General features: G+C 39.3%; 3 protein-coding genes, 1 non-coding gene and 1 pseudogene across 23 annotated transcripts; 1 reads left to right on the top strand and 4 right to left on the bottom strand.

Moving 5' to 3' along the window:
• Positions 1–237: 237 nt before the first annotated feature.
• Positions 238–59,980, bottom strand: XIAP (X-linked inhibitor of apoptosis). 5 transcript variants are annotated; one of them, XR_004282412.1, is made up of 10 exons: positions 59,792–59,978; positions 59,409–59,535; positions 47,340–47,397; positions 22,747–23,655; positions 21,599–21,698; positions 20,472–20,550; positions 19,731–19,773; positions 13,693–13,893; positions 9,699–9,795; positions 4,705–4,791 (listed from the first exon to the last, which is right to left on the bottom strand). XR_004282412.1 is itself a non-coding variant. In XM_032329633.1 (9 exons), exons 1-9 carry the CDS (start codon positions 59,944–59,946, stop codon positions 4,598–4,600), a joined length of 1,866 nt encoding a protein of 621 aa, XP_032185524.1. In that variant the 5' UTR covers positions 59,947–59,977; the 3' UTR covers positions 238–4,597. The 5 variants fall into 5 exon arrangements, 4 of the variants coding, with proteins under 4 accessions (XP_032185524.1, XP_032185525.1, XP_032185527.1 ...); XM_032329633.1 differs by lacking the exon at positions 9,699–9,795 and having other exon boundaries at positions 238–4,791; positions 59,792–59,977; XM_032329634.1 differs by lacking the exons at positions 9,699–9,795; positions 47,340–47,397 and having other exon boundaries at positions 238–4,791; positions 22,747–23,650; positions 59,792–59,977.
• A 12,228-nt stretch (positions 59,981–72,208) lies between these two features.
• Positions 72,209–72,316, bottom strand: LOC116583763. Its single transcript, XR_004282875.1, has one exon. It is a non-coding gene; the product is annotated as a U6 spliceosomal RNA (small nuclear RNA).
• Positions 72,317–85,881: 13,565 nt separating this feature from the next.
• LOC116582184 (ATP synthase subunit d, mitochondrial-like) lies at positions 85,882–86,462 on the bottom strand. The gene has a single exon (XM_032329637.1). It carries the CDS (start codon positions 86,424–86,426, stop codon positions 85,941–85,943), a length of 486 nt encoding a protein of 161 aa, XP_032185528.1. The 5' UTR covers positions 86,427–86,462; the 3' UTR covers positions 85,882–85,940.
• Positions 86,463–155,497: 69,035 nt separating this feature from the next.
• On the top strand, positions 155,498–271,708 carry THOC2 (THO complex 2). Of its 16 annotated transcripts, none has more exons than XM_032331871.1 (39): positions 155,498–155,615; positions 173,161–173,219; positions 179,295–179,386; positions 181,642–181,693; positions 185,951–186,021; positions 186,889–187,010; positions 187,571–187,704; positions 200,585–200,751; positions 211,086–211,178; positions 214,037–214,192; positions 214,772–214,944; positions 216,195–216,390; positions 227,794–227,835; positions 228,267–228,397; positions 228,496–228,597; positions 235,242–235,338; positions 235,955–236,048; positions 236,451–236,531; positions 238,170–238,266; positions 240,446–240,563; positions 241,134–241,313; positions 242,109–242,273; positions 246,787–247,062; positions 248,479–248,620; positions 249,056–249,213; positions 250,189–250,317; positions 250,655–250,786; positions 250,872–251,056; positions 251,564–251,742; positions 252,000–252,102; positions 252,800–253,230; positions 253,450–253,508; positions 254,904–255,035; positions 259,995–260,132; positions 260,478–260,547; positions 260,630–260,787; positions 262,823–262,899; positions 263,384–263,423; positions 270,895–271,708. In XM_032331871.1, the coding sequence occupies exons 1-38, from the start codon at positions 155,545–155,547 to the stop codon at positions 263,403–263,405; spliced, it is 4,884 nt and encodes a 1,627-aa protein (XP_032187762.1). In that variant the 5' UTR covers positions 155,498–155,544; the 3' UTR covers positions 263,406–263,423; positions 270,895–271,708. The 16 variants fall into 16 exon arrangements, 14 of the variants coding, with proteins under 14 accessions (XP_032187762.1, XP_032187758.1, XP_032187769.1 ...); XM_032331867.1 differs by having other exon boundaries at positions 263,378–263,423; XM_032331878.1 differs by lacking the exon at positions 270,895–271,708 and adding an exon at positions 268,808–268,914 and having other exon boundaries at positions 235,242–235,326; positions 252,803–253,230; positions 255,000–255,035; positions 263,378–263,423.
• On the bottom strand, positions 268,610–279,313 carry LOC116582344 (annotated as a pseudogene).
• Positions 279,314–281,722: the final 2,409 nt, after the last annotated feature.

The raw sequence follows: 281,722 nt of genomic DNA, 5'->3' as shown, positions 1-281,722 counted from the left end.
AGAGGGTAAAATAGTTCGTATTTTTATACATTTTAAAAACAGGCTTTTCATGTACTTACAGATTTTTATAAATTAATATGAAAACAGACGTCTTTTTTCTTTTCACAGGACATGACTTGATGTGTACCTTAATGCCAGGCCCAATAGCAGAAAATATATTTTAGGTTTCATTTTAGTATTTTTAAGAGGGCTATTTTATTTTTTCTAAGAAAGTAAAATCAATACAAAGGAATAAGATATCATTTTAAAGAATAGTACTTTATTGAATAAGTTTATTCACAGAAAAATAAGCTTTAATCTAAGTTGACTGCCAGATTATACAGTGGAAAGCTATTTTCTTTGTTTTCCATATTGATGGAAAGGTTTCTACTAAATGAAAAAAGTCATAAAATTATATTCACAAATATAGCACTCTATCTGAAAACATTTCACGATTATTCACAGCACTAATACAATGACATAAGAATCCGTCATTCTGTCAGATTAAATATTAACAGTAATGAAAAAAATGCAAAATCTTCTAACCAAAAGTACATTAAAGCCTTTATTACATCAAATAGAAAAACGCGTATTTGTTAGTAAATATAGGGAAAATGACAAAATATATAGTAATTTTAAATGTTGCATTAATGATACACAATAAGAATGTAGGAAATGCCAAAAAAAATCTCTATGCATATCTGCAAATATCAGTCTTCAAAATAGAATGTTACCACCCAAAACATTAACGTAGTATTGTACAATTTGAAGATACATGTATTTAAGATTGTCCTACTGTATTAGTCATAAAGTGTCATTTAATATGTAGTGAAAGTTATGTTATAAAAGAAAGAATAGTTGAAAAAATAAACATTTGAGACCTCCCAGGAGAGGTAACTTGAAGTTTTTCACCTTCAAACCATGTGTCAGTCTGGGCTGCCACTAATTAGCTAGATAGCTTTGAATAAATCATTCACCTGTGAGCCTCAGTTGTCTCACCTGTAAAATGAAGGGGAAGAATCAGATACTCCTCTAAGGTCACTTCTAGCTCCGACACTCTAGGATTCTAGTATGCCACTAGTGAAATTCACATTGTGCTAAGTGAGTAAGAGTCAAATTGACACTGATGATGAAAGTAGGAATAAGCCAACTGTTTCTATTAGGAAAACTCACTGAATTCAATAAAAATAGTTAAGTTTTTAAAAGAGGAACTTAAATATTTTTAAGGACCTGACCTATTTATTATAATTTACATCTTAACTATGAGAGCTGCCAAAAAAAGATGAGTAAGAGTCACCGAAAGAGTTATCATCTAAGTCTTAGCCCAAATTTCCAGAGTCAAGGAAAACCCCTGAAGGGTTCGAGAGTGTGCTGGGAAGGGAATGAACATTTGTATCAAGTATCTGACATCCAGGGTCTTCCGGAACTCTCCTCTGATTTTATAAGACAGTTATTATTCTTATTTCAGAGATAAAGAAATAGCTCTCTCTTTTTAAAAGCAGACTTGGCTAAAAATAACTACAACTGTCAACAATCCCCTCCTGTTTTCTTATTTCTCTAGTGGAAGCGAAAAACCTACCCCATTTGTCCCACTCCTCCACCCTTTCCCCTCATACTCAACCCCTGGGGAATCAGAAAATAAAACAATGATTTGGGCCTAAAGAGTACAATACACGCACCTAATGCTGTGGTTGTAGTTTCCATTCAGAGTTCAAATACCAGTTTTAACCACTCAAATAAAAGTAGGAAAAAAAAAAGCCTACCAAAATTTAAATAATGTAACCACAAAAACAAAAGATCATAGTTAGGCAGGGCCAAATCCCATTATATACACCCATCACACACACCCTACCCCATCTTAGCCCTTAACCAAAGGGGGGAAAAAACCCCAAGAAACCCAAACCTAGCAGGAAAGGCAATACAAAGCCGTTAATTAATAAACTGGAGTTTAGTACTTTATAAACATGAAACCCATTTTTCAAAAATTAAAACAAGGCTTTTGACCGGCACACCAAATTATTATGAATAAAGAGAACTACTTATTACCAAACAACCTGACTCTTCACATGACTAAAATGTAGTAAAATAGGTGGTGACTTGGAAATCTTTAAAGTGAACTTTCTAACAGAAAAGGAATGTCTACATGTAGATACGAAGAACTATTTTGGGAAAGGGGGAGGCGCAGATTTGGATCTGGTTATATTTTGACCTTGCAAGTAATCATTTTTTGCACAACTAGATGGAAAGGATCCAGTGCTTTTTATAGTGAGAACACAGACAAACACTGGTAAGTCTTTAAAAAAATGTGATTAGAAGTTGGAGTGCTGAGTGATTTCAGAACCTGAAGCAACAGCATTTCTAAACAATTCTTAAAATAAACTTGTTATCCACATCAGCTTCATGCATTACATTTCACAACTCATGGGGAGAAAAAAGGTCTTTCTTAACTCTAAACATTCAAGTTTTAAAAGAAGAGTTTTAATGAACTGAGGCTCCCAGAACAGGAAAAGCCTTATGTTAAAATAATTCAGTCGTTGGCCAACAACTAGATTGAATTAACTACCTGACTTGGAGCTGACATGTTCTGGAAAACACATTTAAGAACCTTTAACACTTTTCTCCCCTTGTAATTTAAATTCAAAGCATAGACTATATAAGTAAAAGTTAACTTAATGAACATTTAACTAAACCTAAGTGGAAGTGCAAAGGTTTACACCATAAAACAAGACATCCCCCCCAACCAGGGAGGTCATTATTTAATTTGAAAAGTTCTCATTTAAATTCACAATGCTTTAAATGACTGTCACTTAAAACAGTCATCCACAGAGGTGAGGAGAACATGACAATATTCTTTCTCATAGAAAATACAATGAAAATAGGATTTTTAAGTTTCACCCTCAAATGTTTCTCTGCAGTAAAATGCCTCACTCACCTCTATTGACAGGTTGGTTTAAGAATCTTTTAAGCAAACCCTGGGTGTTGTATGAAGCACTTTTGAACTTCTATTTTTTAATCTCTATTGACTCTTATTCAAGTTTTATTTTCTTTTTAATATTTAAACAAGTGTTCTCATTTTCTTGTCAATATTTTGTAATTTCCAAGAGATTTTAAGGATCTTGAGAGAACATTTATTTCAGAAGTACCTACTACTATTACTAGTCAAGGAAACAAAACAATTTAGGTAAAGACTTGACATTTTGTCCTATATACATCTTAATTATGCAAACAGTAAAAACGCACATGAAACTTTAAGATACAAGATGATATGAGAATCTCAACATGGAAAGCTGTCACTATAACTACAAGCAGTGTACAAACATGCTTCTACTTTTTCCTACATAAGCTGACAGATGTTTAAATACTGGGTTAACAAAGATCTTTTAGTAAAGTGACTTAGGCAGGCTTAAACTAGCAAGGATTAAGGATGAATCCTTACTAATTAATTGGAAGATCTGAGACATATTTTATATTTCATTTTACAAAATCAGGAATATTTATTTTGAAACAAGAGAAGACATGGTCTACCTGTCAGAAAACTACCACTCAGAAATATTTTTCATCCACAAAAGCAGGAAAACAAAAAAACATTTAAATTTCACATTGGCACCAAAAAGGTTAACTGCTCTGCCTTCTTGGATTAGAAAAACTAAAGCTGAGCAATAAGTAGTTTTGCAGGCGTTTGAACATGCCTAAGCCTTTAAATCAGTAAAATACTTTCTAAAAATTCTGATTACAAAATTAATACATACTTACAAAAATCCAAACAGAACAAAATGAAAAAAGTAGAAAGTGAAAGGCCCCTGCAACCCCCCGCTCTGGGCCCTACCCTCCCCCAACCAAGAGAAACCACACTTAACAGTTTGGTGCTTTATCGATCCAAATCTTTTGTTCTATACATATACAAAACACACACACCTTCATCTGACTCATTCTATACACAGTGTTTTGCCACTTCAGCCTACACTTAATATATCTTTGACATCTTTCCATGTCAGTACATGTTGGCTAGACGGTATTCTATCCTTAAATACCCTTTTAACAATGGCAAAATAATTTTTTACAATCACCCATCCAAGCACGTGTGTCTAATTTTAAAACAGAATGGACAAAATACTAAAACACAAAGACAAACATCTAAAAATAATCTCTATCTTTCTACCAGTGTGGAACAGTTCATTCCTTTTCACACAAAACAAATTATGTGATTGGGGAGATTAACTCTAATCTCCACGTTTACAAAGAATGCTCCATTTGTTAAGCCTCTATGAAAAGAATGAAAAATTCAGCTGATTAATTCACTTACACTTAGAAACTAAGTTAGTGTACTACAAATACACACTGTGATCAGTTATACAGTATGATGCTTCTTAGTCTAGATTTCAATTAAATAAGAGTAAAAAAAGGATATACAATATATCTAATATTCCCCCAAATCCAGAAATTCAAATTTTAGATTATGAACTAGAACATTGTAGTTTACATTTTGTCTACTTGGTAGCAAATGCTAATGGCATTCAATGCTGATTACTTAAAGTCAGTTCACATCACACACTCAATCAGGGTAATGACAAGAACATAATGTGCCTAACTGTAGAGTTAGATTAAGACATAAAATTTTTTAAGACATAAAAATTTTTTGCTTGAAAGTAATGACTGTGTAGCACATGGGACATTTGTCAACTGCTTCAGCACATTGTTTACAAGTGACCAGATGTCCACAAGGAATGAAAACCACAGCAATATTTCTATCCATACAGATTTTGCAAAGCTTTTCCTCTTGCAGGAGCCTTAGCTGCTCTTCAGCACTAATCTCTGCACAAAGAGAAAAGAAATGTGTTAATTTTTACTTTCTTAGTTGTTGAAATGTACTGAAACAATGAGAACCCCTACTGTGTGCCAGGTGCTAGGTGAGGGCCGGAGACAGGACAACTCACACACGAAGCCTGCTCTCAAGCAGCTCGTGGGCTAGAGAAGGCCGTGGGCTGAGGCTATGGAGGCAAGCACAAAGTACAAAGTGGTAAGTGCTAGAATCAAGTTAAGTACAAAGTGCTCGGGGATGAGATGAGAGAACCAGTTCTTCTGTTCAGATGAGGTGGGAAAAGCTTCTCAGGTTGGCAGCTGCAGGGTGTGGGGGACGGGGAAAGAGGTGGAGTGACATTTAAACATGGCCAGCAACTTGCCAGGCGGAGAAGCCAGGGTTAGGTAAAATGAAGTGACGTATGGAAAGGGCACGACTTACTCCAGAAATGGAGGGATGGATGTGAGGGACACTTCTGAAGTGGGACTACTAGGATTTGGTGACTGACTACATGTGAGGGATAAGGAAAAAGAGGAACCAGAGTTGATTTTAAGGTTTCTAGTGTGGCTACAAGGGGATGGTGATGCCAAAAGGAAATATTGGTTTGGCATTTTCCAAGTTGTTTTGGAGGTGTCTGCAGGGCATCTGTATATACACTTGATCTTAGCCAAAACAGTCATGTCTTGAGATCAGAAGTTAGGGCTAGAAAAAGAGATTTGGGTAACATCAGCATGTAGGTGGCACTAAAGTACTTAATTCAGCCTTTCCCAAACTAGGTTTTGAGGTGTTAACAAATACATCACAAAAATGTGTTTTGTGGTCAAACAAAACAATAATGACAGGGGTACTTGGGTGGCTCAACTAGTTAAGTGTCCCACTCTTGATCTCAGCTCAGATCTCGATTTCATGGTTGTGAATTCAAGCCCTGTGCTGGGCTCCACACTGCACATGGAGTCTACTTTAAAAAAAAAAAAAAGAACTATAATGACAACAACCAACAATGGCAGCAGTTAATAGTAACATAGCACTTATTATTACGTGCCAGGCACTATTCTAAAGGCATTACATATTTTAACAATCTTTGTAGACCAGTGGTTTCCAAATGTGGCCTCACGTGAGAATCACTTGGGGCATTTAAAAAAAAATGTATTTATCTATTTCTGAGAGTGGGGGAGGGGCAGCAGGAGAGAATCTTCAGACTCCCCACTGAGTGGGGAGCCACTCTGGGGCTCCATCACAGGACCCATGAGATCATGATCCGAGTCAAAACCAAGAGTTGGATGCTTAACTGAGTAACTTGGGCGCACTTGGGCATTTTTTAAAATGATCGACTGCTATGCCCCATTTACTAAATCTAAACTTTCTGGGTATTTTTGTTGTTGTTGTTCCAAAATTAAAATATGCAAAATAAAGAAGATATGGTTTTATACAACAACAACAACAACAACAATCTCTGGGATTACACACACTGGCTTGGGAACCAATGTTATGAAGTACAGGTCATATCCCCTCATCTCCCCTGTAACTATATAGTACAGTGCATATCCCCTCTTAGAATGTCACATTTAACTACAGAGTTCCTTTTTTTTTTTTTTTTTGCTCCCTTTTCATGGCATCCCCTTTAACATCCTGGGGAACACTGTTTGGTTTTTTTTTTTAAGATATTTATTTATTTATATATGACAGAGATCACAAGCAGGCAGAGAGGCAGGCAGAGAGCTCGAGGGAAGCAGGCTCCCCCTTGAGCTTGATGCTACACCCTGAGATCATGACCTGAGTCAAAGGCAGAGGCTTAACCCACTGAGACACCCAGGTGCCCCAGAACACTGTTTGAAAACAAGTTTGGGCAACAGTGGTTAAGTTTTGTTCAACAAATATTTACTGAACACTTAACTAGGTTCTAGGAACTTGAGATACAACAACTAGCAAATACAAAGGCCCTAGGCCCCTAATCGTTCATAAACAAGTGAGAAACACAAGTAGACAGGAAATTATAATAAAAGGTAATGATAAGGGTAATTGCAATATGTTATAAAGAACACAGGAAAGGTGTAAATGTGCATGTACACATAAACAGAAGGCCTCTTGGAAGAAATTATAGTTAAACTGTGTCCTAGAGGAGGAGGAGGAGTTAACTAGGAAAGATGGAGGGGGGACCCTGGGGGACAGAGGCAGTGGGAGAAGAGTGTTCTGGGCAGAGGAAACGGTACAAGCAGGTTCCGAGGGGAGAGACAGAACCAGGACTACAAGTACACGGATAAGCCTTGGGGAGACACAGCATGACTTGAGGCTACAGAAGATCAGCAGATGCCCCACCATGGAAGACTTGGGAACCCACCTAAAGGAGTTTGGACTTGATCCTAAGGGTCCTGGGGGCCAGTAAAAGGTATTAACCTGGAGAGAGATAGCAGGAGATTTGTGCTTTGGAAAGGTATGCCTGACCAGGGTGGAGAGGAAGTATTATTTAATCTCTTTCTTCTTAAAAAGCAACCTCATGGGCATAATCAAAACTGTAAGCTCCTGTAAGCTCAAACGTGGACTGCACCGGAGATAAGATAAAGCACCCGTCCTCAAGAAGCTTCGTCTGAGGTGCTGGACAGAAAAGGAAAACCATTCTAAAACAATGTTACGAATGCTCTCATAGCAGCACACATAGAGAAGAGGGAGCTCTGGACTCTAATGTGGGTACTGGGGAAAGCTTCAGAGAATGACCTCTAAGTGGAACCTTGAAGGATGAGTTCACAAGATGGATTTAGGGGACTGGGGGTGGAGTGGGGAATAAGACTAGGTACACAGACAGGGAAAAGGCAGCTGGGGTGCAAGTAACAATGGAATTAAAGAGATGGCACTCTACACTGATTTGTCTCCTATGAAAGCATTTAACCAAGAAAGTTAGAATCAAGTACATACTCATCATGCCCCATAAGGAGGAAAATAATTAAGAAATTTACACATGGGGGCGCCTGGGTGGCTCAGTGGGTTAAGCCTCTTAGCGTCCTAGGATGGAGCCCTGCATCAGACTCTCTCTGCTCAGCAAGGAGCCTGCTTCTCCCTCTCTTTCTGCCTGTCTCTCTGCCTGCTTGTGATCTGTCAAATAAATAAATATGATCTTTAAAAAAAAAGAAATTTATTCATGACTTTTAGATGTGATGCTCCAATGAGTAAAAATGAACACTGGACCTAGAAGAGTCAAGTTTAATGGAGACAGAAAGCACAATGGCGATTATTGGGCTGGGGGAAGGAGGAATAAGGATGTGTTGTTTAATGGGGACAGTTTCAGTTGTTTAAATAAAAAGAGTTGTGGAGACTGGCTGCACAACTGTCAATGTACTTAACACTACTGAACTGTTCACTTTAAACCTTTTTTTTTTAAAGATTTTATTTATTTGACAGACAGAGATCACAAGTATGCAGAGAGGCAGGCAGAGAGAGAGAGGAGGATGCAGGCTCCCTGCCGAGCAGAGAGCCCCATGCGGGACTCGATCCCAGGACCCTGAGATCATGACCTGAGCCGAAGGCAGAGGTTTAAGCCACTGAGCCACCCAGGCGCCCCTCAACATTTTTTTTTAAAAGAGGAACACTGGACCACCTGTCAGGAAAACTGATTTTTATTCTCAACTCGCTGAGTGATCTTTGCCAACACCACATCTATACTTCAGTTTTCTACTGAAGTAATGAAAGTTTTTTTTTAAAAAGATTTTATTTATTTATTTGACAGAGAAAGATCACAAGCAAGCAGAGAGAGAGAGAGAGAGGAGGAAGCAGGCTCCCTGCTGAGCAGAGAGCCCGATGCGGGGCTTGATCCCAGGACCCTGAGATCATGACCTGAGCTGAAGGCAGAGGCTTTAACCCACTGAACCACCCAGGCGCCCCCAAGTAATGAAAGTTTTTATATGATCTTTCAGGTTCATTTTGGTTCTGATGATTTGTGATTCTGTTTTACAGAGCACAGTGGAATGAAATGCCAGGCCTACCAAACACTGTTACTGATTTTTCCTACCTTGTTTCAGCCTTATGTACAGCAACTTACTTGACATGGTGAGGTTCTGGCCATAGATTTCACCCCCTGAGACTAATAGTTTACCTCTGACAATTTTATTTCACTCAAATCTTCGGGTAACTATTGGATTCTACATCCTTTACTATGGTACCTTTCCCCTTACACTGTCTTTCCCTTCTTTAGTATTTAATTAATTTATTTATCTGAGAAAGAAAGAGAGAGTACATAAGCAGATGGAGGAACAGAGGGAGAGAAACAGGAAGACTCCGCACTGAGCACAGAGCCTGACGCTGGGCTCAATCCCACGACCCCGAGCCATGACCTGAGCCGAAATCAAGAGTCAGATGCTTAACCACCTGTGCCACCCAGGCACCCCATCTTTTTTTAAAGATTTTATTTATTCATTTGAGAGAGAGAAAGCAAGAGTTGGGGGGGGAGGCAGACTTCCCTGCTAAACTAGGAGTCCAATGTGGGACTAGATCCCATGACCCGGAGATCATCACCTGAGCTGAAGGCATACGCTTAACTACCTGAGCCACCTAGGTATCCCCAACTTTTAAAAAAATTATTTGAGAGTGACCACGTGAGTGGAAGGGAGGGGAGAGGGAGAAAGAATCTCAAGCAGACTGGCCACTGAGCACAGAACCCAATGAGAGGCTCAATCCCACAACCCTGAGATTGATCAACCCTGAGCTGAAATCAAGAGTCGGATGCTTAACCGACTGGGCTACCCAGGTGCCCCAGCACACTATGTAACCTTTAAAAAGAAATAAATATACTATTAGATACTATTTTTAGAAGATCATTTACTGGGCTATTCTCTGTCACATAGCCATTGGGATAAAGTTAGTACTGAATCTAGGATTTCTCAGTAAGCAACAGTAACAGTGTAGTTTTTCTAATAACTTCTACCCACTTTACCTCAGTTAGGCCCATCTTCTCTTCTGGATAGAATTAAGAAGAGTCTTAGTGCCAGTCTTTACTCATCAGCCCTTGGTAAGAGGAATAGGCAGTAGCCCTGGTGTGAGAAGATAGCCTGTATCAGTTAACCTCCCTCTCAATTTAATGAGACCAAGGAGACAACTGATGAATTCCAACTCCTGCTTCTGAAGGCTGCCATTTGCTCAGGCCTTCCTTCCCACACCATCCTAGTTTGTAGGCTCTCTGGTAACAAGAATGCCCATCGACTCCTGTTGGATAGAAAACAGACACTCCCTAAAGTACTCTGCCCCTTGTTCTCTTCCTATTGCAACCCACTAAATCATCCTGTTGCTGACAATACCTTTAGGTATAAAAAACACCTTATTGTCAAACTTGAGTTGTGGTTTAGATGCAGAGAAAAATGATACGGTCACTTGTATTTCTATTGTAGTAGAAAGATGACCAAGTCAGTGGTTCATTTTACCACTGCCAGGATAAGTGAAGCTATTACCGGTTTTATTTTTTTTAAGGCTTTATTTATTTATTTGAGAGAGAGAGAGAGAGAGAACATAAGAGGAGAGAAGGTCAGTGAGAGAAGCAGACTCCCCACCAAGCAGGGAGCCCAATACAGTAGTTGATCCCTGGACTCCAGGATCATGACCTGAGCCAAAGGCAGTTACTTAACCAACTAAGCCACCCAGGCGCCTCTATTACAGGTTTTAAATAAATGCCTATTTAGGAAAAGAACAGTATGCTTTCTGTTGAATGTTTTATATCAACCGATATAACTTAAAAAAATCACTATTATACTGTTTTGTGACCAATTAATTATCTGAATGTTTTAGAAGCACTGGAATTAACTTAAAGATCAAAAGGGTGTATTCATATTTTAATTTTTATTTTTTTTAAGTAAACCCTACACTCAATGTGGAGCTTGAACTTATAACCCCGAGATTAAGAGTCACCAGCTCGGGGCGCCTGGGTGGCTCAGTGGCTGGGCCGCTGCCTTTGGCTCAGGTCATGGTCTTGGGGTCCTGGGATCGAGCCCCGCATCGGGCTCTCTGCTCAGCAGGGAGCCTACTTCCTCCTCTCTCTCTGCCTGCCTCTCTGCCTGCTTGTGATCTCTCTCTGTCAAATAAATAAATAAAATCTTAAAAAAAAAAAAAAGAGTCACCAGCTCTTCTGACTGGGCCAGCCAGGAGTTCCAAAAGGGTCTTTAATGTAAAAAAACAAAAAAAAAGTAAACTTTTAGATTTATTAGCACTGGGAGAATTTTCAACCTTTGCGAGAGGTGGTCAAGAGCTCAAAGAATAATGACTATAACAACGTACCTCAGTACCCAAAATTATTCATAGTTTGAAATGTACTCATAGTTTGCCAAGCAAACATCAAAGAGTTGCTTTCATCCTTTTTAAAAAAAAAAAAAGATTTTATTTATTTATTTGACAGAGATCACAAGTAGGCAGAGAGAGACAGGGTTGGGGCGGCGGGGGGGGGAATGCAGGCTCCCTGCTGGGCAGAGAGCCTGATGCAGGGCTCGACCCCAGGACCCTGGGATCATGACCTGAGCCGAAGGCAGAGGCTTTAACCCACTGAGCCACTCAGGCACCCCAGGAACTTACATTTTTTACCTTTTACTACATAAACAACAAAATGGCAGTTCTACCGGGATGGGGCTGCTCTGGCTGAATAGGCTGTTACACCTCTTGTTCCTAAAAGGAGTTTATATGCTTCCCTTGCATATTATTTAATGCAATTTTTAGGGGCACCTGGCTGGCTCAGTCAACAGACCATTTGACTCTTGATCTCAGGGTTCTGAGTCCAAGCCCTGGGTTGGGCGTGGAGTCTATTTTAAAAAAAAGTTTAATACACTTTCCATATATGATTTACAGTACCAGGGTGCCACTCATTCAAGCTCTATTTAGTAATATGGTGTGTTTACAGGTTTACATCGCAGGAAAAGTTGCAGAACACTCTAAATCCATTTCAATTACAAAACGTACAGATTCCACACATGATCATGAAAGCCTTCATTGTTCTTTATCTAAACCCACACCTACATAAATCAAATAAATTAGGCATGCCTGGGTGGCTCAGTCAGTTAAGTGTCCAACTCTTTTTTTCTTTTTTTAAAAAGATTTATTTTAGAGAGAGACAGAAGGGGGAAAGGCAGAGGGAGAGAATCCTCAAGTGGACTCCCAACCCAGCATGGAGCCTGATCCCATAACCCATGAGATCATGACCTGAGTTGAAACAAAGAGTTGGATGCTTAACCAACTGAAGTACCTAGGCACCCCAGAATCCAACCCTTGATTATGGCTCAGGTCATGATCTCAGGGTCATGGGCTCAAGCTCTGCAAAGGTTCCATGCTCAGTGGGGAATCTGCTTGAGATTCTCTTTTTCCCTCTCCCTCTATCCCCTCCCCCAGCACTATCTCTAACATAAATAGGTAAATCATTACAAAAATAAAATAAAATTACTAAACTAGTGGATCTTACCTGAATACCAATTCGGACAAATCAACTGTTATAAATGTTTCAAGACAATGGAAAAAATTAAAACCAACTGACATTCAAATGATATTATGGAATTACTGATAATTTTGTTAAGTGTGGTAACAGTATGTTATGGAATAAATGTATCCACTCAAAAATTCCTATGTTGAAGCCCTAAACACCCAATGTGATGGGACTCACAGACAGGCCCTCTGGGAGGCAGGTAATTAAATTCAGATGAGGTCATAAGGGTGGGACCTGCTCATTATGGAATTGGTATCCTTTTTTTCTTTTATTTCTTTCCTTCACTTTATTATGTATGTATGTATACACGTATGTATGTATTTTTATTTTCATTTATTTTAAAGACCTTATTTTTAAGTACTCTCTACACATAATGTGGAGCTCCAACTCACAATCCCACGATCAAGAGTTGCATACTCTACTAAGCCAGACAGATATTCCATGGAATCAGTGTATTTATAAGAGGAAAAGAGACCAGAGTGCTCTGCCTTTACAGAGAAAAAACAGCCATCTGCAAGCCTGGAAGAGTGTCCTCATCAGGAACCAAATATGCTAGCACCTTGATCCTGGACTTCCTGGCCCCCAGAAATGTGAGAAATAAGTATTTGTTGTTTTAAGTCTATGGTATTCTGTTAGAGCACTCTGAGCATAGTTTAAGTTACTGCTTAACACGACAGCATTAAGTTAAAAAAATCTTTATCTGTTAGGTATATATTAAAGTATTTATAGGCAAATGATATATGTGATACCTGGAATTTTCTTTGAAATACCACAGCAAAAAATGTTGGGGGAAAAAAATGAAGCAAGATTGGAAAACTGATGATGATTACTGTATCTGATTTATGGGTACATGAAGGTTCACTGTACTGTTTTCTCCAATTTTGACTTTTTTTTGAATTTTTTATTAGCAGGAAGTTTTTTAAAAAAGATTTTATTTATTTATTTGATAGAGTGAGCACAAGTAGGCAGAACTGGAGACAGAGGGGGAGGAGAAGCTGGTTCCCAGCCGAGCAGAGGGCCCCATGGGGGCTTGATACCAGGATTCTGGGATCATGACCTGGGCTGGAGGCAGAAGCCCAACAGAGAGCCACCCAGGTGCCTATAACAGAACGTTTTTTTAAAAAAATTGTTTAAAAGATTTTATTTATTTATTTGACAGACAGAGATCACAAGTAGGCAGAGAGGCAGGCAGAGAGAGAGGAGAGAGGAGGAAGCAGGCTCCCTGCTGAGCAGGGAGCCCGATGTGGGGCTCAATCCCAGGACCCTCGGATCATGACCTGAGCGGAAAGCAGAGGCTTTAACCCACTGAGCCACCCAGGCGCCCCAACAGAACGTTTTTTAAAAGAAATTGTTTATGCCAGGGGGGATGTGAGAAGGAAAAAAATGAATGGGTCACAGTCATATAAGATATGATCCATAATGAAGTACTATTAGGTTTTTCTTGCTTTTTAAAAATAAAAACAGCCACGCATACCTCTTTGTAATGAAGTTTGGCTTGATTCATCTTGTGTGTTGTCTTTCTGAGCACTCACTAAATCTGAAACCAGAATCTCAAGTGATGTATAGTTGCTCCCAGATGTCTGAATTTTTTCCTCCATTATTTTCTTAATGTCCTTGAAATTGAATCCCATTCGTAGAGCCTCTTGTAACATAGGATTTTGGAAGATGGCATCATCTGAAATAAAAGTTGGTGAGGAAAAAGAACACAGAGTTTAAACAATTATTTTCATTAACACAACTCAACAGCAAAGTACAGTTAAGAAGGGCCGCCTGGGTGGCCCAGGGGGTTAAAGCCTCTGCCTTCAGCTCCGGTCATGATCTCAGGGTCCTGGGATCGAGCCCTTCATCGGGCTCTCTGCTCAGCAGGGAGCCTGCCTCCCCCACTTCTCTGTCTGCCTCTCTGCCTACTTTTGATCTATCAAATAAATAAATAAAATCTTTAAAAAAAAGTACAGTTAAGAAGAAAAAGGTACGCAGCAAGAAAATAAAAAAAAAAATCAAAGCTACTCTGGGAAGATTTTAAAATACTTAAGCACTGAATAATCAGAATCTTATAATCACTGACAATACAGTATTATTTTGTAGCACTATGAATTGAGATTAGATGCTTTAAAGACTAAAGAAATAGCTCAAGATTAGGTAAAACTGAGAAGATAAAGTTAAGTGCTTCAAAAATCAGATTTTTTTTCCAAATCAGCTGTACTCATTAACAGCTAACCTACATACTGAAGAGTAGATGTCTTTCCCAAGTCACTAGCAATTATTTTGGAAAAATCATGGGAAATGGGGGGAATTTGGAGTCTGTGACCTTGAATGTGTGAGCTTCCTATCTCTGAGACTTAGTTTCTGCAGCCGAGGGGGGGTGAACTAGATAAGGAAACAAAATGAACAGAAATTCACCTCAACGGTACTCGAAGTAGAAATACAGGTTATGAATGGAACTGCTGAAAGAGGAGACTTACACCCTCTGATTCATCAATTCTACTTGAGTACTAAAAATAAGTACAAAGGTCCACCAAAAAAAAAAAAAGATCCACCAAAGATATACACAAGAATATTCATAGCAGTGTCATTTGTAAGAGCCTCAAACTGGAAACAACTTGAACATCTATCACCAGGTGAATGAGTAAGTAAACTGTGGTATATTCAAACACTACACAGCAACAAGAAAAATGAACTTCTGCCACAGACAACATAATGAATCTCACAGATCTGATGAACAAAACGTCATCATAATGATGAACCAGAGACAAAAGACTATACCGTATGTTTACATTTATTGGATGTTCAAGACTAATCTATGGTGGGGCTTCTGGTTGGCTCTGGTCATGATCCCAGGGATGAAGCCCTGAATCAAGCTCCCCGCTCGGCCGGAAGCCTGCTTCTCCCTCTTCCACCACCCCCTGCTTGTGTCCCCTCTCTCGCTGTGTCTCTGTCAAATAAATAAATAAAATCTTAAAAACACAGAAGTCAGAACACAGCTTGGGGTAGATGTTGATTGGGAAAGGGCCTGAAGGAGTTTCTGGCATGGTGGGAATGTTCTATTACCTTTTTATTTTTTTTTAAAGATTTTTATTTATTTATTTGAGAGAGAGCGTGCAAGCAGTAGTGGGTGGTGGGGGGGGGTGGGGGGAGGGAGAAACAGACTCCCCGCTGAGCAGGAAGCCCTCTCTAGGGCTCCATCCCAGGATCCTGAGATCATGACCTGAGCCAAAGGCAGATGCTTAAATGACTGAATCACCCAGGTGCCCCCAGTTCTCTATATATTTTTAAAGATTTTATTTATTTATTTGACAGAAATCACAAGTAGACAGGGAGGCAGACAGAGAGAGAGGAGGAAGCAGGCTTCCTGCTGAGCAGAGAGCCCGATGCGGGGCTCGATCCCAGGACCCTAAGATCATGACCCGAGCTGAAGGCAGAGGCTTCACCCACTGAGCCACGCAGGCGCCGCCCCCACCCCCAGTTCTATATTTTGATTTGACTAATGACTACACAGGTAAATGCGTGTTAAAGTTCACTGACTTAAATACTTAAGATTAGTCTATTTTAAGCATTTTATTTTATGTGTATTATACTTCAATACATGTTTTTTAAAAAGAGAAGTTGGAAAGGGATTTGATTTTAAGAAATATTACATGGTAAGTAATAAGAGAAGTAAGAAAGTAACTTAAGATCTTTGATATGTTGGGAAGTTATAATGCAGATAAAAGACCATTTATGAGACTACTAAAGCAACTGAATGAGAAATAAGGGCAGAAACTAGGGCAGAACCAGTGGATTTTTGACAATATTATAAAGGTTGAATTCATCAGACCTGGTGGCTAATTAAATATAGAGGGATTAAGGAAAGCAAAGAGCTTAAAATGACTCAAATTACTGGGCAACTTTGTGAACTGTGGAACTATTAACCAGCTTGGGGGGAAAAAAACAGGACTGGGTTCAGTCTGAGTGATTTTTAGAAATGCTGAATTTGAGCTGCTTTTTGAGATTTCTAGGTGGATATGTCCAGAGGTCAGCTGGACATCATTCCTTCCTGGTTCTACTGTCTGATTTTTTTTCCAGCTTCTTTTGCTGGCTCCTTCTGCTCACCTGATTAGACACTGGTGGTTCCCTTCCATTCCCTCATTGATTCCCCCTTTTTAACAATCTCTCTGGATACTCCCCCCAATACCACAATTTTACCCTTATTTATGTGAGTTCCAGATTTTAAGACCCACCTATTTGGATATTCTGTAGGTATCTCAAGGTTATCCTGCTAAAAAACAAAAGCAGGGACAACAGGATATCCACATGAAAAATAATTAAAAGGGCCCCCACCTTACACATATATAAAAACTAACTCAAAATGGATCAAAGACCTGAATGTAAGAGAAAACCATAAAACTCTTAGAAGAAAACATAAATGACCTTGGATCAGCAACAGTTTCTTAGATATAATACTAAAAGCATAAGCAACAAAAAAATAAGATAAATTGTTTTCATCAAAATTAAAAATTTATATACGTCAAAGTACACCAGCAAGAAAATGAAAATGAGTGAAAATATTTGCCAATCATATATCTGACAGGGACTTACATGTAAAGAACTAGAATATACAAAGAACTCTTATAACTCAGTAACAAAATCATAAATAAGCCAACTGAAAAACACACAAAGGCGATGGACACTTCTCCAAAGAAAACATACAAATGGCCAACAAGCACAAGAAAGGATGCCTGACATCATTAGCTATCAGGGAAATGCAAATCAAAATCACAGTAAGATACCACCTCACATCCACTATGATGGACATAATAAAAAGACATACAATAGCAAGTGTTAACAAAAATGTGGAGAAACAAACTGGAACCCTTCTACACTGCTAGTGAGAATGTAAAATGGTGCAGCCTGTTGGAAAACTGGCCATGTATCAAAAGGTTAAATGTAGAGTTACTACATAACCCAGCAATTCCATGCTGAAATCTATACTCAAGAGAATTAAAAACCTTTGTCCACACAACAATTTGCACACGAATGTTCACAGCAGCATCAGCATCATTCATAAGAGCCAAAAAGTGGAAACCCAAATGTCTATAAACTGATGAATGGATAAAGAGAATGTGGTATTACCCATACAAAGGAAAACTTTTCCCCCATAATAAAGAAGGAAGGATTCATATGAGTACCACAACATGGATGCACTTCAAAGCCACATATTATTATCCCATTTATATGAAATGTCCAGGATAGGTAAATCCAGAGAGACAGAAATAGATTGGTAGTTGTCTGGCTAGACTTGAGGGTGAAGGGGCAGCAGTGGTGACTGACTGCTCATGAGTACACAGTTTCTTTTAGAGATTATGATAATGTTCTGCAATTAAGTATCAGTGATGGTTCCACGACCCTGTGAATATACTAAAAAACACCAAAGTGTACAGTTTGTAAGGGTGAAATTTTTGCTATCTGAATTACATGTCCATTTTAAAACATTAATCCTGAACTAGAGCAAGAGTCTCAGCAGTCACTGAAAGTACAGTATAGGGCACCCGCGTGGCTCAGTTGGTTAAGCAACTGCCTTCAGATTATGATCCTAGAGTTCCAGGGTCGAGTCCCACATCGGGCTCCCTGCTCAGCAGAGAGTCTGTTTCTCCCTCTGATCTCTCCCCTCTCATGCTCTCTCTCTCCCAAATAAATAAAATCTTTTTAAAAAAAGTATACATTGTTAGGGTGATTACTATCAAGAAATGTTACAGAATCTTTTTTAAAAAAAGATTTATTTATTTGACAGAGAGAGACACAGTGAGAGAGGGAACATAAGTAGGAGGAGTGGGAGAGGAAGAAGCAGGCTTCCTGCCAAACAGGGAGCTCAATGTGGGGCTGGACCCCAAGAATTATGACCCAAGCCAAAGGCAGATGCTTAACAACTGAGACACCCAGGCGCCCCAAGAAATGTTATAGAATCTTCATTTGTGGATAGTTTCAAAAATATAGGCTGGAATAAGTGATTTCTTAAACTTTAGTACTTATGCCCATTACAAAACCTGTATCAAATATTATCAAAGTGGCTCTCCTTAAGCATATTTATGCTTATATATAGTTTTCTCGTGTAACCCTTAGAGGATGCTGTAAGGAGTGGGGAATTAGCAGACATATTCTACAAGACCAGCGCTCTCACCCCTGAGCTGTGGAGCCAGCAGACATACTCTAAATTAAAATTTTTTACTATTTTTGAAACATGATACCTAAGTTGAGAACAATATCTACAGTGTGATGCAGGTTTCAGAAGACCCTGTTTACAGTCCTAGTTCTATTAATGATTCATAATGTAACTGTGGGCAGGTCACTTAACTTCATTGACTGTGTTTCTTCATCTGATAATGGTATCATCTCTGCTTAACACAGTATCTTTCTGGTTTTTAAACATGTTTATGATGAGTTAATAATCTTCGAGATAAAAACCTCTACCTCTCTATAATGTAGCAGGAGATAAACTGAACCATGCCCCTCTGCGAAGAAACTGGGGATGCACAAAGATGGCATGGGATAAGGAAGCAGGTAGAGCTGATCATGGTGATGGCACATTAGCAGATCACATTAGATTCATGATCCCGGCTAACTCAAGAAGCACCTGGGACAAAAATACACTTACCTCTTCCTTTTTTGATTTTAACAGAAATGGCAATAGACAGCCATTTGGATCCAAATGGACAGCTGCTGCTCCTGAACTTAGAAAAGCTAACTGCCCAACCTCCATAGGAATGTCGTTTCTTAAAATTTTATTTATTATTTTTAAGTATAATTAATATAATTTTATATATGTAACTCTATAACTTATAATTTAATATGATTTAGTGTCATTGAAAATTTTTCCAGTACAATTAATGTACAGTGTTACCTCTGTCACATGAATGTTATTAATATATAAATATCTGGCTTAAATTTATAGGCACTTCATTAATTCTTAGCTTTATAGCAATCTCATCTTAAATAAAGATACCTCGGGGCGCCTGGGTGGCTCAGTGGGTTAAGCCGCTGCCTTCGGCTCAGGTCATGATCCCAGGGTCCTGGGATCGAGTCCCGCATGGGGCTCTCTGCTGAGCAGAGAGTCTGCTTTCCTCTCTCTCTCTCTCTCTCTCTCTGCCTGCCTCTCTGCCTACCTGTGATCTCTCTCTGTCAAGTAAATAAATAAAATATTAAAAAAAAAAAAAAAGATACCTTAATTACCTTGAAAGAACAGCCTTATGTCTCCACCCTATAAATAACAACTGCAATAAATTAGCAATGGGATTAAAAGTATATTTATTTTAGGGGCACCTGGGTGGCTCAGTGGGTTAAGCCTCTGCCTTCAACTCAGGTCATGATCTCAGGGTCCTGGGATAGAGCCCCGCATAAGGCTCTCTGCTCAGCAGGGAGCCTGCTTCCCTACCCCCTACCCCCGCCTGCTTCTCTGCCTACTTGTGATCTCTGTCTGTTAAATAAATAAATAAAATCTTAAAAAAATAAAAGTGTATTTATTTTAATAAACATATTTACCAATTCTTTTAGTTAATGATGTTGTTTTTTCAGCAGTTCTTACCTAAAACAGAAATATGGATTATAAGTTAGAATTCTTTTTGGTAGAAGGCAGTTACCTCAATTTGAAAAGTTATACTAATCATGAATTTATAAGTTGGCTTTATTCCAATTTAACATATGAGAGTTCGCAAGAGGCATAATACGATGAAGCTAGAAAGAAGTTAACAGATCATCTAACCCAATCCATTCCCTTTACAGACAGGACGCTGAGGCATCTTTATCAGGGAGATAAAGCAACTCCATCGAGGCTAGAGAGTTATGGTAAAGCCATAATGGCAACTCAGGCCTTCCATTCTAGTCCATGGCTCTTCCCATGTGGTGCCGATACCTTGGCCACCCCAGGCTGCACTGTCAATTTAGATACGTTTTTGAGATTTTAAAATACTGTCTATGAAAAGTTTACAACTATTTATGAGTATAAAACACATTACACAAAAGTAATTTCAGAAGCTGAGGGGTTAAGTACTTTAGTTCTTCAAGCCCATTTTTGTTTACAGTGATCACTGAATGTGTCAGCTCATGGTGATTCCCTTTTCACAAATCTGCTTCAGGTCAAGAACAAGCATTCTTCAAGATCTCCTCTTTAAGGCTCACTATACATTATTAATTTAAGATACTATACTGTGACTTTTACACCAAGAAATCATTGCAAAAGAAATTAAATATTTAAAATTAGGTATTCTACAATATGTGACTTACCATAGAGTCCTCAAGTGAATGGGTTAAATGAATATTGCTTACATATTCTTGTCCCTTCTCTTCTAACAGATATTTACACCTAAACAGTTAAAAGAAGGTTAAAAGAAGGTTAAACTTTGGTATCTGACAAATTAGTAAAGTATAAGAAAAGATATAATCTCCATGGTCTTAATTCCATGAACGTGCTTTTTGGCATTTCTAAGAAGCTGCAAAATGAAATGTTATCCAATTCCCTATCAACTGTCATTTTAAAGTTTTAAAAAAAAAAGGTTCCCTTTGTTACGCTACTTTGCTAATCTTAGTGAGGCAAAAAATACCAACGTGAGAACTTTCAACTTTTAAACAAGTTATTACATTATTGCCTTAAGATTCAAAAATTTTTTTCAAATAGTTAATCTTAAATTTTATTTAAAGGATTAACCAACTGTACATTGTGAAGGAATTTTTTGGGCTTTCAACCTTTCCTCTTAAGGCTTTTTAGGTTTAAGGTTTATTTTCAAACAATCACTCTTAAGTTTTAAGTTATACTCTTTTGCAGGCCAAAAATTCTACACCACCTACATATATGTATACTTTATTTTTAAAGATGACAAAGAGACATTTAGAGTATGTCATTATTATTTTAAGATGCCACTGATTATAAGAAGCATGATTATTTTATGTGTCATGAGTGCCAATTAAATTATGACCCACCACTAGATGTGTCCTCTTTTCAAAAATCTGAAAATATGAACAACTGTATGTCTTAGAATCAGTGAGACACAGAACTATTTGCTAGGGGATGTGATGGGTTCTTAGGAAAAATCCTTGGCAACAAGGGCTCTCTTGTGCCCACTGTGAAAAGAACCCACTTCCAACAACAAAACTATATATTCCTAATTTGCTGTTTAGAAATAGAATCATCTGAATGTCATAGATACAACACATAAGCAACAAATGCTTTGGTCACCAGAGAAGGCTTAGGGTTTTTTTTTTTTCTATAAAGTAGGTGACCCCATTTTTATAAACCTGGTGTGAATTGCAAGCCATGGTGAAGGCAAAAATAGTTGAGGTGAAAAGTTATTCAAGATTTTCCCATCGCAAATGTCTAACTTGCCTGTTCCTGAATAAACATTTAAATACCTTACCCTGGATACCACTTAGCATGTTGTTCCCAAGGGTCTTCACTGGGCTTCCAATCAGTTAGCCCTCCTCCACAGTGAAAGCATTTTACTTTATCACCTTCCCCTAAGAAAAGACACAAGTAAAAATACATGTATTTGTGCAACTGGAAGCTTATGAAAAAATACCCCCTTTCTCACCATGAAATTAATCATTTCTAAATTACATGAAAATCTTACAGCTTCAAGGAAGATATTCAAATTCCTATCTAAGTAAAAGATATGATTGTTTGAGGAGGAAATGTATAGTAAACTCACTGATTTAACTGAGGTATTTTACATGCCCAATTTTTATGTAAAAAATTACGACTGTTAACTTCTTTATAACGTCATTTAGGGCCACCAATACTACACTTTTTCAAACTGTGGAACTTCAACAGTAAAGTTCAGCTTAACAAAAACACAAAGTAAGTTTCTCTAAGGTTATTATAGCTACATGACACTAAAAAAGCCTTCAAGATTGCTATAGGAGACTACGTAAATAAAATACTGAAATAACTAATAATTTGTGTTTTGGTACAACTCAATCCTAAAATAAATGGGTCAGATATATAATGGTGTAACTTTTCTGAATACTCCTGGAAGCCATCACACCAATGGCCCTTCCTGACACGTTTACAGCAGTCCCTTTGAGAAGTGCTTATCTGAAGCAAGAAGCATCATACAAGTCAGCTTTCAAATATACAGTTTCTGTATAAAAGGCAGATATCAATTTTAATATCAGCCATACTAAACTCTTTAATGTTAACTCTTTTTATGATATGTAGAAAGAATGCATGTAATACATGTAATACATGACTGAGCTCAATAAATTAGAGTTATTATTACGGTCAGACCCATTGTCTCAGAGAGAACTATCATCTTTTGCATGCCATCCTTCTCCAAAAAACAATCACATAAAGGTAAACATAAGTCACAATATGGTAGTCATTCTCCCCTAAACGTAGTGGTTACACTGCAGATTCAACATAAGGGTTTGCAGATTAATACTGATATAATCATGCCAGCCTACACATAAATAATTACCAGTTCAAGGGGCTAAAGGAATCTACTTTTAAAAAGCACTAGAATAGTTGGAAAGTAAGTTATTAGCCTGGTTTTATAATGAAGTTTACCTAAAGCATAAAATCCAGCTCTTGCAAGCTGCTCCTTGTTAACTGAGTACATCCACGTCCCAAAAGTAATGATCCGTGCTTCGTAATCTGCCATGGCTGGATTTCTTGGAACATTTGTTGAATTTGGGAAATTCCTATCAGAACTCACAACATCAGATTCACTTTGCATGTTAACATTCCGGCCCAGAACAAAGAAGCAGTTGGGAAAGTGTCGCCTGTGTTCTGACCATGCACGATCACACGGTTCCCAATTTTTCAGTTTTCCACCACAACAAAAGCACTGCACTTGATCATCAATACCTGTGTAGTAGAGTCCAGCACTAGCTAACTCTCTTGGGGTCAAGTGGGCATAGTCTGGCCAGTTCTGAAAGGACTTTAATCTAGCTTCTTCACTACACATGGCGGGGTTCCTCGGGTATATGGTGTCTGATATATCTACAACCTGCCCAGTTCGCAAAAGATAGTCTGCATGAGTCTCAGATGGCCTGTCTAAAAGAAAATGATTTCTGTTTCCCAGGTAGCTTTCCACTTTATACTGACCATTTGGGATACCCGGATTTGTAGGTTGTGCAGCGGTATTTTCAAAATAAAAGCCATTGATAAATCTGCAATTTGGGGATACTTTCCTGTGTCTTCCAACTGCTGAGTCTCCATATTGCCATCTATCTACTGCTGCATGACAACTAAAGCACCGAACGACGTCTCCTTCACCAGTATACAGAAAACCAGCTCGTGCTAGTGTTGATGCAGAAACAGGACTACTACTTGGAAAATTAGCAAAAGTTTTTAATCTATTAAACTCTTCTACAAATTCTTCATCCTTATCGATGTCTGCAGGTACACAAGTTTTAGATCCTTCAAAACTGTTAAAACTCATCTTCTCTTGAAAATAGGACTTGTCCACCTTTTCTAAAAAGAGAACATTACATTAGGAAATCCAAAATGTGAAACATAGGCAATAGAATTTTGATATTAGGAGCTAACAAATTACCTACTGATGACATAAAATTAATTACACAATCCCTAAGAAACCCTCTAATTCTAAATACTAGAGCTCTATATTACCATAAGATTCAAGTTATAAGATAAAACCTAGCATTTTCATTTTTTAGAGGAAAGTAATATTTTAGCAGGTAGAATAGAACTATTCATTTTTAATTGCTTACTTCACATAAACATGGAAACTATGTGATAAAGAATATATTAAAATTATTAACCATGCAAAATTATTAATTAGGAAAAACAAAAGCATAAAATATGCAGATTCTCAAACTCTATGCATAATTGTTGTAATGGATCATTATATATTCAAGGCATCAAAGTTCAGTTCTTACAATTTAAAAAAAGTATGTTCAGAATCTTAATGAATTAATTTTTGGTATTTCTTTACTTTTCTGCTTAGCAAAAGGTATTTGAGTTTTACTCATCGTATTGGTTCCAATATGTCCTTTAAGAGCATCAAATGTTTCTGATTTTCATGCATATGAAAACAGGACTTTGTAGTCCATATTTTGTTGAAATCGGATCATTTCAGGTGTATATATTACTGCCCTCTAAAGAATAGCTCAGGAAAAATACTAAGTATGGGTAGACCCTAACTGCAGTTACTTTTGCTGTCAACTTCCCATGGTCAAGAAATAATCTGCTCAAATGGAAGAGAAGTGCTACTGCAGCCTCATTAAAGCTGCTGAATTACAGCTGTGTAACCTTTAACCCAGATAAAATAGTAAAAGGAACTAGCTGGATTATGAGAAGGATGGCCAGATAATTCATCCTCCAAACCTAGACACTTTGGGAAGTGAAAAATGATGCTACTAATAATTACACTAGGACAACAGGTGTAAATCAGAGTTGCCTCAGGCAACCTGATTCTCCAGAATCTCACACTGTTCCTAATACTGTGCTCAGTATATGCTTGGGAAAAAAAAGTCACAATAATTCTGTCTCTACTTCCTATGTGCAATAATTGATTTCTTGGGAAGAATAAGGAGCCCTGGCATTATGTTGGCACAATATGTCTTAGAACATCATCTCAGAATAATGTTCAACACAAGGCTTCTGTCCTGCAGGCTCAACAAACTTTAGCCTTTCAATTGGCCTTGTCAATTTACATGGTAGTAATTCATATATACCACAAGAGCTGAGATATTATCTGCATACAACAATTTTTGGAAGATAGACTCCATGATTCTTCATTATTGTTTCCCAGATGTCTGAAAACATTCTGACACTAGCTTCAAGACCCCTTGTTCAGGGGCACCTGGGTGGCTCAGTGGGTTGAGGTCTCTGCCTTCGGCTCAGGTCATGATCCCAGAGACCTGGAATTGAGGCCCGCATCAGGCTCTCTGCTCGGCGGGGAGCCTGCTTCCTCTCTCTCTGCCTGCCTCTCAGCCTACTTGTGATCTCTGTCTGTCAAATAAATAAATAAAATCTTTTTTAAAAAAAAAAGACCCCTTGTTCAATCAGCGTAAGCTAGATGACAAAAATCAAAATTCAAAGAAACTAAGGCTGGCTGACAGGCTGAGATGAAATTTCACAGGGTTATTAAACATTACATTCTGACTTTAGAAATTTGTTGTACAACTAAAGGAAAATGGAAACTTGGTTTGGAAAGAAGTCATGTGAAGGCAAATCTCTATATTAAAATCTTGGGATTTTAGTTAATTAAAAATTCCATTATGAGGGGTGCCTGGGTTGCTCAGTTGGTAGAGCCTGAGACTCTTGATCTTGGGGTCATATGTTCAAGCCCCATGTTGGGTACAGAGCTTACAGAGCTTATTTTTTAAAAAATTCATTATGAGCCAGTATCAAATGGCTACTAAAAAGAAATTTAAAGCAACTCCAGGCTGCATTAATGTCCAGATATACAAGGCCTGGACCCAATTCAGCTACACACTGATTATTATTTTCAGTACTGAAAACACTTCAGAAGGAACATTAACAAAGCGTCCTATCTATAGACAGCAATCGGGATGATGAAACTGGTGCTCAGTGAGGAACAGGTAGAAGAGCTGAGAGTGTTTATCTCAAAGGGAAAAAAATATGGAGAGAGAGAGAGAGCTGTAGAGGACAGAATAATTACCGTTAGCTATCTAAAGGGCTGTTATATAGGAAAGGGATCAAATTCAGTGTAGCCTGAGGAGAGAGGCTGAGTCAATGAATATAATTCTAGCCAGCAGATTTTAACTCAATACAAGGAGGAACTGTTCGAACAATCAACAGCAGTGCAGAATGGACTGGGGTCTTATAGATTTTTCCCATCATGAGAAGGCACTTGGGCATACACTAGGAGGCAGAACAAAACATTTCTAAGTCCATAATGACCCTGAGGAATTAATGCTCAATATAATCCAAACATATGAAAATTACCTTCTCTGAAGTGCTAAGTTTTATTTCTCAGGTCAATCAAAACAGAAGTATAAAATCAAGGATCTATTCTCATTTTGCAATAGTGGACATTTTGTATGGTTCAAGTAGTCACCCCATTTCAGATATTATTATATAAAACTCCATCATTCAATAATAGCAGGAGAATCTCGATTTGAAGCTTTCAAGTGGAGACCTCATCTTCCCAATGGTTATTTCCATGCTAATAGTTTAGATTTCACTGTTTTGAAAAGCAGATATTTACTCAGAAGCACCCAACTGAACACTGCACATACATTATCAGAGTGTGAGCTTTTGTTGAAGGGAGCAAAAGCAGAATTACCAGAGGTTAGGGGTGAAAGGGAGAAAAATGACTGACAACAGATAGAAACCTTGGGATTGGCGGAAGGCACCAAAGAAAAGGGATGAGAGAGAGGATTTTTTAAATAAAGGATTTAGGTGAAATGAAGGTGGGAGAGATGATATTTAGAAAATAAGCATAGATGAAGCACGGGAATTGTGAATAAAGAAGAAAATGGGGTACAGATATTGGAGGAGGGTGATAAAAAGCTTTAGATGTGAAAAGGTCTAAACATAATAAAGTATGCTGAGATCATTTAAGGCTTCTCTGTGAAAGCACACTCTCAGGCTTTATATTGGGTAAGCAGAAAGGTAAGAAGGCACTGAGAGAAAGATGTCAAAGAAATCTCTGATATTAAAGGGGCTAGGTAGTCAGTAATCTTGAATGGAATGGTCGTTGGGAAAATGGTATCACGGAAACCAACACGGGCGCAGAAAGAATCAGCAAGCAGTGCTACATGTTTATACGAAGGATATGGACGATTTCAAGATAGTGAGATGTTGTTTAAAATATATACATACCCAAAAAATACACATACATGTACATATACATACATACACAGTACACATACATATTTAGCGTAGTCAACTGGGTAAAGACAGCCATGAATGGGTACCGAGGAGTGATCGATTGTTAATCTATCAAAAATGTGGTAATGGGGGACGCCTGGGTGGCTCAGTTGGTTAAGCAGCTGCCTTCGGCTCAGGTCGTGATCCCAGCGTCCTGGGATCGAGTCCCACATCGGGCTCCTTGCTCTGCAGGGAGCCTGCTTCTCCCTCTGACTCTGCCTTCCACTCTGTCTGCCTGTGCTCGCTCTCGCTCGCTCTCTCTCTGACAAATAAATAAATAAAATCTTTAAAAAAAAATGTGGTAATGGGGGGGGATTAGAGGGAAGAGAAAAATATACACATAAAACCACCTACTGATATCTGCACATAATACAAAAGTTTCTTTTTCTTTTGTTTAAAGATTTATTTATTTATTTATTTGCCAGGGAGAGAGAGAGATTGAGATCCTGAGCACAAGCAGGCAGAACAGCAGGGAGAGGGAGAGGCAGAAGCAGACTCCCGGCCAAGTAGGGAGCCTGACCGTGGGACTTGATCCCAGGACCCTGGCATCATGACCTGAGCTGAAGGCAGATGCTTAAAGACTAAGCCCCCAAAAGTTACTATACCTCCAGCTTTAATTACTAAAGTTTTTAAATATATAGAAAAAAGGTTATTTTAATGGGGAATAGGACATAAAGTAATTTGTACATTAGATTGCCACTGCATGACAACATATACTCATGGATAAGACCTGTAAGGTAATTTTTTAAAAGCAAACTCTACCCAAACATGGGGCTTGAACTCACGACCCCAAGATCAAGAGTTGCATGCTTCACCAACACATCCAGCCAGGCACCTCCCTTTCTTTTATCATAAGATAACTTATGTTAAGTGAGTAAATTATGTTAGGATGACAGGAACACAGGTGATCCTTTTCTCCAGAATGTCTGCCCCATCACCCTGCAAAATGTCTTTAATAATATTTTCACTTACAGTCTCTCAGGCTGGCACTGTTGGCCCGGATCAGGAGCCCAGGCCCAGGTCAGGAGCCTAGTCATGGGGGAGGTGGATAGGCTAACTGCCCCCTCAACCTCCTGCACTGGAGCCCGGCAGAGAGGTGGAAGGAATTGTGCCTCTACCCGCTGCGCTGCCAGACCACTCCTTGCTGCCCTGTGAAAGCCCCGTGGAGCTCAGTGGAGCTGAGCACCAAGATCCAAGCTACTGTGATAGGTGCATCTGCTGAGCTGTGGATTCCTGGGCTGCAGCTGAGGGTGCACATGCGCCCAACGGGCACTCCACACAGAGGCAGCCCAACACTCAGCAGGACAGTGGTTGCCAGGGCATCCTGGAGGTGAAGAGCAGGTCTGGCAATTAATTTTGTTGGTTTTTTGCTAGAAAGAGCAAACCTTGGACATTTTGAGTAGTTTTATGGATTACTACGACATGTTCATAAGATACCTAATGCTGACAATTTATTAAGCTATGGAGACTTCAGGGAGACTTACTACCTACAAATAATAATTATCACAAAGGTGTTTCAACAGACAACCCACACTTAGGATCTTTATGCAAAAAGAGGAAGAGGCCTCTACCTTAAGAAAGAGGCACTACCTTAGTGCCTAAGGTATAGACATGCTAACAAAGAAGGAAAATGTTTACTCAATGCATTGTGCTTCCTCAACACCCAGTCATTGGTATGTCCCAAGCTGTTAGACTTGCATCTTCTATTACAGCCATGAATATCCTCCCAGAAAAACATCATAGGGTTAGTTTATCTTTACAAACACAGGACTGAACATTCTCCAGGACTCGATAGCCAGAATGGTTTCAGAAAGCCCAAGGGAGACACTACACGGCTTTGGTAAGTCCCAGGGATCTTTCTGGTTTACAGCGCAGGATTACTGAATATTCATGATGAAGTTTTAGAAGTTAATGGCATAGACGTTTCAGAAAAGAGTTTTGATCAAGTAACAGGATGACTGAAACAGATGCAATTTCATCATAACAGCCAGACAAGTAAACCAGAATAACGTTACGAACAGTAGGACTTCCAGCAGCTCTAGCAAATCTACCGATAATAGCCTTCTTGGCTATCCACAGCAAATTAAACCAAACTTTGACCAAAGGATGAAGACAGTGATGAAGATGACATTATTACTGAAGATAATGTATGCTACAAAAGATTCCTAAAGCTCTTCTCACTATCAGAAAGCCTGGAATGGTTAACACACATTGAATAAACTTCATTTTGAGTCTGGACAAAATGGTTCTGTTCCTTCTGAGTGTAACATCCCTATCAAGTGGCACAAACAGAATTTGAAACACATGACCCAGATCAAAACCTCTTAGAATATGGAACAATCATATTATGAAGTCATCATTTGAATGTTTTATGAATGAAGATGTCATAGGACTTGTAAATATGGCTACTTGAAGAACTTCTAAACCTCTGAGTCAGTGACCTGGAATAGGTATGAGAACAATAGTGTTGCAAGTTTAAAATGTTATGAAAATAAATAGAAACAGGAAGTAGATTAGTGATTGTGCACAGCTAGGGCAGAAGGGGACTAGAAAGTGACTGCAAATGGTTACTGGGTTTTCTTTCTTTTTTTTTTTAATTTATTTGACGGGCAGAGATCACAAGTAGGCAGAGAGGCAGGCAGAGAGAGAGAGTGAAGCAGGCTCCCCACTGAGCAGAGAACTCGATGCGGGACTTGATCCTAGAACCCCAAGATCAGGATCTGAGCCGAAGGCAGCGGCTTAACCCACTGAGCCACCCAGGTGCCCCGGTTACTGGGTTTTCTCTTCAGAGTAATGAAAATATTCTAAATTAGACTGTACTGATGGTTGCACAACTGTGAATATACTAAATGGCAACAGAATTGCACACTTTAATTTTACGGTAGGTGACAAGTATCTTGATAAAGCTGTTTAAATGCTAGTTTGGCAATTGTTAGTATGAACTGGTAGATTACAGGTGATTTTTAATTAAAAAAAATATTTTTAAGTAAATGCTATGCCAAACACAGGGCTTAAACTCACAACCTTGAGATCAAGAGTCACATGTTTCACCAACTGTGCCAGACAAGAGCCCTGGATCAGATGTGATTTTAAGGCTAAACCAAAGGGACCTTTGCTAATGAAATTATGTGCTTTTTTATATGGAAAACTAGATGTTAACTGTACATTTTCAGAAGTAGGTTGAGAGGACAAAATCACTTCTATTTGAGGTGGTTTAATATTTAACCTGTTACAAAGATCCTAGTTAATTTTTCTTTCAACTACATTCTTCAAATTCTAATATGAAGTCTAATTCTTATCTTTTTCTACCCTGAGGACCTCAGTTCTTATGTTTTCAATATTTTCTTTTTTAAAAGGTTTTATTTATTTATTTATGAGAGAGAGAGAGAGAGAGAGCGCGAGCAAGCAGGGGCGGGGTACAAGCAAGGGGAGTGGGAGAGGGAGAAGCAGGCTTCTGGCTGAGGAGAAAGCCCAAGGCAGGGCCATCCCAGGAACCTGGGATCATGACCTGAGCCAAAGGCAGATGCTTAACCACTGAGCCACCCAGGTACCCCAATATTTTATTTATTAATATTCTTCTGTTCCTAATCATTACAAATCATTTTCTGAAATGCAGTCTTTTCTAACTTTTAAGAAAGCAAGCCAACTGGCTGGGTTTTTTTTTTCTAAGATTTTTATTTATTTATTTGACAGAGAGAGATCACAAGTAGGCAGAGAGGCAGGCAGAGAGAGGAAAGGAAGCAGGCTCCCCGCTGAGCAGAGAGCCCGATGCAGGGCTCGCTCCCAGGACCCCGGGATCATGACCTGAGCCAAAGGCGAAGGCTTAACCCACTGAGCCACCCAGGCGCCCCCCAACTGGCTGTTTTTAGGAGCTTCTTTCCATATTATTAAACACTGAAGCTATGTTCCTGAATTATGAAATTCTGTGAGTTTTTAACATTCGCTCCGTTCATCTTACAGCTTACGTATTTATAAACTAGTTCCAAACAGGTATAATTCATTACTAAATGCAGTTAATGACACGGACTCTGGTAATATAGGAGACTCTCCTTTAAGTCTTATCTTCATTCCCTCTCATTGAAAGCATTCTTTTTGCTGTGTCTACACATACGTTAGCACACTTTTGAACCTTTTTAATGTATTCAAGTAGTGTGAATTGTTTTGAAACCAAAATACACATAGATTGAAAGATTTTTACACACAGGACAGATTTGTGCACAAATTTAAACACAGATAAATCTGCGCGCAGGTTTATACAAAGATTTTAGATCTTCTTCAGCGGGATTATTCTAGGATCACTGACTACACTTTAGAAGAAAGTTGTGGTATTTATTATTGACAGGTAGAGTTTGTCATCCATATTATTTTCATTAGGCTATTTATTTCTCGCATATCCACTTAGAACAATTAAGAGTAAGGCTGCTGGGATGCCTGGGTGGCTTAGTTGGTTAAGCCGCTGCCTTCGGCTCAGGTCATGATCCCAGGATCTGGGATCAAGTCACGCATCAGGCTTCTTGCTTAGTGGAAAGCCTGCTTCTCTCTCTGCCTCTGCCTGCCACTCTGCCTGCCACTCTGCTTACTTGTGCTCTCTCTGCCAAATAAATCAATAAAAATCTTAAAAAAAAAGAAGACTAAGGCTGCTAACTTTCATTCTTTGCCTGACTTCCCTGGTATTTATCATTGTACAGTGTGCAAAAGCACTATAGTATACATGTATATAGAAATTAAGAATATCATGAAGTATATAAATTCCTTACAGTTTATGGGTAATTGCCCCCAAATCTATTTATTTCATTAACTAATCTCTATGCACAATGTGGGGCTCAAACTTAGGACCCCAAGATCAAGAGTCACATGCTCTACTGAGCCAGCCAGGCACCCCAATTAATTTTATGGTAGGTCTGCTATGGACACCTTTATTTTTTTTAAAAGGTTTTATTTTTTTGGGGGGAGGGGCAGGGCACAGAGAGTCTTAAGCAGACTCTGCACTGAGTGCAGAGCCCCATGCAGCCTCGACGCGAGGCTCGATGTCACAACCCTGAGATTATGACCCATTTAACCAACTGCGCTACCCAGGCGCCCCATGCATGCCTTTAGAAACAGTTGTGTGCTATTAAAACAATGGAAGACCCAAATGACTACATTCTGAAGGGCATATTCTCTAAATGGTTAAAAAAAAGAAAAAAAAAAGAAAATCCTGATTAATTGAAAAAGGAAAAAAAACCCAACCTCTAGTGTTAAACGCAATAGAAAAAAAATCCCATGCAAAGAGAAGTATTTTTTGTTAGATTTAATAAAAGAACACTATTCAGAAATGTATTAAGCTTTTTAACAATACCTGCCTTACTTGAAACAAAGATTAATATTTTTTTTAAAAGTTGTTCGGTAGTCAATTATTACTGGCTAAGGTAATTTAAAAAAACAATGTACCCCATAATATCATGAGTTTCAGTATCACAGCACCTTTGAAAATATAACTACGCGGTTTCAGATGTGTACCAGTGATGAAAAGTCTGCAAATTAATATAAATTTATTTAAGATGGCTAACTAGGATGATGTCTCTGATGACTGAAATTAAATACTATAAATACCCATTAAAATTTTTGAAGTCAAAATAGCACCTGAATAATAAATCACCTTTCTTAACAAATAAATAGCAGAAGATTTAGTGGTGGGTTTTTTTTTATATCAAGCTCACAGATCTCTACAATCCGTCTATGCTTCACTCTTCTGGTCTCTGGAAGACATTTATCCAATCACTACAGGCTCACTTAATGAACTACAAATTTTTTAAGATTTTATTTATTTGAGAGAGAGAGAATACCTGAGAGAGAGCACAAGCAAGGGGAGCAGGAGAGGGAGAGAAGAAGCAGGCTCCCTGCTGAGCAGGGAGCCCAATGTGAGGCAGGGCTCCATCCCAGGACCCCAGGATCACAACTGGAACCCAAGGCAGCCACTCAGGCAACTGAGCCACCTAGGCACCCCTGAACTACAAATTCTTAGCATTATTCCTGCAACCAGGGGCTTTGTTAACCTCTCATCATGAAAATGCATTTCTTAAGTAATTATATTGATGATACGGCACAGTACAAAGGGAACTAAATGATTGTTGCAGGTTGAATCATGCCCCCACAAAAGGTATGTTTAAGTCCTAACCACTGGTTAGGAATGTGAACTTACTTGGAAACTGGTTCTTTGCAGATGTAATCAAGTTAAGATGAGGTCATTAGGATGGGCCCTTATAAGGACTGAAGTCCGAGTAAGAGAAGAAACACAGACAGAGAGGCACATAGGGAAGATGGCCATGTGAAGGTGGAGGCAGAGACTGCAGTGATAATGCACCATCAATAAGCCAAGGAACACCAAGGATCAGTGGCAACTCCAGAAGCTACAAGAAAGGTATGGAACAGACTGTCTCCAGAATCTTCAGAGAGAATGTGGCCCTGCCAATACCTTCATTTCCAATTTCTAGCCTCCGGAACTGTGAGAAAATAAATTTCTGTTTATTTAAGCCACTCAGTTTGTGGTACCATGCTATGGCAGCCCTAAAAAAACTAGTAACAATGATGTTAAAAATTGGACAGGAATTATGCAAGCAATATATCCCTATTAGCTCCCACTGCAGCACTATTATGCTTAAATACATTATGTAATTAAATAAAGGCATCTGTTTAAAACTCAGAAAATGTGTGTTTTTAAGAATCTCATTTACAACATCCTTGCAGATTCTTCCACTCCAAACCCCAGAAAGATTACTCTTTGTGCCCCTACTATATCCTCTATACAATTTGCTGATGACCCAAGTTTTACTAGGACAAGATGTAATAATTTCTGTATGCATGTCTGTATGTGTGTATATACGCAGTACATTGTTAGAATGGTCCTTTTTGGCAAGGATTGTCTTACCACACCTGTATTCCCAATGCCTAAGGAAATCAACATACAGTAGTGCTTAATGAATGGTGGGCAAAACCATCTCTAGTAGGTTACTGCTAATATTACACCACATCCCACCCACCATCTCCCTAAGACACTTGAGATTATGGTGAGCACTAAAAATTATTAATATATGCTTCAGAAATGTGAACAAAATAGGAAATACAGGCATACCATGCAAACAGCATAATTCTTCAGTGATTAAAACCTATACTAGGGGCGCCTGCTTGGCTCAGTGGGTTAAAGCCTTTGCCTTCAGCTCAGGTCATGATCCCAGGGTCCTGGGATCGAGCGCCACATCAGGCTCCCTCTCTGCTCGGGAGGGAGCCTGCTTCCTCCTCTCTCTCTGCCTGCTTCTCTGCCTACTTGTGATCTCTGTCAAATAAATAAATAAAATCTTAAAAAAAAAACCTATACTAAAATCACATTTTAGGGGCCCCTGGCTGGCCCAGTAGGAGTAGCCTTTGAATCTTAAGTGGAGAGATTACTTAAATAAAAACTTAAAAATCACATTTCAAAAATATAGGATTCATAAAATTTTTCATAGTACAATCAAAATTTTATGTGTTCACCATAAAATACTGTAATTTCAAATTTATCTTAAGATTCTCTCTCATTGGGGCACCTGGGTGGCTCAGTGGGTTAAAGCCTCTGCCTTGGGCTCAGGTCATGATCCCAGGGTCCAGGGATAAAGCCCCAAGTGTGTGGTTCTCTGCTCAGTGGGGAGCCTACTTCCCCCTCTTTCTCTGCCTGCCTCTCTGCCTACTTGTGATCTCTGTCGAATAAATAAATAAAATCTTTTAAAAATTTTCAAATTTTAGCCAAATTGTTTGTTTATCCTAGTAGGGTTCTTCAAACCATGACATATTATAATTCTTTTAACTTTAAGTAATCTCTACACTCAATGTGGGGCTCAAACTCACAACCCTGAGATCAAGAGTCGCATGCTCTTCCAACTGAGCCAGCCACGCACCCCTCTTTTAACTTTATATTAATGGTCAACAAAACGTTTTTGAGATTAATTACATTCAATCAAATCAAAAGTTCATTCCCTAAAATTAAGCACCAGAGTCATTCAAATAACTAAATGACATTAATGAGCACTTAGCTTATAAGTTCAGTCAATAACCTAAACTTATGAATAGTGCCATATACAATAGGTACTTGATCGTGAAACCTACTTCTATAGACACCTGAAAAGGCATACTTAGAATCAATAAATAGAGTTATAAATTACATGCTCTATACTTGATTTATAAAGTCAGAGTAATACTTAAATTTTGAGCACAGACCTCCAGTCTTTGCCTAATTATTTATAATAATTAATTCCACAGGTACAGTTGCTCCGAATGGACACACAGTAAGATATTCCCTCCTTTTTTTTTTAACATTCCCTCATCTTTTAACAAATTATGCACCTGTGTTTCCCAAAACAATGTTCTGCATGAAGAATACACAGGTTTGGGGCTCAATAATTCATTAAAGATCATAAAAAGGCTCGACATCACTATTACTATTCCCTCTTTCATTTTATTGGCAACTGTTCAAAACTTAAGCAATTTACCATGCTTGCTAATCAGCTGCCTCTGATTAAAAAACAAACCATCTACAGTCCAAACTGTAGATCCATGACATAATTAATATTTATGCTTATTCAGAGCCCAGATCAAAACCTTTGCTAAAATCTGAACAGGCAGAAAAAAAAAAATCTCAAGATGGACATTAAATCAATCTTTAATACAAATGGTTTCTTTCTTTTTTTTTAAAAGTTTTTGAAGATTTTGGGGACGCCTGGGTGGCTCAGTGGGTTAAGCCGCTGCCTTTGGCTCAGGTCGTGATCCTAGGGTCCTGGGATTGAGTCCCACATTGGGCTCCTTGTTCAGCAGGGAGCCTGCTTCTCTCTCTGCCTCTGTCTGTCACTCTGCCTGCTTGTGTGTGTGCGCCACGCGCTCTCTTCCTGACAAATAAATAAATAAAATCTTCAAAAAATTTTTTATTTATTGGGTGGGGAAGAAGAGGAGCAGAGGGAAAAGCAGATTCCCTGCGGAGTGTGGGAGAACCGATCCTAGGACCCCGAGATCATGACCTGAGCCGTAGGCAGATGTCTAATCAGCTGAGCCATCTAGGTACCCCTCATGTTTTCCTTTTCAAAGGACGGGAATTAAAAAAGAATCTTACTATGCAGGCTGCAACCTTTAGTATATTTAACCTTTTAAGACCCTTTCCAGGGGCGCCTGGGTAGCTCAGTGGGTTAAAGCCTCTGCCTTTGGCTCAGGTCATGATCCCAGGGTCCTGGGATTGAGCCCCGCACTGGGCTTTCTGCTCCACAGGTAGCCTGCTTCCTCCTCTCTCTCTGCCTGCCTCTCTACCTACTTGTGATCTCTCTGTCAAATAAATAAATAAAATCTTTAAAAAAAGACTTTTCTGTGTGAATGTACACATAACATTATAAATATTTCTAGAGGGGATTTATTATACATGGTATTTTATAACTTGCTTTTTATCTTTTTTTTTTTTAAAGGTTTTATTTACTTGAGAGTGAGTGAGAGTGAGCACGAGAGTGAGGAAAGGGGCAGAGCGAGAAACAGACTGCCTGCTGTGCAGAGATTTCCCCCCCTCCACCTGCCAAATGTGGGGCTCCATCCCGGGACTCCAGGCTCATGACCTAAGCAGAAGGCCAATGCTTAACTGACTGAGCCACCCAGGAGCCCTTGTTTTTTTTTTCCATTTAATAATGTATCATAAGCATCTTCCCAAATCCATCTTTATCTTGATTAGAACATTATTTTACATGGATGACTAAGGTGCCTCATTAGCGCAGTAGGTAGTGCATCAGTCTCATAAATGAATGACCAGTACATGACTATACAAATGTATCATGACCTCATCAAATCATATTTCTGAACACTAATTTTAGATGTATATTTCATTTTATTTTTAAAAATATTTTTATTTATTTGACAGAGAGAGAGCACAAGTAGGCAGAGAGGAAGGCAGAGAGGGGAGGAACCAGGATCCCCACTGAGTAGAGAGCCCGATGTGGGGCTCCATCCCAGGACCCTGGGATCATGACCTGAGCCGAAGGCAGAGGCTTTAACCCACTGAGCCACTCAGGCACCCCTAGATGTATATTTAAAAAAGAGACAATACACACATGATCAAACAGTTCGAGAAGTCACCTCATTCATGTTACCTACCCTGTACTTGAAATCCTCTGGTTTCCCTTGAAGGGATTCAGCAGCTTTCCCAAAATATGCCACTTTGGCATGTGGATTACTTTAAGTTGAAGTCAAATCAAGGCCCAAAGACTCAAAAAAACCTTTTACCTTCTCCTTAACTGCCTAAAGGAATTTAGATAAAGGGCCCCATCCAGGAAGAGGATATTAGAGAAAACTACAAAGAATTTGGGTTAGGTGTGCTTAAGCTGGGGAAAGCTCTACCAGGCCTAGAGATCAAATTCCTCTCTGGTCCCACACTCTCGGTATGGTCTGGTAAACATTTGTTTATCAAACATTTGTTCTTCCCACCTTCTTGTAAACGGTCTTCCTCCTCTTTGAAGTCTCAGACCCCTAACCCCCACCCCCGCCAGCTTCGGATGGCAAATAAGCCTCAACCACCTGACTGCCTGCAGCTCTCATATTCCTATGTGGCTTCTGTACATACTTAAATTTGTTTTTCTCCTGTTGCTCTGTTTTGTATCAATTTACCAGCCAAAGAACCTGGAATAGCAGAGGAAAAAACTTTTCTCCCCAACAGTTGGTGAGCCAGGCAGGAGCAACTTTACTGACTGATCACTGCTTGCTCCAGGGCTACGGCAGCTGAGAAATCCTGGCATCTCCAATAGGCATGGCAGAAGGTAAGAATTCTTACCATGTCAGTCTTCTGGATCCCTGCCTACGGGGTCCAGTGGAAATTAGAGTGGTCTGAGTCCTTTTTTTCCTTTTCTAAATTTAGATTAGTAGGAAAACATATTTGTGAAACTAGTTCCTTGGGTATAGCCACTGTGCTAAAGATCTATTATGAGTACTCTTGATTTTTTTGAGTATTTTTTATTTTCATTTTTTTTAAAGATTATTTATTTATTTGACAGACAGAGATCACAAGTAGGCAGACAGGCAGGCAGAGAGAGAGGAGGAAGCAGGCTCCCTGCTGAGCAGAGAGCCCAACGCAGGGCTCGATCCCAGGACCCTGGGATCATGACCTGAGCTGATGGCAGAGGTTTTAACCCACTGAGCCACCCAGGCGTCCCGAGTACTTTTGATTTTTATTGATCCTTTTCCTCCCAGAGATAGTCACTGTTTTCCTTTGTCTCTGCTGTGTTGTCATAAGAAGGAAGACCATAGGGTAGAGAACACAGGCTCAGGCCCTATAAGTCTGCTGTTCAAGCCGGCCTCACTGATTGGTGAACTCATGGTTCTCACCAGACCGGTGTCTGTTTATACAAACTCTGCTATGGGTTAATGAGCACATGAGGTAAAGGCTGCTGCTAAGAAACATCTTGGAAGCCAAAGTCACAAGATTGGAGGGTATAGGTCAAGTATTTAAGAGCTATTACAGCACTGGCCACGTAATCCAAAGACTCCTGTATTAGAGTAAGTTGGAACAGAACAGGTTAGATTCCTATTAGGTCACCTGTCAAACTCAGAAAAAATTCCATGCAAGTTACTCTGTAAACCACCACACGATCCCCAAACCAGGAACATCCATCTTAGGTATTAGTTTGGCTCGAGAGATTGGCTTAGCTTAAGCTGTTAACATACATATACAAAAAGCTGAATAAGGTTTTCCTTTTGTCTTGTTCTGTCTTAGAGAGTGTGGCTGTATGACCAGTGAGAATATTGTCTCTTGTCTCTGCCAGCCAGAAGATGCACATACCAGTGTGCATCTTGATGGCCAAAGAAACTGGGTTCTGAGACATGAAATCACAAGCAGCACTCTTTTCACCTAACTGTGCCAGCTCTCAGGGGAGTCTGTCAGAAGGGGTCCCATCCTAGTCCATAAGGGGCTTTTATGGCAACCTTCTTTGTTTTCCTAGTGTTGGAAAAAACCCATTCTAGTAATGCCTGGTATCAGATTAGTGGGTCTGGGACTGGAGGTGTTTTTTGCGAGAAAACAGAGACATGGTTTTCATACCACTCTTACAGCCTGTAACAACAAAGGGCTTTACTTTCTTCGACTATCTTTGGGAGTGAATTTTTAGGATCTTGTAAGGACTGCATCTTTTGCACTCTCTTGTAGGATACCTCTTGCATCCTTGGTTAAGCCATAAAAAGGCTTCCTGATTTGAACCACTACTGACATTAATAGATGCTACTTGTTGGGGCACCTGGGTGGTTCAGTCAGTTAAGCATCTGGCTCTTGATTTCGATTCAGGTCATGATCTGAGGGTCAGGAGATCGAGCCCCATGTCAGGCTCTCTTATCAGTGGGGAGTCTGCTTAAGATTCTCTCTCCTCTCCCTCTGCCCGCTGCCCACTTCACATGAGTGCACACTCTCAAATAAATAAATCTTTAAAAAACACAGATTCTACTTCTCAGTGGCCAGATGATGGATCTTCAGAAATGAAAAAGTTCTATATTAGAAAAAAATTTTTAGAGAGCTCTCATCCTAAACAATTGTCTTAATGGTACTTATGGGAAAACCAAATTAAAAAGTAGACAGAAAGACACAGAAGAGCTAGCCTTAGAGATTCCTTTAACAAGATATAAGAATAGAAATGAGAATAAAAGCTGTGAAGTCCCCAATATGAATTCACCTTCTTAAAATCTGGTCCATCTCTTCAGCAAATTCTTTAGTCCCCAGAGCTCCTTCACCTTCCCCAGAAAATCCCTTAAAGCACTCAGCTGCTTGTTTCAGCTTCCCCTTCCCTACAATATTTACAGGGAGCACTCCCGCATGATCTCTAAGACTGGGGTAGGGAAGTTACTCAGGTAAATACTGAAAGTCAGAAAATAAATTTAACAGAAGTACCTAGGATGGACAATAAGGCTCAGACATAAGGCTTATTTTGCTGGGTTTTATAATCAGGCTCCTCCAGTTTCCTCCTAGGCAATGTCCCTAAGAATTTCATGTCCCCTAGACGCAGATCTTTTAAATTATAAAGCCCTTACCTCTACTTTCAGGAGCCTACCAAATTTAAAGAGGGATTCAAAAAATTAATGGCCATTTACAACTCCACTCAGCCAGACCACCTCCTGAAAACCTCCCCCTGCCTGGAATTTCTCCCAGGCCCTCCTACAAATATCAACTGAAGGCGATGTTTGGGGCTGACAGGGAGGCTTTTCCCCTTAAGGTGAATTCAAGGTTGAACTGAACACTAAGAAAGAAGGCCTTTATTAAAATGCTTTATACAGGGGCGCCTGGGTGGCTCAGTGGGTTAAAGCCTCTGCCTTCGGCCCAGGTCACGATCTCAGGGTCCTGGGATCGAGCCCCACATCGGGCTCTCAGCTCAGCAGGGAGCCTGCTTCCCCTTCTCCCTCTGCCTGCTGCTCTACCTACTTGTGATCTCTCTGTCAAATAAATAAATATTTTTAAAAATAAAACAAAATAAAATGCTTTATACAGACTTTACAAAACTGTATTAAACTTGGAAAATGTTTGCTATCTATCTGGCTAAAAACTGACAAAGGTTTTTTTTCCAGGGATGCCTGGCTGGTTCAGTTGGTAGAATATCCAACTCATGATCTCAGGGTCATGAGTTCAAGCCCTATGATGGCCACAAGGCTTACAGCTTACATAGTTCTGTGGTAAGAGACTGGCCAGGTTGAAAGCTAATATTCAGAGTGTGACAGGAACTTTTTTGGCCTCCTCCCCTAAGTTGAAATAAAACTATGTACCCAGAGGGAAAGAAAAATCTTCTAATGTTCTTGGGTAAGGATTCAAGTTGCAACCCAATTCTTGGAGGGCCTGAGAGCACCTGTCCTTATCTTACAAATCTTTGCAAAACTAGAAATGCAACTCTAGAGGCAATTCAAAGTTCACCTATACCTTTTTACCATTCCCCAAACCTCTATTTATCTCACAAGGCTTGAAATATTGGCCTTAAGAAGCAGAAATTTATCTGAGGAACTTGTACTCTTTCCCTGTGCCTTTGAGATTTTTAAGTGTAAAATCTTACCTAGACTATGCCCAATTCCTAAGAGTGGTGTGGAAAAAAGGGGTAGGGGACAGAAACATTTTTATTTTTTTATTTATTTTATTTTTTTTTTTAAAGATTTATTTATTTATTTGACAGACAGAGATCACAAGTAGGCAGAAAGGCGGACAGAGAGAGGAAGGGAAGCAGGCTCCCTGCTGAGCAGAGAGCCGGATGTGGGACTCGATTCCAGGACCCTGGGATCATGACCTGAGCCGAAAGCAGAGGCTTTAACCCACTGAGCCACCCAGGCGCCCCCAGAAACCTTTTTATAATATAAACTGCTAGCTTTGCACAGTGGCAGTCAATGAGATTTATTTGAGACACGATTATTGCTAATACAAACTTCTAAAAAGGCTTTTGTGCCTCAACTCTAGACTACAGCCTCCTTAAATATTACTTGTCAAGGACAAATACAAATCTTATAAGTCTTCTCCATAAATATGAGCTAAAAGGCTTCTATTCAGGTAAGCTAAACTTATTCTGGCTGTTCTAAGATTTTATTTATTTATTTTTTTAGATAGAGCACGTGTGCATGCAAACATGAGCGGGAGAGGAACCGAGGGGGAGAGGAAGGAGGGAAAAAAATTTCAAGCAGGCTCTGCCCTGAGCAGAGCCTGGGAAGGGGCTTGATCTCCTGACCCTGAGATCATGACCTGAGCTGAAACAAAAAAGTCGACAGCCACCCAGGCACCCCCACAACTGCTCCTTTACAAACTAGTGAGTTTTGCATTATCATACCCATCTCATGGCTAAAATGCCCAACGTGGGGCTTGAACTCACGACCCTAAAATCAAGAGATGCATGTTCTATCAACTGTGCCAGTGAGGTACCCTTCTTATGGCTAACATTTTAAAACAAGGTCTCTACCTGCATTTATCTATATACTTATCTCTGTGTTGTAGATGGGTGGCATTTTCTATCTCCAGGTGGTATTACTAAAGTTAATTTGTTAAAAAGCTCTATAAAATTAAATGCTTATAAATTAGGTATCCCAAAAGTTCTCAGAGACTCTCTTCCTCTCCCCCTGCCTCTCCTTCATGTGGGCTCGCTCTCTCTCAAATAAATAAATATCTAAAAAATAAAATATAAAATAGGCATGTTTTTAGAGTTATCAACACTGATTATAATGCAGACATTCAACTTCTATTCTGCTTAGGTTTACTAGTCAAGTATATAGCTCTTACAGAAAATAGCTTGGGGTGACGGCTGTCTAATGCCTCATGAAGTTTTTCTGAGTAGTCTAAACACAACCGTTGGGAGCAAGTGATTTAGTTAGATGTGAGATGTTAAGTGGGGTAGAGGTTTTTGGTTGAATTTTTGAGCAGTTAACTATATTTTACAGTATGTGTACTTAAAAATAGCTTCTAGGGGCACCTGGGTGGTTCAATGGGTTGAAGCCTCTGCCTTTGACTCAGGTCATGATCCTGGGGTGGAGCCCCATATCCGGCTCTCTGCTCAGCGGGGAGCCTGCTTCCTCTTCTTTCTCTGTCTGCCTCTCTGCCTACTTGTGATCTCTGTCTGTCAAATAAACAAACAAAATCTTAAAATAAAAAAATAAATAAATAAATAAATAAATAAATAAAATAAAAATAGCTTCTAAAATCTTTTTTGGTAACTTTACTTTTTTAAAGGATTTTACTTATTTGGCAGAGAGAGAGAGAGCTTAAGCAGGGAAAGCAGCAGGCAAAGGGTGAGAGAGAAGCAGGCTCCTACCTAGCAGGTAGCTGATGTAGGGCTTGATTCCAGCACCCTGGGATAATGACCTGAGGTGAAGGCAGACGCTTAACTGACTGAGCCACCCTGGTGCCCCCTTTTTAGTAACTTTAAAGTTTAGAGTTTTGCTAAGTTAAATGATGGAAGTTTACTGAATATCTAATTTCCAAGTAAGATAAACAATGAAACATTAATTACTGAACACAGGGGAAGCCTGGGTGGCTCTGTTGGTTGGGCCGCTGCCTTCGGCTTGGGTCGTGATCCCAGTGTCCTGGGATGGAGTCCCACATCAGGCTCCTTGCTCAGCGGGAGCCTGCTTCTCCCTCTGCCTCTGCCTCTGCCTGCCACTCTGTCTTCCTGTACTCACTCTGACAAATAAATAAATAAAATCTTTAAAAAAAATTACTGAACACAGGTTTTTATCTAGTTTTGGGTTCCTGTTACACATAAAGATAAATATGGGTCTATTAGTAAACACATTTTACACCACATTAAAAGACTAAAATGAAGAAGCATATGCTTATAGGAATTATGAAATGTACTCAAAAATTTGCCAATCTAAAAGAATACTGATGTAAACTGTTCACAATTGCTTATTAGTTTTAACCAGAAAAAAAAAAGCAGGTTGTGTTTTTGGCTATGAAAGTGCATGAGGTATGGAGATGCATTTGTGTTATAGGAAAAGAAAGTAATTTGTCCTGAAGTCAATCTGGTTATTTCAAACTGGGAAAGGTGAAAAGAAGGGACAAACAGAAAGTTGGGAACACAGAGAGAGAGAGAGAGAGAAAATCCTACCTGGTATAATAAAGCTGGCTAAAATTGAATTGTTGGGGCACCTGGGTGGCTCAGTTGGTTAAGCATCTGCCTTTGGCTCAGGTCATGATCCTGGGATCCTGGATCAAGCCCCGAATAGGGCTCCCCACTAAGCAGGGAGCCGGCTTCTCCCTTTCCCTCTCCCTGCTCATACTCTCTCTCTGGCTCTCTGTCTCTCAAATAAAATCTTTAAAAAAATTTGAACTGTTATTACAAGGGTTTTTGTTTGGGTGCCTCGGTGTCTCAGTGGGTTAAGTCTCTGCCTTCAGCTCAGGTCATGATCTCAGGGTCCTGGGATGGAGCCCCATATCGGGCTCTTTGCTCAGCGGGGAGCTTGCTTCTCCCTCTCTCTCTGCCTGCCTCTCTGCCTACTTGTGATTTCTCTCTCTGTCATACAAATAAATAAAAATCTTTTAAAAATTAGGGTTGTTAAAAAAAGGGGGGGCGCCTGGGTGGCTTAGTGGGTTGAGGCCTCTGCCTTTGGCTCAGGTCATGATCCCAGGGTCCTGGAATCGGGCCCTGCATCGGGGTCTCTGCTCAGTGGGGAGCCTGCTTCCTCCTCTCTCTCTGCCTGTTTCTCTGCCTACTTGTGATCTCTGTCTGTCAAATAAATAGATAAAATCTTTTAAAAAAAATAAAAATTAGGGTTTTTGTTAAATTTAATTTTTTAAAGAAGATTTTATTTATTTGAGTGAAAGAGTGTGCCAGCAGGGGAGGCGCAGAGGCAGAGGGATAAGAAGAATCCCTGCTGAGCAGGGAGCTGGACACAGGGCCAATCCCAGGACCTGGAGATCATGACCTGAGCTGAAGGCAGATGCTTAACCTACTGAGACACGCAGGCACCCCACAAGGGTTTTTAAAATAAGCTTTAATATTGGTAGTACACTTACGTAAAATTAAAACTCAATTTTTCATTCGCTAAAAGGATAATGTTTCCTTGGACTATTGGTCTGCTAATTTAAGAGACTGTGAAAGGTTTTTCTTTACCTTTTAAGTAATCTTCTTAGAAAGCAAAGATTTTGTATTTTATTAAAATAATTTCCTGTGCTTTATCAGCTCTTTGATTGGTTTTGCTCACAACTATGTAAGCTTTTGTATTTGCCCATAAAATCTTTTGTCACTCTGGTTAAATAATGTTTCATAATCATCTCTGATCCTATTTAGTCAAATGTTTTAAAGTATTTTGGTATTTTTGACAAAGTTTTCAAAAATTAAATTACAAATAAAGTCTTTTTGACTTCAAACTAGTTTGGGGATTTTTCCAAAGGGCACCCTTGAACCTCTCAAAAGATTTGTTCTCTCCTTATAAAAAGTGAGATATTAACTAATTAGGCTCATTTGGTATGTTAAATTACATGGGAAGCATTGTCAAATAACTGATAATAATCTTCCTAAACCTAAGTGTTCCACAAATCATATGAATTTAAAAAAAAGATTTTATTTATTTATTTGACAGAGAGAGACACAGTGAGAGAGGGAATACAAGTAGTGGGAGTGGGGGAGGGCAAAGCAGGTTTCCCCGCCAGCAGGGAGCCTGATGCAGGGCTCCATCCCAGGACCCTGAGATCATGACCAGAGCCGAAGGCAGACACTTAATAACTGAGCCACCAAGGCACCCCTCATATGAAATTTCTAGAAATCTGGCGGTGCCTGGCTGGCTCAGTTAGTCGAGGGTGCAACTCTTGATCTCAGGGTTATAGGTTTGAGCCCCAAGTTGGGTGCAGAGATTACTTAAAAATAAAACCTTAAGGAAAAAAATTATAAAATATTCTAAATTCTGAAAAAATTCTAAAAATCTGTTACATACTGGTATGCTTGCCATCTTAAAATGTATCTCACCAAAACAACCAAATTTCCTTGTCAACCGCATTATAACAAACACTCATCAGATCTTTAACCATTGCCATGTTAAAGGCTTTTGCTACTTACACTTATTTACTCTGATGCTTTTGCAAATGTTCCGCACAAGTGTTTCACCTTCAGAGAAATTCATGGGAAGGACTCTTTGCTTTTCCTTTTTAAGTAGGCTCCCTGCCCTGAGTGGAGCCCTATAGAAAGGACTCAACAGGTACACTAGAATATGGGTTTCCAATAACTTTAAGATCATAAAACTGAACTGGGTGAGAATTTTTGGAACAAATGTAAAAGCTGGATTTAACAGAACAAGTACTAATTACATAATACTATAAAGAACTGAAGAGGTTGATTAGGATTCTTTATGACTTGTTTATAATATCACTTGTTCTTTCGTCTTTTTTTTTTAAGGTTATTTATTTATTTATTTGACAGAGATCTCAAGTAGGCAGAGAGGCAGGCAGAGAGAGGGGGAAGCAGGCTTCCCGCTGATCTGAAAGCCCGATGTGGGGCTCAATTCCAGGACTCTGGGATCATGACTTGAGCCGAAGGCAGAGGCTTTAACCCACTGAGCCACCCAGGTGCCCCTCGTTCTTTCATCTTTTATCTTTCAGATATAAGGAACGCTTTCTTTACCAAAAAAAAAAAAAAAAAAAAAAAAAAAAGATTTTAGGGACACCTGGGTGGCTCAGTCATTAAATCGTCTGCCTTTGGCTCAAGTCATGATCCTAGGATCCTGGGATCGAGCCCCGCACTGGGTTCCCTGGTTGGCAGGAAGCCTGCTTCTCCCTCTGCTGCTCCTCTGCTTGTGTTCCCTCTCTTGCTGTGTCTCTGTCAAACAAATAAATAAAAATCTTTTTTTAAAAAATATTTTATTTATTTATTTGACAGAGAGAGAGAGAGAGACCACAAGTAGGCAGAGAGGCAAGCAGAGAGAGAGGAGGAAGCAGACTCCCCGTGGAGCAGAGAGCCTACGAGGGGCTTGATCCCAGGACCCTGAGATCATGACCTGAGCTGAAGGCAGAGGCTTCAACCCACTGAGCCACCCAGGTGCCCCCAAATAAATAAAATATTTTTAAAAAAGAGATTTAATTTATTGGGGCACCTGGGTGGCTCAGTTGGTTAAGCATCTGCCTTCGGCTTGAGTCATGATCCAGGGGTCCCGGGATCAGGCCCCAGGTTGTTGGGCTCCCTGCTCAGCGGGGGACCTGCTTTTCCCTCTCCCTCTGCCGCTCTCCCTGCTTGTGTTCAGTTTCTCTCATTTTCAGATAAATAAATTTCAAGTAAGTTTATTTGCGAGAGAGAAAGTATGTGTGCATGGACTCAAACTGGGAGAGGGAGAGGGAAAGAATCTCAAGTGGACTCTGCACTGAGCATGGAGCCCAAAGTGGGGCTTGATCTCACAAACCCCAGATCATGACCTGAGCTGAAACCAAGAGCCAGATACTTAACCGACTGAGCGAGCCAGGCACCCCAGGAAACCCTTCTTCTTAAGCTACGACCTTAAGCAATTTGTTAAATGATACCTTTGAGAGCAGAAATGGAACATACATTTTTTACCTGATCCATCCAGAATTTGGAAACTCAGTATTCTTATTTTCATGGCAAGATAGTTACTTGCATAGGTTCTATAAGAATCTGTTCTCCTTATAACAGGACACAACTGGGAACACTGGCTATAGTACCAAGGCTTTGACTCGGATGTTATGTTTGAGAGAGACATGCACAGACTCAGATACCATTAGACAGCTTTAAGGAGCTAAGGCTAACTTCATGGAGCCAATAAAGCCCTTTGGAAAAATCAGCCTGATACCTTGCTTACAGGATTCCCGGTAGCCTTACCAGGTAAGGAAGGAAGGTCACCTTCAAGGAGGATAGGAACCTTAGGAAATCCTGGGAACTGTGAAAAGAGAAATTAACCCAAATCTGTAAGTATTACAGGTTAAGTCTAATGGCAAGTCTTAGCTTGGCTTTCTAACCCCAAGAAGCCTTTAAAGAGTCCAATCAGATTTCTTTTTTTTTTTTAAAGATTTTATTTATTTATTTGACAGATAGATCATAAGCAGGCAGAGAGGCAGGCAGAGAGAGAGGAGGAAGCAGGCTCCCTGCTGAGCAGAGAGCCCGATGAGGGGCTTGATCCCAGGACCCTGGGATCATGACCTGAGCCGAAGGCAGAGGCTTTAACCCACTGAGCCACTCAGGCGCCCCTCCAATCAGATTTCTTATGAAAAGTTCCAACAAAGCAGATTAAAAGAGCCTATATGACAAATCAACACTCTTGTTACACTTATGTAAATAAGCCAAGTTTATTGAAACTAGACTGAATTTGCGAATAGACAGGTATGTGACTAACTTTGATAAAAATGGGGGGGGATCTGACAGAGAAAAATTATGTTTCAGTAATACACCATTATGAATATCAAATTCTAGTTCTACTGGGGCACCTGGGTGGCTCAGTCAGGTTAAGCATTTGACTCTTGATTTTAGTTCAGGTCTTGATCTCAGGGTTGTGAGCTCAAGTCCCACATTTGATTCCACATGAAGCCTCTTAAAAAAAGTGGGGGTTGCCTGGGTGGCTCAGTTAGTTAAGTGTCTAACTTTTGGTTTCAGCTCAGGTTGTGGGACTTCATCTCATGGGTTGTGGGACTGAGCCCCACGCTGGGCTCTGGGCTTAGCAGGAAGTCTGCTTGGAGATACTCTCCCTCTGCCCCTTTCCCCACTTACGTTCTCTCTAAATAAATAAATCTTTTTTAAAAAGTCTCAAGTGCTAGTGCTATTGTCTTTGAGTTCTACCTATAAACTGGATTGGATTCTGAATCCAGAAGTTTCCTCCAATATTTGGCTACAACTCTCCAAACTAACATTTCTAAATTTACCCCAACCTCCTGAGTTGGAATCAGAGAACTAAAACTGCCCCTTTTCCAAAGCCATGTGAGCTAAAGTCGGACAACTTCAGAGACATCACAACAGCTCACATACAGTCTTCATGCCTATTGCTATGTGGACCACTCAGAAAGATCACCAGAGACATTCAGGAAAATCTTTCAGAATGCCACTGTCTGCCTGCACTCTATCTGAAGCTTCTTCAAACTGACCATCTAGAAATCCTCTCACCAGGCTGCCTTCAGAACTCAGAAACTAGGCGGGTACCTGGGTGGCTCAGTCCTTAGGCGACTGCATTCAGCTCAGGTCGTGATCCCAGGTTCCTGCGATGGAGCCCCACACTGGGCTCCCTGCTCAGTGGGAAGCCTGCTTCTTCCTCTCCCACTCCCCCTGCTTGTGTTTCCTCTCTCACTATATCTCTCTCTGTCTAAAAAAACAACTCAGAAACTGAAACTTTCATCTGCTCTATTAACCTTTCTGTTTCGTTTTCACAGAAATTTCTCTTATTAAATACCAGACTGTTTGCATCACAGCCCTAACTTTGGGAGCTCAAGTGCATCACCATCTTCTGAAATGAGACACAACTATTTAACTGAACTAACTATTCTCAGGATTAAGAGACCAGTTCAGTGAGATGGAGCAATATACCAACTCAACTTCTGGGTTGTGAAACTTCATGGGCAAGCTTCAAAGGCTGGACTAAAGGGTTTCAAAAGAAGCCTTCCCAAAGTGTCCAGCTTTGGTATGAGGATTACTTTTAAAATATTTATTACTATTATTACTCATTATAATTTCTACACCCAACTGGAAGCTCCATCTCACAACCCCGAGATCAAGTTGCATGCTCTTCTCAATCAGCCAGTCAGGCGCCCCTTATTTTTCTAAGTAAACTCTACCCTCAATGTGGGGCTTGAACTCAAGACCCAGAGATCAAAAGTTGCATATCCTACCAACCCAGCCAGCCAGGCGCCTGGGGCCTGTGGACTACTTTAACCGGAAGTGAGTCAAGCTCCAAAGATTCAGGAAATGCTTTTACCTCCTCCTCAACTGCCCAAAGGAATTTAGATAGAGGGCCTGGTCCAGGAAGAGAACTATCACCATAGATAACTGCAAAGAATACGAGCTAGGTGTGGTAAACTGGGGGAAGCTCTGTAGGACCTGGAGATCAAATTCCTGTGTTTCATGGTCTACGTATGGCCGGGCAAACGTTTATCAAACATTTGTTCTTCCCATGGTCCTATAAACTTTCTCCCCTTTGAAGTCTGACCCCTACCCCCTTTGCTCCCTAGCTTAGGATGGCATATAAATCTCAACTCTGACTGCCTGTAGATCTCATGTTCTTATGGGGCTCCCATATGTATGTAATCAAAATTTTTTTCCTATTAATCTGTCCTGTATCAGTTTACCAGCCAAAGGAACCTAGAAAAGTATAAAAATAATCCCCCAACACATTCCCAGTAGCAATAATCCTTACCAATTTGTGTATTCCTCCAGAGATGATCTATGAATATACTAAGCCACCCAGGCACCCCAGAAATGAACTTTTTTTCCCCCGGAAATAAACATTTTAAAAGATACCACCATTTTTGTCCTGTTTGGCAGGACAGTGATGGCCATCACTGCCAACAATAAAAATATAACAGTGGGAAAGGTACGTGATTAACAGGCACTCTTGTTAGCTCAGTGGGTTAAGCCTCTGCCTTCAGCTCAGGGTCTTGGGATCAAGCCCCGCATCAGGCTCTCTGCTCAGTGGGGAGCCTGCTTCCCCCCCGCCCCCGCCAGCCTCTCTGCCTACTTGTGATCTCTCTCTGTCAAATAAATAAAATCTTTAAAGAAAAATAAAAATTGGTATACTTTTTGTGGTGGTGGAAATGGGTCAAAGAAGTAAAGGGGATTAAGAGTACACATATGTTGGGGCAGTTGGGTGGCTCAGTTGGTTAAGCACCTGCCTTCTCCTCAGGTCATGATCCTGGGGTCCTGTGATCAAGCTCCATGTCAGGCTCCCTGCTAAGAGGGGAGTCTGCTTCTCCCTCTCCCTCTGCCCCCTGCCTTGCCTCCTCTCTCCACTCCTCTCTCCACTCTCAAATAAATAAATGTCTTTTTTTAAAAAAAAGAGTACACTTACTTATCTTGATGAGCACCAAATAATATATGAAATTGTTGAATCATTATTATACATTTGAAATAAATATAACTTTATGTTAACTACACTAGAATTAAAAGTTTTAAAAAATTAGTACACCTTTCCTAGAGTAAGGTAGCAATATGTTCTAAAATCTTAAATATGTAATTATCTTCTGAGCCACCTATTCTAGTTGAAAGCATCAACTTTAAGGAAACCATCAAGGATTTTTTAAAATAAAATATATATAAGGATATTCAATACAGTGCTATTGATAAACAAAAAAATTCAATATCCAACAAATGAGGACAACACTTCGGTAATGTGGATACTAGGCATTCATTAAAAACTGAGGTTGTAGAAGAATATTAAAGGACACAAACATATGTTCACCCTGTTGTCTTAAGTGATAAAAAAAAAGCTGATTACAAAATACTGTGCAGTATAATCCTAATTATAAAAAAATACAGATATATAAAGACAGGCTAAATTATACATCAGAATTCTACTGTGGTTATCTCTGGCCAGTGGGATTATTGATTTTTATTTTCTTCTTTGTGCTTAATTTTCTAAATTTTATACAGTAAATGGATTATATTCTAATCAAAAGAAAAAAAGCAGTTGGGCTCTTAATTAGTCAGGTCCCTTATATAATCCTACTCAGCCGACTGGGGGGTGTTACTTGGCTATATGCCAGATGACCATGCTTCCTTCATCTGTAAACACATAAGCCCGGTAAACTATCAAAAGCAGGGCCTGGTATTGCAAGGTTTGGGCATTTCATTCACAAAAGATCATTCTCATAACAAGGAGAGGGAAGGATATATTCTTGGTTCGTATCTTTTTGCCTTTGGTGAGAATTTTTGCCAGCTTGCTACTTTGTAATATTACTGTTAGGTTACTAACTCCAAGCCACACCAATGAGAAAGAAGAAATTGTAAACTGATGTCAACACTGTCAATCATCAGGCTAAAGAAGAAAAGAGAGAGATACAGGTCAATTCCCAGAGGTAAAAGCGGTAATCAGGTCATATCCACAGTGGTTGGCCATGAACAAATGTCATCTGGTGCCCTGCTTGGTGGCAGTAAATCACCAGCAGTGAAGACTGAGAAATACAGGTATTACCTAATTGTTACTTATTGTTAACTTGAGTTGAAAATGGGAGGGACTAATCACAGGCCTGTACCCCTGAAACAAATAATATATTTTATGTTAGTAAAAAAAAGAAAAGAAGAAAAAAAGAAAATGAAAGGACTTTGTTGCAAATGTTTGAGTGATGTCTATAGCAGGAGTTCTGAACTACTCATTCACTGCGTAATAAAAATCATCAATTAATTTGGGACCTGGTAAGAACAAGAGTTGCCTGTAATCTTTCCCAAAAAATTCCCCTAGTTTTTACAAAAGGGAAGTTCTGAATCAAGTACATTATAAACCAAAATCATCATAATTTGCAGACACCCACAAGCAAAACTTGTTCACCAGAGCTGACTGTACTTGTGTTGACAGGATAACAGAAATCACTCTTTCATTTTGAAGCATAAGGAAGTTAAATGATTTGACTGAGGCCATAGAACTGATTGGTGGCAAAGAAGTGGAACTTACTCTGTTTGATACTTACCCAGATAACTTATCCTGACAGAATGATTAGGATGCAGGACTTAAAAAAATCAGATGGTTCCACACGTGCCATGCTGAGGTTCTTTAATAGACGATTTGGTGAACAGGTAATACCTACCCTAGATATTTCTCAGAATTAAGTACTCTTCCATGATCATGTTGAGATCTCAAGCCAAGTGCTGAAACAAGCTCTTGGTAAAAGCCAGTATCTTTTCCTTTTCTCCAGTAAAAATATTTAGTTCTATCTGAAAGTCACTCTGCTGCCTATACGCATGCAGGTTTGTCTTCTGTCTGGGTTTGAATTAAAATGACACCAAGTAAAGGAGACTGCCACAGCAGTCAGATTAAAACAGTACCACATAGTTAATGAGTGCTCACGTGTTCTAAACTATCTACAAACTCACTTTCATTTCCCTCCATACAATCATGTTAGCTACACATAAAACTACTATAACATGCTGAATTGAAACTGAAAAATGTCACCCTATTTAACAGAAGGTCAAAAACTCAACACAGAGCTTGTGTGAGTCCACGGCCCATCCTCTCTTTTTTCACCACGTCACCTCGGATAATAACTAAATACGTATGTGAATTACAATTAGAAGGTTTTCCTATGTAGTATCTAATTTAAACTAAGCAATATATCATAGCCCCCATTTGAAATATGGGGAAACTGTGGTTTTCTGATAGTTACTCATCAAAGATCATACAGTAAATGACAGTCAAAAGACAAACCTGGTGATTATGAGCAATATGGGTCTAAAGAAATTACTCTAAGAATTACTGGCAGAAGGGTTAGTCTGGTGAGGCAGCAGAAAATGTCAGTTCCTGGCCCTTTCAAGGCTTGAAAAATTAGCGGGAGCCACTGAAAGGTAAAGCACATAGCAATGTAATTACATATAGGAGAGGCCTGTATTGTGAGGCCAACAAAATTATCACAAGATGTATAAAAGTTCAAACCATATGTAAGAATTTATAGATTCCAGGGAATACACAGTGGTACCAACTTTCCCCAGTTAAGGAAATCAGCCTTAACTCACTCAGTTCAACCTCTGCCTGATCATCTGAGTTCAAGCTATTTCCAGTCTGTACAGGTAAACCTCAGTTTCACCATGACCTATATTCTTGAAAATACATTATAAAAGCAGATCATGGCAGGGCGCCTGGGTGACTCAGTGGGTTAAGCCTCTGCCTCTGGCTCAGGTCATGGTCTCAGGGTCCAGGGATCGAGCCCCACATGGGGCTCTCTGCTCAGCAGGGAACCTGCTTCCCCCTCTCTCTCTGCCTACTTGTGATCTCTGTCAAATAAATAAATAAAATCTTTAAAAAAAAAAGCAGATCATGGGGACACCTAGGTGGCTCAGGTCATGATCTTGGGGTCCTCAGATCAAGCCCCACAGGCTCCCTGCTCAGTGGGGAGTCTGCTTCTCCTCCCCCTACTGCTGCCTCTGCCCCTCCTCCCCACTCGTGTTCCCAGTCTGTCTCAAACAAATGAAATCTTAAAAAAAAAAAAAAGCAGATCATGATAAGTGAATCACATGTATCCTTAACTAAGATTGGGGATCCATCATACCAAAATCAAGTTGTAAAATGTATCAAATAGCAAAGCTACAACAATACCAGAATTAAAAATAATAAAAGTCCATGCCAAGTCCTACAAAATTACATAAAATATGCTTTTACCACACAAAGGACAATCTAATATTAAGTATAATCAGAGCACATAAAACATATAACTCATAAGTCTGGCCTCAAATTCTTTTGGTAGATATAGTAGCTAATCAACAGCCGCTTTGGTTAATTTCTCAGAGCACAGAAAGTCCTTTTTTTCTCTGGAAGGCCTTAGAAGTTTCAGTTTTTCCTTTTTTATCTAATACATTAGAACAAGCAAAGGCATTCAGTCAACATTTTTTTTAAAGACTCCACTTCTTTATTTGAGAGAGAGAGCACACAAGCCAGTGGAGAAGCAGTGGGAGAGGGAGAAGCAGACTCCCCACTGAGTGGGGAGCCCAACCCAAGGCCCAATGCCAGGAATCAAGACCTGATCCAAAAGTACACCCAACCAGCTGAGCCACCCAGGTGCAAGTCAACAATTTTTTTTTTTAAAGATTTATTTATCTGAGAGAGAGATGGGAGGAGGCAAAGGGAGAGTGAGAACTTTTTTTTAATGGTGTATTTAAACTAACAAGGCAAAGAAAAGAATTCAGGTATTTCTGACTTCAAAAGAGATCAATCAGCAATAAGCTAATTTTTAAAAAAAGATTTTATTTATTTGACAGAGAGAGACAGTGAGAGAGGGAACACAAGCAGGGGGAGTGGGAGAGGGAGAAGCAGGCTTCCAGCGGAGCATGGAGCCTGATGTGGGCCTTGATCCGAGGATCCTGGTATCATGACCTGAGCTGAAGGCAAAGGTTTAATGACTGAGACCCCCAGGTGCCTCATAAGCTAATTTTTAAAACCCAACATCAAAACAAACAAATCAAAAAGCACCCAGTAAGCATCTTACAAACGCTTAAGCAGTATTTTTTAGCTTGAGGTCTTAGTGTTGATCTATACCTGATAAAACTCTTCCTTTAACGTGACAAGAGTTATGCTTTCCTTCTTTCAGCACCGAAATGAAAGGCAGACATCCCCGATTTATTCACTTCTCACTGGGAGAGCTACAGTGTTAGGCTTATAAAAATACAAACAAAAGAAACGCATCTCCAAGGGAGACAGAAACTTAAGCAGACTCCACGCCAAGTGTGAAGCCCAATGTGGGGCTCGATCCCACAACCCTGAGAGCTTGACCTGCACCAAAACTAAGAGTTGAATGCTCAACCAACTGCACCACTCAGGCGCCCTTCAGTCAACCATTTTTTGCCAGGCACGTACTTACTACATGCCAGTCACTTAATACACTGATGTAAGAATTTGGCTCAGGGGCGCCTGGGTGGCTCAGTGGGTTAAAGCCTGTGCCTTCAGCTCAGGTCATGATCCCAGAGTCCTGGGATCAAGCCCTGCATTGGCTCTCTGCTTGGCAGGGAGCATGCTTCCCCCTCTCTCTCTCCCTGCCTGTCTCTCTGCCTACTTGTGATCTCTGTCTGACAAATAAATAAATAAAATCTTAAAAAAAAAAGAATTTGGCTCAAAGCAGAAGGTGCTCAGGGTGTGTTAGTTGGGTTGTCTCAAGCTGAAACCATCTTAAGTGCTATCTCAGCATTTCTCACTTCAGTTCCTCAATTCATTCAAAGATACTGAGTTAGTCAATTTTGATCAAAGCAACACCATCAAAATATGTGTCTAAGAGATCTTCTAAAATATAACATGCAATGGAAGAAAAGCATGGCTACCAGAATCGGAGAAATCTGGATTCAAATCCTACCCCTGCAACATAATAGCTATTTGGACTTTAAGCAAGTTACTGAACCCTTCTGAACTTCCACAAATTTTCTCTCCTCTGTATTATGATAATCCCAGAAACCCAGTTTTTCCCTCTTCAACTTATTCTATACCCACCCTACAAGATAAAACAGGCCAGCTTTTAACACAGTAGTGACACAGATATCACATCTTCAACAAATTAAAGTTCAAGTACTTAGCATGTGAAATTTTTAAAAAATAAAGTATTCAAATCATAAAGGCAGAAAAAAATGAAAGAATAATCACAAATTATTAAGGTTTCTATCTCCACCTTATTCTTAATTTCTTTTCATTTTATTTGAGGTATTTATTCCAAAAAGATTTTGAATTGTTATTTGGGATTTTTTTCCTTTGGTAAAATCCGAGATAATCAATTTAAAAATAAAACTATTATAATGGATTTTCAATCTTTGGAGTCAACTAGCTCAAACCTGTTACTTTATAAAATGAAGGCAAAGCATAGAGTAAGATGTAGGATATGGGGCACCTAGGTGGCACAATTGTTAAGCATCCAGCTCTTGGTTTCTGATCAAGCTGTGATCTGCCATCGGGCCCCACATCAGGCTCCTAGCTCAGTGTGGAGTTTGCTCAAGACTCTCTCTCCCAGGGTGCCTTGGTGGCTTAGTAGGTTAAGCGTCTGACTTCAGCTCTGGTCATGATCTCAGGGGTCCTGGGACTGAGTCCCCTCCCCACAACAGGTCATCACTCAGCAGGGAGTCTGCTTGTCTTTCTCTCTCCCTCTGTCCCTCCCCCTGCTTGTGCTTTCTCTGTTTCAAATAAATCAATCTTAAAAGAAAGGAAGAATATGGAGGATAAATAAAAACAACATTTTAAAAGACTTTTCATGACACAGGAAATCTTCAATATAGAATGCTGAGTAAGAAAAAAGGATTACCGCAATGGACATACAATATGAGCCAAAACAGTAAAAGCAAGCATAAAAGAACAGGATTTTGCTTCTTCTCTTTATACTATTCTCAATTTCATAAATTTTCCATAATAAACATATTTATCTTAAAATTTAAAATATTCAAAATATTCTATGTTTTAAATGGGATATTTAACTCATAAAATGTTAAGAAAATAGAAATATGTAGGCACTGAGGGGTTTAGTGACTTGCTCACAATCTCACAGCTAAATGGAAACAAAGCCAAGACAACCCAGGCATCAAATCCAGGGCTCTTCTCACAGTACCACATGACCTCCATGACATGAAAATAGTAAAATGTTCACCGGGAATTGCACAGGAATAACTGATGAAGAGCTGGAAGCCTGGAACTTTTAAATTTTGTTAGCAATAAATACCTTTTTTGCCTTAAGTTAAAAAAAAAAAGAGTATTCAACATCAATTTCTTTTACCACTACTGTTTTTGTCTCCTCAAATCTACTCACGATGACCTTAAATAGTGGTACAGACTACATTTTATAATACTATTACCAGATTAGAACACGGAGATAAAGTTTGAGAACTGACAGCTCCTGATAATCTCCCAGCCTCAAGAGAACAAGGACATCTATTTTGCCACATCTGGTCTTTCGAACCCTACACCACACAGTAAAATCCCTGGCATACAGTAGGTGATCAATAAATGTTTACTTTATAAAGTGTAACTTTCCCCGCCTCACATTAGCACTAACTACCAGACTTTTAAATATTAGAACAAAAATAACCAGTGACAGTATCATTTCATACTGGGGTAAGTGTTTACAAGAGAAACAAAGAATTTATCAAACAAATTAATGTTTATAACCAAATGTAAGGGGTACATTTAGGTTAGTAAAATATTTCAAGCACTATACAAATTAACTGGCATGTTAATTACAGTAATTCTTATCTACTGAAATGGGCCTAACCTTTAGCCAGCATTTCTTTTTCTGCCTAGCTGGGAGTCTCTGAATGGACTACAAAGCAATAAAGTTACAAAGGTAGCACAAGGGGTACTGGACTAGGACCCAGACCTTAGTCCAAGCTCTTCTAATAATTAGATATATAATCTTGGGCACGTTACTTTTTCAACTCTTTTAAGTCCCAGTTAATCTATTCATAAAAAGAAAAGAGTTGAAGTACTAATCACTAGAAACCCTTCCAATCTCAATTTTTTAAAAATGATTCTTATCCACAAAGATTCTACATTCAGATTTTTTCACTGCATCAAACTGGGTATCTTGAATGTTATAGTTTGCTATATTACTTGATAAGGAAAAGTCAGCATATTTTCTAAGAATATATAAAGATTAGTAGTAACATATTCTTTTTACCATCTTATATTAGGGACAACAAGAGAACACAAGAAATGTGAGAATCTGATAATCAGGCCTGCTCTGCCAGGTAGGCTGACAGGAACCATACTGGATTTTACAATATAGACCACTGATACATAAATGCATATATATGTATGTCTTTACATAGCACAGATAAATACTTATGTTGATATACATAAAGGTGTGTGAATTTTAAAAATTGTTCCTAATTGTAAAATCAATACTTATGTTAAGAAATTCCAAACAGGGGCGCCTGGGTGGCTCAGTGGGTTAAAGCCTCTGCCTTCAGCTCAGCAGGGAGCCTGCCTCTCTGCCTACTTGAGATCTGTCAAATAAATAAAATCTTAAAAAAAAAAGAAAAGAAATTCCAAACAGTACATTAGGCCACATGTGAAGAGCAAATTAAAAAACGTTCCATCCCTCCATTAAGTAGCCACTGTCCACGTTTTTCTTGTGTATACGTCAATAAATTATCTAAGCATATTCAAATATGCGTATGTGCGTGTGTGTATAAATCTTAACTTACTGTTGCCACTTCTTGAATGATGGGGAAAGTATCTCATGCACTGGCTTCATAAACACGTTAAATACATCGAAAGTTGTAGCACAGCTGTATGGTACGAAGCGGTAAGCGCTTCCGAAGTGTGCAGTGAATTGCTTGGAGGCATGTGCAGCAGTTGCTCTGAAAGAGCGCTGAGCAAGGAGCCAGACAAGCTGGGTTCTAATCTTAGTTGAGTAGCCTCAGGCAAGCCATGAAATCTTCCCGTACCTCAGTTTCCGCTTTTGTAAAATTAAGACGATTCAACTAAGATCCCTTCCAACTCTAAAATGTTATAGTTCTAAGATGGCCGTCTGTAACTGTGTTCTCTTGAACTGGTTTTAAGAAATCCTTAGTAAAAAAAGGGAAGAAAGATACACCATAGCAACCTCCAGTCTTACAAGAGTACATTTCTATGCGTCACTGACTATCAAGGTATGGTGTGACAAACCTAGGGACATAATTATACTTGAAAGCAAAGTAGTAGATTATTAAAATCGGATAGGTTTTCACAAAGCTTTGATTGACTTTTTTTTTTTTTGGAGGTGGAGGGGGCTGTTGCTGAAACGCTTAGTTTCAGCAATAACCAACCCCCTCCTCCCAAAAACAAGTGTATTATGGAGTTAAAATAATGAAACTGAAAGACTGAATTTTGTTTTACTCACAGAATATGCTCGGGAGGTGACTAGGGCAGCAAAGATTGGAAAGAATTACTAGCTAATTTCCTCTTCCGGAAGCTCTTTGGCTCCTATTCTTTCTGCTTCACAAGCCCTTGCCAGGCACACTCCACCCAGCTCAATACCTGCCACACGCATCAGATGGGGGGGGGCGGGCTCTTTGATCATTTAAAAAAAAAAGTTCTTTGACTGCATTTACCTTAGGGGTCAAAGGGTTTAAGAAGGCACCCGGCCACCTGAAGCCACCCACCCACCCACGCCTTCCTTCGGCGCTCCCAGGAACCTGGGCGAGCAGCCGCTGCTGGGCCACCCGCGCCGCACACGGGCGGCCTTCCCGCCCTCCCCCGCAGCGCGGGGCCCGCGGGGAGGGGGGGTTGAGGAGGAGGAAGCCCGTACAGGCAGTACCCACCGCGCTAGGAGAGCCAGCCCGGATCGCCCGCGGCGCCCTGCGCGGTCCGGAGGGGAGGGTCCTGGAGGAGGGGCGGCCCGAGCCCCAATCTGGAAATGCCAACTCCGCTCTGCGGCCGGGCCCCAGCCTAGAAGGAAACGGAAGTCCCTTCGTCTCCCGCTGGCGCACCCACCAGCCCGCCCATCGCCCGGAGGAACCCCGAGTCCATGGCAGGGCCTCAAACAGACACCCGCCACTGTCGCTCGATCTCACGGCCCCGGCCTCGCCACGGGTACACCCCCCTACGCCCCCCCCGCAGACTCCTTTTTACCGCCCCCGCCCGGGGGCCAGCCTCCCGCCCTGCAAGGCCCCTCCTTCTTCCCCTCCGCCATTTTCGAACTTACCCTTCGGGCCCTGGCGTCCTTGAGTAGTGCTGAGCCCTCCCGGGGCGCAGCCAAGGTCCCGCCACTTCCCTGGGCCGGAAGGGGGCAGCCAGGACAATTGAAGCCCTTGTCCCCCCCCCCCAACTCCCCCCCCCCACAGCTGGAAGCCACAGCATGACCTGGCGGATGCGCCTGCGCAGTGTGTACTTCGCAGTCCCCGCCCCCCCGCTCAAGCGTTTCCTCTTTACCCTTGAGGTGTTTTTTTCCCACGGCTTTTACCTGCTGGACTCTGGTGTTGACCAGTCGGGGACTAGAGATAAAATTACGAATGAAAAGAGCGAACAAGTTGCGTTCTCACTGTAGACCAGGCAATGTGGTAGGCATATAACGTGTTCTTTGTTGTAATTTTGACAACTCTGTAAGATAGGCACTCTCTTATTAATCCCATTTTACAGAGGAAATGGAGGCCTAGAAAGGATAAGCCCCTCCACTAGCATGCAACTAATAAATGAGGGAACTGAGATTAGAATATGGACTGTAGCCTAGCTGGGAAGGATAAAAGGAAAGAGATTTCATTTCGGACAGCAAGGAGATTGAGAGATAAAGGGAAATGAGTAGGATGAAGGCAGAAGGCAGGGAAAACTGGAAATCTGGTACATAAAATGCTGAGCATATCCTGGATTTATTTCAGGTATGCTATGCTGTAAGATTGTCAAACAGACAAATGGATTTTGTGTCACAAACTTGGGAGCTCCCTTATATGCTGGCATAGTGACATGAGAGGTTCTGAATGAGTGTTTCATTTAAAGAGGAAGAGGGACGCCTGGGTGGCTCAGTTGGTTGGACGACTGCCTTTGGCTCAGGTCATGATCCTGGAGTCACGGGATCGAGTCCCGCATCGGACTCCCAGCTCCATGGGGAGTCTGCTTCTCTCATTTAAAGAGGAAGATTATAAGTATCACCTCCATCCTCAAATGATGTTGCTCTTCTTGAAAAGGGAACTTGGAGGGAGGAGCGGAAAGACTCTTTGGTTGTTAGGCTTTTGCTAAATATTACCCTCTCCGGTCCTCTTTTACTGTCATAGCTCTGAGAATCTCACATCTGACTTACTGTGGTAATACTAATTGCAATCAAATACTTATCTCACTTAATTCTCAGAGCAGTCTTATGAAATATGTAACTACCATCATTTCCATTTTACAGAGGAAGACATTGAGGTTTAGAGAATTTAGGTGGCTTGCCCAAAGTCACACTGTGAGTAGGTGTGGGAGCTGGAACACTGATTCAAACCTAGATCTTCTGATTACAGGTGTGTCTGACCACTACCTGGTCTCCTGGACTGGCCTCTCTATCCCTAGGACTGGTCCCTAGCATTACAGCCTGTACAAGGCCATGTAAGTTAAACCCTTCAACACTACTTCCCAGATAATGTTAAAACACCTTAGCTCTATGTTCACTCTCCCCTGGACACCCTACTGTCAAGTGAAAGAAAACCATCCTCAAAGTAGGTTAGCAAATGCTTTATTCATTTTCTTACTGGGGACTATAGCCTGGGAAAACAGTCTTTCAGATGGCTCTGAAGAACTGCTCCAAAGCTCATTAGCTACCGGGGATTATATATACAAAAGGGGAAAAGGGTATGCCTGCTTGCAAGCAGCTGTCCAAATACTTGCACATCAAAAGGTATAATTTGTTACGGTTGTAAAAATTAAGGCTTAAAAGAAATTAAGCTTTATTGATTTCCACACAGACACAAGAAAGACCCTTAGGTCATCTTAATACTTTATGTTTCTATCATATCTGTTTAAAAATATTGCTTGCATGTCTCTGCTTAATTGGTTTTCCAGTTCTTTCTGTTTTTGATTCTTCCTTGAGGTCACTTGAGACAGTCACAGAACGCTGTCATCAGTCATCGACTGTAGTTTTAGTGCACACTATCTTCTAACAAAATAGAGCTATGAACTGTGCCCCTGCCCACCTCCAGCTTTTCTGCCTTCCATTCATTTACTGAAATGGCTCAAGGGTAGAAAGACTGCCCTTACTCAAAGCCTCTGATTCCTTTAGCTGAGGGTCATCTCTTCTTCCTATTCTGAGCTCTCTTGGCACTTGAATTTTTGTTTTTGGTTTTGTTAGCACCTTTTCAAAGTTTTAATTAAATGTGTATAACATAGGGGCATCTGGTTGGCTCAGTCAGTGGAGCATGTGACCCTTGATCTTGGGTTGTGAATTCCAGCCCCATGTTGGGCATAGAGATGACTTAAGAAAAAGTATATAACGTAAAATTTACCATTTTAACCATTATTAAGTATACATATCAGTGGCATTGAGTACCTCGAGAAATTTTTATCTCACTTGGCACTTGAATTTGTGCCCTTGTTATGGAACGCAGTGCTTTCTGTGATGTAATATACCTATTTGTGTACATGTCTTATCTCATCTATACCTGAAGTTCATTTATGGTAAGATCTATGTCTAACTCATTTTTGTAATTCCTCCAAAGCTCTTGGAGTCATCTTTAATCCACCCCCCACTCTTCTATCCCACATCCAATTCATCAGCAAATCCTATCCATCTCAATTTTCAAAATATATCCAGAATCCCACCAATTCACATTGACACCATTATGACCCTGGTCTGTCTGTCTCTTGCACTTTAGCTTCCTCGCTTGTCTTGCAGCTTACATCCGTGCTCCTCTCCAGTCTATTCACACAGCAGCCAGAGCTATGCTAGTAAGTCAGCTCATTGTCATTTTCATTTATCAGCTCAAAGCCCTCAGTGGCTCTCCATTTTACTCAGGGTAAAAGCCACAGGTGTATAATGGCCTACAAAGACTATTGTAGCCAGCCACCAAGATGATCTCTACTGATCTTTACCTCTTGCTCTTCATGCCCTTGGCTAGTTGTCTTCTACAGAGAAGTAGGGCTGACCTGTGTAAACTAATAGAATATTGTGGAAGTGATGGCAGATGATTTAAAAGCCTAGGTCATAAAAAGCATTGTGGTCTCTGCCTCACTCTGTCTTGGATTTGTTGCTCTGTGGGAAGCCAGCTGTTATGTCATAAGGATTCTCAAACAGCATGTAGAGAGGCCCACATGGGAAAAACCTGAGTCCTCCCCTTCTTCACCTCTACTCCTCCCCCACCACCAACAGACACCAACTTGTCAACCACATGAGTGAGCCACCTTGGAAGTGGATTCTTGAGGCCCAGACTTCTGATGACTGCAACTTCTTGAAACCCAAAGCCAAAACCACCAGCCAAACCATTCTTAATTCCTGTGTATTGCTGTTTTAAATAGCTAAATTTCACTTGTTTTTATTTTTTTCCATAATCTCCATGCCTAACGTGGCTCAAACTCATGACCTCGAGATCAACAGTCCTGTCTTCCACTGACTAAGCCAGTCAGGTACCCCTTAAATAGCTAAATTTTAGGCAATTTGTTATTCAACAATAAATTACTAATACAAAGGCTCTACACAGTCAGGGTCCTTTGTCCCTTTATGTCTTCATCTCCTAGTCTTTCCCTGATTTCTTTAGCTTTCCTGCCTCAGGGCCTTTGCACTTGCTATTCACTCTGTATGGAACACTTCCCCCAGATTTTTCCATGGCTTGTCCTTCAAGTCTTTGCTTAATTGGCACCCTCTCAAAAAAGAAAATTGTCACCTTCTCAATAAGGTCTACCATGACCACCATATCTAAAATTACAACTTCTCTCATAGCGTTCTCAATCTCCCCCGCTCTACTCCCCCCCACCATGGCATCTATCACTTTGGAACATATATGGAAATAAACATGTATGGTTATTTTTTTTAAATATTTTATTTATTTATTTGAGAGAGAGAGAAAAAATGAGTGGTGGGGAGGGGCAGAGGGATAGGGAGAAGCAGACTTCCTGCTGAACAGGGAGCCCTAAGTGGGGCCCTGTCCCAGGACCTGGAAATCATGAACCTGAGCTGATGGCAGACATTTAACTGACAGAGCCACCCAGGCACTCCAGTTATTTTCTTTATTGTGTTTATTTGATGTATGTCTCCTACCAACCCCTACTAGACTCTAAGCTCCAAGAGGACAGGAATTTTTCTCTTCTTCACTGATCTAGCCCAAGTACTTAGAATAGTGTCTGGCACAGTGTAGCTACTCAGAAGTTATTTGTTGAATGAGTGACTAAAAATTTCATAAACACGCCAGACCCTTGGAAAATATTTGTTAGGTGATTTGTCATTTGGGAGATGTGAACAGCAAAGGCAGACATAGCTGAGGCATGGTGTTTAGGTTTTATACGAAGGGACACAGGAGGTGTGAAGTTAGAAAAATACAATGTTTGGAGGGGTTACTCATGTCTGTACAAGGATGTTTTGTTGTAATTGTTTTTGGTCGAGGAGAAGGAATATTTAGAGAGGAAAAGTACAAAGGTATATTAGCTTGGACCATCTGAATTGCCAGTGTTAGACCATTGCCAGATACTCCAAGCAGCAATTTAATGGCAAAAGGGAAATAGATAGCATAAAGATGCAGCAGAAATGAGAAAGACATAGAATCAAGAATGAGTAGTAGCATTAACCTTGAATGGGAAAAAGGATACATCCTTAGAGGCTAAAAGTGATGAGATGTAGGTAAGTAGAGAAGAATCTAGAGGGTGATCATCACACCTCAATGGCAGCTGGATTCTGTGGAAAATAACATATGTAGTTATCTGCTGGGAAGAACAGCCAAAGTTTAGGCACTATAGTGCTTTTTGGAAATGCAGTTTTTTTTTTAAATATTTTATTTATTTACTTGACAGAGAGAGATCACAGGTAGGCAGAGAGGCAGGCAGAGAGAGAGAGAGAGAGAGAGGAAAGCAGGCTCTCTGCTCAGCAGAGAGCCCCATGCGGGACTCGATCCCAGGACGCTGGGATCATGACCTGAGCCGAAGGCAGCGGCTTAACCCACTGAGCCACCCAGGCGCCCCTGGAAATGCAGTTTTAAATGAAAGTCCAACTAAATAGAGAGCAGAATTGTTTACAGTGAAGGAAGGTGGGGTGAGCCCTGACTTCCAGGCATTGGCCTCAGAGCTATGTACCTTCTGGCAGGAAGGAGTACACACCTGCATAGGATTACTCTTGACTCATCACCAGAGAATAGCCTCCGTGAAGGTCATTCATGCTGAACAGTGTCTATCAGCAGCACTGCCCCTCAGTCTCCTGACTTCTGCTCAGGTGTCTTGATTGCTAACTCTCCCTCCCTCCTTGCTGCCAGAAAGATGGCTACTGTAATTTCCTCTCTTTGAGCAGTCACAAAGATGCCTGCCCTTATCTCGTGCCCACAAAACTAGCATCTCCAGCCAGCCCTCTCTTTTTTTCCTTTGCTTTTATCTTCCAGGACTCAGTCATACAGAAGAGACCTTTTGCTTGTTTGGAGTAGGGACCAAAGAGCTCACTCTCAAGTTAAGCTAATGGAAAATTCTGCCCAGGTTTCTAATCTATTCCTATGGTTGTACACAATGTTTTTATTTTAATAGTTTTTTTTTAAGATTTTATTTATTTATTTGACAGACAGAGATCACAAGTAAGCAGAGAGGCAGGCAGAGAGAGAGGAGGAAGCAGGCTCCCCACTGAGCAAAGAGCCTGATGCGGGGCTCGATCCCAGGAACCTGAGATCATGACCTGAGCTGAAGGCAGAGGCCTAAGTCACTGAGCAACCCAGGCGCCCCTGTACACAATGTTTTTAGTCTGCAAAAGTCCAACAACAGTGTCAAGGTCAGGATATTGTCATGGTGTGTCTGGAGTAGGGTGAAGGTTATAGTTACAGGAGTTGAGGTCCAGGAGAGGCGCTAGCATGTTGGAGGTGTCATCACTCAGGATGACAGTAGGATTTGTGTTTAGGGAGGAAGACTGAACCAAAGGCCACAGATGTCAACAGATGTGAGTAAGTGTCCTGAATATAGATAGATCTAATTGTTAGCACTTACTGAGAGTTTACCATATGCTAGGCACTGTCTTAAGTCTCTCATAATCCTCTCAGTAACCCTATAAGTTAACTGTTCTTTTTATTCTCATCTTGACTCGGAACCCAAAATGGTGCCTGCCATATGGTAGGTGCTCAAGCCAGATCAGGTCACTCCTCCACCTAAACCCCTGCGATGGCATCTCACTTGGTAGAGGCAAGCACAGAGTGCTGTGGGAATCCAGAGGAGAGCTCTAGAAGCGTGGGAGGGAGGAGAAGAGTGAATCAGAGCTGGCTCTACACGGACTTCAGTCTTGAAGGACAACCAAGATTTAGCTAGCTGAGGAGGTGGGAGAAGGGCATTCTAAGACAGTCAGCAGACGTGCTGACTCATGGAGGTGGAACAAAACAACATGTAGCTGGAGAATGGCAGTTAGTGGAGAATGGCCAGAGTGTAGCCGCTAACATGTATTGAGTATTTTTATGTTCACATTGTATTCAGATCATCAGTTAGATGATCACATTTAATCATCGTGCAGCTCCTGGAACGTGATATTATTTTCCCCATTTCATAGGTAAGAAAACTGAAAGAGAGGTTAGGTTGCCCAAGGTCTCAAAACTAGCAAGCCAGAGGTGTGGGTGGGTGGTGATGGCAGGGATGCATGGAACCTGACAAGAGAGCTGTGGCTCTGGTAGTCAGGGCCCAGATAAAATCCTTGTATATTAGTCTCCTCGAGCTGCCATAGCAAAATACCACAGACCATGTGGCTTACACAACAGAAATTTATTTTCTCACAGTCTTGGAGGCTTAAAGTCTGAGTTCAAGGTGTTGGCAGGTTCAACATCTGAGGTCTGTCCTCTAGGCTTGCAGATGGCCGTCTTCTCTCTGTGTCTTCCCTCTTGGTGTGTCTGCCTCCTAATCTCTTCTCAATGAAGACATCTGTCATATTGGATTAGGGCACACCCTAATCACCTCGTTTTTTTTAAACTTAATTGCCGCTTCAAAAGCCTTATCTCCAAATGCAGTCACATTCTGAAGTACTGGGGGTTAGGACTTCAACATGAATTTTGGGGAGAATGCAGTCCAGTCTCTAACACCTGGCAGGGCACGTTATATCATTTGGCCTTTATCGTGTAAGTCAGTGGTTCCCAAACCTGAGGGTGAGCCAGAATCACTTGAACACCGATTTTTTTTTTTTTTTAACAGACACAGCGAGAGAGGTAACACAGGCCAGAAGTAGAGCCTGATGCAGGCTTCAATTCCAGGACCCTGGGATCATGACCTGAGCTGAAGGCAGACATTTAACAACTGGACCACCTAGGTGCCACCACTTGAACAGCTTTTTGACAGTACTAATTTTTGGATACTCCCCACTCCTGTGATTCGGAGTCAGTAAAGCTAAGCCATGTTTGGTGGAAATGTAAAGCTTCGCCACAGGCTCCAGCTGATTCTGGTGCTGTGTCTATCTGGGCTATGTTTTAGGGAAATCAACTCCAGCCTGATTAGAGACAGAAATGTGAAAGGCAGAACTTTGACATTTTTTCAAATTTTATTGTTATTATTTTTTTTTAATTGGGAGAAAGAGATAGAGGGAATGCTCAAGTGGAGGGAGGGACAGAGAAGAGCTCTGATGAGAAGATCATGATGTGATCCCAAACCAAGTCTGATGGTTAACCAAGTCACCCAGGTGCCCCAAAACTTTGACATTTTTTTAAGAAAATTCAAGAGAGGGTACCTGGGTGGCTCAGTCAGTTAAGCGTGTATCTTCAGCTCAGGTCATGATCCCAGGGTCCTGGATCAAGCCCCACATTGTTGTCAGGATCCTTGCCTGCTTCTCCCTTGGTGGCTCTTCCTTGCTCCTGCTTTCTCTCTCAAATGGACTCTGAAAAACAATCTGAGGGTTTTGAAGTGGCGGGTGGGTGGGAGGTCGGGGTACCAGGTGGTGGGTATTACAGAGGGCACGGATTGCATGGAGCACTGGGTGTGGTGCAAAAATAATGAATACTGTTATGCTGAAAATTAAAAAAACATTAAAAAAATATATATAATGTTTAAAAACTAAAATACAAGAAAGTATAATTTCATCATAGGGTAGGAAATGATTTTTAGACCAGTGGTTTTCATGCTGTTTGCTTTCATATCCCTCAAAGAATTTTGAAAAATTATGGATTCAGTTTTACATGTTAATGTGACATAAAAATGTTTTCATTTTAAGTTAAGATACTTACAAAGGATGGGGGCACCTGGGTGGCTCAGTGGGTTAAGCCTCTGCCTTTGGCTCAGGTCATGATCCCAGGGTCCTGGGATTGAGCCCCACATCGGGCTCTCTGCTCTGCAGGGAGCCTGCTTCCTCCTCTCTCTCTGCCTGCCTCTCTGCCTACTTGTGATCTCTGTCAGATAAATAAAGAAAAAATCTTAAAAAAAAAAAGATACTTACAAAGGATGTAATTTCCAAGATATTATAAATGGTGACATAAAAGCCAAATCTATCATTATTTTAAATGAATTCTAAGTACCATAGTGGTTTGATACCCGTCATCCATATGAAAGTTAAAGGGATAAGATCTTCTTTAATGGCCAGAAAATTGTTATCTATTTTTGTCTTTATTTCATTTTTCCTTTCCACTTCTCCCATAGAATTTTATCTTAGGTGATATATTTTTATGCTTAGATTTTTATTTTTATTTTTATGCTTTAATTTTTACTTTATTGATCACTCTATCATATTTCTTTTTTTTAAAAAAAGATTTTATTTATTTATTTGACAGAGAGAGATCATAAGTAGGCCGAGAGGCAGGCAGAGAGAGAGGGCGACGCAGGCTCCCTGCTGAGCAGAGAGCCCGATGCGGGGCTCAATCCTAGGACCCCAAGATCATGACCTGGGCTGAAGGCAGAGGTCCAACCCATTGAACCACCCAGGCGCCCTATCACTCCATCATATTTCTTTGCACAAAAATGTGAATATAAAACAATTTTTTAGCAAATGTCCTATAAACATTTTTAGCTATTAAAAAATTTCTCTGGATTGAGTTATTTGTAACTGTTATTATTGGCATAAAATTGCTCAAAACATAAATTTTTTATATATTTTGATAAATTAATGGAAAACATAAAAGTCAAATTTTATTGGAAATCACCCTTGAATGAGATGGACTTTTTTTTGTTCCTTCCAGTGTACATATGGGTGAATGAATACAACCTGTTGCTAGAATGAGAGTTCAGTTTCAATTCTGTTTTTGTTTTTATGGTACACTGAGAAAATTGTTCAAACATGTAAGCATCTGAAAATATAATAGTATTGTAATAGCATTGTAATTTAATTTTTGAGCTCTTTCTGAGTTGTTTGCCAAAAATCACATAATGATCTATCAGAAATGTCTTTTTATGATCTCTTGTCTGGCTACTTGATTAGATTTTCCTTCAAATTTGTTGAAAGCAAAGGATTGGAAACCATGTGACTTGTAAAAGGATTTGTTACTCATTCACTAGAGTTATTCAATTTCTCACCTTCTTAGGAACTATACCAAAAAGGCTTTTTAGATGACTAGTAACTGTACCTCTTTACCTTTTCATTGAGTGTAACTTATTTAATCTGATATACTCAGAAAGGGTTGGAAAAATTAAAATATTAATTTGAATGAATATTTGCCAATTTAGTATTTTAAAATGAATATTTCTGTTTCTTCTTGAGCTTTAAATATTTTTTCATCAAAAGCTTTTGATGGGGGCGCCTGGGTGGCTCAGTGTGTTAAGCCGCTGCCTTCGGCTCAGGTCATGATCCCAGGGTCCTGGGATCAAGTCCCGCATCGGGCTTTCTGCTCAGCGGGGAGCCTGCTTCCTCCTCTCTCTCTCTGCCTGCCTCTCTGCCTACTTGTAATCTCTCTCTGTCAAATAAATAAATAAAATCTTTAAAAAAAAAGCTTTTGATGTTACTGATCAGAGTTTATTCAATTTACAGAAAATGCCTACTATATAATCTAACTGGAAGTCAGTCCTCTTCATCATAAAAAAAAGTTCAAATGAGACTTTTTTTGTTTTAAAAAGTCTTTTTTTTCAATTCAAATAAAAATATATTAATGCCTTCCTTGTAACAACTATCTCAATTCTGCATTCTCATTCTAAGATAGATGAGGCTGAGCCTTGCCATGAATTTGTTGCCTAGATGAAATAAGGCACTGCCATCCTCAGTATTTCTTACCACAGTTCTCATTGCTTTGTTCTCATGGACCTGTGTCTCAGAAGCAGAAAAAGACACAAGACTTTGACTAGAGGAAGCTTCCTCAAGATCTACTTGTTTTAAACAAGTAAAGAAATTGATAGAATTGTACACAAATGTCCATATCCTTGACACCTAGATTCTACAATTGGCATTTTGCTGTGTTCACTTTAATACCGCTTTTTCTATCTACCCATTGCTCTATCCATTGTTGGGGTAGAAAACCTACCTTTGCCTTATGGTCCTTCTAAGTGGACTTAGAATCAAATTGTCATGAGACAGATTGCCAGGAGAAAACCAAATTTAACAGACGTATGTGTAGTAAATCTACAGACCTGGAAATTCCAAAGACAGCGAGGCAACATGAAGCTTATGTGAACTCACGAGAGGTCTGAGGATACAAAGAGAAGGCCATTAGCAGGAAGGTGAAGGGAGATGTTTAGAAAAGCAAGGTTGTTCTATTATGCAGTTAAGTTCCTTACATAAAGGGGAGTCTTTGTTAATAGCATTCTTCCTGGGGCACCTGGGTGGGTCAGTTGGTTGGGCCTCTGCCTTCAGCTCAGGTGCCAGGATCAGCCGCAAAGGGCTCCCCGCTGGCGGGGAGCCTCCTTCTCTCTCTCTGCCCCTACTTGTGCACTCTCTCTCACTCGTGCTCTTGCTCTATAGATAAATGAAATTTTAATTTTTTTAAAAAAGATTGATTTGGGGACGCCTGGATGGCTCAGTGGGTTAAGGCTTCTGCCTTTGGCTCAGGTCATGATCCCGGGGTCCTGGGATCGAGCCCTGCATCGGGCTCTCTGCTCAGCGGGGAGCCTGCTTCTTCCTCTCTCTCTGCCTGCCTCTCTGCCTGCTTGTGATCTCTGTCTGTCAAATAAATAAATAAAATCTTTAAAAAAAAGATTGATTTTATTTGTTTGACGGTGAGATACAATGAGAAGGGAACACAAGCAGGGAGAGTGTGAGAGGGAGATGCAGGCTTCCCACTGAGCAAGGAGCCTGATGCTGGGCTTGATCCCAGTGACCTGAGCTGAAGGCAGATGTGCAATGGCTGAGCCACCCAGGAGCCCATAAATGGAATCTTTAAAAAAAAAAAAAAAAAGTTCTCTTCCTGGTACAGGCTCTGCTTTCCAATGTAAATTTAGGCCGTTTGTGGGGACCTAGAGAGCTTTTCCTGCATCTCCTTTTGATTACTTTTTTTTAAATTAATTTATTTATTTTCAGAAAAACAGTATTCATTATTTTTTCACCATACCCAGTGTTCCATGCAATCCGTGCCCTGTATAATACCCACCATCTGGTACCCCAACCTCCCACCCCCCTGCCACCTCAAACCCCTCAGATCAAAATAATCTTTATGCCAAAGTGGCCCATCTTGGGGCAGCCTGACCTGGACCCCTGTACCTTCCATTAACCCATGTTGTGTTTTTACGCATTTTAAAGTAAGTTTAAAGACATTAGTACACTTCACTCCTGAAAACTTCAACATGCATATTATTTGCTCTTGTGTTTTTTTGTTTGAGGTAGGCAATCTTCATTCCCACCACAGAAGCAACCACTGTTCTGACTGTTCTCACTAATAATTCAATTTCCCTGTTCTGTAATTTCATATAAGTATAGTATGCACACTTTTTTTAAAAGATTTTATTTATTTATTTGACAGAGGTCACAAGTAGGCAGAGAGGCAGGCATGATACATGATACATGATGCATGATACATGATAAAGTAAATGTGACAAAATGCTCATGTAGCTATCACCCGAGTTCACTGCATAATTTTTTAAACTTTATGTTTAAATTTCTTTTCGTAATGCAGTGTTAGGAAAAAAGCAGTAATGAAATGCTGTCTTACACCCATCATTGGCAGAAACAAGAACTGATAGTGTTGTGTGAAGATGTGGTAAAATGTGTTGGAAGTAGAAACTGGTATGACCACCTTGGAGAGTAATATAACAATATCGAATAAAGCTAAAAATGCTCCTATTTCATGACTTAGAAATTCCACTTCTAGTATATAACCTCCAGTTTCATGTGCCCAGCCAGATATGTGCAAAATGTTCTTTGCAGCATGGTTCCTCCCCCTAATTTTTTATTTTGAAATAGTTTAAGATATTAAATTGTAAGAATCATATAACGAATACCTATATACCCTTTATAAATTGTTAGCATGTTGCCACATTTGCTTTATCTATGTGTAAATATACTTTATTTTTTCCCTGAATCTGTTGAGAGTAAATTGCATGGATTCCCTGAATACTTCAGCATGTATTTCCTTGTTTTTTTTTTTAAATAAAGACCTTTAAAAATATGAAATGCTTCACGAATTTGCACGTCATTCTTGTGCAGAGGCCAAGCTCAATCTTCTCTGTATCGTTCCAATTTTAGTATACGTGCTGCTGAAGTGAGCACAGCACGTGTTTCCTAAAGCAAAAGCATTCTTCTACATAGCCACAATACAATGATCCCACTCGGGCCATTTTAACATTGATTATAACGCTATTATCTCATTTATAACCCATATTCAGATATCTCTAATTACTGTAATGATGTCTTTTAGAGGTGTTTAAAACTTCATCGAGAATCCACTCAAATGTCACAGATTGTATTTAGTTGTCACTTCATTTAGTCTCCAGTAAAGTTCCACAGCCGCCTTCTTGGTGCCTTTCGGGACATTGACTTTTGAAGAGCCTAGGCAAATTGCTTTGTGGAATGTCCTTTTGTTTGGATTTGCAACATTTTAGAAAAGGGGAGCCAATTAGATTCTAGGCCCCTCAGTTAGTGTCAGAAACAGCAACAGCTTCCACTGGGTAGAAGGAGGCAGACCTTGTCAGTGGAATCAACGGTAGCCTCAACCAGTCTTGTTTGGATATAATCACAGCTTGGCTGAGTGGAATGGCTCAAGGCTTGTCAAGCTTACACATGAGACAAGGCCTGACTGATCTGGCTGGTAAAAAGACAGCAAGTCACTTCGAGACTTAGACATTTTAGTAAGTAGACAGCAAAAAGAAAAGTAAGCCTAAGTTGCCTGCTCGCCATGATCCTTGTTCCACATACTAAAAAGGACAACACCGAAACAACAGTGTTCCAGTATTGCGGAGGAGCTCATTCTAGGCTGCCACTAAGGGGTTTTATGTTCTGCAGCTCTATTCCAAAGGCCTAGGAGAGAGAGCTTCATATCCCATCAAAACCAGGGAGGTAATAAGAAACTGTCTCATGACAGCCTCCCAGGAAGTATAGGGAGTTGACTGGGAGACAACCTCCTTACAGACCTCCTGTGCTCTTGTGTTTCAGGAGGCTCACAAGGCATTCTGCCACAACTCAGATAGTTCAAGCCTTTCCCTGTGTGGATATGTGCAATGTCACCACGGGAGAGCTATTTCCGTAATAAGGCTATTTCTCTATTGACAATGACTAGAAACAGAAACAGCAGTGGCCATGAGTGAATACAAAGACTCAGGCCTCTCTTGCATGATCTGGCATTGACCTGGATCGATCATGATTTGGAGGAAATCCAAGTTCACATTTTTTAGGTAACTGGATATATTAGGTTAGTTCCTAGAATCTTTATGTTGTCCTAGAAATAGATTCACTTCCCTTTGCTGCACTGCCAAGGGAGAGAAGGGATTAGTGGTAGTTCACGAGTTTGGCTACTATGTCAATTGCAGTACATTTTACTTTTTATTATTTTGTCCTTTCTAGAGCAGAGGCTCCATTTTCTAAATTCTTTGGCTTTTCTTTAGAAATTCCTAAGCAAAGCTCTCTGTGTTAAGGAAAGAGCTCTTAACTGGTGTTTGGCTCTAAATTATAGTCGCAGCAAGGTTTCTGTCCAGAGAAAGAGCTCACTAAGTCAACACTTCTACTTCAGGATGGTGTCTGAACAAGGCCCATTTCTGTTTGGGTATGCCGCATGTTACAAGGCATTAAGAAAAATTAAGACTAACATTCAGAAAGTCAATAACCCACAGGAAGCCTGTGGACTATTTTCAACATAACATATCAGAAGCCTGAGAAAATGTATGCCAATGATCAAAAATACTAGGCACTTGGGACATAAAATATGCAGCTGGGTTAGTTGGCAAAGTCAAAGAGGCTATTGTAAGAAGGGGAAAGGCATCTTTCAAAAAATGGAAATAATAGCTTCTAATGAGGAAAAAAGGGAAGTCTGGAAAAATATGGCAGCTCAGATACAAAGTAGAAATTACGTGGGCTAAAAGAGAATGAGGAGTTCTTTGCCAGGGACTCTAAAGCTTCTCTGTGAAATGTATCCGGGAGAAAGCCAGCTAGAGAATCAGTGGGATTACAAGGATTAAAGAGGGATTTGACGTGTGGCAGGAGCCTGGAAGGTGGGGGTTTCAGGTTGCTGGTGGCTTAAATGAGAGGGCTCTAGCAAAGCTTTGGGTCAGGCTCTGGAGAGGTGACTGAGGAAGAGAAGTTTTAGCTTTCTCTCTGTCTCAGTGTCTTCTTTCCTCCTCCGACTTTATTCTCTCCCTGGATCTGCCTCATCTTGCTCCTCTTTGACTTGAATGTTCCTTTTCAGCTTCTCTGTGACCGGATCTTGGTCATTTCCAAATTGTGGTGCCTAACGGAGACAGCAGAATACTTTGGATTGGTCTCACTCTGTAGGCACACATGTTCTCACCTAGGATTGGTACTAACAGATGTCTGCACCTAAGTAGCTCTGATTAGGAATAGGGGAGGGGTGAAGAGTGGCTTCAAGGTCGTCCTTTGCTACTTCCACTGGTGTTTGGACAGGGTAGACAACCGGGTCACCCTTGACCTAGTAGGGTTTAGCTAGGGGATCCTGACACCTGGTGGTTACACTTGGGAGGTGCAGAGGAGTTCTTAATAGCCCCACCCCTTCACCATTTACTTAACTATTTATTGAGCTATTAGCATGATACGAATCATCTCATTTAAAACACACAACAACCCTCTGAAGTATCATTATTATTATTATTTTTTAAAGATTTTATTTATTTATTTGACAGAGAGAGATGACAAGTAGGCAGAGAGGCCGACAGAGAGAGGGGGAGGCAGGCTCCCCGCTGAGCAGAGAGCCCGATGCGGGACTCGATCCCAGGACCCCAAGATCATGACCTGAGCCGAAGGCAGCGGTTCAACCCACTGCGCCACCCAGGCACCCTGAAGTATCATTATTTTAACTTGACATATGAGTTATTTATGTTAAATAGTTGTGAACTGATTTAAGCAACGGGATAAGGGATTTTTTTTTTCTTTACTCAGCTCTTGGGGTGGTGCCTGCCACATAGTAGGTTCTCAGGAAATATTTGTTGAAATAACATTTTATGTGGCACCTGGGTGGCTTGGGAAGTTAAGTGGCTGCCTTTGGCTCAGGTCACGATCCCATGATCCCAGGGTCCTGGGATTGAGGCCTGTGTCAGGCTCCCTGCTCACCCAAAAGCCTGCTTCTCCCTCTCCTTCTACGTGCAACCCCATATTGTCTTTCTCTCTCAAATAAGAAAATCTTTTAAAAAGGTATTTTGTACTTATCAAAATCATGAAACGTTGATTCAGAAGACAGTATCTTTGTAATAAAAATGATGCGGGGGTGTCTGGGTGGCTCATTCTGTTAAGCATCCAACTCTTGATTTCAGCTCAGGCCTTGATTTCAGGGTTATGATTTCAAGCTGCATGCTGGGCTCCATGCTGGGCATGGAGCTTGCTTTAAAAAAATTGACGTGAGTGCAGTACTGCCAGCCAGATAAGCCTAGACTCAGTCTGCTGCAACTCTTGCTTAAATGCTCTTTCCCAGAAATTTTCCTGCCTCAGATACTTGGAGACCAAGTCTGCTGCTGAGAAAAATTCAAATCTATTGAAACTCTACTCACTACAGTCATCCTAGACTATCCTGGACACCATAAGGCTGAGTTTCTTTTCAAATGCGGCCATTTCATATTGAGAAACCACCAGAAAAACCACAAGTTTCGTTCAGCTGACATGCTCAAATGCTGCCTTCCTAAACTCCCTACCTGCACATTAGGTGCCAAGATGGATGTTTGCTGAAGATGTCTGGGATGATGGGCAGTTTGTTAAGAGAGGAAGACTGTGAGTCAAGTGGCAACATTCAGTGAATGACAGGGAGAGGGAGAGAGAGACTGACCAGTAGTTGTTAGATGACCACAATGAAGAGGAGAAAATGAGTGAATGGTATGAACCTCAAGGAAGCAATGTTGGAAGTGTTATGGCTTAGAAGTAGTGATGAAGTAGTAGGAGAATGTCAACCCTGTCTCTAGGTCCTGTGATATGTGGAGATGCAGGGGAAGTGGTGTCTTGAGGGGAAAGCCATGTTTCATTTAAGGCTGGAAAATGAGAGTTTCCATGGAGGAGAGTTTGTCTATCTTTAAAAAAAAAAAGATTTTATTTATTTATTAGAGGGAGAGCAGGAGTGGGGTGAAGGGCAGAGGGAGAAGCAGACTCCCTGCCGAGCAGGGAGCCTGATGCGGGGCTCAATCCCCGACTCCAGGACCACGACCCAAGGCAGACACCCAACCGACTGAGCCACCCAGGCACCCCAAGTTTGTCTGTCTTTGAATGAGAATTCTCTAGGGCCGAGTGGAAAGGTCTGGGAGGGAAAGGTGCCATGGGAATTTGGGTGGGTGAGATAGCAGAGGGCAGTGTGGAAACAGAGCGACTACACTATCAGAGGGGCTTCATCTTGGATAGTGGCCAAATATGGTAGAATATAAAGAAGAGGGGTATTAGCTTCCATCAAAGCTAAGGCAGGAGACTGGGACATTTGGAGTCATTATTTTGAGACTCATAAGGGAGTTGCAGAGATAAATTCAAAGCCATCTGAGTGATTAAACCTGGCAGGTAGAAAAGAGAGGGAGCAGAAGGTGAGTCGTGCCTCAAAACGGCTGAAGAGTGAAAGCCTCTACATATTGGCTGACATCCTGTGAAAAAGAAGAGTGTTTCCAGAAGTCAGTAAGCTGCCCCATAAGAAATGCTATACTCTTAGGCCCCAAACTTAAATGGGCTGCTTGTTTTCTGATTTCAACATCTCTTTGGATGACAGCTTCCTGAAATTTCTTGGCAGGCTCTTGGTAATTCCTTTTATTTTTTTTTTATTTTTATTTTTTTTTTAAAGATTTTATTTATTTATTTGACAGACAGAGATCACAAGCAGGCAGAGAGTCAGGCAGAGAGAGAGGAGGAAGCAGGCTCCCCGCTGAGCAGAGAGCCCGATGCGGGGCTCGATCCCAGGACTCTGAGATCATGACCTGAGCCGAAGGCAGCGGCTTAACCCACTGAGCCACCCAGGTGCCTTTTTTTTTTCTTTTAAGATTATTTATTTGAGAAAGAGAGTGGGAGGAGGGACAGAGGGTGAGAGAGAGGGAAGGCATGGCCCCCCACTGAGCATGAGGTTCTGTCTCACAACCCCGAGATCATGACCTGAGCTGAAATCAGTAGTCAGACATTTGACCAACTGAGCCACCCAGGCACCCCTCTTGGTACTTTTTTTTAGATCGTTGTTCTTGATCCTCATAGTATTCATTAAGGTCTGTGTTTCTTAAGACCACAGATCAACCATGTCTGTCTCTCAGATGCCCCTGTATTTCTGTCTCTGCCCATTTGACATGTTTTCATAATGGGAATAAAGGAAGTGAAGCATTTGAAGATCAGAGATTTTGAGGTGGAGAAGAGGGAAATTGAGGAAGCATATGTTGATGTCCTTGTTATTTCCTGTACAATGGAAAGCATGGTCAATGGCTGAGGGTGATGGGGGTAATTCTTTTTTTGTTAAGATTTTATTTATTTATTTGGCAGAGAGAGATACAGTGAGAGAGGGAACACAAGCAGGGGGAGTGGAAGAGGGAAAAGCAGGCTTCCCACTGAGCAGGGAGCCCGATGCGGGGCTCAATCCCAGGATCCCGGGATCATGACCTGAGCCAAAGGCAGACACTTAATGATTGAGCCGCCCAGGCACCCCAAGGAGGTAATTCTTACCTCACATGGTTGTGAGCATTAAAAGACATAGTGCATATGAAGCATTTAGCACATGTAGCTCAATAAATAGAAGTTTTGTTTTTTTCATGTTTTTTAAAGTTTACTTATTTTTCAGTAACCTTTGCACCCCACATGGGGCTCGAACTCACAACCCTGAGATGAAGAGTTGCATGTTCTTTTGACTGAGCCAGCCAAGTGCCCCTAAATTGGAGTTTTAAAGAGCTCCCTGTGAAGAAGTCAAAGTCCTGATTGGGCACAGAAGTAGTCAAGGCAACTGACAGAGGTTGGGCAAAGTTTCAACTGGGAAAATGGTGTGGAGTTGGGTAGGTGGTGTGCGTCTAGGCAACACTCAGCAAGGGATGAAAGCACAGAAGCTGGGATCTAAGCAAGGACAGACCAGCAAGCTACTAAAGGTGAAAGAATAAACAGGTATCATCACATGGTATAACCTTAAGCAGTAAGTTTTAAGTGAGGCACGGATCTTGGAAAACTGTTTGCTAGCTAGGGGGTTGCTTTAGACCCAGAGGTTATATATCCTTCCGCGGCTGAACTTTATTTTATTTTATTTTTATTTTTTAAAAGATTTTATTTATTTATTCGGCAGAGAGAAGGAAAGAGAGAGAGAGCGCGGAATCCTAACCACTAGACCACCAGGGAGGTTAGAGAGAAGGAAAGAGATCACAAGTAGGCAGAGGGGCAGGCAGAAAGGGGGAAGCAGGCTCCCCTCCAAGCAGAGAGCCTGATGCGGGGCTCGATCGCAGGACCCTGAGATCATGACCTGAGCTGAAGGCGGGGGCTTAACCCACTGAGTCACCCAGGCGCTCCATGCAGTTGAACTTTAAAGAGCATTCATTATGACCCGTTATGGAGGCTAGAGAGCCTGGCTTTGTATTTTTATCTCTGCAAACACCAGCCAATATGATTTAGAGTTTCTTTAATAATACTTAGTAGAGGGTGCCTGGTGGCTCAGTTGGTTAAGCTACTGCCTTCAGCTCAGGTCATGATCTTGGGAGTCCGAGGATGGTGTCGCGCATGGGGCTCCCTGCTCAGCGGGGAGTCTGCTTCTCCCTCTGACCCCCTCCCTTCTCATGCTCTCTCTCAAGTAAATAAATAAAATCTTCTAAAAAAGTAATACTTAGTAGATAGGAAGAGGGTATAGTGAAATTGGGATGGGGACAGGGACTGGCAAAGGAAGAAATGGATGGGGGAGCTTAGGATAGTAAAAGCCGTATTATTGGAGTGTTTGATAAAGGGATGAAGCCAAAAAAGGGAGAGTATTGTGTAGGATAGCAGACAAATCTAAAAAAGAAGGGGAGGCAATGGAATAATGACATTATATTTGCTTTCCCTTCATCAAATATAGTACCTAGAACCCAAATATGTGAGAGCTAGAATCTTAATTCTAAGTAATAATATAATAAATCTCTAAAGTCTGAAGTAAACTTATTTATAAAAAAACGGATTAAAACTGTACTAACAAAATAAGATGGAAAAAAAAAAACTGAGTAAGCAGCATTCACACAAAACATTTCCCTGGTTATGTTTTCAGTTCTTTGTCTCTCAGAATAAAAGATGTTGCAGTGCTTTATTTTATTTTTTAAAAGATTTTATTTTAAGTAATCTCTATACCCAACAACCTCACAACCCTGAGCTCAAGAGTTGCATGCTCTACTGACTGAGCCAGCCGGGTGCCCCTGTTGCTGTGCTTTAAATCAGTGGGAAATTTTAAAATTCACTTGTTATGGTATTAAAAAAAATCTTAGTCCTATTTTCAACAGGTACTGCTAACATATACTAGTAGTATTTTAACAGTCACAGTTGCTTGACAAATACGATTGATGAAATGCAGTTGGCTAAATTATACTTTCTTGTCTAAGGAGGAACATTCCTTTTTTTAAAAAAAAAGATATTTATTTATTGAGAGAGAAGGCGTGCAGACATCAGTGTGGGGAGAAGCAATGGGGAAGGAGAGGGAATGACAGAATCTCCCAAGTAGATCTCCCACTGAGTGCGGAGCCCCACCAGACCCGAAATATGACCTGAGCAGAAACCAAGCGTCAGATGCTTAACTGACTGAACCACCCAGGTGCCTCCAAAGAGGAACATTCTAGGGAAATGAAAAGATGTCCTCCGCATTTAAGCAGGATCTATCTGTACAAAAGAAAAGAAGTAGAAGCAAGGTATATTAGTTTACTATGGCTGCTGTAACAAATTACCCGGAACTGGGTCACTTAAAACATCACAAGTTTATTCTCTCATAGTTCTGGAGGCTGGAAGTCTGAAAAATCAAGGAGTCTGTTGGGTTCCTGCTGGGCCTTGTTCCCTCCGAAGGCTCTGCAGAAGATTCCTTCTTTGCCTTTTCTTAGCTTGTGTGGGTTGCCAGCAACCTTTGGTGTGTAGACACATCCTTGCAGTCTCTTCATCTTCATCTTCACATGGCATTCTCCTTTCTGTGTGTCTCTGTGTGTCTGTGCCCCAAATTTCCTCTTATAAAGACACCAGTCATATTGGATTTAGTACCTCCCCTAATCCAGTATGACTTCATCTAAACTTGATGACGGGCGCCTGGGTGGCTCATTCGGATAAGCCTCTGCCTTGAACTCAGGTCATGATCTTAGGGTCCTGGGATGGAGCCCCCCATTGGGCTCCCTGCTTAGTGGAGAGTCTTCCTCTTCCTCTCTCTCTGTCCCTCACCCCCACTTATTTCTCTCTCTCATTCTACTCTCTCAAATAAATAAAATCTTAAAAAAATAAACTTTCACAGGTTTTGAATGGACAATAATTTGGGGGGATACTATTCAACCTAGTACAAAGGGGAAATATGCTCTCTTGAAAGCTGGTATTACCAGGACAGCAAATGTACTCCGGGTTCACAAGACTATCACTGAGGATGGCAGAGGAGTGACTGATAGAGAAACTAAAGAGGAAAGGCAGAATTAAGAATTAATGATAATGGTGAAAGGAAAGGTCTTCACTACTTGTTTGTTATTGAGATTTCTTATTATCTGTGTAGACTAGATTTCTGGGAGGACTCCCTGGCCTCTAAGTTGAAGCTGCTGATGTGACCTATGTTGTCAGAGTACAGTATTGCCTGTAGACAGCAGAGTTGCTTCAGAATGAGCATTCTCTGTAGAGGAGAGGGTTATGCTATTCCAACAGAAATTCAGGGTATGGAAACGGGCAGCTCAGTTGTACTACTGATGGGATGTGTAGCACTCACCCAGAGACTGATATGCTGTCACCATTCAGCATATTAGAATATGGTCCCTTGGGCACCTGGATGGCTCAGTCCATCAAGCGTTTGTCTTTGGCTCAGGCCATCATCCCGAGGTCCTGGGATCGAGTTCCTCATGGGGCTCCCCGCTCAATAGGAAGTCTGCTTCTCCCTCTCCCTCTGTTCCTCCCCACTGCTCGTGCACTCTCTCTCAAATAAATAAAATTTAAAAAAAAAAAAAAGAATATGGCCCCTTCCCGGAGCTGGGTTTATAGCTATACCACTGCTTAAAAAACAATGTCCACCTTTACCCAAACTCAAACACATATAACACCATTTAAACTCTTTAGAAACAACCTTACCCCTGTATCTTACCACTAGTCAATACATTGCCAGAAAGCCCATGTTGTCAGTATCCCTAGCACTACTCATCAAGCCTAAGTGAAGGCTCCTGCACTGGCCACTATATGTACGCATCTGACCTCTAACCACGTGGGGACAGCCATATCTCCTGAGAGCCTAAGGCCATTCCAGTCTTCAACATATCTTGGCAGAGTCCTGCTCAGATCACTGTTCATTGTTCATACCCACATAGTCCTCAGCAAGTCAGGAGATAGCTCTTATCTGAGAACTGGGCTGCCCCCACACATCTTTAAAGTTTTTTCACAATTAAAAAAAAAACATTAAAAACATTAAAAAAAATTAAAAAATAAAAAATAAAAAAAATAAAAATAAATTTTTAAAGTTTTCCACAAAATAGCCCTGTACCAGGCCAGAACCCATAACCAGTATGTAGCACACCAGTGGACAGATTCAAGTGCAAACAAGAACAAGAGTCACACAGCTCATTAGCAAGTCCATACGCATGCTTGCTTTAGCACATCATGGGAAGATTAGCACAAAGACCAAAACTTATCTGCACTTTCCCCAGATCTCAGTATTCTACAGAATGTACAAATCAAAGACCCGGGAACACACTTATTCCATCATCAATTAAGCCATCAGGAGCTCCACCCCAGAACAATAATCCAGAGTCAGTCCAGCACTCATCACACTAGGAGGTTTTCCCCAACAAGACTAAGGTCCATATTGCAGATTGCTTCTTAGCAAACCAAGAAAAAAAGTCTTACACAGAAAAAGGATAATATATAGCACCATTGAACACCATACTAGAAAGTCCTTGTTGAACAGGACTGATAACTGTACTCACACTTAACTCATTAGGAAACAGCCCTCACTTGCATGAGATCCTATGCCTATACCATTATAAATATCAAAAACACAATCTGAAGCAGACCATCAAACTCCCATACCATCACTTAGCATGGTGGGAAGATTCATATGGGGGGGGACCCTATATATATGTTCACCAAAGAAGTAATGAGCCCCTGTGAAAAACTGAGCCATGACCTAGATCTACCCCAGCACACCACCATAGAGCCCATCTCAGATGGGCATGTATAGTCATATCAAACCACATGGCCCACTATGAGACAGTGCCAACCCAGAACAGAGCCTTCACCCATGTCACTCCTCCACGTGCCAGAAGACCAGAAGACATTCTCTTTCCAGACCACGTTTTGTAGTTACATCAGGACTGCGTATACCAGGACAAAGCCCCCACAAAGATAAACTTAAAGCTACATCATCACTCAGGTCATCTGGAGAACCCCACTCCTCAGCTACCACTGGGTTTAAGGCACATACCTTCATCCCCTCTTGGCACCATCGTTGCCTAATCCTTCCCAGACAAAGGCCAACATCTACTCCACCATTGTGCACCCTAAGTGGCAGCATCTGCTCAGGGAACAGCCATTTCTTTCTCCCTATATCAGTGCTTCAAACACAAGGAGATAGCCCAAATTAGGGGGCTATACCAGCACTTGGTGAACCAACAGACAGCTTCAGCCAAAAACAGAGCTTGTCAGTACATCTCTGCTCAGCAAATCACTGGACAGTTGGGATGACCAGACCACTGATCTGCATACTGAGCATAGTCTCTTGCCTAGGTTAGGACCTGGATAGGCAACCACTTGGTACAGACAATGCAACCCCAGAGGGGATAGGACTAAGTCACACACCCCCAATTTGGCATACCAGGGACCATCAGAACATGAATCATACCTGGGCCATTGCTCAGGATACTGCAAGAAGGGCTTCCCTAGTCAGACCTGGACATAGATCCTTGCCCAGTGCTCAGCAAGCCATGACACAGCCTCAGGCCACATCCCATGCCACCACTTGCTCAGCAGAACAAACTGTGATGCTGATTCCAGCACCAGCTGAAGCAACTCCCTTCAGGACAGGATCTTCCCTTTCCTTATACCTAGCAAGGCACAGGACAATCTTTGCTGAGGATATGATACTTGCCACCCCTCAGAACTGGGACTCAGTGTCCTTATTGGACTCAGTGTCCTTAGTTGCTCCGGATAATGAACGAGAGATTCAGTTCAACCTGAGACCTCTCCCTTACCCTTTGCAGTATGCCTGGACACAGCCCCCATCCAGAACCCTCAGTTCTATCTCTTCGTTCTTCATTCACTCCTTTTCTACTGGGTCCTTCCCCAAAGTCCCCCTTATAACCTACTGCATCTCTCTCTTCCATCCTAAACACCAAAGCCAGCCCTTTCTACTTCTCTTTCTATTCATGTCAGAGCTGAGCTATTTGTTTGTTTAGTTATTTATATATTTTTAAAGATTTTATTTATTTGACAGGCAGAGATCACAAGTAGGCGGAGAGGCAGGCAGAGAGAGAGGAGGAAGCAGGATCCCCAACAAGCAGAGAGCCCGATGCGGGGCTCGATTCCAGGACCCCGGGATCATGACTTGAGCCGAAGGCAGAGGCCTCAACCCACTGAGCCACCCAGGTGCCCCTAGTTATTATCTTTAAAAGATTTATTTATATATTTGAGAGAGAGCGAGGGTGAGCATGAGTGGGAGGGACAGAAGGGAAGGGAAAGAGAATCTCAAGAGAATCTCTGTGCTCAGCGCAGAGTCCCACTCAGGGCTTGATGTCATGACCCTGAGATCAAGACCTGAGCTGAAACAAGAGTTGGTTGCTTAGCTGACTATGCCACCCAGGTGCTCCAGAGCTGAGCTTTTAGAAGAGCATTCTGTAGCTCTGTGTCCACCTCCTTTGCTGGCTTCTGTCATCATGCCTTAGTTACCACCCGCAAAGGTTACTCGTCCAGCCCCCTCACCTCCTGGACCTGGTTGGGAGATCAGACACTGGGTTTCAGCTTCCTCAGTGAAAGTGTCTCCTCCCTTAGGCCCCTGGATTCTATTCCTGCATCTTTCTACTTTTCCACACATCCCTTGTGCCATCCCATGTCCCCATGGACACTGTTCTCTAGGCCCCTGAGATCTCCCCCAGTGCCCTCTTCTTTGTACAGCTTCCAGGTAACCTGTGAGGCTCCTCTCAGGTGTCCCTCCGCAAGAAACCCTGGCTGATCCCACCCACAATCCCTGCCTGGCCTTGCTTCTCTAGCACAATGCGACCTTGCATTCTGGAGGGGTACATCCCTCCCCTTCTAGAGCTTAGGTCCTCACAGGCAGGAACCCCCTGTCGCTCACCTCAGGGTCCCCTGTTCAGGGTGCAGAACCTGATTCTGAACCAGCTCTTGATAAAATTGTGTACCTCTGGGGCTGGAGAGCTGGGTGTTTGGAAGCAAAGAGGCAGCTAGGACCTGTGCATGGGTTCCTGAGCTCCCAGGAACAGGCAGGAAGCCTGCATATTGCTGGTTTGGGGGGGCGGGGGAGCTTTTGCAGAAGGTGGGAGGGGCTGTCAAATCAGGCCTGCTCCCAGCAAGTGGCAGCAAGGGCCACCTCTAATAACCCCCATAAGGGCTCAGTAAATGTGTGTTGAATCAGCTGAGAGGCGTCTGTGCAGACTTAGCCATCATGAGAGGCATGAAGAGCCCTTGAATCCCCGCTGTTAGTAAAGATAATTTGGCAGGCAGAAGAGAGGGAGGTTGCATGAGCAGCTTGTAGAGAGAAGCACCCAGCTGCAACAGAACAAGAAATAGTGGCCCGACAGTTTTAGGTCAAGTGCAGGGCTCTGATGGCTTCTGGGAAGTGGGGGGAGCCAGGTGCCTTCCTGTATGCAGAACCAGAGCACTCTCCGTAGTAATGGGTGATACACACCCACCTATCATGGTGATGCCATCATAGAGGAAAAGGGTGGCGTCAGGGTGACCAACTGTCCCAACTTTCCTGAGATGGGGGAATTTCCAAAGAGCTGGCACTTTCGGTTTGCAAACTAGGACAGAGCTCCGGGCAAACTGGGACAGTTGGTCACGCTTGGTGGCAGTGGAGGGAGAATCAGTCTCAAGTGGGGCTTGCTTCCCCTCTGCTATTTAGAGCAAACCGGGGACTCAAGGAGGCATCAGTCTGAGTTGCAGCCCCATCTGGATATTCCAGTGGGGCTATGGGCCTGTATCAAGTTTGCAAGGGGAGGGCTTCCTGGAGGTGGCATGGGTTGGACTCTCTTCTCTCTACTGGAGGGCTTATCCTACGGGAGTTGGGTCTCACTAGCTGGGGTCACTGTGTTCGGCAGGGGTGCTTTGAGGGTTAATGCATATAAAAGGGTGAAGCCTTATGTGCAAGCTGCATGTGAGATACGCAGGAAGTCTGAAATTATCCTGAGCTGTTTTGCCACAGCGTAAAACCTAATGATCACTAGCGTGGCTCTGCGACCATGGGTCCCAAGAATTTCAGGGCAGTTTTTACTATAGTGTCAGCATTGTTTTGTTTGTTTGTTTGTTTGTTTATTTATTTATTTTTACCATATCCATTATTTTTAATGTCCAGCGTTTATAATACGAGGGCCAGAGCTCTTTCCCCACCTCAAGTTTATAAGTTTTCGATTGGCTTGTGAGGCCAATAGGGATACTTCTTCTTGTCTAATTTGGTTTCTGGGAAGGCTTCATTCAGGTCCTCAATGGTCATCTGATCGAACGGAATTATGTTCCTTAGCTTCTCCAGCTGTTTTTCGTATTCCACAATCCTGGCCTCTGAGAGAGACAAAAACTCAGCACAGCTTTTCACATCTTCTTTTTCTTCAGTGTCCACCTGAACAGTGTATTTATCCTCTGGCACAGGAATCTTCAGGGCATTGAGCTTCTTCTCAAAGTCATCTACCAAGCCAGCCTTCGCCACATTGGCCTTGTAGTAAGCCCAGTCGATAGCAGGGGGTTTCTCAGGGAGAGTAGCCAACTTGGAGGTAAGTGTCTCATTCCAAGATTTCAGGGAATTAGCAATGGCCTTCTGGTTTCGGGGTATGATCTCCCCCAAAGCTACCCAGTCAATGGTTTTTAGAGCAAGTTTTCGCCCAGCCATCTTGAGATCCTTCACCGACCCCGGCTGCCCAGAGTCCACAGCCTGTTTATTTATTTTTAACTGAGAATAAATTCACGTCACATGTAATTTGCCATTTTATTTTTTTTTAAAGATTATTTATTTGTTTATTTATTTGAGAGGGAGAGCGTGAGTAGCAGGGAAGGGCAGAAGGAGAGGGAGTGGAAGAGGCAGACTCCTCAACAAGCGTGGAGCCAGACGCAGGGCTCAATCCCAGGACCCCCAGATCACGACCTGAGCCAAAGGCAGACGCTTCACTGGCTGAGCCACCCAGGCACCCCTAGAGCATTTATTATTTTTTAATACTTGTGAGATGCATGGTTTGCACATGGTCTCGAAGCCGCACTCTTTACTCCTGCCCAGGGCTCTGGGGTTGAAATTCTGCAGTTTCTAATCCGAGAGAGAAAGCACATCCCACCATGGCCCTTACAGAGGAGGACAGCTAGAGCTTGCACCTGTCCTCTCCACATACCATTCTGTGAGACAGCCTTTGCCCGTGATGCTTGTCCTTACTTTCATGCTGTATTTTATTTTTCAAACTCTACATTTGCAAGCATTGTCATGTTGGAGCTCTGGATCTTCAGTAGCAAGCCAACCCTGTTCTCACTACTGGGAGCTTGAAGTAGGGGAGTTGTGCCTGCTACTTGCCCGGAGATTGGGGGAGGGGGCAGGGGGACTGTAGAACTAAGCTGTGCCAGTGTGGTATGAAAGAACTGTAAAGTGCCATCTAGACATACGGCACGTAGACATGTAGACCTATGAGAGAGGCCCAAGGTCTGTCCGATTCCAAAGCCCATGCTTTTGATGACTTCTCTGTACTACCCTTTCTCTCTTCATCAGGGATTCCTGTCACAAAGGAAGGCTTTCCATTTTATAGCCTTGTGTCTCTACTTGGAACTAGGGCTTGGCATGTTTTCCTTCCTTCCTCTCTCCTTGCCTCCCTTGCTTGATTCCCTATTTACTTTTAGTCCTTCTCCCTTCCTTTCTTCCTTTCCTCCCTGTTTCTCTTCTTTCTTTCCTTCCTTTTAAAATTCCTTCTCCTTGTTTCCTTCCTTCCCTCCTCCTTTACCGTTAGGATTCTCTCATTGTCTATGCTACCGTCCTACAACCCTGGGTAAATACCTCAGTTAACCCACTACTTCATACAATATCTTGTAAAAACCGGACCCTAAGATTCATATTAGCTTCCCGCTGGCAGCATTGCTGAAAGAACTTAGAGGATACTCCCTAGCCCACCTCACAGGTATGTGGCAGACAGGGTGAGATAGCATACCAGGAGCTCCGCCTATAGGAGGAAAGTGCTGGGTATTTTCCGTGGATCTTCTTACCCCCCCACACCTGATCCATTCCCCACATTTTGCTGCCTTGTCCTGCTCCCTAGGAGACCAGCCCTTCCACGGTCTATGTCACATGGGCTTCTGGTTGGGTTTGGCCAGTGGCAGGCGCTGACATGGGCTTAGAGGGTAGAAAGAGTGAAGTCAAGATTATGTATTCTTTCTGTTCCCTTCCTGTCCACCCATGGTTCTGGAAAGGGCAACATTCCTCAATGACCACAACTGCCATCAGGCCACCTTCTTCCATAGCTCCTTCTCTTACCAGGTTCTAGTATTACTCCCCTCTCTTGGCCCCTTTTGGTCAAGGGGTATTTCCCTCTGTTACGAGTCCCTGAACACCTTATCATCCCTTGTTCTCTTATTCCTGTCCACATCTTCATTCAGTTCATCTCGCATAAATCCTTTGAGTGTGCCATCTATTGCTTGCCAGGACCGTGCCTCATACAAGCAGGACAAGGAGCCACCCAAGGACTGGGGCCAGGATAGTGCCATTTCCATCAAGCCTGGGGTTCTCTTCTCCATCAAGAGAGAGCACATGTTGTCAGAATCATGGGTTTGGGTGCTAGAAAAAACAGTGAATCCAAATCTGAAATTGGAATGCAAAAGACATTCTTTCATACAAGGCTCTTGGGCTTTGTGTGAGGAAGTGAGGTATGAAGGCCAGGCTTTGCTAGGACTATCAGACCCTAAACAAAGTGGATGGTACAGAATTCTATTCACTTCTGACTTACTGGTCTGTGTCAAGGTGGCTTAGTGCTCTCAAATCCAGACTTCATGGGAATGAACAATCTTATCTGAATCAGAGAGAGTGATAAATCACGGTATCATTTTAGTCCTTAGTAGGGCAGTGTGAGTACAGCATATTTCCTTTGCCTACATTGTTCCCAAGCCAGCTATCTGGCAGCCTCTATGACCTCCTCGAATGATAGTAATCATCTGAGGTGACTATTGTGGGTCTCCTGGTTTGTGTTAATTGTTCCCATGGCTGGAATTCAACCATGTCTGTGCATGTCTCATAACTTGGAGGGGAGGCAACACAAAGCTATTTATTTGCATCAGTATCAAAGCGCATAGGGCACCTGTGTAAAGAAGGTTTTCATGGGCACCGGGGGAGATATGAAAATAAAGAAGATGGTGCCTTATTTTTCTTGGGTGTTGATTTTCCTGCCCAGCCTCGGACACATGTATTTGATCCCTATATGTAGAGAGAAGCTACTGGCAAAAGCTGATGGGTCTGGTTCCCCTCTGAAGTGTGACAGTGTGGGAGGGGGCACTCCCCTGATGCCTCGAGAATTTGCAATTCAGCAGTCGAAGGGGGCTACACTCTTCATACAGATGTGGTAGTAAGAAAAATTATGCACAATCTGGAAATAAGGCAAAAGGGTCCTTTGCATGTCATATTGGATCCTTGTCTAACAAGTCCGCCTAAAAATTATTTAATTCTCTAAGGAAATGCATTTTGTGTGACTTACTATTGACTATTGATTAAGGCCAAGCCTTTATGAAGTCTCTGTTAACTTGCAGATTTTTGTTTGTAGGGATGCAGGTGATTCAGTCCAGTAGAAAAGACTGCACCCAAGGTAACAATTGTATTTCCCCACAGTCCATTAACTAGTATTGTATCTAATTTAGTAATCTTATTCTAGAATTATTTCTTTTAGTGCCTCTATGCATTCTTTCCAATTCTCCTTTGAATCAATTTACCATACTGCTGTTTCTCCGTCAATGCGTTAAATAAAATTGGTATAGGTGCTAACTTTATATTTTGTACTAGTCATATTTTTTAAAGATTTTATTTGAAAGAGAGAGAGGGTGCCTGGGGGGCTCAGTTGGTTAAGTGTCTGCCTTCTGCTCGATGGTGGTCCCAGGGTCCTGGGATTGAGTCCGGAGTCAGGTTTCCTGCTCACCAAGGAGCCTGCTTTTCCCTCTCCCTCTGCCATTCCCCCTGCTTGTGCTCTCTCACTCTCTCTGTCTGCCAAATGGATAGATGAAATCTTTAAATGAAAAAAAAGAGAAAGAAAGAGAGAGAGAGAGAGAGAGAGAGAGAGAGTAGATGAGCAGAAGGGAGGGGCAGAGGGAAATGGAGAAGCAGACTGCCTGCTAAGCAGGGAACCCAATGTGGGGCTTGATCCCAGAACCCTAGGATCATGACCTGAACTAAAGGCAGATGCTTAACTGACTGAGCTACCCAGGTGCCCCTGTACAAGTCATATTTTTAACTTTCTAAAGATTATACTTTGACAGTGGACAGTGGTAGCTGTGGCATGGATGAGGGACTCAGCAGATATTTTATTGAGCAATGTGAAAAGAATGGTGGGCACTGTTAACTATAGCTAACAGATATGTTTGTGGGGACATTAGATGACTCCTCCTGATGACTTCCGGACATCACTTGGTGAAATAAATATTTTCCCCAAAGTTCCTGGTTTTATCTTGACTGTGAAGGCGAAAGGAAGTCAGAAGAGGGAAGCTGCCCAAGTTTCACTGAGACATTTTTTCAGAACCTTTTCCTGAAAACTTCTGGTTGGTTATCTTTTTGCCAACTCCAACTCAGCATATCTAACGCTGACCTTATCTTTTGTCTCAAAGGCACTCCTGCCATTTTCCCTACTCAATTGAATGGCACCTCTGTTCATTCAGTCCTTCAAGCCAGAAACTGGAATGTCCTCTTGGGCTTCTCCTGCTTCTCCATCTTCTACCTATAATTAGTATTGTCAACCTAAATAAAGAAGTAAACTGAGGCAAGCTGGAATTACCAGAAATTGAGTTTATTCAGGTGTAGCAGAGGAATTTCAATTTGGAGAACCCATGCTGTAGCAATCTACAGGCTAGTCCATCAAGGGCTGGGGGTGGGCTGTATTCATGGGCAGAGTACAAAGAGGGGGAAGTCCAGCCCCTGGCGAAGCAGTGGGTTCATTGGCTTAAGGACAAGAGAGATTCCTGGTGGATTTTTATTGGTCAAGAGATAAGTCTCAGTCTTCTTGTAAATCAGACATTTAAGGGAAACTGGTCTCTCAATTCCTAAGTTCCATTCTTCCAAGTGTGTATCCATGAGATTCTCCATTTTGCATTCACCAGTTCCATTTTATTTATTTATTTATTTAAAATGTGTATTTTTTTTTAGTAATCTCTACACCCAACAGGGGGCTCAAACTCATGATCCAGAGATCTAGAGTCACACGGTCTACCGACTGAGTCATCCAGACACCCCCTTCAGTTCCATTTTAATTCTATTTTATTTCATTTTATTTTTATTTAAAGATTCTTTTTAAGTTTTAAGATTTATTTATTTACTTATGAGAGAGTATGTGCATGCATGCACACAAGTAGAGAGGGAGGGGAAGAGGGAGAGGGAGAAGCAAACTCCCTGCTGAGCAGGGAGCCCAATGCAGGGCTCGATCCCAGGACCCCGAGATCATGACCTGAGCTGAAGGCAGATGCTGCACTATACTGAGCCACCCAGCCATCTCTTAAAATTTTTTTTTAAAGTTTTATTTATTTAAGTAATCTCTATATTCCACATGGAGCTTGAAGTCATGACCCCAAGATCAGGAATTGCAAGGTCCTCAAACTGAGCCAGCCGGGCACCCCTAAAGATTATTTTTTTAAGATTTTATTTTTAAGTAATCTGTACACCCAACATGGGGCTCGAACTCATAAACCCAAGATCAAAAGTCACATGCTCTACCCAGTGATATAGCCAGGAGCCCCTCCAGTTACATTCTGGAGTGAAATTCGTTTATATACCCAAGTCTTACTAATTCTGTCTCCTAAACATTTATCCTCCTGTTACTACTTTCTCAATTCAGTTCTTCATCACCTCTCACTTGATGAGCGTCCTCACCTGCCTCAAGTTCGCCTTTCTTCTCACCCATTCTGCCAGCCTGGTTTATATCATGTTGCCAGTTTCATCTCACTAAAAGAAAACTGTAATCATGTTACTCCTCTGATTAAAACCCTTCAAGGGAGGGGAGCCTGTGTGGCTCAGGCGGTTAAGTGTCTGCCTTCAGCTCGGGTCATGATCCCAGCATCCTGGGATCAGCTTCCTTGCTCAGCAAGGAGCCTGCTTCTCCCTCTCCCTCTGCCTCTCCCCCCTGCTTGTAGTCTCTCATGCGTGCGCTCTCTCAAGCAAATAAATAAATAAATAATCTTTAAAATACATAAAATAGGGGCATCTAGGTGGCTCAGTGGGTTAAAGCCTCTGCTTTGGCTCAGGTCATGATCCCAGGGTCCTGGGATGGAGTGCTGCATTGGGCTTTCTGCTCAGCAGGGAGCCTGTTTCCCCCTCTCTCTCTGCCTGCCTCTCTGCCTACTTGTGATCTCTCTCTCTGTCAAATAAATAAATAAAGTCTTTAAAAAAATACTTAAAATAAAGCCCTTCAAGGGAAGCCAGTGCAGAATTGGAATGGATAGAATTTAATGATGGAATGGATAAAGCAATCAAGGGCATGAAAAAAAATCAAGGGTTTCTTACTGCCTGTAGGATAAAGTCCAGTCCGGGCTCTTACCACTATTTTATAACCCGATCTCAACCTATTTTATCAGCCTTGTCTCATCTCCAGGCCCTCCCTAGCAAACATCCTAGCAAACATCCTGTACTGTAGTTATATTGCACTTCTCACCATGCTCTTTTGAGCTTCCTTGTTTTTGTGCTTTCTGTTCCCTTTGTCCCAAATGACTGCATTCCTCTTTATTTGTGACTATATTCCTAGTCACCTGTCAAACTCCTCCAGGTGGAAGTCACTGGTGTATCCTTAAATTTTGCTCCCTACACACCTTACTCACCTCACCCTAGTCCCAACACTGGTAGCCCTTGAAAATACCACTATTAGATAATATTAAGCAAAAAGAACAAAGTGAAACAGAGTATTAAGGTAGTCTTGCTTTTGTTATGAAAAGAAGGAAAAATTTCAAAAGCATTCATATATCTATTTATCTATTTATCTTTCTAAAAAGAAACACAAGACAAATAAACCAGAATACAACCAGGTTGACCACTTACTAGAGGCTGGGTCAGAGAAGAGAGATAGTGCAGGAAAGATGTGGGAAGGAATGACAATTCCTGAGTATGCATTACTACATAGTTTTGACTTCTGAAGCATATTAATATTCTATATATTCAAAAATGGGGTGAAAGGGGGGAGGGGCTCCTGGCTGGCTCAGTCAGAGGAGTGTGCAACTCTCGATCTCGTGGTTTTGAGTTCGGGCCCCAAGTTGGGAGTAGAGATTACTTAAATAAATGAAACTTTAAAAAAAAAATGATGGGGGATGACTCAGCTGAAAGCATATGGAACAAATGAACCACATTGTATTTCAAATAATCACACTTAAAGAGGAGGTGAGGGCAGTAGAAAGGACTAATTCAAGTCATTTATGAACTGGACTGAGATGAGATGGGGTTATGAGGCAAGCAGAACTGCAAACAAATACTGAACTCTCTTTAGTAGGCTTTGTTGTGGTAGAGGTATAGGCAAAACAATTCTGAAATGACTCAAGATAAAGCATTGAACAAATGAATAAATGGATCGATGTAGTTGGGCATCAGGGTTCTAATTGTGAAAGAAGGGACATACAAATACGAAATGGGGAAAGGCAAGAAAGAACCCTGTGAGGATGGATTGGAATTGGAAGGATTGGTATGAACACATTATTTCTGAAATATGTATATATGTATGTTAATGTGCTCATTATATATGTATGTGTGTGTGTGTGTGTGTGTGTGTGCATATATTTACTAGTTCTGTCTAATGAAAAGGCCCAGAGGCAAAGATACCCCAATAGTAATGAGTACACCTAATGCTCAGATCTTTATCTCTAATAATGTTTCCTCCCTAAAAGGAACCAGGCTCCTCAGAATAATGGCAGATTGTAGGGCTGGGACAAAATAGGGATGAAATAAGTCTGGAACATCTTTTTTTTTTTTTTTAATAGGCTCCGTACCTAGTGTGGAGCCCAATGCAGGGCCTGAACTCATGACCCTCAGACCAAGACCTGAACAGAGATCAAGATTCAGAAGCTCAAACCAACTGAGCCATCCAGGTGCCCCAAACCTGGAACATCTTTTATGTCATAAAGTAAGGAAGTGCTTTAAAAGCAATGAGGGCATGTCATAAATACCCAGCAGCCAACTCGAAGGAGCTCCCATTGGCCAAATCTGGGAGTATTAGAGCAACAAAATAATTCAGTGTAGGATAAATTATAAATCATTGAAAAAAATAGAAATCCATGAGTCCATATGGACAGTCCATCCATCCACCCATGTCATCTATCCATCCATCCACCCATCTGTCCATCCATCAATAAGGGAGGAGGGTAGGCTCTTGTTTAGAATGTCAAGTGCCCACTGATTATTGTAGAAAGAATTCTGCAGTAGGAAAGTCAGAGTTTTGTAACTATTTTAGTAAAGATTGAATCAGGCAAGACTCATCAAAGGGTACTAAATCCAGGGGGAGTTTTTTGGGGTGCCCAGCTGGCTCAGTCAGTAGAATATAAACTCTTGATCTCAGGGTCATGAGTTAAAGTCCTATGCTGAGCACAGAGCTTAATTACTTAAAATAGATAAATAATTCCAGGAGAATTTTTTATGAGGAGCAGGATATTTTCATTGCTTTAAGATGTATCCCCTATAGAATTGCTTATTAGTTTCAAGGAAGAAAAAAATAATTATATAGCGGAGAAATCTGACAACCCCTTAACGAGGTGATTAAAATGAGCATTACTGGGGCACCTGGGTGGCTTAGTCAGTTAAGTGTACAACTCTTGATTTTGGCTCAGGTCATGATCTCAGGGTCATGAGATAGAGCCCCACATTGGTCTCTCTACTAGGCATGGAGCCTGCTTAAGATTCTCTCTCTCCCCCCTCCCTCTCCCTCTGCCCCTGCTTGCATGTTCTCTTTCTCTCTTAAGGACAAATGAACATCATGTACCTCCAGTGGTAAAACCCTGAGAAGGACATGACACTACCTATGGAAGATTCCTGGCAAGAATACAATGGAGGGCACCTGGGTGGCTCAGGGGTTTATGTATCTGCCTTCTGCTCAGGTCATGATTGCAGAGTCCCCAGATCAAGTCCCGCATTAGGTTCCCTGCTCAGCAGAGAGCCTGCTTCTCCCTCTGCCCTTCACCTAGCTTGTGCTCTCTCTTTCCCTCTCTCTCAAATAAATAAAATAAAATAAAAATTAAATTAAAAAGAACACATACAATGGAATAAAAGGAATGACACATGCCACCACATGGATAAACCTTGAAGACATATGCTAAGTGAAATAAACCAGACACAAAAATGACAAATATTGTGTGATTCCACTTATATAAGGTACCTAGAGTATTCCAATTCCTAGAGAAGGAAAGTAGAATGGTAGGTATCAGGCGCTAAGGAGAAGGAGGAATGGGAAGTTACTGTTTAATAGGTACAGAGTTTCAGTTTGGGAAGGTGAAAAAGTTCTAGAGATGGATGATGGTGTTGGTTGCACAATGTGAATGTATTAATGCCACTTAACTATACACTTAAAAATAGTTAAACTGGGGGCGCCTGGGTGGCTCAGTGGGTTAAGCCGCTGCCTTAGGCTCGGGTCGTGATCTCAGGGTCCTGGGATCGAGTCCCACATCGGGCTCTCTGCTCAGCGGGGAGCCTGCTTCCCTCTCTCTCTCTCTCTTTGCCTGCCTCTCCATCTACTTGTGATTTCTCTCTGTCAAATAAATAAATAAAATCTTAAAAAAAAAATAGTTAAACTGTGGGGTGCCTGGGTGGCTCAGTCAGTAGAGCATGCGATTCTTGATCTCAGGGTCATGAGTTTGAGCCTCATGTTGGGCTTAAAGTTTACTTTAAAAATAAATACAGGAGCACCTGGCTGGCTCAGTTGGTAGAGCATGTGACTCTTGATCTCAGGTTTGTGAGTTCTAGCCCCATGCTGGGTATTGAAATTACTTAAAAAAAAAAAAAGAGTACAACATTTCAATGTAATCATGAGGAAAGAGAAAAACAAAATAAAAAATAGTTTATTTTGGGTCGCCTGTATGGCTCAGTGGGTTAAAGCCTCTGCCTTTGGTTCAGGTCATGATCTCAGGGTCCTGGGATCGAGCCCCACATTGGGCTCTCTGCTCAGCAGAGAGCCTGCTTCTTCCTCTCTCTCTGCCTACTTGTGATCTCTCTCTGTCAAATAAATAAATAAAATCTTTTTAAAAAAAGAAATAGTTTCTTTTTTTTCTTATTTATTTGACAGAAATCACAAGTAGACAGAGAGGCAGGCAGAGAGAGAGAAAGGGAAGCAGGCTCCCTGCTGTGCAGAGAGCCTGATATGGGACTCGATCCCAGGACCCCGAGATCATGACCCGAGCCGAAGGCAGCGGCTCAACCCACTGAGCCACCCAGGCGCCCAGAAATAGTTTCTTTTTAAAAGGAGGGTATGTATTCTTCAAAAATGTCTGTGTCATAAAAGACAAAGAAAGAAAAAAAAGAATGGGGGCATCTAGGTGGCTCAGTTGGTAGAACATGCAACTCTTGATCTCAGGATTGTGATTTTGATCTCTAATTGGGTGTAGAGATTACTTAAAAATAAAATATTAAACAACTGGGTGGCTCAGTTGGTTGAGCATCTGACTCTTGATTTCTGCTCAGGTCATAATCTCAGGGTCATGGTTTTGAGCCTGCTCTGCTTTCAGCGGAGAGTCTGCTTGAGATTTTCTCTCTCTCCATCTTCCTCTGCCTCTCCCTGCCACCACCCACAAATAAATAAATCTTTAAAAAATAAATAAAAGGGGTGTCTGGGTGGTTTCGTCATTAAGCATCTGCCTTCGGCTCAGGTCATGATCCCAGGCTCCTGATATCGAGGCCCACATTGGGCTCCCTGCTTGGTGGGGAGCCCGCTTCTCCCTCTCCCACTCAGCTTGCTTGTGTTCCCTCTCTCACTGTGTCTATCTCTGTCAAATAAGTAAATAAAATCTTTAAAAAAAATAAAAATAAATAAAAAAGAAAAGAAAAGAAAATCTTAAAAAAAAAACAAGACAAAGCCTATGGAAATGTTCCAGATTAAAGGAAGCTAAAGAGACAAGATGTTGGTTCACAAACTAAAGTATATAAGGGTGAGGGGTAATTATGTATAATACTCTTAAATAGTTTAGGGGAAAATATAGGCAGATAGATAAAGCATGCAAAAGCCCATGGGCTAAAAAGTTAACATTACATGAATCTGGATAAAGGTGTTAGAAGAGGTCACTGAGAGGGCATGACCCCTGACTGACCCATGAGCTAGACCCCATTCAGTTGGAGGCTCCTTACCTCTTCTCCTATCCTGGGAATGTATGATATGCCCACCATTCCCACAGTGGAAGCTGTTCCAAGGTCATAGCCTTGAGAGAATAAAGTGTTGTTGAGACCATCTGGACTATATATGTAACTGAGCCTCATTAAGCCCTCTATATATACGTTTTCTTTAGGGGCACCTGGGTGGCTCAGTTAAACACCTCCCTTCAGCTCATGTCATGATCCCAGGGTCCTGGGATTGAGCCCCACATCCAGCTCCCTGTTCAGTGGAGAGCCTGCTTCTCCCTCTGCCTGCTGCTCCCCCAGTTTGTGTACTCACTCTCTCAAATAAATAAATAAAATCTTTTTCTCTCTCAAATAAATAAATAAAATCTTTTTTAAAAAGATTTTTTAAATCTTTAATCTTTAATCTTTTTAAAAAGATTTTATTTGTTTATTTGAGAGAGAGAGACCATGCTCGAGTAAATGAGGAGGGGGAGGAGCAGGGGGAGAGGCACAAGCAGACTGTACTGAGCGCTGAGCCCGATGTAAGGCTCCATCCCATGACCCTAAGATCATGACCTGAGCATCCCAAGGCCTCTGTATAAACTTTTAACATTAAGTGGGTGGGCACAGAGATTTAGTCATCTCATAGCCACCTAAGATAAGGCTTGCATGTAAGTTCTTTTGCTTAGTAAATCTGCCACCTACCAATCTACAATGGCCTGCCTCTTTTTTTGGTTCCCACTGCCCCTCTGTGTACCGGGGCCAATTTTAGATTTCACCTAGGAAGCTGCCAAGGTTTCAAACCAACAAAAGGTGTCCTTCATGCTACTCTTATTCTAGCACGCTTGCCGAAAGCTTGAAATTATCTCCAAATAAAAAGTTCAAAAAACAAAACAGTAGTACCTTTATAGTATGTGCCATAGCATATTGTGATTGTGGCTCCACTAGTCTGTGAGTAATCACAGACACGGATCATATCTTTTTTTTTTTTAAGTAATCTCTGCACCCAATGTAGGGCTTGAACTTCTGACCCCCAAGATCAAGAGTTACATGTTCCATGGACCGAGCCAGTCAGGCGCCCCAGACTTAATCACCATTACCAGAGTGTGGGAGTGGGTGGGTACCTTCACAGGACAGGAAGAATAGTAGGTATGCAGTGCATGTTTGATAATTGAACATAAGCATTTGCAATCGAATGCCGCACAAAAGTTGTGCTGATGTGGGTTATTTCCTGGGTGATATGAGGCAAGGGTTCAGGCAAGGAAGAAATCTCTGCTGGTTCTCCTAACAAAGCATTTATGGATTTCTTTTCCTTGTGGTTAGTATACCTTTTTTATGGTATTTCTTTTTTTGATTAGAGTATAATTGACATATAACATGTTAGTTTTAGGTATATAATATAATGATTCAATCCTTTATACATTGCTGAATGATCACCACTATAAGTCTGGTTACCTTCCATCATCATACAGTTACAAAATTTTTTTTTTATAATGAAAACTTTCAAGATTTACTCCCTTGGCAACTTTCAAATATGCAATACAATATTATTGACTATCATCATCATGTTGTAGATTACATCACCATGACATTTATTTTATAACTGGAAGTTTGTACCTCTGAATCCACTTCACCCATTTTACCCACCTTCCTTTCCCTTCCCTTCTGGCAATCACCAATCTGTTCTCTGTATCTATGAGTGTTGTTTTGTTTTGCTCATTTGTTTTGGTTTTTGGATGGTACATGTAAGTGAAATCCTATGGTATTTGTCTTTCTCTGTCTTATTTATTTCATTTAGCATAATACTCTCTAGCTCCATCCATGTTGTTGCAAATGGCAAGATTTCATTCTTTTTATGGCTACGTAGTATTCCATTATATACATGTATCACATCTTTTTTATCCATTTATCCATTGATGGATGCTTAGGTTGCTTCCATATCTTAGCTATTGTAAATAATACTGCAGTGAACATAGCAAGTGCATATATCTTTTTGAATTTGTGTTTTCATTCTCTTTGGATAAATACCCAGAAGTGGGACTGCTAGATCATATGGTAGTTTTCTTTTTTAATTTTTTGGGGGACCTCCATTCTGTTTTTCACAGTGGTGTAGATTTCTTGATGTTATTGCCTCTTCAGGGATTCATTTGATATCACAGGCATTATATCTCTGTAAAGGATGTACTGTGGATTCTTCCGTTCTGAATATGTTAAGGCTCTCCTAAAGAAAAGTCCAAAAAATTTTGTGCAGGCTATGTTGAGATTTACCATTTCCTGCATCTCTGTAATTGAGAAGACACCCTGAAAAATTTGTGAACACTCCCACACCACCTTCACAAAAAGATAAGATTGTAAGCCACAAAGGAGTCACGTGATTCACTGAAGAAACTCTCCAAACAAGTGCCCGCCTCATATCTGCCTCTAATTAAGAGAATGACTCATCAGTATTCCATGATGGTTAATTGTTTTTACTACTGCTTTTGACTATTTTCAAAACCATAACTCAAAAAATTGTTTTAATCATAATTCACTCATTCATTAAATTAAAAATATGTTGAATATCTACTGTTTGAGGGATATCGGTCACTGAGGATACAGTAGTGAATAAAACAGATGTCTCTGTGTCATGGAGTTTACAGTGTAGTAGGGGAGACAGATATTAGACAAATAAGTATATCAGAGATTAGCTTTGTAAAACTCAACATTTAAAAAAAGATACAACAGGGGCGTCTGGGTGGCTCAGTGGGTTAAAGCCTCTGTCTTTGGCTCAGGTCATGATCCCAGGGTCTTAGGATCAAGCCCCACATCGGGCTCTCTGCTCAGCGGAGAGCCTGCTTCCCCCTGTCTCTCTCTCTCTTTCTCTCTCTATCTCTCTGCCTGCCACTCTGCCTGCTTGTGATCTCTGTCAAATAAATAAATTATAAAAATATATAAAAAAAGATACAACAGATTTCCAGGCCTAAGAGTCAACATTCCTAGAATTTATTTATTTAGGAAGTTTTGGTGTATACATTTTGTGGTTTTACAGAATTATCAGTTAGAGTCTTTCTATATATCCCCTCCTTGGATTGAAAGTTAATGAAAGTTGGTTTGTCATTAACAGAAGTAATAGAATTAACTTGTCAGCAGTTTTCTCAGTAACTTAAGAAATGAGCCCTGTATCAGTGACCAGTGGGAACAGATGGCACACTCACATTTTTTTTTTTTAAGATTTTATTTATTTATTTGACAGAGAGAAATCACAAGTAGATGGAGAGGCAGGCAGAGAGAGAGAGAGAGAGGGAAGCAGGCTCCCTGCAGAGCAGAGAGCCTGATGCGGGACTCGATCCCAGGACCCTGAGATCATGACCTGAGCCGAAGGCAGCGGCTTAACCCACTGAGCCACCCAGGCGCCCCCACACTCACATTTTTTGAAAGAAGCTTTTAATAGAGTAACTATGTGCAGAATTTAGGTAGTGTGTTGAGAATCCACAAGTGATATTCCAGAACATGCGGCTAGCAAGGCTGTTAACACCCTTATACCTAAAGCAGCAGAGGGAGAGAGTGATTTCTTTTTTTTTTAAAGATTTTATTTATTTATTTGACAGAGAGTACAAGTAGGCAGAGTGCAGGCAGGCAGAGAGAGAAGAAGGGAAGCAGTCTCCCCGCTGAGCAGAGAGCCCGATGTGGGACTCGATCCCAGGACTCTGAGATCATGACCTGAGCTGAAGGCAGCGGCTTAACCCACTGAGCCACCCAGGCGCCCCTAAGAGAGTGATTTCTTGAACCTGGATTGGGGAGAGCAAGGGCCTTATGGCAAGGGATACTTGATGAGAGGGACTATAACCTTCAGGTGAGGGAAATAGCCAGCCAGCCTACAGAAACTTCTCAGAGAACAAGTCATAGAAGTAGGTACCCCAACTTTGTCCTACTCCATTCCTGCAGTTTCTTGCCAGTCCTTTCCACTGGCCAAACCCGACTGGAAGCCAGTGGCCATGGAGCTCACTGATATCTATATGTGGGTGAATATGGAGCAGAGTGGGGAGTGGATCCAGAGGTGGAAATCAATAAAGGATTAGGAGCACAGGTCCTTCGCACTCTCGTCTCACCACAGCCTAGATCTTGACTCCACCTCTCTTACATTTTATTTTCTAATCTTACCATCTCTTGCTCCGCCTTTCTAATGTAAAACTGGGGCTCATATTTGGAAGCTAATCCTTGTAACTTTTTCCTGGTTGTTGTAGAGGCTACTTTGAGACCACAGGGTTGAGCCATGGAAACTTGGTTAAGGCAAAAGGGACCATGGTATCCCAACCCCCTGGCTGAATCCAGACAGGCCCATCAGGCGACCCATCTCAAAATAGCCATAGCCCCTAACTAATCAACGGGCGGCTATGCACAACCAGTTTCAGTTACCAAAAAAGGGGAAATTCCATACATCCCCCTCCCCCCTCACTTTTCCCCTTTAAATACTGCCCACACCCACTACCTCCCCGCAGACAATCTCTGCTTTGCTCCCTTGTGTGGTGTATTCGGTAAACTTCTAGCTCCTTTGTGCAGCCTTGGGTGAATTCTTTCACTATTGGGGCCAACGGCTTCCACTCCATCAGGTGGCTCCACATTTGGGGGCCCCCATCGGGTGGGGAGACACACCACAGTTGCAACTTCTGGCCTTCTTCCTCCTTCCCTCATCCCTTTGACCAAGATGTTTTCACCTGCTCTGGGTAACCTTGCCCAGTTCAGCCCAAGGTCTGGAACACAATTTCGGCGAAGGCCTTCATAGCAAGAACTTCTTCCTTTAGCCTGGTGTAGTGTGGCAATTGGACGGAACAGAACGAGATGGGAAGCCCTTATTTGTGTTAAACTAGTAACTCAGTCACCACTCCAGTTCTGTTTACCTCCACCCCCACCCCTTGCCTGGCAACCACACCCATGATTAGGATCATTGAGAACAAAGACACTGAACTCCAAACAACCAGATTCAAAGATACCACCTACCTCATCAGAGGAAGGATGAAAATGGTTGGAGAGACTATGAACCCGAAGAACTAGTATTTCTTGCCCAGGCCGGATGATGAAATTTTTTTTTTTTTTGATGATGAAATTTTTAAAAAGGCAGGCTAGTAAAGAGTTCTGGCATGCATGGGAAAGAAACTCCCAATTTCAGTACTGTGGCTACCTTTGGAGAGGGAAGGTAAAGAGATCCAGGAGAAGTACAGAGGGAGCTCCAACTGGGGTTATATTTTATTTCTTAATAACAGAAATGCTGAAGCATATGGAAGAAAATGCTAGAATTTGCTAGTGAATGGTAGGGTGCTACTTATGAAATTCTTTGTTCTTTTCTCTGTGTGGCGAGTACAGTTGGTGGGGCAGGGCTACACGTGACCCAGGAAAGCAGACAGGATGTACAGAATAGTGCAATTATCTGTCTGTCAGGGTCCCAGTGGTGTTTTGGGAACCTGTTTCTTAAGTCTAGCCACAGGCTAACTGCCTCAGGGGGCTCTGGAATCCCGATAGGAGGAGTTTGGAGACAGATAAAGTTCGAATTCCTAGCTCTGCTTCACAAAGGAGGTAGTCCTCTGTAGGAGTTCAGAGCCAGTCTGGAGAGCCATCCTGTAGAGACAGCCTGTCCAGGTCAGATCTTGGTTGGCGAACGTCCTGGCCGTGTCCCAGTTTCCTCATCTGTAAAAGGGGATGAGAATGTCAACCCATGTCAAAGGGTTGTTGAGAGGATTATGGCCATAGACTTAGTTTTACACTATTTTTAGGCTGTTTTTCTCCCAGACAAGCTGAACTAATGAGAACAGTCGTCTCATGTGGGGTTGGCAAACTTTTTCTCTAAAGGCCAAGTGCTAAACATTTGAGACTTTGCAGGCCATACAATATCTGTCCCAAGTGATGTAGGAAAGATGTTAGGGTTCAAAGCAGATGGCCGAGAAAGAATTCTTGAGACATCTTTGGTGCAAAAAGTGGTTTTATTAAAGCACGGGGGCAGGACCCATGGGCAGAAAGAGCTGGGGTCATGAAGAGTGACCTATTATACACTGGCCAGCTGGGAGGGTGTTAGGAACAGAACAAAGCTCCAAGGTATTTTGGAAACAAGTTTTCCAGGATCCTGAGGAGCCTAGCTCTTGTTAGGAAAGGGCATTTATTACTGTTTAGTAAACTCTCAGTCAAGAGATCCTTTCAGATGTGTATCAGTGGGCCACAAGGAGGACGATTCCTAATGTGAATGGGGGGTGTGTATGGGGGTTGAAATAAAGGGATCTCCAAAGGAATTTCCATATATTTAAAGTAGACTCAGAGGATCCTGGAGGGTCCGGCTAAGATTGCCTTTTGCTCTTAGCAAAGTGTCAACATTTAGGCAGTTGAGTCCCTAGAGGAATGTCATTCTGCCTGTTTCAAGAACTTATCAATGGGCTGTAAGTTGTAAGGAAATTTAATAATTTTTCTTTTGCCTCTGTTGCCTTTCCCAGATCACCAACTACTTAACTCTGGTGTTGTAGTGAGAAAGCAGTCATGTACAATACATAAACAAACGGATATAGTTGTGTCACGATAAAATTTTATTCATTACACCCATTAATAACCAGTGGGAGCCAGAGGCCTGAGTTTTCAGGGTTCAAGAAGGGATTGGGGGAGCAGGGACTTCATTATCCTTTGGGGAAAGGGGATGCATTACAAAGACAGGTCATGAGGGTGGCTGTGTAAGAAATTGACTTCTGAATGGGAAACAGCTTAAAGGGGAGCACTGGGAGCTGCGGAGGAGAAAGGGGGGAAGAATTAGGGAAGAATTCGCTAAATTATTTGCAACTTCACATAGGTACGCCCCTTGTGGGTACTAGGGGGTCCTCATGTACTGCCTTCCTCAGTCTTCAGGACAGCCAGGCAAGGACTAGTATGTCCATGAGCCATCTATCCATTTACCTCAGTGTGCCCTAAAAAATAAGTTTCTATGAAGATTGTTTAAAAAAAAAAAAAGGCCGCAAATGGAGTCACTTGCAAACCAAAACTTAATTGCAAGATTTAACGTGACCTTTAACCAATCTAGAATTTCCTGATCGACACTGCATGAAACAATCTGCATGATAAGACCCCCTGCCCTTCTTCCAAGGGAAGGTGACCTTGCCTGAAACAATCCTTTCTTTTCTTTTGCTAATAACTTCCTTGTTTCTGCCTGTACAAACCTTCCGTTCTGTATAACTCTTCTGTACAGGGCCTTTCTATTTGCTAGATGGGATGCTGCCCGATTCATGAATTGTTGAGTAAAGCCAATTAGCTCTTCAAATTTACTCAGTTAAATTTTGCTTCAGCTGAACCAGGACAAGAAATAGTCGGGGAAGCACCAAATTAGGAAATAAGGAGTACCCAGGGTACCACTCCTGATCTTCCCCTCAACCTAACTGTATGTACAGCTTTGAAAGACATGCCTGAGACCTTAAGCCAAGAACTGCTTAAGGTATTCTATATCAGGTAATGGCAGATCAGGTAATTCAGACCAACCCTCCTTTAAAAGACAAGTAAAAAAGGTGGACAAAGTCTATGAAAAAATGTTTAAAACCATCATGAGAGCTACTGATACTGTAGGCATTTTATTAGTTGAACATTAAGGAAGTATTTAGGTAATAAGAGAATTTCATGACCTACTTTATGTCAGACATTTTAAAAACAGATATATTTATTTATTTGAGAGAAAGAATGAGCAGGAGGAGCAGAGGGAGAGGGAGAATTTCAAGCAGACTCTGCGCTGAACATGGAACCTGACACAGGGCTTGATCAGAGGACACAGATCAGGACCTGAGCCGAAACCAAGGGTTGGGTGCTTAACTGACTGTGCCACCCAGGAACCCCACATGTCAGACATTTTTTTAAAAGATTCCATTTGTTTATTTCATAGAGAGAGGGATCACAAGTAGGCAGAGCAGCAGGCCGAGGGCGGGGCGCGGGAGCGGGAAGCAGGCTCCCCACTGAGCAGAGAACCCAATGCGGGGCTCGATTCCAGGACCCTTAGATCGTGACCTGAGCTGAAGGCAGAGGCTTAACCCACTGAGCCACCCAGGTGCCCCACATGTCAGACATTTTAACATTACAATAAAATGGATAAATTCTTTGAAAACACAGTTTATCAAAATTAATACTGTAAGAAAATTGAAAGCTCAAATAATACTAAAGTTTCAGGCCCGGAGCTCTTCACAGTTGAGTTCTACTAAATATTTGAAGAAACAGCTCCAGTCTCTTCCGGAGACTAGAAATAGGATATTGCCCAACTTATTTTACGAGGCTTCTCTAACCTTGTTACTAGAATAACAAAGACAGTTTGAAAAAGGCAAAATGATAGGCCAGTTTCATTCGTCAACGTAGATACAAAACTCCTATACCAAATTTTAGCAAACCAAGTCCAGTAATATATGGAGGAAAGGATAATATATCTTGAATAGGTTGGGTTTATGTCCAGAAATGCAAGTATATTTTGACAAAAGAAGCAATTATTTTAAGTGGTCTTATTAACATATTTCTTTTTTTTTCTTTCAAATTTTTATTTAGTTAGTTGGGACGCCAGAGTGGCTCATTCGGTTAAGCATCTGCCTTTGGCTCAGGTCATGAGCCCAGGGTCCTGGGATTGAGTCCTGCATGGGGGCTCCCTGCTCGGTGGGGAGCCTGCTTCTTCCTCTCCCTCTGCCACTCCCCTGCTTATGCTCTATCTGTGATAAATAAATAAAATCTTTAAAAAAATAAATTCTAGCCAGTTACCATATACTGTAATATTGTTTTCAGGAACACAATTTAGTGATTCATCATTTATGTATAACATCCAGTGCTCAATATGACAAGTGCCCTCCTTAATATCCATCACCTATTTAGCCCATCCCCACCCAACTCCCTCCATGAACCCTCAATTTGTTCTCTATCATTAGGGGTCTTATGGTTTGTTTCCCTCTCTCTCTTTTTTACCCGCTTCCGATAGGTTCATCTGTTTTGTTTCTTAAACTCCACAGATGAGTGAAATCGTATGGTATTTGTCTTTCTATGCCTGACTTATTTTGCTTAACATAATCCACTCTAGCTCCATCCACATTGTTGCAAATGGCAAGATTTCATTCCTTTTGATGGCTGAGTAATATTCCGTTATATACATATACCACTTCTTTATCCATTCATCAGTCAGTGGACATTTGGGTTCTTTTCATAGTTTGATTATTGTTGATAATGCTGCTATAAACAGTGGGGTACATGTACCCCCTTTGAATCTGTATTTTTGTATTCTTTGGGTAAATACCTAGTAGTGCAGTTGCTGGGTCATAGGGTAGTTCTATTTTTAACTTTTTGAGGAATCTACATACTGTTTCCCAGAGTGGCTGCACCATTTTGCATTCCCACCAACAATGTAGAAGGGTTACCTTTTCTCCACATCCTCACCAGCACTTGTTTCTTGTGTTGTTAATTTTAGCTATTCTGACAGCTCTGAAATGATATCTCATCAGAGTTTTGGTTTATATTTCCCCAATGATGAGTGATGTTGAGCATCTTTTCATTTATCTGTTAGCCATCTGGAGATCTTCTTTGGAAAAATGTTTATTCATGTCTTCTACCCATTCCTTAACTGGATTATTTTTTTAAAGATTTTATTTATTTATTTATTTGACAGAGAGAGAGATCACAAGTAGGCAGAGAGGCAGACAGAGAGAGGTGGGGGGAAGCAGGCTCCCTGCTGAGCAGAGGGCCCGATGCGGGGCTTGATCCCAGGACCCTGAGACCATGACCTGAGCTAAAGGCAAAGACTTAACCACTGAGCCATCCAGGTGCCCCTGGATTATTTGTTTTTTGGCTGTTGAGTTTAATAAGCTCTTTATAGATTTTAGATACTGACCCTTTATCTGATAGGTCATTGGCAAATATTTTCTCCCATTCTATAGGCTGCCTTTTAGTTTTGTTGACTGTTTCCTTCCCTTTGCAGAAAGTTTTTATCTTGATGAAGCCCCAGTAGTTCATTTTCCCTTTTGTTTTCCTTGCCTCTGGCAATGTGTCTAGTAAGAAGTTGTAATAGAGCTTGAACTTCAGAGTTGTGATGTCTCCAGTTTTGCTTTCTTTTTCAGGATTGCTCTGGCTATTCTGTATTAATATATTAAAAGGGAAAATCTTTTTTAAAATTTTATTTTATTTTTTCAGTGTTCCAAGATTCATTGTTTATGCACCACACCCAGTGCTCCACGCAATACGTGCCCTCCTTAATACCCACCACCAGGCTCCCCTCACCCCCCACCCTTACAAAACCCTCAGTTTGTTTCTCAGAGTCCACAGTCTTTCATGGTTCATCTCCGACTCTGATTTCCCCCAATTCATTTTTCCTTTCCTTCTCCTAATGTCCTCCATGTTATTCTAAAAGGGAAAATCTTGGGGCGCCTGGGTGGCTCAGTGGGTTAAAGCCTCTGCCTTTGGTTTGGGTCATGATTCCAGGGTCCTGGGATCGAGACCCACATCAGGCTTCCTGCTCAGTGGGGAGCCTGCTTCCTCCTCTCTCTCTCTGCCTGCCTCTCTGCCTACTTGTGATCTCTCTTTCTGTCAAATAAATAAATAAAATCTTTAAAAAAAATAAAATAAAGAAAATGGTTACAGCTTACAATTTTTAAAAAACAACTTTAAATTTCAACAATCTTCTGGAATCGAGAGTAACTGTTCAGTATCTGGCTGTGCTAGAAGTCAGGATGCTGCCCCTACAGATGAATGTGTTGTGCAAATCTGTATAAATAAAGCTGCTCTGGAAGCCCTTTGGCAGGCTCAATGGAAGCTGGATTCTCTGGCTAGAAGTAGGGCAGCTGGCAAGCAGGAAGGTAAAGTATTCTTTTTTTGTGGGTTGAGAATGTGAGAGAGAGGGAGTGTCACCATAAGATTACAAAACAGAGTTGAGAAGTGTTATGTAATGAATTGCCTGGGCTGATGGGAGTTATTCAGAGAGAGAGGTTGTCTAGCTTGGGGCCCATTGGATACTTGAGATACTTGAAGTGCACCTCAAGGGTCAGAGCTTAAGGAAACTTAGGTGAAGCCATCAACTAGGGTAGATGAGGTGGTCTATACTGGAATCTTCATCCCCCGTTATCCTCACCACCTAGGTTTCTATTATTTGGTTTGCTATTTTAAAATTCTATTCTTTGAGGGGCGCCTGGGTGGCTCAGTCGGTGAAGTGTCTGACTCTTGGTTTCAGCTCAGGTCATGATCTCAGGGTCATGAGATGGAGTCCCGTGTCCGTGGAGCCTGCATGAGAGTCTCTCACTCCAACTCCTTCTGCTCCCCCGCCCCCCACCCCGCTGCCCTCTGGTCGTGTGCTTGCTCTCTCTCTCTCTTCCTGTCTCTCTCTCTCAAATAAAACAATAGATCTTTTTAAAAAAATGATATCCTTTGACTCCTGCCTATGGCCTATATGGCAATCAGTGAGTCACCTCTACATTTCTCCTTCACTCCGTTTTTGGGTTGTATTTCTACTTTGTCAGAAAGCATTCAACTCTTGAGTCTCCTATTTGTTTTAGTCTTAGATTTGTAATTAAACCTACTCAATTCTCATTATGTGTTCTTTTACCAAAAATTTCCAGCCTTCTTAGTTGGATGAAACTTGACCTCTAGTAGAATCCTCAGAACGAGTTCTTAAATACAAAATTATCTTTAGTTCTTAAAACTTTAAAACTAAAATTCGTCGCACACGATTTTTTTTACTTGAGTTTCTTTAAAGTGTTTCTTCACTCTTGTCTTACTTTATGTAATCCTATCAAGTGGTTTGATGCCACCCAATTTTCTTTTTTTGTAGGTCACTTGTTTTCAGTTTTTTCTTCTTTTTGCCTCTAGATCCAAAGGATTTTTTAATTTATTATTAATGTCTGTTTTATTAGACCTTGTCTCAGAATTGATGGTCAGTTTTCCCAATTATAAAATGGACTCTTTATTCATTTTTTATTTATTTTTATTTTATTTTTAAGTGATCTTTATACCCGATGTGGGGCTCCAACTTACAACCCCAAGATCAATAGTCACATGCTCCACCAACTGAGCCAGCCAGGAACCCCTAAAATGGGCTCTTTGAATATGTAGAATCAGGTGTTCTTTTACTCTAGAAAGTTTTGTTATGATTTTAATTTAAAAAATTTTCTTCTGTTCATTATTTGCTTTTTCTTTTCAAGAGATTCCAGATATATTATATCAAGCATCTTCCTCTTTAGCTCTTTATTTTGTTTCAGTTTTCCTGGCTCTTTTTCCACTGTCATTCTTTCTTTCCTGTTTTATTCTATCATATCCATTCTCCTTTGGCTACTTCTTAATTTGGTCTTCTGAGATGATTTTGTTTTTTTGTTCACTTTTTTTCCCTGAGTTCAGTCAGCACTCACTTCACATTTTCCTGGCTGTTTTTATTCTGAGTATGAATTTCTGATTCATAGTATTCTTTCATATCTGTAATTGCTTGTGTAATATATTTAACTCACTTTTTTCTTATACTAGCTTTGTGCAGATGTTGGGTTCCTTTTTCTAGTCATTCTGAAGTGTTCTGGGAGCTCTTGGTTCAGCAATAATAGTTGATGCCATGGGGGAAAAGGAGTTTGGATGCCTTATTTGGTTTATTGGTTCAAGAGCACCCTCTTCTGTTGACATGATAAAGTACAGTTTCCTTAATAAATGGTGCTTTTGGGGGAAGGGTCATTTGAACTTCTGATTCTGTGATGCTCTCCTCTGATACTTCTCCCTTCCAAGTTACTGCCTTCTTTCTTAAGCCTTTTGTTCAGTGCAGTTTTGAAGAACCCTTCTTTTGACTCTTAGTGTTCAGATCCACCGGGTCTCAAACCTGTTTTTAGTATTTACTTAGAGTGAGACTTTCTCCTGAGTATGAACTCAAAGTGTTGTTATCATGTTTTATCACTGCTTGTACCCTGAAGAAGCCTCCTCTCTTCCTCACAATTCCTTAAAGGTTTTATTTGTTTATTAATTTGAGAGAGAGAGAGAGCACATACCGCGTGCATGAGTGGGACAGGTGGGCAGAGGGAGAGAGAGAGAGAATCTCAAGCAGACTCCCTGATGAAGATGAAGCCCAGTGTGGGGCTTGATCCCATGACCCTGAGATCATGACCTGAGCCGAAACCGTGAGTTGGAGGCACCAACTGAGCCACCCAGGTGCCCCTCTTCTTCAAAATCCCTGTCTGACATTTCATACAAATGTAACTATATAGTATGTGGTCCTTTGTGACTGGTTTCTTTCACTTGGCATGATGTCTTCAAGGTTCATCCATTTGTAGCAGGCCATAGTTTATGTTAGGGTTCATTCTTTGTGTTGTGTGTTCTATGGTTTTTGACAAATATGTAATGGCATGTATCCTCCATTACATGATATACAGAGTAGTTCACTGCTCTAGGGGTGCCTGGCTGGCTCATTTGGAAGGGCATACAACTCTTGATGTTGGGGTCGTGAGTTCAAGCCCCATATTGGATGTAGATTAAAAAAAAAATAGTTCACTGCTCTAAAAATCCTCTGTGCTCAAACTAGCCATCTCTCCCTCGCCAAGCCCCTGGCAACCACTGATCTTTTTACTATCTCCATAGTTTCCAGAATGTCATATATGTAATTGGATTCATACAATATATTGCCTTTTCAGATTTCTTTCTTTCACTTAGTAATATACACTTCCATGTCTTTTAATGGCATGATAGTGCATTTCATTTTTTAACACAATAATATTCCATTGTCTAGTTGTACCACAGGTTTTTTAAATTTAAATTTAAATTTATTTGTTAATTTTACATATTTTTATTTATTTATTTAATTGAGAGAGAGAGAGCATGAGAGGGGGGAGGGTCAGAGGGAAAAGCAGACTTTCTCCCTCTGACATGGGACTCCATCCTGGGACACCAGAATCATGACCTGAGCCAAAGGCAGTTGCTTAACCAACTGAGCCACCCAGGTACCCATAATTTTTATTTTTTTTTAAGATTTTATTTATTTATTTGAGACAGAAAGAGAGCACAAGTGGGGAGGAGGATTAGTGAGAGAGGGAGAAGCAGACTCCCCACTGAGCAGGGAGTCCAATGTGGCGCTTGATCCCAGGACCCTGAGATTATGACCTGAGCCAAAGGCAGATACTTAACTGACAGTGCCCCTGGATATAACACAGTTTATTTATCCATTAACTTTTTGAAAGACATCTTGGTTGCTTCCAAGGTTTGCTAATTATGAATAAAGCTGCCTTGCTTTTTTTTCCCCTGTGTTTCCCATATCTTGCTTCAATTTTGAAAGAGATTTTCACCTGTATAGAATTGGTATAACTAAGTTGGAATTAAAAATATTATTTTCTTTAAAGACTTTATTTATTTATTTGACAGAGAAAGAGAGAGAGAGCAGGAACAGAGACAGGGGGAGTGAGAGAGGAAAAGCAGGCTTCCTGATGAGCAGGGAGCCCGATGATGCAGGGCTCGATCCCAGGACCCTGGGATCATGACCTGAGCTGAAGGCAGACACTTAATGACTGAGCCACCCAGGCGCCCCTAAAAAATCCTTTTAATACCTTAAAGATCTCTTTCTAGAGGTGCCTGGGTGGCTCAGTCGGTTGGGCATTTGCCTTTGGCTCAGGTCATGATCCCAGGGTCCTGGGATTTGGGATGAAGCCCTATGTCAGGCTCTCTGCTCAGCGGGGAGCCTGCTTTCCCCCTGCCTGCTGCTCCTGTGCTTGTACTCTTTCTCTCTGTGTCAAACAAATCTTAAAAAAAAAAAAAAAAAGCCCCAAACCTCTTTCTATTATCTTCTGGCTCCTTGGTCTGCAGTTTAGAAAATAGATTCATTTGAACAATTTCCTCTAGTTTCTCTTCTGGTTAATTGATTCTGTTTTTAGCTGTGCTTAATCTACTCTGAAACCTATCTACCAATTATATACCAATTAATTTTGGTTATAATTTTCACTTCTATAATTTCTAGTTGGTTTTTTTTTTTAAAAAGATTTTATTTATTTATTTGACAGAAAGAGAGAGAGCACAGGTGGGGAGAGCAGCAGTGGGAGAGGGAGAACCACATTCCTCACTGAGCAAGGAGCTCAATGTGGGGCTCTATCCCAGGACCCCAGGATCATGACCTGAGCCAAACACAGATGCTTAACTGGCTGAGCCACCCAGATGCCCCTAGTCGGTTTGTTTTCAAAACTGTACTATCACTTTTCTAATTTCTAGTTCTTTAAGACATGTTTAAGTAAGACTTTTCTCAGTATCTAGCATCCTAGTGAGTCTGTTTTTATTGTCTACTGTTTCTGATGGTTCTTACTCATTGTGTGTTGTCTCTCACTGTGGATCTATTACCTTTAATTAAGTGTTGGATATCATATTTGAAAATTATTTATAGAAATAATTTGAAGTCTGGAATATTCACTTTTCCTAGAAAAGATTTGTTTGCTCCTTTCCAGGTGCCTGCGGGAACTAAGAATATGGGATTACCTTAATCCAAGTTTAAACCTTGATGTTTTCTGAGCTGTTTAAATGACGAAGTCGAAATGCAGACTTAGTAAAGACTGATTTAATTCTGGGTCATCCTTACTCCTGGAGTATAATCCTCTAGTTTCTAAGCCCAAAGCAAGGAATTGTTTACCCAGGATTCCAACTCCTGTACGCCTAGCTCCATGACGCTACTGAAAGAGCAACTCAGATTCTCAGATGCCTCTTGGGAATGAAGGACCCCAGGTCAGAACTATAGTATAGCCTATAAGTTTTAACATTCTTTTTATAACCAGTTTATGCTAACTAAGAAACTGTGGCCAGCTGACCATAGATAAGGGAGTCAGCAAGCAGCATAACAGGATAACAAATAGCAAAAATCTGTGTTTAACCCAGCTGTTTCTGGCTTCTGTATAATAATGCTTCTAATACTTTGCTAAGAAATGAAAAATTGCTTAAACCGTCGCTCGCTGTGTGATCAAATAAAGTTATACCCTTCCCCTGTTAAGAATTTCCCCTACTACTAAGTAAAATTGATAAGGGTTGTCTCCCGTACCAAGGCCGGAGACATGCGGTTCAGCAGGTACGCTAGCTGGAGACGTGCGGTTCAGCACGTATACAGATAAAGGTTAGAAACGTGCAATTCAACACGTACCCTCTACTGTACACTACCTGAACGGTGACTGGCCAGAATGTATGGTTGATTTTAAAGGATTGGCTACCTGTGTGTAGGCCTTACTGTAATGCTTTGAAATTACTGGCTAGAAAAGTGAGGGCTCTGATGTAATGGACTGTAAAATTCTATATTAAGTCACTCCCGAAACAGATCGGGGCTCTCAGACACTGACCCATCCCTCGCGGATTTCGTGGTCAAGTGTCCCTGGGAGTCCGAGCATGCCCGAATAAAATCCTCTTGCTTATTGCATCCAGTGGTCTGTGAGTGCATCCTTGGGTGCGGGTCCTCTAGGGTCTTTCAGGAGTAGGCAAACACCCTTAGGATAAAAGCATCCCTGCGTGCTTCGCTAACCTCTGTGGGTTTCTCCCCTCTTTCAGATCTCATACCAGTCACCTGATGGCTCATCTGAAGGCATAAGCAGTCTGGAAGTGATGCTTGAGGGTTTTTTGTGTCCCCATTTCCAGAGTGCAGTCCTTCAAGTTCTATCTCCAGAATAGGGTCTGTGTTGTACTAGGAGTCCCCCTTTGGCTGGTACTTACCTCCAACTGACCTTCATCTCTTTGGTTCCCAGTTCCCACTCGTTAGTACTACTTGCCTGTTCACTGTTTCCTGTGTGTGTGTGTGGGGGGGGAGCTATCCATGGTCTAGGGTCTATCTTTCTGGTAGCTTCAGGTCACTAACTCATTGTCTCATCTGCTACCCTCACTTAAGAAGCACCTTTAGACTGGCAAATTCCTGTGGATAGAAGAAGCCCCTGGCTAACTTCTTTGTGTTCTGACCACACAAAACCCTCACCGCTACCACCCTTGCCCAAACTACCATCATCTCTCTCCTGGATGTAACTGGTCTTCCTACTTCAACTTTTGTTCCCCTATTCTCCATATGGAAATGAGTGATCATCTAAAAGAATAAATCAGACAGGACACTACTTTCTTTTTTTTTTTTTTTTTTTTTTTAAAGATTTTATTTATTTATTTGACAGAGAGAAATCACAAGTAGATGGAGAGGCAGGCAGAGAGAGAGAGAGGGAAGCAGGCTCTCTGCTGAGCAGGGAGCCCGATGCGGGACTCGATCCCAGGACTCTGAGATCATGACCTGAGCCGAAGGCAGCGGCTTAACCCACTGAGCCACCCAGGCGCCCCAGGACACTACTTTCTTTAGAACCTCCCAGGGTGCCTGGGTGGCTCAGCTGGTTAAGTATCTGCCTTTGGCTTGGGTAGTGATCTCAGGGTCCCGGGACTGAGTTCCCACATCAGACTCCCTGCTTAGCAGGGAGTCTGCTTCTCCCTCTGCCTCTTCCTCTGCTGTTACCCCTGCTGTACTTTCTCTCTCTCTCACTCTCTCTTTCTCTTCTTTAAGCTTGCCCTTGGTATAGAGTACCCAGGCCAGAATCAGCCACCAATCTGTGGCCCACACTAGCCCCACAGCTTAAATAAATAAATAAAATCTTAAAAAAAAATACCTGTCCCAGTGCTAGGACGCCTGGGTGGCTCAGTCAGTTGAGGGTCTGACTCGATTTCAGCTCAGATCATGGTCTCAGGGTCGTGGAATCAAGCTCCACGTTGGGCTCCCACTTCGCACTCAGCAGGGAGTCTGCTTCTCTCCCTCTGTCCTCTGTCCCTCCCCACCCCCACAACACTCTCTCTCTCTCTCTCTCTCTATATATATATAAAATAAATATATTTTAAAAAGATTTTATTTATTCATTTGACAGAGGGATAGAGATGACAAGTAGGCAGAGAGGCAGGCAGAGAGAGGAGGGGAAGCAGGCTCCCTGCCGAGCAGAGAGCCCGATGCAATGTGGGGCTCGATCCCAGGATCCTGGAATCATGACCCAAGCTGAAGGCAGAGGCTTCAATGCACTGAGCCACTCAGGTGCCCCTATAATAAATATTTTAAAAAATAAGAATAAAAAATAAAACCTCCCAGTGGCTTTTATTTTATTTTATTTTAAAGATTTTATTTATTTATTTGACAGAGAGAGATCACAAGTAGGCAGAGAGGCAGGCAGAGAGAGAGAGGAGGAAGCAGGCTCCCTGCTGAGCAGAGAGCCCGATGCGGGGCTCGATCCCAGGACCCTGAGATCATGACCTGAGCCGAAGGCAGCGGCTTAACCCACTGAGCCACCCAGGCGCCCCTCCCAGTGGCTTTTAAACCCACTCAGAATAAAATTCAAAGTCCTTCCCATGACCTGTAAGGACTTACATAACCTGGCCTCTAGTTACCACTCAGATCTTAACACCTGCACTTCAGTCACACCAGCTAGCTTCTTTGCTGTTCCTCAAACCAATCATGCTTGAGCCGCAGGGCTTTGTACTTACTTCCTGTAATGCCCTGATATTCACATGGCTGGTTTGTTCACCTCCTTTAAGTTTCCCATCAAGTTTCACCTATCAGAAAGGCCTTCCCTGACCACTCTATATAAAATAGCACTCCTCTCCCTTTATTCTCTATCCTCTTATCCAGCTTTCTTTTCTTTTCTTCTTTTTAAGATATATTTATTTGAGAGAGAGAGAAAGAGAGAGAGAGAGCGAGCATGCACGTGGTGGGAGGAAGAGAGGGAGAGAAAGAGAATCTCGGGCAGACTCCCTGCTGAGCCTGGAGCCCGATGCAGAATTCCATCTCACAACCCTGAGATCATGACCCGAGCCAGAATCGAGAGTTGGACACGTAACTGAGCCACCCCAGCACCCCCAGATTTATTTTCTTTATGGCACTTGTCACCAGTTGTCATATTACATGCTTGTTTTTTTAAAATGCTGATCTTTTTCTCCCACTAGCTTCTAAGCTCCACCAAAACAGGAACTTTATTTTTTATGTCCAACATCTTAAACAGTGCCTTGCACATTATAGGTACCATGAAATACTATATTAATGAAGAAATTGTGTAAAACCTACATTAGGGAAACTAATTTTTTCCAGAGACATCAAGAGAATGAATTTTGTAAAGGTATTGATTACTCCTAAATTGGTTTACAAATTTATAGCAATTCTGATTTTATTTTATTTTTTATTTTTTTTGAAAGATTTTATTTATTTATTTGACAGAGAGAGATCACAAGTAGGCAGAGAGGCAGGCAGAGAGAGAGGGGGAAGCAGGATCCCTGCTGAGCAGAGAGCCTGATGCGGGACTCGATCCCAGGACCCAGATCATGACCTGAGCCGAAAGCAGCGGCTTAACCCACTGAGCCACCCAGGTGCCCCTATTTTCTTTTTTAAAAATTTTATTTTTAAGTAATCTCTACCCCCAGTGTGGGGCTTGAATTTACAACCCTGAGATCAAGAGTTGCATGCTCTACCAAGTGAGCCAGCCAGGTGCCCCTATAGCTATCCTGATTTTAAAATCCCATAGTGGGGTGCCTAGGTGGCTCAGTGGGTTAAAGCCTCTGCCTTCAGCTCGGGACATGATCCCAGGGTCCTGGGATCGAGCCCCACATCAGGCTGTCTGCTTGGCGGGGAGCCTGCTTCCTCCTCCCCACCGCCTGCCTCTCTGCCTACTGTGATCTCTCTCTGTCAAATAAATAAAGAAATAATCTTAAAAAAAAATAAAATCCCATAGTACTTTTGGGATAGTTGAAAAGATGATCTCAAAGATTCATCTAAGTAGAGGCTTCTGGGTGGCTCCGTCAGTTACGCACCTGTCTTTGGCTCAGGTCATGATCCCAGGGTCCTGGGATTGAGCCCCACATTGGGCTCCTTGCTCAGCAGGGAGCATGCTTCCCTCTCACACCTGCTCATGCTCTTACTATCTCTCTCTCTCTCTCAAATAAATAAAAAAAAGTCTTTGAGGGATTCCTGGGTGTTTCAATCAGTTAAGTGTCTGCCTTCAGCTCAGGTCATGATCCTGGGGTCGTGGGAGCAAATCCTGCATTGGGCTTCCTGCTCAGTGAGGAGCCTGCTTCTCCCTTTGCCTGCTGCTCTCAGTGCTTCTGTGTGCTCCGCTCTGTTACAAATAAATTAATAAAACCTCTAAGTAGAACTTAGAAAAATAAATGAAATCTTTGAGAAAAAATTCATCTAAGTAAAAACATGTAAGAATATCTGGGAAGGTTATAAAAAATAAATTAGAGGGAAATCTAGCTCTACTAGATATTAAAACAATTGTAAGGTTACAATTTTAAAAGTATGGTATGATAATTAAAATAGTACACAGGGGTGCCTGGCTGGTGGTAGAACGTGCAACTCTTTATCTTCAAGCCCCAAGTTGAGTGTAGAGCCTACTTAAAAAAAAGAAGCAGAGTAGACGGTTTAGAAACAAACCAAGTGCATACAACAATTTAGATTTTGGTAAAGGTAGCATTTTGAAATCAGTAGAGAAAAGATAATGTTGTAAAAGGTGTCTGGAAAACTAGTTAGCTAGTTGGAAAAATAAAGATCATGTACTACCTTATTCCTTATTCCAAAATACATTGAAATGTACCAAAGATATAATAGAAGCATAAAAATAGCATAAGAAAAAAAATGGGTGAGGCTTTTGTAAGGGTGGCAGAAAACCAAGAAGCTCTAAGAGCAAAAAGACATAAATTCAACTACATAAAAAAAACTTTAAAACCTGCGAAGCATAAAACACCATAAATAAAGATTTAAAAAAAAAAAAAAACATGGGCACCTCGGTGGTGCAGTCAGTAAAGTGTCTGACTCTTGTCTTTGGCTTAGGTCTTGATCTTAGGGTCATTGCATCAAGCCCTACGTGGATTCTTATGTCGGGGTCCACACTCAGCAGGGAGTCTGCTGGAGATTTTCTCTCTCCCCCTTTCTGCCCACCACCCTGCTTACTTGCTCTCTCTCTAAAATAAATAAATAAATAAATAAATAAGTCATTAGTAAAAAAAAAACACACACACAAATTGGGTCACCTGGTTGACACCGTTGGTTAAGCGACTGCCTTTGGCTCAGGTCATGATCCTGGGGATCCCAGGATGGAGTCCTGCATTAGGCTTCCTGCTCAGCAGGGAGTCTGCTTTTCCCTCTGACCCTCCCCCACCTCATGCTCTCTCTCGCTCTCTCTCTCTCTCAAATAAATAAAATCCTTAAAAAAATAGAATAAAATCTTTAAGAAAAACAAACTAATTGGGAAGATATAGTTGCAACACATATGACAGACAAGACTTTCCTTAATACAAAAAAGTATTCTTACAAATCAATAAGACCAACAACACATTAGAAAAATGGACAAAGGATATGAGAATATACGAATGGTTAGTAAATGTATAAAAGATACTCTGCCTCGTTAGTAACCAAGGAAATACAAATCAAAATATTTCATCTGACCTATCAGCTTGGTAAAGATTAAAAATATTGATGATTTCCAGGGTTGACAAGTATGCAGAGAAACAGTCATTCATCACTGTGGTGGGATTATATACTGGGTCAGTATTGTTGGAAAGCATTTTGTATATCTATAGACATTGTATATCTATAAATATTTTAAAAGTCCAGACAGTTTGACCTAGCCAGTACACTTTGGTGAATCTGTTGTATAGAAATACTTAAAGCTGGATATATAGTATTAATCACTGTGGAATTAATTGTAAAGATGAAAAATTGATGAAAAACCCTTAAATATAGGAAGCTGGTTAAATATATCATAGTAACCCATGTAGTAGGATTCTACATAACAATTAAAAGAATTAGGTAAGTTGCTATTGTCACATTTTAAACCTTTTTTAAATTAATAAACTTTATTTTTAGAGAAGTTTTAGGTTTACAGCAAAATTGAGCAGAAAGTACAGAACATTCTCAAATACCCCTGGTCTCCACACATGCAGACCCCCCCCACCCCCACTGACATCCTATAACATGGTGGTATTTTTGTTACAATTGATAAATCTATGTTGACTCGTCATTATCACCCACAGTTCATGGTTTACATTAGGATTCATTCTTGGCGTGGACAGTCTATGTATTGTGTGGATTTTTAAAAGCAAGGGTAGAAATAAATAGCATGAGTTCAGTATTATAAACAGCATTATATATAAACATATCTGTGTGCGTATAACTTGTGTGTGTGTGTGTGCGCACACGCACATGCATGCACATGTAAAAGTCAAATGAGAGTTGTCCTGTTTTGGAATTTAGCTAATGCTCAAAGCTGAGGTCCACTTCCTTCTCCTCCTCCTCCTCCTCCTTCTTCTGCAGGTTTCAGAGCAAGGTTTAATCTGTGTGCATTCAAACATGAAAGCTATTTTCAGAAACAGAGTCCTAAGTCATGCTGTCAGTCTCCTTGAGGTGCATCCTGAGGGCATGGGCTATTCCGGGCACAGCAGGAGCTGGCATGGAAAGAGACAGCAACATCGGCAGACAGCAGAGGGGTCCGAGGAGGGTCAGTTTAATCGTCTTTAAGCTTGCCCTTGGTATAGAGTACCCAGGCCAGAATCAGCCACCAATCTGTGGCCCACACTAGCCCCACAGCTTAAGGTCCACTTTCTAAAGAATGGACCAACAACCTGCCGGCATCCCCTCCAGCACACACAGAAACATGGAACTGGTTCTTCAGCCATCATCCTTATCACCTCGCTAAGTCCATATGAAGAGAAGACCAGAAATCTGAAGTAAATTCATTGACACACAAAGCAGACATCAGATTCAGGAGTTGACAGACTAAGGTGACAAATGCCGTGGTTTTCCTGTTCAAGTGTGGGGGGTCCAAGAGAACCCCTCAAAGCTAGGATTGCTCCTGAGCTGCAGAAATTTGGAGACTTAATTTGGGTCCTCTGGGAATCAGATGCTAAGAGTGAATTAAGAGTGTTAGAAGCTTATTGTGTAGGAAACGTCAAGAGAGGGAAGGAGAATTGGACAGTGAAAATTTCAGATGATACATGTTTCACACCTGTGAAAAGAAATGGCTGGGGGTTTGTGTGCAGAACTGAGCAGGGAGAGGGTGCTGATGGTGATGCAGATATGACATCTGCGGAGGGGGCAGAAAGTAGGATTGGGCAGAAAGAACCTGCAGCCACAATGCAGATCTGACTGAGTTTCAGCCAACCGAATGGTGAGCTTCGGAGCAAAGAATGCCTATTAGAGGAATCCCATATTGGGCAGAAAATGGACAGGTCCTAGGACGTCTGCCATGCTCAGTCATTGGCTGGAGGATGCCCAGAAAGAGCATCTTGGTTAAAACACTCCAGTGGATCCTGAGGGTGCTGCAGCCAGAGGCTGTCAACCGCCTGCACTCCTTGCAGCTAAATGGCAAATTCTTTCTTGAAGGGAGAGCCTCGCAGTAATCCTTCGCGCCTGCCATAGAGAACTGCTCTGGGAGCGCCACTTGAGTGGAGGGTGGTGAAGGAATGTTTGAGAACTTGACACATGCCTCCTGGAATTTGGGGGCATCTGTGAACATAGAGAAGGATGCCCACTTCTCTCCCCGAGAATGCTGCAGGTGGAATAAAATAACCTATGGCAATAGGGTAAGGAGAGAAGGCAGAAGTGGGGGAGCTTGTTCTCCCATTGGTAGGCATGGTAAGGTTGCTTGAGTTTCCCAAGAAACAAGTAGGTGCTTCAGAATGAAGCTGGACTCCAGCTGTTGTGAAGTTATCCTGCTTTCAGCAGGCCACCTGTTGAAATGAGGGAGTCCCCAGTAGTATGAGGCGATAAGGTATACTATCAGGGACAGGAACTGAAGGACGTTTGCAAGTAAATCAGCAAGAGCGCCCAGTATTCAAATTGGGGAACTGTGCAGTGTGGAGATTTTTGTGCCATCTCTGAAGAATCCATATATGTGTCTTCCTAACCTCTACCTCCCCAAAAGCAAACATTAAGAATATCTGCCACACCAGGGACATCAAGGCCAACCTACATTAGTCAGAAGGGAGCAAAAAAAGAAACACCAGATAAGTAAAAATAAAAACAAAAATGAAACATCCAAAACAAAACACTTGGGGGTACCTGGGTGGCTCAGTCAGTTAAGCAGCTACCTTTGGCTCAGATCATGATCCCAGGGTCTTGGGATCAAGTTCTGCATCAGGCTCCCTGCTCAGTGGGGAGCCTGCTTCTCCCTCTGCCTGTTGCTCCCACTGCTTGTGTGCTCTCTCTCTCTCAAATAAATAAATAAATAAATAAATAAATAAATAAATTTTAAAAAAGATTTTATTTATTTATTTGACAGAGATCACAAGCAGGCAGAGAGACAGGCAGAGAGAGAGAGGAGGAAGCAGACTCCCTGCTGAGCAGAGAGCCCGATGCGGGACTCGATCCCAGGACCCTGAGATCATGACCTGAGCTGAAGGCAGCAGCTTAACCCACTGAGCCACGAAGGCACCCAATAAATAAAATCTTAAAAAAAAAAAAGGAAAACAAAACAAAACACTTAGTTCCTTTCTTCTAACTCCCCACAGCCCCTCACCCTCGGGAAGCCAGAAGCAGCGGAGAAAGGAGGAAGACAACGAAAGAGGTCAGGCCTGACCTGGGATGGGAGAAGACACTATTTGAGTGCAGTGGTTGGAGACAAAGCTTTTTTTTTTTTTTTAAGATTTTATTTATTTATTAGAGAGAGAGAGAACACAAGCAGGGGAACTGGCAGGCAGAGGGAGAGGGACAAGCAGACCCCCGCTGAGTAGGGAGCTCAAAGCAGGACTCTATCCCAGGACCCTGGGATCATGACCTGAGCTGGAGACAGATGCTTAACTGACTGAGCCACCCAGGCGCCCTGAGACAAAGCTTTTTCATATTTACACTCCCCCAAATTAAGAATGTTCAATAGGGCTCTCTGCTCAGCAGGGAGCCTGCTTCCCTCTCTCTCTCTCTCTCTCTGCCTGCCTCTCCATCTACTTGTGATTTTTCTCTGTCAAATAAATAAATAAAATCTTTAAAAAAAAAAGAATGTTCAATAAATCAATTATATATCCATAGATCTAAATATGCATTGGAAGAAAATTGAGAAGGTACATATCAAACTGTTGTTTATGGCAATTACTAGGGATTTAGGGGAAGTTAATGGTGGGGCACAATTTTATTTTTTGCTTTATTTGCTTCTCTATGAGTTTTATTTCATCAAGCACCAATTAGTTTTAAAATTAAGAAAAGTAAGTTAAAACAAGTGGTTTGAAATGAACTAACTGAAAAGTATTTGATTGAGAATTAATTTATTGTACACATCCATGAAGGTCACTGCATCTTAAGTAGGATAAACATAAAGAGAGCCACAAATACACACATCATAATAAAATCAATTCATTCTGTATATTTTTTGAGTTTTGGGGGGAGGTTGTTCAAAGGTTTATCCTCAAATTCTGGGAAGATGGCAGCTTGAACAAATGTCCATGGCACACTCTTTCTATTCGTTCTGCTTAAGAATAACACAAGGGCGCCTGGGTGGCTCAGTCTTTAAGCATCTGCCTTCAGCTCAGGTCATGATCCCAGGGTCCTGGGGTCCAGCCCTGCGTCGGGCTCCCTGCTCAGCAAGAAGCCTGCTTCTCCCTCTCCCACTCCCCTGCTTCTGTTTCCTTTCTTGCTGTGTCTCTCTTTGTCAAATAAATAAATAAAATCTTAAAAAAAAAAAAAGAATAGCAGAACAGCCAGTGTAGGCAAGGTGATGGAGCCTGGAAGCTGCATCTAAGGCCATATTTCTTTTAGGATCTTGAGTAGGGGCGAAGAACAGATTCAAGCCAAGGTCATGCTCTTCTTGGGCAGCCTCCAGCTAATGACTCAGCATGGCACTTTTGTCAAATGTGGGACACTTCAAATAGGAGATTTCAGACTTACTTCCTCAGTTGGCTGAGATTGTTCAATCACCTTAAAGTTGGGTGGGAGTTAAGGGGTAGCGGTAGAGGACAGGGCATATCTGTTGGAAACCTGGGATAATGACAGTGATTTTGTGGTTATCTGAGGAAGTTCAGCCTGCCCTATGAAGCCTGGGCCTGCTTTCCTGAGGTCCTACAGGGGCCTGATTCAGCTGACCATGGTAAACCTCCAGGAAAACTATTTGTTGGTCTGAATTGCTACAGTTTTAAGAGATTTCCACTTGTATTCAGGGAGACATGGGACAGAGAGGCTTCCTCCCTGTGCCTCACAAAGACATAATGGCTCTTCATTTAGCTTATTTCTGACCCACAAAAACAAAAACTACTTAACCTTCTACCATTCACTGGTTTACCACTGCTCAGGAGACGCTAATTGCCTGACCTAATTGCGAAGGAGTCAAAATCACAAAAAGGCAAAGAGAAATAACCCATTTAAGGAAAATGCTTAACTAGAGGGAGGAAGACTAACTTAGACAATTAGACAGGTGGCTCCCATTAATGTAGAAAGGAAGAGTCAGAAGAGAATTATTAAATAACTAAACAAATTAATATTTGTAAAATGTTTAGAATAGTTCCTGTCATATACTTGTTTGTTAAATAATAAACTATAACAAGAAGTAATGAGAACTCCCGAGGATCTGAAATTGGAGCACAAAAAAGACACTGTAGAACTAGAAAGTATGATTTTAGAATTTAAAAATTCAGAACAAAAATCTTGCAAGATTCCAAGCAGAAAGAACACATTCTGGCTTCCAGCTGATTTGGACAACAGGAGGCATTGATGGATGGTTGGAGGCAGGGAATACAGAGAAAGAGTGTTTCTTCACCTCCCTCTCTGCCTCAGATAGCATCTCTAGTAGTGATTACAGCTCCTCTGTAGCCCCAGCTCCTACCAGCAGGCTTCCATTGGGGAACCGTGGCCCCTGAGCTCCAGTAAAACCACTTCCTTCCTCTGAACACCACTCCCCAGCCTAGGGGCGGTAGTTGCTCCCTGCCATTCTTAATCTCTAGGCTGTCCTTATTGTCCCCTGTTTATCAATTCTTCCATTATCTGTGCAATCCATTCCCTGTATTTTTAAAAAGATTTTATTTATTTATTTGGCAGAGAGAGATCACAAGTAGGCAGAGAGGCAGGCAGAGAGAGAGGGGGAAGCAGGCTCCCCACTGAGCAGATAGCCTGATGCAGGGCTCAATCCGAGGACCCTGAGATCATGACCTGAGCCAAAGGCAGAGGCTCAACCCACTGAGCCACCCAGGTGCCCCATTCCCTGTATTTTTATATTCCCTCTGTTTTATTTACTCATTCATTCATTCATTCATTCATTTAGTGATCTCCACACCCAGCATGGGGCTCGAACTCATGATCCCAAGATCAAGAGTCATATGCCCTTCCAGCTGAGCCAGCCAGGTGCCCCGTATATTCCCTCTATTTTATTTTATTTTTTAAAGCTTTGTTTATTTGAGAGACACACAGAGAGAGTGTAATCAGGTAGAGGCGCAAATCGAGAGGGAAAGAGAATCCTAAAGCAGACTCCCCACTGAGCATGGAGCCCGACATGGTGGGCTTGATTCCAGGACCCTGAGATTATGACCTGAGCCAAAATCAACAGTCAGATGCTTAACTGACTGAGCCACCCAGGCACTCCTCCCTCTATTTTGAATACTCAGAGCTGTTTCTATTTTCTGGTTGGATGCTGACTGACACTCTTACAAAGGAAAATAAACCAGGATCAGAGGTTTATTTTTTTTATAAGGCTGTTTTTAAAAAGATTTTATTAATTTATTTGAGAGAGTGGCTGTGAGAACATGAGTGAGGGAGCACGAGTTGGGGGTGGGGAGCAGAGCGAGGAGCAGACACCCCCTGAGCTGGGAGCCTGATGCAGGGGCTCGATCCCAAGACCCTGAGATCATGACCTGAGCTTAAGACAGATGCTTAACTGTCTGAGCCACCCAGGTGCCCCAGGATTAGAGTTTTAATATATGACACAGAAAGCTGGAAAACACTGGAATACCGTCTATAGCATGTTGGGAGTAGAGAACTGATGGCTGACAATCATATTACCAGGGCAGGACAGGCTGCTTTTAAAATGGCTCCCAATAATCCTCACCTCCTGGTGTTCACTCCCTGTGTAATTCCCTCTTCTGTGTGTGTGTTGGTCCTGGTGACTTGCTTATTACAGACTAAGGCAAAAATGATGGGATGTCACTTTCATAATTAGGTTATGAAAAACTGGCTTCTGTTCTGCTTACATTCCCTCTCTGGCTGTTCTTGTACTCTGATGTAGAGAGCCATCTGGCAAAAAACTGAGGACCTCAGTCCAACAGCCAGCAAGAAACTGAATCCTGCCAAAAACCACGTGACTGAACTTGGACATGGATCCTGTCCCGGCTGAGCCTTGAGATAAGACTGCAGCCCCAGCTGACGCTTTGATGGCAGCCTGTGAGAGACACTGAGTGTACACCTTGATGGAAATCCTATGGGAGATTGTGAAGTAGATGACTCGGTTAGGCCATGCTATTCCTGACCCGTAGAAATGGTGAGATCATAAATGTGTGTTGCTTAAGCTAAGTTTTATTTTTTTTAAACTGAAATTCAAGATTAAAAGCAATAAACAATACAAAAAGGGGCATAAATCATTTGATCTTTTATGAAGAGATGAGCCATAAACCTTTATGTACTAAATTGTTATAGCACGTTAAAAATTTAAAGCAAAACTCTTAGAAACACAAGAAAATTTTAATAAAAACCACAACCATAATGGGAGATTATAATATACCTCCTTCAAAACATAACTGATCAAGTACACAAAAAATAAGCTAGAAAATAGATGATTTGGGAGCAACTGGATGGCTCAGTCTGTGGAGAGACCAACTCTTGGTTTTGGCTCAGGTCATGATCTCAGGGTCATGGGACTGAGCCCCCTGTTTGGCTCCATATTCAGTGCGGAGTTGGTTTGGGATTCTCTCTCTTCCTCTCCTTCTGCCCCTCCTGGGCCTTGCTCATGCTTGCTAAATAAATTTTTTAAAAAATTTTAGTATCTTTTTTAAAGGTTTTATTTATTTGAGAGAGAGAGCATGAATAGGGCAGAGGGAGAGGGGAAGCAGGCTCCCCGCTGAGCAGGGATCCTGATGCAGGGCTCAATCCCAGGACCCTGAGATCATGATCTGAGCCTAAGGTAGATGCTTAACTGACTGAGCCACCCAGGTGCCCCAATAAATAAAATCTTAAAAAAAAGGTGATTTGATTAATATAACCAAAAAGCTTAATGTATGACTATATATATATATATATATATATATCCATATGCATCTAAAAATATTAATTATTTTCTAATGTCCATTAACTGTGTGCTTCATCACAGAGGAAAATCTTCATAAATTTAAGAGAAGAACATTTATTTTTTAAATTTTTTTAAAAAGATTTTTGTTTATATATTTGACAGAGAGAGAGAGAGAGAGCACACAAGCAGGGGGAGCTGTAGGCGGAGGGAGAGGGAGAAGCAGGCTCCTTGCCAAGCAGGGAGCCCAATTCGTGGCTCCATCCCAGGACCCTGGGATCATGGCCTGAGCCGAAGGCAGACGCTTAACCAACTGAGCCACCCAGGTGCCCCAAAGAGAATTTCTTTTTTTAAATAAGCTCCACATGGGGCTTGACCTCACAACACCGAGATCGAGTCACGTGGTCTACCGACTGAGCCAGCCAGGCACCCCTGAGAGAGGAGATTTTAGAGCTGCATTTTCTCAATATAAGCCAGTGAAATTAGAAAGAAATAATAAAAGATGGTCAAAATATCTTTACTAGTTAGAAATTGAAGGACATCAATTTAATCCTAGATTAAAGAGAAAATAAAAACAGAACTCATGAAAAGTTTAGGAAGTAACAAAATGTAGATACAGCAAATTCTATGGGATCACCTAAAACTTTTTTTAGATGAAAATTTACAGCTCTGGGGCACCTAGGTGACTCAGTCAGTTGAGAATCTGCCTTTGGCTCAGGTCATGATCTCAGGGTCCTGTGATAGAGTCCCTGCATTGGGCTCCCTCTGCTGCTCCCTCTGCTGCTCCCCCTACTTGTACTCTTTTACTCTTTCTCTCTCTCAAATAAATAAATTAATGGAATCTTTAAAAAAAAAAACAACTTTCTAAAAAAAAAAGAAAATTCACAGCTTTAAATCAGGAATCACGAAAGTCTGGGTAGGTGATGGAGATGTAGGAAGTGGCTAGATATAACAGTGGAGGTGGGATCTATGGAGTCTTAGCAGGGACATGACAGCCCTGAAAGCCTTGAAGTCCACCAGTCTGTGATACCCCCTTAAATGCTTTTAGTATTAACAAAGAAGAAAATGGAAAATATGGAAACGAATCTACTAAGAGCATGTGGCAAAGCTGCAAAATTATCTAAAAGAAAACATAGGTGGAATTAATAAAGATAAAGCACAAAAAATTAGTGAAACAGAAAATTGTCACAGGTTGGGTTCCCTGGGAAACAGATACTGAGGAGGAAAGAATCCAAAAGGTTTACTGAGAAGTAATGTCTGTGAAGCAGAAGAGGCTGGGCATGTTGTTGGCAACGCAGACCTGACAAAGTCTCTGCCAGCTCACTGGGGAGCTGCATAGCAAAGATGACCCCGTTCGAAGGATCTCACACTGGGCAGAAAAGGCTACACCCTGGTCCTACCACGTTTCCCAGTAATAAGCTGTGGGCATCCCAAGAGCATTGTGACCCTCAGTTCAAAATCTGAGGTGGACTCTGAAGGTCCTAACAGCTGCCAGCACTCTTTGCAGCTGGACAGTTAGTCCTTTCTGCAAGTGGGCGCTGCGGGTAGCCTCTCTGCCACAAAAATACTAAAAAGTGGTATAAAAAGGTTAATAAAACCTCAATAAAATAAAAAGTTGGCTTTAAAACAATTCAATTTATTAAAGATTTTACCTTTTGTGTGTGTGCACAATTTGGAAAAATTGCACTGTAAGTAAAATTCATGTGCGCAAACCTGCAAAGAGTGGACATTTGGGATGTGTTGAATGGTTATCAGGCAAAAACAAGCAGCCTTCAAGGACCTACCTTCCATAGTGGGGCCTTTCAGTCCCTCACCTTTTTTTTTTTTTAAGATTTTATTTATTTATTTGACAGAGATCACAAGTAGGCAGAGGCAGGCAGAGAGAGAGGAGGAAGCAGGCTCCCTGCTGAGCAGAGAGCCTGATGCCGGGACTCGATCCCAGGACCCTGAGATCATGACCTGAGCCGAAGGCAGTGGCTTAACCCACTGAGCCACCCAGGCACTCCAGTCCCTCCTTTTTTTAAACCAGACTTTCAATGCCAGCCTTCCTTCCACTGCTCTGTAAATACAGAACTGATTTTTAATGACCTGAAATTAAGAAAAGGCTATTCCTACTAGAAAACAAGAGAGGAACATTATATCGGTTTGAGGTTTCATTATCTCTTCAGATCAGGAAGGGCTGGGCTGGGGCCTCAAAGAGTGTATGTGAACGTGCACTTGAACCCCTGAGAATTCAGAGATTTGGTGGACCCATTTTCCCCAACTGCCCAACTCACTGAGATTTCCTGCCAGTTTCTGCACTGGCTTGATTGGCATAATTCAAATGGGAAAACCTCACAGTCATTCCAGTTTTCTGGAACTCCATGATAACATTTGGTAACAGCTGATAGGATGTATTCCACACATTGTATTATGGAATTTCTTCAAGGAATTGCTAAAATATATGGAGTCACTTATTTTGTAGTACTCCTACATATTTTATCTAGATTAGATTCTAGGCTGCCAAGTGATTTATTAAATGGCTCTGGAGATTTAGCATAGTAACTCTTCCGAACCTTTGATCTCAATGGCAGAAATGGAAGAAACTGCATTGTCCAGTGTGTTGGTTACTAGCCACATGTGGCTACTGAGCACCAAAATGTTGGTAATCTGATTGTAAATATGCTAGAAGTGTAAATACACGCAGGATGTCAAAGACTTGGTATGAAAAAGAAAAAGGAATGTGAAATGTCATAATTTTCATACTGATGAATATTGATGTATTTTGGATCTATTAGAGCAAATATATTAAGATTTATTTGACCTGTTTCTTTTAACTTTTTAATGGAGATACTAGTATTTAAAATCACACATGTAAGGGTGCCTGGCTGGCTCAACCAGAAGCACACAGGACTCTTGATCTCCTGGTCGCGAGTTCGAGTCCCACGTTGTGTGTAGAGATTGCTAAAGTAAATAAACTTTATAAAAAATCACCCAGGGAGTGCCTGGGTGGCTCAGTGGGTTAAAGCCTCTGCCTTCTGCTCAGGTCATGATCCCGGGGTCCTGGGATGTTTACCCGCATCGGACTCTCTACTGAGCAGGGAGTCTGCTTCCTTCTCTCTCTCCGCCTGCTTCTCTGCCTACTTGTGATCTCTGTCTGTCAAATGAATAAATAAAATCTTTTTTTAAAAAATCACCCAGGTAGCTCACATTTTTGAACTTCACGGTATTTCTATTGTACAGTGCTGCATGAGATATTTACTGTGAAGTTTCCTGAATCCCTGTTCTTTTTAAAAAATTATTTTATTTTTTAAAATTCCGGTATAATTAACATACAGTTTGAATTCCTGTTCTTTTGACTCACTCGGAGTTTCAACCAGCACAACAATATTGATAAAACCCATCCTTATGGCTGGCTATGGCTTTAACTGTGTAAAGGCTGATGTGTGTCATTACTGTGTGCATCTTCAGTTCTCCGTAATCTTTTGATTAATGGGGAGGTAATGTGAAGATATCCAGTGTCTATTCACTGGAAAGTGCACGTCGAGAGAGGGGAACATCATGGGAAGGTCACAAGCAGGGGCAGCAACAAACCAAAACCCACAGTAAGTTATCATGTACCGCGTGTGATAATGGCACCAGCGAGTCCTTTTGTTGACCGACGTATGAAGGTCAGCCTTCTAAGTGTGCAGCGAGCTGAGATCTGCGGCTGAGCACCACTGTGTACCGCCCCGACACTCGGCTGGACATCTGGTGCTGTTGGATGAACCAAGCGGCGGGGGCGGCGGTGTGGCTGGAGCCGCTCCAGGAGGGACCAGGCACCGCGAGCCCGGCGGGGGAGGCGGGGGGAGGCGGGGGTGCTGGTGGGCGGAGAAGGAGGAGGAGGAGGTGGCAGAGGCGGCGACAAAGGAGGAGGTGATAGCATCCGGGGCCGCGACGCCGGAAGATGAGGCCGGCGGCCACTTCCCTAAACCCGGAAAACCCCGGAGTCACCGCTTCTGCGCGGCGGAGCCCATTCCCCGGAGCCGCTCCTGCCGCCCTCTTGCCTGCGCTCGGAGTGACCGGGTCCCCGGGCTGCGCGCCCGCGCGCCTCCCGCCTGACCCGGGGCTGGGCTTCCTCGTCAGTTCGCTCCCCAAAGCCGAGTTGTTTGGAAAGGACCAGTAAAATAGATCAAACTCTTGGCTAGCCAGACTAAGGTAGGAAGGAAGAGAAGGAGGAAGGGGAGATAAAATAGTAGTGATGATATAGATAAAAACAGATCTATGTGAAAAGACTTTAAAGAGAATCTTGTGTGCAACAAATGTGAACATACAGAAGGAATGATGGATTTCCTGTTAAACTATAAACTACCAAAACTGACCCAAGGAGTAGAAAACCGAAGAGAGCAGTAACGAGAATGAAAAGTCAGCCGGTCCAGTTGCTTTTATAGCGACGTTCTAGATAACCTTTAAGAAAAATAATTTTAATGTCATTTGGTCCCTTCTAGTGTTTTTCAAAACATCTGTAGTGAAGGACCCGTTTCTTAAAATATTTACAATTATTGTGGAGATACGCTTTTGTAAAATTTAATAAGAATATTAGAGAAATTCAATAAGCAAAATGCAAGCTCAATTTTTTAATTTTAAGATTCATCGGAAATAAATCACATTTCATTGAATATACTCAAAACCAATTTAACGTAGGGAGAAAAACTAATTACAAAAACGGCACGCATTGTTCATGGATGAGTCCAGCGATCACTGCTTGGATGTCATAGCGATGTTTAATCCTGCATTTCTGTACTCATCCCGTCATGCGTTGGTAACCATCAGTTCAGGGACTGGCACCAGTTCTCAGACCACAGAAACAGATGGAAATATCCCAGATTAATTTTTTAAAGTTAGTATAACCTTACATATGCTTATATGATACTAAAATATTTGCACAAAATATACACATAGAAATTCCAAATAAAATCTTAATAAACGGAATCTGGCAGTGTAGCAAAGATATAATATACCGTGACCAAGTACAGTTTATTTCAGAAATGCAAAAATGATTCAACATTAAGAAGTTCATGAACATAATTTACGACATGAAACAATTAAAGGAGAAAACCCATAGTATTATGTTAATAGAAACTGAAAATGTATTTAAAAACTCAGCAGCCATTTTTTTTTTTTTTTAATGTAGGCTTCAGATCCAGGATGGAGTCCAACACAGGAGGTCAATTCCCAACCTTGAGATTCAGAACTGAGCTGAGATCAAGAGTGAAATGCTCAACCATCTGAGCATTTGACTGAATCACTCAGTGCCCCTTCAGGAGCCATTCTTAATAAATATTTCAAGTAAAATAGAAATTTATTTATTTTTAAAAATAGAGATTTAAAAGAAACTACTTAAATATGATAAAGAAACTACTTACTAAAACTCAATAGCAATCATGCTAAATGATAAAATAGTAAAGTCATTTTCATTAAAATCATGAATGGGAGAAGGATACTGTCACCACTATTCTTCAATGTTTTGGATGCTCTAACTAATTTAGAAGACAAGACAATGAAGTATTACGTGTAGTCTACTGTTAGTTGTCTTCAAAATTCTGTTCTCCCCTTCTTCCTTAGAAATATAGTTTCAGGGACGCCTGGGTGGCTCAGTTGGTTGGACGACTGCCTTTGGCTCGGGTCATGATCCCGAAGTCTCGGGATCGAGTCCCGCATGGGGCTCCCAGCTCCACAGGGAGTCTGCTTCTCTCTCTGACCTTCTCCTCACTCAGCTTTCTCTGTCTTTCTCTCAAATAAATAAATAAAATCTTTAAAAAAAAAAAGAAAAAAAAAGAAATATAGTTTCAGCTATGGACATGGCTGAGAGACAATAATTCCCAGTTTCTCCTGAAGCTAAGTGCAGCCATATGACTGTATTTGCACCGGTGGAATATGCATGGATGTGATGAGGTCAGCCTATCACTCAACTGCTTAAAAGGAAGTTGTTTATCCTAGACTTTTCTCCCACCGTGTTCCTCACCGTTGGGAACATAGATGTAACTGTAACTCCACTTCAACCATGCAGATGAGTAGAACACTCCAGTAGATGCCCAGGCAATAAAATGAAAGGGACATGGATCACTGAACAACCTGGAGGAGAAGGGTATTTGTTTCACCCTTCGGGACTAGTCAGCTGCTAGGTAAGAAAGAAACTTCGATCTTATTTATACCATTATATTTCTCTCTCTCTTTTTCTCCCTCTCTCTCAGGTGTGTTCAGCTTTTACCACAACTAAAATGGTAGGAATTCACATTAGAAAGAATATGCAAAACTTATCCTATTTATTTTTGATTTATTATTTATATTTAATTTTTTAAAAGATTTTATTTATTTGACAGACAGAGATCACAAGCAGGCAGAGAGGCAGGCAGAGAGAGAGGAGCAAGCAGGCTCCCCGCTGAGCAGAGAGCCCGATGCGGGGCTCGATCCCAGGACCCTGATCATGACCTGAGCCGAAGGCAGAGGCTTTAACCCACTGAGCCATCCAGGCGCCCCTTATATTTAATTTTTAAAATATTTTATTTTTTTAAAGTAATCTCTGCAGCAAACGTGGGACTTGAATTTATGATCTCGAGATCAAGAGTCACATGCCCCACTGACTGAGCCAGTCAGATGCCCCCCAAATTATCTTATTTAAACAATTATATCGGTAGAAAACTTACTGGATCCTAGTTTTACAAAAAGTACCAGAAATAATACAAGTTTTTGGTGAGATGTTTAACTACATGAAAACAGGCAAAAACCAATAATATTTCTTTATGTTATCAATATCCAGCTAGAAATAGTAATGGGAAAGTATCCCATTCACAACACTAATAAAAATTTAACATACTTAGGAATGAGGGGTGTGTGGCTGGCTTAGTAAGTAGAGCGTGCGACTCTCGATCTCAGGATTGTGAGTTCGAGTCCCATATTGAGGGTTGAGATTACTTAAATAAACTTAAAAAAATACTTAGGAATGAGTGGAAGAGGAAATACGCAGAATTTATATGAAGAACAATATAGCTTCTTATTGAAGAAAATAAAATAAGATCTGAAGAGGGTGCCTGGCTGGCTCAGTCAGTGGAGCCTACAATTCTTAATCTCAGAATTGTGAGTTCGAGTCCCATGTTGGGTGGAGAGAGTACTTAAAAAAAAAAGATCTGAAGAAATGGAAAGGACATAATATCATAAGAATGGTAATCTTTCCCAAATGACAAATATAATGTAATTCAAATAGGACTCTTATAAATGTCTCATATTATTTAATCAATCATAAAAATTAATATTTTATCTATTCTTTTAAATGAGTGAAATATTCATATGGTTCAAGTTCAGAAGCTACCAAGAGGCATACAGTGCTCTACACCCCTCCCCCACCCTCCCCAAGCCACTCAGTTATCTTCTGCCTAAACAATTTAGGTCATAAGTTTCTCCCATTTACTTTCAGAGATATTTGAATCATTTTTTTCCCACAGTATTCACACTGTTCTTTATATTGCTTTGTCTTAACAATGTAACTTTGAGATGTACCTAAAGAGCTTGCTTCTTGTTCCCTTGTGAATACAGAATTAGATTTTAGGGATATACCGCTGTTTACTAGTTCTCTGTTGATGGATTTAAATATTTTTTTATTTTATTTTTCTGTTGGACTTTAATATTTAAAATTCCTTATCAATCTCCTTATATTACAGTGTTTCAATGAATAGCAATGTATATATGATTTGTATATTCCTAACTATATATGTAAGATATATTTCTAGATGTAGAATTTCTGAGTCAAGCAGCATATACATTTTAAATGTTTGTACATGGTGCCAAACTACTCTCCATATGAGTTGTATCAATTTATATTCCTACCAACAATATATGAAAGTGGGTGTTTCCCTGCATTCTCACAAAAATAGCATTTTGTTAAACTTCTTGGTCATTGCATATCTGTGAAGTATGGTTTCATTTCACATTTTTCTAATTATGAAGTTTGAACATGTTTTCATAAATTGAAGAGCCATTTATATTTATGTTTTGTGGGTTATATACTCATATTCTTTGCCCTTTATTCTACTGGGTTGTTGCTCATTTTCTTGTTGATTTTATTGTGACTCTTTATATGTTATGGAAATTGGTCCTTTGTGAGATTAGTTGCAAGAATATTTTACCAGATATTAAAGGTATATAGAGTCACCATAATCAAAATGTACTGATTCCTGTATGGCGCCTCTACAGGAATAAAAACCTGATCAGTGAAATATACTTGTCCAGAAACAAAATCCAAATATGCATTGTAAATTAATAGATAAAAAAGCAGCAGTTTAATTAAATTGTTTGATAAACTGATGTTGGCACAATTGGCTATCCACATGAAGGAAAACAGCCATGCCCCTATATCACACCATATCAGAAATATAACTTAGATGAATGAATAATTTTTAATAAAATTATTTTAGAGTCCAGAAATAAACCTATTCATATATAGTCAATTATTTTTTAATAAAATTATTTTGAAACAATTTTAGATTTACAGAAAAATAGCCAAGATAGTTATGGAGTTTCCATATACCTCACACCCAGTTTTTTTTATGAACATCTTACATTAATATAGGTGGTACATCTGTCATAATTTTTTCATAAAACAGCAGTATGGATTCATTTTTATCAAATGAAGTCCATACTTTATTTAGATTTCCTTAGTTCTACCCTAATGTCCTTTTTCTGTTCCCGGATCCCATCCAGGTTACCACATAACATTTAGTAGTCATATTTCTCGTCTCTTTTTTATTGTGATAGTTTCTCAGACATTGCTTGCTTTTCATTACCTTGACAGCTTTGAGGAATGCTGGTCAGGTATTTTGTAGTATGTTCCTCAGTTGAGGTTTGTCTTCTCGATATTAGACTAGTGTTACAGGTTTTGAAGAAGACCACCATAGAGGTAACATGCCATGTCATCACATATTTGCAAAGAAGACATATTATCAAAATAACATAATCGTTCCTATTAACCTTGATCACCTGTTTGAGGTAGCGTTTTTCAGTCTTCTCCACTGGAAAATTGTACCGTCCCTCCCCCCCACCGCCTATACTCTACTCTTTGGAAGGATGCCACAATGCACAGTCCACATTTAAGTAGTGGGGAGTTATGATTCACCTCCTTGAGGACAGAGTGTATACATAAATTATTTGGAACTCTGCTGAGTGGGAGATTTGTCTCTTCTCCCCTATTTCTTTATATAATCATTTATTTATAACAGTATGAATCTATGGATATGTTTTGTATGCTTATAATCTAACACAACTTTTTCTTGTTACTTAAGTAGTTCCAGCTTTGGTTATCAGGAGCTATTTCGGTTTGGCTCCTGTGTCCCTTTGACACACCTTCATCGTTGTGGATTTTTTTGAAGATTTTATTTATTTATTTAGAGAGAAAAAGCAGGGAGAGGGGAATAAGGAGAGGGAGAGAATCTCAAGTAGACTCCCCACTGAGCATGGAGCCCAGCGTGGGGCTCAATGTCATGACCCTGAGATCATGATCTGAGCTGAAACCAAGAGTTGGATGCTTAACTACTGTACCACCCAAGTTCCCCTGAAGGTAGATTATTTGAAAGGATTTTTTAAAAGTTTATTCAATTCTATTTTATTTTTAGTAATCTGTACACCCAGTGTAGGGCTGAACTCATGACCCCCAAATCAAGAGTTGCATGCTCTTCCAACTGAGCCAGCCAGACACCCCTGAAAGTAGATTTTTGTCATTGAAAATACACATACCTTTTGATTAGCAATCCTTAATTTCAGAGTCTATCTTATATAAAAAGAAGTACTGGTTCATTAGGCTATATGTCTAAGAATGCTTATGGCAACATTATTTATGGAGGCAAATCTGGAAACTACCTGAATGTTTAGCAGTAGGAGAGTGGATATGGATATCCATATTATGGAATTTGACACAGCTATTAAAATATGAATTATGTATAATTTGTTGGTCTGAAGAATTTCCATAAAGCCTCATAAAATGAAAAAAGTTTATTGCAGAACAGTGTGTATGGCATGAGTTTTCTGGGGGGGTAACAACCAACAACAATGGCGACAAAAACCCTCCATATGTGGATTTTTTCAGTGTGAACAGAGGCCAGAGAGGAGATGGGTTAGGTTAGGTTTCCTCACTTTGAGACACTGAGGCAAGCCTTTGGGTACAAATAGTCTATTTGGGAGGTGATAAGCCTCAGTAGGGAAATAGAAAAGTGAGGCAGGGAAGGAAGGAAAGCAACGCAAGGTGCATTAGTGAGGAGGTCTGTTTCAGGCAATTGGGTCTCAGTCCTCCTGGGGATCTCTAGATGCCTGTGGAACACACCTCAAGGTTGTCTTACCTGGAGAAGAGGTGAGGAAGCTGGCACTATTTCCTGCCAGTCCTGTCAGGATATGGTATCACTTCTTATTTTGGCTGGCTTAAGGGAGTTTCCAAGGCTTCCACTTAGCCATTTCTATCATAATGGCTTTTACTTGTTGGGTGAGGGATAATTTGTGGGTTCTTCTAACTACTGAATATGTATCTCCCAATAATACACTCAGGTACTAGAGAAATGACCACAGAATGGGTATGGATCCATTGGCTTCACTGTAAGACTTGGGCCAAGCCTCCCATTTCCTACCAAACCTCCACATATTCCACTCTAACAGAGGACCCTGAGACGGTGCTTTAGATTCCCTGACATCAGCTCCTTAAAATATTCCCTTCCCCCAACTTTACAGTCACACTGATGAATGGCCTAGGTCCTGTGGAAGCAGAGTCGCTGGGATCATAACTGTATATATTTGCTGTTGCTTTGCAGGGTCCTTCCTCAACAGGACTTGGCCTTTCTTTACTTGATCAGTTCTGGGTCTGAGAAACTGCTCAGGGATGGAAACTCGACAAAGGATCATGATTTTTCCACTGGGACAACTGACAGGCTACTGCTCAAGTAGTCTTAATTTTTTTAGTTTTAAATACTCTTGCTGGTTTCTGTTATGAGCTGAATTGTGTTCTCCCAAAATTCATATGTTGAAGTCCTACTGTGACCTATTTGGAGATAGGGCCTTTAGGGACATAATTAAGGTAGAATGAGGTAATTTGGGTAGGCCCGAATCTAATATTACTGGTGTCCTTATAAGAATAATAAATTAGGGTACAGATCACACACAGACTGAGGAGGCAACCATGTGAGGACCCAATGAGAAGGCAGCCATCTTCAAGCCAAGAAAAGAGGCCTCAGAAGAAATTGACCATACCAAGAATGTGACCTTGGACTTCTAGCTTCTAGAACAGTGAGGAAGAAACTGACCCTGCCAAAAATTTGATCTTGGACATCTAGCTTCCAGAACTGTGAGGAAATAAATTTCTATTGTTTAAGCTGCTAAGTCTGGTATTTTGTTATGGCGCCTCAAGTGAACTGGTATAGCTTGCCACCTGTATTGTTCCCAGGAATGCCATGGTTTATAAGCCATCTCTACAGCTCCTTGCAGGTCAGAGCCCCATCTTTGCCATTTCAGACTTGGTGTCTGTAACAGTTATTACACTTACCTAACAATTAACTGCTGCCACCTGGCCTCTGCTATTCTAGAATCCTATCATCCCCATTGATGCCAAGGAGCCTAAATTACATACTAGTCTTCCCTATCATGAACCCAGACCCATAGAAGACAACCACCGTGGAGCCTTTCAACAATGCCAGTAACACATTCTTTATTGCCTTAATAAAAAAAAGAGTCCTCTGGGCCTTTCCAGGGGACACCATCAATTAGTGTGACTTCTGTTCTTACATAAGGAAGCCATTCTAATTTCCCCACCCCTCTGAGCTTTTTAACCCTTCTCTCAGAACTCTGTCAAGGCAATTCCAACAACTCCACTTCATTTACTATACAGGATTTGCTGTTTCAAGGAGCCATTCCAGCAGCATACTAGGACTGACTCCAGGTATCCCTGCCAGGATGTGAAATCCTGAGTCATGGGACAGTGTTCCAATATCAAAAACTCTTCCATATCCAGTTTTATATTATTCCCTGGCACAGCACCCTCAAGATCCATTCCCAGGTTTATTTTCTCAACTCCAGCAAGAATAGATTCACTAAGTTCTACAATTATTCAGTGAATAATCTCTTTTATCTCCTACCAGAAATGATATTTCTCTGCTTGGGCCATACTAAGGATTGTCCCTAAAAGAAATATGCTGAGGTTGGGGAAGATCATAAGGAAGACAAGCATCATCCTCTTCTGTCACTCTATCTTCTCACAACCAAATCTGGAACTGATTTTTAGCCTAGCCTGCCCCCTTTCTGAAAGAGATGAAAAAAGATAAAAGTTCCCATGAAGGCCTTCTGCTTCCCTACTGTTCCTTGACCTAATAATTGGCTGACCATACATGTCTTTTGCTTTCCTTAGGGTTTCTATGGTCATTGACAAGAACAAACCAACTCCCTGGCTCAAAGTTTTCAGCTTTCAAGTGCTAGAGCTATTGCAAGAACCAGCTCATTTCCTTCCATTTGTATATCTTATCCCAATCCTGTATAGGTGAGAGTCTCATCAGTTGTCATTCTACAGCATGCTAGAGATTGCTACCACTCTACTTACCAGCAGTAATAAGGTCTTTGTATTCCTGGGTTGTATGAATAATCCAATTCCAGAATCCCATCCTGAAGGTCTACTTCAAAAGACCACTTCTGGTACCAGCTGTCTTACTTTGGGTGAAACAGATCCTCAGATAAGTATTTGAGAGCAAGTGGGTTTTTTGGAAAGTAATCTTACATAGCCAAGGAGCGAAATGGGGGAGTGAGACAGGGAAGACATGGAAAACAATACAAGGTCTGTTAATGAGCAGGTTAGTGCTGTGGGCCACTGGGACTCGACTCTATTGGGACTTCAGGAAGACAAAACAGAACAGGCCTCAGGTTTTTCATTCAGGAAACAAGGAGGCTGGGATATTTTTCTTATATTCATGTTCATCACTGAGAGGTTTGCTCTTATGGACCTTAGCTCCTCCCTGTCACTTCTGTGGCCAGCAAGTCCTTGGGCAGAGTCACAGGTGCCAGCAATAAGAAGTCATTGAAAGAGAAACGACGAGTGCCTAGGGAAAATTGGGAGGGGCATCAACACAGGATGTTAACGTTTTCTTTATGTACACTTGTGTCCTTTTTTTGTTGAGGTGAGCATGTGCCCTGTGCACTGGTTGCCAAGGGGCAGGAAGATGAAAGATTTCCTCCTTTACACTTTGAAGTGGGTACAGTCCACCAAGGCTGTACACACTGGGAATTCCCCCCCAAATAGGAAGGGGAATTGGATGTTGGACAGAAAACAAATTCCACTATGCACACATTTCTTTTTTTAAAGATTTTATTTTTTCATTTGAGAGAGAGCATGAGCAGGGGGAGGGGCAAAGAGAGAAACAGATTCCCATCTGATCAGGGAGCCAGACATGGGGCTCGATCCCAGGACCCCGGGATCACAACCTGAGCCAAAGGCAGACGCTTAACCAACTGAGCCACCCAGGTGCCACCCACTATGCACACATTTCATTATCGAGTTAGGTGTCTGTGATATGTGATGTTTCCTCATAGCCATTTATACCGTCTTGTCATTCAGAGATGTTTTTGTCAGCATGTAACTGGATAACTACAAGAGCTGAAAAGTATGGGTCTATGTTTTGTTTGTTTGTTTTTGTTTTTTTTTTCCCCTTACAGAACTAAAAGGCTGGAAGTCAGGGGTGGCTGGCATTTCTTCAGCAGCTCAACCATATCAGGACTGATGGCTGCGCAGTTCTCTTGGCCTTCCCTTAGTGTCACTGGATGACTTCTATGGCTCCACATTCAAGAAAAGAATAAGGTAGAAGAGGGTGGGATGATATGTGTGTCAGGAAAGCAATAGTTTTCCCAAAGAATCCATGCATGAGTTTCCTCTGCCTGCTATCACAAAGTTCTGTGAATGTAGTGGCTTAAAACAACACAAACTAATCGTCTTACAGTTCTTTTTTTTTTTTTTCATCTTATAGTTCTTGATGTCAGAAGTCTGAAATGGCTTTTGCTAGGATAAAATCACAGAGTCAGTAAGGTTGTCTTCCTTCTCTGGGCTCTACGGGAGTACTGGTTTCCTTGCCTTTTCTAGCTTCCAGAAGGTTCCTTGACTGGTGGCCCCCTTCCATCTTCACGGGCAGCAATCACATCACTGTGACTTCTGCTTTTTGTCATCACATCTCTGACTTTGTGGCCTGCCCCCGCACACTTAAGGACCCTGGTGATGATATAGGGCCCATCTGGATAATCCAGAATATGCTCCCTCTTCTTCTCCTTCTCCTCCTTTACCTTCTCTTTCTCCATCTCCTCCTCCTCCTCCTCTTTTCCTTCCCTTCTTTCCTTTTTCCTTCCCTTCTTCTCCTCCTCCTTCTTTTTCTTCTTTTTGTTTCACAGTTTTATTTAAATTTTTGTTGGTTAACATATAGTGTAATATTGGCTTCAGGAGTAGAAATTAGAGATTTTCTCTTCCACTCAGGGCTTACGCTCCCTCTCCCAAGGTTAACTGATTAGTAAGCTTAATTCCATCTGCAATCTTAATTCTTTGCCATGTAACCCAACATATGCACAGTTTCTGGGGATTGGGATGTGATTCAGGGGACCATGATTTGCCTCCCACAATCCACTCTTGTCTCATTGGCCAAAATTCTAGTTGGAAGGAGACTTGAGAGTGGGAGTTGGATTAGTTGAACAACTGTCTTCCATACCTTGCTCTCACTTCTTGAAGTTTGTAATTACATATTTCTTGTGTGATTTTTCTCTCCGAGTACATCCTTTATTCCATGAGAATAAGAACCGTGTCTGTTTTGCCTACCATTGTATTTTCAGCATATAACACAATACTGAACATATAGTGGCAGCTCAATAAATTTTTAGTGCATAAAGAAGTGCATGAACAAGTACACAGACACAAACCCACACACACATATGTAAAAGCATACTGTAGCATTTTCTGGGCCATAGCCAAGAAATGGAAGCAATCTAACTGTTCGTCTACAGAAAACTGGTTATACAAATCATTGATTTTTATGATTTTTAGAAAGTAAACGTCTGGTACATGTCTCCAAAAGAATATTCAGCCTTCATAAACAATGAGACCTATCTTAAACGTAGGGACATGAAAGGATGTTCATTATTTATCACTAAGGGAAAATGCAAGTTGCAGAACAGCATGTATTGTATGATTCCATTTGTGTGATAGAGAATAAACTGAAGCTTATTGCCCTTGGGAAGGAAGAACACAAGGAACCAGAAAGAACAAAGTGTCAAATTCTTGGCCTTGGATCGTTCTGGGAACCCACACCAAGCACATTCTTGTCTCATGGTCTTTGCACTGATTGTTCTTCCTACCTCTAATACTCCTCCCTCACATAATAACATATTGATATTAATTAACATTAATATGTCAATTTATTAATAGCTTGCTCTCCTCTTTCATTAAGTCTCTGTCCTGTGTCGTCTACTTAGAGAGGGCCTGACTTGACCATCCTGTCTTAAATAGCATGCCTTATCACTCTCCATTCCCACAATCCATTTTATTTTATATGACGTTATATATCTATTTAATTGTTTATTTTTAAAGTTTATTTAAGTAATCCCCCCCCGCATGGGGTTGGGACTCATAATCCCCAGATCAAGAGTCTTGCATCCTCTACTGACTGAGCCAGCTAAGTACCCCTTGTTTAATTGTTTATTCTGTTGCTTCTTCACTCAAATGTAAGCACCAGGGGGCCGGAGATCCAGGTGATTCTGATGCAGGTTGCTGCAGTACCTCCGTTTAGGAATCACTTCTAACTCATAGAGCAGCAATTCTCAAAGTGTGGTCTGCAGACCAGCAACAGCAGCATCACCTGGGACTTGTTAGAAAGGCACATTCTGAAGCCTCACCTACTGAGTGAAACCCCGGGGGAGTAGGGCCCAGTAGTCTGTTGTTAAGAAACCTTCCAGGTAGCTCTGATGCCCACTCAAGTCTGAGAACCACTGACCTTTCTTTTTTAGGCACCACTCCCTGATCTTTTCCCAGGGATCTTTTCCAGGTGGAAAGAGGTTAACTCTCTTCCTTATTCTTTTCTCTATGCTGTTCCTAAAAATGTTCTGAATAAGATAGAAATGTTGAAATTCTGTGTTTAACTTACCTTAATTTAACTTAAATTTTTCTTGAACTTTACCCTCTAGAAAAGGAGCTGACAGCATTTTTGGCTTTGTGAACCACAGAGTCTGATGCAACTACACAACTCTGCCTTTGGAGTGGGAAAGCAGCCAGAGACAATATGTAGATGAAGGAGCTTGGCTGTGTACCAATAAACTTCATATATGGACACTGAAATTTGAATTGTCAACAATTTGGTGGCATAATGTGTACATAATATGTTATTTTGCGTCTCTCTGATTACATTCATTGGGCCTCTTCCGAGAAATGCTTGCCCATCCTTTCCTATCAGCTAAAGGGCAGTACCCTTGGGCATTCCTTTTCTTTCTTTTTTTTCTTTTTCTAAGATCTTATTTATTTGACTGTCAGAGATTACAAGTAGGCAGAGAGGCAGGCAGAGAAAGAGGGGGAAGCAGACTCCCTGCTGAGCAGAGAGCCCGATGTGGGGCTTGATCCCAGGGCCCTGAGATCATGACTTTAGCTGAAGGCAGAGGCTTAACCCACTGAACCACCCAGGCGCCCCAGGCATTTCTTTTCTATGGAGGGAGCTGAAGCCTGGTATGTGGACATACACAGTGAATCCTGAAAAGTGGCAAGTATCTTGGCTCATTGGAGGTGTAGAAGAACAATGTTGCCATACCAGTGGCAAGGATGTCTGGGAAAGAGATATGTAGATGGGCCCCTGGTGTTTGTTCCCAGTGTGCATATTTTTGTCTTACATTAATATTCACCAAAGAGCATCCATTGCAAAGTAGATTCAAAACCAGCCAGGTGGACAAGCCAAACTTTCTCCTTGGCCACGATAGTACTTGTGCCATGGGGCCCCGAAGAGATGGTTATGCAGGCAGGTAGGGAGGGAGGCGATGTGTGGGTCCAGCAGCATGGGCTTCATTTCTCCAAGGCTGGGTTAGCTACTGCCACCTGCTGAGTGCCCAAGAAGCCAACAGCAGAGACCAATGGTGAGTCCTTTACACAGTGCCAATGGCCAAAGGGACACTAGCCAGGCATCTTATGGTCTTAATTTCATTAGACCCCTTCCACCTTGGAAGGGAGAGTGAGTTGTCTTTGATGGAATCGACACATATTTCGGATTTGGGTTTGTTTTGCCTGCCTGTACTGCCTCTGCCCAGGCTACCGCCTCCTCATTTGCTTCACAGGTTTCACTCTCCAGTAAATGCTTTGCATCCTAACTCAATTTCAGCTTTGGCTTCCTAAAGAATGCAATCTGCGACAACCTCTTTTCTAGGGGGAAATGAGACACTTGTATGCGTGGTATGCACTGAATGATGATTACTCAAATTATCAGTGATGGTGGCTTGAAATGGAATACAAGTGGAGGGCAAAGCTTTGGGAAATCAAGTGGCTAGAGCACTTAGTCCCTATGGTGACAGTGATGATTGCAAAGGATGTAGCTAGGGCTAACTGCTTCTGATGATCGTAGAGAGCTTATACAGAAAAAAGGACAAATGGAAAGCCTTGAATGTACAACACAGATCAGAGTGGAAAATCAAAGAGCCTCACTGTCACCATTCAAGTAGGCTTTATTCTCCTGGAACTGTAGGATGGATATGCCTGATAATCATGCCCAGGGACTGATCATAAACATTGCAGAGGTGCAGCACTGATTAACGGTATGGCCTGTTAGAGCTCTGAGGTTAACTGATGGGCTCTTCTGGGGAAGGAAAAGGACCCTAACACACTGGGTGGAAATATTTGGGCATTAACAGATGAAGCTGAGAAAAATTTAGCCTCCACATTTCCCTGAAACTTCCTTGCCAGTAGAAGGATTCGTACATCTTTTGTCTAATGGTACCAGCCTTCTTCTGCTTAAAAACCTTTTGGTGACTTCCATGGGGGCTGTTTTTTCTCACAGGAAATATTGATTCTCCTCAGGACCAACACCCCCAACAGTTCACTGTCTCCTCTCCCATAAGAATCATAGGATTTCAGTATAGCCCTAATGTTCAAGGAGAAGAGAATGTTGAAGTGGATCTATGACATGCAATCTTCTCAGTGCCTACCAGTAACTCTACTCATATGAAGACTGCAGTAGGGTTTCTTAGGTTGTGGGATTTTCAGTTTTAAAACTGTGGCAGTCCCGGGAAAATCTGCACCAGCCAGTCACCCTATTGGGAGGACACCTTGCACTAAAGCACTAAGAAATATATTGGGTGTTATATGCAACTAATGAACCATTGAACACAACATCAAAAACTAATGATGTACTATAAGCTGGCTAACTGAATTTAATTAAAAAAAAAAAAAAGGAAATACGTCGGTGAGGGGAGCCCCAGTATGGTTGGAAAACTCTATGGAATAACCTCGATAGGCCAGAGATAATAGTGGGAGAGAGATGCTTCAGTGGAATTGGATGCCCTGATTTCAAAAGGAATAACGGAGTCCTAAAGGGTAAAGTCCAGGTGATGGTGCTTAACTGTCAAAACTAATATGGATGCAACGGACATAAAGCACAAGGATAGAGTGTTTTGACCTCCATCTCTTGCAGCAGATGATCTCCAAATCTTGCAGGGGGTGATTGTTTATGGAATTTCCTAGGAATGAAATCGATGTGATATAGAGAAACAGAAAAATTCTAGGTCTGGGCAAAAACTTTGCAGACTCTTGAACTCCTACTCTGTTCCCAGATCTACCAAGCCAGTTCACAGATCTGGAAGTCCTTGATTTGTTGTTGTTGTTGTTGTTGAGCTCCTTGATTAAGGGGGAGGTCAGATCTCTTTGAGAAAGGACCTTACTGCAATGCTATCACAGATATATACTACAAATCTTCCTCCAAACCTTCCTCAGTCTGAGACCTATGGTCATTTACTAGGAGGCCATGACCAGGGCAAAGAAAATATCTGGAACTTTCTGGAGGTTATAAAATTTCAGTTCCGAATTGATGCTAATTGTTGGACAGTGTGCCACTATGGTTTATTTCCAGAATGGGGTCTTAGGGAGTCAGGTGATAAATTAGGTCTTGGCCTGAGTTCATTTCAGTGGGAAATTGGACCCATCATGGCCGAATCACCACATATTATTTTTCTGACTCATGTTCCATGGAGGGAAGGCTCTCATTATAGGAAAGGTCAAGTAGTACCCCCTGGAACTGCATCCCTTGCCATTTTCACCTTTACTGCCAAAAAAGTAAACCAAAGCAACACCAAATTCCTGGGGCAATTGAAGAGATAAGAGCCACCACCAAAGACTCAAATGATGAAATCATGATGACTCCAACCACATGCCCCTATATAACTTGCCTGTTCAGCCTGTGGGTAAAGGCATACAAGTTTTGGAGATGCTTTTGAATTATTGTTAATTTAATCAGGTTGTGACACTAATCACAACTGTGTTTCTTTTTTCCTCCACAACTGTGTTTCTTAATGTGGTATCTTTGTTGGAGTAAATCAACCCAGCCTCTGGCACCTATTGACCTAGAAACTATCATCAGCGGAGATAATCAGAAATAGTTTGTACTGGCTCTCTTACCTCAGGGCTATCTCAAACTATGCTGTTTTCTGTCATAATCCAGTCTAGAAGGAACTTGTCTTTTTATTCCACAGACATAATGCTGGTCCATGATATTGATGGCATTATGCTAATGACTCTGAGGGGCAGGAAGAGTCAAGTGTTCTAGATGCCTCATGACCGGAGGATGGGAGATAAACCCTGTGAAAAGTCAGTAGCCTGCTGCATGGATGACATTTCTAGGGGTCCAGTGATCTGGGGAATGCCAGAATATCTCTTCTGAAGTAAGGTAAGTTGTTTTCTTGCACTGCCCACCACAAAGAATGAAACTGATACTTGGTGGACCTCTCTGGATTTAGGAGGCAACATATATTCTATTTGGGTATGCTTCTCTAACCCATTTACTGAGTAACCTGTAAGGATGCCAGTTTTGAGTGGGATCTGAGGCAAGAAAAACCTCAGCAACAAATCTAAGTCTGTGGTAGGTGTTCTATGAAGCCTCAATAGAAGCATCACAGCACAGATTCTTAGGGTGTTGAAGGCCAGACTTTCCTTAATCGAAGATTATTTTCCATTTGAAAGGCAATGCCTGTATTGCTACTAGGTTCTGACAGTGACTGAATTACTGACCATGAGACACCAGGAGACTATATGACTTGATATGGCCATTAGGAAATGAGTATTATCTAATGCATCCAATCACCAAATGGCCATGTGCAGCAGCATTCCATTGTTAAATGGAAACTTTGAATGAAATCAAATCTGAGAAAATTGGGAAAGTAAAAGTAATGTGAATGAGGAACTAGCTTACACTCACATAGTACTTGCTCCTACTGTATCGCTGGCTCTCGATCAGCCCCTACATATGGCGTTAAGGAGAGTTCTCTGTAATAATTACACAGACCAAGAAAATGTAGGCTTATGGCTTTATAGATGGGTCTGCATGGTAGGCTGGCACCTGGCAGAAGTGGATCACAGGTGGCTGACACCTCTACTCTGGGGTGGCCCCTGAAGACAGAGGTAAAGGAAAATCCTCTCAAGTAGTACATCTAGTTGTCTACTTCGGTGGAAGGAAAATGGTCTAATATACTGATGTAGACTGATTCAGGGGCAGAAGCTAACATGTTGGCTAGATGGTGAAGAATGTGGAAAGAGAAAGAGAGATATTTAGTGACAAGGAAGCCTAGGAAAAAGGTATATGTATAGGTCTCTTAGAATGGGTCAGAAGTGTGAAGATACTTGTATTCCATACAATTTCATTTAGAGGACATCCACTGTGGAAGAGGCTCTCAGAATCAGGTGGTTAAGATAACTTATTCTATTGATGTTAGCCTCTTTAGCTACCCTATTGCTTGCTCAGTAGACCCATATACAAAATGGCTGTGGCAGCTGGGATGGGGTGTATATATGGGGTCTTTTCTCACTGAAACTGATTTGTCTATCACCACTTTGAATTGGTAATCTGGTTATAAGCAGAGACCAAATGCTGAGGCACCAATATGGCACCATTCCTTGGGGGGAACCAGGTAGTTATCTGGTGGCAGATTGGTTACACTGAACCCTCTTCCATCACGGAGGAGGCACCCACTGTCTTCACAGGAATAGATACATATTCTGAATATGGATTTGCATTTCATGCCTGCAAAGTTTCTGCCAGCACCACCATGTGCACTCACAGAATGCCTGATTCATCACCATGGTATCCCACCCAACATTGCTTCCAACAAAGAAATTCAGCTTAGCATGAAGGAAGTGTGGCCATGGGCTTGTCCCCATGGAATTCTTTGGTCTTATCATATGTCTCATTACCAAGAAAAAAACTGACTTGATAGAATGCTGACATTTCCTGCCAAAGGCTCGGTTATGGCACCAGAACCTGCAAGTTTGGGGTACTGTCCTACAGAACTTAGTATATACTTTAAACCAGGGGCCAATATATCATATCATCTCTCTTGTAGCCAGAAGGTATGGGTCCAGGATTCCAGAGGTGAGATGGGATTGACCTCTCCCCCTAAAGAAATATTTGCTTCCCATCCCTACATCTTGGACTCAGTGGGTTAATAGGTTCTAATGCCTGAGAGAGAAATGCTTCCACCAGGGAACATGTCAGGATTCTGATGTTTTGGAAACTAACACTGTCCTCTAGCCATTTTGTGTTCTTCATGCTGTTTAACTAACAGGAAGACAAGGGGTCACTGTACAGACCTGGGTGGTCTATCCTGATTACCAAAGGCAGATTAGGTTGCTCCTATGCAATGGAAGCAAGGAGAACTATCTCTAGAACTCAGGGGCTTCACTAGGTTGCCTTTTATCACTCCCTTGTTCAATAGTACTGGTCAGTGAAAACTGGTAACATAGTCAAGGTAAGATTATAAGGATTCAGATACCCTGTGGGGATGAAGGTTTAGATCACTCTACCAGGGAATGTATCCTATCCTAGGATGTATGCCTATCCTAGGCAAGGGAAGCATGAAGTGGGTGGCAGAAAAATTGAAACTATGATTATCAACTTAGGGCCTGCTTCAAGCTACAGAAGCAGGGACTATTGCAACTATGTTTCTTTTTTAATTTTTTAAAAAGACATTTATTTATTTATTTAAGAGAGAGAGCGAGAGCACGTGCAAGTGCTTGCAGGGGGAGGGGCAGAGGAAGAGGGAGAGAGAAAATCTCAAACAGGTTCCACTCCCAGCATGGGAGCCCAACACAGGGCTTGAGCCCACAACTCTGAAATCATGACCTGAGCTGAGATCGAGAGTCAGAGGCCTAACCGACTGAGCCACCCAGGCACCCCTATGGCAACTATGTTTTACATTTAGAGCACCCTTTCCTTTCTACTTTTTATGAAAAACACTGGTGGTGGTTAGTATTTTAGATTTCATGTGGGAGTATGATGAGTTGACACCCCCCTGCAATGATATAGTAGCTGATGGGTATTTGTACATTTTGTTTGAGATCATGGGGATTTCATCCGGATGAGGGGCAAGAGTGGTGTGGAGGTACAAAAGGAATGGTCAGTGCTGGGAATTTTCTGTTTTCCTTTTCAAGTTTCACTTTACATGCTTCTCCACCCACCTCTGTTCCCTGACCCACATTAACTGTATTTGGCTCCCCTGCATTATGGCTCTCAGTAGCTGTCAGCCAATAGGAGGTATTAGCAGCAGGAGATCAGATAGTGGAAGGAGGGAAAGGTCAGGAAATTTCTTCCCCACATTCCCTCCCTGCCGGGATGTGAGTTGGCAGTGATTCCTCTACAGAAGGCCACAGTTCCTGTTGAATGTTCCTCCCTTATTATTTTATTTTATTTTTCCTTGTTGCCTTAGTTTTTGGTAACCATTCCCTCTCCTTGTCGCTTCAGGCTTACAGGTGCTAACGTCTTCTAGTGTTGCTAGCCCTGAGGTTCTTTACCATCCATTGTTGATTTCCCTTAATCCAGCACACCCACATCCTTGTATATGGTTCCTTCATTAAACTGTCTTTAGGGGTGCCTGGCTGGCTCAGTCTGTAGAAAATGTGCTTCTTGATCTCAGGTTTGTGAGTCTGAGTCCCACATTGGGTGTAGAGATTTCTTAAAAATAAAATCTAAAAAACCCTGTCTTTAATTGTCCACTTTGAGTATGTCATCTGTTTCCTGTCAGGAAGCCAACTGATACAATTCTTAATATTTGTTTATATATACCTTCTCCCATTTTTGTAATCAGTCTTATTAGACTTTTCAACCAACCAGTTTTGGGTTTTATTGATCTTTTGTATTGGACATTTTCTTTTTGTTTAGTATTTCTTATTTTGAAATATTCTTATTTCTGCTTTCTTTCATTTACTTTGTTACTGTTTTTGTAACTTTTTATTTTTTTTTATTTTTATTTTTTTTTAAGATTTTATTTATTCATTTGACACAGAGAGATCACAAGTAGGCAGAGAGGCAGGCAGAGAGAGAGAGAGAGGAGGAAGCAGGCTCCCCGCGGAGCAGAGAACCCGATGCGGGACTCGATCCCAGGACCTTGAGATCATGACCCGAGCCGAAGGCAGCGGCTTAACCCACTGAGCCACCCAGGCGCCCTGTTTTTGTAACTTTTTAAATTGGATGCTTAACTTTTTAATTTCCAACATTGCTTCTTTCTTTCTTTTTAAATTTTTATTTATTTTTATTTTTTAATTTTTTAAAAAGATTTTGTTTATTTATTTGACAGAGAGAGAGACAGAAGAACAGAAACACAAGCAGGGATGGTAGGAGAGGGAGAAGCAGGCTCCCCACTGAGCAGGGAGAGTCCAATGCAGGGCTTGATCCCAGGACTATGGGATCATGACCTGAACCAAAGGCAGATGCTTAATCGACAGAGCCACCCAAGTGTCCCAGCCTTACTTCTTTAATAATACTAAGTTTTAATGACATAAATTTCTTTCTAACTATGACTTGGGCTGCAACCCATAATTTTAAATTAGTTTTCTTTTTCTTAATTAGGCTCTATGCCCAAGGTGGGGCTTGAGCTCACAACCCCAAGATCAAGAGTCACTTCCTCAACTGACTGGTCCAGCCAAATGCCCCTATTAATTTTGATATGTAATAGTTTCATTATTGTTGTGTTCTAAGTATTTTCTAATTTTTAGTATGATTTTTTTCTTTGATATATGATTTCAAAGTATATTTTAAAATTTCCAAACATAGGTGTTTTCTTTATCTTCTTGTTATTGATTTCCACTTTAATTGCGATGTGGTCAGAAAATGTGAACTGTTTGAGACTGAGTCTTTGAAATTCATTGACATTTTTTTAACCTAGCATATGATTAGTTTTCATGAATGTTTCATGTGCTGGATCACTACTAAATGACATATTGTTTTTGTATGAATTAGGAAAATGTGCTCTTTCTTTCAGATAGATGTAACACCATACCTGAGCACATGGTTTAGCAAATGGAGCTTTGGATGGATTTTGACCCCCACTTGTTGTCCCCTTGGCTAGGTGCTTTTGATATGTGAACAATCTGTACATGGTGACTTGTTCATGTGTTCTTGTAAAGAAAGTTTATTTTCCAGTTGCTAGGTACAGTGTTCTTTGTATATCTACTAGAACAAGCTAGTTCATTTGATGTTCAAATTTTCTTAATCTTTACTGATTTTTTTTTGTCTGTGTCATCTATGACTTTATGAGAGAGATGAACTAAAAACTTACTGTGTTGGTGGTTTGTCTATTTCTCCTTGTATTTCTGTTAATTTTTGTTTCATATAGTCAAAGTAGTTGAGTACATTCAAGGTTAGTATTATTACATTTTTCTGTTGAATTGAAATTTTTTTTTTTTAAAGATTTTATTTATTCCTTTGACAGAGACAGATCAGAAGTAGCCAGAGAGGAAGGCAGAGAGAGGAGGAAGCAGGCTCCCTACCAAGCAGAGAGCCCGATGTGGGGCTCGATCCCAGGACCCTGAGATCATGACCTGAGCTGAAGGCAGAGGCTTTAACCCACTGAGCCACCCAGGCGCCCCTGAATTGAAATTTTTAAAAAAGATTTTGTTTATTTGACAGAAAGAGAGAGAAAGCAAGAGAGGGAACATAAGCGGGGGAGTGGGAGAGGGAGAAGCAGGCTTTCCCCTGAGCAGGGAACCTGATGGGGGGCTCGATCCCAGGACCTGGGGATCCTGACCTGAGCCAAAGGCAGATGCTTAATGACTAAGCCACCCAGATGCCCCTGAATTGAAATTTTTATCAATATATTGTAGCCTTCTTTATTTAAAAAATTTTTTAAAAAAGATTTTATTTATTTATCTGTCAGGCAGAGAGAGAAGCAGGCTCCCCGCTGAGCATGGAGCCGGACATGGAACTCTATCCCAGCACCCCAAGACCACAACCTGAGGCAAAGGCAGAGGCCTAACTGACTGAGCCACCCAGACGTCCCTTAAAATTATTTTTAAAAGATTTTATTTTTAAGTAATCTTACATCCAGCATGGGTCTTGAACTTACAACCCCAAGATCAAGAGTTCCATGCTCTACCAACTGAGCCTTATAACTTTCTTTAAATCTAGTAATTATTTTTCCTTTGAAGTCTGTTTTGTGTGATATTAATCTAGCTATAACAGCTTATTTTTTGTTGATCATACTATTTGCCTGTGTATGTTTTCCATCATTTTTACTTTTAAGCTTTGTGTGTGTGTGTGTGTGTGTGTGTGTTTGTGTGTTTTGGGGGTATCTCTTAAAAATAGCTAGACTTTGTTTTTAAATATTTTATTTATTTATTTGACAGAGAGAGAGTGAAAGATCACAAGCCGGCAGGCAAGAGAGAGGGGGAAGCAGGCTCCCTGCCAAGCAGAGAGCCCAATGCTGGGCTTGATCCCAGGATCACGAGCTGAGCTGAAGGCAGAGGCTTAACCCTCTGAGCCACCCAGGCACCCTATAGCTAGACTTCTTTAAATCCAGACTGATAATCTTTACTTTTAACTGGAGCATTTGGCTCATTTACATTTTATGCAATTATTGATATATTTAAGTTTAAATCTACCATCTTCCTCTATTCTCTTTGTCCCACTTTTCCAAAAAGTTTTTCCTCCTTTCTTGCCTTTTTTGGATTGGTTGATTTTTTTCTCTTTCTCTCTTTTAATTTTCCCCCTTTTGGTAGTTTGGAAGAGATAGAATATCCCTTTATGTTAGTGGTTATCCTAGAAAATTTAATATGTATATTTAACATAATTAAGTCTTTAGTTAATAGAAATCCATTACCAATACTCAGCATTTTAGGGCACAATTCAACAAAGGGTACAGTTTTTTGCATTCATTCTTCGATTATTTTATTTACTTTTTCTTGTTTTTCTTGACTTTACAGTAACGTACTCCATGCATCAGACTATCAACATTGAAACTACCCAATCCCTAGCCTTCATCACAGACCTTAGTCCCTGCCTAGTCCATTGGTACCCGGGAGCCAGTGAGATCACCCGGGAATAGTACTCTCAGCTGCTGAGATAATACTAGACTCTGATAGCAAAGAACAGGCAAGCCACCAGCAAAGATGCAGAAGACATGATAGCTTTGCAGTCTTATAGAGTGAAAAGCCAATTAGCTCTGAGGAATTCCTAAAGGAATTCATCATAACATGTAAAAATAGTTCTGCATGCTCTGGGAGAAGGGAAAATCAAAGCTTCAAAGGGCATCACTTAAGTCAAGTCATACCACATTTGTGGCATACTGAGTAGTATGCATACTGTGCACAGTTCAGTGTTTGGAAGGAGAAATCACTGTGATAAAGTGGCAAGGTAAACTAGAATACAGCAGCATATTGTCAGTGGCTCTCAACAGGGGGGTTATTTTGTACTGCAGGAGACATTTTGCAATGTCTGGAGAGACTTTCAGTAACAACTTGTGTTTTGGGGAGGGGAAGTTCTTCAATACATAGGATCCTCCTTGTCCTCTGTAAAGAATTACCTGGATTCAAATGTGGAAGTGCCCACTGCTATCCGTTGTACAGTGAAGTATACATATGCAGCAGAATAGTGTTTGTTGTATCACAGAAACTATCCTGTAATAATGATTTCACGTTTCTTTAAGTGAGAATGATGGTACAGCAAAGATTCACTATATCTTTTTGTTGACACTTGAAAAATCCGTAGTAATGAAAAATTAAAAGATCAGTGGGCACTTGTATCTCTGAACCTCTCTGAAATGGCAAAAGGTTTTTATGAGATGTCATTGAAACTAAGCAGTGTGTATTTTCTAATTAGTGGTTCTAGGATTTCAAAACCAGACAGGATGTTAGGAGACTAGATATAGCTGATGAAAAACAATCATGAACAATGTAGTATTTCTTCAGAACTTATTCTGAATATAGTCTTTCTCTCCAACAGCTTTTCAGTGCAAACGAACGTGGTGCTTTTGGTGAAAATTACCAAATTTAGAAGATACTAGTTCTTTAAAAAAAAGATTTTATTTATTTATTTATTTGACAGAGATAGACACAGGGAAAGAGGGAGCACAAACAGGGGGAGTGAGAGAGGGAGAATCAGGCTTCCTGCTGAGCCCGGAGCCTGATGCGGGCTGGATTCTAGGACCCTGGGATCAGGATGTGAGCCGAAGGCAGATACTTAACGAATGAGCCACCCAGGGACCCCAAGAAATACTAGATCTAAAGTTTATACCTAAATATATGTGTGGTAGGATTTCTTTCTTTGGTTTGCTTACATTTTCTAAAATTTCTACCAAACACTTATTTTTAAAACTTTTTTGTTTTGTAAAGCTGCACAAATTAAGCAAAGAATCCTTGCATGTCCTTCACTTATACTCCTAAAATGTTAATATTATGCATTTGCTTATTCATCCTATGACTTTCTTCTGAGGTATTTTAGAGTAAGTTGCGACATAATGACCCATTATCTCTAAATATTCCTGAGAGTATTTTCTTTTTTAAGATTTTATTTATTCATTTGAGAGAGATACAGAGAGAAGGAGAGAGAGAGAACACAAGCAGGGGGAGAGGCAGAGGGAGAGGGAGAAGCAGACTCCCCACCGAGCTCGGAGTCCGACATGGGGCTGGATCCCAGGACCTGGACATCATAACCTCAGCGGAAGGCAGACGCTCAAAAATCTGAGCCACCCAGGCGCCCCTCCAGCCAGTATTTTCTTAAACAAGGACTTTCACATTAACCATAGCACAAATATAAAAATCAAGAAATTTACATTGATACCGTATTATTAATCTATAGATACTCAAATTTTGTCAGCTGTCCCAGTAATACCCTTTTTAGCAAAAGAAAAATGTTCTTTTTCTGGCTGGGGATCAGTTGTCATGTCTGTTTCTATTAATCCGGAGGAGTTCTTCAATGTCTTTGTCTTTAGTGACTTTGATGATTCTGAAGAGCGAAAGCCAGTAATTTTGTAGACTGTCCCTCTATGGGTTTGTTTGATGTTCCCTCGTGATTAAATTCAGGTTATGCGAATTTTGGTGTCATGATTGCTACAAAATTGGTTAGTGTTTTTCTTAGCACCTTATCAGTAGGCACATGATGTCCATTTCTGGGCGTGCTGATTTTCATCATAATTAGGACGGTGTCTGCCATGTTTTCCCACTGTAGTCTTTATTTCGCCTTTGAAATCTTAGTATCTTGTCGGGAGATGCTTTGAGACTCTGTAATGTAAACAAGTTGTTTCTTATGGTAATTGCGCCCCCTAGTTTTGTCTAAGGTTACAAAGACAGAGGCCGATTATAGTAGGGTGTCAACACTGGTGGCTGCAAGTGTTTCCAAGGGTCAGTTTCTGCCTGTATCCCTTGTATTAGCATGTCTAGCACATAGTAAATAGCTGCTTCTTTCCTGATTAATTTCTTTTATCTCAGCAGTTAGTTAGGTGTATTGTAATTGATCTGCTCATGTTTTTCTTTCCCACAGACTGTGAGCTCCTTGAGGGTAGGTACAATGGCTTAATGCTTCTCTGTCGCCACTGTCTAGCACATACTAGGGGCTTCAAAAGTACATGTTCGAATTATTGGCCTGGAGTAGATACTACGGAAGAAGATAAGGGCTATGAGTCGGCCAGGGATGGCATTTTTCCTGTTCTAAAGGGAAGCTAGGGCAAAGGTAGTAGAGGGCGCGGCCGGCGTAGTTACTCTGCAAAGGAACCCATGGGTCTCAGCCACCTGGTTGGAGGCAATGCCTCGGGTTTCCGCGGGTGGGGAGGAAAGTGGGGCGGGAAATCGAAAACCGAACTCGCAGCTCCCGGCATTCCCCGTGGGCGGTGCTCCCCTTTGACCCCTCGCTCGCGTGCTACACATCCGGGCCTCTGCTACTAGTGAGGGGAAGATGGCGGCCGCAACTGTGGTGGTTCCCGTAGAGTGGATAAAGAACTGGGAGAAATCAGGGAGAGGCGAATTGTGAGTGTCCGGGCTGGAGGCGCGCTCACGGCCGGGCCGGGCTCGGGCGTCAGCCGTGCTCTCCCAAGTGGGGAGAGGTTGTGGGGGGAAGATGTGCCCCCTCCCCCATCCGGGCGGCGGGTGTGGAGGGTTGGTTAGGAGTTTCGAACTCGGGGAGGAGAGGTGCTGGTAACCGTCGCCGACCTCCTTCCTTCTCTGGCCTCTTTGAAATCCCCGTTGTCCTCCGTAGGCTGTCTTCTTTTAGTCTCCTAACAGAACTCCCGTTTCGCCCCTGCGGGGCTCCGCGCTCCCGCTCCGTCTCTTTTTGTCCCCCTCTTCGCTTGAGCTCACTTGGCTCCTTTCTCTTTACGGGGCCGCGCCGGTGGGGGGGGGGCGGTTCGGACTTTCCATCTCTCTGTCCCATTTCTTCACTCTGCACCGGTTCGACTCTGCAGTTTGGAGCCCGTAGCCTCCTTTGCCCGAAGTCGGAGGAGGGCAGACCGTCCCGACTCCCTCCCCTCTTCTCTGCCCGCCGCGGCGATGCCCAGGGCGTCGCGAAGAGCCCCTCTTGGCACCTCTCTTCCTCCCGGGGAGCGGTCTTTCGGATTGTCCCGGCCTCGCGCGGCGCCACTAGCCGTGGGAGAAGTGTAGCTCGATTGCCGCTTTTCCCGAAGACCTACCGGCATTTCTTTGCTCAGTCTTTTCACTTCAGAGCCATTTCGGGTTTGATTCAACTTTCGTCATTAAATGTTTCCTAAACCCCATTTTGTCCTGGGACTGCAACTAATTTTGGCAACTCTCCAAGGTTCTCGAGTACCTGGAATAACGCGTTTCCTTTAGTCATAAAACTTGTTTTTTCCCCCCGGTAATACAGAAAACATTAATTTGCCATACCCGCGGTTTCCTCGCCCAAAATTTCAGTTCGCGCTCTCTCGGAAAGAAAGAAATCGTTTAAGCAGTAAAACCCTAGATTCAAAAACAATTTATTTTTAATTTCTTTCTCTGAATCGCTTTATTAGCTAAAGTTCAACAGTGTATGAGATTAACTCTCGTTAGCCTTTTTTGCGGTCGTCACCCCCCCCCACCCCCGTCAGTTGACGGTTGCTGGTGCGAGAGATAACGAATCTTTGGAACTTCGTTACTTCGAACGAAACCCGGGGAATGCGTTGCCCGATCTTGCGCGTGTAATATTGCCAGCCTGTATGGCCTCCTCCTCCTCCCCCCGCCTCCCCCGCTCGCCGCGCACTCGCACTGCTTTACGAAGTCTTAACTGTGTGAGCTCTAGAATTTTATTTCCTGGGTAAGCGGCGGTCTTAGCCACTTAACTAGCTGAGTGACCTTGGGTAAGTTCCTTAACCACTTTGACCGTTTCCCCTTGAGTAAATTGGGATTAATAAGTACTCTACTCAAAGGATTGTTGTGAAGACTAAATAATGACTGTAAAGCACTTGGCTTATAGTAAGTGCTCAAGTGATAGCTATTAAAAGTAATATTATTATTCCAATCTTTAGATATTTAAACTTCTCTGGACAGCTCTTGCTCTTAAAGTCTGTACCACTCAGGTTAGCAATTAATTGGTCTTTGACTCTTTCTCCTGCTTACTCTTGTACTCCTAACGAATTGAGAGACCATTGAAGAGTGGGGACTGTGTTTCATATTTATTTTGGTTAAACCCTCCCGCCCCTGCCCCCCACCCCCCCACACCCCTCGGTGCCCACGCCTCTCACCCCTTCTTCCTCTCCCCCTAGCTTTTCTAGCATATGCTTAGAGTGAGTGCTTATTTGTTTATTAAGTGAGAAGTCTGTTCGATAAACATTTTTAACTGTTAGGAACATTTTCCAGATCCTTGTACATGCTATTTAACAAGTACCTATTAAGTTCCTTGTGTACAGGGAAGGCAGGATGGGAGGTTACCTAACCAAACCATCCTTTTCATCTATATTAGGTTAGGATAACCTCCCCACACTGATAAATCAGTTCATTGTTTTCTTTACCTACGTAGTTGTTTAGGGCTTGTCATCTTTGTAGATTGCTCAGCTTCCTCCTCCCAGCTGTTTTTGACAGTTTTACTATTATTACTTTCACCTTAGAATGAGGGGTATTACGGCTAGGAGGTGAAATTCTGCTTGACTTCTTACCAATATTGGTTGGAGAAAAATAGTGATGTAGGAGGTTGAAATACCTTGTCAAAATGAGATTTTTGGATTCACTTTATGTATATTTGCATGATCCATGCTACCCATATTGTTCCTGAAGAGCTTTTTCAATATTGTTGCTAGGGCTTATTCGTATGTAGTTACTCCATGGCTTGAGGAATGTAGTTTGAAATATCATAGATCCAAATTAGTGTAGTCATTTTTATAATTGTATTCTGTTATGTGAAGAGAGCATAAAGTATTAGTTGTATGCCATAATGAAATATTTTAAATAGGCAAACACGTCACCATCCAGTACTTAGGCTTCATTTGCCTGACCTCCTTCCCCTTTCAAAACTTCTTGCATATAGTCTAACTTCAGAGTTCTTGTATCTAGCATTTTGATCTTTTTAGAATGGATGGTGTTGTAAATATATTACGAAAAATCCTTTGTTTGAGAACAGAGCCTCTTAAATATAAACCAGCAACTAGAAATGTTAAAAACAAAGCTAACATGCCAACAAATTATTAGTGAATCCATTTATAGATTTAGCTTTTAGAATATGACCAATATTTAAAATAATATCTTGGGTGGATTTTCAGTTTTTAATGAGATAAATTAGCAGATGAGATTTAACTTGACTGAAAATTACCATTTTAAGAAAAATGCATGATGTATTTAATGAGGTTTTTAGTTCATTTCTTGTCTCTCACTTCTTACCAGTGTATTTTGGGAGTTGTAGTCAACCTCAGCCATATAGTGTTAAAGCAACACATGAGATACATGGGGCATTTAGTAACTTACAGAGGGGGCAGTGTCTTAATTGTGCCTCATGAAAAGCAACTGTATTAAGATGGAAAGTCTTGGCTTTGAAGAATAAGCTTTGTTTGGTAATTATGGGGACAAGAAAAAACTCTATTTTTTTTGTCTAAATGGTCAGTCACATACCTAGCTAACCTATTTCCAGAGATACTGATTATGTTTTTAATGATAAATTATAGAACTTTTAAAGTGATCTTTCCCCACAGATACCAAAAGGACAAAGGAGGACTACCAAAACATAATTATTAAGCATCTTTCTTAGTAACATTTAGATCTGTTCTTACGAGTTTCATATTTAAATGCAAACTTAAGAATTCTACCACATATGAAAGATAAGGATTTAATTACTTTAATTTTGGAATTGGAGTTTGTTTCTTGACAACTTCATATTAGCATAGGACTTGCCATGATTATGCTAATAAACTTGCATGTTACTGGTAGATCCAGAGTGAGTTTTGTTTTTAGTAGAAAACATTAACACAGTGAACTCAGCATTTCTGTGTGTCACAAGCATCCTTAATGGAGGATTTATGTTCCAAGGTTTTAATCTGAAGATGTTAGCCTCATGTCCATACTTGGTCTAATTTTGAAATATTTATATTTGTTGAATATTATCTGTTTGTCCGAAGAACTTAATTTAAAAATTTACATATCAATTAGAAGTTTCTGTTAGATCTCACCTTATAAGTTATTGGTAGTTATAATAAGCTTTTAAAATTTAATTGCCAGATGTTTTGATTCTTTTTCTTCTGCTGCTACTAAATGATTTTAAGTCTTCCAGAACTTACCTAAGTGCACTTAGACATTCATTAAATGCTGACTGACCTGAATTTTTTAGAGGGAGGTAGGAGGAGGGAGTTTATGGCAAATAACCATTCAAAGAGAGTTGTCTTGGTAGTTGAGTCTTTTTTTTTTTTTCTTCATAAGATGCTCTGAATTCAGCTGAAGTTTTATCTGAAGCCTTTTCTTCATATTTTAGTTTTCGTTGGCATTTATTTTCTCATTTTGACCTGTATTCACAAATTAAGAATAAGTCTTGGTCCTTTTTCCTGGTAAGAGAAATGCATTTTTTCAAAAAAATGTTGTAGCAATATCAGGAGATTTTCTAGGCTATTGCTTTCTTTGTTAGAAAAATTAAATTATTCTCCAGTGGTTAAATATTAAGGTAGAGAGAGCGCTATTAATGTACTCATGTGCAGGAACCTTTGTTCTTTTTTTTTTTTTTTAACATTTCCTGTTCCCTTTCCTCCTCTTAAGTGAATATTTTCATTTTTTTTAAAAGATTTTATTTATTTATTTGACAGAGAGAAATCACAAGTAGTCGGAGAGGCAGGCAGAGAAAGAGAGAGGGAAGCAGGCTCCCCGCTGAGCAGAGAGCCCGATGCGGGACTCGATCCCAGGACCCTGAGATCATGACCTGAGCCGAAGGCAGTGGCTCAACCCACTGAGCCACCCAGGCGCCCAATATTTTCATTTTTATAAATAACATGTTTCAAGATAAAACTGCATGCCCAGTATTTCATTTTTGTGTTATATTTATGTTTTGATGATAGTATAGGTAGTACTTTGCTTCACCAAATTTAACCTTTTTTGGGGTTTTGCTTTTTTTTTTTTTTTTAAAGATTTTATTTATTTATTTGACACAGAGAGATCACAAGTAGGCAGAGAGGCAGGCAGAGAGAGAGAGAGGAGGAAGCAGGCTTCCTGCTGAGCAGAGAGCCCGATGTGGGACTCGATCCCAGGACCCTGAGATTATGACCTGAGCCGAAGGCAGCAGCTTAACCCACTGAGCCACCCAGGTGCCCCTTGCTTTTAAAGAATTAATTGAAACACAGATTGACATCAGTGTTTCATATGTGAAGCCAACTTTGAGATGTTGCCCATAATCAAGTAGCTTAGGCTTGTGCTGTTTCCTTTTTTACTGGAAAATGGGTTCAAGTAAGGTGGAAACCTAAATACTCAAGAACTGTTCACAAAATACTTGAGTTCTTGGAAGAATTTAAGACATTTCAGTTTAAGGTTCACAGATCTTTGACGGAATGTAGATTATGTCTTTGTTCTCAGGGACCTGAGACAGCATCTCCATAATAGCACCAGATTGTTTTAAAAGTGGAAAAACCGGCAAACTCAATTATTTGGAAGTTATGAGAGGAATAAAATAATCATTTAGATTGAGGCAGAATATTTGATTATTTTTTAAGCCATATTAAAATGGGCAGCTGCTGGTGGTAGTTTTGTTTTTTTCCTCCTTTGTAATTCAGGATAGAGTACTAAAACTGTTTAAGTGGTGTGGTAAGACAAGCAGCATTCAGAAACAGAATTTGTGTGTGTGTTTTTTAAAAGATTTTATTTACTTATTTGACAGCACAAGCAGGGGGAGCGGGAGCAGGAGAGGGAGAAGCAGGCTCCTTGCTGAGCAGAGGTGGGGTGGGGGTGGGGGAGCCCTGTGCTTGTGGAGCTCAATTTCAGGACCCTGGGATCATGACCTGAGAGAGAGGCAGACGTTTAACCGACTGAGCCACCCAGAATTGCTTAATTTTATTTTTTTAATTTTTATTTGAGAGAGAGAAAGAGAGAGAGAGAGAGCATGAGAAGAGGGAGGGTCAGAGAGAGGGTCAAAGGGAGAAGCAGAATCCCTGCCAAGCAGGGAGCCCAATGCGGGACTCCAGGATCATGACCTGAGCAGTCGCTTAAGCAGCTGAGCCACCCAGGTGCCCCAGAATTTTTTTTTTTTAAAAAAAGAATTTATTTATTTATTTGACAGAGAGAGATCACAAGAAGGCAGAGAGGCAGGCAGAGAGAGAGAGGAGGAAGCAGGCTCCCCGCTGAGCATAGAGCCCGATGCAGGACTTGATCCCAGGACCCCGGGACCATGACCTGAGCCGAAGGCAGTGGCTTAAACCAGTGAGCCACCAAGGCGTCCCCAGAATTGTTTTTTTTTTTTTTTAAAGATTTTATTTATTTATTTGACAGACAGATCACAAGTAGGCAGAGAGGCAGGCAGAGAGGGAGGGAAGCAGGCTCCCTGACTTAGGGCTCGATCCCAGGACCCTGGGATCATGACCTGGGCCGAAGGCAGAGGCTTAACCCACTGAGCCACCCAGGTGCCCCCAGAATTGTTTTTTTAAGGATACTTTATGATTGATCTTCTGTTAGTGAATTACTTAGGGAGAAGAGCTTGGACATATCTACTGATTGGAGAAAGTCTTAGCAATTGGTTTAGTTTCCTCCTATAACTAGGGAAGAACTCTTTTGTACTAGGGAAATAAAAGTATCTTATGCAGGTGAATTGCCTTATTGTAATAAACCATCCATGATTCCTTATACAATTTGAGCTAATCTTTGAGATGCTAATGAATAGTTCATGATGACGTTATCACCTACATTCCAGTGAGTATGTTTGTGGCCTTGTGACTGACAGAATGGAATTATGTTTCAATTATTTCTTAAAATTATTTAACAATGGCTATACCATTAGATTAGGTGGGATGAGGTGGGAACACTGACATTCCCTCCTCTCCACTGGAATTACTGTGAAAGACATGCTTTAAGCTTATTAAAACAAATTGAAAATTAAGCTGTTGAAAATGTGAATAAGCAAATTTGTTCACCTTAAGAAGGAATAATTGACTTTGCTTTTTAGTAGCCTGGATACAAAGGGAAAGATGAGTTACTTGATTCCATTCCATTCTTCTGTCAAAAACCATTGTTTCCTACTACTACTTTCTAAAGGGAATTGAACCTTTGGGGACAGTGAGAACCACAAGGAATTGTTTTAATACTTTATAACAGATATGAAAGTGATCTTGATATACCTTTTTTTTTTTTTTAAAGATTTTACTTATTTATGTGAGTGAGAGAGAGAATGAGAGAGCCCAAGCAGGGGAAGCTGCAGAGGGAGAGGGAGAAGCAGGGTTCCTGAACCCAGCATGGGGTTGGATCCCAGGACCTCAGGATCAGGACCTGAGCCAAAGGCAAGCACCTAACTGATAGAGCCACCCCGGCATCCCAACTTTCTTTCTTTCTTTCTTTCTTTCTTTTTTTTTTTTTTTTTAAGATTTTCTTTCTTTATTTGACAGACAGAGATCACTAGCAGGCAGAGAGGCGGTGGGGGGGGGCGGGGGGGCGGGGAAGCAGGCTGGATCCCAGGAGCTTGGGATCATGACCTGAGCAGAAGGCAGAGGCTTTAACCCACTGAGTCACCCAGGCGCCCCATCAGCTTTCTTAAATATTTACTCTTTAACAAAAAAGAGCTAGATGGTAGATATTTTTGGGTTACATTTTCTGATGCTAGTCTGAAGCAGATATTTCTGTGTTGCTTATTGGAAGGAAGATTGATTTTGTTTTATATTTCAGATAAGTTTGTGGTAGGTTTAACATTTTGAGAAATTAAAAAGCTTAACCACTGTTCTTAACATATTGGAAGGCTTGTCTAGTTCTTCAGGAAAATAGTTGAAAGTACTTGGGGTCAAAGCCTTAAATCAGTTTATTTTACCTTTTATAATGTGTTCTCTGAAAATTCTTCACTTTGTTTTTTTAGTAGACGTTGGTTAAGAAACTAATAACTGAGATTTTCAAACTATGCAGATTTAATTAGTCTCTATTGGCAAGGCCTTTTTAGTCTTAGAAGATAATTTTGTGAGACCTACATGTGAATTGTTGACCAAGAAAAGTTTACTTTATTGACTTTAACAGCCTTAACTCTGCTCATCATGATGATGGAGTATTGAAATAATCAAAAGACAGAGTGGCGAGCTACAACAGCATAGATAATCTGCAAAGTAGATAATCTCTCTGTGGGTGATTGGAATGTGGCATATTTCACTTTAGGTGTGATATAGAGTGATATTCTAGAAGTCCTAAAAATTATTTTACTGACTATGGTTTTACTGACTATAGAAAACGATTGCTAGACATAAAGTAAAAAACACACATTCACTGGTTTTCTTTTTTGTTAGAGCCTTGTGCAACCTGTAATAAGAATATTTCTTCTTGTAAATTGTGCCATTAAAACAACGTAGAAAATGGTGTAAAACTTAAATGTAGAGCTTAAAGAATCAGTGTAGGGACGCCTGGGTGGCTCAGTTGGTTAAGCAGCTGCCTTCGGCTCAGGTCATGATCCCAGCGTCCTGGGATCGAGTCCCACATCCGGCTCCTTGCTCAGCAGGGAGCCTGCTTCTCCCTCTGCCTCTGCCTGCCATTCTGTCTGCCTGTGCTCGCTCTCTCCCCCTCTCTCTCTCTGATAAATAAATAAAATCTTAAAAAAAAAAAAAAAAAAAAAAAAAAAAAAAAAAAAAAGAATCAGTGTAATATGCACACCCATGTAACTCATACCCAGGTCAAGACAATTGCCTTTCCAGATTGCACACTTTTTGGTTTTTCTCATCCTTGTTTTTATTTACAGTTTTAACTACCCTATAAGCTTCAGTTTGTTCTTGAATATCCTATAAGTGGAATCATAGAGAGTATATTCTCTTGTATCTGGCTGCTTTTGCTCAACATTATGTCTTTAGGATCCATTGATATTTTTTCAAGTATTTGCCATTCTTTGATTTTCATAGTTACAAGATGCTCTATTGCATAACTCTACCACAGTTTTTTTAAGTTTCTTATGCTATTGATAAATAATTTTGCTGTTTTGAAATTTCAGCTATTACCAACAGCACCAATAGAAACAAGTATCTTGGTGTACATAAGCATGTGCTTTTATGGGATATATACTGAAGTGTAGAAAATTGCTGGGCTCTGGATTGTGACTAACTTTAACCTTCCTATAAACTGTGAAACCGTTTCAAAGTATACTTCCAACAGCAGGTGTATGAGAGTTCACGTTGTTTCACATCCTTGCTAATATTTAATATCATCAGACTTCAAAGATTTTATTTATTTATCAGAGAGCACAAGCATGGGGAGTGTAAGCAGAGGGAGAAGCAGGTTCCCTGCCTAGCAAGGAGCCTGCTGTGAGACTCAATCCCAGAACCCTGGGATCATGACCTGAGCAGAAGGCAGACACTTAACTGACTGAGCCACCCAGATGTCCCCATGGGCATTTTTTTTATGGTTACTGGCCATATGGATTTTTGATTTCTTGTGAAAGCCTTTATATTTTTTCTCCCATTTTTCTACTGGATTGTTTGCATTTCTTTCATTGATTTGTAGGAGTTCTTTATAGAGTCTGCATTTGTGTGCTTTGTGGGTCATACTGTATATGTGGCAGATATCTTTTGTTACTCTTTGGCTTGCATTTCCACTCTTAAAATGGTGATTTTTGATGAACAGAAGTTACTTATTTTAATGTCAAATTTATTGATATTTTGCTTTATCATTAGTAGTTTTTTTTGTGTTAAAGCAGTCTTTTCCCCATTCTAAGGCAAATGAACTTCTACTATGATCTTCTGGAGGAGTATTATTTTGCTTTTCATTTCTAAGCCTTACCTAAATGGAGTTGATTTTTATGTGTGCTATGAAGTAGGGTTTGTAGTGTATTGTTGTGGACGATGTATATGAAGAAAATCCAGCCTCACACAGATAAATAGTTGGCAAAAGGAGGAGAATTTTAATAGTCTTTTCAGATAATTGTAGTTTTTCTTCTTTGGTATCATGTCAAAATTTGTTAAGTGGTAGTTTTTTTTTTAAAGATTTTATTTATTTATTTGAGAGAGATCACAAGTAGGCAGAGAGGCAGGCAGAGGTGGGGGGGGAGGAAGGTTCCCTGCTGAGCAGAGAGCCCCATGTAGGGCTTGATCCCAGGACCCTGAGATCATGACCTGAGCCAAAAGCAGAGGCTTAACCCTCTGAGCCACCCAGGCACCCCAAGTGGTAGTTTCTTAATGGCTTATTGCAAGGCTAAATGTGAAACCACATCAGTGAACTTTTTGTACTTTGTTGAATTAAAATGCGTTTGTCTTTTACTTGAAATCTTTTACCCCTCCATTATTTTGCAACATCATGCATTGGTCAGTTGGAAAATACTGGTTCACTGAATGATGAGCTCTTCCAAATATTGACAACAGTACATTGTATTAAATTTAAAAAACCCCACATTCTTTAGTATCATCGCTGAACTAATCAGGAAAGTTTTTTTTTTAAGATTTTATTTATTTATTTGACAGACAGAGATTACAAGTAGGCAGAGAGGCAGGCAGGGGGTGGGGAGGAAGCTGGCTCCCTGCTGAGCAGAGAGCCGGATATGGGGCTCTATCCCAGGGCCCTGGGATCATGACCTGAACCGAAGGCAGAGGCTTTAACCCACTGAGCCACCCAGGCGCCCCGTAATCTGGAAAGTTTTTATGAATTGGAAACTAGTCAAGTCCGTGGTGGCAGCTATAAGTTTTTCAGTATTTGGATTTTTGTTTGAAACCTCACATTTTATCATTGGCAACAAATACGCTCAGTTGTTTTCCTTGAAGTGACTGGCTCAGTTGGTTCATTTTTGAGAAAACGCCTGCCAAAGACTTAAGTCTGAATAACTATTGTTTGTCAGTTGTTCTTTCAAGTAAAAATGGCATTTTGTGAAAAAGCAGCTAGTTCAGCTCACAATTTAAACAGTTGCTTAAGTGATTTTCCTGGAGACAACTATAATATTTTGGTGTGTGGCAGAAATGGCTTTATGTGTACCTTCCATTTTGTCACATGTACCTTCCATTAATGTCTCACTAAAATACGTGTTCTTTAAAAAAAAAGACATGTTCTCAGGGCTCAGGATTTAATTAAGTTAATATTTTTAACTACTTCATCAAGCACATTTCTTATTGTAGGTAAAAACATATAACAAGATCAGCCTTAACAAATTTTTAAGTGAATAGTACCCTATTGTTAAAGATAAGCACAATCTTGTACAATACATCTCTGGATCTTTTCCGTCTTGTTTTATACCCATTGACTAGCAGCTCCCCATTTCTCTTTCCCTCTGGTCCCTGGCCACTATTGAAATTGTACTTTTTGCTTCTATGAATATGACTCCCTTAGATAAACTTCATATAAGCAGAACCGTGCAGTATTTATGCTTCTGTGACTGACTTATTTCACTTTGCATACTGTCCTCAAGGCTCATCTGTGTTGTGGTGTATGACAGGAATTCTTCTTACATCTGAATAATAATCAGTGATATGTATATGCCACATTTCCTTTATACATTCATCTGTTGATGTACGTTTAGATTGTTCCTACCTTTTGAAAGCTATTGTGAATAATGCTGCAGTGAACATGAGAGTGCAAATACCTTTTTGAAATCCCGATTTCCACTCTTGTGAATAAATACCCAGAAATGGGATTGCTGGATTGTAGTTATGTTTTTAATTTCTTGAGGAACTTCCATATGGTTTCCCATAGTTGCTGCACCATTTTACATTTCCACCAACAATTCACAAGTTTCTCCACTCTCCAGCACTTGTTACTTTGTTTTTTTTTAAGAATTAATTTTTTTTTACAGCAGTTTTAGGTTAACCAAAAAATAGAGAGGAATGTACAGAGATTTCCCATTTACCCCTTGCCCCACGCATACATAGCTATCTCCTTTATTTTCAACATTCCCCACTGGAGTGGTACCTTTGTTAAAATTGATGAATCTGTGTTGACACATCATAAGCACCCAAAGTTCATAGTTTACTTTTGGCTTCACTCATGATGTTATGTATTCTTCAGGTTTGTATAAATGTGTACTGATATGTATCCTCTATTAGAGTATCAGAGTATTTCCCGGGCCCTCAGTATCCTCTTTGTTGTTTGCTCATCTCTCTGGCTACTCCCAGCCCCTGGCAACCACTGATCTTTTTACTCTCTCCATAGTCCATACTCTCTCCATCTTTTTACTCTGCCCATAGTTTTGCCTTTTCCAAAATGTCCTAAGTTGGAAATATATACTGTATAGCCTTTTCAGATTGGTTTCTTTCACTTAGTAATAATGTATTTAAGGTTCCCCCATGTCTTTTCATGGCTTGATTGCTCATTTCTGTTCAGTACTGAATAATTGCATAGTATAGATGTACCAGTTTATCCATTCACCTACTGAAGTACATTTTGGTTGCTTCCACGTTTTGGCAATTATGGATAAAGCTGCTGTAAACATCTGTGCATAGGTTTTTGTGTGGACATAAGTTTTCACTTCTTTTGGGTAAATACCGAGGAGTGAGATTGCTGTATCATAAGGTTAGAGTATGTTTAGTTTTATAAGAAACCACCAAACTGCTCTAATATGGCTGTACCATTTTTCATTTCCACCTGTAATGTTGAGAGTTCTGTTGTGCCACATCCTTAATAGCATTTGGTGTTGGCGGTGTTCCAGATTTTGGCTGTTCTTATAGGTATGTAGTGGTATCTTGTTGTTTTAATTTGCATTTCTCTGATGACATACAATGTAAGGCATCTTTTCATGTGCTTATTTTGTCATCTATATATTTTTGGTGAGATGGCTGTTAAGGTCTTTTGCCCATTTTTAAATCGCTTAACCGACTGAGCCACCTAGGTGTCCCCTTTTCCTATTTTTTTAAAAAAGATTTTATTTATTTATTTATTTGACAGAGAGAGATCACAAGTAGGCAGAGAGGCAGGAAGAGAGAGAAGGAAGCAGGCTCCCTGCTGAGCAGAGAGCCCGATGCGGGACTTGATTCCAGGACCCTGAGATCATGACCTGAGCCGAAGGCAGTGGCTTAACCCACTGAGCCACCCAGGCACCCCCCTTTTCCTATTTTTTAATTGGCTTGTTTTTTTGCTGTTGAATTATAGATGTTCCCCTTATCAGTTATATGGTTTGCAAATATTTTCTTCGATTCCATAGGTTGCCTTTTCATCCTCATTGTTTCCTTTGGTATGCATAAAATTTTTAGCTTGATATCCTACTTGGCTGTTTTTTTTTTTTCTTTTTGTCATATCCAAGAAATCATTGCCATGGTGTGCCTGGGTGGCTCAGTTGGTTAAGTGACTGCCTTGGGCTCAGGTCATCATCCTGGAGTCCCCAGATCAAGTCCTGCATTGGGTTCCCTGCTCAGCAGGGAGTCTGCTTCTCCCTCTGTTTTCCTCCTGTGTTTTCCCCTAGGAATTGCATAGTTTTGGATCTTAAACTTACGCACTTAATCCATTTTGAGTTGGTTTTTATATGATGTAAGATAAGTGTCCGGTTTCATTCTTTGCATGTAATTATCCATAAATGCTCTTTTTTTTCAGTTCAGTTATTACAGTCTTTTATTTTTCTTTAAGTAGGCTCCATGCCCAATATAGGGCTTAAACTCATGACTCTGAGATCAAGAGTTTCATGGTCTACTAACTGAACCAGCCAGGGGCCCCACTTATTACATTATTTAGCTCCCAAAATTTGTTTAGTTCCTTTTAAATATTTTCTGTCCTTTCATTGAAAATCTCATTTTATTCATGCATCATTTTCCTGAGCTCATTGAGCATCTTTATGATGGTTATTTTAAATTCTTTGTCAGGTAACTCATGTATCTCTAATTCTTGAGGGTCAGTTTTTGGAGACTCATTTTGTTCCTTTTATTGGGCCATCTTCCCTGTTTCTTTACGTTCTTTTAAATTTTGTGTTTGTATGATTGTATTTGAAAAAACACTCCTTTATCCCAGTCTTTGTGAACTGCTGCTTAGTACAGGGAAAAGCCTTTACCAATGAGCCTGTCTGTAGATTCTGGGGCCTTCTCAAACCTTTTCTCTGGATGTGTCTTGGACTTAATGTGTGTAGATTCCACATTGAAGGAGTTTTCCAGTTGTCTTTTTTCAGAAGCTTGTACTCTTAGTATCCTTTGGTGTTCATCTGTTGTACTGTGGGTCCTATGAAGTAGCAGCATACCGCTCAGCTCGTTTTTGTTCTTGGTGGCCCCTAGGCAGCTTGAGTAGGCTGGGTGCTGTCACTGCCCTAGGTCAAACTAAACAGAAATCAGTCCTTCAGGCAGTCCCCCCAAAAGCCGGAATGTTGGATACTCTTTTCTCCCCCGAGGGAGAGGTTGCTGAGCTGCATTGGTTTTTGTTTTCTGTACTGTGGATTCTCTGAATCTGCAGCTTGCCACCCAGCTTTTTTTTGTTGTCAGCAGGCCTCAGGCACCCTAGGGTATACAAGGTCCCATCTGTTCTACAAGATGTTCAGGAAAGAAACTAGTTCCTCAGGCAGCCCCTACCCCAAGTCAGAATGTTGGTTGTGAAGTACTGTCTTCTCTTTCTATCCACAGGGGGAATTTGGGAGCTGGGAGTTGTTTTTTTTTTTTTTTCCCAGTCAGGTGGTGCTGTGCCTGGAGGAGGGACTGTGCTGAAAGGGTGACATGAATTTTTCTGCTGGCTTTGATGCAGTTGGTTTACTGCTCACCTAGGGTGCAGGAGCCTCTTAACTGGTCTCTGAATTTCTCATGAAGGGAATTGGTATGTGTATTGTTGTTGAGTTTGTGTTTCTTTGGGAGGAAGGAAAACCTGGGGCTTCCTGTTCTGCCATCTTGCTGATGCCACTCCCATCAAGTTCAAGTACCTTCTTAAGTCAAACTGGCTTTTGTTTTGTGAATGGTCATGAAAAATAAAATAACTTGGTGACATCTTACATGGGACTGGCTTTATTCTTTTCTTTGATTTCTTTTTTTTTAATTGATTTAAGAGAGAGAGAGCATGCACTTGTGGGTTGGGGGAGATGCAGAGGGGGAGAATCCCAAGCAGACTCTCCATTGATTTGACCGGAGAGTCCAGTGTGGGGGCTCAATCTCGGGACCCATGAGATCATGACGTGAGCTGAAATCAAGAATCTAATGCTCAACCAACTGAACCACCCAGGTCTCCCTCTTTCGATATTTCTTGATCACAAAGAATCAATGAAGCAGTTTGAGGCAAGTGCCTTGATAATGTTAAGGTGCCTGCAGACTTTCCTTCCTTTTCTTTTGAACTGTTAATACAGGGGCACCTGGGTGGCTCAGTTGGTTAAGCGTCCGACTCTTGATTTTGGTGCAGGTTGTGATCTCTCAGGGTTGTGTGATTGAGTCCTGTGTGACGCTTCAAGCTGGGTGTGGAGGCTGCTGAGGATTCTCTCTCTCTTCCCTCTGCCCCTTCCCCCTCTAAGAAAAAAAGAAAGGAACTTTTAGTGTAAATGTTAATACTGCAAAAAAGGGAAATGAAGTGTTAATATTATTATTAATACGGTTTTGACCTTGCAGAATTCTAGAAAGTGTCTTGGGCATTAGGGGTTTGTGAACCACACTATTAGAACTGCTACTTTAAGGGTGCCTGGATGGCTCAGTTGGTTAAGTTACCTGCTCTCTGCTTAGGTCATGATCCCAGGGTCCTGGGATCAAGCCCTGTATCAGGCTCCCTGCTCAATGGGGAGCCTGCTTCTCCTTCACCCTCTGCTGCTCCCCATGGTGTGTTCTCTAACTTACTTTGTCAAATAAGTAAATAAATAAATAAAATCTTAAAAAGAACTGCTACTTTACAAAATTATAATGGTTCCTTTCTATTCCTATTTTTACGTCTTTTAAAAAAAATAGTGAATGGTTGTTGAATTTTGTCAAATGTCTTACGTATCTGTTGAACTTGTGTAATTTTTAAAAGCCAGTTTAATGTGAATTAACTTGAATGAACTTTGTGTGTTTGGGATAAACCCACATAAGTCTTGATGTATTTCAATAATATTTTTCCATTTATCTATATATTTAATACTGCACATGTTTAAATATAAGCCACTGTTATTATTAACAGTTAATATTCAAGTTCATTCAAAAAAAAGTCTCATGAGAATATAGGATACTAATGAAATCATCAATCAGCTTTGGTAGTTCTCAACTGCTGGCCAATCTTGTTTCACCTATAACCCCACCCATTTTCCCATTCTCATTTTATCTGTGAATATTTTAGTACTATCTTTTAAAGATCCATTTTTTAAAAAGATTTTATTTATTTATTTGACAGACAGAGATCACAAGTAGGTAGAGAGGCAGGCAGAGAGAGAGGAGGAAGCAGGCTCCCTGCTGAGCAGAGAGCCTGATGCAGGACTCTATCCCAGGACCCTGAGATCATGACCTGAGCCGAAGGCAGAGGCTCAACCCACTGAGCCACCCAGGCGCTCCTAAAGATACATTTTTATAAAATTTATAAAATCATTTTTTTGATCATTTATTTGAGAGAGAGCTTGAGAGAGAGAGAGAGAGAGAGAGAGTGAGCGCTGGGGGGGAGGGGCAGAGGGGGAGAGAGAGAAAGAGAGAGAAACTCAAGCCCACTTTTTTTTTTTTCTTAAGATTTTATTTATTTATTTGACAGACAGAGATCACAAGTAGGCAGAGACGCAGGCAGAGAGAGAGAGAGGAGGAAGCAGGCTCCCTGCAGAGCAGAGAGCCCGATGTAGGGCTGGATCCCAGGACCCTGGGATCATGACCTGAGCCGAAGGCAGAGGCTTTAACCCACTGAGCCACCCAGGTGCCCCTCAAGCCCACTTCTTGATGAGCGCAAAGCCCATGTGGGGCTTGATCTCATGGCCTTGAGATCAGACCTGAGCCAAAACCAAGAGTCAGATGCTTTAACTGCATGTGCCACCCAGGCACCCCCCCAAAGTTTATAAGATCTTTATAAAATATTCCAGTTGATTCAGAAATACTAAATTTTTTTTTAAAAGATTTTGTTTACTTGAAAGAGAGAGAGAGCATGAGAGGGGAAAGGGTTAGAGGGAGAAGCAGACTCCCCGCTAAGCAGGGAGCCTGACGCAGGACTTGATCCCAGGACTCCAGGATCATGACCTGAGCAGAAGGCAGTCGCTTAACCAACTGAGCCTCCCAGGCACCCTGATTCAGAAATACTAATTAAAAAAAAATACTTGTTTAAAACAGGATCCAAACACTGTGATTGATGTATCTCTGAAGGCTTTTTTACCCTGAGGATTCCCCAGCATCTTTAATTTGTCCTTGCAGTGTATTTTTTTTTTAGATTTTATCTATTTGATTTATATAGAGAGAGTACAGGCAGGAGGAGCAGCAGGCATTGTGATAGGGAGAAGCAGACTTGGCAGGGAGTCTGATGTGGGGCTTGATCCCAGGATCCTAAGACCATGACCTGAGCCAAAGGAAGGCACTTAACTAACCTAGCCACCCAGGCACCTCTTGCAGTGTTTTTGTTGAAGAGACTGGGTCATTGTACAGTTTCCCACAGTTCAAATTTAGGTTCATGGCTTTTTTTTTCCCTTAAAGACAACTTCATAGGTGGGTGGTGTATTCTCTCATCATGATCAGAACACACAAAATGTTTCAATGTCTCTTCTTGTGATGTAAACAGCTATTGATAGATGCTTAGATCCTTTAATTTATTAGGGATCTTTGAATGATGATGTTCTTCTGTCATTCTTTATTATCTGAAATGCTTCAGTACAGTGTCATTTCTTATCAGTTACTGGTTCGTATGTGAAAGGCAGAATAAGTGCTTGATTTTTATTCATTTCCAGTTTTCAAAAATAATGATTGATTTACTAGCATCTTCGAGTTCTGACCAATTAGGGTTTTTAGGTTTGTTTTGTTCTTATTATAAACTAATAGATTTAGACACATCTGATAGGTTTCCAAATATTTTTAGTTGATATAATTTGCTCTCTAAGGGTCATCTATATTAGAATTGGAAATGAATACAGATTATTTCTGTTTTATTCTAGTTTGCATTTGTGCCGGATCCTCAGTGAAAATAAAAGCCATGATAGTTCAACTTACAGAGGTAAGACTTGTAAAAGTATCATAGCTATTATTTTTGGCTTGGTGAAAATTAATAGATGTTCTGTTTTCTGTTAAATTGTTATGAATGAAAAACGAAAGATAGGAGATAGTTCACATTGTATAAAGCCTTTATGAGATTATAATTAGGATTAAAACTATAGTTATAGTAAGACTATATATTTCTGTGTATAGATGTTTGATCTGCATAATATTTACGTATCGCTTGGCTTTTATCCTTGTGACATGGTATATTTGGCCAAATATCAGCAGTTGCTAGCTGTATTAAAAATTACAAAGGCTAGCTATCAGTCATAAACAGAAGAGAAGAGCTAACATGGGAAAACTATTCTGATCTTGTTTGCATTAGGAAATTTCCAGAAACTGAGGTGGTGTTTTTACTAAAGCTGGTTATGTTTAGGTAGTATCTGGGGATCTTATTAAAGGCAGTTGTCATGGAAAACATTAAAAGCAAAGGAGTTGTTTACTGCATATCACAAGTATGATTTATTCAGATGTAATTAAACAGGATGTAAATTTTAATTTTAAAGACTTTCACTGTGTAGCATTTATTAATTTAAAATTAGGCATTTGTATTTAGAAAAGGAGGGGCAAAAACAATTATGTCTAGTAAGTTTAAAGCGTATTCATTTGCAGCTTTCACTGAGGGTAGAACCAATAACAGTTTTTTTTAGTCTGGAAAAAATAATTTATAACCAGTAGTCTATTTTAAATAAAATTCATTATAGTTATTTAAATTATGCCTTTGTGAATAGAAGATTAAAAACTTTTTTTTAAAAAGATTTTATTTATGTATTTGACAGACAGAGATCACAAGTAGGCAGAGAGGCAGGCAGTAGGGGGAAAGCAGGCTCCCTGCTGAGCAGAGAGTCTGATGTGGGGCTCCATCCTAGGATCCTGAGATCATGACCTGAGTCAAAGGCAGAGGCCCAACCCACCAAGCCACCCAGGTGCCCCTAAAAACGTTTTTCTATAGATAAATTTACTTTTGTTTTATCAAAAATTAAATATTATCTTAATACGAGAGTGTATACTTTAAAGAACATTTGAATTTTTGAGTGGAAAGCACTTTTTAACAAATGAACCTTTTTGTTTTTTTGTCATTTGGGTAAGACCTGTGTTAACATTACTAGCTTGCACCCCAAATTATTTTCCAGTTCAGCCTGCTTATAAAGTTGCATGATCTTTCATAAAGATGTCTGAGGTTGCTATAATGCCTTTAAAAAAAAAGATTTTATTTATTTATTTGACAGAGAGAGACACAGCAAGAGAGGAAACACAAGCAGGGGGAGTGGGAGAGGGAGAAGCAGGCTTCCTGCTGAGCGGGGAGCCTGATGTGGGGCTCGATCCCAGGACCCTGGGATCATGCCCTGAGCTCAAGGTAGGCGCTTAAGGACTGAGCCACCCAGGTGTCCTGTAATGCCTTTTCTTTGAATAAGTCAGTTGACTGCCAGAATTTGTAAGAAAGTAAAGAAAGACTCCTTTCCTAAAAGCACTTGGTTACTTAACTTTTTTCCTTCTCTATGTTTAAAACAAGTTTATAACTTCTCAGTTAATTTTGATCTTGTCTGTGATTGAAATCTTATCTGGGTAAAATAAGAGAAAGAATTTTCAAAAAACTGAAATAATGTAACACAGGATGATTACTCTTCAGTTTTAAAAGGGACTGCATGGATCTTTAATAACTATCAGATTATTGTTAATTTGCATGGTTGTTCTGATTCATGTATGAAACCAAAAATAGTTATGAGTATGGCTTCATTGACTGAATTGCTGATGCTATCTTTTACCTGCCCTTGCCTACTTTCACAATACGTACATTCTTTGGCTGATAGCTGTCAACAGTCAAGCTGTGGTCTAAGAACTTCATTTGGTAGTCCATGCAGAAAACTAGGAATGTCATTTCTTCAGAATTTTCCTTCGTTCTGTCTCAGGGGGATTGAGTTTGGGCAGTGCTCAGACTCAAAGCCCTTTCCCTTTCTGCCCCTGCCTTCTCAGTATACTTTGCTCACACTACTTCTTTTTTATAAATCCCTTCCCCCCAGTAAAATATATTGTAATGGTGGCTGGTAAACATGAGTAGTCCTGATAAAACCAAGAACTAGTGTCTTCTGTGTTGAAATCCCACAAAGAATCTCTAAGAATCTCTAGAAGTCCCTTTTACTTGTGGCTGTCCTTAAAACTACTTTTTCTGAGGGGTGCCTGGCTGGCTTTGTTGGAAGAGCGTGCAGCTCTTATTCTGCAGGTCCTGAGTTTGAGCCCCATTCTTGGTGTGGAGAATACTAAAAATAAACAAAGGAAAAACCCTTCTTTTTCTGAAATGTTAGCATTATGATAAAATCTTTTATTTATTTCTGTCTATAATTATAAGGCTTGTTAAATTTTCCTCCATGTTGTAAATGTAATGTTTTTCAACTGTAGTATAGATTTTACAGGATTTTGGGGGGTTAGCCTTGGTAGTCTTAAAATACCACTTCTTGTTTCAGTGGCTAAAATACAATAGATGTTCCGAACCGTTTAAATGGGCATTTGAAAACATACGAATTGGAGACTGCCTTTGCTGTTTTGTGGATGACATCATGATTGTTTTCGTGTCATTTAGTGTCAGCAAAATGACCTGGGCTATTTGTTCTCTATTTTAATCTCCTTCTCTGATTAAGATTAGAATTTCCTCAGCTCCTATGAGCCCATATTCTTCTGGGAATTTAGTTTATGTTGTTTAGCTGTTTTGTCCTTCCAAGAGCGATTTTTTTTCCTTAAACTTAGTTATCTGGATAACTTTGATTTTATTTATTTATTTTAGAGGTAGCACACACTCCGGGATAGGGGTAGAGAGAGGGAAAGAAGCAGACTCCCCACTGAGTGTGGAGCCTGATGTGGGCCTTAATTCCATGGGCCTGAGATCATGACCTGAGCCAAAATTGAGTCAGACGCTTAACCCACGGAGCTGCCCAGGCGCTCCTAGTTTTAAAATTTTTTTTAAGATTTTATTTATTTATTTGTCAGAGAGAGAGAGCACAAGCAGGGAGAGTGGTAGGCAGAGGCAGAGAGAGACGCAGGCTCCCTGCTGGAGAAGGAGCCTGATGCAGAACTCAATCCCAGGACACCTGGATCATGACCTGAGCCAAAGGCAGCAGCTTAACCGACTGAGCCACCCAGGTGTCCCCTAGTTTTTAATTTTTGAAAAGATTTTATTTTTAAGTAATCTCTACACCTAATGTGGGCTCGGACCCACAACCCCGAGATCAAGAGTTGCATGTTCTGCTGACTGAGCCAGCCAGGTGTCCCTGGATAACTTTTAAAAACAAGTGCCTATTTGTTATAAAAGTATTATATTAATGGAAATTGAAAGCATGAAATCAACTTCCTATTTCTACCATATTACCAGATAGAAAAGTTTTTCTTTGCATTTTAGCTTTTATATAGTTCATAATAAGTATAATGAAGGCATATTTATGAAAAAGGTATAGAATATGTTTAATAATGAATTCTTCATAAGAAATTAAAATACTCTGGCTATATTTCTTTTTAAAATTTTTTTATTTTAAAGATTTTTACTTATTTGAGAGAGGCAGTGAGAGAGAGAGAGAGAGCGAGCACACAGGTTGGGAGAGGGAGAGGCAGACTCCGCATTGAGCAGGGAGTTGGACATGGTGATTGATCTGGGATCATGATCTAAGCTGAAGGCAGATGCTTAACTCTTGGGCCACCCAGGCTCCCTCTGGCTATATTTCTTTTCTTTCTTTCTTTCTTTCTTTTTTTTTTTTTAAAGATTTTATTTATTTATTTGACAGAGAGATCACAAGTAGGCAGAGAGGCCCGCAGAGATAGAGGGGGAAGCAGGATCCCTGCTGGGCGGAGAGCCAGATGCAGATGTGGGATGTGGTTGTGGGGCTGGATCCCAGGACTCGGAGATCAGGACCTGAGCCTAAGGCAGAGGCTTAACCCACTGAGCCACCCAGGCGCCCTCTGGCTGTATTTCTTTAGCAGATAATTTAGTGGACAAATTTATTTCATTGTAAAATAATTGTAAATTAATAACAATGAGGTTGTTTAAACAGTTGATAAAAGTTTTGATTTCTACCCTGTTCCTTTTTTATGACAAGTAATCAAACTAAGGGAGAAGATTTGTATTTTTAAATTTTTAAATTTGTATTTTTTAAAAAAGATTTTATTTATTCATTTGATAGAAAGGGAGATAGAGAGGGAACACAAGCAGGGGGAGTGGGAGTGGGAAAGGGAGGAGCCGGCCTCCTGAGGAGGAGGAGCCCGATGTGGGGCTCCATTCCAGGTCCCTGGGACCATGACTTGAGCTGAAGGCAGATGCTCAACGACTGAGCCACTCAGGTGCCCCTGGGAGAAGATTTTTAAATATTTTATTTAAAAAAAAAGATTTTATTTATTTATTTGACAGACAGATCACAAGTAGTCAGAGAGGCAGGTAGAAAGAGAGGGGGGAAGCAGGCTCCCCGCTGAGCAGAGAGCCTGATGTGGGGCTCAATCCCAGGATCCTGAGATCATGACCTGAGCCAAAGGCAGAGGCTTAACCCACTGAGCCACCCAGGCGCCCCAAATATTTGATGTTTTACTTGCTATTTTGCACTGAAAGAGTAAATTCCCTTCAGAAGGATAAATTGACTTTATTTTACAGCTGTTTTTAGAGCTACTTGTTTTTTCTACCTTTTTTTTAAAATTTAATTTATTTATTTGATAGAGACCACAAGTGGGCAGAGAGGGAGGCAGAGACAGAGAGGGGGAAGCAGGCTCCCCGCCAAGCAGAGAGCCCAATGCGGGGCTCGATCCCAGGACCCTGGGATCATGACCCGAGCCCAAGGCAGAGGCTTTAACCCACTGAGCCACCCAGGTGCCCCTCTACCTTTTTTTAAATTAAATGTAGGTGACACATAATAAATTAGTTTCAGGTGTACAACATAGTAATTCATCAACTCCTTACCTATACATTATGCTATGCTCACCACAAGCATAGCTACCATCCGTCACCATACAATTGTTCTACTTTCAATGAGAGGAAGGAGGTAAAGTTTTCAATATATAGAACTTAAGAAAAATATGGCCGGAAGGAGGCATTCACATGACCATTAGCCACCCCCCATTCCTTCTCCAGGGAAGGAAGCTATGGTAATTGTGAATGAGACTATTTGTGGTTGACAGTTCTCACAGAACTGCCATTTTCTTTTGTATGTATGTATGTAATTATTTTAGTTTGAATTCTTGTGGAACTAGAGAAAAGATCTAGATTTGGGGAGAAATTTCTCTGAGAGTAGGATATGGATAAAACTTGATTTTTTTTTTAAAGATTTTATTTATTTATCAGAGAGATAGAGGGGGAGAGAGCGAGCACCGGCAGACAGAATGGCAGGCAGAGGCAGAGGGAGAAGCAGGCTCCCTGCTGAGCAAGGAGCCCGATGTGGGACTCGATCCCAGGACGCTGGGATCATGACCTGAGCCGAAGGCAGCTGCTTAACCAACTGAGCCACCCAGGCGTCCCTGGATAAAACTTGATTTTATGTTGACTGGTATTCTTTATCCGTTGTCAATGTAGCACTGAGATTAAATTGACTATAATCTGAATATATTGAGGAAAACTCTGTGAAATTTGCTGGTGAGAGAAATGGTTACACTAGTTTATATCCACCTGCTGGAATTCCATGCAGTCATTGAAAATAATTTTGGAGACTTTGGTAGCATGATAAAATACTTCAAAAAGTGTTTAGGGGGGAATCAGAGTACCAAGTGATGTGCACTGTGATTGCAAATATGTAAAATTTGTAAATACATTGAAAAAGATTGGAAGGGAATGTTTAAGCAATAGTTATAGTAGTAGAGTCAAGGTTAACTATTTTCTACTTTTAGTGTTGTGTTTCTGTGAAAGTAAAAGGGAAAAAAATCTGCTAGAGGAAAGCACTAAAAGTATATTTTTCTTATTATTTTTGGTATAATTTCGAGAAGTAGGAAATATAGAGGTCTTCCCTCAGAAGTACCCACCTTTTGTGTTTAAGAGATTGTATTCTTATACTCTTTCTTTTATGTTCAACAGATTTCCAGCAGGCTCTTTATGAGTTATCTTACCATGTCATTAAAGGAAATCTAAAGCATGAACAGGCATCTAATGTTCTTAATGACATTAGCGTAAGTATATACACACACACACACAAAGACACACACGTTTTTAAAATTTAATAATTATTACATATTTTTTTGCCTTTGATACAAAGATGCATAGAGTATATAATTTGCATTTCATTTTGTTCAAAATTATAGTAGTAAATGTTTTAAGGCAATATTGGTAAGCTGTTGTTGCTAGGATGAAATAAAGATATTCTAATCTTTTTGTCTGGTTGTGAGTAAAGCAGAAAATGTTAGGTAAGCTGAGAGGGCAAAAAAAAAAAAAAAAAAAAAAAAAAACCAACCATGTCTTGTAACCAAATCACGATATACTTAATTAAAAATGCTACTATAAAAATAATTTGACTAGAATTTTTTTCTCCCAGTGTAGCATATCAAAACATTTTTTGTTTGCAGTTATGTCTAGAAATGAAATAAATTTTAAAATGTGAAAATTAAATTACTTTAAATTGAGGTTACGTAGTTCTAACTAATGCTCACTAGATGCCAATCTTCATGTTTCCTGTTAGAAAATATTAATAACTAGAGTTTTTCCTAAACTTTACATGATTTTTCTGTCTCACTCTTTTATTTATTAGAGAATTTAAGTTAGATTCAGACCAGATACTTTTCATGGGTGTTTGGTATTTGAATTGTAAGATGAGCTATCAAATTGTAAGGGTGTTGATTGTAAACCAGTAGTTGAGTTTCTTAACTTATTTAAGTGGTATATTATTCTATTATTATTAGGCTGGATTTTAACCTTATATAAATTAAATTACACAGTTGAGAGCAGCTTTCATGAGTATTATCGAGGTGTAGGACCTGGAACTTGACACCAGTATGAATTTCCCTTGTGCTGCTTTAAGCTTCTCTAGCTTTTTTGTTGTTGTTGTTAGGATAGGTAATCTCCTACATACGCTTTCTGTGCTTTTCTGAGGATGGTCACAAGGAACTTTTATGTTTAGCTGTTGTGATTTTTTTCCCCCTACATACTGAAATGTAGTTAAGCAATTGAGGTTCAATATGAGTTTCTCTTTTATCCTTAAACTGTCTCTATCTGACCACAGCAGTATTAATGTATTAATTCATGTTGGAGTAGTCTGTTTTTTTCCAACAACTAATATTCCATATTGAAAACTCTTGTCTTGCTCTTTTCTTCAAGTAGCCTGAGTACTTGGATTCAAGTAGACATGGCAGAAATTCATAGCCCTTAAGAAACTTTTGAGACTAAAGTGGTATGCAATTAAGGTTCATTCATTCTGTAAATTGGCTATTGGTATAGTCTGTTTAGGATTCAGTTCTAATGTTTTCCCCGTTTTTTTGAAAATGAACAGTCCAAATGGACTTAATACGTATTTTGTTTTTACTTAGCTTCCCCTTTCCTTTGAGTCTTTATATACACTTATGCAGCTGAATTGTCTTTCTCATGGCTTTCTCATAGTCCCATAGTCCCCTGACTTAGCCATGGAAGTGTATCTTGCATGTCTCTTAGAGCTGCCAGTTTTGTTGTTAGGATTATATTTCTTTCCTTTACTCTCTGAAAATAGGCTAGTTTAAGGGTTGCTATAGTGCCAGCAAACTAATTGCAGTGGTTGAACTTTGATCCTTACTAATGGAAAATGTTTCTAAAATTGGGTATGGGAGTAGGAAGTCAGGAGACAAATCTAGAATAAATGCTGAAGTTTTCATCCAGAAATGAGGGGAGAATTTTGGCTTAGTTTCTCCAAAGGCTACAAACATCAGTGCATAAAGAAAATAAAGATAGATTTTTGGTAATTGTTTTCATCTTCAGAGTATCTTGAGTTATGGAATGACAGCTTGTAATTGTTTTTGTATTTTTTACGATACCACTGTTCCGATACCACTAGGACTTTTGCATAAATCAGTGTTGATTCAGGCATGAGTACATTTAAAGTTGTAGATAAAAAATGTACCATTTTAACAGTAGGTTTAAGGTACCCAAATTCCTGTGGTTTCTAACATGAAACTTCACTGGAAAAGTGTCATTCATTAATGCTCTTTAATATTTTCTCAGGTGCATGTTAGATTTTTTAATCAAGTTTTTTATCAGCTTTTTTCATGGTAGACATTTAAACGTTTTTTTTCCAACTATTGTCTCTTTCTGTTTTCTCTGTATTATGAAACTTGAATTTTATTATTTAGGGGTTTGGGGTTTTGTTAGGTTTTAAGTTTTACTGAAGAGTATTATTCTGAAACCAAACTTGCTAGTGTGCTATTCTTGTATTTACTATGAATAATTATATTTTTATAATTAGGAATTTCGTGAGGATATGCCCTCCATTCTTGCTGATGTATTCTGCATATTAGGTAGGTATCAAACCTTTATTTCACCTGTAAAAGTGCTGTTTGGTAGATTAATGTACTGTGTTTAGGTAAAATGTTTTCTTTCAAATTTGTAGAAACTAGATTATATTGTTTTTTTAAATTTATAGAGAATATAGTGTTATAAGTCAAATGTTAGTATGATCACTGTTTATAAACTAGCTTTGGACACAATTTATAATTGAAATAGTTTGAGTTTTGCAGAATGTATGTTTATATAAAATTGAGCTAAATTAAGTCATTTCAAATTAAAAAAAGCTAAGTTTTTTAAAGTTTAGTTAGTCTGAATTATTCAGATTTTAGTAACCACATATTTAATCTTACTCAGTGGAGGTTATCAATAAATGTCAGAATCTCAAACTTAGGACACTCAAGAGGTATTTACTTTGCTATTATACTCTTTTGATTCTTCTTAATTTTAGAAAGAGCAAGAAGAGCCAAAGTAATCAAAAGTACTTTTGTTTTGAGGATGAGAAACCAGCTTTGGAAATAGCAACTTCTCTATTTGTCCAGAATAAATAAGAATTTATGCAAGATAAAAAAGGATATTTCTTTGACTTAGAACAAAAGGTAGTGTCCCTCCATGGGAAGCATGGATTTAAAAAATAATGTATATTATAAATTTATTTCTCTTAATTTTAGATTTGAATTAAAATAACTTTGAGCACAGTTTTCCCCATCAGTGTTATGCTTTCTAAAACTTTGATCTAAGAGAAACGTTTACCAGACATTATAATATTCACTTTAAAATTAAATAAGACATCCTCTGAGAGTTTGTCAAGCTGGAGTGAATTAATTTAGCTCATTAATCTTAATTCCTAGAATAGATAGGTTACTTAAATGTCTTACTGAGAATCTGGGAATTTGATCTCATCAATTCTGAATGCCTGGTGCTTGATCCTTCAGGATGTTTAAGATTTCATAACAGCAGTAATGTCAGAACAGGTCAAAATGTATGTGGACTGTGAATGGTAAATGAAAAGAGCAGACCACTGATGGGGTGACCGTATGTCGCACTTTTGTTTTGTTTTCCCTGGCATAATTAATAGCATCTTATTTCAATTTTATAAAACTGTCCTGGTTTGGATATAAAGTATAAGTTCATATTGTCTTTTGAATTGATTTATGCCAGCAACAACAACAAAACCTTATAAGTTTAATTTCTTAAAGCAGGTGCTAAAGGTATTACATTATGTTACATATAAATATAACTTGAAACAAATTTTAAAATAAAACAAAAATTTAAAAAATGGTTTTTACTATAAATTTATAGGACTGAAAGAGTGATTTGTAGGTAACATTTTGTGGAAGCTTTTGTTCCTTGATAGTGTCAGGAGTATGCTTTATGTCTTTGGATAATTATCAGCTATCAGTTTACTTGTAAGTTTGAGTAACTTCTTTATTGATTTATTCTATTAGGATATATTTTCCCTTTGTAGTTAGTAATATGAATTATTGTTACAAGTCATTGCTTTTTATTATTAACGTAAATTTATGAGGATGTTTGGTTGTTCTTGGGAAATTTCTTTTAGCTGGTCAGTTTTTTTTTAAAGATTTTTAAAAATTTATTTATTTGACAGAGGGAGAGAGAGATCACAGGTAGACAGAGAGGCAGGCAGAGAGAGAGGGGGAAGCATCCTCCCTGCTGAGCAGAGAACCTGATGTGGGCCTCTATTCTAGGACCCTGGGATCATGACCTGAGCCGAAGGCAGAGGCTTAACCCACTGAACCAGCCAGGTGCCCTATCCAGTCAGTTTTTGTAAGCGAAATTAGAATGGCAAACTTGGAACGAGAAATTTCCCTCACCTGTCCCCTCACTCACGCACCTTCACCGATAGCAGAAATAAAAATGGTCGAAGGATGACTCCAGACCAAACTAGGGGAATAGAAGTAAGAATGGGAGCTGCCTCTAATAATGATACTGGCGATAATAACGTAGATGCTATTTTGGGGGCACCTTCTCTGTTCTAAGCATTGTGTTACACATTTAATTTCATTTTAATCTTTACAGCAACTTATGTAAAGTAGGTGTGCAGATCAGAAAACTGAAGCTCAGAGAAGGGATTTTTCAAGGCCATATAGCCAGTAAAGCAGGGTTTGAACCTGGGTCTTTCTGGTTCCAGAGCCCATAATTTTTTTTTTTTACTATATCATGTTGTCTTTCTGGTATTTTAAGAGTTATAAGAAAGATCATTGGTGTACTTTCCTGGTTAAGGTTACAGTTTTCTTTAAAAGACTATGTAAGGGGGCACTTGGGTGGCTCAGTGGGTTAAAGCCTCTGCCTTCGGCTCGGGTCATGGTTTCAGGGTCCTGGGATCAAGCCCTGCATCGGGCTCTCCGCTCGACGGGGAGCGTCTCTCTCTCTGCCTGCCTCTCTGCCTACTTGTGATATCTGTCTGTCAAGTAAGTAAGTAAGTAAATAAATCTTAAAAAAAAAAAGAACTATGTAAGGATGAGGGGGCCTGAGAGCTATATTAACCTGGAGAGGGAAGTCTGATGTAATCTGATACACTGATGGGACCTCTGAGCTGGGTGGGTGGTTGGTGATACTAGTACTTAGAGTTGGAAATGGTTGAGGGCTTTTTAGTAAAATCATAGGGGTAATTAAAGAGAATTTACTAGGTACTGATTCAGGGTTGATAACTAAGGGATAATGAATGAATTTATTAGAATAACTTCATTAGGACAAAAAGAAGAAAGAAACAGGGAAGACATAATTGTGATAATGGAGTCCTGTATTGATTGTTGAGAAAGCTCAGCATAGTAGTTTACTGAGGTCCTATTAACAAACATTTCTTAACATGGTCAGAACCCAGAGAGTGGTATCTTGATCAGGTCAGACGGCTGAGAGGAGAGCAGACTTGGCTTGAAGAGGATGAACCTGCTATCCAGGTGCTCTGATCATAGAGGGACTTTGGGGTAGACATTAGGGACTTTCGGGCCTTGGTAGATAGATGTTGGTTAAAAGAATGGACCCAGGTTAGTCCTGAGCCCTCAAGGTCGGTATTCTTGAAGTTCTAGCCTGCGGAGGAACCAGAAGACGGGCTAACAGGGAGACAACTCGGAGTCCCTGGAAGGGATTGATGAGATACACATGGATTAAAAGTCTAATTGAGAGAATGAGATTGTATTGTAGGTTATGTTGTGTAAATTATACCCTGAAATTCTCTTAGTACGCTTGAGCTGACCATGTGCTTAGCTGCAGTGTCCAGGATATTGGGAAATGGCACTGTCCAAGGTGGGAAAGGGGAGAACAGCCAGGAAAATGTGGATATGTTTGATGATAAATTCCTTTCTCTTTTGATTCTCAGTGATGGCAATAGAAAGTAAACTGAAGCAGAGCAGTGGTAGGACGTCTGGGGAGAATTATGGAACCCTTAGAAGACAATTTTTATTATATCACTAAGATTGGTGTCTCTTGTAAATTAAAAGTTGACCTTAATATAGTAGTATGTAATCGTTAAAGCAGTAATCCTGAGATCAGTTTTGTAATCCTGTCAATCCTGGTTGACTTTCTTGATGCTTGGCATTAAGAACTAATTGTTTTATTTCCTCAATACTTCATAAAAGTTTTTGACAAATTTTCTGAATAAGCTACCAAAACTTGGAGGTTTCAGTTTCTTAATAGTTCAGTAGGAAGAAAATAAAAACCATGAATAAATTTTTGTTCACTATTCGAATTGTAATTCAAAATAGGGTGTTAAAAATATTCTTTTAATACTGTCTTTTTGTAGAGTTGATGGCCAGGTAGTTTGGTTAGAATATGGTACCAAGGTGGCCAAGGTCAAAGGTTTAATCTTCATAAGTAATAGGATCTTTTAGTGTTAGAAGAGATCTTTGTTGTCACCTAGTTCAATTCTGCACCTGAAGAAGGAATCTCTTCTTTAGCATCTCTGACGTGTTGCCATTTAAACTTCGCTTGAATATTTCCATTTTTGAAAACATTTTTTTGAAGTTTTGTTGCTTCTAGTGCCATAGCCTGTAACTCCTGTGTAATCAGCTTACCATTTTATGGATATGCCATTGGTCACAGGGTCAGTCTGCAGTATCAGGAGAAATTAATTCTGAGCATTCATATACATATGAAGGACAGGAGCTTCCTATAGTTTCAAATTTTTTTCCAATTTCAGAACGAGGCATTTTAAAATGAGCTAATTTTAAAGAAAATAAGTATCTTATAGTGCTGGAGACAGTCTGGAAAAATCAATCAAACTTTCATCTTTTTTTCTTCCATCATTATAGATATTGAGACAAATTGTTTAGAAGAAAAAAGCAAGAGAGACTATTTTACACAATTGGTATTAGCATGTTTGGTAAGTTGTAAAAAATACTTTCCCTTTCTAGATTTTTACATTGAACAGTTGTAATCACTGTTAATCATGTTAATGGAGGAAGATATTGACATTGAGTTGGCTATTCATTATAAGGTGAGATTTGGATTTTGAAATGGAATGCTTTGTAAAATTAGACATGCTAATTATTTGTGAAATATGCATGCTTCATATCACTTAAGCTCTCTGTATATATCAAACTTTAGATGATACTCCTGATCTAGTAAGTTCCTAAATAAGGAAAAGGTAAGAATCTATCAAGTGAGTAGAAATGATGTGGACAGCTTTTAAACTGAACGGTTTTTCATAAACTCTTTATTAGGGAAGGAGAAAAAGAATGGAGGTAGCTTAGAAATAATAAATTCTAGAACTTGTCATAATCGTTGTCTAGTAAACCATTTTATGTTCATAAATTTAGAACCAAGGAGAAGTGCTGTTACTCAGAAATGGAAGATGTCCTTATCTTTGTTGTGCTAGAATTTGACTTAAACAGTAGAAACTAATGAAGTCTGAAGTGCTGTATTAATCTTAAAGAAAAATTCAATTGGCAGACACAGTTTTAATCAATTTCATCTGTAGTTCTTGTCATTTATAGACTGTGTACAGCACGCATAAAATTTTTTAGTGAGTTTTATTTGAAGAGCTATATGTCACATTTTTCAGTATTTGGAGAGTCATCATTTTTGTTAAATTGGAGCTTTTTTTTTTTAAAAGTAAATCAAAAGTTGTTGATATATATTTAATGTGATTTTTAATATTCTTACTTGGGGAAAATTATTTTGAAGCATTTAAATGGTGGATGTTTTACAATGCTAAGGAATAAATGGCCTTTAATATTTTTTAATACAGTATTTAGTTTCAGACACAGTTCTAAAGGAACGCCTGGATCCAGAAACATTGGAATCATTAGGGCTTATCAAACAATCACAGCAGTTCAATCAAAAGTCAGTTAAAATCAAGACAAAACTCTTGTAAGTACATTTATCTTTATGTTGCACATCAAGTATCTGAGTATGTTTCCTTAGTTCTCATTTTGATGTTTCTAATGGCAGTTTGAAAAATTTTTTTGTTGTTGATGTTAGCACGTCTTGTGTTTTTTCCTTTTAAAAGAAGCCTAGGATTATTGAGTCAGTAGTGAACTCCATCTGTGTAAAACCAGTGTTAACTTTTCTCTGTATTAGAAGTTAAAATAATATTTAGTGTTTTTATTATTACTAGTAAAATAATTTACAAGTATGGCTATGCTCTAGGTATTTTCTTAGCAGTGGAAATAGTGGCATGTTATTGTTCCTTGAGATTAGCAGTATTCTTTCTTTGTGTTACTAGTTTTCTCTGTGTAATTAACATTGGGGTGTCTCTTATGAATCACTGTTAATTTCTGTTTTAAAAATATACAAAGAAGTAAAACTTTAACAACTGTTCTTATACTTGTTCTATGTAAGAGGGGAAAAATCAGTGAGAAGAATACATTACTTGTATGCATGCTTGTTAATTGAGTTAATTTTATCCCTTTTATGATGTTTAATTTCAGTTATAAGCAGCAAAAATTCAATTTGTTAAGAGAAGAGAATGAAGGTTATGCCAAGCTGATTGCTGAATTGGGGCAAGATTTATCTGGAAATATTACTAGTGATTTAATCTTAGAAAATATAAAATCTTTAATAGGTAAGACATATATCTAATAATAGTATGTGTTACTAAGTTTTTTTAAACTGTTGGAGAATATCTGTAAAGACAAAATGAATGCATTCCCCCTTATAGGTTTCTTTTTTTCAATTAAGAAATGAGAGAAGTGTCTAGCTTGTACTTTTAAGATTTTACCAGTACAAATAAAATTTGGGATGATATTTATGAGAAATACTTTTGTCAGTACTACTGTGTGTTTGTATTTATTTCCTTTTTAATTATTATTATTTTTTTAAATTTTACTATTTGTTTCAGGAGTACAGTTCTGTGATTCATCAGTCTTAGGCAATGCACAGTGCTCACCACAATGCATACCCTCCCCACGTCCATCACCCAGCCACCTCCTCCCACCTACCCACTGCACTCCAGCAACCCTTAGTTTGTTTCCAGAGATTAAGAATCTTATGGTTTGTCTGCCTCTCTGGTTTCATTTTGTTTTATTTTTTTCCTCTCTACCCCTATAATCCTCTGCCTTGTTTCTCAAATTCCACATATGAGTGAGATCATATGATAATTGTCTTTCTCTGATTGACTTATTTCGCTTAATATAATAACATCCTTTAGGTCCATCCACATTGTAAATGGCAAGATTTCATTTTTTGATGGCTGCATAATATTCCATTGTGTGTGTGTGTGTGTGTGTGTGTGTGTGTGTGTGTGTGTGTATGTATATATACATATATATATATACACCATATCTTCTTTATCCATTCATCTGTCAATGGACATCTGGACTTTTTCCATAGTTAGGATACTATGGACGTTGCTGCTGCAAACATTGGGGAACAGGTGCCCCTTCAGATGACTGCATTTGTATCTTTGGGGTAAATACCCAGTAGTGCAGTATGTCATAAATACCCAGTATGTTGTAGGGTAGCTCTATTTTCAACTTTTTGAAGAAGCTCCATACTGTTTTCCAGAGTGGGTGCACCAGCTTGCATTCCCACCAACAGTGTAGGAGGGTTTCCCTTTCTCTGCATCCTCACCGACACCTGTCATTTCCTGACTTGTTAATTTTATCCATTCTAACTGGTGTGAGGTGGTATCTCACTGAGGTTTTGATTTGTATTTCCCTGTTGCCAAGTGATACTGAAAACTTTTTCATGTGTCTGTTGGCGATTTGGATGTCTTTGCAGAAATGTGTGTTTCCATCTTCTGCCCATTTCTTGATTGGATTATTTGTTCCTTGGATGTTGAGTTTGATAAGTTCTTTATACATTTTGGATCCTGGCCCTTTATCTGATAATGTCGTTTGCAAATATCTTCTCCCATCCTGTTGGTTGTCTTTTGTGACTATTTCTTTTGATGTGAAAAAGCTTTTGATCTTGATGAAGTCCCAATAGTTCATTTTTACCCTTGCTTCCTTTACCTTTGGCAGTGTGTCTAGGAAGAAGTTGTTGGAGCTGAGGTTGAAGGGGTTGCTGCCTCTATTCTCCTCAAGGATTTTGATGGATTCCTGTCTCACATTTAGGTCTTTCATCCATTTTGAGTTTATCTTTGTGTATGGTGTAAGGAAATAGTTTCATTCTTCTGCATGAGGCCGTCCAGTTTTCCCAGCACTGTTTGTTGAAGAGAATTTCTTTTTTTCCATTGAATACTCTTCCCCTGCTTTGTTGATTAGTTGACCATAGAGTTGAGGGTCCATTTCTTGAGTTCTCTATTCTGTTCCATTGATATATGTGTCTGTTTTTGTGCCAGTACTATGCTGTCTTGATGATGACAGCTTTGTAATAGAGCTTAAAGTCCAGAACTGTGATGCTACCAGCTTTGGTTTTCTTTTTCAACATTCCTCTGGCTATTCAGGGTCTTTACTGGTTCCATACAGATTTTAGGATTATTTGTTACATTTCTGTGGAAAAAGATGATAGTAACTTGATATGGATTGCATTAATGTATATATAGCTCTAGGTAGCATAGACATTTTCACAATATTAGTTCTTCAAATTCATGAGCATGGAATGTTTTTCCTTTTCTTTTTGTCTTCCTCAATTTCTTTCTTGAGTACTCTATAGTTTTCTGAGTACAGATCCTTTGCCTCTTTGGTTAGATTTATTCCTGGGTATCTTGTGGTTTTGGGTGCAGTTGTAAATGGATCGACTCCTTAATTTCTTGTTCTTCTGTCTCATTGTTGGTGTATAGAAATGCATCTGATTTTGTGCATTGATTTTATATCTTGCCACTTTACTGAATTCCTGTATGAGTTCTAGCACTTTGGGGTGGAGTTATTTGGATTTACCACATAAAGCATCATATTCTCTGCAAAGAGTGAGAGTTTGACTTCTTTGCCAATTTGGATGCCTTTTATTTCTTTTTGTTGTCTGACTGCTGAGGCTAGGACTTCTCTTACTATGTTGAACAGCAGCGGTGTTAGTGGACATCCCTGCTGTGTTCCTGACCTTAGGGGAAAAGCTCTCAGTTTTGCCCCATAGAGAATGATATTCACTGGGGGTTTTCGTAGATGACTTTTATGATACTGAGCTGTGTACTCTTTATCCTTACACTATGAAGAGTTTTAATCAAGAAAGGATGATGTACTTTGTCAAATACTTTTTCTGTATCTTCTGAGAGTATCATATGGTTCTTACCCTTTCTTTTATTAATGTAGTGTATCACATTGATTTGTAGATGTTGAACCCAACTTGCAGTCCAGGAATAAATTCCACTTGGTCGTGGTGAATAATTTTTTTTTTTGTGAATGATCTTTTTAATGTAATTTTGGAACCTGTTGGCTAGTATTTTGGTGATAATTTTTGCATCCATATTCATCAGAGATGTTGGTCTGTAATTTTCCTTTTTGGTGGGTTCTTTGGTTTTGGGGTCAGGGTAATGCTGGCCTCATAAAATGAGTTTGGAAGTTTTCCTTCCATTTCTATTTTTTGGAACAGTTTCAGAAAAATAGGTATTAATTCTTCCATAAATATTTGGTAGGATTCCCCTGGGAAGCCATCTGGCCCTGGGCTGTTGTTGGAAGATTCTTTATTATGGCGTTATTTCCTTGCTGGTTATGGATCTGTTCAGGTTTTCTGTTTTTTTGTGGTTCAGTTTTATACATTTTATACATTTCTAGGAATGTATCCATTTCTTCCATATTGTCTAATTTGTTGGCATATAGTTGCTCATAATATGTTCTTATAATTATTTATATTTCTTCAGTGTTAGTTGTGACCTCTCCACTTTCATTCATAATTTTATTTATTTGGGTCCTTTCTCTTTTCTTTTTAATAAGTCTGGCCAGGGGTTTATCAGTCTTACTAATTCTTTCAGAGAACCAGCTCCTACTTTCATTAATCTTTTCTGCTGTTCTTTTGGTTTCTATTTCATCGATTTCTGCTCTAATCTTTATTATTTCTCTTCTCCTGCTGGCTGTTTTTTAAAAAATTATTTATTTCTTTAAAAGATTTTATTTATTTATTTGACAGACAGAGATCACAGTAGGCAGAGAGGCAGGCAGAGAGAGAGAGGGAAGCAGGCTCTCCGCTGAACAGAAAGCCCAATGCGGGGATTGATCCCAGGACCCTGAGATCATGACCTGAGCTGAAGGCAGAGGCTTAATCCACTGAGCCATCCAGGTGCCCCGTGCTGGGTCTTTTTATTCATTTCTATTCTCTCTGGTATTTCTATCAAAATAAGCAAATGTGAAACTTAAATAAAATCTTTATCGAACTCTCGAAACATGGAGATGTTTAGTTTTTTTTTGTTTCTTTAGAAATAATGTTTTTTTTTAAAGATTTTATTTATTTATTTGCCAGAAAGAGAGAGAGAGAGTGAGCACAGGCAGGCATAGTGGCAGAAGGCAGAGGGAGAAACAGGCTCCCAGCCAAGCAAGGAGCCCGATGTGGGACTCGATCCCAGGACGCTGGGATCATGACCTGAGCTGAAGGCAGCCGCTTAACCAACTGAGCCACCAGGTGTCCTGTTTAGTTTTTTTGAGCTTGATTTAAAAAATACCTTTACAAGGGACTTTGATGCATACCTTATTTTATCTTTACAACAACCTGTTAAAATAAGTGCAACAGATGTTGTAAAAGATAGGGAAGTGTTATTCGCCCTACCTTTTAAGTAGAATTTCTTCAGCTTTATTCTTTTTATTTGTGTTGAGCATTTGAAGGAAATAGTTGGCTTCTGTAGAAAGGAGGAATGAATGGTAGAAAAGTAGTGTAATCCTGATTTTTCAGAATGGAAAGAGTTTTTGCTCTTACTTGTTAGGTGTTGTGCTATCTTAGGGAAGATTTCACAACACATAGGTGTCTTAGATTTTGAGACCTGTTGTAGAAGTCATGTTCCCTGCTTTACTGGTTATATTTTAGAGGATGCTTATGCTCCACTTCTCAGTTTTTTCTCCACTTTTGGAAATTTATGTTTGACTAAGAAAGAGAGGGGAAGTATTCCAATCCTCATTCCCTTGCTCCATTCCTGTGTATAACAACCTGGATTAAACTAGATTTACTACAGTTACCTTTGTTTTTAGCTTAGGCTTTTGGTGATCAGCAGGTATAGCAGGTAAGGAGCCTTTACTTTAAATTTATCCTTTTTAAAAGTTTCTATTTAAATCGCAGTTAACACAGTGTAAGTGTAATATTAGGTATATCATATAGTGGTTCAACACTTTGATGCCACACCCAGTGCTCACAAGTGTACTCCTTTATCCCCATCACCTTTTCCACCCCTCCCCTCCCCTTTGAAGTGAGTCTAGTTCTGGCAGCTGATTTACTGTCTTTGCTACTTCCTCCTGTTGTCAGTGTACCACCAAGACTGGTAGCCCATGGGCTTCAGGGCTCTTGCTTAACTTTGTGGCAGTGACCTATTTTTAAAAAGCCTCCTGTGGGGTTTCTTTTCTATTCTTTTCAGGGTCGGCTCTACATTTTTTCCTGCAGCATTTTGATCTAGCTTGAGGTGCTTGCTTGGCAATATTGCTTTCCTAAAGGTTTGTCTTTCCTTATATCCTGTCATGTACTCTTTTAAGATATTTCTCATGTAAAAATTTTTATGCTGGGGTGCCTGGGTGGCTCAGTCAGTTGAGTGGTTGAGTGTCTGCCTTTGGCTCAGGTCATGATCTCCATTGGGCTTCCTGCTCATCAGAGAGTCTGCTTCTCCCTCTCCCTCTGTCCCTCCCTCCCCGCCCCTGCCCCATGGCCCTCCCCACTGCTCTTTCTCTCTCTTTCTCTCAAATAAATAAATCTTTTAAAAAAAATTTATGCTATGTAAACTCTGCACTTGTTTTTTTTTCTCTTTTATGTATTTGTTGACATTTCTTCTCTGTCCTTGTTTCTTCTAATTTTAGTCCTTGTGGGTTTATACCTTTTTAGTCCTTTGTTATGTTAGGAACATTTCAAAGAGATTTTCTTGAAGTTATGCTTTAATCTAACTGGGAAAGTACACACTACTTTCTTATCTTGAACGTGGCTCCTACAGAACAGGTTACATTACTGTCTGTGAAGAACAATGTGGTAGTCAACTGCAAGCTCATGATATACTTGGATATTCTTTGAATATAAAGAATTGGATCTCTTGGGCTAAACCCCTATTATAGGCTATCAAGTGAACTCCCAACCACACTAGGCCAGAAGCACTCACATGTAACCTCAGTATAGCCTTCCCTGGCCATCCCCCTCAGCACTCCCTTTCATTCACTGTGTTTTCTTCAGAGCACTTACCACCACAAACATGAAATGCAGTTTATTCTCTCCCCTTTGGAATGTAAGCTTCACAAAAATAGTGGATTTTGTTTTGTTTAGTACCTCTAACTTCAGTGTCTGATATATAGGTGCCAAATAAATACTGGTTGAAAAAAATGAATGAAAATTCTCTCTTTCTTACAGAATTTATAGTGATTCTTAGCCTCTTTCCCTTTACACGGAAGATTTTAGTAAGCTCATCTCCCTGACTCAGTGTTTGTTTCTCTCTGGCTTGCTTCTGTCCTCTCCCCCATTGTCTGAGAAAGGAATTTTTCACTGACATGAAAATTGAGATTAAGACTCCAATTCCAATGAGTACTCTCTCAGTGTTAAATTTATGGGATTTCCCCTCAATGCAGACTCCACTCAGACCTTGTCTCATCCGGTCAGAGCAGTTCACTGCCACAGCATCTTATTTTCATAGCATCTTTGGACAAGTTTCCCCTTGTTTATTCCCATCGTTTTCTCTATAGGAGCAGTCTGGACATAATACCTCATACAAAGCTATCTCAGGTCTGATGTCCTTTACTAGCAATAGGCAGAACTGATACCTGGTTTGGGAGGTATGCATTTAAATGCACTTACAGGGGCACCTGGGTGGTTCGGTGGGTTGGGCCTCTGCCTTCGGCTCAGGTCATGATCTTGGGTTCCTGGGATCGAGGCCCGCATTGGGCTCTCTGCTCTGTGAGGAGCCTGCTTCCTCCACACTCTCTCTCTGCCTGCCTCTCTGCCTGCTTGTGATCTCTCTCTGTCAAGTGAATGAGTGGAATCTTTGGAAAATAAATAAATAAATGCACTTAACATTTCAGGGCACTTGGTCTGGTCAGGAGAAATCCTTATTTATCATCTTTAATTAAAAGCTAGTCATTTGCTCCCTAAAAGATTCTGGCACATCAAAATGTTCATATCCTAAATATAATAAACAAGGTTTATATCCTGTCAGATAGGGACTGTTTTGTGCATGAGTCAGCAAAGAAGGAGAATCATTATGAGTCTGCATGGTGGTTGTGATCTCAAGTTTGACAGTAAATTTGAAAAACTTATTAAATGGGAATGGATAGCGATTGGTAGTCTCTTTAGCTGCCAAATCATAAACTCCACTCAAAGATGAACCTGCATCAAAATGGCAAAAGTCATCTTTTAGAAATTCAAGGAAAGATAGCAGAGATGGACACCTTTGATTGTTGAGCTAAACTATAACTCTACTCTTCTGAATGCCCTTCAAAAAAAATAATAGGCATTCCTTTTCTTTCTTTTAAATTAGGAGTCAGCAAATTTTTTCTCTAAAGGGTGAGGTAGTAAATATTTGTTTGCTTTGTGGGCCAGTAAGGTTTCTGTTGCAACTACTCAACTCTGCTGATGTAGTTTGAAAGTAACCGTAGACAGTATGTAAATAAGTGTGTTCTAGTATAACTTTTATTTACGGAAACTGAATGGATTTGACCCACAGGCCACACTATGCTGGTTTCTACTCTAAATCAAAAGAATTAGTCACGGAGCTAGCTAACTTGAGTTGAGTTTTAGGGAGTGGAAATGGTTCTTCCTGGTTTTGGGTTTAGTGGTCGAAGATCTTTTTGGTCTAGGCTCTAACCCTGTCCTACTCAACCAGAACCAGAGGCCTATTCACCAAACCTCAGGATCTTGATTTGTTGCCTGGTATCCAAGGTTGTAGATTTGGCTAGGGGTAGGGAAAGGTATGGTGAGGACCTCTGTACCTTCAGTCTCACAAGTCCTTTTGGTCACTTGGCAAGTAACCTGAGAAACATTAAAAACAAAAGAAGACTCCAGACTGAATGATTCTTGGGCATATTATGGGACATTTAACCATTTTGACTAAGTTACCTTGAGTGTACTTAGTATTTTATTTTTGGACCAGTCTGGATATAAGGGCCATCCAGCCTAGAAGCATCTTATCTTTGTGTCAGCTGTCTGCTCTCTCTTGAAAAGGGAAGCCAGTTGACTACCTCCTTTGCATTTTTGCTTTATTGAAGTTTCTTTACTGTATACTAGTTATGAAGAAGTTTTTTCCTGCTATGAAAAAGAAGACAGCAGTTGGTGTTCTCAAACATAGATTTTTTTTTCTTATAATTATACTTTTATAATGCACCTTTGTTTTCTGGTTCTTTCCTTGAGATGCACAGTTCTTTGCAAATACTATTTATTAGATGTAATCTAACATAGGTTTTTATTAGCCTGTTTTAGTCCATTTGGACTGCTATAATAAGTTACCACAGACTGGGTAGCTTATAAACGACAGAAATGTATCTCTCACAGTTCTCGAGGCTTGAAATCCCAAAATCTGGGTGCCGACATGGTTGGGTTCTTGGTGAAGGCCTCCTCTAGGTTGCAGACTTCTGACTTCTTGTTGTATCCTCACATGGTGGAAGGGGCAGGGGAGCTCTTTTTTAAGCGCATTAATCTCATTCATGAGGGCTCTGCTCTTGTGACCTAATCACCTCTCAAAGGCCCCACTTCTGAAATATCACATTGGGGATTAGAATTTCCATAGAAGAATTTTTGGTGGGAGGGGCAGAAGCATTCAGATTACAGCATAGCCTGTTTCTAAAGTAATTCTAGATGCCAGATTATATCCTTTTGTTTAAAACATGTTTTTTTTTAAAAAAGATTTTATTTATTTGTTTGACAGACAGAGATCATAAGCAGGCAGAGAGGCAGGAAAAGAGAGGAGGAAGCAGGCTCCCTGCTGAGCAGAGGGCCCGATGTGGGGCTCGATCCCAGGACCCTGAGATCATGACCTGAGCTGAAGGCAGAAGCTTAATCCACTGAGCCATCCAGGTGCCCCTAAAACATGGTTTTTCTATGTCCTTTCTGTCTGGAACGTGGTGTTTGAAGTTATTCTGTTTCCTTGTCTGAAGTGTACAGGTTGAACATCTCTCCCAGGCGTGTTTACAATATTACCTTGGGATTTTTGTTTCTGTTAGGAATCTCCGTTTGGCACATCATATTCCTCCAACAGCCATTGTCAGTTTAATCAGGTTTTTTTTTTTTTTTTTTTTTTTTTGCCTCTAGTTGCAATCACTTGCTTTAATAATGACTAGTGTCATCTTGTCTATCTTTTGGAGAACTTCATTTTTTCAATGCATTTCTAAAAAGACGTGTCATCCAAAAAGTGTAAACTCTCTTTTAGGCATTTTATTAATCTTCATATCACAAGCATCTGGCACATATCGGGTGGTTATTTAATGTTTATTTAAATGAAATTTCAATTATTTAAATATATATAAATTATATTACTTAAATATAATTTAAATTATTTAAATGCATCTGTGGCCATTACAGCCACTTTTTTATTTTTCCACTTGTTTCCTTCAAGTATGGTTCCCTGTTTGTTCCTCAGAAGACATAAAGGCATTATATGCGTGTATATATCTCTAATGTAGCTGGTGATAGAGGTAGGGAACTTGGCTTATGATCTTTTTCAAGATCACATGACTTTTGATGTTTGGGCTAGATGAAAGCCTTTCTAAGATGGTTGAGCACAAGAGTGCTTAGGTTCTGCCATAGCTGCCATTAGAAAAAAAAAATTTTAGAAATTCCAAGCTTACTGGTTGTTTCTACAGTCTTATTCTGTATGAAATAGTTTAACTGTTACCTAGCAGATCTTTAAGGTTTTAAAAATCATTTTCTGAATCTATGGTTTGGTTACTTTTTCCATCTTATGGAGCAAAGGTCATTCTAGTTGGTTGTCCTAAACTTGAGACACTCAATAGAATATTCATAAGCCAGTTTTTCTGTTGTGAAAGATGCAAAGGTTGATATCTGTTATAAATAAAAGTACATATCTTCAGTATGCCTGGGTGGCTCAGTTGGTTAAGCGGCTGCCTTTGGATCAGGTCATGATCCCAGCATCTTGGGATCGAGTCCCACATCGTGTTCCTTGCTCCACAGGGAGCCTGCTTCTCCCTCTGCCTCTGCCTGCCGCTCTGCCTGCCTGTGCTCTATGTCTTTGACAAATAAATAAATAAAATGTTTAAAAAAGTACATATCTTCTCTTTTAGATTACTGCCTTAAATTGCACCTAGAAAGAAACTGGTAGTTGACAGTGCAGATCACTGATAGAATAGCCTTGATGCAGTAATACTGTTAAGAAAAAAAAAAACATAATGAAGGTGGTTCGCACTGTAGCACATTGAAAATATAAATTTTAGGGGTGCCTGGGTGGCTCAGTTGGTTAAGCATCTGCCCTTGGCTCAGGTCATGATCCTGAAGTCCTGGCATCAAGTCCTGCATCAGGCTCCCCTGCTCTACCCCTCACCCTGCTCGTGCTCTTTCTCTTTCACACATACTCTCTCATAAATAATAAAATCTTGAAAAGAAAAGAAACTTTAAAACAATGTGAATGAAGCACAGCATTCCCATGTAACATGTTGTTCTAGTTGTAGCTTGATGGGTAATTACAAACCAGCAATTTTTTCAAAATTATATTTAATGGATCTTTTGTCATCTCTGATAGAGTATTTTTATTTGGTGATTGGATTTTTGTATTTAGTAAATTAGGAGAGCAGTTACAAAGCTGGAGAATTTGGAGGTATTTTTTTCAGTTTTGTTGAGGCATGCTTGACATAAATAAACTGTATATTTCAAGTGTACAGTTTGAGTTATGTATGCATCTGTGAAAACATCATCACAGTCTAGATAATGCACATTTACCATTGTCCCCTTGCCCTAAATTTCTTCTTGCCCCTTTGCGTTTCATCTTCCTTCACTCTGTGAAGGCAACCACTGGTCTATTTTCTGTCACTATAGATTAGTTTCCATTTTTTAGAATTCTTTTATAAATGGAATCATATAATGAGTATTCTTTTTTGGTCTGGCTTTTTTCATTCAGCATAATTATTTTGTGATTCATCCATGTTTTTGCTTCTATTATTAGTTCTTTCCTTGTTATTTCTGAGTAATAGTCTACTGTATATACTACAGTTACAGTGTAATACAGTTTATCCATTTACATGCTGGTAGACATTTGAGTGTGTACTATTATAAAGAAAGTTGTTTAATAAAGACATTTGTACAAGTCTTTGTATGAACATAGACATTTCTCTTGGGTAAATACTTAGGAATGAAAAAAAATACTTAAGAATGAAATGGCTGGGTCATATAAACAGAGATATAAGTTGAATTTTTAAGGAAATTGCCAGTTTTACAAAGTAGTGCCATTTGACATTTTATATTTCCACCAACACCCTTTAAAAATTCCATTTGCAGGGGGTGCCTGGGTGGCTCAGTTGGTTAAGCGACTGACTACCTTTGGCTAAGGTCTTGATTCTGGAGTCCCGGGATTGGGCTCCCTGCTCAGCAGGGAGTTTGCTTCTCCCTCTGACCCTCCCCCTCCATGCTTTCTCTCTCTCTCTCTCATAAATAAATCTTTAAAAAAATCCATTTGCTATTTTGGAGTCACTTCTTTATTCATAGGCCATACTTTTGGGGGGTATAGTGATGAAGATATTTAGAAGTTTTCTTCTCAGAACTTTAGGTAAATATTTCTTTGGAGAATATGTAAAAATTTGGAACTCTTTTCAGTAAGACATCATTACTGTGTTAGTCTTTTTTCCCTTTAGTATGAGAAATAGAAAATGTATTCTTAACTTTGGATTTCAGAAAAAGAGGCAAGAAATACTCCTTACATTTGGAGAGTTTGGTTTTCCAAGTGATTGTTAGGATACTATGAATCAGGTACTAGTTTATAGCATTTAGTGTAACTAAGTGTAGAGTTAATAGAAGTAACTCTTGAAATCTCTTATAATAGGTTATGTAAGAAATTTCTTTCAAAAATCTCTTTAGGTCATCTATAAATACAGTGTTCAGAACTAACATTTTAAAGTTTGACACAGTTGTTTTTTCTTCCTCCAGCATTAGAAGAAATGAATATTTGTTTGCCCCAATGAGGTGGTTAGCTTGCATGGAGGTGCTATGTTTAATGAAAAATATGTAATTTAAAATAGAGTTCCATTCAGGTTGATGTGCAAGGCATATGGGAGTTGATAAAAACTGAGGGGACAGTGGCTTGATATTTTGTGCTCAGGGTTATAAGCATACATTTTATTGAGAGGAATGGTGGGTGGAACTTCTGTATTTAAATTTATTTCGCCTTTTTTTGTTGTGTGCAAATGGTTGCATTCTCATAAATTAAATGCACATATGATAGGACTGCACTATAATAAAATTATGGTGAAGCTGGATGCAAATGGAATTAATAATGTATTAAGAATAGGGTGGCTGGGACACCTGAGTGGTTCATTTGGTTAAGTGTCTGCCTTTGGCTCGGGTCATGATCCCAGGGTCCTGGGACCAAGTCCCACGGTCAGGCTCCTTGCTCAATGGGGAGCCTGCTTCTCCCTCTGCCTGCCGCTCCCCATGCTTGTGTTCCATTGGCCCTTTTGAGCTTACTCCAAGAGATTAGCAAGGGTAAGTAGCCATCAGGACCTATTCAGTGCTGTTTTTGTTTTCTTTTCTGGCTCTGCCTGGATTGTTTTCCTCCTCTCTTTGCTTGTATTATCTACATTCTTTGGTTATGTCCCCAGCTCCTTGGTGTTCTTTCATCTCTTCAGTATCAGTAGTATACTTGTTTTCTCTTTAGAATGCTGCCAAAAACCATAGATAGAAATCAGTGGTGCAGTTATATTTTATAGTTTTGTTGTATATATAAGAAAAACTATGAAATGATTCTAAAAATGATGTTCTGAATTTATGAACCTGAACTTTTAACTGTTTACTGACATTCCAAATGCTTCTTAAAACATTAAAGAAAACCCTTTAGTTGCCTAACTTATAAATGGATTGTTTGATTGTCATATTTTCCTGAGAATTAAAAATGTGGATCTCTTTAATTAGCCTGAGTAGTCAAGACCTGAGACAGTGTGGCATAGAAGAAAGTTTACTTGATTGTGTGTTGCAGGTCCTGGGCTCCAGCCCCAGTTTTGTTATTAACCCACTTTGTAATCCTGGGGAAGTCATATTTCTCATCTGTAAAATGTCGGGAGTGGACTTGATCATCTTGAAAATTATAAAGGTTATCCTCTGATGCAGGGAAAGCAAACTTGTAAAAGAAGTTGTTTTTAAAAATATTTCTATCTTGTTATATAAGTTGTCCCTGAAAATTAATGATTTAATTAAAAAATGATATATAATCATTTTTGAATTTATGTATATCTCATCTGTTGCAGGATGCTTTAATCTGGATCCCAATAGAGTTTTGGATGTCATTTTAGAAGTGTTTGAATGCAGGCCAGAACATGATGACTTCTTTATATCTTTATTAGAATCTTACATGAGTATGTGTGAACCGCAAACACTGTGTCATATTCTTGGGTTCAAATTCAAGTTTTACCAGGTAAAAAAAAAAATGTGTGTGTGTGTGTGTGTGTGTGTGTGTGTGTGTGTGTATGTGTATACATATATATATGTATATATATATATATACAGACATTGATAAATCACATGGTTTTGTATGTATAACTTAATTTGAATTTTATTTGTAAATGATTTGTTTCAGCTCATCCATTCTAGCAAAGCAGGTAGATAAATGGATAGCTAACAATGCTGTATGATAAGAACTGTATTAGTAGTATGAATGATATGATGTGAAAGCCTAGAGCAAGGCATAATAAGTTTTTGCTTTGGGAGAGATGGAATCAGGGAAAACTTTATAGATATAACTCTTTTTAGTCCTTGAAGGATGAGTAGGAGCTTGTTGAGAATTGTCTGTTTAGCAATAACAAATAACATGAGTGAAGACATGGCACTATGAATGTATTTAACCGATTGAAGAAATGGTACATAGTCTGGTGTGGCTGGATTGTAAGACAGAAGGAAAAGAAAGAACAGGAAGTGAATTTGGAAAGGTGGGCACACTTTGGATTGTCAAGGGCCTTAAATACCGTGTTGAATTAGAATTTTATTATACAGGCAATGACTATGGGAATTTTTTTAAGGACGTGGATAAACTCTTGAGATGTTTTTTACATTATTTTTCACTTAAATCACTATAGTAGTTATCTAGCAAGTCTGTGCTTCTGATTATTTCTCTTTCAGTCTGTCTTTCATATTATTACTTCTCTTATATTCTAAAAGAGATCCAATTGACACACTGCTCTAAAAACCTTTGCAGGATAAAATTCAAACTTCTAAATGTGGCAGAAAAGGCTCTTCACAGTCTATCCCCATTCTTTATTTCCAGCCTCATCTTTACTGGTTTTTTCCCCCTCAGATTTAATATTCTAGTCATATTAAATTACTAGCCATTTCCTAAAGTTAGGTATAGACACTGGTATATATATGCAGTTCCTTATAACTAGAAAACTTTTCTTACTCAACCCTTTCACTTGTCTTTTCTTCATCTCAAGGACTCCTATTAATTCTTTAAGATTAAGTTCTACTTGCTCTGTAAAGTCTTGCTGGCACTTTACCCATGTGGAATTAGTTATTTCTTAATCTCTATCCTCAGAAAACTTGACACAGACTTCTGGCACTTAATCTCTGTTCTTATAAAACTTGACACAGACTTATAGTACTTACCAGGTTATAGTAGCATAAACTATATCTGTGTCCTTTGCCAGATTGTGAGCCAGTTAGGGCGGGGTCTATATTTACCAATTTTTCTGAATTAATTTAGCCTATAGTAAATGCTCACTAATTGTAAATGAGTGATCTGCATTTTTAGGAAGATAACTTTCATGATATCATGGAGGATTTTAATGTAAGAAGGCCTCTGTTGTCCTTTTGGTAGAGCATTCCTGATTTGTCTACCTGTCTGGGATACTTAGTCAAGAAATAATCATTTATGGGGGCGCCTGGGTGGCTCAGTCATTGGGTGTCTGCCTTCAGCTGGAGTTATGATCCCAGGGTTCTGGGATTGAGCCCCACATTGGGCTCCCTGCTCAGCGGGAGGCCTGCTTCTCCTTCTCCCACTCCCCCTGCTGTGTTCTCTCTCTCGCTGTGTCTCTCTCTGTCAAATAAATAAAATCTTTAAAAAAAAAAGAAATACTCATTTATGGGATGTTTATGATATGCTGTTGTTTTGCTAGGCACTGAGTATACTCTGGTAAAGAAGGTCTTTTCCTGTCCTCGGAGTTCAAATTCAGGATATTAAGACAATTTCTTTTAGGATTCTCAAGTAATACCACCTATTGCCTCTGCTTATTTTTTATTTTCCATTTTCTGGGACTTTCCAGAAGAGAAATCAGATCAGAACTTCATGTAGCATTTTGATACCAAACAAGACATATGGCAGGGTTTTCAGGCAAGAGTACTTATTCTTTGTTCAAACATTAGTCATGGCAGCTTTCCCTGTTCCTACCAATAGTCAGGGAGTCTACTCTTAGTACAAGGAAAGAGAAGTTGAAATATTTATCATATCTTAGGAGGTACCATGATTGCTTTGGGTTTGAGAACATGAAGCCAACTGCTAAAGTGACAAGGTAGCTGAAATTTAACTTGGGCTTAATTAATTAGAATATAGGATATGGCTTTGGAGACTGTAGGTTTCAGAGCATATTACAGTGAATAATGGTGACCTACTGTATAACAACAAGCTTTATTAGTTGAAAGTTTCAGAATTTAAAAATTTTTATATGAAAATATTCCTCATAATGGTAACACTTTTGAGCTAAATTAAAATATCCCTGGGGATTTGACAGTGTTGGAATAATCCTTTTTTTCAATAGATTAGCCCTTTTCTTATATAAGAAATACCCAGCCAAGAAACATTTGATTTAGAAATAACCTATTATCGGAAAGAGTAACCCTCATATTGCTCTATGTAACACCATTCCTTTGTTTCTGTTGCCTGAACTATCTTATAAAAATCTGTAGTCTTAAGGACCACTGAGGGTAGAGGAAGTAATGTCAGAGATTTTCAGTAATTTGTGGTCTGAGAGGTAAAGTGAGGACAACCATGAAAATGAAGAACTGCTTAGGGCACCTAAGCCTGGGAATTGGCTCCTGGGCATATGTTGTCACCCTTTTGTATTGGTCCCTTGCCTTACTCCACCCTCCCCTCTTTTCATCACTTTCTGAAAATGTTCATTCCTCTTGTCCACAACTCAGATTTTCACTGGTTGGGAATTATTTGGATAAACAGGCTTCTTTTTTTCCCCTTAATGCTAGGATTTCTAGGCAAAGCTGATTATTTATGCCATGAAGTCAGTGAGAGTGATTTTATCCTATTTTCAACCCGGGATTGGCTATACTGGATGTTTTGACTTGGAAGAGTGGCAGGGGATGTAAGCAGTTTGAAAGCAGACTTTGGAAAATTTGTCAGGCACATCTGCTTGATTTCCCTAACAGGGCTGGCTATGATAGAGGGCTTAGGGACAGCATGAGGATTAGGACAAAGGACAGAAAGAAAGGAGTACTAGAATGTGTCAGGATACCAAAAGGCTAGAGTTGTCTTGCCACAGGAAAGAGAAAGGAGATGATGACTCTTACCCATATCATAGCCCCTTGATTTCTGGATTCAGAACATGACTATAGTAGTAATAGTGGTATTGTGGCTAGGCATTATTATAACTTAAATTCACTCACTTAAGATATATTAATCAGGGGCACCTGGGTGGATCAGTCAGTTAAGCATCCAACTCTTGATCTCAGCTCAGATTTTGATCTCAGGGTCATGAGTTCAAGCCCTGCACTGTGTGCCATGCCGGGCATGGAGCCTGCTTTTGGGGAAAAAAAAATACTGATCAGTGGGGCACCTGGCTGGCTGAGTTGGTGGAGCATGAAACTCTTGATCTCAGGTTGTGAGTTTGAGCCCTGCTTTGGCTATAGAGATTACTTAAAAAAATATTTGAAGAAAAAAAGTATTGATCAAGTACTTCTTATGTGCCAGGTAATGTTCTGGATGCTGGGGCTACATCTGTAAACAAATAGAAATTCTTTGCCTATATTTGAGGTAAATTATATAGTATATTAGAAGGTGATCAGTGAGATGGGGCAAAAAAAATGTAGAGCAGGGTAAGGAAGAATGGGAGTGCTAGAGAAATAGGTTGCAATTTTACATGGAATAGTGAGAGTATACCTCAATGAAAAGATAAATTTAAGCAATGAAATGAAGATGTGAGGTTTAAACTCTGCAGATATCTGGGGAAGAGGCCCTAGGCAAAGAGAACAGCCAACGCAAAGACCTTAAGGTGTGAGCATGCCTGATGTGTTGGAAAACAACAAGGAGACCAATGTTTTTTGATCAGACTTTAGTAGCTGCCTCAAATGGTGACATGAGCAGTATGTGTGTATGAGAGAGAGAGAAAAGAGAGATGGAAGGCATTGTGTATATGTGTATTTTGACTTAGGTTATCAAAGAATCAATATGGTTAAGGTAGCAGTAGAAGTTGATGAGCTTCTGAATATATTTTGAAGGTGGAGCCAATTGTATTTGTTGATTGATTAGATACAGAATGTGAGAGAGTAGAGTTGGGGCTATTTCTAACTTTTTTTTTGTACTGAGCAGCTAAAAGGATGGTGTTATTATCAAATGAGATAGAGTAAATTTCAAGTGGAATGGGTTTGGTGTACTGTGGGTAGGAGTCAGGAATTCCAGTTTTGCATATTTTAAGTTTGAGATGTCTTAGATATCCAAGTGAGATGTTGAGTAAATAACTGGATGTATAGATCTGATATTCAGGAGAAAGGACTGGGTTAGAAATAGAAATGTAGATATCAGAAGCATGTAGATGATATTTAAAGTTGTGATACTAAATGAAATCACCAAGAGTTGGGTCTGGAGAGACAAGAGAAGAGAACCAGGGGCTGAGCCTTGGCATTCCAATGTTAAAGGCCTGGAGAAGAGGAGGAATCAGCAAAGGAGATATAGAAGTAATGCATAAGGTAAGAGGACAATAAAGAAGATGTAGCATCTTGGAAGCTAAATGGAAGAAGGAATGATGAGCTTCGTTAAATGCCTCTGATAGGTCATTTAAGATGAGGACTAATATTTGGTCATTGGATTTATCATCAGGGAGGGTAAAACTAGCCATTTTTTAAAGTTGGGGTGGTGTTAAGAGAATGGGGAGAGTAAACTGGAGATAGGGTAGACGACTCTAAAGCAGTTGTTACAAAGAGACACAAAGGTAGCTGCCAGGGGAAGTGAGCTCAAGAGAGATGATTTTTTCAAGATGGAAGAGAGAACACATTAATATGTTCATGGGAATGATTGAGTAGAAAGGCACAAAACTGGTGATGTATGAGAGAGAGGAGAGAGTTATAGGAGTAATGTTCTTGGACAGAGAGGATGGAGTTTATGGCTTAAGTGGATGGAATGACTTTAAATGGGAGTATAGAGAGTTCATCTAGAATAATAATTGAAAAGGTTCAGCAAATGTAGGTACAGCTGTTGGTAGGTAGATGGATGTGAGGGTGAGAGTTTGTAGAAATTTTGTTGATTGCTCCAGTTTCCTTGCTGAAATAGAAAATAAGGTCATCAGCTGAGAGAGGAGGTATTGGAGGTTAGGAGAGGTTAGGAAAGAAGGTAGGAAATAGTTATGTAGATGAGTAGGAGAATGAATGAGAGAAAGAGTATGACTGTCTAGCAGGATTAAGGTTCTCTGTGAGGGTAGATACATGAAATGAACATTTTGGAGGGGTTGTAGGTATTGGTAATATTAAAGTTTAGGAAATGGAGTGAATGGCTGAGATGGGGTAGAGGAGAAGATCTTTGGAAGAGATGAGTTCCAGGAGCCAAGAGGCCAGCATGATGGAAATATCACCTATGTATATATTAAAATCTCCAAAAATTAAGAAAGCAATAGAGTTGGACAGAGTGACAGTGAATCAGAAGCTATAAGATCATTACTAAATGATGGGCAGTGACCCAGGAGTCCATAAATGGCAACAGTAGGACATGACTGAAAATGGCAGAGTAGGGAACTCCAGAGTGCTGTCCCTCCATAAAAGCAACTAATGAACTGGCAAAAAACTGTCAATCAACTTTTACAGAACTGTGGAATTTAGTAAAAAACTTAAAACAGTCAAGGAAAGGCTGGGTGAAGAAAGAAGCTGCTGCTTTGGGCAAGAGAGCACTGTGATGTTATAAATTGCCTGCCTACTATCCCTTATGCCCAGATCGATGATGGCTATGAAGATAGAAGCCTGCACTCCTAGTGTAGATTGCTAATGCCAGAGGACATAAAGAATTGTGGGTTGCAACCTTTTCTGGCTGTTCCCTTAAGGACTTGCGCAAGGGCCTGTTTTTGATTTGCCTTACTAGGAGCATCTCCAGATCTGGGGTGGCATTTGCCAAAAGGATTTAAAGGCACAACTACTGGCTTTAGCAGCCTAGAGCAAGAGATAATGGTTAGACGAGCAATAGAAAGACTGAAAGCCTGGGAAGAAAGAAGATGGATGAGGAGTTAATACAGGGGAATAATATGTACCAGGGAATTGGAACAAAAGGCCTGCTTATGCCCAGAACTGAATACTTAGGAAAGGACTGAGAAGATCTTAGGCTTTTTCCTCTGGCTGGCCTTCAGGCTCTGCACAAGCAGGAAATAAAGACTAAGATGGAATTGTGAATGACCTGGCCAAGTGTTGAGGCATGCCTAGTATGCAAACACTGGGAGAGTGTTGTTGTTTTTTTTTTCCCTTTCTTCTTCTTTTTTTTTTTTTTGGCTTCAGGCCTTAAGAAAACTCAAAACATTAGCTAACCACTATGGTGACAGAACACAGATTTCAGTGGCTAACATGACAATAATACAGACTTTACAAAATGTCACTAAACAAGCAAACAATAATAACCCACAGTGAGCATCAACAAACCCCCCAAATGGGGCAGAATTTGATTTTCAGAGTGCCACATAATATTCAAAATACCTAGTTTTCTCAACAAGTGGTAGTGAGGTATGCAATGAAACAAAGTATGACTCATTCACAAAAAAATAGAAACTATCCCTGAGTAAGTCCAGGTGATGGACTTAGTAGATAATTTAAATCACCAGTTCTAAATATGTTTATGATCTGTATGAGACCATGGGCAAAGAGCTAAAGGAGACTAGGCAGAATATCGAAAAAAGAATAGAAGTTATAAAAAAAAAGGAACCAAACATTCTGGAGTCAAAAAGTATGATAACTGAAATGAAAAATTCTCTAGAGGGTTACACCAACAGATTTGAGAAGGCTGAAGAAACAATCAGCCAATATGATGAGCCAGTTGAGGTTATCCAGTATGAGGAGCAGAAAGAGAAACGAAGAAAAATGACAAAGTCTGAGAGACTATAGGACACTGTCCAATACCAGTATGTACATTAGACTCCTAGAAGCAGAGGAGAGAGAAAGGGACAGAAGTATGTTCGAAAAAAAAGAAGGTTGAAAACTTCCCAAATTTGACGAAAGGTATGAATCTATACATCTAAGAAGCTCCATAAACAGTGGATAAGCTCAAAGAGAGTCACGCCAAGAATATTATACTCAGATTGTTGAAAACCAAAGACAAGGAAAATTTTGAAAGCAGCAAAACAGATGTCACCTATTGCATATAAACGAGCCTCAATAAGATTAACAGGTGATTTCTCTTCAGAAGGCAGTGGGATGGCATATATAAACTGCTGAAGGAATAAAACTGTCAGTAAAGAATCTGTATCCAGTAAAACTATCGCTCAAAAATGGGAGTTCATGACATTTCAAGATAAACAAAAGTTGGGGGAGTTCATTGCTGGTAGACTTACCTTACAAGAAATGCTAAAGAAAGTCTTTCAGGCTGAAATAAAAGGACACTAGATAATAACTTGAAGCCATATGAAAAAATAAAGAACACTGGTAAAGGTAACTATATAGGTAAATATAAAACCCAATAATACTGTATATTTTTTTGGTTTGTACCTCCTCCTCTTCACTTACATGATTTAAAAGACTAATAAAACTAATTATAAATCTAATTGGTAAACAATGTAAGATAAAAGGGGAGGGATTGAGGTGTATAGGTCCAGAGTTTTTGTATACTATTGTAGCTAAATTGGTATTAGTTCAAACTAGATTATGATGTTTAAAATACCACTTGTGGGACGCCTGGATGGCTCAGTTGGTTGAGCCACTGCCTTTGGCTTGGGACATGATTCTTAGGGTCCTGGGATCGAGTCCTGCATCAGGCTCCTTGCTTGGCGGGGAGCCTGCTTCTCTCTCTGCCTCTGCCTGCCATTCTGCCTGCTTGTGCCCTTGCTCTCTCTGACAAAGAAAGAAAGAAAATCTTTAAAAAAAAAAATCACTTGCAATACCCAGGGTAACCACTAGGAAAATAACTAAAAAACAAAAGGAAAGAAGGGAACAAAAAGGCTACACTGCAGGAAAAAAAACATACAAACACAAAAGAAGGCGCAGTAATGGAAGAAATGAGGAACAAAAAAAAATATAAGACCTATAGAAAACAAAAAAGTGTCAGAAGTCCTTCCTTGTCAGGTATTACTTTAAATGTAAATGAATTAAAATTTGTAATCAAAAGGTGGTCTGGCAGAATATATAAAACATGATTCAACTCTGTGTTACCTATAAGAAACTTACTTTTATATCCAAAGATAGAAATATGTTCAAAGTGGAAAATCCTATGCAAATAGTATCCATGAGAGAGCTAGGTTGGCTCTTCTAAAATCAGACAAAATAGACTTTAAGAAAAAATTTTTACAACAGACAGAAAAGGACATTATATTTTGATAAAAAGTGTCAACCCATGAAGATAAGACGTTTATAAACACATGTGCACCAAACACAGCCTCAAACTATATGAAGCATATACTAATAGGATTGCATGGGGAAATAGTTCTGCAATAATTTTTGGACATTTCCATACCCCACTCTCATTAATGGTTAGAACAACTAGACAAAAGGAAATAGAGGTCTTGAACATCCTATAAACCAATTAGACTTAACAGACATAAATAGAACAGTAGCTAGCAACACATTACATATTCTCCTCAAGTGTGCAATGGGATATTCTCCAGGATAGACTCTTAGACCACAAAACATTTCAAAAAATTTAAAACATTGAAATCCTACAAAATATCTTCCTTGACTACAATGGAATGAAACTAGATCCTAGCAATACTGAGGGATAGGGAGCGATTGGAAATTAAAAGCTGGGTGGGCATTAGGGGTGGGTGGTGGGACAATAGTCTGAAAACAACTATAAAAAGCAAAGATGACTCATACTCCACCTTCAGGCCTAGTAGTGTGAGGGTTGTGGGGAAAAGAGCCACCACTTGACTGGGTTACAGTGAGTGGTGTTCCTAGGGAGTCCTCTGTTTGAGCAGGAAAATGAAGGGAACAGTTAGAGGAGAAGTTCAGGATATATAAAGGGTTTTGCTGAGGATGGTTTATGAATTCCAGAGGATTCCATGGAACTTTTTTTTTAAAAAAAGATTTTATTTGTTTATTTGACAGAGAACACAAGTAGGCAGAGAGGCAGGCAGAGAGAGAGAAGCAGGCTCTGCATTGAGCAGAGAGCCCGATGCGGGCCTCGATCCCAGGACCCTGGGATCATGACCTGGGCTGAAGGCAGAGGCTTTAACCCGCTGAGCCACCCAGGGGCCCCTCCATGGAACTTTTTCAAGAGCGCAGAAAGGTGTGTTAGGACAGAACAGGGATCGTGCAGGGCAATGTGAAGAGTATGGGAGTTGATTGGCCTGGGAGTCAGGGGCTTCTTGTGGTAAACCTATTGAAATGGAGATAATGGGAATAATAAGAGTGTGCCTGGTGGATTTGAGTCAGATAGTAAGCTTTTGTGGGTTTGCTCTGAGACCCTGACTACCATTTGTTTTTATGGGAAAAATGTTTTGATACTGAATAGCTGTTTAAACTATTGTGAAGTGGAAGACTTACTTATCTTAAAAAATACAGTTAACAATGCCTTCTTTATAGGATATCCATTAGTTTGGTTAGCTTTGTGTGTTACAGCTATAACACCTATCACAATTGTGGGGAACCTTACAAAGATCTTGTTTCAGTGTTGAGTTAAAGCAGAACATAACATATTGCCACTGTTAGCTTTTTATTTGCATTTGGCCATTTAGTAATTGCCAGTTGTCGTGATTTTAGTCTTCCATTAGGGGAAGTCTTCTTGATAGCATTCAAAGATCCTTCTGTTTCTGTGAAGGGTCCACTGGAATTGGCCATTCTGTATTTTAAGATGTTGATTTATCCATATGTAATATATATAGACTCCTGTTTTGAAGGGGGAAATCAGTTGATAAGCAGATATATTTAGTACAAAATCTAAGAAGTAAAAGAATAAGGAGAAAACTATAAAGTAGACACAGATAGTTCAGCACTTCCAAATTTGTCATTGTTGTTTGCATCTACACTGAGAACTACTTGAAAAAGCAAGTTAAGAAAATATATATACAAATAAAAGCCAAAACTAAGTATTATGCAGTATAAAATCTCACTTACTCTCTTTGATTTTCAGATTTTATTGAAATATTAACACGCACTGTAAAAGTATTAGCATGCACTGTAAAATGTGTACATTTTTGTACTTTGTGTTCATCAGAAAATGTTCCAGTGTCAAAAGGGATGTTGACCTAATTATCTTTGTCCTTAGTTCAGATGTCATGTATGAACAGAAAGAGCAAAGAAGCTTATTGTTGATCTAGTTATTTGATGAAATTGTTCTTGATTATTGGTAGGTAAAGTCTATGATTTTAGTTTTACTTTATGCACTAAATAGAAACTTATTTTTTGTTTTTCAAGGAACCAAATGGAGAGACTCCTTCTTCTTTATACAGAGTTGCTGCAGTACTTCTACAGTTTAATCTTATTGATTTAGATGATCTTTATGTACATGTAAGTCAAGTGGGCCGCTAAGAATATTTGGTTGTCCATCCCAGGGGTAGGAAGAGGCAGCCAAATAGCACTTCAAGGTTGCTCTGGCTCTCAAGTTACAATTTTTGAAGCACTAATGCATTATTGCTTTGTGTTATGTGTTATGAAGTGAGTGAATTTAATTCTTTGACAAACTATGGAAATGAAATACCCTGTGTCACTCTTACAGAGTTTGAGGTTGAATATGAAGTTAAAGTTCTTAATCGTCAGCAAGGTGTATCTCATGGGGAGAGAGGCCAAGTTCTAACCAATGTGATTTTAGACTTCTCTGTTACATGCAAATTATCAGAAATATGGGATTACCTAGATACTTTTTCCTTCTCCCCAAAATGTTAATTTTAGGCATTCAAGAGAATGTGAACTCTGTATATTTTTAATGGAATTTCTTACGTTTTTACTGGGTAGTAAATGACTATTATTGTGCTTTTATTGCTGGATCCAGGATTTGGAAGAGTGTATATGTGATTATGATTGATGACTTCCAGTTTAGCAACAGTTTAGCCTGTCAGTTCGAAAAAACTAGATTTGTAGTATAGAAATTCCCATTATGTTTGGTTGTACATTAGGATATCTATGGACTTAAACCTGTCCAAAGCCAACATCATCTTCACTGTCTTTAGAAATCACTTTCTGACTTCCTTGTCTCTCATGTACTATGGTTACAGAGTTGAATAAAACTTACTCTCTACCTTGGAAGCAGTCATAGTTCCGATGAAGAAAACATTTTTCATTATGTAGTAACTGCTATATTGGAGGTATTCACAAAGTGCAGTGGGGGCCCAGGATAGATAGTGACTATGTCTATCTGTTGGGGGGGCGGATTTTGGATGGCTTTTTCAAACTAGTGATGTTGAACTGAGATGTTGGTAGATGAGATGGTAATGGCCTGGCTCTAAAGGTGGGAGGTTTTGTAGGTAGAATTAACTGAGTATAAAGGCAGGAAGGTTGAAGGGGCTTCATTACCACCTTACCGGAAGGAAGCTCAAAGTGGTTGGAGCCTAGGGTAGTATGTGTGGCAATGAAGATGGAGAAGTAGATTGGGGCTAAACTTTGCAGGGCCTTAAGTGCCATAGTAAGGAGTTTCAATTTTTTCTTGTTTGGACTAGAGAGCCATTCAAGATTTAAAGTTGAAAAGTGATATTACAAACAGAACATGGAAACTTGATCAGAAAAAGGGGAATTCAAAGGCAGGTATGAGTTTATAGGCAAGGATAGACTGGTAGGACAAGTGGAAAGATGATAGATGGTGATAGATTTATTACTGAAATGTTTGAGTTTCAATAAATGCAAGTGGCCTAGGTGTTCCTGTTAAGTTGTCAAAGATTCTCAGATGGGATTAAAACCCAGTTTATTGCTTATTTTTCACATGAGACTTATAAAACCTAAGGACAAAGGAAGATTGAAAGTAAATGGTGGGAAAAATATACCAGGGAAATTATTATTGTTAGACAAAATGGACTTTTTGGGCAAAAAATGATAGTCACTTCATAATAAATAAAGTTGTGTTCACTAGGAAGATAAAACATTTGTAACTTCATATGCACATAATTACGTATTCTCAAAATACACAAAACTATAATTGAGAGGAACTATAAAAGAAACTTACAGGGGTGTCAGGCTGGCTCAGTTGATGGGGTGTGTGACTCTTGATCTCTGGGATGTCAGTTTGAGACCCACGTTGGTTGAAGAGATTACTACTACTACTACTACTACCACTACTACTACTACTACTATGAAACTTATAGTTTAGTCATCATAATGGGAGGTTTTTAGAGGCAGTTGCCTTAATCTAGGTAAAATAAGCACCTTTGGCGGGTATGTAAGTAAAGTAATAAAAATGGGTTTGATGGCCAGTGGAAAGTAGAAAGAATGAGAAAAAGTCTTGCTTACCTCCTTGCCATTAGTCCATAGTGACTTTTCTCCTGCCTCCAATTTTGGACTAAGGGGATGAAGTCTACAGTATATAGTTTAATATTTCACTATTTCCTTTTATTGTTTAATGATTATTTGCTTTGCATTAGACTTAGTTACTGAAGTAGATTATATATTTCTGGGGGCAGGAACATTTCTTTTATAGCCCACTATAGTGCCTAGCAGGAACTATGATGGTTTGTTGCTATACTTTTCTTTGTGTCTGTGTTTCTTATTTATTTTATGAAATATCTACATTAACCTTCTATTCATACAAGATGGCTGTACTGGGGATATTTACTCCTTTTTCATAATGGAGGGTTGAATCTACACATACTACTTTCTCTTTTATAATAAGCTAAAAACTAGTTTGTGACATAAGTCATCAGATTGGTATTAGAAAATGAAAAGTGAGATGTCAAGTTGCTCATGATTTTTCTACTTGAGATTTTTAATCTAGAGGTATTAAATTTAACCCCTTCATGTAATTCAGTAGCTCATATCTCCCAATTTGGATCCATATGCAGTACTTTATTTAATTTGCAGTTTGACTTTTAAAGGGGAAATCTGTGATACTTTTAATGAAGCAGTTACATATTTTCTTGAGTAAACTAATAAATTCAGTGGTAAGCACAACTGTTGTAGTATTGTATTAATGTAGGCCCTCTAGCAGAAAGATGTGGAACTTTGAACTGCTATCTGATTTTAAAAGGTGTACAAAATTCAGGTACTTAACCCTGTTAGATTATAAGAAAATAATGGAGAGAAACTTATTTAGAAGGCCGATCGTGGTCATTAGTAGGCTAGACCTTATTTAAAACTTAATCAATTCAGAGTAGGTAGTGTTTGCTTTTTATATGTGCAACTAGTATTAGCTGTTTTATGAAACTTTAATGAACCATTTTTAGCTTCTTCCAGCTGATAATTGCATTATGGATGAACACAAACGAGAAATTGTAGAAGCTAAGCAAATTGTTAGAAAACTTACGATGGTTGTATTGTCTTCTGAAAAAATTGATGAGCGAGAGAAAGAAAAGGAAAAAGAAGAGGAGAAAGTAGAGAAGGTATATGGTTCCTTTTTATAAAATTAACATTGTCTTCTGGATTTAGAATTATGAAATTTAACTTTTAATAGTTAATCAGCTTATGGGAAAATAACATTAATTTTGATTGTGGTGAAATCTGGTTTTTGGAATACTGATTTGCTAAGGTGGTTTTGTTTTTAATCTGATTGGCACCTTCCCAAAAGAGGCTGCCATTTTTTTTCTTAAATAAATTTCAGAATGTATCCTAAGTAAAATATATTTGTGCTTTGTGTGTTAATGTCTCTTATGTCCTAAGGGGATTCTCAGAGATGAATGAATTCTAGTTCCCTATGGCACAGTAAAACATTAAATAGAACTTAATTCCAAGTCTATAAACTGTTATGCTGTGTCTGCTAAATGAAAGAGCATATCCTATTGTTTTTTTCAGTAGCTAAAAAACTTGATTGTACTTTCAGGGGAAATATGCATTTCCATGAGTGGCAGCTGTTAACTTACATTAGTGTGGTTGTTGAGCTCAATTTTTTTAAAATGAAAAAAATACTAAGATTTATTGGTATCTATATTCTGAGTATCTCTGCTGTAATTGTTTATTTTTAGCCGCCTGACAACCAAAAACTTGGTTTGTTGGAAGCCTTGTTAAAGATCGGTGATTGGCAGCATGCACAGAACATTATGGATCAGATGCCTCCATACTATGCAGCTTCACATAAGCTAATAGCCCTTGCTATTTGCAAGCTCATTCACATAACTATTGAGCCTCTCTACCGAAGGTATGTTACAGTATGCTTTTCTAATCGTTGAGGTAGAAATAGCTTAGGACTACAAAAAAAAAACTGCATATTTATCTTGTCTTCTCCAGCCAAGCAAACATTTTAGTATGTTTTATTAGATGATAAGAACTGTTCACAGAGTGTATCAGTTTTATACATATGAATCAGTGACTTGTCTCCTAACGTGTAGACCAGGTGATGCAGAAGGTGTGCTGCAGTGTAGTCTAAAAACTATAGGTTAGACATCTAGGTTGGGTTTACTCCATTGAGAGTGAAAACTCCATTCTTCTGTTTTTGACTTTTCCTCCTCTCTTGGTGGGGGGGGCAGAGAATTCCTCAGGTTTTTACTTAGCGTAAATTTCCTCTGTCCCGGGTTGAGTGGCTCTAAGTGAGGACATTGCCTCTCTGCTTGCCTTATCTCTTCTGGCATATAGGCTGCTGTTCTGGAAATTGCTAGTGCAGCCTTTCTCATCATCCCTAGTTACTGTGTCGACCAGTCCTCTAGCCCTCAGCCTACTTGCAGGATACTTAGGAGCAGTATTGGCAGCAGCTCTGGCTTCAGCCCCACAGATCAGAGCCTGCCTCAAAAGCCCCAGCCTTGTGACTCGTGCATAGCTGCTGGCTGCTGCCTTTAGTGCCACCTGGGCTATGGACCATGAAGGCTTCTTCTCAAAGAGTGACCCCTGTGACTCCACAGCGGGACACCTGCTCAGCAGGTGAGAACTCTGGGCATGCTGTCCTTTTTAGTGTGACACCCTCTTTCATTATGCTGCTCACCTTCCCTACCACCACCTACCTCATACTCAGTCTAGGTAGTGGAACCCAGATTGAGAAGTGTTTTATTGACTTGAATCACTGTTGTTATATCCATGTTTTTCTGTTTCATCTTCCAGTGTCTCTGAGGTCCATCCCTTGTTCCCCATTCCCATATCCAAATTCCTGATACTGGCCAAGTTTAACTAAAACCAAATTCATATGATATATGTTAAATGTTACTTGAAATTTGTGTTTCTCTGATTTCCTTATGCAGTTAATTGGAAACCTCTGAGCTCTGATTTGTTTTCCAGATGAGTATTGTTTGGTCTTTTCAACCAGCTAAATTATCTGGTATTAGTTAATAAAGCTAGGCACAAATGAAATATAGAAATCAGATTTGAACAAGAAAAGCTTTACTTACTGATTAATATGACTGTATTAATTTAAAATGGGGTATTGTATAGTATACATATAAATTTTGCTTCTTTTTATAGAGTTGGCGTTCCTAAAGGTGCTAAAGGTTCACCTGTTAATGCTTTGCAAAATAAGAGGGCACCAAAACAAGCAGAGAGCTTTGAAGATTTGAGGAGAGATGTCTTTAATATGTTCTGTTACCTTGGTCCTCACCTTTCACATGATCCCATTTTATTTGCAAAAGTGGTGCGCATAGGCAAATCATTTATGAAAGAGGTTAGTAAGATCTTTTTTCCTTCTAAGCAGAAAACTAAATTTTAGAATGAAAATGTCCTGTTTATATTTGTCTTATGCATATCTCTAGAAACGAAAAGTGAACTACAGAAAAAAAAAGAAACGAAAAGTGAACTTAATTTAAGAAAAGGTTACGTTGAATAAGGTTTGGGTAAAGTCCACTATGTCCTAACCACATATATGCATGTGCAAATGTGTGTGTGCGTACACACACACACACACACACACTCTCTCTCTCTCTCTTAAATTTAGGTAGAATATTAGTCAAGTCCCCCACAAAAGAAAATGAAGAAAATGTACTTTGGACAAGTGATTGCTTTTTGAATCCCTTTATAATTTTAGTGGTCAACTTAGCTTTCTTTCCCCCTTACTTCTACTCTGTTATTTTCTTGGCTATAATTTTGAATTATTGTGATTATTTGTATGAAGTCAGACTGTTGAGGATACATTCTTTTCTAGTAAACTTTTTATTGAAATGAAATGTACAGACAGTAACACAAATCGTAATTGTACACTTCAGTGACTTTTTCCAAACTAAACACCCGTGTATCCCCAGCCCTGATAAAAAAACTTAGAACACTACCGCAGAGTTCCCCTTGTACTCCCTTCTAGTTAATACCCTAACGGTAGCCATGTAGGCTATTACTAAATTTTAAAATCGGCTTTGAGTTGCAGTTTAGATACAGTAAACTTCACCAATTTGAAGTGTACAATTTGATGAGTTTTGACAAAGTTGTGTGTCCACCACCACAACCATGATACAGAATATTTTCATCACCCCAGAAAGTTCCCTCTTGCCCCTTTGCCTTTAATTCTGTCCCTTCGTTGCTGGTTCCTGGCAACCACTGATAGGCTTTTTGTCACTATAGTCTTGCTTTTTCTAGAACTTCATATAAATGGAATTTTATAGAATGTACTCTTTTTTTCTCTGGTTTCTTTGATGTAATGCTTTTGAGAATCATCCAAGTTGTTGGCACGTGTTAGTAGTTCCTTTATTGCTGAGCAATATTAGGTAGACATACCAGAGGTTATGCATTCTCCAGTTGATGGGCATTGGGGTTGTTTCTAGTTGGGGGCTATTATAAATAAAGCTGCGATGAATATTCCTGTACAAGTCTTTTTTTTGGGGGGGCATATGTTTTTGTTTCCCCAGGAATGGGATTGCTGGGCCATATGGGTAAGTGTATGTTTAACTTTTTGCCAAACTCTTCCAACATGTGTGTATCATTTTGCATCCCTGCATATGACTTCCAGTTGTTCCACATCCACATCAGCACTTGTTATTGTCACTCTTAAATTTTAGTCATTCTAGTGGGTGTGTAGTGGTACCTATTGTGCTTTTAATTTATGTTTCCCTGATGATCGGTGATGTTTAGCGTCTTTCATGTTCTTATTTGCCATTTGTAATCATCATCTATCAAAATGTCTATTCAAACCTCTACCCATTTTAATTGGGTTGTCTTTTGTTATTATTTCTCTGATTTGCCTTTTTATTATGTTAATTGTCTTTTGAAAAGCAAAATTTTAAATTTAGATTAATTCCAATTTAGCAGTACTTTTATGGTTTCCTCTTTGTGTTTTAAGAGATCTTTGCCTAATCCAAGGTCTTGAAATAGAGAAGAATACATCATTGTCCATTATAAAACAAGGCTGCCAAAACAATCTGCAAATTGTACAAATACAGTTTTCTCCAGTATTTGGCGATTGCATCTAATTTCAATTTTTGACAACAGTAACCGTACAGAAAATTTATCAGCTGTTGTATATTAATCCCTTGACACCTAATACTTGATTTGATTTTTGATACTTACCTGTTTTTTTTTTTAAATACTCACAAATTTACATTGTGTAAAGGTACTCTAAAGAAATCTGCTGGGTGCCTGGGTGGCTTAGTCGGTTAAGCATCTGCCTTTGGCCCAGATCATGATCCCAGAGTCTTGGGATTGTGTCCCGCATTGGGCTCAGCAGGGAGTCTGCTTCTCCCTCAGCTTTCCCCCTCTGCCCATGCTCTCTCTCTCACTCTCTCAAATAAATAAAATCTTCTAAAAAAATCACCATAATTATCAAAATCAATAAATTAACATTGATACTGTATTATTAAACAGATCTGAGTAGTTTATTACTTATAAATCATTTATTATATAATATATATAAAAAGGAGGTATAATGATGTTTCATTATTTTAATTCTTATAGTCTGAAAGGGATGAGTCATGTTACTAGTGCCTGTTCAAAGAACAAAAGGGTTGTCTTTTCCAGTGCCTCACATTGGGAAGCACATGAAGTCAGTCTATCCCATTACTGGTGATGTTAACATTGATCACTTGGTTAAGGTAATGCACTACCAGGTTTCTCTAGGGTACAATTATTTTTTTTCCTTTGTTGCTAATACATACCTTGTGGGAAGATACTTTTTTGACAATGTAAATAGCTTCTTTCTCATCTTACCTTCACCCACTAATGCTATTCTTTTTAACTGAACATCTTAATGTTCATATCTTGTTCTGAAATTCTTTCTTTGGCTGCAAGTGTTATAAACCTGTAAGCAGGAGACCAAACCTCCAGCTTGTGGAAGTCCTGTACATAGACATATGCATGAACATATGCACAAACATAGACAGTATTGTTACCAACATGTGCAGGTGCTAAAGTGGTCACCCCTCCCCTCTGCCATCTCCATTGCAGCTTTCCTGTATCTCTGTTCTATCACAGTTGTGCCTGGTGCCTGCCCCTAACTCCAGTCTCTATTTTTACAGAGGTAGAAGGGCAGAAAGGAAGAGGAAAATGTTTATTTTGATCACAGTGTGGGAAGAAATCTGTCTTCTCTCATTGCTAAGGTTGTGGTAGGAAAAGTGAATCTTTCCAACGATTGGAGTTAGAATTCTGGTTCATTTTTTACCCATGAAAATATTTCACTGTAACAGATCATTTGTCCTGTGTTTATAGGTTTACAAGGCTTTTGTTGCTTAGAAAGGCATTTAACTAGGGTATATAAGATCGTTTCTAACGGAGGAATTTGACCTTAGTTCCAAATAATATAATTAAATGACTTTAACAACTCATTTATAAGCTTGGGGTTGCTTGTATATATAATATATGCATATTTTGAAAATGTTGGTTATATAGTTATACCAGCTTCACTTAACAGAATAGTCTTCTAGCCTACAGTTACTTGTAATCATTTATCTCTGTGTGTTTCTTAAGTTTGAGGTACATAGCATAGGACCATTTAGTACAGTTATCTTCAAACTTCAGCATACATTAGACTCACCTGGAGCTCATCTTAAAACACATTGTTGGAGGGGCGCCTGGGTGGCTCAGTGGATTAAGCTGCTGCCTTCGGCTCAGGTCATGATCTCAGGGTCCTGGGATCGAGCCCCACATCCCACATCGGGCTCTCTGCTCAGCAGGGAGCCTGCTTCCCCCTCTCTCTCTGCCTGACTCTCTGCCTACTTGTGATCTTTCTCTCTGTAAAAACAAAACAAAACCAAAATAAAAGAAAAAACACATTGTTGGGTCCTATCCTCAGAATTTCTGGTTCAGTAGGTCTGGTGTGGAACCCACTGAAGAGAGTTTGCAGAGAGTTTGCATTTCTAACAAGTTACCAGGTGATGCTGATGCTACTTATTCAAAGACCAAACTTTGAGAACTGTTATTCTAGTATATTGACCAATTTTGGTCTTTCTTTCAGCCTTAAAAGAAGGGGTAGTTCTAAAGAATATTTCTATATGAATGGGCAGATTTTACTATCTTTAATTTTCTTGAATTATAGAGCATAGCTTTAACATGCTCATCTGATATACTTAAATGGTTTTGACAGCACCTACACACCTGAAGATGAATTCCTTGGTGCTTTTTTGCATCCAGCTGATGTTAATGGATTAAGTTGTTTGTGATAGTGACATTTAATATTGAGCTCTTTACTTTGGGCCAGGTCCTGTTCTGAGTAAGTACTTCATGTGAATCAGCTCATTTAATCTTTATCATACCCTTTATGCTTTAGGTTATGTAAATTGTTCCAGGTCACACTGTTAATACAGGGCAGGACTGATGTCAATCCAGGCTGTCTGGATTTAGAGACCAAGCTCAAAATCATCATGCTCTCCCCCCTCTACAAATGTAGTGTGTCTGAAGTGGAAGAAATGATAGGTTATCTAAGTTTTGCAATTCTTGAAATTCCTTGCTATTTTAAATTAAATCTGTTAGTGGTATTTTGTTATTTTGTTTATCTCAACAATCTGTTTTCATCTCAGTCTGTGTATCTCATCAAGCTTTTCTTGTTTTATCAGGATCATCCTTAAGACTTTTTTCTATGACTATATGTAGATACTTGTGGAGAATCTGCCTCTGTCCTTGTGTTCTACTTTCATCCATACTGAGTTCATTTACCTTTTATATGCTTTTTTTTGGCAGGGGAGAGGCATGCTATTTATGTTTCTATTGTAGCCACAGCATTTCTTTTCATCTTAATATGTATAGCTCTGTTTACAACTTTTTTCTGATACAGTGGAGTGGATCCTCTTACCTTTCCTACTTTATTTATGACCAGCCCTAAACCCCCAAGCTACAGTCTGAGTATTGAGTTCTTCTTTCAGTCTTCTCTGTAGTCTATCATGGGAAGTGAATGAGCTCAGTGAGGCTGAGTATAGCCCTCATTTAGAGTATCTCTCTCTCTCTTCTGAGATACTGTTACCTGTCCTGTACTAGGCATGCCCAGCCGTGTGGGTATGCCAGCTCCCTTAGGCTTTGACTCCTTAGCCATCTAAGCATAGTTCTTGTGTTTTTTTTTTTTTGAAGATTTTATTTATTTATTTGACAGAGATCACAAGTAGGCAGAGAGACAGGCAGAGAGAGAGGGGGAAGCAGGCTCCCTGCTGAGCAGAGAGCGCCATGTGGGCTCGATCCCAGAACCCTGGGATCATGACCTGAGCTGAAGGCAGAGGCTTTAACCCACTGCGCCACCCAGGCGCCCCAGCACAGTTCTTTTGAATGACAGCAGGCTTTAGCAGCTGGTTCTTCCTTTGCCAGAGTCCTGCTGGGCTCCTATTCACAAGAGTTTTTCCTCAGTCTGCTCACTTACCTTGCAGGTCTTTCTTAGTGCCTAAAGGATTTGTTGACTTAACTTCCTTGGTCTGTACTACTGGGATTGGGTTAAGGGCAGGAGCCATACCACGCTGTGTGTAGTACCAGAATCGTGTGTGCGTGTGTGTGCGTGTGTGTGTGTGGTGTGTGTGTGTCTGTGTCTGTGTCTGTGTGTCTTTGTCTGTCTGTCTTCCATCCCCTTGAAGTTAATAGCATAGTTTTCTTTTTTCTTGCTTGGTTGGTGGTGAATTTGGAGCATTAAAACAACACGGCATATCTTGTTCATTGCATTAGGGATAGGGGAGAGAAATTCTGTTTCACTCTATTATCTTAATTCATTTGTCTGGCCAGGCTATTTATATGGCTCTTTTTTTTATTGACCTTTGGTAAAAACCAGAGTACTTTAAATTGATTAATAGATGAAGCTTGAAAAACCTAGAGTCAGAGGGTCAGAATATTCCTTAGATTGGACATTGGATGATATTAGTTAGGAATAGCTAGCTGTGATAATGATATTTTGGTAATGTGGAAGAATGTCCTTTTTAGGAGATGCATACTGAATTATTTTGAGATAAAATGTCATGCCTGCTTTTTTTTGTCAACAGGGCAAAATGTTAATTGTTGAATCTGCAAAGTAGGTATAAGAGGTGTTTATTGATAGTGCAGTATCCACCCATTCAACTTTTACATAAACTTGAAATTTTTCATAATAAAAATCGGGGTTGCTAGGGACAGAATCTGCCTTAGCCCACTGATTCCAAAGCTCTACTTTTTAAACCAGTTACTTTAGAATTTTGGCTTGATATTTACTGTTTTTGTTTTGTTTTTCTTTTCAAAATTGAAGATCTACTCTGGTTGTGTAGATTAGAGCTCAAAGTTAACATTCCTTCTGGACAAAGGGACAAGTACAGGGGAATTATACCATACTTGTGCTTAATTTGTATGAAAGTGGCCAGGCTTGTTCCATCCAAATACTCAAGTGTATATGCCTAGGAGTAAGGGCAAAATGGGAGGATTTTTTTTCTCTTAGTTTGATTCAGTTTCTAAGGTCTCTAACCATATTCTGTGTGAATTTAGTTTTTAAAGTAATGCGTGTTCATGTGACATGGCCCCTAAATGCAAGCCAGTTACTTATTTCATGTTCACATGAATTCATATTCCCATCTCATGTTCAAGTGATTAACAGTGATTTCTTCTAATACTACAGGGGGAGAACAGTCTTGTAGTGGACTTAAATGAAAGATAATGTATCTGTGTACTTTACAGATACTTTAAGGGACTTTTAAGGGTAATTGTGAGTATATGTAATTTTCATTGTATGCACTGACTTTAGAACCTAGCTTGCCCACAAAGAGTCTTCATTTAAGGCTGTCCCCAAACAAAGTAATTTAAGGCATTACATACTGATTGTTAGGTTAACTGGTTTCATCAGGATGAGCTGCTAGCTACATGTTAGTAATGTGACTTTTCTAAGCCAGAGATGAGTGGTAATAATACTTGTCTTACCTAGTTCCTGGGGTTGCAGTGAGAATCAAATAAGATTTGTCTAAACATTAATTAGATACGAACATTAACTAGGCATTCAACTTCAGAGAGTTAAAGTTGTCATGAATTCTTCAGAACATAGTAAGTTACAACTTTTGTTAGTTGTCACTGCACTGGCTTTTGATGATTTGTTTTAAAGTATTAATATACTTTCATCTGTCTCTGTCTTTAAATAATAGATACTACTTTATTTTTTTTTTTAGATACTACTTTAAAGTAACAGCTTCATTTACCCATCAGAGCAGATTTTATTTTTTTTAAAAGATTTTTATTTGACAGAGAGATCATAAGTAGGCAGAGCAGCAGACAGAGAGGAAGAAGCAGGCTCCCCGCTGAGCAAAGAGCCTGATGTGGGGCTCGATCCCAGGACCCCAAGATCAGGACCCGAACTGAAGGCAGAGGCTCAACACATTGAGCCACCCAGGCGCCCCAGAGCAGATTTGATTTTTATATAGGAATGTCTTTGACTTCTTTACATTATGGTGGTAATCAGATGTTCCCCCATTTTATTGTGGAAATTTATGTTATAAATTAGTAACAAAACCAATTTTTTATCAAATTTTTATTACTGGGCTTTGTGAATGGACTAGTGAGGGGTAGCTATAGACATGTCAGTTTCCAATTTCAAGTAGACAAAAATTTTGTAAGAATATTTTTAGGAGAATTAGAACCTTGCATTATAATTCTTATTGATCGAGAGACAGATGCAGCTCTCAATGGCATTGTTTACTAAGCTCCTGTATGTACTTTTGCTATTGTAAGTCTTATACAAAGCAAATGAACTCCAAAGTTGGATACCAGATTTAATCTATAACATTCTTGCTATTTAATGAGCCTGAGCAGGGAGGAACTGTTAGGATGTTTATATTTGTACTTATATTGTCACCTGTATTTGAACTAAGGTCATCTTAGCTCAAGATGTTATATGTGATGACATCTTTATATGACAATTCTAATCAAGATGTAGAATCATAGTTAAGGTAATAAAATTAAAAATAGGTTCTTAATTTTTACCATTAACTATGCTTTTTACTTAAGAGAAATATAAAAACATACAAGATAGGCAGATACTAAGTCTGTTAATAGTCAGATGTAGACTCTGTGTACAAACAGTGTAATTTTAAGAAGTATATTTTGTGTAAGAAAGGTCAAATTTTTAGTGGGCACCAGATGCACACTGTAAGCAGTTGATTCGATCCTTGTGCCTCCTCTCAAAGATGGTTTTCTGAAATTGGAACCCCAGTGTTCAGTTTCAGGGAAAAAAATGTAGGATGTAAAAATGAAAAATATTTGTGAAAGATTCAGCTCTTGGAGGTTTGGCCATTTGTCCATGCAGGGCATAGCAGATGCTATTAGATTCCATCTGTATTCTTTTGGCTCTACACTAGATCCTTATCATTTTGGTGTGTGCCAGCCCAATTTTCAACTATTGGCACCTGCATCTCTCTTTGAGGGCTTTTCTGGCCACATAGGTAGTATAGGAATTGGTATCCTGGAATTTCTGGAGAACTAATTCACCTTGCCCCCCTCTCCCCAGCTCTCAACCAGTGAAATGATTGGTGTTAGTGTTTAACTACCATGCTTTGAGATGGGATAATCCTGAGTTGTATCTCTTCTGGGACCCTCAGAGTCCCCAGTGGGATTAAGCTCCAGTTAACTCACAGGAATAATTCCTACTAGTGGTACCTAGGGTTGCTTCCCAAATAAATTATGTCTGCACTTGAATAGGGTCCGCTTTTGGGGGAATGTAAAGTAAAACACAAGGGCATATCCCTTTAAATGAATTCCATATGAAAACTTTACTTTTCCCTAAAGATAGATTTACAGGGCAATTTTTTTGTTTTACAACAGACTTTTGTTTGTTATGAACTCCATTTATGAAGAGAATTCATTTAAGTAAATCACATACTCATATTCATTAAGTGCACCAAAAATACCCATTTTTACACACCGCTTGTTAGAACTATGCTTGTGTAAAACAGCACAGTTTCATATCATAATCAGCTTTTTAACCAAAGTAATTACTTTTGGGTGGTGAATTTTATGAAACCAAGTGTAGCTATTTAGCATTTTGTTTTGTTTGCTATATTTTAATGTTTAAACCACTCTCACAAGTCCATTTCCTGCAATTTGAATGCTACTCATGTGGTAGGGAAGGGAGACCATGTGCTTTATTGTCTAAACTAGGATACTCAAGATGGAAAGGTTGTTGCTATTATATACACTGGGATAAAAAGCAAGAACCAGCACATATGGTCATCCTGTGTACTGGTGACCATATTATTAATTCTTTGCTACAGATTTGTACTGATTTAAAAATGAGAAGTGTTGGAAGATAGTACTTTTCCATTTAGTATCTCTGTTTTCAGAAATGATGTAGTATCAATATTACTGATTGTTTTTGTTTTATAAAATTTTAAGAGTTCCTGATTAAAAGATAAAAACAAAGCTTTGAACCAAAACATTGAAAGGCAATTCATTTATCTCTTCTTCAGGCTCGGTAAACTCATGGCCTTGTAACTTTTAACCTGTAGTTTATATTTTCCTATTTCTAAGTTATTTTGATGGGTCTTAGTTGGATCCTTTCTAGCAAAAAGATTTTCCTTACAGTTTTAAGACCTAAAAGGGAAATTTTTAGTCTACTGTATGATGGCACATAGTGAGTACTCCATAAATGGCAGTTAATAAGAAGGTGAAAATTAGGAAGGTGAAAATAGTGCCACAGTGTACTTAGATTTAGCTTCAGGTTCAAATCTAGTCAGATATCTTACCTACTTTTCTTTTTTTTCTTTTCTGAAATAAAGTATAAAGTAACATTTCAAATATTCAGGGATTGGAGATAGTAAAAGTAGGACATCAGTGATAAAGTAATTTATCTAGTTAAATCTACAACTTTTTACCAAGCTTTATTTCTTGACTCTCGAGAAACCCCCTCTTAGTGGACCTACATTCTTTTTCTGCCCAGTTCTTTTATGCGGCCTTGTCATCTGCTCCCTCACTATAGGGCAAGAATGGAACTTGCTTGGGGCTATTTTTAGCTGATGGTCTGCCTAGGCATAATTATGCTTGATTTTATTCAGACATAAAAATTCAGTTCCTAATGGTCCATTGGTAAGTGTAAACTCTGCTTCAAGAGATCCTCAAAGATGGGAACTGTCTTTGTCACTTCCTCAAAGATAGGAGTTCATCTTTGAATCCCCAGTGTCTGGCACATAGTAAATGAATGAATGAAATGGATATATTTTGTTTCTCCCCCTTTTTTCTTCCTCCCTTTCTTCCTGGACTGGCCATTCCATAAAATTTTCATGTTGTACAATGGGAATGGAGAGTTTTATATTTACTCTAAATTAAAAAGCAAATTAAACTAAAAGAAAAAGAAAGCATCAAGGGATTGGAATGTATCTAATGGACATATAGACATTACAAGCTTAAATAAGTATTTAGTAAAGGAATTAAGACAGTTTAGTAGGTAAGAAAATGTTTTATTTCTATGTAGAAAACTATGTGTAGCTTCATTAGAATTATAATACACTAGAAAAGGAGTAGCTTAACTGTCTTTATCCCTGACAGAATATACTGTAAATCTAGTTCTTCCTAATATGCCACCAGAATTACCCCCTGCCCCAAACCAAACCAAATCAAACCAAACCAAAGCAGCTATCTACTTTGTTTTCTGCCAGGCTATTTCTTCATAACCTGACCTTTACTTGCTGACCAGGATACATGTTGACTTAATAGTTGTTTCTGTGAAAGGGAACCATATCTTTTTAACTTGCTGATTAAAAAAAGTAGGGGGGGGATTATGTGTTATTTTTCCCCCATCAAGATGATGCGGCAGTCCCAGAACTAGTCTTATGTGGAAATGTTGCACAGAAGTTAGATTTCTCTTTAGTAGTATCCATTAAATTACCAAGTATGAAAACATACGTGCACAAAATACCCATCTCTGCCAAGAAGGTAAATAAGCTTGTTAGCTGCATGTTAGCGTTTTTCCCCTTCGTCACTTGGTATTGAGTTAAATTCTTCCCAGAAATCTAGATTGTCCTTGGCTATCTGTGCTTCAATTGTCCTTTTGGCCTTTGCACACTCTAACTCTCCACTTGCCTGTATGCACACACAAGTACTACTATTTCATTTTGAATGAATGGACAGCATCAGCATCAAACATGGTACTTCAGCAGTCCATCTGCAAATCACCGATAGGAAATGCTCAAGTTTTTTCGTTCAGGCCAACTTAGGCAGTGGTTTGGTCTTTGTCAGTAGTGTTACTAATATTTTGGGCTTCTCATTGAGAGTTTAAGTAATGGTGAATTAAAACATAGTTTAAATTTCTTTGGGTTTAATCTTTTGTGTTACTGCTTTAGTCTTAGATTTTACTAATTCCATAGCAGAAAATCAGAACTTCTGGATGGAAGAATGCAAATGCATTATTAACTAAATTGTGCTGGATACAATCTTATAATAAATTCAATTTTTAAGATGCTTTGGTTTGTGTTAATGAGGTTGAGAAAAGAATTGGCTTATAATATTGACATTTAAAATTCATGAATGTTGCAAATGATTTGAAAGTTAGAAATATAGGTGAAATTTAAAAATGTTAATTCGTAATACTGGTTATATTTAAAATCTACACTTATTTAGAAAGTAAGGAAATAATTCACAACCATGTGCAAGTTAATTTTTTTCAAATTAGATGTTAAATTGTGACATCATAATCTTAACCTTTTTGCATTTTATTTATAGTTTTTTTTAATTTTAGTTTCAGTCTGATGGAAGCAAACAAGAAGATAAAGAGAAAACGGTAAGAGACTAGAAAAATCCAATGTATTGTATCTGATTTGTCTTTGTACAGCATACTGTAAATTTTACTGTGAACAAGCTTTAATCACCTGTGTGAATATTTTGTACTCCACGTGCTTAGTATAGTTTTTGATATATTTTTTAAGATTGATAACTCCTATTTTTGAGGATTACCATGTTGAGAAAGGAAGAGGGATAATACGAGTCCCTTATTCTCCTGCTACCCCTTTCCTTACCTTACCTCATCGCTCCCTTAGATGGAGAAGCACAAATATCCATTGTGAAAAGGGCAGTGATAGTGTGGGAAATTAGATGTGGTGTGGTATGAGATCAAGGAATGGAAGTTTTTCCAAGGCTGACATAGACTTATTTTGTCGGGGGGGGGTTAATGTGGACCTTTTACTAAAATAATTTTTCCTCCCTTTTTCTTAGGAAGTTATCCTTAGCTGTTTACTTAGCATTACTGACCAGGTACTTCTTCCATCTCTTTCTTTGATGGACTGCAATGCTTGTATGTCTGAGGAACTGTGGGGAATGTTTAAAACATTTCCATATCAGCATAGGTAAATACATAATATTTTTGTATTTTTAACTACTATTCTAGTGCATTAACCTCTAAGTATTTAACTTTTCCTAATTCTTCATCTCATCGTTTTTTAAGATATCGTCTGTATGGCCAGTGGAAGAATGAAACTTATAACAGTCACCCACTTTTAGTAAAAGTTAAAGCCCAAACAATAGACAGAGCCAAATATATCATGAAGTAAGTTTTAATTTACTTTTCTTCATATTAACCTAAAGTATATTTGGATTAATTTACTTTCTTCCAGCCAACTTATGTCTGAGCCTCAGTTCTGAGAAAGCCCAGGAGTATTTGCTTAATGGTATAGCCGATTATATACTGCAGATAGAATGACTATCAATTTTTGTGCCTTTTAGCTTATTTTGACTACCAAGTTAATTTTTGTAGTTGTCATGTTTGCATAGCTGTAAAATCTAATAATCTTTAATGCATCATATTATAGGGTGAGTCTGTTTTTAAAGGCCTACTATGGCCTTTGTTCAATTTGCATAATAAATTTCATGGCTTAGAAAAGGTGGTCAAAGTTCTGAAATTTCTTCTGCCAAAAGTTATCATAATAAAGATTTTTCCTGGGGTGCCCCAGTGGCTCAGTCAGTTAAGCTTCTGACTCTTGGTTTTGGCTTAATTTGTGACCTCATGGGTTGTGGATACTGCCCTGCATTGGGCTCTGTGCTCGGCACGCAGTCTGCTTGGGATTCTCTGCCTTTCCCTCTCCCTCTTCTCTTATCCCTGCTTGCATGTGTGCTTTCTCTCTCTCTTTCTCAAATAAATAAGATCTTATAAACATTTTTCTTTTTTGGAAAATGTAATGGAATTATGCAGAACTATCTCCTTGAATCAACTTCTGAAAAATTTCTCCTCTCTTCGTTTGTGTGCTTTTATTTCTTGGCAAACTGAAATTTAATTATGAAAATCGTATACTTGTCGGTTTATATGCTGCTAAATAACTGCTGTATTACAAGTGTTTTCAGCAAGGCTGTTGATTGCCATATCTTTTATATTTATGTAGTGGTATGGTTATTCTAATTAAAATAGTTTCTTCTCTAGTTTAACTAGATTTAACAGTATGCAGTGATACTGTCTGCCCAGTGATACTGTCCCTGGCCAGTCTGCTGGGGGAACAGGTGTATGCACAATCACAGTCTGGTTTAGTAGTTGCTTTATGCAGTATATATAACGTTATTTGGGAGGATAGGGAAGAGAGTGAGTTATTTCACCCTGTGGAAGTTGGGGAAGGCGTAGAAAGAGATGATATTAGAATTGGTTCTTCCAAAAGAGTTCTGGTCTTACGAATTCGCCAAGTAGAGTATCTAGCTTAACAACAACAACTAATATTTATGGAGCCATTAATATTTATGTGTGCTAGGCCGTGAACTAAGTGCTTTAGGTGGATTATTTAATAATACAGTTGATCCTTGAACACACATGGGTTTGAACTATGCAGATTCACTTACATGTGGATTTTTTTCAGTAAATGTATTGGAAATTTTTTTGGAGATCTCGAACAAATTTGAAAAAACTTACAAATCACATAGCCTAGAAATATTGAAAAAATCAAGAAAAAGTTAGGTATGTCATGAATGCATAAAATACATGTAGATACCAGTCTGTTTTATCATTTGCTACAATAAAATATACACCAATCTATTCTACAAAGTTAAAATTTACCAGAACTTACTTACATGCACATTTACAGACTGTACAATGTACCATTCAGTCAAGAGAGATGTAAACATATGTGAAGATTTAGTATTAAGTCATAACTGCATAAAACTACCTGTAATACCATACTACTATAATAATTTTGTAACCACCCCCTGTTGCTATGCAGTGAGCTCAAGTGTTGTTGAGTATCCGCTTAAAATACTGTGTGATGCTAATCATCTCTGTGTGAGCAGTTCATCTCCCCAGCAAATTGTGTATTGCAGTAAAAAGTGATCTCTCACGGTTCTTACATATTTTTCGTGTTTATTGTGATACCGTACGCCTTGCATAACACCCTGGGACCCATTCGAAGTGCTTCTAGTGCTGCCGGAAGTGCTCACAAGCAGAAAAAAGTCATGACATAACAAGAAAAAGGTGAATTGCTTAATAATGTACCATAGATTGAGGTCTGTAGCTGCTGCTATCTGCCGTTTCAAGAGAAATGAATCCAGTGTAAGGACTTTTTTTTTTTTTTCAAGGAAATTGATCAAGTCATTGCTGCAGCTATACCAGCAGATGTGAAAACCTTGTAGTTTTTGTGAAATACCTTTTTATCTTGTATTGAAAATGCAGCTGTTATGTGGGTGCAGGATTGCTTTAAGAATGAAATATCTATTGATTCGAATATAATTTGAGAAAATGCCAACTCATTATATGAAAACTTAAAGCAGAAGGAAGGTGAAGGATCAGAACCTGGAGAATTTAAGGCCAGTAAAGGATGGTTTTGATAATTTTAGAGAGGTTGGCTTAAAAAATGTCAAGATGACAGGAGAAGCCGTTTCTGCTGAACAAGAGGCAGAAAGTAGGTAAGTTCCCAGATGCCATTAAGAAAATCATTGAGGAGAAGGGATATTTGCCTGAACAGGTTTTTAATGCAGACAAAAGTTGCCCTATTCTGGAAAATAAAGCCACAAAGAACATTTATTTGTGAGGAAGGAAGAGTAAGCACCAGGATTTGAGGTAGGAAGGGATAGGCTAACTGTTGTTTTGTGCAAACGCAGTCAGGTTTGTGATCTGGAGTGCCCTTCCCTACCAGGCTGCAGGTTTATGATCTGGAGTGCCCTTCCCTACCAAGCTGCTAGCTCCTGAGCCTTGAAGGGAAAGAGAAATACCAGGTGCCAGGAAACAAATTGACACTGGACCATCTGGCAGAAGGTTCTTACATTCTAGACTGCTTTTTGACTTCTGTTATGACATGGACCCTGGCACTGAAACTAAAGCAAATGGTAGAAGAAGGCTAGGTACCGTATAGAAACATTTTTAAAGAAGTAGAAAAGCAAAAAAGTCAGACAGAAATTACCATTTACTTCCATAAAGTTACACTGAGTGTGCCTGTCTCAACTGCCTGCCTTCCACCTCCTCTGCCTCTTCCACTCTGCCATCCCTGAGACAAGACCAACATGAGAGTGAAGACCTTTATGTTAATCCACTTCCACTTAATGAATAGTAAATAATCATCATGATATACAGTTAATAAATTTACCTGTTGTGTTTGTGTGTCTTCGTGTGAAATCTAACCTTTTGGCAAGAACTATAGGAGATATTTTTGTGTCTTTATCATCGTCATGTAGGATATTATGTGCAAGACTTGTATGCAGGTGGGTAGCTTATCCTTACATATGCATAGGTGAATGATATTTAACAAAATTAATAATGTGTTTGTTTTCTTACTTTTCTTACTTTTATAACTTTGCTTTCAAAGAATTGTATTATTGTGTAATATGCCTTTCTTGTAATTGGACAAACTGCATTATCAGCCTGTCACAGATAAGTGGGTTTTTAAAAAAAGTAATAGTATTTCCAATACTGTATTATGAATATACTGTAGTGCTATATGCCATAAAAATTTGATAATGATTCATTCATTATCATATAGGCTAAGCTACGATGAGGCAATCATATCAATTATATTAGGCTGCCATAAAGCAGTCATATTGTTGCTGTTCTGTTGTCAATGCATGAATCATTATATCTGTAAATAAATACGAATTTCTTTTCACATTATCTTCGATTTTGATTTCTAGTGTTAGTGGTGCATATAACATCTGCAGTGTTCTGTATCATATAAGATAATGCTGGTGTAGGTACTGACAGACTGTCTTGTAAATAGACAATGTAAGCTTAACAGTATTGACAGTAGTGTAAATGTATTTTCCTTATGATTTTCTTAATAACATTTTCTTTAGCTTACTTGTAATATTCTTACTTAAAAAACTTTCTTACATTGTAAGAATATAGTATATGAGATACAGAGTATGTGTTAATCTGCTGTTTATGTTATTAGGCAGGCTTCTTTCTGGTCAGTAGTAGGCTATTAGTAGTTAAGGTTTTTGGGAAGTCAGAAATGATACACAGATTTTCGACTGTGTAGGGATTTGTTGCCCCTAATCTCTATGTTGTTCAGGGGTCAGTTGTATTGTAAATATTATCAGATCTCTTGAATCTGTGCCTTTACTCTCTACTGCCACTGACTTCTTTTATCTGGAGTATTATGGTACCTTTATTCTTTATTCTTTCTTCAATATCCTTTGGTGACTAACTGTTGCCTGTAGGTTATATGTCAATCTTTATGACATGGTGATGTAAGACATCTTTCACACTCTGTCTCTCCCCATTTCCAACCTCTTTGCCAGCTAATTCTACCTCCAGCTGTGCTGAGCTCAGTCAGTTAAGTTTCCCTGAATGTACTCTGGTCTCCTTTTTCTTTGCATATATTTTTCGTTTCTTCTGTTTGAACAGGTTTTCCCTTACCTCTTTTTGCTCTTAGTCTGGCGACCTCATCATCCTTGGAGGGTAGGCTTCAGTGTTGGCTCCTCACAAAAGCCTTCTGTAGTATGTACTGCCAAGCACAGTTGACTGTTCTTTGTGCCACTGCTATCCCATGTACATGTGATGCTATCATACCGTTGAGATATTGCTGTGATTATTTTCTTTTATCTAATTATCTAATCTCTTGAATAGTTTATACATTCACATGGCTTACATTTCAATAAATATAAAGAGGTAGATAATAAAAAGTCTCTCATCCCATCCTCCATTGACTCAGTGCTCCTAAAGGAAAAAAGTAGCCACTGTTTAGTTTATTTATCCTCCCAGAGATTTTTGTGTATATATAGATGAATGCAAAAACATTATTCTCTCCCTTTGTACTATTGATAGCATATAATAAATACTGTTCTGTAACTTGCTGGATTTCAGAATGTAAAATTTAAAAAATAGGTTAAGTTGTTCTGCCCAGCTAAGCTTGAGAGCAGGAGCTATTATTCATCCTTGTATTCCACAGGCTTAGCTCTTTGCCTGTTATAGAAGACATTAATATGAATGAATTAATTAATAAAAATATATATCAGAGAAGAGTATGTATAGAATTTTTAATGTACTTGGATTTTTGTTGTTGTAATTATTTCACCAGGCTTGAGCAATATGATTTTGGTGTTGATTAAACTTTGTACTTTGGGAATGGAATGTATTAATTTATTACTTAGAGAATATAACAAGTTTTGATTACTGTTTAAAAAATGCATTTGCTGTAAGGCATTCAGTAGTTCATTCAACAGATGGTCATTGATTGTGTTCCATATGCCAGACACCATGGTAGCTTAAGGGTTAAGACATCATCAAGAAAGTCTTCCTTTTTTTTTAAATTTTTTTTTTGTTTTTCCCTCCAGGGTGGAGGCAGAAGGGAATGGGATAAAAGGTATATAGAGAGGATGGATCTGCTTTGGCAAGTAGGAGGACCACCTGAAATAGTAGGGTCAGAAGTAAGGACAGGTGGCAGTAAGTTTGAAGGTGGAACAGAGTATAGCCAAAGTTTCAAACTTGATTGGTCTCTCTTTTCTGTGGGAAAAAAGGAAATTGGACAATGGAGAATGGGAAAGTGGAGCAATTGATGATGAAATAATTTTGATTGATGGGTCAGATTTGTCATAAGAAACTTCTTAAGGGGGTGCCGGCGTGGCTCAGTGTGTTAAGCCTCTGCCTTTGGCTCAGGTCATGATCTCAGGGTCCTGGGATCAAGCCCCGCATGGGGCTCTCTGCTCAGTGGGGAGCCTACTCCCCCCACCACCCGCCTGCCTCTCTGCCTACCTGTGATCTCTATTAAATAAATAAATAAAATCTTCAAAAAAAAAAAAAAAGAAACTTAACATAATTATTAAGTTTGTTACTTCCAGAATGGTCCCTTTCCTTGAACTATCAATTGAATTCATTATTTGCTTATTGTATTGTATTTTCATTCTAGAAAGCTTTTAGTCATCAGCTTTTTTAAGTTTCTAGATTTACTGTATAATATCAGAAGAGTTTAAGATGCTGTGTAATAATTTTGAGCTGTAAACATTTCATAGATATGTTTTCCAGAATGTTAGTTAAAGGAATATTGAGCAGAGGAAGAATTAAAGAGGAAGGAGAGGAGTAGAACTGAGTTTTTAAAAAATTGTTTACATGAAAACCAGAGAACTTCCTCTATCAGGGAATGCAGCATTGGTAGCTATTACTCTGTTAGTTTAACATAGACAGATGGTATGAGGTATTTGATTGCATTACACTGAATTTGATACCTAAACTGATAAATGAGCACTTCTAAATCTAAAATAATTATGATTTTTGGGTTGCCTGGGTGGCTCAGTCATTTAAGCATCTAGCATCTGCCTTTGGCTCAGGTCACGATCCCAGGGCCCTGGGATTGAGTCCTACATCGGGCTACTTGCTCAGCAGGGAGCCTGCTTCAGCCTCTGCTTGCTGCTCCCCCTGCTTGTGCACCCTCTCTCTCTGTCAAATATATAGAAAAATCTTTAAAAAAATAATTACGATTTTCTTCAAGAGGAGTTTTATATACTTGTAGAGTACATTAAGAGTTTATTTTTATTAGACTATTTCTATAAAATGGAAGTGTATGTATTTTAAATGTTAAGCATTAATACCCTTTGGGAGAATGCCTAACCAAAATAACTTAAGGCCTACAGTAATGTATATGAAGAATGAGGTGGTTTTACATGGATCCATTTTGGATACTTGGGAAAGATTTGTTTTTTGTTTGTTTTTTTTTTATGATATAACAAAGCTATCAACATTATAAGGGAAAAGACTTAACATGATTTCTGCCACCTTTTTTCCCCTTGTAGGCGTCTAACCAAGGAAAATGTTAAGCCTTCCGGAAGACAAATTGGGAAGTTGAGCCACAGCAATCCAACCATTTTGTTTGATTATGTATGTTTTGAGGTTAATATTATTTTAAGGGATTTTCCTTTTTGTTGTCTTTAAATCAGCACAAGTGGAAATGGAATGATGAAGTTTTAGAAATGATAGTTTTAAGGGAAAAAATCTTTAGCAAATGAGACTGTATAGTTACTCTAAAAATAAAACAGCATACAGTATATTTAACACATTGATCTGCTTTTTTGGTCATATGTAAGAATGCTACTGTCAAACAGTCTAAAATTGTTTTATTTACCCCATGTTGATTTAGAAAAATATTAATAAAGAGATGCATTATTTATTGATTTTAGTTGTTAGAAACATTTGAATCGCATTTCATTGTGACTCAGACGTAATGCTTTCATATTTAGAAAGATTTCTGAAAGACATTTGGTACCTATCATTCCAGAAGTCAAGTTATATGTCCTGGAATTATTTCCTAATTAAAGAATATAGCCTAAGAAAATACTTCCTAAGAAATGATAGAATATAGTAGGTTTTATATAAATACAAAGTAGAAGGAGGCTACTTTAATTTTAAGCATTATTTCTTTTGAAAAACAAAAAGCATAGCTATTATTTAGCACAAAAGTTCCCTTTTGATGAGTAGATGCTATCTGTCTTTTGTTGCTATTTTCCAGATCTTGTCACAAATACAGAAGTATGATAATTTAATAACACCTGTAGTAGATTCATTGAAATACCTCACTTCATTGAATTATGATGTTTTGGCCTGTATCCTTTCAAGTGAAGTAATACATAAATTTCACATTTCATAGGTCTTAACTGGTGAACATTTGTTTTCATTCTTTTTATTTTTCTTTTTCACTCTGAATTCCATTAATAACCATATGAGGTTAATTCCATTGGCTGATCTAAAGGTTGGGCAGTCAGGAGTTTGTGTATGTGTGTCTGTTGTGTATAAGGAGAGAACAAGTTAACTTTATTTAACATGGTAATATGTCTTGCTTGGTGAAAGATGTAAAAGTTGGTACTACAGTAAGTGTAATTTTCAGTAATCTGTAATAACTTGAAGCTAACAGTTTTATTTTTTTCCCCAAGATGTGGCATTTTCTTATTATTTAAAGGGTCTTTGTTAGAGATGTAGTGACCTAAAATTTTTCCTTAATGTGCAAGATTGTATCATTGAAGCTTTAGCTAATCCGGAAAAGGAGAGAATGAAACATGATGACACAACCATCTCAAGTTGGCTTCAGAGTAAGTATTTTTATTTTTCTAAGGATGAAATTTCCATCTGTTGTAATTGCCATGTTAAGTATCCTATTGCTAATGCTAAGGGCCTGCTTGTAAAGAGGTCTTGAGAATACCTAGCCACTCAGCTCGTTCTCAGAGTATCTCTAAGTCTTCGGCTGTGTAAGGAAGTTCATATAGTACTTAACTCATTTTCCAACTGAAGAGTCCAGTATTGGCTCTCATAGAATTTGTGCAAGCATTACTGGGGAGATAAAAATTCCCTCCTATTATTTTAGAGGGATTTATCTTTTTTTAGAGGAATTAATCTTAAGGGAACTCTTCTCTTTTCTTTCCTTTCCATCCTGAGGTTTTAGTCATCTTAAAAGAACAAAAATGTGGTTGTTAATGGAAACCCTAGCCTTGTTTTATTTTAAATATCTTGTGCTTTTGATTTCTAGCTGTGAGTTCCCTTTTCTTTCAACCGTTTGTGTCTGATAGCTGAATTTTGTGGTAGCTCCCCATTCCCCTTTAAAGTCTGAAATTTGCATTAAGTCATACAAGTGAGTTCTTGTGGGATCAGGTCCTTTTACTCGGTGTATTAGGCTCAACTTTTGCCCCTCCTCCATTAATACTGAATACTTACACTTACACTTTCCATGGCCTTTTTGTACATGTTATTGCCTCTACTTGGAATACCCTTCCATGCCTACTCATTTCCTCCACCATATCTATATACTCATTAGATTTAAGCTTAGAGGTCACTTTTCTTCAGAAAACTTTCCCTATTAATGCTTCTACCCAAAAGTCAGAATTAGGTGCTCTTCTCTGTACTCCCATGGAACCTTTTATCTATCAGTTATTTCAGCTTACTTTTCTGTATCCCTCACTAGACTGTAAGCTCCTTGAGGGCAGTACCTGTGCTTTGTCCATTATGCTTTAAGGTGCTCAGCAAATAATTGTTGAAAAGGCCACAGATCACTTGATTTTACTAGGATCTCCTCTTGTCTTGACTGGGGCTTTCTCCCTACTCATAATGCGGTAAGGACTATTGGTTAAAATTGGTCTTTTGTTTGCTTCTTGGTCTGGCAATGCTTTACCTGTTTCCTTGCCTCTCCACAACTAGCAGTATGTTTCTAGTTGAGAGATTTTTTTTGTGTGCAGCTCCTTAGAGATTGACTCATTAGTGTGTTTTGTTGATGATTCAAATTTACTGAGTGATCTGCAAGATTTTGTTGTGGCCTGGTTAATTGTTGTGGCCTGGTTAATTGTTGTGGCCCAACAGACTCTGGAGTCAGACCGTATAGCTTTGAATCACTGCTTTACCTCATACCAACTATGTGACATGAACAAGTTGCATGATATATCTGTTCCAAATTTTCCTCATCGATGGGTTTAAGCCAACCTGAGATGATTATTATAAAAATTAAATGAGTTAATTAATGTAAAGTACTTACCTAGTATAGTGCTTAGCATATGTATGCTCAATAAATACTAGCTATTATTAATTGTAAAACTCCATTCAGTGGCATCAGCAGTACAATTATTCCTACCTCATTTTGTTTTAGAAATTGAGTTAGTTGAGAAATGCCACTTAATACTGTGTTTTTTTTTTTTTGTTTTATGAACTGTTTTTTAAAAGCCCTATTTTTTTATTTCATATAGGTCTGGCTAGTTTCTGTGGTGCAGTTTTTCGTAAATATCCAATTGATCTTGCTGGTCTTCTTCAGTATGTGGCTAATCAGCTAAAGGCAGGCAAAAGGTATTCATAGCAAATCATATGTAAATGAAATTCAATAATTAGAGTACTTCTGGTGGTATTGGGATATTGAGATTGCTATTATTCTGAAAAACTGTTTTGTAGGCTTAAGTAGAATAGTTGCTCACTTATATGGAATTCTTTAATTAAAAGAAATTGTAATTTCATATATAAATACTTTTTTGCAGAAAGAAATATATTTGGCTATATATGTAACTCCTTAAAAAAATTCATTTTGACTACCTGTTAGGCTCTTGAGTATTTAAATGGTTTATATGGTATATTGTAAATCCTCTTATGACAAAACGTATTGCATTGTTGATTGTGCTGCTGGACAGTAATTGGCCTTTATGTTAATAAGCATATGGTAGGATCATATTTTGAGGGTGTATACAGTATTTTAAAAACACAGTTTCTTCTTATTTTGAACTTCAGAGATTCATACAGCTTACATACTTTTTGGACAATGTCTTCTTTATGAATACTGGGTTTTATTACTTTATTCTGGACGACTGTCAGTGTTTAGAGTTTGAATTAGTAAACCTCATCAGCAGTAGACTGACGAGAATCAAAGGACTAGGAATTGTTTTCCAAAACTTTCTGGGAGAAAGCGAACAAAAATTTGTAAAGCTATCTGGTGTTCCACACAAGTATTACCTAAGTAATTTGTGACAAATTATTATTTTGAATTAGAGAAAAGTTTAAAAATTTAGATTTAGGATTTTATCAGCATATCATTGACACGCTGTGCATCTCTCCACCATTCCTATACACTTTACTCTCCTGTGTCTATGGACCAGGAGAATATAATGTTATTTTTAAATCTATAACTCAATTTTCTGTACTATGAATATAGTATTTAATTAAAAGATAGTTTAAAGAAAAATTAAAACTTTTTTGGGTACTTGTTGCAAACTAATTTGCATGAAGGCTCTCATTTTCATAAACTGTGTTTAGGGAAGGCAGACAAGGTGAGAGAGTAAGCACTTAAGAATCTTCAAAAACTGTGCCTTTTGTCTGTTATTAACTTGTGTCTTGGGTATGTTTGGCTTTACCTTTGGAAAAACATCTGTATTTGTTTTGTAGGAAAGAAGGTTTTTACTTTATCTTCATTACTTAACTAATTAAAGAAGATCTTGAAAGTCATAAGTTGTTATTTTCATTGACAGTTCTAAACTTCGAGAATTAAAATGCATAACTATTAGCACAATAACAGATGTTCTTAAGGCTGTTGTCTTAGGTTCATACACCACAACTTGGAACTTCCATTCCCTTCCTTTTCTTTCTCCACTCCCTCACTCCCTCCATCCCTTCCAAGTGTGTGTGATTATTTAGAGATGGCTTTATTCCATCATATATATGTATTGGCTACCTTGTACTGGAGGATTAAAAAAACACTATGAAGAAGTGAAGGGGAATAAGAGTTCACTTAAACCGTGATGAACACTGAGAAATGCATGGAATTGTTGAATCACTATGTTGTACCTAACTAAAACTAATATAAACTATGTTTATTATACTTGAATTAAAAAAGTGAAAAACATGTTAAGACTATTGGGCAAACTGATAAAAATGAAATATGAACAATAAAGTATTATATCAGTGTTAGGTTTACTAAAGTTGGTAACTATGCTGTGGTTATGTTAAGAGACTATATTCTTAGGAAATTCATTCTTAGGAAATACATCCTTTGGAATTTTAGGGGTAAAATGTGCCTTTAAAATGATGTTGCATACTACATAAGTTACTCCCAAATGGTTAAGAAAAAAAAAGTGTGTGTGTGTGTGTGTGTGTGTGTGTGTGTGTGTGTGTGTAGAAAGGGAGGGAGGGAGAGAAAACACAATTGATAAAGTGAACAGGAGTAAGAATGTTAGTAATAGGTGAAGTTGGGGGAAAGGGCATATGGGTGTGTTTTGTACTATTTTCTGTCTTTACATCTTACCTGTAAGTTTGAAATTATTCCCAAGGAAGAAGTTAAAATAAGCGTAAACCCATTACATGCCCCAAATATTTTTCAGCATAGTTCTGGAAATGCAGTTTTTCCTTAATAACTGCTCTAGCCCCTTCTCCTCATATTTATATACAAATAATTTAGGGATTCTCAACATATTAATTATAGTATATATTGTCACTTTTATGTTTGAAGTTTCAACACAGACTGTTTCTTATTTTTTCTGAATAGTTTTGACCTGCTTATATTGAAAGAAGTGGTACAAAAAATGGCAGGAATAGAAATTACAGAGGAAATGACGATGGAGCAACTAGAAGCCATGACTGGTGGAGAGCAATTAAAAGCTGAGGTGAGAGTTACTAATCTTTTAATTGATTTTTTACGTTTCGGATATACACATGGACATACGAACGACTCCAGACAACACAAAAGTACATGAAACCAAATGTCAGTCATATGTACCCTTCCCTCATGACTGCCCTCATCTCCCTTTCAAAAACTGAGATATACTAGTGACTTTAACCCTTTCAGAAAGCTGAAACAAAGTATAAAAGACAGTGTTAAATCTGTAAGAGAAGTAAATATCAAGTCTTCTGTGGTCCTTGATATCCTAACAAGTGTAAAGCTGAATATAGTTACTCTATTGTTGAATCTGTTCCATAGCAAATAAAGAATAATCCTTTATGAGGGACTGCAAGGTGGAAAATGGAAAATATGCAGAAGTTGAAAGACAGTTGACAGCTATCTTTAAGCTAGTGACTGTAGTCAACAACAGTATCACTAAAATTTGTGAAGAAAGGAAAGGAATGTAAAATTTTTTATCTTCAGGATTGTAACAGCCTTTTCAGGGTCTTTTTCAAATCAGAAAGCTTGTTTTAATGTAGTGTGCACTGGTAAATTTATGTCTTCTCTTATGCAGGGTGGTTATTTTGGCCAGATAAGAAACACTAAAAAATCCTCCCAGAGATTAAAGGATGCGCTATTGGACCATGATCTTGCTCTTCCTCTCTGTTTGCTTATGGCTCAGCAGAGGAATGGAGTAATTTTCCAAGAAGGTGGAGAGAAACATTTGAAACTTGTGGGAAAACTCTATGATCAGGCAAGTTAAAGTGGCTTTTGTGTTTATGTGGATTTTTTTTTTATCCTGATAATGGAAAAGATGGAATGTGATAAAATTTTTAAAATGTCATTTTGGACATCAGATGAGTATGAAACAGCTCTAATGTAAACTAGACATTCTGGAAATAGGGGCTATTTCTATGCATATTACGGTACTTAAGAGAAGACTCTAGGAGATGTAGTAGTATGAACTGCTAGTTAACTACTAGTTAAGTGGTTAACTTCCAAGTTGTTATTTTGCTCTTCATATTTTTTCTGATCTCCAGAAATCTGAAATTTCAATCAGAACAAAGTAGATGTGATCTTTATAAAATAAATCCATAAATATTAAGCAGTAAAACCTGTGATTAGCTTACAAAATATGTTTATCAACAACTATATTAGAAGGGAAAAAAGATCCCATATATTTTATAAATGAAGTTTTCCTCTTTTAAGGGCAAGGAAATTCTGTATACATAAAATTGTTGTATGTGATGTAGGGTTAATATATCCTGTTACTAAAAGTGATGAACAATAGCTTGGAACTTGAGAATTTGTTGACTATTAAAGCCTTAGATTGATCAGCTTTTCAGGGCCTTCGCATTTTATTTGGTAATATGATTTCATGATGATGTTTATTGATTGTCTCTAAAGTTCTTTTAAGTTGTAAAATTTGAATTCTTAAATGTTAATCAAAATACAGTTAAAATGATATTATAATCATTTTGGAAAATTTTTATATTGGTTTCATAAAATGGTAGCACATTTGTGTTTTTTGTCTTATTTTTAAATTTAGTGTCATGATACCTTGGTACAGTTCGGTGGGTTTTTAGCATCTAATCTAAGCACAGAAGATTATATAAAGCGAGTGCCTTCGATTGATGTGCTCTGTAATGAATTTCATACACCCCATGATGCAGCATTTTTCCTGTCTAGGCCAATGTATGCACACCATATTTCGGTAAGTGTCTTTGCTGCCATTCAAGAATGATTCTGAATTATTTCTTAACTGTAAATGTATTTTAGTTTGACACAGATACAGATTATGTCTCTTAGAGAGTTATATTCTTTTGTTAGTACTCATCTCTGAACAGTGTACAATGAAAATGCTCCCTTTAAAAGTAAGTCTTACTAGTACTATACCACCAGTTGTCCAGGTTGATATCTTAAGGGCCCTGTAGAACTGTAGCAGTCAAACCTTAATACAGATGAGAGTCACCATCGAAGCATCTTTGAGACTCAGTCCCCTCCCTAGATTCTAATGTAGTAACCTTCAGTAGTACCTGGGAATTTCTGTTTTGTTTTTGTTTTTGCTTATTTTTTTAACAAGCGCTAATTGATTCTGATGGAGGAAAATATGGTTGGTGACTCTGCAAAAAACTCCTATTGAATACAGAGAATCCTCTTTCCTCAGGTATAATATCCCTGTCAGTTGACTTGCTATTCATACTACCTTGAGACAGACAGTAAGACCTAACCATCCCCAAACACTCTAAAAACTCTTGTAGGCTGTGTTTTGTAACTTCTCAGGTATTCTTAGTTCTTGTTTTATTTCTCTCCACCTAAATGAGACAACTAAAAAGAGAAAAGCACAGAAGCAAACCAGAGCCTTCCCAAGTAGGGCATCCCAGTACTGACTGTAAGGATGGTTGGGGCAAGAGGAGACTGCCCTCCCTCTTCTTCTCTAACTGCCACCTGGATTCCTGCCTGCAAAGCAGTGACCTTTAATGGGAATTGACTCTTCCTTTTCCTTCAGACCACAGTCAGGCCTATGTTCGGAAACTATAGTACTTCTCCATTCTGACTGGAGCCCCAGCATATTCTTTATCTTTGTGTAGGCTTGAATTCTGGCCCTTCTGTTCATTTGTTGGTGGTTTTAAGTCTGTACTGCTCAAGGAAGGCTTTCACTACAGATTCTAGGGGGAAGATCTTGGTCCTTTCTCTTAAACTAGGATCCCTTCTTTGTTCTCAGTAGGAACATAGGGTTGTGTAATAGAGGTGTGGAAAAAAGAGACTGAGAAATTTGGGGTCTAATTGATCATTTAATTGACCATCAGCTGTTAGTGTTTACATATCAGCTGCTACAGTGTCACACTTCCCTCTAACAGGTAACTGTTAATTGATTTAATTATCACTTGATTAGCCTTACATAGCAATACCATGCTATATTCTCTAGAAGGGAAAAGGGGACGGGGTGGGGGTAGTATTAGGGCTCTTTCCCTACCTTTAGAATCTTTCAATCCAGAAAATTATGTGCACTCTTTGTGTAGTTACGTCTTGCGTTGTCACCTGACCCTTCAGTAGATAAGTCTCAACTATACAGCAGGCAGGGGACCTGATTTCTTGAAGGACTGAGGTGGGAGAGTTGCTTCATTTCAGGAATTCTGACCTGCCCTGTGCGTTACTGAGAAGTGAATACACTAATCAGCGATATTGAAGCCTAGCAAACAGGAACACCTTGTTGCCTGAATTTTTCCAGGTCAGGAACGGAGTAGATCATTAATATCAATAACTACCTTTTCTGTAGCCTTTGTAAAATATTGTGTCTTTGTCATTTAAGAGATAAAAAAATCTAAACAAAGAAATGTCATTTCCCACTCAGGGTTGCAGAGGAAAACAAAGAATTCTGTAGAGGTGACTATATAGCCAAATCAGGGGTAAGTCTTTTAACCAATAGGCCACATAACACCCTCTGGAAAAGGAGTTCTTTGGCAACCTTGGTTGCACTGGATGGACACCCAGACTTCCTGGGGATCCTTGCTTTTTGCTTCTTGGGTGAGAGCCTCTCTTGAAGAGCCTTTGATGAGAGGGTATGGTATTGGAGGACTGTTAGGACCTTCCATAAATTGATAAATTGAGTAGGCTCTCAATGGGAATAATTCAGCCAGCCATACACTGTTCAGGTTATTGGGCCAACAAGAGCTTTTTGAACAGGAATTAGAAATATAGCAATAACTGTGGATATCAGTTCTGTTTTATAGATGTAGTGCACTGGGTGACTTGAGATGTAGAGTGTTATGCCTCTCCATTTGACTAAAGGTGTAAGCTTGAAGAGGGAGTTCAACTAACTTTAGATCAGGAACTATTCATCCTAGTTAAATGTGAAATGTAGTTGTCTTTTCTGATCAAGCCTAAATTTTTTTTTAACTAGATCGGCACTAGGTCAGTACCTAGCAATAAAAGTGACAGATTCAGAACCCAAGGACTGGGGAGATGGGGGCTATTTTACCACATCATTACCCTTGCATACCTATAAACCTAATTTTCAGTTCTATTGTTGAGACCCACCATGTAACACAGTACTGAAAGAAAGGCTTTCCTCCAGTTTATGTTCTAGATCTTGCCCGAATTAGTCCTATACAGGTAGTTTCGGTTCTGCTTATCCTATGTTTTATTAGAATCTTAGCAGACGTCATTCTGCCTCACATAGATTGATACTGGTTATCATCGACCAGGACCTGCCCTCAAAGTGCAAAAACACTTCCTTATTCTTGCTCCTGATCTCTAAGGTCTGTGATGTAATTGGGACCTCTCTTTCATAAGTAATATTGTTTGTAGTTTTTCACCTGTGTGGTCTCCGTAATTATCAGCATGCTCTCTAAAATGGGGGTAACAAGGTAAATCTTTCCACTTACAAAAAAATTGAGAGATTCTCAGATTGTAGTTATAATAATTGCAAGATGCTGCTTAAGATACCCTCTGAAACTAAGATATACCCTTAGTATATCTTCTATATCTTCAGTCCAGTTAGCCTGGGTTACAGAGGCACTTAGGAGAGAAGACAGGTAGAGTGTAAGGAGCCAAGAATCTTGCCTACCACAATGCAGAACTGGAAGTAGAACCTTTGACCTGTGACCTTCTAGTACTGGGTTCCATGTGTAGCACAAACTGATGATTTAAATGCTTTTCTAACAAAAAGAAGTGAGTTTTAGATCTCCTCTTAGGTTCATCTTCAGGGATGATGCCTAACACAAACAAAATTGTCATCCTAAAGAGACTGAAGGACATGAGAGACAATAGCAACAACACTTTGTATTATTTTCTTTTTTACATTTGGTGTTACACTCTATGAACTAATAGGTAGCTCCCTCCCATTGTACTAACAGATTCTTTTCCTCATACTCTTAAGAGTATGGCCTTCCTCCGACTCTTGCAAATTAGGATAAACCAGTCTGGTCTAAAAAAGCTGCGTGTCAATTCCCACGTGCTTTAAACTTTAACATACCATATCCATTCATAGAGAGTCTTACTTAGGGATGTCTGGGTGGCTCAGCTGGTTAAGTATCAGCCTTCAGTTCAGGTCGTGATTCTAGCTAGTGTCCTGGAATTGAACCCTATGTTGGGCTCCTTGCTTGGTGGAGAGTCTGTTTTTCCCTTTCTCTCTTGCCCCTCCCACTGCTTTTGCTCTCTTTCGAGCATGCTCACTCTCAAATAAACAAAATCTTTTTTTTAAAGATTTTATTTATTTATTTGACAGAGAGAGAGTTCACAAATAGGCAAAGAGGTAGGCAGAGAGAGAGGAGGAAGCAGGCTCCCCTGCTGAGCAGAGAGTCTGATGCAGGCCTCGATCCCAGGACCCTGGGACCATGACCCAAGCCGAAGGCAGAGGCTTCAACCCACTGAGCCACACAGGCTCCCTCAAATAAACAAAATCTTTAGAAAAAAAAAAGAGAGAAGAATGTCTTATTTAGCTTAGCTGTAGGGTAACCAGTTCGTCCTGGGCACTATACTCTTACATACTGGGAATCCCCTCATTCCCTGGCAAACCTGGATAGTCAGTCACCCTACTTAGCAGTCTTATAGTAACTTTCTCATAGCCTTTTTTAATGTTGATCCAATTTCTTTCTCACTCTTTTTTTTAAAGATTTTATTTTTCAAGTAATTTCTACACCCAACGTGGGGTTTGAGCTCACAACCCTGAGATCAAGAATTGCACATTCCATTGACTGAGCTATCCAGGCACCCCGATGCACTTTTTTTTTTTCCTGATCCACTTTCTTAACTGGCAAATTGTAATGGCCAATAGGGGCTATGTGTAGTAGTAAAGCATCTTGTGCTAATTGGCTGTTACTAGTTCCATTATGCCTCTTTACCAGTGTTAAGACCCTTTACTTGGTTTCCTTGAAGATTTTAAAAGCAGAAGTGGAAACCCTGTATGTTCAATCCTTAACGTGGTGGTAAGAGAGAGTACAGTTGGGGATATGGATGGTGGAGGGCGGTACACATACTCTATTTATTATGCAGCAGGTCAGATTTAATAAGAATCTTAAAAGCTCCTAGTGAGCACATAGGACTAAAGATGAGAACAGCTTCCAGGGATGATTTTAAAATAAATGTCATTGGTAAGAACTTAGAATTCTTACAACAGTTTTGATTGGTTGTCTTCTGATTCTCGAAAAGGGAACATAGACTTTTATACTATGAAGGTTAGTGCAATAAATTGTGTTGTGTTTGTTTTTACTTTTTATCTTCAGTCTAAATATGATGAACTTAAAAAGTCAGAAAAGGGAAGTAAACAACAACATAAAGTTCATAAGTACATTACATCATGTGAAATGGTGATGGCTCCTGTCCATGAAGCAGTGGTCTCCTTACATGTTTCCAAAGTCTGGGATGACATCAGCCCTCAGTTCTATGCCACATTCTGGTCATTGACAATGTACGACCTTGCAGTTCCACACACCAGCTATGAACGGGAAGTCAATAAACTTAAAGTCCAGATGAAAGCAATTGATGACAATCAGGAAATGGTAGGTGGTTCTAGTAGCTCAAGTACAGTAATTTCACGGTATTAATTTGACATTACCCATGCTTTGTTTTAGTTCAGGTTCCTTAAAGCTATGATCTTACTGCTATATAGTATTTTCCTAAGTGAGTTAATGGTGACCTCTGAGTGGGTGGGGGCAGGGGCTTGGTGAATATGTGGCAGTTATGATCACACAAAAGGTATTTGAGTTTGCCTTTTTTTTCTAACTGAAGATTGTGTTAGCAACTTAAAACGATCCATGGGACTCCAATTGCAAGAAAAGTAGGAGTTCCCAAAAGGGGAACTCTTTAGGAGAAGGTTATATTGAAGAGGTGAGTCTTGAGCTGGATAGGCTTTGAAGATAGATTAGGTTTGGAAATAAGGAGGCAGATTGGCCATTTAGCTCTAGCAAAGGTATGAAGTAATTTAAGGTTTTAAGAGACCACTTTACTGTAGTGAATGGGTTTAGTGATAAATTTGAATGGTTAGGGTGGGACCAGATTATGTAGAGCAGTTAAAGTTAGAAAAGAAGACTTTAGTAAAAGGCGAAAGATTTATGCAATCTGAAGAGAAACCAGAGTATAGAAAAGAAGACTTGATAAAATTGGGAGCTGTATTAGATTCCTCAGCAGGGAAGTGATAATGGTAAAAAACGGTGTATTGGAAAGATTACCCTTGACAGTGGCTTGAAAGATGCATTTGTTAGGGGAAGGGACTGGCATCAGGCTGGAGTCCAGCGAGGTGGCTCTTAGGGTAATTCATTGTGAAGTACTGAGAACATAGACTATTGGTGGAGGTAGTGGGAATGCATGAGACTTTTAAGCAGTTGGGATGCTGAAATGAAGGAGAATGAAGAGTCAAAGATGACTTGATGCTTGAGACTAAAAGTATCAGTGCTAGGAAGGTAGCCTGTTTTTATTTTTAATTTTTTATAAACATATATTTTATCCCCAGGGGTACAGGTCTGTGAATCACCAGGTTTACACACTTCACAGCACTCACCAAAGCACATACCCTCCCCAATGTCCATAATCCCACCCCCTTCTCCCAAACCCCCTCCCCCCAGCAACCCTCAGTTTGTTTCATGCTTAGCGAAATAAGTCAAGCAGAGAAAGACAACTATCATATGATCTCCCTGATATGAGGAAGTGGTGATGCAACATGGGGGTTTAAGTGGGTAGGAGAAGAATAAATGAAACAAGATGGGATTGGGAGGGAGACAAACCATAGCCTGTTTTGATGTGAAAACCAGATTTCGGATTTGTTGAATGGTGGTGAAAGCACATTCAGGTGGACTCCTCAATATTCCTGTGAAGTAGTTAATATAAAATACCAGCGCTGATCTTTCTGAATTTTTTAATTATAAGGAAGGGAGGTAATGTGCGTGTAGTTAGAAAAGTATCTAACTTATACTTCGTAGCCTCCAAATAAAAAGAAAAAAGAGAAAGAGCGTTGTACTGCCCTTCAGGACAAGCTTCTTGAAGAAGAAAAGAAACAGATGGAACATGTACAGCGAGTTCTACAGAGACTGAAACTGGAAAAGGACAACTGGCTTTTAGCAAGTAAGTTGTTGGAACTGTTACATTCCTACTACTGCCAAATTACAAAAGCAAACCTCTATAACTTCAGAGGTATTGAAGTGTATTATGTTTGTATTTCAGCTCAGTGTTCACTGTCCCATTCTTTGGTTATTTATTAATGCAGAGCCAACCTCACATGTTCACTGAAGGAACTTATTTAGTTTGCGGGTGAAATTAACTAACAACCTTTCTGTATGATCATGTTTCTGGAGAAGTTATATATAGAAAATTTATGCCCATAGTGTGAAAATGAAAGTTTTATTCCAAGCATGACCTTTTGGTTACAAACTATAAAGAGTTTGTGGGTTTTTTTTAGTAGCATTCTCTACACTAAAACTAATATGTCGTCATGTTTAGAGGTCTTGAGGCACTTGAGGAAGAAGTTTACCACTTAATATATTCTTCCCTTATTTTTAGAATCTACCAAAAATGAGACCATCACAAAATTTCTACAGCTGTGTATATTTCCTCGATGTATTTTTTCAGCAATTGATGCTGTTTACTGTGCTCGTTTTGTTGAATTGGTACATCAACAGAAAACTCCAAATTTTTCCACACTTCTTTGCTATGATCGAGTAAGTTCTTTTTATTGCAACCTTAAAAAAAAAGTCTCACACAAAGATAGCTAAACATTATAATCTATAGAGGTATTAATTGTGTGTGTGGTTAAAAGCATGAACTCAAGAGCCAAGTGCCTGAACTTGAATCCTCGCTCTGCTACTTTTTAGCTATATGATCTTTGGCAAGTTTTTTAACCTCTCTGTGCCTCAGTTTTCTTACCTATAAAATTGGATAATAGTACTTGCTTCATAAGATTGTTGTGAGGATTAAACGAGTCACTGTACACAAAAGTGCTTTGAATAGTGCTGGACATGTAGTAGGCACTCCTAGTTAATCTTTTAACTCATAATATGGGTTTATATGTTTGTCATAATAGAACTCTTTTCTTAACCTTCACCTTCTCCCCCTCAAAAAACAAAACAGCTTATACCTTCACACATACATAAAAGCAGGGATGCTTTTCAGTATGGTCACATTTATGTATTTTTGCATCTGGCTTTTTTCTTAATAGTAAATGACTGCATTTGAGGTTTAAAAATGTAGTATATGTCATAGCATGTCAGCTGCCTATTTCTAGTTTCTGTCAGCCTCGTCTCTGCTTACTGTCCTCCTAACTCCAGTAATATCTATGGCTAAGTCTTCATTGAAGAAGTTGTGTTGTAATAATAATGATAGTTTTTTTCACTGTTATTGTAAATCAGTTTTTTAAAAATAAAAGTTTATTGTTGCTTTATGAATGTGCTATTTACTCACAAAGGCCAAAATCTCTAAAGGTTTCTGGAATTGTGACTATAGAAAGGGAAGATACATTTTGACTAAACTAACCTGTTTAATTTACTATGATTTGCTATAACAACATTTTACTATTTTGAACTAATTTTGACCTTGTTTTTATTTGTTTTGATTTATTTATTTGAAAAATAAATAAATTAATTTGTTTTTATTTTTCAAACATTTTTGTTTTTATTTTTCAAACATTTTTCCTGTAGGTTTTCTCTGATATAATTTATACAGTTGCAAGCTGTACCGAAAATGAAGCTAGTCGATATGGGAGATTTCTTTGCTGCATGTTAGAGACTGTGACCAGGTGGCATAGTGACAGAGCCACGTATGAAAAGGTATGGTTAATAAACACCCTTACATTTTACCCATGTAATCTTTAGGTTGTTCAGTTCTGAAAGGGAAGCCGAGTTTAAGATTCAGTTGTAAAACAGTGTTTAAAATTTAAACATCATTCATTCATTATTAAAAGGTGATAGATATTAAAAAATCTATCTCAGACTGACATTGCAAATTCATACCATTGAATAAACTGAACTTTTCTGTGAAAACTACCTGTCATTCAAATACACATCTTGTTTTTGTGTGGAATCATTAATCTAGTCCACTTAAGTTTTCAGCTTCTGCTAGTTTAGGAACAGAATTTTTCTTTAACAACCCCCCTTTATTTTCAAGGAATGTGGAAATTATCCAGGATTCCTAACTATATTGCGGGCCACTGGATTTGATGGTGGAAATAAAGCTGACCAGTTAGACTATGAAAATTTTCGACATGTTGTACATAAATGGCATTACAAACTAACCAAGGTAAAAAAAAATATGTTTCTTAAAGGTTGTTTTTCTCTTTATACTTATACTTTTATAATAATAGATCTTAAAATGTTTGTTGTAGGCATCCGTACATTGCCTTGAAACAGGCGAATATACTCACATCAGGAATATCTTGATTGTGCTAACAAAAATACTTCCTTGGTACCCAAAAGTTTTGAATTTGGGTCAGGCTTTGGAAAGAAGAGTGCATAAAATCTGCCAAGAAGAAAAAGAGAAGAGGCCAGATCTATATGCATTGGCTATGGGGTAACACAATTATACTTTAATGTGATTTATGAGACTAGATGACAGAAGCATTCTGAAGACTTTAAAATGTTTTACAGTGTTGAAGTTTATCTTCTGCCTTACTTCAGGAGATTATGGGAGATTATGCGATCATGTTCCCACAGGCTGGTGAGAGTTGTCACTTCTGATTATCAGCTTCCGGTCTATACTGGATGATAGTTTCAAAAGTCATATACAATATGTCTTGGTTTGAAGGAAATGTAATTTTATCGTCAGTTGAGTTTTGGATCTTCAGTAGTGGAAAAAAGGCATCTTAGTTTAAGGATTAGTTTACATTGAAACTTTTATTTTTTAAGAAAGCACCTGGGGCTCTCTATAAAGACCTTCAGAAACTTACTGAAAATTAGTATTTTTTTATTCTCTGAAACGAAGTAGCAGAGTGAATAACTTGCTAGTTTTATTCTTTTAAACTCCAGTTTGTGCTTTTGATTTGTATTTGTATATTTAAACACTTTGTGCGACTTTCAGCTACTCTGGGCAGTTGAAAAGTAGAAAGTCATACATGATACCTGAAAATGAGTTTCATCACAAAGACCCCCCTCCGAGGAATGCAGTTGCCAGTGTACAAAATGGGCCTGGTGGTGGGCCTTCTTCATCGTCGATAGGAAGTGCATCTAAGTCGGATGAAAGCAGTACTGAGGAGACTGGTATGCTTATTTGTAGAAATTTATAAGTAATATGCTTTGTTTCAATAAACCTAAGATGTTTTATATAAGATGTTTTATATAAGATGACAAATAAAATGTTGGCTAGTATTACAGTTTATTCCTTAGGTAGAAGTATATAACTGTCAAGAAGAAATTAGCCCTTTGTTTCTTTCTAATTAATCTCTAATCGTTTTGCTTTGAAATTGTAGTTTATTTACATTTAGGGGCTTGTCAAATAAAACTTTACTTTATTTCAGATAAATCAAGGGAGAGATCTCAGTGTGGTGTGAAAGCTGTTAATAAAGCTTCTAGTGCCACACCGAAAGGGAATTCAAGCAATGGAAACAGTAGCTCTAACAGGTAGGGGCACTGACTGTATGTCAGAATTCTGAATTCCTGTATGATTAACCTCATTAGACATGAATGAAAGAGGCTGGTATTTGAATACTATGAAAGTCATTTACATTGGACCTTGAAATTTTATATGTACCCCTAGTTTGATGATGTGCTTAACTGCCCTCCTTATGTTTTATATAATGCTGAGACTGACATTGTTTCCCCTCCTGAGTTACATAGGTGAAGGTAAGTGGTGAAGTTAGAAATACATTTTAGGATTGAGTGCTTGCTGTGGGCATTCTGGGTAAGGATAATGAACATAAGAGAAGCCTACACAAATTTCGACCAGTGATCCATCCAGCCAAGTAATCCTGCTTCTGATATTAGCACCGTTGGTCGGCTTGTGGGATAATTTTTGGTTGTGACCTAGTAATCCTCAGAGGTTATGAACATACAGAAAATGGCCTCACATCATTTTAATCATTCTTTTTTAATCTGCTGTTCATGAATTTGGTCATTTATTATTTACTGAATAAAGAAGTACTTCCTAAAAATAAAAAAAAGAAGTGGTACTTTCTTTTCACTTGTCTTTAAAGTCCTTTAGTTTTCAAAGGGCTACTCTTCTAGTATTTTTGAAGTCAGTAAGAAACCCTTTACAATTTGTAACATGGGCTATTTTTTATGACAGTTTGTCTTAAAATCTCATGTTTTTATTCTTAAGCAGCAAAGCTGTTAAAGAAAATGACAAAGAAAAAGGGAAAGAGAAAGAAAAAGAGAAAAAAGAAAAGACTCCAGCTACTACTCCAGAGGCCAGGGTACTTGGTAAAGATGGTAAAGAAAAACCGAAGGAAGAGCGGCCAAACAAAGATGAAAAAGCAAGAGAGACGAAGGAAAGAACACCTAAGTCTGACAAAGAGAAAGAAAAATTCAAGAAGGAAGAAAAAGCTAAAGATGAGAAATTCAAAACCACCGTCCCCAATGTAGAATCAAAATCGATTCAAGAAAAGGAAAGAGAGAAGGAGCCATCCAGAGAAAGAGATATAGCAAAGGAAATGAAATCAAAGGAAAATGTTAAAGGAGGAGAAAAAACACCAGTTTCTGGGTCCTTGAAGTCACCTGTTCCCCGATCAGATGTTGCAGAGCCTGAAAGGGGCAAGTTTGCCTTTATTTATATTTGTTTACTTTTGGTTCTTGTTAATGTATAGTTGGTTCTTGTTTCCTTGTTTTGGCAAGTTACCTAGGGACTTGACTTTTGGGGGGAGCGGATACTTGATGACTTAAAGGTGAATTTTTAAATGGTGATTTTTTTTTTTTAAAGTGCTTGGAAAAAGAACACTATCTTACTGTGACCATTTCTTTTTGTACCAACAGAACAAAAACGCCGCAAAATTGATACCCACCCTTCTCCATCACATTCCTCAACAGTAAAGGTTAGTATAGCCTGAGGAAGGCAGCGTCCATGTTAGGCTCACCTGGTTGGAATACGTGTCCTGACTTCCTTCAAGTCTTGTGCCAAGTATTCACTGGAGCCACTGGAGGTTTTATATTGCATTAGAAAATGAATTTTTTACATATTGGTGGACTGATATTTTTTCCTATTGAGTATTTTTATTATAAAAATATTAAAACTTCAAGGACCTAGCACTAATTTTATAGTGTTTCAAAGTGCAAGAAAAATTTTACCCAGAAGTGCCTCACTGCTTTAAGCAGTCTTTTTTGGAGTGCAATGGTAGCTACAAGCAAATGAATCTTTTCAGCAGAATGAAGCCTATTTTTCAGCATAAATATTGAAGAATATATAGCACTGAAGACTTCCTGGATGATACAGGATAAACAAGATACCTCTGAATTCATCAAGCTTCTTGATGAGCATCATACCGATGTGTGCCTTCTAAGAAGGAATCTTGAAAGGCGTTCCATTTTAAAGTCTCCTTGGTGATCAGTTCTCCTGTAGTTGTGTATATTCAGTGAGCATGCAGCTTCTGTTGTATCTTCCCTTGGAGGTTTGTTTATACCCATTGGGTTCCCAACAAGTTGAACCTTGCGTTACGATAAAAGCAGATGTGGCATCCAATCCTACCACCCAGCAAAGAGAAACCCCAGGCATTCAACTGCAGCACAAAATCGTGGGTGTAGCCTTCTTGAAGACTCAGGGTAGCCATTCCTTGCTCCATATTTAATTTTAATTCTAAAGTCATCTAATTTCATGGAATCTTTGAATTTGCAGTACGTTGAACTTTTAAAACTGTAAGTTAACTAATTCTTCATCAAGAGCACTGTGGTGAAATACCGTAATTGATTTCCTTTTCTTTCTTTCTTTTTTTAAAGTGCTTTCTTTGTGGGAGGCATGAGATTCACCATCAGAGGCACTTTGCAAAAAAGTGACTACTCTTGTAGAGAATACATTTTGTTTTCTTGTTAATATAATGCCACTAAGTCTTTTGGCTAGGATTAAACATGTCTATATTTATGGTAGAGTTATAAGTAAAATTTGAAACCTCCCAATTAAAGAACAAGTATGAAAATGTAAGATAATGTTCTTCCACAGTGACCTCCACTGTTTTAAACTTTCTGTGGAGGGAAAAAAGTGTTTTGCTTTCTAAAGCCTTTTAACATTACTTATAGCCAAGTACTGTGTTATGAAAAATGTGGCATTGACATTTATCTTTAAATTATGAGCAGAGAGATTTTTTATTTGTTATGTTGAGTACATATAATTTAGTTTTTTTAACATTACAGTTCCATTACATGGTTTTGCTTTTGTTTTCTGTTGTTGATATTCATATAATAATTGACATCACAAGATTTATCCTCACAAGAAGTAGCTGGTTTATTTCCAGGTTACAGCCATACTTCCCAAAGTTCCTCTGGGTTCTGAGAACTATGCCAGCTCACCTGTCATCTCCATTCATTTTCTACAGGACAGTCTCATCGAACTCAAGGAGTCTTCAGCAAAGGTTTGAGTCTTTTAAAATCATCATGCCTAAGTAAAACAAACAAACAAAAATTCTTCATTTATTTAATAGATACCTTCACTCTAGTAAATTCAGTAAGCTAGTGAATAACCTTTAAAAATTCCTATCACAACTGAAACAATGGATGACAGCGGTCCCTTTTAAGGAGATTGTTATCAAATGTGTGTAATGTGGCAACATTTCTATAATCTCTCTTTGCTTGCTGTGTTATGCATTATCCTTTTATGCTTCAAAATCTGGAAATAAGTTTAAGGTTTGGGGAAGGGGTTGTTGGTTTGTTTTGGGGAGTAAGCTTATTTAATTTCTCGAAACAAATCTGTCAGGTTGTTTTCTGACTTTTTTTAGACAACCCAAAAGACCAGAAAAGGAATTTGATGCATTCACATACTGTTCTAAAAACTGAGCCCATCTCAGTCCATAAAACTCTTTCTCTTGCCTCTGCTGAGCTACCTTTTTGGTGGTTGTAGCAGAATATTAAGAAATCTGGTTAATGTCAACTAATCATTCTCTTGGCGGGGAATACTCAACTTGATGATCGTGTTTACATGCCAGTATTAATTTTTGCCTATTACTCTACTTTCTTGAGTATTCTTCTTCTAAAAATAATGTGCAGTTTGTGTATCTTATTACAGAGTTCACCTCATTATTGTAGTTGAATTGTCCATTGTTCATGTTATTTTGTCTACTTATTATAAAATTTGTACCTCTTTCACTTTGATTTTCTACTTTGCCTCCTCTTATATCTGCTAAGTATTATCTCTTATTGGTGGACCAATACAAAATGAAATTTTGAAACAAAGGCAGTTGACATTACAAACTGCTTTTAGATCTGTAGTTTTATAATGAAATGTCTGTGGATATTGGGCAATAAGCACTAATTTTTTAATAGTTTAGGTTAGCTAATGTGCCTTTGTCCTGAAATTGTAGCATTGTTTTTAGAATATACTGTATTAATCAAAAGAGTATTAGCTGTACTGTGTGAATGCTTTCTTTTAAAGTAAAACTTTTTATTGGCTAAATTAAGTATGTATTGCAATACAGTTGGTTTTCATAACCAGTTTGGGACTGTGTATGTCAGTTTTAAACCAGTGGCTTGTGTGAGCTATTTTAAATTCATGGGTTAACAATGTTACCTGGAGAGTATTTATTTCCTGAAACATACTTTGAAGCAGTTTGAAACCTGCTGTTACAGTTAACTGGAATTTCTCATCAGTGATGAAAATTATGGTTTCTTACATTTGTGAAAGCCTTTTGAAAATAAAACATGTGAGATAAACACGTTATTTCATTTCATGCTCATAACAGTGCTGTGAGGTAGGTAGGGCAGGAGGGTAGTGTCTTTTGGACAAATAAGAAACTAAAAAAGTTCTTGATCTTTTCTCAGTGGCACATAACTTGTTTGTAGTACCAAAACTTGGACTGAAATTAAGGTTCCTCAAGTATTCTTACCAGAATGAAAAAAAAATTGCAAAAAAATGTAGGTTCCTTGATTCTTTCTTTTTAAGACTTAATTTATTTATTTGACAGATAGAGATCACAAGTAGGCAGAGAGACAGAGAGAGGAGGAAGCAGGCTCCCTGCTGAGCAGAGAGCCCGATGTGGGGCTCCATCTCAGGACCCTGGGATCATGACCTAAGCCGAAGGCAGAGGCTTTAACCCACTGAGCCACCCAGGCGCCGTGGTCCCTTGATTCTTAGCACCCATTTCAGCAGTAGTTGAAACGGGTTCCTAACTCCTTTAGTGGGTTTGCCTTGTTTTTAAAATTATAATGCTTTAAGTCAGTCTCTTTATTCCCCCTTTGAAAAAAGATAGTGATTTTCTGGTATTTAAAATTCAATAGATTTATTCCATATTCAACCAGAAATTTTTGAAAATGGTGCTGAATGCACTTGTAAAAATCACATGATTCATACCACTTTTCAGATCCTTAGGGCTCAGTATAGTTAACTCGGTGATATGATTAGGTGTTATAACTATTTGAAATGAACTCTTAAGCCTTTGGAGCTTGGTAAAGTATCCACAGATTACTGGTCTGCATTTTTATATGTCTAGGAAGGTTCAATAGCATATGAATGTCTTAGGAAAAAAAAAAACATTACCAGACTTTGGGTGATCTTTAAAATTGACCATCTATATCCCTTACTGTTTCTGGGGTAGCTTTTACTTTTTAGAGGATTTGAATGATCTGTGTCTATTTTTTTCATGTTCTGTTGTCAATTGTGTACATATAAAATTGTTTCTATGCTTTAATTTTTTAGTTAATGCTTTTTCCCTGGGATCTTTTTTTATTGCATTATTATTTTTACTTTCTAATCCATGGTAAAAGTAATACATAGATTTAGCTTTTCAAGTGGGATTTGTTAACGGGAGAAAAATCTAGCTTAATATCCAAATCTTTTCTGTCTGTCTGCCTTCCACCCCCAATTTCCAATTGGCGTTTTTCCAGTTTGGTCACTCGTGTATTCAACTAGCAAACCTAGAAGCTACATTTGATGAAGTGTGAAAAGCATTTCCCTTTACCCATGCCTCTCTGTAATTGAGGAGAGCAACAGTGACCACTTGAAACAGAATTCAGGTTTTAATTCTGTTCATCATCTTAAAACAAGGATTTACAATCAAATGGAAACCTATAATTGAGACCATCTTTATATACTGTAGCCTTAATAAAGTCAGTGTAGTAGTGTTAACAGATTTTGAAAATCAGTCATGTTTTTGGACTTATTGATCCCAATGTTAAGAATAAAAGCAAATCAAAAGCAAAATCCATCAACATTATATGCCAATCAATTTAACAAATCATTTATTTTGTTTGGCAAACACGTATTGAGTACTCGGTTGTGTATAAGGCACTAGGAAGTGTGTTAAAGTAGAAAAAACAAGCTTCCATGTCATACTGGAAACTGTTATGGACAAATGTAAGTGACATGAAATTAATAGAAAATGCCTGTCACAAAAAACGGTTAATATAAAATAATAAATATAGGAATGCATCAGAAAGTAAGTTGAAAGTGAGTTGCAGAGTTCAGAGACAATTGAAGTGCTGATGGCTTTTGTGCTGTCTTTGAAACCTAGTAGGATTTTAAGAGGTTAAGAGAAATGTGAGTGACCATTCTGGTGAAGAGAACTGCTGGAAAGGATAGTGTTAGGGACCCAGTGGTAGCCACAGCATAGAGTGCATTGGGTTGCCCCATAGTAGGATATAATTCTACAAAGGTTGTGAAGAAGTACCTAAGCTAAGGAGTATGCATTTTATTCTGTAGGCAGTGAGAGACTGCTTGTTACTGTGGAAAAGAGTCTTGTGATCAGAACTATTATTAGAAAGGTAGGAAGAATGAATAGAATTAGGTACATTTCTAAAGTCAGAATATATAAGTTTCCCAATTCCTTGCAATACAGAATTGAAGTTAGGCACAATTAAAAACTTCATTCTTGAGTACTGTGTGTGTGCATGTGCATGTGTGTGTGCGTATGCTTGTGTGTACTTATTTGTAATCACACCCCCCTTTTTTCTTTTATCAGGAGAACTAAGCAGTACTTCCCTTAGAGAAATCTTTGCGTATTGTAGGAATATATTATTTCTTTTGTCTTATCAGTTTCAAAAGTAATATTAACTTAAGATATAAATAAACCTCACAATTAGAAAATCTTGAAGCGTTGTATAGGGCATTGACCCAGCAAGAGTACCATTTGGATAAGTGCTTTTATGACTGTTTCTCATTCTTTTGCTCTTTGTTGTTAATAAACATTTTGTCTATTTCAGTTGATCATCAACTTTTAAACATTGACATTTTAAAGAATCTACTTCTGCATTGCCATGGCAGTATTTCTCAGCCAACTGAATTGAAAATATTTGATGGTGTTAAAAAATAAGTGTTTCTTTAATTTTCAAACTGATGGTCTTTTTTTAATGTATTCCTTTGAATACAAAGGATTTCCTCATGTTAAACTATTTGGCTTTTGACTCACTATTTGTTTTCATTCCTAAGGTATATCTAGGATTATGTAGTTAATGTAATGAGTTATATTTCATATTCTGCTGCCTATTACTTGTAATGTCTTAAATTGAACATAAGCTTGTAGCACAGTTACAAATGCTATAAGGATAGGTATCTGATTACTTCCTTAATGTTTTCTTTTATACTAGATTCCATATTTACAACTTGTGTAAGTTATTAAGGTTGTCTCTTAATTATTTAGGTAGCACATCTTTGATCTTTGGCTGTTTATTGTCTGTGGGCCTTTTGAAACAATAGGCAGATATCAGTTCATCATTTTTCAGTCTCTGAGTTTTTTTTTAATCATCCTCAGGTGACCACATGGTTTTCTGAGCTCCTTAGAACCAGTGAGACAAATTTTGCAGCCCATTGTGATTATTTGGTAGAAATTGGAGTGCTTTCAGAAGTAGAGAATATGCAGCCTTTATATTTACAAAAAAAAATTAGGATAATGTATGCATGGTATATGCTGAGGCAAAGAAGACTTATTAGTAAAGTCATGGTGAGGTTTTATTTTATACTTTGGCTCACTGTCATCAGTTGCCTTGTAAGTGGATGGTAAAACTATTTAAAATTTTCCTGATTGTGTAGAGGTTTGTATCTTTTTTTTTTTTAACAGTAAGAGAGTTCAGTCATTATTTTTCACATATGGACTCCTGTAGTGGTGCTTATACAATAGGGCTATAAAAGCCTCCATTAAGTCTCAGTTTCATTTAAGACTGGAATGAACTGCTTGAGTTTAAATGAAAATTTTTGTAAGGCCAAGAATTGAAGTCTTTGCATAATTTGTGCCATGCTTTTATTTCACCTCTTGTAATCCAGACAGCTGACCAGTTTTGACTTTGGGTCTAACTACCAATTGTCTTTTCATTAAATAAAGAATCAAGCAGATGATGCCGATACTGGAAAACTAATAATCTTTAGTAATATTGCCTTAATTTAACAGCTCTACATTAATCATACTCCTCCACCACTGTCCAAGAGTAAGGAGAGAGAAATGGACAAGAAAGACTTGGACAAGTCGAGGGAAAGATCCAGAGAAAGAGAGAAAAAAGATGAAAAGGACAGGAAAGAACGGAAAAGGGTTTGTAATTTTTTAAAAACTAGTTTGGAAAGTCATTATATTGTGTATGGTAGTGTGTTCTTGCCTTTTTTAAAGTACTAGTTTGTTGCATGGCAGGCTGATATTTGGTGTTTTAACTGGTATTTTCACCCTAAAATGTGTTTGAATTGAATCTTCTACAGTAGTAAGGATCTTCATTCAGCCTAACAATCTCTCCCAACTATGCTTGTCTTTCATGTCATTTTGCAATGTGAAAGGACTGAGAATACTCTCCAATGCTAGTTAGCTGTGCCCTTGTATAAAAGTAATATTTTAAAACAAAAACATAAACTCTTGATCAATGTAGTTCACAATTCTTGGTTCTAGGATCATTCAAACAATGACCGGGAAGTGCCGCCGGACTTAGCCAAGAGGCGAAAAGAGGAAAATGGAACAAGTAGGTAGAATTATTAATGCTTTCAAAGCTGTCGTCAAACTGAACTGAAAGAGGCTTTCATGATTTTCTTTTATACTTTTAGTGGGGGTTTCAAAACACAAAAGTGAAAGTCCATGTGAGTCTCCTTATCCAAATGAGAAAGACAAGGAAAAAAATAAGTCAAAGTCTTCAGGCAAAGAAAAAGGTGGCGATTCTTTTAAATCTGAAAAGATGGATAAAATCTCCTCCGGTGGCAAAAAGGTAAATTAGGGAAACAGTGGAACAAAAGGCTTTTTCTTAAAAAATTGACTCTTGAGTATTTAGCAAATACTGAGTTAATTTGATAATCAAATAGTCGTTGCTTAATTATTTGAGGGTGGAAGAGGAGGCAGTGGGGGAGGGTTATCTGGGGGAAATTCCAGCCAATTGGGTCCAAAATTACAGGGAGTAGAATTAATCTCTGAAATTCCTTTTCTCTCCATTCCACCCCCACCTGCTTCTATTCATTGAGCTTTACCCTTTACCCTTTCTTTTTGTGTTTTCTTTTATTCCTCCTTGCCAGCAGTGTTTTGGTTTCTTTACATTCATAAGATTAAAATATAGTCATGTGTATTCTTTCTCCCTGATCATTACATTGTCATAAAGTCTTTATTAATTGTGATTTAAAAAATATTTTTATAACATTTTCTCCTAATAAACTTGTGTTTGTAACTCGTATTTGATTTTCAAACCAAGTATAATGTGCATTTTCTTAGATACTCATGGATGATATTCATAATACATTTCATGCATCTGCCATAAAGTAGGCAAGTCATTACTATTAAGGTATAAAGTGTTTCAAAAGCATTATTTTGTACATAGTCATAGTTCTTAAAAGCAGTTTTGAAAAATTATAAGGTAATCATTTTAAAATTTCTCTGTGCTTTGGGGCGCCTGGGTGGCTCAGTCGGTTAAGCTTCCGACTCTTGATCTCAGCTCAGGTCTTGATTTCAGGGTTGTGAATTCAAGCCCTGCTTTGGGCTCTATCCTGGGCATGGAGCCTACTTAAAAAAAAATTTCTATATGTTTTAAAAGTGATGCTGCTCCTTTTAAATAAGTGTTTTTAAATTGAGGTAAAATTAACATAAAAATAGCCATTGTAAAATGTACAATTCCGTGGCATTTCGTATATTTACAGTGTTGTGCAATCATTATGTCTATCAAGTTCCAAAACATTGTCATCACCCCAGAGAGAAACCCCATACCCATTAAGCAGTCATTCCCCATTTCCCTCTCCTTTTAGCTCCTGTCAGCTACTAATTTGCTTTCTGTCTCTATGGGCTTACTGGTTTTGGATATTTTATGTAAATGGAATCGCATAATAACGTGGTCTTTTGTGTCTGACTTCTTTCATTTAACATAATATTTTGAGATTCTTCCATGCTGTAGCATGTATCAGTACTTCCATTTCTTTTTATGGCTGAATAATATTCCATTATATGCATATACCACATTTGTTCATCCATTTGTCAGTTGATGGGACTTTTTTGTTGTTTCCCTTTGGCTGTTGTGAATAGTGCTGCTATGAATGTTCGTGTGCTGCTCTGAAGTGTTTGTTTGAAGACCTGTTTTTAGTCTCTTGTGCGTATACCCAGGAGTGGAATTTCTGGGTTATATGATAATGCCATGTTTAACTTTTTGAGGAACCAACAAATTTTTCCATGGTAGCTGGACTGCTGCTCCTTCACCAGCAATGTATGAGGGTGCCAGTTTCTCTAAATCATTGCCAACGCTTGTTATTTTCTGTTTTTTAAAAAATTTTTATTAAAATTTTTTTTATTATAGCCATCCTAGTGGGTGTGAAGTGGTATCTCATTGTGGTTTTATTTTGCATTTCCTTAATGACTAATGATGTTGAGCATCTTTTCATGTGTTTGTTGGCCATTTGTATACCTTCTTGGGAGTAATCTGTTTAGATGCTGTGGCCATTTTTAAATTGGATTGTCTGTCTTTTTGTTGCTCTGTTGTAAGACTTCTTTATATAGTCTAGATATTAGACCCACATGAGATGTATGATTTGCAAATATTTTCCCCCATTCTGTACATTGTATTTTCACTTTCTTGCTAGTGTTCTTTGATGCATGAAAATTTTTGTTTTTGACGAAGTCCAATTTTTTTCTTTTGTTGCTTGTGCTTTTGGCATCATTAAATACGTTTTTGAAGAAAAATGTATGGCTGGTGGGTGATAAAAAGGGATTTGGAGCTGATTTTTATATTTGGTTTTCCCTTCCCAAACTAATTCCACCATTCCTTATAGGAGTCCAGGCATGATAAAGAAAAGATAGAAAAGAAAGAGAAACGGGACAGTTCAGGAGGAAAGGAAGAGAAGAAACAATATCCTTTTCATCTTATTGGAGTTTTTAATCAGTGTAATGGAAAGCTTTGATACTGGTCATGTTTAGAATTGTACCCTTGTAGTATGTGGTCTGAATAAAGTTTAAGGGCTTATTAGCTTTTAAATAGTCTCTTCAATTAACCCTCTCAAATGTCCGAAACGCGGAAGTGGGAGACTTGATACATTTTTTTTTTAAACTACTGTGGTGACTGTGAAGTGGTTTTATGCCGTCAAGGGATTTCGATTCTCTCTGGTTGTATTACTACTGAGAGGAAGAAAGGGAACAGGGAGTCCCTTGGGCCGGGGGCATGGGAATTAGAAGGGCAAGATGATGCAGCAGATGAGCAGAGCTGGTGGAAGTTGCGGCTACCAGGCTGGTCAGAGCCAATTAGGCCTGCAAACTGAAGGACTGCACTAAAAATTGAGACACCATTCCTTTTTTTTTTCAAAGTTGTTTTCCCTTAATTTGTCATCTACTCATAAGTCCTCGGACAAGCACAGATAATGAAGACTTTCAATCAAGGTGAGTGTTTTCTCACCTCCTTTCATTTAAAGATAGAAATATGAAACGAGGTCTGATAATGTTGAAGAAACTAGATCCATTTTGCAAGGTGCAACTTGAATTTTACACCTAACTCTTAATGACCAGGTCTTCAGGTACAGATGCAAAACAAGATTCACAGTTATTTTTAAGCTGCTTTCATCTTAAGCTTGCTGTTAGCCATGCAGGGTTTTTTTGTTTGTTTGTTTGTTTGTGTTTTTTAGCACCAAGATGTATTTAAGAACATCTGGCTTTCTCTTCACCACTCATTCCCAACTTCTCTGGATAATTAATCACCTTTTTTTTTTAAGTACCTATAGCCTTGTGGGTGGTGCTGATATCTGCACTTTACAGGTGAAGAGCTTGAGACTCTGAGGGGTTAAGTTGAAGAGGCTAGCAGAGGTATTAGCTGACAGAGCCAATATTCACAACAAAGGTTTTCTTGCCCTTTAGTGTTCTCTGTTCCTCTTTTGGCCTTTTCCTGCAGATGTGTTATCCAGAAATTTTTGTTCTAAGTTTTTATGCCTCATTTGCTACCACAGGCCATGTTTTGCAAGGCCAGAAAATATGGTCTGTGCTTTTCGTTCTGGAATTTAAAATATGCAACTTCATTTTCAAGGTAATTCTACCTTGTATGAGATTTAAAGTGTCTAACCATCTTAAATAAATTATATGTGTACAGTAGTTCACTTTTAGTGAAGAGAGTGTTCAGAACTTAAGAATAGTTTTTTTTTGAGTACTCAGATTATCATCTGAATAGCTCTTGTTTGGTGATGCTTTAGGATTATTGAGGTTTATAGGATGATTTACCCTCTACATTTAATTGAGATGGCCGTATTTGAAGTTGTCAACTCCTTTATAGCCCATTTTCTTGCTTCCTTATTAGCTATCATTTCTTAATGATATAAAGTATACTTTATATTTACCTCTATATACTATATAAAGTATACTTGCTATCTCCACCCTCCCCCTAATATTATTTGCCGCTGCTTTTATGAAACCAGAGAGTTAACTAAAGCTATTTACAGTTGAATTAAGAGTCAGAAATGTGTGAGAGCCCGTTCTGTGTAAGGGTATGAGTTTTAGGGTATGGATTTTGTCCCATTTATTTTGGCTGCAGAACAGGCCACCTGGGTAATGTCCTAACAAGTGGTGTGTGCCTTTTCATTTTTGTTATTCTCTGCTTGTTATCTAAGTAGTAGAATAGGCTAAATGAGAATTATGAGAGAACACTTAGAATTTAGTAGGTTTTCTTGAAAACCTTTAGAAAGATTGCCCATTCCTCAGTTCTAGCAAACTAGCTCTCTTCCCTAGCAAACTATAAACTCTTCATCTCCTTTTTTTTATTCTTTACTTTACTTTCTTTTATTTTGGCATTTTGCTTTTTACTTCTTGCTTTCACGTGGTCTCCTTATTAAAGAAAGCAAAAAACCTACTACGTACATCTTTATTAGGAATGGGTCAATCATTGTGACTGACCACTTTCATTGTGATTTTATATATTCTCTCTTTACTTAGTACCTAAATATTATTTTTCAGTATGTGAAGGTTTTACTACAGATTTCTTTTGAGTTCTTATTCACATGGGCCATGGATTTGTATTTTACCTCTTTGGATAAACTTTCAGGACCAAAGGCATGAAAAGACTGGTTTGGGTATTAAATGTTAGATTAGTGGTCTTGTAGCAAACCTTCTCAATTCAGATATCCTTTTCAGATATATTTGGCTTGATGTTCATACTGTTAATTTTTTTCCTGACAACCACATCCTGTACTTTATCCTTGGGTAGACTCTTAATTTTTTTGAGGCTCTGGTTGATTTTTCCTTTTTCTGGCTGTTCTGGCTGCCTCCTTCTATTTGGGTACATTCTAGGATTGGTCAGGTCTTTCTCTTGTTCTTCTTGATCCTTTAGAAATCTCATCATTTCTGATTGGCACCATTTACCTTTAGGCTACTTCAAATCTGCTGCTCCCTTTTTAAGTTATTTTACATTCTACATAAAAGAGAGCTGCCGCATAATGTCACATTTCCATGATTCAGAGATGTTATTAATTGTAAGATCCACTGTTGCTTTCTAGAACTTTTTTTTTTTTTTGAGAAGAGTGGATAGGGAAATGACATTGATTTGTAAATATTGCCCTGATTTCAGGAAAATGAAAATGATCACATTAGAGATAAGAAAATATAATATATAAATGTGACCCAGATTAGATTGCTTCCAAAATCTTCTGTTGTCTTTTCCTATCTCATGATTTTTAGTTGTAAAATCCTTTCTCCTTGTTCTCTAAATCTTCTGTTACTTATTATTGCTAACGTTTTTGTCCAGATTGATCTTTCCTCTCCTTGAGTTAGTCTCTTGAACACTACTAGTTGCTGTGCCTTTAACTTTTTCCCCTAGTTTGATCTCTAAAAACTCCTGCCAATTGAAATTTTTGTCTTCAAACCAGGTTCCTTTAGCATCTCAATTTTAATTTGATATGTGTGGTCCTCTGTTGAGTGTCAGGTTTTAGCTAACTTTTGAGAGTCCTTTTGTGAACCAGATGCTGTACTGAGACTTGGCTCCCAGACTGAGAAGCTCAGTCTTCTTTTACTTTGATTCTTGATTTCAAAGAATATTAGCAGTTAAGCTCTATCCTACCCATATGTATTTGTGGTATACTACATTCGTGTTCTGATCCTCCGCTCCAATGAGGCCTAATCTATTTTACAGGTCCTTTTCTCACCTCCAGTATCATAGGTGTAACCTAATTCTTTTATCCTTTAAACCACATTCTGCCCAAGGACAAACTCTCAGCCCCTGGGCAGAATGTGGCCTGTTAAATGTACTTTCTTGGCCTCACATAATACTTAACTTTGTTTTAATCAATATGATAAAGTCCAAATTTCAGTTTCTCTTGAAGAATTGGAACATCTGGCAACTCTGTGTCCAATTCTGCGTGGTAACAATCAGCTGGGCACCCTAGGTGCTGCCCCCCTTACATAGAGAATGGGTCTTTTTTAATTTAATAGTTACCTCAGTCATTCCCCACCCAGCTTACTTCATTTGTTTACATTATATACTAGCCTCTGTAAACAACTGATTTTGCAGTTCCTGTTCTGAACCTTTTTTCTTTAGTCCATACTTGGAAACTGACCTCTTATGTGCTTAAAGATTGCTTATCTTAAGAATGTGTCACCATGGTGAAGCACAGTCCTAGGTCCTGGTAATACCCGTTGTGGAGTGGGGAGTGTTCAGTTAAGTTTCTTTCTTAGTTTCCCATTGCTTATATGTGGGCAGCTTGCCTACAGAATCTCAGTCACAGATTCCTATGTAATATATGAGTATGTTACATATCCCTCTCCTTAGATTGTGATCTTGTTGAAGGCAGAAACTTCATCCTTTCCTTTTAATCAAACAACCAGGTATTTTTCTTTATTGCCTGCTATGTTTCAGATACTCAGTTAACTCTACAGGGAGAGAGCTATGTGCAGAAGTATTATGTATATCTCTTTGGGATTGATGAGAAAGAGCACTGGACTTTTTTTTGCCTTCAAAGTTCACTGCTAGCATTTGGTAGTATCCTGTTTAAGAAGAGTTTGCTTTGTGTGTTACAACATATTTTTGAGGGCGGGTTTATTTTGCTTTCATTTAGGTCTGTATGTAGTAATCATTAAATGCATTCAAAAGTTTTGTTAGGAGATTGAAATGATAGACACAAACTATTTTTCTCTTCATTTCCATCATTTATACTCTTCAGTGGGTGTGTATTCTTTGCACTGATATTCAGGTTACCAAAAAGTTGGACAGAATAGGAGGAATTTTCTCTTTTCTTTCTCTCACATAGGGTGGACCAAATATTCACTAGGTGCTGTGCTGTTTTTATTAGGATTTAGGCATGAGCACCTAGAAGAGGGCTCCCATGCCACATTTATCCCTGAGTATGACTATCCCTTATTCCTATGCTTTTATCCTGAGAGGGACCTGTAGGTCTGCTAAGATTGAGTTCAACAGAATCCCAGTTTTAATTCTTTGTTATATTTATCTACATGGACCATCTCAGGAAGTATGTTTACTATGATAAGAATTCCTAGGTAGCAGTAGTATAAGGAGAGTAAATGGTGGAGTAAAGTGGAATTAAGATGGCTATCCCTATATCCTTCTCCTATATCTGCTTTCTTCTTCATAAATGTTCATTTGACTTTTTTAACTGTCAGCTTCATCCATATATGCCTTTCTGCTGTGTGTTTGTGTGTGTGTATGTAATAGGATCACAAAATCCTGATAACTTCAGAAACTTGTAGAAATGAAGGGAACCAGATTCTCAGATGCCTCCTTTGAGGTGAAGACACTTAACCCAAAGCAATCTTATTAATTCTGTGGGCCTGTGTTTTCTAGTTTCTCTAAAAAAATTCTGTGTGTGTTGAAACATTTCTTAGGATCTTTTTGGTGAATTTGATCATAAAATTAGAATATGTGTGTGTTTATAAGGGCATACCTTGGATAAGAAGACTGAATTTATATTTGCTTTGCTTCTCTATTTTGGTCAGTGGTCTAGCTTTTCTTTTCTCCAGACCACTCTACTTTTCAGACTTGCTTCTTGCTGTCACAGCTCTGTATAAAGTAACATCATTTAAAACTAGCTGCCTCAGCTCTGAGAGCATGCTCTTCAAGGGCATTTCGTGCATAGTTTTCTGATGCCCAGAAGGAGGGGTGTGGTAGAACTAGGGAAATTGCAACTTTACTAATACAACAGGGCCAATTTCTAGGGGGGGGGGGCAATTGGGGGAGGAGGAAGAAAACCTCAGGATGTCCTGCCCAGCCAGATAATACCTAGTAGAAGGTGATGTTTTTAAAGGTAATCTTGTCTCTCTGCAAGCACAGTATTACCAGTGCAGTTGATAGCACTGACAGAGGAGAGGTTTCTAGGATGTAGAAACAGCTCTGACCCAGCCTGAAGTAGAAGCCCTGTGAAACTCAGCAGTCCTAAGTATGAAAAAGATCTGTGTTATCTCTTGGATTTGGCACCTGTGCTTTCCTATTTACAATTGTTAGAGTGGCACATATTTAAAAAAATAATTAAGAAAACAATAACCTTAGGAGAATGTTCCAGGTAATGTGGTATAAACGCATTGTTAATGAGAAGAAAATAATTACTCTGCTGGAAGATAGAGTCCTGAAGGCTGAGTTTGGCACTGTTTCATCACTACATGACTTTTCTTCTTGATGGCAGTTCTTTCTGAAGTTCACTGAAGTTGGGGCGGTTTTCAAGTTTGTAATCCCAACACTTCAACATTGTATTGGTAAATACGCTCTGGACACTGCTGAGAGACTGACATCCAGTATCTTCTTTCCACTTGCTCTTGTGCCTGCTGATTTGTCATTCCAGGGTATGGACAGACCCCTAAGCTGAAGGTCTCCCAGAGGAGGATGCCAAAGCTCCATGCGTCACTCTCAGAACGATATCTCCCATAATTAAGAGCTTCTGGTGCTGTCCATTTAATGGGAATCTGCTTTAAGTCAGAAGATGAATATACACCACCATCCTCTTGACGAGACATTCCAAAGTCACTGATTTTCAGAACATTATTTTCACCTCCAGGCAGTTTCTTGCAGCAAGGTCCCTGTGTATACAATTTTTACCCGAGATTCGCCATCCAGAAGCAGCATCTAATGAAAATTTCACTAACTGTTTTAGTTCATCCTTCTTTCTCAGAAAGGAGAGGAAATCGCCTCCTGGAACCTGTTCTTAATGATATAGATAGGCTGTATTTGTGTGCGAACTCCTATAAGTTTGACAATATCGGGATGGTTATATTGCTTGAGGATTTTGGCTTCTTGTAAAAATTTAATTTCAGTTCCTGGGAAAGATCATCTTTACATGTTTTAATGGCAACAGCAGTTTTATCCCTTAATGTGCCCTTGAGTATGTCAGCAAAAGTTCCCTTGCCCAGTAATTCTACTGTGATATCATCATGATTGAGACCCCCATTTCTTATTCTAGTTATGGCAATACTGAAATCATGATACTCTTTATTGCAACACTTTCCTTTTTCTTTTGCTTTTGCAATTTAAAAACTTGAGATAAAATTTACATAACAAATTTTGCAATTTTAAAGTGGTTTTTAATATATTCACTATGTTAATAGCCATCACCACTAATTCCAGAACATTTCCATCAACCCCAAAAGAGACCCCATACATATTAGCAGCCGCTCCCAGTTCTTCCTTCCCCTCCCCTGGAAACAACTAATGTACTTTCTGTTTCTGTGGATTTACCTGTTTTGGACATTTCATAAAAATGGAATCATGCAATATGTGGCCTTTTGTATCTGGCTTCTTTCACTTAGCATCATGTTTTCAAGGTTCATCCATGTTATAGCATGTATCAGAACTTCATTTCTTTTTATAACCGAGTAATGCTCCATTGTATGAATGTGTACCACATTTTGTTTATCCATTCATCAGTGATGGACAGGAAAAATGATTTTTAAGTATGAAAATTGTAAGCTCAACATTAGTGTATCCACAGTTAATAATTGGTAATGTCAAGGTTATACATGGTGTGAACAGAATGCTGTATAGAAATGATGTGTAAATTATTTGCCAGCATTTCATGCAAGTGTGATTACTTCCCAAGGCCCTTCTAGCTCTGGTTTTATGAAATATGTGTATGTAGTATTTTCGTCAATAAAGTTTAATGCTTTAAGCATTAGTTTAAAATTTGAATGAGAACAATGTTAGGCAGATACGAAGTTATTTGCCACATGTTGTAATGATCATGTTTTGAATTTATTTCAGTATGCAGTATTTGAAAATGTCAGTACATAAAGGAAAGGAAATGAGTATAATTAAGTCAATATATTTTTAAAGCAATTTTTATAATTTAGCAGACATTGCATCTTAATATAAGTCACTATTAAAATTGTGTCCTTGTGAAAAATGTGATGTCATTTTTCTTTTTTTTTGTTGATCATGTAAAATTGGTTCCTTTTCATTGCTCTGTGTTCTGTTTACGTTTGACAAGCTATTGCTTGCCCCTGTGGAATATTTTCTTGTTTCTCTTTCATTTTATCCTCCCCTCCCCTCCCCAACTTCTCCCTCTCTCACAGACAAAATATTCAGTGTTTTTTTTTTTTTAACTCCTCCTAGCATGCCTATCTTTAATGGTTTCTGAGAGGGGGAAGTGATGAGAAATACACAAATATTCCATTCTTATCTAGGGACTTAATTCAAGCCTTTGTTTTTGATAGAACTCATTGATTTTTCTTTGTTTCTTAAATCTTCCTTCTTTCCTTCCTTCTTGTTTTCCTTCTTTCCTCCCCTCCATTCCTTCCCTCCCTGGTTTCTCCTTCCCTCTCTCCCTCTCTCTGCCCCTTCTTTCCATAACAGCACCCCCCCCTTTCTTTTCCCTGTGTCCTTCCTTCTCTCTTCTTCCTTTCTTATCTATCAATATAATCACTTTGTTTCTTTCAGGTGAGATTGGAATGAAATTGTTCAGCTGTGACCAGAAATTAATTTTCCTGAGTAGATTGCCGAGAATTATGAATCAAGAGGGCCCATTTGCATCTTCTTAAGTTATTCAGTTATCTGCTTTATTGCTCCATGCCGAAAACTTAAAATTGTTGAGTTGTGCATTACTGTATTTAACTTGTTGCTTAGTTTCTACATGTTTATTTTCAGTAAATGGCTGAAAGTGTTAACTGTTCCATATTTTTAGCACAATGTGCTGCATACAGTTCCCAACAAGCAAATAAGGTTACATGTGTACAGAATTTCACTTTAGGTTAATAACTAAATATTGCCTGGGTTTAGTTGTTTTGTTTTTTTTTTTCAATATGAAATGCTTCCTTTTTATTGTTTGAAACTGAAAATAAACAATTATTGAACCATTTTGAATTTACCTCATTTTAAAACTCAGTTTTAATTATTTGGCCTGTTTTTAATATTAGTCACTAAAAACGAAGTGGGAGCAGTGTCTTATGCAATGCTTAGGAATCATTTTATATAGTACATGTACAACATTAAAACCTGTTTAAAAAAAGAAAAAGGTACCAGCATTCACTTGTCCCTTGCCATTTTTTCTTGTAATTATGTTAGACAAATCTGGGGGGGAGGGAACCAAAAGTTAATTGTGTTTTAATTCTACAGCTACAGAAGCTTTGTATTGCTGAACTTTCGTCTGGAAAAGTTTCACAGTGACATTTTTAAAAGAAAATTTTTTTATCTACTGAATTCTACCAGTGTAACCTTTTTTCTAAATAAACAATAGTTTTCTCAAATGATTGTATATCACTGTGTATATTGTTGCTTATTCACAATAACTTAGTGAAGATAGTTTAGTAAGGCTCCTAGCCTTTTTCATTTCTTAGTCTGATCTACAGTGTTTTCAAATGATATCTCATCCAATAATATGAAAAAATCTTACTTGTTAACCTCTGCACCTGGGGTAAACAGTGGGTTGTAATCATGCCTAAAATTATCCATTTACTCTTCAATTCTTTGGAACTGATGATATCTATGCAAATTAAATTTTTTTTTTTTTTTAGAGAATGACAAGGCTATAATTTTTTTAAAGGATTGAGAAATGCTGAGCATATTTGAGAATTGGCATAGGGATATAAATCTTGATGCCCCTTTTCAGGTAATTGTAATTTGCAAAAATTGATGAACACAGTATGGGAGAATGATCCATTCAGTGACTATTGAGCACCCGTAATGTGCCTGGCATAAAAAGAAATTACGCATTGTTAAAATGATTTTGACATTGAGAAAATAGCTATGGTTCACCTCAGAATCATTTGTCTGAAATATAGCAGGGAGGAGCTCTCCAGTTATGTTGCATTCACATTTTAAAGAATACATGATTATGAGTTTGAACCAGAAAGATCACTACTTGCTTAGGATCAGGATCTATTCTCCTTGTCCCTCAAATTAATTGAACACAGGTGAACTTTGGTTGTATCCTTGCTAGAAATGCATTGAGGATGGAAAATACTAACTTTGGATTTAACTGTGCAAAAATAATTTATGTTGGAAGTAGGAAATCTGTATTTGTGTAGTGATAACTATTTTTAAGCATCTACTCTGCTCTAGGTACAGTGGGGTATTAAGACCTAATTCCTGTACCTGGGGTGCTTCCAGTCTAGCTTGAGATAAGGGCCGAATGAGTGCTATTGGGGGTCAGCAAACTATTTCTGTAAAGGACTGGATAGTAAATATTTGAGACTTTATGGGCTGTTTATACCCTGTTGGAACTGGGCTCTGCCATTATAGCATGAAAGCAGCCATAGGTGATCCATAAATGAATAAGTATGACTGAGTTCTAGTAGAATTACATTGACAAAAAACAGCTGTAGAGACTCCTAGAGAATATTTATTTTAAAAATATTTGAAAAAAAATTTGAGTGTCTCTTATGCACCAGAGGTACATCCTTGAGCAATACAAAGTCCCTGCTACCCTTGTAACTTCCATTCTAGTCAATGGAGGCAAACAAATAATGTTGGATGGAGGGAGGTCCTCCTAGGAAATCTAAATATGGGTGGTGCAGAGTTTATTGTTCTCTATATAGAGGGATCATGTAGAATGAAGAGGTGCAAAGCAGAATATTTTGAGGCAGTTACCATACTATGAATATTTTATTACTAAATAATACGAGCAGGTGCCATCCCTAATCACTCCACCCCCCAAGTTTTGAGCCTTTTACATGAAAATCATGTAATACAGGATTTCTCTCTCAGGAACTAGGATCTGAGCTGTAGTGACTGGTGTCTTAAGCTTGCCATCTTTTAGAAAGGAGTTCTTACCTTTAGGATCATAAATGGAGGATATCTACAGGACCACCACCACCCCCCACCGAAATTTTTGTGGAATGTGTGTTTTTCTAGCTTTCAGTTAAAAAAATTTTAAGTTGGCAAGTTTTTTTTTCTGGGTCTTGATCCAAAGAACTGTATATAAACACATACAAGTAACCCTGGACCTGTCTCTCTTGAGCTGGTGAGAAGTTGGAAGACAGTCGTCTGTCCATCTGTGTTGTCTTAAATGGTAGGGGCAAAAGTTAGAGTATCTTGCTTTGTCATTATACAAGTGATTTGTAGTTTATTGTTGGAAAATCACTGGTCCATGCTACATGGCTATTTTCTATTTCCTGGAAGCACCTTAGTCTGGAAGCAGCTTAGACAAATGGAAATTTCTAGCAGCCTTATTTTTTTTTCCAGCAATTGTGTAATTGTTTTATTTCTACCCTGCCATGTTCCAAAAAGGATTTATGAAAAAACATACTGTACAGTATTTAAGAAGTAAATGAGAACATTTGATTGGGTGAAATTAATACCTAAAATGAATTTAACACCCTAAAATGTTGTGTACACCTGGGCGATATATCAGTTCTGAGAAACCTGATAGGCCACACAGAGAAGGTGTGATTTCTTAGTTACAGGAATTACAGTGTCCATTAAATAAAAAGCTAGTCATGGAGAAGAACATTTTCTGGTAATGTAGCCCAAAAGAAACTTTCCTTTGCATTCATGTAAGAAAAAAACCCTGCCTTTCTAGTAAACAAAACGAAAAGGGTTGTATCTTGTCGCCCTAAATATTAGATGATGGCCAACACCTCAACTCATACTGGTGAGTATATTTCTACAAGGACACCAAAATATGTGGTCCAGGCACCCAGGTCTCTGATGATTTGGTTCGTCCAGGAAAACGTTTTTTGATTATTCAGGACAGGTTTTCTAAACTAGGATTTATGATGGCCTTACTTTTCACAAGCGTGTTTGTAAAGATCAGGAAATTCATATGACCGTAGTTTGATTTCCATGATACAAGTAAGATAAACAAGATCTCATTAGTTTAAAAGCTGTGCCTGGCCTTTGGTATTTTGTTTTTATGGATACTGATCTCTAAGGCTGCCTTTTAGGTAGAATGGAGCTTATAATATTAGAGCCACTTAATGTTCTATCTTATCACTTATCAGAAGCATGGTTTAAATTTTTTTTTTTTAATTGAAGTAACATTTCTGGAGACATTGTCAGGGCCAAAGATTTTACTGGGCCTAGAGCTGAGAATAAAAAGAGGAGCTGCTTAAGAGATGCTAATTCGTGCTAGTTGCATACAGATTGTTGTATTTATAAATGCAAATTAATATTTGCATTGGAAATGTGACTGAAGGAAGTGTGACAACCTGAGAAGATCTGTATTAGTATAAGAATAATTGCTTTTTATTTCTGATTCTTAGGTACTGTTTTAAGTTCTAATGACCAGTTCCACATCAATCAGGCTAACAAAGCTTAATTCCTTTGATGTGTTGTTAAATGGAGGTGTTTAGTGGAAGAAGAAAGGAAGATTTTGAACACAGGGCACATAAATGGCATCATTGCAAGTCAGAAGTAGCCTTTATTTAAGGGATAGGAGCTAGAAAATGACCTGGTACTTAATCTCCAGCTTAAAACCTCTGATTTTTGTCATATGACAGCTAGATGTCCTTGGATTTGAATATCAAACTGAAAAGAGCTACTATCACCCATGTTCCCACATTTTAACTGGAATGATATTATTGTACTATATTCAAGTCCTTCATGATCCTGATTTCATGCAGTCTGTTAGGATACTTATCTCCTAGGGTTACACAGATCATCATTATCAAAGTACATTTATGAAGTGTAATTAGATATGCCACTGCTAGTTACTGTTATGCAGAAACCTTTTGCACTTTCCAGGATGATTGATCCATCCAGGACACCAATAATAGAGAAAAGATCATGCTTACAAGATACAAGCAGGAAATGAAATGTAAAATGAGTAAGGTATTCATATCACATGCAACTGGGGTCCTGTTACATTTTAAGATGATGGTGAGTACTCAGGGTAAGAATGACCTCAGACTAGGTGTGATTTAGGAAGCCTTGCTCTCAATTGGTTGATTTGGGAAGACTTCAGGAAGGATTGGATGGTCAGGAAGCCATTCTATCAGGTGAGAGAATGTTGAACTTGGAATTCAGACCCATTTTTGGTATAGTGCAGAATCCTTGAAGCCAACCCATTCTGCTAGCACAGGATTGGATCATACCTGAAAGGCAAATACTTCCTCTTTGATACTATCCCATGCTGCCTCAAGACTTATGCCTTTTTTTGGTCTTTATTCATGACTGAGTCTGACATCACCAATCTTTTATTGCTTTAATCAATCAGTGTTAATCACATTTTTCATATCTTTACAGGTAATTGAAAAGTTACTACCTTTGTGTCAAGATGATTTCCCTTATCTGTTTCCTCTGAGTGGGGATGAGCTCCACTTAAACTTCCTCACGTGGTCTTCACAGTGCCCTTTTGTTAATGAATTAAATCTAACAATACATTAAGGCACATAAAGAAGACCTAGTAGTGACAGGTACTCAGTAACTGTTAGCAATTTTTATTGCTAATATTATTAGTGATATATAGTGATAAAATTTATTGCTAATATTACTAGTGATAATAGTAATAATATTTATACAAGTAGTTCACAAATGGAATCATCAGGATTAGAATTAATTGGGAAACTTGAGGTTCCACATTTCCAAATATACTGAATTAGATTATTTTGGGGTGGAGGCCTGGAATATTTTTTAACATAGTTCCTCAGGTGATTGTAATGTAAGGACAATATTTGGGAATTACAGAGTTTAACCAGCCTGCAATCCTGACATCTGTGTTCTTACCTCTTTTTTTTTTTTTAAAGATTTTCTTTATTTATCTGACAGACAGAGATCACAAGTAGGCAGCGAGAGAGGAAGGGAAGCAGGCTCCCGGCTGAGCAGAGAACCCGACGCTAACCCAGGAGAACCCAGGACCCTGGGATCATAACCTGAGCCTAAGGCATAGGTTTTAACCCACTGAGCCACTCAGGTGCCCCATCTCTGTTCTCGCCTCAAGTAGAAACAGAACCCATTCAGAGGCTTCTTATTTCTGAGGGTAGTAAGTATTAGGCTCCAGGGAAAACTCATCTTTGGCAAGAAGTATTTTAAAGGTAAGAGCAACAGCCTCTTTCCTGGGATCAGAGTTCATCAACTCTGCTAGCCCATGCTGCTCTTGCTCACTCTGACCCCCTGCCTTCTCCAGCCTACCTTCAGTGACCTTCCTGGATCTAACCTCTTGTTAACCTAGACATATGTTGTCAACAAGAATCAACTACTAAGGTAAGATGTTTGGAGTTCAGAGCTGCTTTTGATAACTAATTGTACTTTCAAGAACCTTTAACTTTCATCTGCAGTGATTGACTTTTCTATGGTTGTGTTCAGGGCTGGGTTTTGTTCTCCATTCCTTACTTTTCCTTGCATTATATCCTGATGTTTGTGGGAGGGGGTTGCATAAGTTTTTAATAATTCAGTTCTATAAATTTCTCCCTAACCACTGCTCTGGCTGCATCCCACAATTTTAATATGTGGTATTTTCGTTTCCATTCAGCTCAAAATGTTTTCCAACTTATGATTTATTCTTTGACCCATGTGTTATTTAGAAGTGTTTTAATTTCCAAATATTTGCAAAATTTCCCAGATACCCTTCTGTTATTGATACCTAGTTTGGTTCTATGGCTCAAAGAACATACTTTGGATTATTTAAATTCTCTTGCATTTACTGAGGCTTATTTTATGGCACAATAGCTGGTCTACCATGCTGAATATTCAGTGTACACTTGGAAATAATGTGTATTCCATTTTTGTTGGATGTAGTCTATAAATGCCAATTAGGTCAAGTTGGTTAGTGGTGTTCCAAATCTTCTGTGTCCTTGCTGATTTTCTGTCTGCTTGGTCTGCCAGTTATTGAGAGAGGTGTATTGTAATTTATAATTATAATTGTGGATTTATCTTATTTCATGTTTTGGTTTTGTCAGTTTTTGTTTCATGTATTTTGAAACCTTGTGATTAGGTGCATGCATATTTGGGATTATATACTGTTGGTGAATTGACCCCTTTATCAAAATGAAATATTCTTCTTTATTTCTGATAATATTCCTTATTTTAAAATTCATGTCAAAATTAATGTTTGCCTAGCTTTCTTTTTTTTAAAGATTTTATTTGTTTATTTGAGAGAGAGAAAGAGCACAAGCAGGGGAGCAGTAGAGAGAGAGGGAGAAGCAGGCTCCCCGCCAAGCAGGGAGCCTGATGCAGGACTCGATCCCAGGACTCCAGGATCATGACCTGAGCTGAAGACAGACACTTAAACATCTGAGCCATCCAGGCACCCTCTAGCTTTCTTCTGATTCAATTTGCAGGGTATATTTTTTCCATTCTTTTTTTTTAAATATTGAAAGTGGATTTCTTGCTTATTAATCCAAGTTGACAGTCTCTGCCTTTAAAAAAATAATTAAGGTTAATTTATTTATTATGAGAGAGAGAGAAAGCATGCATGTGTGAAGGGGGAAGGGAAGGAAGGAGAGCTAGAGAATCTCAAGCAGACTCCCTGCCAAGCAGGGAGCCTGATGTGAGGCCCTATCCCATGACCCCAAGATTATGACCTGAGCAGAAATCAAGAGTCAGACACCCAACTGACTGCACCTCCCAGGCACATCTATCTGTGTGTGTCTTTCTGTCTGTCTATCTATCAATCTGTGATCTTCCTGCCAGCATGGGGCTCAAACTCATGACCTGAGATCAAAAGTTGTATGCCCTACCAACTGAGTCAGCAGGGTGCCCCAACAATATCTGCCTTTTAATTGGGGTATATAGACAATGCATTTAATGTCATTATTGATATGATCATATTTAAATCTGACATCTTGCTATATATTTTCTATTTGTCCCATCATATCTTCCTTTTTTCCCTGCCTTCTTTTAGGTGGATGGTCCTTCAGTTTCCTCATTGGTAAAATGAGGCTAATAATAACAGCCATTTCATAAGGTACTCCTAGGGATTAAATGAGATAATATTTTAAAAGATTTATTTGTTTGAGGGAGAGTGTGTGCACAAGCAGGGGGAGGAACAGAGGGAGAGGGACAAGTAGACTCTACACTGGGTGCAGAGCCTGAAGGGAGGCTCGATCCCAGGACGCTGAGATCATTTTTTTAAAAAAGATTTTATTTATCTATGACAGAGAAGGCATAAGTGGGGTGGGTGGGGGGAGGTGGCAGGCAAAGGGAGAATCAGGCTTCCCGCTGAGCAGGGAGCCCGATGTGGGACTTGATCCCAGGGCCCTGGGATCATGACCTGAGCCAAAGGCAGACACTTAACAACTGAGCCACCCACGCATCCCAGGACCCTGAGATCATGACCCGAGGCAACATTAGAAGCTCGACCAAGTGAGCCACTCAGGTGCCCCAAGTGAGACAGTTTATTACATTGATGCTTGGCACATATTTATGTAGAGCTCAATAATTTTTTAAAATCAAAGGACAGAGAACTCCTTAGGATGTGAACTCTGCAAAGGTTTTCGGTTCTGGAGCTATTATGTACATACACAGGTGAGTTAGGTAGTCGTCTACAGGAGTAGTTTGGGCACTGAAAGGCCCTGATTCCAAAATATCTCTTCGCTACTGGCCAGCTGTGGTGTGTGGAATTTTCACAATTAAGGATTTTATAGGAACTTTTGGAGATGTGCATATCCATTAAGAAAGTCATTATGGGAGCGGTCAATTTTCTCACGAGCACTGAAGCACAAATTATTTCGGATGACCCCATCACCCTCCCGTATTCCCTAGGAAAACATTGAGAATTTTTTTTTAGGTAAAAGTCAGAGAAAGGGACGCAACCTGATGCTGGGGGAGTACCACGGTGGGCAGCTTGGATGGCTCCTTGAAGGTGAAAGGAGAGATGGGAGTATTGCCCAAAGGGACCTGGCCCAGTTGGTGGTTTTATCTTGTACCGGTTTGTGAAGTTAAGCTTCTGGTTTTCGTATTTGCTGCTTTCCTCCAGTTTCATTGTAAGAGAAATATGTCACAATTGATATTTAATTGTTAGATCTTTGCAGTAGTTGACTTGGTCATACTTTATATTTTATTCACTTCCAAAAGATGAGGTGGCTGGTTTGGAAGTCTAATTGGTAGTGGATTGGGAACAGTTGTGCTTTCCCATCTTTTGCTTCTTCATTGAGGATTTGTTTGGTTTTTGTGGATTCTTCAATACTCATCTAGACAATAAGCTTCAGAAGTGCAGGACTTTTGTTTAATGCCAGCACCTACCACATGGCATGGGGTACTCAATAAATACTTCACCCAGGGGTGCCTGGCTGGCTCAGTCAGTAGACTGGTTCTGAGGTAGCTCCATGGTTGGGGTAGATTAATAATCTGTAGGCTTTTGCAAGCTGGTCTAAGACACCTCACCACCCTTTGTTATAGGAAAATATGTTCTGATTTCCAAACAGTTGGCATGCAGATAAATTTTGGAACACAACCCATTGAAAAATTAGAGATGATTGGTAGGCTAATTCATCCATGCTTTTTTCACCAGGAACCCCAAGTAAAGAGATTTCCAGATTGTCTGTATATAACTATGAGTGCCACTGCTTTTCTTTAACTCTGGACAAATCACAGAGAAGAGAACGTTTTTCTTTTCAAGGTTAATATAATTATTACTAAAATTTTATTTATTTCTTGCAATTTTTTAAGAGAGAGGAGCGGAAGGAAAGGGGGAGAGAGAGAATCTTAAGCAGGCTCCATGTCCAGCTCATGAACCCAACATGGGACTCAATCTCGCAACCCCGAGATCATGACTTGAACTGAAATCAAGAGTCGGACACTTAACCAACTGAGCCACTGAGACCCCCAATGTTGATATAATTATTTTTGATGGAATATGAATTGGCTAAAAAAAATTCTTTCTGGGGGGGCCTGGGTGGCTTAGTTGGTTAAACGTCTGCTTTTGGCTCGCCTCATGATCCTAGGTCTTGGGATCGAGCCCTGCATTGGGCTCCCTGCTCAGTGGGGAGCCTGCTTCTTCCTCTCTCTCTGCTCCTTCCCCTGCTTGTGTTCTCTCTCTCTCTCTCTGAAAAATAAAATCTTTTTATAAAAAAAGAAAATTCTTGGGGCGCCTGGATGGCTCAGTGGGTTAAGCCTCTACCTTCAGGTCATGATCTCAGGGTCCTGGGATCGATCCCCACATCGGGCTCTCTGCTCAGTGGGGGGCCTGCTTCTCCCCAACCACCCCCCCGCCTGCTTGTGATCTTTCTCTGTCAAATAAATAAATAAAACCTTTAAAAAATTAAAAAAAGAAAATTATTTCTGGTTACTTTATTTTGGTGGTAGTATCATTATTTTGGGAAAGATACTAGTTTAGAGCAACTTAAAAAATAATTGGAGTTCAAATTTTTTCAAGTACATTTTTTTCTCTTTATAATCAAAATAACACTCATTGAGGCAATTTACGTGACAGATTTCCCAGGGTCTCTTTCATTGTTCAACTTTGTTGGCAGACATAAAATGTAGATGTCTAGTGTCTTAAGAACCAGAATAGGCTAACCTTTGAAGAAAGAACATTATGGGTAAAGATATCTGCCAGAGGGACCTTTCATCCTGTCAACTCCCAATTATTTTAGAGCTGGTATGTTGAAAGATGAAGTCATTAGGAATATTTTAAGAGCCATATCTCACTGCTCCCTGTGGGATATGTTCAGGAAAATTCTGACTCTGCCTACTGGCCCAAATAGAGTTTAAACTCTTTCTCAAAGTAAGAAATACTTTGCATTCTTTGTCTTGGTGAAACAGCTGCTGAGGTATGAAATAATTGGTTTGCTTTTACGGCTAGTAAGAAAGCTTCCTTAGGACATTTTTAAACCATAGGACGTTTTTAAACCATAGTTCAGTTAACAAAAGTTCCACTTACCTCCAGCATTTGAACATATTTAGTGGCTTAACCGAGATACATGCTAAAATTAAAGTGGCAAATGAATTTCCATTAAAATTCTGATTCATGTAGCTTAGGTAGATATTAGCATTGTTAACAGTATTTTTTAAAAAGATTTTATTTATTTATTTGACAGACAGACATCACAAGTAGGCCGAGAGACGGGGAAGCAGGCTCCCTGCCGAGCAGAGATTCCAATTCGGGACTTGATCCCAGAATCCTGGGATCATGACCTGAGCTGAAGGCAGAGGCTCTAACCCTCTGAGCCATCCAGGCACCCCAACAGTATTTTTTTTTTTTTTGAGGAAGGATGGTAGGACATTTTATTTTAGCAGGGAGGGAGAGCAGGCTTGGTCAGGGAGGAAGTGAAGTAAGATGGCAAGCATTTTAAGTTTGTTTATTTATTTTTTAGTTATCTCTGCACCCAAGGTTGGGCTTGAACTCATGGCCCTGAGATCAAGAGTCACATGCTCTTCCGACTTCAGTAAG

Source organism: Mustela erminea, chromosome X (assembly GCF_009829155.1).
Source record: "Mustela erminea isolate mMusErm1 chromosome X, mMusErm1.Pri, whole genome shotgun sequence".
Taxonomy (NCBI): Eukaryota; Metazoa; Chordata; class Mammalia; order Carnivora; family Mustelidae; genus Mustela; species Mustela erminea.
This window is presented reverse-complemented; position numbering and strand designations above follow the sequence as displayed.

Bases quoted from the DNA above. Each gene is read 5' to 3' on its own strand.
- XIAP (XM_032329633.1), bottom strand. From the start codon at position 59,946: ATGCTGTGGCTTCCAGCTGTGGGGGGGGGGAGTTGGGGGGGGGGGACA. The intron at 59,536-59,791 runs GTAAGTTCGAAA...GTTTCCTTCTAG, and splicing joins AGGACGCCAGGGCCCGAAGG to GCTGGGGCCCGGCCGCAGAG. The intron at 47,398-59,408 runs GTGGGTACTGCC...CTCTTTTCACAG, and splicing joins GGGCTGGCTCTCCTAGCGCG to TTCCCAGGATTTCCTAAGGT.
- LOC116582184 (XM_032329637.1), bottom strand. From the start codon at position 86,426: ATGGCTGGGCGAAAACTTGCTCTAAAAACCATTGACTGGGTAGCTTTG.
- THOC2 (XM_032331867.1), top strand. From the start codon at position 155,545: ATGGCGGCCGCAACTGTGGTGGTTCCCGTAGAGTGGATAAAGAACTGG. The intron at 155,616-173,160 runs GTGAGTGTCCGG...GTTTTATTCTAG, and splicing joins AAATCAGGGAGAGGCGAATT to TTTGCATTTGTGCCGGATCC. The intron at 181,694-185,950 runs GTAGGTATCAAA...CCATCATTATAG, and splicing joins TGATGTATTCTGCATATTAG to ATATTGAGACAAATTGTTTA.